Source organism: Coffea arabica, chromosome 11c (assembly GCF_036785885.1).
Source record: "Coffea arabica cultivar ET-39 chromosome 11c, Coffea Arabica ET-39 HiFi, whole genome shotgun sequence".
Taxonomy (NCBI): Eukaryota; Viridiplantae; Streptophyta; class Magnoliopsida; order Gentianales; family Rubiaceae; genus Coffea; species Coffea arabica.
In genome coordinates, this window is record NC_092330.1 from 40,172,362 (window position 1) to 40,423,895 (window position 251,534).

Below are 251,534 nucleotides of genomic sequence, written 5' to 3' on the forward strand. Positions count from 1 at the left end.
AAGACCGCAATTTCCATGATCTTCAATCTCCTAGAAAACATGTGAAGCCACTAATTCATAAAGAAGTAAAACCGATAACCTGCAATTTATCATTAAAGAATGCTTCCAATTTTCAGTTCATGTTTCAACTGCTTTTGGACTTAGATGGAATTTTACAAAGGAAAAATAAAGTTTCAGAATCAGGCAGGTATAGTATGTGAAACAATAGGTTTTGATTTTATTGGTGAGTCTGTACGATGACCACTTAGAGTAATCATAATAAAACTTTTCATCTGCATGTAAACTTGAGAAAAGCAAACAAGCGATTCTTATGAGAATGTAGTGCTAAGAATAATTATTATCTTTGATGATGAATACATAAAAGTAGATTCTCACCCTAACCAATGTTCCTGCATGATCTAGGACTTGGGCAGCAAGTTCACAAGCAGCCCTCATTTTCAAAATTCCTTCAGCATCATGAATCTGATATTCTTTGGAAATTTCAGGCAGTATTTTTGTCCCTGCATAGGGAGGCTTTGGTATGTGATCAGGGACAGGGAGCTGTTGTGACACCTTTCCACGCCTCAAAGGCGGCCTTCTTTGTGAAGCTGTTGAAGTCCTAAGCTCACGCTCTCTTTGTGAATGATCAAGAAGTAATTAAAAATGACAATTAAACAATCAGGTACAGAGAAGCATTACAAAGCAAAAATCAACAATCTATAGATCTTTAATCATTTTCAATATTAAATGTACTCAAACAAACATGTCGTTCAACAGATATAGCAGGTCAGTTCTTATGATTATATATCACATGGTAACTTTCAGGAACCTGAATATTCAACATCCAATAATAGATCCATGTAGATTAGAGAATACCATTTTTTTGCTCCACCTTTAAGTAGGCGTACATTGTGAATGAAGAAAATTAAGATACAAATACAGATTATAGATTTGTGAAAGAAACAGACATATAGAGATGCCAAAAAAGGAGTAAAAATGCGGCATACTATTGTTAGGTCAACATGCCAAGTTCAATTTTTTGTCATGCCAATTGCTACCTGAAATATTTCCACTGCCGCAAATGCAGTGGAAATAACTAGAATCCACTATATGATGCAAAGAATTATATAACAAAATCTCTCTTTTTTTTCAGTTCCAATTTCGCGACCATAGCTAAAGTAATTGCTACTGTTGATTTTTTAGGCTACATTAAATCACAAAACGGGGGAGGAAAAAAAAAAAAGGACTACCGATAGAAGCATAGCAAACGAAAGGTAAGACAAAGTACTTAATTGAATATACTGAAGTAGTAGATAGCATTACCTTCTTATTCTAATAGCCTCCTCCAAGCCTGAAATTCTTTTTGAATAAACAACGAGTCCCTTTCCAAAGCTTGAAGATTTACCTAAATTCAACAGATAAGCCAGAATCAAGAAATGCCAAAAAAAAAAGAAGCATAGTGGTAATATAGCACTCACATTTAAATATTCTACAACTTTGAAGCATAGCCAAAAAAAAAAAAAAAAAAAGGGGATTGAAAAGAAATAAGTAACGAAAATTATTAACAAAAGGGATTAAATATGCTAGCAGTGCGTATGGATGGGTGGAAGTAGCTAGTGAAAATATCACAGGAATGACACATACCCGGGAAGGTTGAAGGGAAGGAGGCTAGTCGAGGCCCCATGAAAGAACTAGAGGAAGAAGAGGACGAGGATGATAGGGAGCTGAGTTCGCCATGGAAGCAAGTTGTCGAGAATTGAAGAGCTGGAACTGCATGAGAAATTGAAGTCAGAAAAAATGCCATCTCTCAGACACAAAGAAGTTGAGAGGCACGGGGGAGTGGAGAGGAAATAGCCAAGACTTCGAGATTAAACTGGTCGCTCCAAAATTACTTGGGCTTCCAAGCCTTATGCTTTCAACTTGTTGTCCGAGAATTAACAGAGCGGGGCGCCCAACTTTGTTACAAGTTGGATCCATCTAGAATTGGACCAAACCAATTAATGATAACTGGTGGCCTTTTTCAATTTCTTTCGTGTATTCATCGATTACTATTACGGTTAGACGTACGTCACACATGTAAAATTTAATTTTTAAATTTATATTTGGATTAGGCATCATGCATTCAACTATATACACCATAGTTTATAAAAGATTAATCCTATTTCTATTTCATTTTTTGCCTTCTCCTTTTGTCTTCTTACAAGCATTTTTTTTTTTCAAATTCCACAAACGAGTGTCTATTGAGGAAAGCATCTTTTTTTTTTCATAGTACATCAAATTCTCAATTTAGGAGAATAAAGGAATGATGCTGCAACATCACTGCCGGAAATCAAATTTTTAGCATGTCATCTCGAAAAGTTTAACATTAATACTGCCACAAATGCATCTCCCAATTTTTTTTTTTTTTGGTAAAAATATATTTTCTGTCTAGACTGTTCTTGGCACTCTTGTCCACGGTACAAGAATGCATAAAATGGATCTGGCATAAGCCGGCCTGGCCCAGTAGTTTTTTCTACCGCCCCAAGTTCTTAATCTGGGCTCTAGTGTCAATGTTTTGAGAGGGATGTATGGTATGGCCATGTACTTTTGGGCAACAATAACTTACACGCGGGCCTCCAAAAGTCGTTCGCAACCTTTTTTCTTTTTCTTCTTTTATTTCTGGGTGCTGCGGAAGCCACAAAGATGTATATTCCCAATTTCATTCAGTTATCGTGTTTATTTTTCTTTTTTTTTTAATATATATATAAAACAAAATCAGGCATGCCCTCAAGGCGTTTACCAGAATTTTTACAAATCGTCAGTTTTATAAGAAAATAATTTGTTATTATCAATTGATCAAACTCCTGTTGAGAGTCATAAAATTCTATGCGTGGCCCAACTTGCGATTAAAAGTGGAAGAAGGGAAATCGATGTTCTTGACAAAGTATCTGATAAATAGAACGTAATTCCGTAACAAAAAAACAGGGAGGATTTCAAATTTTCAATCAACCATTTGGGTTTTGCTTGAATGATAGCTTGTCAGATTCATATTGTCACTCCACATTTGTGTTATCAATAATATTTGTTGCCGGTGGCCTAACATAATTCAAGCTTTATGCAATTGATTCATGAATCAGATGCATACCCATCAACTATCAAACAATAATGGAACAATCATCTCCTAAAACTCCTGTCCCGCAGTTGATATCTAAAGTACTGCTTTTGTTGGGTGGTTCGTCTTGATGGAAGAAAACAAAGATCTTGAACAGCGAAGCGCCAAATTAGAAAAGAAATCGCTTTTTTTTTTCACAAAGAAATTTTAACATATATAGCAAGTAATCTACTCAAATGATTAATGAACCAAAAAGATGTGTACTCTTGTAAGTTTTATGTATAAGGTGCTACGTTACAACATACTGTGACATAATATAGAGCACTTTTCGAGGCATTAAATAAATAGGCATACAAGGTTTGTGTATTTTGTGTAAATACAAAAGTTCAACCTATCTGAATAATTCATCAGTCCTTTCGTAGTTGTATCTAGGACTGCAAATAACTCGAGTTGAGTCGAGTTTTGACTTAATCGAATCCAATATTAACTCAATTTTACCAAGTTCGAATTCGAACTCAAACTCGACGAGCATTCAATGTAAAACTCAAATTTGATCTCAACATCAAATTCAGGCCTAGTTGATGTTGAATTCGAGCTTTAAAAAAAATATTAAAAAAATATTATTTAAAAAACTGAATAAAATAGTCATTTTTCTTTAATAAATATTAAAGATATATATGTAATTTTACTACATACATAAATATACATACATATATATATATATATATATATATATATATATATATATATATAGACACACACACATATTCGAACTGGTTTGCAAGCTAACAAGCTGAGTTTTTTTTATGCTTGATTCAAGTTCGCTAGCTCGACTTGATTGGCTCAAGTTCGATTCAAGTTCGATGTTGCCCGAACTTGAGTTGAGTATTGACTGAATAGTTTGTGAGTGGCTTGAATCGTTCGCAATCTAGTTGTATCACAAATACGTTCTTAATTATAGCATTAATTAAAAAAAAAAAAAAGAATTGCAAATAATCTTCTATCCAAATACACTACACATATGATCTTTAAGAGTTACAATTTTATGTAAATATTTGATTATTTATTCCGAAACTGACGGATGTTACTAAAGGTATTCAAATACAATTCCTAAGTAGGATCAACTTTCGCAGCTAAGCACTGCCATAAGCAACAGATTATGTGGGGCACGAACATGGGTTTTGGGGAACAGATATGGATTGATCTTGTGGAAGTTTCGGAGAAAACGCGTGAAATTAAACAAAGATTGACTGTATTATAAGAAAGGTACAAGCTCGTACTATGCATTAGTATCTTGTGGCAGAATTTATATACTACTAACAAAAACAGGTTTTAAAAGTATGCATCTGATGTTTTGACATTTTTGGTTCTCCAAACTCAAGGTCATTATTCCTCCAACCCCAAAAAAAAAAAAAAAAAAAAATCCGGGTCATTAATGTCTCTCAGAGACATATGCAACATCTTAAAGCAAATTAATACCTGGATTGTTGCCAGCTGTTTAGTTTATATGGTGAGATTTGACGATAATAAATTATGATTAATAGGGTTGAATAATTAGGCATCCTTTGACTAATATAGAGTGGTTTGAAATAGATTGATAGGGTTGCATCTCAGCTCATTGATTTTATAGACGTTGTCAAATGGCCATGTATAAATCAAACTTACATGCAGCCATAAACAAATAAAGAAAAAAAATATATATATCTACAATTTAATTTGATGGGACGTTAATGAGAATGAGCATGTCAAAAAAGATAAGGCAAAGAAGAGATTCCAGCTGGGATTTCTCAGTGCATGAATGTGGACTTAATTAATTACAGTAGATTAGTAGTGAGTGTTATACGTGAGGCTCCAATTTCAAGTGTAATTAATTAATAAAAGAAAAGAAAAAGAAAAAAGAAGAAGTCTTCACATATGCAAAATTAAGCTGTCAAGAGAAAATTTTAGAACAAACAAAACAAGAACACCCGCCAATTAATAATATGTGTGTACCACAACACATTTCTAAAAACGCGTTTCCAAGAACTTCGCCTGTTCCCTCAATATTCTACGTGTGGCATGTCAAAAAAGATAAGGCAATATGGCAATATGGCATGTGCTGTTACTCCCTAGGCCTCCCTTCTTTCTTTCATCCTCGATCAGTCTTCAAAATTGGCATGAAGTAGAAACTTCTTCTTCAACATCTGTACCAGTTTGGGTCCAATCCCCAACTGGCTAAATACCATGTGGAGAGACGAAAAGTCGCAGTCAATTGCTGTAGATGGGGTGGGTACCGGTAGATACATCATAGATGCAGATGCAGAACTAACTCATGCATTCCTATTATATATTATACATATTTCTTTCTTCTTCACGTATTGATAATATATTATAGGATGCTTTTCTCTTTTTTTTTTTTTCTCCTTGCATAATATAGCGGTGTATAATAATATTATTGTATGTGTCACGGACGGACGGACTATCTTATCACGGAGATGAAATGGTCTTAATGAGACCAGAATATGACTTGGTACAGAATAGGTCCTTTGATTGATGAGACGAAGATCCGATTTCTTTGGATGCCATTCCATCAACAAATCAGAGCCCATGAAGATAAGTACTGGCACCACCTACTTCTGTGGATGTTTAGAAGAAGAATTTATTTTTGATCCAGCAAGATTAAGCCTTGCTTGGATTGCTTGTTCCGTCGGAAAATATTGTCGTTTTCTGTGATCACATTTTCCTATCACCTTTTTCCCTCACATATATCAGATCGCTACAGTAATTTTTCCATGAAAAATGACGAAAAATGCAATCCAAACACAACCTTAGTGATCAATTAGCATTCAATGCAATGCGCTCAATTTACTTTGCTTACAGACTGTGTATTTTTTTTTCATTAATCCAGATGCTGAGGTTATTAGCAATAAATATTAATATATGTTTCTATTCTAACCTCGTCTTCAGCATTTTTTATTTTAGACTAAAAAAAAAAACAACAAGAAGAAGAAGATGAGATATCCATCAATAATAAATATTTGAGGATGAGAAAATTTACTTGAAATTAATTTTTTGGCGTCCCCCCTATACCTAATTCTCTCCTGGCCAGAAACATTTCTTGCAATTTGTACACAGGAAGCTAAAAGAGTACAATTATTATCGTACTTCACCTACACCAGAAATATACGAGTACTAGAAAAAAGTTTTATCTGTTGTCTTTGGACTTTTAGGCCATATCCTCCACCGCCATGACCCACCCCCCTCCTCCTGCCGGAGCTTCTTTAAGCTTTATCCTATTCGTCTCTCTCACGTCCATCTGGACCGCATGGTATAGTAAAAATGCAAAAGAGATAACAAAGTACTATGCCAAAAGACCTACCAAAGTATAGTAAAAATGCAAGTCACAAAATTCGCAAGATATAATACTAAAACGCTTCAAAACTTTGAACAATACTATCTTCATTTCGTTTGTATCTTGGATTGATTTGTTCCACCATGTCACGCACCTAATTTCAGATTTCTCCGGTCTCTAAACAGTAGTAATATACAATTGAAACTATGCAACTTGCAACAACAACACCACCACCCCACTCCCCTTTCCAGTTTCCTCCCCGCCATTTCTTTCCTAAAAAACAAAAACAATTACATGAGAAAGAAAAAAAAAAGAAGGAAGTTACAGAGCACCAATAGCCCTTGGTTTCTTGCTACACTCCAACCCCAACAACTCCATTCCCCTCACTCTTTTACCACTGCAACTACTATTACTATCCATTACAACACCGTTAACTGGTAATGGTACCTTAAATATATTCACCCCAAATAATCTAACCATTTGAACCGGCTGAATAGGGATTGATATTCCGGCAGCAACCGGAGGAGCGGCCTCGGCCGCTCCATTCCTCCGTTTCCAGTCAATGTAAAGCTGCTTATCAGCTCCGGTTGATCGCTGAAAGCTGACAATGTCTCCAGCCTTCAAATTCTTCTCCTTCACAAACCTACTCCACCCTTTAGTCAGGACATAGCTCTGACTACTATTCCAATAGGAATATCGGAATCGCCATACCTTTCCACCCATATCTTCAAAGTTGAGCAACACGCCTTTGGAAGTATTCCCGCTTTGCAAAGGGAAATGCTTTTCGGCATGCTGCTTTGGTATGACTAGCCTGTTCAGCTTCCCAACATCGCTGGGAGTCACCGCCTTTTCGAAGAGTTGTTCACGAGCTTTGGTTGTCTTCTGATAACCAAACGAGTGTAGACCAGCAATACCTTTGCAGCCCTTCTTGCCATTGCCATCTAATCCATAGTTCCTCTTGCTTTGCTCCAGCTCGTCGTTGTAAGTATGTTTTCGAAGCATGTCGACAATTTCAGCCTTGGAATGGCAGCTCAAGAAAGCAGCTTCGACGTCATCTTCCTCAGCTTCATTCAAGGGCTTGAAGTTTGTGACAGCATCGCGGCCGCGAAAGCGTTGCGCCGCGATATCATAGGCTCTAGCAGCTTCCTCTTCTTCATTGAAAGTTCCCAGCCAAACCCTCTGATGCTTTTCGTAAATCTGCGCACCCCATCTGCCATTAGGCTGAGGAACCACCCCTTTGAACCTTGAGGACGGAAGTTTCCGGGATTCGGCTTCTACGCCGACTTCTGCATCGATTATCATACTGCTTGCGCCACTCCCAACTCGGCAGAGGCTCTGCTGCTCTGGCGACGACTTGATATTCACCGGTAGAGACATATTTGACAATGATGCTGGTGCTGCTGATGATGCAAAAGAGTTGTCACTGGTAGTGCTCTCATCTATGCTGCTGTTGTCCATTTCTTTCTTTAAAGATTTGATTTTGGTGTGAAGTTAGAAGAAAATATGAAGTTTAAGAGGGGTGTATGGAATGGGACGAGATATTGATGCTTTGAGAGATGAGACAGAAGAGCTACTTGGAGTATGAAAGTTGTTGTTCGGTGATGCAAGGTGGAAGTTATATATATATATATATATAGACATATATAGAGGAGTAGCAGCCCAAAGTTTTTGTGTGTGAAATATGCACTAGTAGTCGAATAAAATATGCTGATTATCAAATAAACTACTAAAAGCAAAACCAGACTAGTATTAAGCTCTTACTATAAGGAAAATAGTGACATGGAGGTGTGGTTTTGTGGGTCAACTCCAAGAGATGGTAAGGAACTAGGAAGATTCATGGATTGATTCCTGGGGAGGGAGAAGGAAGGTGTGGGGGGAGGAGGGTAGGTGTAGTAGGGGCCATGGGAGATAGTTTGAATAGTAGAAGTATGTATATGTTGTGGGCTATGTATGTGAGGTGGGGCAAAGATAAATTGAGCAAGTTGATGGGGTTCACATGAGTGTGGACCGTGTGGAGAAGCAAGTTCATCCCCCCTGATCTTTGCTGCTGCTGCTGCTGACTATCAAGCATGGCCTCCCTTTCTGCTTGCTTTTGTTTTGGAACGTTTATCTGAATTACACTTGGGAGTATTAAAGGCAGCGACAAATAATAGAGAAGATTTTGATGAGGTAGCACTAGCTGGTACTATCAGCATCAGATGAAGATAAAAGGAAATTTTATAGGAAAGAGAAACGTACCATATATTACTAGTCACCAATGTGTATATAACTAGAATGTGACGACGGTCAAAGGGGCTGGTTTTTGTGTAACAAAGGGCTCCTACTCTTGTTATTTTCGGTTAAGCAAAAAGATTTTTCCACAAAAAAGAGCTACACCGCATCAAATATTTTTTATTGCAAATAATCACCTATCCAAACACAATCAGGATCCGTTTGGCGATACGGTAATTTATTGAAAAGTATTTCATCTAATAGAGCTTTTAATAAAAGCATTTATTAAGTAATTAAGTGCTTCTAAGTATATTATTTGGAGACATAATTTAATAAGCACTTATTGTATTGGACAATCTGTAATTTTAAACTTTTAAAATATATTTATTTTTTATTTAGTTCATAATATAGTATAAAATAATTGAATTTAATGTTTTATTTTGTGGAATAAATAAGTTATTTTCAAAGCACTAAATTTTAGTTTTTTTCTTTTTTCTAAAAATGCTTTCAACACTAAAAGTTTCTTCCTCATTTTGTGTGGAATGATACTCACCGAACATCTCAAAAGTGCTTTTAACTCCTGTAAGTACATTTTTATCAAAAGCACCGTGACCCTAAACGAGTCCTCGATGAATTTTTGCACTTGCGTGTTCAATGAATTTTCCTTTTATGAAACAAGATCTCGTGCATCTAACTACCCAAATTGTTTGCAGGTAGGAGGAGACTCGATCTGGTTCCACTAGGATGGGGATCATGGGCCAATGTTTATGAGGGATGGATAGACTTGAAGACAAAGCTCATCCAACAAGAATTTCCCATAAAACTTACCTGGCTTGATTTGATTCGTCCTTTCCATCTCTGTTTTGTCTTTATTGGCCAGGTTCAACTGAGTATCTTCCAGCACAATAATAATTTCACAATATCCAAGACACTGAAAATGTCCAAAGAGAAATGGGTTTATGCTTGTTTTCCTTTGAACTATTATATAATTGAGCTTGTGGTGGCACCCTAGATAGATGAAGGATATCCCCACAAATGGCCAATTTCAAAGAAGTTATAAATTTCTTAATTTTCATTAAAGAACGTTTTTGTCTGGAAATATTATATTAATTAATGTCCTCCTCCCATTATTCAGGTTCTTGATTACGATCTGCATTGTTGATTCAGAAAGAGTGATTAGTAATATTAGTGGTTGGACAGGAGAATATTCGTTCAATTATATTTGCTTACATCATCATTACAATTTTCAATACACCTTTTTATTTTTCCAATCACTTTTTTATCTCACATACATCACATCAAAAAAAATGCTACAGTAAAAATATTTCAAATAATTTATAATCCAAACACACTTGCGGCACCGACTTTAATGTATGAGTTATTCTATAAGATATGTTTGTGTAAGCATTATTTGCACAAAAATTATTTACTTGCATCATAAATATATTTTTTAACAGATTTTTTTGTCTTATTAATAATTTTTTTTATTTCATATATATCATATTACAAAAAGTACTTCAGTGATTACAACAAAAAAGTATCCACAATGGAATATTATGCCATTTGTTATTCAAGAAGAGAAGATGCATTATGATTTCCCACAGAAAAAGAGAGAGAGAGAGAGAGAGAGAGAGCCAGTAATTACGAGTAGTATATTTTCACATCACGTCCATGATTTGGTTAAACTTAAAACAAAAGTGGTGGAGCTTATCCTCTTTTGCCTCTTGTTTAGTTAAATCAACTTTATCCTCAAGAAGTCATATCACTGCGTGTTGTAGCTTTCCAACCTCTTTTTACTGTTATTCTAGTGAGTTCTCTCATATTATTGGTTTGTTAGTTCCCGAACAACGTATATTTTCCAGAGGTTTTTCAATTTTACTCCAAGTACTAATATATTAACTCTAATCTTAAAAACATAGAACTTTGTCTAGATTGCAATTTTTTGTAGAAAAGCTTCTATATTTTTCGTGAACATATTTTTCAATCAATTTTTATTTCACATACATCAAATCATTACAGTACGTTTTTTTTTAAATAAAAATTCCTAAAAATAGCAATCCATATTACTATCCACCAATCATTGACATATCATATACTTCTATATTATACACTATACACTATCTACCGTTCCTTGATATGCTCTAGAAATTTTTCAATAAATTGGCACGTGTCATTTCTCAAGACTTTTGAATAATTTTATTCTTTTAATAAGTATCCATTAATTAAATTTAAATTTTAAAATCCCTACATAGTACTAGACATAAATTTTGAATGTGTCTAAAATTTGCATTATTCTTAATCATTTATAGTAGTATTGCTGTGTAATCGAGATTAACATGAAATGATAGATAGAATATGGGGTTGATTTGTACGGAACAAGTCCTTGGTGATTAGGGTCCACGAACAAGTTGATTAAAAAACCAGTAGCCATTAGACGGTGGGCGTAGCCTTTCAACGCCGGGTTTCTATGAGTTTGTTATGTCGGTCCCATTTTATTTTGAAGATTCCCCAAGCCTATTATTCTCTTTAAGTCTTTTCCACTGTATTATATTTCTTTTAATATTCAAAGTTGAATTTTTTTTCTTTTCTAATATGTGGGTAAAGGGTTTACACACACACACACATATATATATATATATATGATATAATAACCATAGCCAATTTTTTTTTTCAGTTCAATAGAAAGTGTTTCATTTATATACACATTTATGCGTGACATCCAAACAGTAGATTTGTACGTACTTTGTTTGTATCTCCGTATCAGGTTATACGGAAATGAGATGTCTCCTTACAGGTGGGAACGTATCTTAATAATTGTAGGGTTTGTCATGTCATCATACGAGAACCCTTCATGTGCTGATGAGTGAATATCAAAAAGTTGAATCATTCTCGGATGTGTCCAAATCCCAAACTAATTTAGAGTTGACCCGTGTTGAGCTTATCTTTCTCCTCCTATATATGTATTGTACGTGACTTCCGGATAGATATTAAGATGGTCTGAAATTCAAGAATTGTGCAAATTATAACTTGCAGAAGCAGAACTAAAGAGATTTATTTTATGGGCATGAGTTCTTTTCTTGCTGGTAATACCTGATGTGGATTCCAACATCTTGTAGCTAGGAACCAGGAAAATTGGAGTCTTGCAATCGAATAGGGCTTAAAGACGGGATTTTGCAGTGAGCGAGGGGATAATTGGACGGTTTGGTACTCCTGTTTTTGTTTTTGGAGTGTTTTAAAGAGATCATTATTATTTTTTTTCTTTTTTCTAAAACACCATCTAAAACACTTACAAGTTCTAAAAAGCTACAAAAGAAACAAAAAACACATCAAATAGAGTATTGGTTGCCAGTGATGGGAGAGAGGAGAAGGGATTTAAAAAAAAAAAAAAAAAATTTTGGGGTGAGAAATAACTATAGTCAATCACAGTAAAATTTTAAACAAATTCTTGAAAAAAAAAAAAACCATCCAAGCCGAACTTGATTAAAAAATATTTTGCATTTTACCCAATTGTGTTTCTTTTTTGTCTTCTCCACATGTTGCCTCGCTGGCCAAATGTTATCAAGTTCTACATGAACTTTACACTGTTAACAACACAAAAAGAGAAAAATGAAGTCATATTGGAATGGAATGAGGAAAGTGATGCAGTGGACAACACATCATCTGTCTCAGAGAAAAAGAAGAAGTTGAGATGATGTCGTCAGTTTCCAAGTTATAATTTTCCTTCATAATGGGATAAACACGACTTTGGTCGATCACATTAACATGTACGTTATTCTCATGTCGACACAAAAAAACATGGTCACTAACCTTAATGAATCAAATTACATGCAAGCGTAAGTTGTAATTTAAATCAAAGACAAGAAGAACAGAAAATATTTAAAATCAGGACTCTATCTTTGCATGATATGATGTCTCAGAGTTTCTGGCTTCTTTCCGCAAGTGATTAAGGATTCTTTACCATCAGATTAGCATGGATTATGGCATCTTAGGAAGCGACAATTATTAACTTAAAAAAAAAGGGGGGGGGGGGGGGGATCAGATGATTCATTAACCTTATCAAAACGCAGTACCCTTTGTTCCCTGTCTCTTTCATTTTCTCACACACGCATGCATGCATGTGGACGTGAATGCTACACAGGTTATGTTATGCTCCAAAAACATTGCACTTGCAATCATGCATAGTGAAAGATCGGTCCAAAAAATATAAAGACATACATATATATATATATCTTGAATCTTTTTGGATGGTTAATCACAGGCTTAAAAGAATATATAATACTACGTACTGGTTCATTTAGTATCAAGTCCCCAATTAAGTACTTCAGTCAATATATAATATTACCTGTGTAAATTGTTGGAGACAACTCTCTCAGCTGGACTGGAGACGGTGATGAAAATCAATAATTGCGGCCTGTTCTGTTATTTATGCTTTCTGTACAAATGAAGGGGATGGAATTGACCATGTGATTCCCGATTCATTTAATTATATGATTAAAGGGATAACGCTATGAGATTGAGTAGAAGAATTTTGTTGCAATCCTTCTGGAGATCACCTTTTCCACACAATTGAGATCAGATAATGTGGCGTAGACTAACTGAGTGGTAGGGTCTCAGTTGTTATCTCCCTCAATTACTGAGTTCGTAAACACGTCAGAATCGAGCTAGTGAGTGGGACATTAATTAGAAGAAAAATCCCATTCTAGCTCTTGAGAACTTTTTGTACCATTCTCTTTTTCACTTTCTCCAATATTTAATCTGCAGAATAATCCGAACAAATATTCTATGTTATCTGCTGTTTTGGTACCATCTGTTGTTTGATGATCCCTAGCTTTACGAAGAAGTTCTGTTGGTTGGTCTAAAACTTTGTTAACAGCTTGATTTAACGGGGCCGGGGATTATCTCTTGCTAATTTGGAGCAACACTCTTCAACATGATTTTTCGGAATAAATATTCGAATATCCGCATTTTGCAAGATCATGAGTATTAATTTCCATTTAAATGACTAGACCCATACACAAAAAGCAATATTTAGGCTCTGAACTTCTTCTTGTCCAAGTGAAGCATTAGATTTTTTTTTTTTTTTAGGTAATTAATAAAACAAAGAACTTTGGTAATGATGAAATTGCTGGATATATATCATCGAGCACGACTTGTTTGACAAAATTTGGAGCGATTTGTTTGAAAAAACTTGTCAAGTTTCAGAAAGGTACGTACGTTGTCCAAGTGAAGCATTAGTTGATCTATATTACCAACAAAGTGTGCTCATCAAATTCTACATCCGATAAACTTGGGATTAACCTTTATTTGTCTTTTCCACTACATACTTAATTAGGTGCCTTTTCCTCTTGTCATCATCATGAAAACACTTTGCAGTGAGATTTCCCTATTCCTCCTCCATATGGCGTAATGGATCATCCATTAATCATATTTATCTCTTGAGGAGTCTACCACGTACGTTAATCCAATTTTTAATTAATTTGCATTAGTTTAGTTCTCCCTTTCATCTCCCTTAAGCTTATCCAACAGTACGATATGCTGCTTAATTTATTTATTGATCAGAAATCTCAACTCTCAACCAATAAAGTTTGGTCGATCTGCATAAATCATTCTCCTGAGGCATGGAATTCTAAATACATGATTGTGTAAAGGATCGATTGTTTATTTTTAACACAGACTTTTCCCCTTTTTGGGCTACATCTGTTCTTGTTATGAATAATAAAAGATTTCTTGTGCAAAGTTCTTCGATCTCTTAAAAGCAGCCGTCGCATTTCGGAAGAGTTTGATTCTGTTCTTTGAGGCTGCAGTTGCAATGCTGACCAAAAGAACCCTTTTCTTTAGATGCCATGCCATCATCATGGTAGCTGAGTAGGTGCCTCTAGTGTTAGATCAAAAGCCAAAAATGCCCCAATTGATTAATAATATCTGGTGCTTTTTCATCAGCTGTAATCTTCAGTAATTATCTCGAATTGGACTGTGATTAAAAAAGTACACGAGCACTTTCCAACTCCCTAAGTTTTTCTTTTTTTATTTTCTCGAACGGACATGACATAATACATGGATGACTCAAAACCATCAAAGCGAAAACCAAAAATCACAGCCACCGACGTTACGTATGTTTCAATTAAATAGGTTTTTTGTTGCCATGTCATGGCTAAAGTAAAATTTGCCACTGGCCGACGGTGACGAAATTGATAACTGGGAATCTTTTGATTTGGAAGTTTAGGCAATTAAAAAAATGGATTGTTGTACGAATTCTCTAATACCCTACGTGTTGTTATCAATTATCCTAACCGAAAGTTGTTAACGTGACAAAGAATGCATGATAATACTACTTTAATTACTAAATCGTGGATTTAGCTTTATGCACATGATGTTTAAGTAGATGACAGAGAATTTGACAGCACAGCTTTTGATCTTTGTGACATCACAATTGTTCATGTTGATAAGTATTTTAAGGAACGATGATGATAGAAACAAATTTGCGCTTACGTGCTTTAATTTCAACTGAAGCATGTCCGAAAATATCATCTTTTTTTGTATATATTTAAAAAAAAAACAAATTTCATTAACCAATTGTTAGAAATCGTTTACCGCGATTTGATTTACATCGCTACTCTAAACAAGCGCTAGAAATAATAGATCAGAACTGCAAAGAAAAAAAGCAAAGAGAAATTCAGTGCGTTCGAAAAACTATATCATACAACTTCAAGCTTCTTAAAAGTAGCTTAAAGTAGTGGGAAAAGTAAATAATCCATACAAGTATATATTAGTCTTGTATTTACTCTGGACTAAATTAGCCTATCTCGTAAGCAATCATCAATATCCAAACTAAAGCAATTCCGGTAGATAGGTTTTCTAAGACAATCAATTGAAAGCGCCTAATTACTTGGTTTAAATTGAAGTTTCTCAGAAGTAAGAGCGTATTATTGATTGCTAACACACTAGAATATATTAGTACGCAAAATTGATAAACTACGACAGAATTACCTTGCAGTGTTTTGAGTGAATATACTACTTTCTCTTGAACAGGAGTAGTACAATGTTTGGTCATTAATCAATTGTTTGTCCGTCTGTTTTGGAAAATTGTTAGCCTTTGTTTAATGAGAAACAGGTAAATTAATTCCTACATGATAGCCTGTGGTTTCTAAGGAATGATATTGTAGAATAAAGAAAAGGAAATAATGGTTACGTAACTATATAAATATATATATATATATATATATATATATATATATATATATATTTTTTTTCATTATCTCATTCTAAATCTAAAATCTAGTATAAGATGTGTCATATTTTTCAGGAAATTAATTGGATATTACGTACTTTACCCACTGGAATGCACGTACAGTATGGGAAGAACTACTAGTCTAATGACTCTAACCATTGCATGAGTAGTCAACTAAAAAAATATCTTTTTGTTTATGTAGAAAAATGGATGCAAGATTATTCACGAGTTTATAATATTAAGATCACAAAAGAAGACAGAAATATCTTCTTGTTTTCAATATGCCCCTAGTTACCATCTTTTGTTGGTAACGTGTTCGAGCTTAAGATAAACTTTAGGTCCAAGAATTTATGCCAAACCCATGATTGCTATAAGATGGTTTTTCATTTCCCTAACAAAAATAAATAACTGCTATCAACAACAAAGATATAAAAGGAAAATAGGATTTTTCTACCGACTGGTTACTCTCTTCGGTACGTCTAACTTACACCGAACTTATTATATGAATGTGCACACTTATATTTATTACGACCCTGTATTTATATTTAGATACTTTTCCAAATTAATAACATTCTTGCCATAAAAAAAATGACACACACTCCCTCTTAAAGGGTGCTAGCCGAGCACCCCAAAGCAAAAAAAGAAAAAAGAAAGAACACAAAATACACACTTTTATCTTTCCATAATCCAGAGATCATCATCTCCTGAAAATATCACAATCCTATCGACCTTTTTCATTGTTAATTAATGGTCTAATCCAAATTCAAAAGCGACTCATTTAAAAATTGTTGGTTGCCAGTTACCACGTCAACAACACGCATTACTGTTTTTTTCAATATATTCCAACTGGATCTCCCCCGTTCACACGCAAGTCGCAAAACACACTTCCTATATTTTTTATTGGAAACATAAAAAAGATTATTATGCTAATAATAAGCAATTCATCATTTTATAACAAATACTACTACTAATTGTAATTAATTACTGGACTAAACAAATTAAGATAGATGGCTATATATGGAAATCTTTGACTGCTGCTTGATTTTCTTCTACCGACGCGGACAAAGACCCAGCTTTTCGGGTCAACCCACGTGATCTAACCAGTTTAGGACGTTGATTAGCGCGCAGTTAACCTCTTAATCATCTTCGAGATCTTTGTTGATAAATGAACCAGCTAAAATTATAAGTAATACTTACTCGTGCAAACTTAAAATTACAATTGGGGTTTCAAATTACTAATAATTAAAACAGCGTTTGGATTGCCATTTTTTCTCCCGAAATTTTTTTGACCTTTCTCATAAATATATTTTTTAATTGATCTCGCATATATCAAATTATTACAGTATGTTTTTCTATAAAAATTTTAGAATATAGTAATTCAAACGGACTCTCCTACCATTTGTTATTAGGAGAATAAAACAGCATAGTTACGCTAGTGGTACTCTTGAAGCCACTTGCTTAGTTGCTTGCAGCCGTGGATTAATGGCTGGGCGAAAGTTTAACAAAAAAAAAGCCACGTGAATTAGACGTGGCAATTAAGGGAAAAGTGAAAAACACTCACATGGCAGAACCTGTTGAAATGAAAGATCATTGGTTTTGATGACTTGATCATTATCCTAATTCCACTTGTCATCTGTTAATGATAACTCAAATAACTAAAATGAAAGTAACCATCTCTCCTTTTCCACCATTTAAAAGCCACCGATGAGCCGCAGTCTTCTGGATTCAAATCAAGAGCTAAAATGGTTTAGATTTACCTTTCACTTTAATTTCTTTTTCCTGCAAATCGAATTCTCATACACATATAGATTTGCAGGGATGCCTTTGTGCTGTATTAACCATCTCAACAAATTAAATTTGTTTTTCAAAATTAAGGCGCAGGGAACCACAAATGCAGGATTCAAAAGTGTTATGCATTGCAGTTCAAGAATGATTGGAACGTCAAACGGGATAAGCACGCGGAGACCATCATATTAAAAAAAAAAAATTTTTTTTTTTATCATATATGCAACCAAGAAATGTACAGCCAGCCCACCACAAGAATTTGGTCAAAATCAGCATTATTTTTTCTTATTATAAAAAACATACATTTGTGGTAGTTGTTCTTGTTGTTGCTATACAATCAAAAGTCCGAGTTCTCGCAAGAGAAAAAATCACACTAGACGTAAAGTCCTTCACAGCCAGTCTCAAAGATTTGCCTAACAGATGTATTATATTTGTAAAATTCCACGCAAAATCATGTAGTTTACTTTCTTGTGCAACAGAGCCCACAAAGCAACTTGGCTGCTGCTGCTGCAATTCCGTATTTCCAAGTGGGGTTTTGGGGCTTTGCACATTTCCTCCCTCCCGTGTGTTGCAAGTTGTTTTTGTTGACTCAAAGTACTATAAATAAATAGCCATTATGTTGGGACCACGACCACCCTGTTTACCACATAACTGCTCCTATTGGCTGAGAAGTTGCCTCACAATATCCTTAACATTTCTACTTATTTTTCCAGCAATCAATCGTCAATTATGTATGTTTTCTGGTTTTGTCATTTCTGTGCTGGGAAGATGTTGATGTATGTTCTTATCTGCCTAACTTTTCATTTCTACCATCAATTATATGCAAGTGGTCTAATTTTACGTGTATTATTTGATTAAGTAAATTTCAACTCATCACTTATTAATTTCTCCATTGGACATCATATCATAATAATCCTCGCACAACGCGTGTATGTGAATTTTCTTTTCTTTTCTTTTCTTTTCTTTTCTTTTCTTTTCTTTTCTTTCTCTCTTTTGGAAGTTTCTCTAGGGTGCATTACCTAAAATGGTACGCTTCATCGAAAACAGAATTAGAAAAGGTAGATTTACGAATCCACCACCTTGTTGAAATGTCTAGGGCTGCTTTCACATGCAGTTTCTGAGCAAGATTACCCAGTGATGGCTATGAACTTTCTCAAACTTTCCTCTGGTTTTCTGCAAGATTACCAAGGGGTTTTCCATGGTTTATCGCCCGAATGTAGATTGCGAAAAGGAACAAAAAGACTCTTTGCTTGTTTTCTTTGCAGAACCTAGACTCGTAAGCATTCCATTTGGAATCATCAACATGGACCAGAGGCAGATGCCGCGTTCTGTGACACATTCTGTGGTGCCAATAAAATTACCATTATTTTCTCAAAATACGAAAAAGAAAATCAGAACAGATGTTAACTCTTAGCTGATTATAAAAACCTTCACCATGTAATATGTAATCACTCACATGTACAAAATCAAGATGATAGTGGAATCTGTCCAACTGTAAAAAGGGTCCACTTACCCCTGCGTTTTTCAAATAAAAATGAGGTTGGGGCAATGGGACAGTAGATATACTTGTTGCTGCTGGTTATGAGTTGTACAATTATGATTTGGGGAGAAAGGGTTGAAGGGGGAGGTCTCTTCTGCCGACATGGCACGCATATACTTAAATGCCCTAAAGTCAAATCCGTTTATGCAACTTGGGTATGCTGTAGTTGGCTAAACAAAGCAAGTTGATGCCATTTTTTTTTTTCGTTTTCTTCTGTTGCAGATAAACACTACTCTGATCTTCTCCCTTTGCCTTTGCCCTCAGGGCAGTCCACTTCTAGACCATATGGACATAGTTACCGCCACTAGCTAAGTTGATATCACTGATGATGACTTTTTCAGTGAAGTCTCATTTAACTTTCTTGTAGTAGCAGTAGTATTTGCAGGTGCTGTAGTTCAGTTCAGTGCATGCAAGAATGTTGGAATAAAAAGATGGGAACCAAAAAAATTCCCAAGCTTTGTGTTGATTTTCTTACCGTTGAACAAAGAATGTATTTGAGATTTTCTTTTTTTTTTTTTAACTTACTTCCACGAACTTCCTAGCAAACACACCACTATGTGAAAAAATGACAAAAGTGGAGGCAACCAAGAACATGGAAGACTTGGCTTTTGCATGTAACGAGGTCAACAAAGTCAAGAAAAAAATGCAAAATAAAATATGTATATTTGCTCTGATTGGCCACAGAAGTGGACTTCTTCTTAGCCCTTGACGCGGTAACGGTGCCCATCATCACTTGTTTTTGAAACTAAGAGCGTCTTTCTTTGTGCAAGTCGTTGTTCAATACAGGTAATAAATAGGACATGTACACTGGGGCAGAATAATTTCTTGGAGCCTGTCTCCCTCAATTTGCCATGGAGCAAGGAGGTCAACTAGTTGAATTTGCAGCAAGAGACCTGAAATTAAATAAACAAACAAGCAGATCTGGAATTGATTGTCATGTGAGCAGATTCTAGTGGTTATTTCCTGTTGAATTTTTTGTACACAAGTTGACACATTGTCACACGCTATCGTACACAAATATGGGGGTGTGTGTGTATATATATATAATTCGTAAGTACAAATTTACACACAAATGTATGTGTTATAGTAGTTTGTACGTAGCTGCTTGCTTTTCAACATGAACCTTTTTTGGTCCTACATTTTACCATCACACAATATGTTAAAGAGTATTTTGTGGCAATATTTGAGGAAACTGTCGTTGCACTTTTCTGAATTTTTTGTAGAAAAATTACTGAAGCAGTTTGACATACGCGAGATAAAAAGGTAATTGGAAAATATATTTATGAGAATCGTAGCAATTTGCTCAAAAAGGAAGGATGATTCCTTTGGTTAAAATTTCATTACACAATATGGAGGAAAATTTGACTTGTAATTAGAGTGTAGTGATTTTTTTTTTTTTTTTTGTCTGGTCTACCTTAACCAACAAAAATGTCTTAGTAAACTCGTTGAAAAATAAAAAGAAAGAAAACTCAGCTTGTGTTTCATTAGTACGTAATTTCTAAGAACTAGAGAGAGAGAGAGGGGTTGGTGAAATTCCCCGATTTTTGTTCGGCCGCAAAAGCAACAGGAAATAAAGGAAAAGTAAAAGAAAAGTTTGACGATGTCAAGAAAGCAAAAGCCATGCTTGGGTAATTAGGCCCGTATATATATATATATATATATATATATATATATATATATAAAATATAGGATTTGCTCATGTAAGAGTAACAAATTATGTTGTGGTAATCTGAACGACTACGTGGCTCCGCTCAATCTTCACACTTCATAATAAACTACAATATCACTTCCTTAACAAATATTTCATCCCTTTTTTTATAACTGACGTTTAAGGTTTTACACACCAATTAAGAAAAGTTTTTCATTGTTTAAATTTATACACTACTTTCCTTTTATACCATCATTAATTATCTAATTCACCCATATTTTCTCTCACTAGAATATTAAATGGTGTTGTTTTATTAGGCCAAAAGCAATGCAAATTAACTCTCACCAATTATGAAAAGAGAGATAAAAGGGTAAAATTGTGAAAAAATAATTAATACTGCATGGGGATAATAAAACGACAGATAAAAGTATTTAAGAGCAAATTTCTTAAACGTCAGTTATAAAAAAAGGGAGGGAGTAGATTACAACATAAACACTCTTTCTTTTCTTTCTTTTTTTTTTTTTTTGAAGAAAAAAAGGTTGTATTTCAACGTTAACATCTGATAGTACTCTTGCATTAAAATTAGAAAAAAAAAAAAAAAGGAAGAAAGTTGGCAAGTTGGATTTCTAGTGGGCTATATACATGTTTTATGTGCATGGTGGAGTCAAAACTCGAAGTTAAGTAATGAATGTGACCAGAGTCGTGGAATTATCATATGGAGCCATAGTTGGGTTGAGTCTTAATCCGTGAAACAGTGTAGTGTAGTGTTCTCTCATCTTAATCCTATCTAAACTGTCCTCTCTCCAACGACCAAGTCTTCTTCTTTGAATGAATGAAAGAAAGAAAGGTGCATATGAGAAAGAAGACAAACTGAGGCAATGGGTTGAGACCTGAAAGTTACTCAACAAGTGACAAAAACATCTTGGCCTTCCAATGTTCATCGATCTTGAAATTTTTCCAACCCACATCACATTTACACCTAAATCATCATTAATTATAATGGGTCACCAATTAAAAAGGCAACAATTGAGAGAGATCAAGCGAACCGTTTCTGCCCCATATATCTGAAGTTCATGAGAAATGGTCCTGAATCATTACGCGCGACTCGACTGAAGAACCCGCAGGTAAAAAAAAAAAAAAAAAAAAATCATCATTAGGATCTTTGTATCATTGCATGTGGAACTAGTAGTAGTGTTTTAGCATTGGTACGTAACTTCGGATCTAAATCTGTCCATATCGATCGACATATATTCCAATTCATCTAAGCCGAAGAGTAGTAGCTGTTTTATTCCAAGTCTTTACGATGCGCTTTGTCTTGTCTGCAAAGTTCTTGTATGGTTTTTGACATTTCAGCAATATCAAATGTGAAACCAGACTGATTCCAAACGTTCGGTCGGTCTGGTTAGGCAGAGTTGATTCCAAACATTGGCATGCAATTTAACTAATAAGACTTTTACTTTGTAAGCTACAACAATTCTCTTCCTTTCATTACAAGTACTACTGTTAGGTTTCTAAATATTCCTCATTTTACTGACTTTGTAAGCTTCTGACTCCGCTTCACCGTCGAGCTTTTGCAATGTTACTCAAATTTTCTATTCTTCATCTGAATTTTAGGGGGAAATTGGTTTCTGAATTTTGTGATAGAGAAGATGGATTCTCACGCTAAGAAGCTCTACGTGATCTTCTTTCCCACGTTTCAATGGAAACGATGCAAAGCAAAGTTATGGCACCTTTTACTTTCTTCTCGATCCATTGGAAATTAATTTCCCTAAATTTAAGAATTTCCTTCTTTGAAGTTCAAGTCAATGAAATGTGGCAGAAATGGTTGTCAAATTTCACTAGGGCCCTCCATACAAGGGTTGATGAAGACGACATAGAGTGAAGATATATATATATGTCCAAGCATCACAGTTTCCTTCATTTCCCTTGCCATTCGTGTATGGTGGCACCCGAATATGCCATAGCTTTGTGGTCCAAATACAACTCAAATCTGGCAACACCGGGATGTGAAGGAGAGTACCTAGTCACTGTTGGCTGTGTTCTTATTGGCTTCTGAGCTGAAAATCAATTTGTTTGATGAGTTGTCAATTTTTCGTGAACCACAAAAAAAAAAAAAAAAAAAAACTAATAAATTGCTATATATATACTCGTGAGTCAAGAAGCATAGAGACAAAACCAGGGTGAATTATTGGACAAAATTGGAGCCTGTCATCAGAGAAATGCATCAAGCCTGCAGTAAATGTTGTAGCCCACAACGACGATGTACACATTGAGGGAGGGACCAGATGAGGCAAATAATGCAGCAAATGGGGTGATGGGACCGCCAAGAAAAGAATAAAATGGTTTTTTTTTTATCTACAGTCTGAATTCACGTAATATATTTCTTCAAATGCCGAAAATTGGGTATAATACATCGGGGGCATTTGCTCGATCTCACTCGCTGTCCGTCTTCTTCTTCTTTTATCTATGTTCTCTCTTTTAGGGGGCTTTGATCAGATGAATAAATGAAGATACGTTGCACTCTACAAAACCATGTGGTTTTCCAGGACCCCATTTCAATACAAATTGTTGAGAAAAAGCCAAAACAAGTCACATCTTTGCCAAGCCATTTGCATGTCAACACGTATCATATCCGCCGCCGGTCTCCGCCCACTGTGTCGACACAGCTGAGGTCCCCTCCGCTTGCCCTCTTGGCAAGCTGTGGTCTGTCTAAATCCTAATGTTCCACTACACTACTCGTGAAAATGCTCTGTCAATTTGAGCTGTAAGTTGGTATGAATCCTTTGGCGTGTTGGCTCTCCATTTCAAGAGCCATCAAAGATTTCTGCCTCTGATACCTGTTTCTTTTTGCAGCCAATGCTGGAAAAGGAAAAGCATTGAAATAACAACATAAATCAGTATAAAATCCGATGTTTAGCAAGTTCAGGAACAGGGCTATCGTAATTTAAAAGGTGTGAATCTTGAACTCGATATTAAATACACATGATTTCAGAAAGTGTGCAGCAGATTGATGTAAATTAACTGGAGGAAAAGAAAGCTTCGAGATTGAAGGCAGGCAGACCAACTGTAATGTTGGGTAAAATCTGGAGATACACACGTTATCAGGTGACACAATTTACAACTAACTATGTATCCACACAGAGGTACAACCACACTAGTTGTTCTGAAACTCCAAGCTCACTGAAGTAAAGAGTCTATCAAGGACGGATCACCTTTTTTCTTAAGAAAATGTTACGATGAGCATCATGTGATGAATTCAACGCAAAAGATGAATAATGTTCTTTTAATGAATTTCAGTAGGCATTGAAAGCCGTCAAAAGAGAGTGTTACCGCAGAAGATAGATCAAACGAACATCAAATAGATTAACCTTTCTCTAGAAGTTTAATTTCACCGGGTCATAAGACATGAGTAGATAATGAAAGCACGTTTTCAAAAGGCTATTAGCCTGCCAAATTTCCAATCCATTGCTTAAAATGTAATAATGGGTAAATCAACAATATTCAAATGCAAAGGAACAACAAACATTAGAAGAAACCAGAAGCAAAATTTTGTAAGAATTACTTACACATCAACTCGTGTGGTAAACCAAAATCATAGTCATTGCGCCGTCTCTTGATGCACATGTGTATCGCAAGCAGCAACATGCAAAAGACAAAAAGACATGATAGACCAATTGCAACTTTACCACCAGTAGATAAGCCATCCTTCCCCCAGAATAAAGGACACTCACGCAGGGGAGGTACACCACATAACCCCTTGTTACCAGAGAGACTGTGAAATACAGATAAATTCCATGATAAGCCAAAGATAAGCAAAATAATCCAAAACATAACAAATAGGATTAGCAATTATTAGTAACAAGATTCAATGAACATGTGATACATCTTCAAAATAACAATGGAACTTCCCCAGCTTGTGTTATCCAACAGCAGATTGTTCCCTATTTTAGAACATCTGCTAAGTTACAGGAATCTCGATTCGCAAGAAAATTTTTCCGTGCCAGGCTAGAGTTCGATAGCCTAATTATAAAAGACCAGGACGATAGGCATTAAACACAAGATCTTCAGAATTGTTATCACCATAGGTCCTTGAAATGTTGTCTGATGTATCCTACGCTCAGCTCGATAGAACTTTGTCAAAGCCTCAATTTGAGATGAATGACTTAAGCTTCAGAATTAAGTGACAATGAATTGCAAAAATAGAAAGAAATTGTAACAAAGTCAGCCTTTACCACCAAGAATTGAATGGCTTCACCTGAATGATGAAACTTGACCTAATTTGCACCTCGTTCATTATCAGTCTTTCTTCAGACAGCTCATTCTGTTTTAACTTTGAATTTGACTTCCTTGCCATGAGTTTTACATTTCATATGCCTCATGATTAACATAATCAGTTCCCAATCTAATGATGAGTTTTGATCATAATATAACTATGGAGAGCTTAAGAACAGGAGATGCTCTTAAGGAACACCATGACTCATAACAAGTAATATTCTAGCTTAAACTGTAACAGGTTTTTTGTTTTGTTTTACGATTTCAACATCTGCTAAAACATGTCCAACTATAGATAACAAATCCTGCAAGTTTTATTCATCCAAATAACTAGGTTAATTATCATTTTGGACTGAAATTCAACTCCATATTTGTCTATGCTGGGGAGTTAAAATTTCGAAGTAAATACTCAAACATTCACTCCTTGTCCCAAATTCCATTCTCATAATCAGAGGAAAGTGAATCTTAAGCAACATAAAGCATAAGAAAACTGTTGCTCTGAAAATAGCCGTATTGAGGGTGCAACAAAGCAGTTAAGATTTGGAAAATTTTGGTGAATCACTTATGAGAGGATAAAATCTCTATCTGCAGTATTACTCTTCTGTAAAGCTTATATCAGTCATCATGCTTCCAGTACCTCGTGCCCTTTAGCATAAGCATCACATAGCTTCCATCAGTGTTTCTCAAGTGGGGGAATGTGCTCAGTGTTTAACACACGCTCAGGTCCCTACCATCCAAAATAACTTCTATTGGCCCAATTGAACTTTTAAGTAAATAATGTTTTTAAGATGTCTTACCCCTAAATTATCAGTACACTGTGGTTCAACTAAGCCAACATAAAATTATTCCCTGCAGCATAACGTATCTGTAATACCTTATCTAATCAATTCGAATTCTAATGCATTCCATGGCTGATCAAGGATGCTAAAAGGAAATCTATCGAGCAACAAAAGAGAAAGAGAGACCCATTGCAGCAGCGCAGATATATAAACAAAGGGTCAGTTCTGGAAGCATTTTGAAGAGTGTGAAAGAACAACAACGGAAGGCAATTAATTAGGTCTTTTGTATGAAAGGATCTCTAGACAAAGCAACCACCAAATATGCCAAGCCTTGAGCAGAGCATGTGCTTACGATCGTGTGATAGGCTTAGTGGTAAGATAATATGAACCAAATGCCATCCAAATGGCACCAAGTTCACATTGGTGGTGGAAAACTGTGCAAGGAGCCACATTGCAGGTTCAATTTACCCAATTGCGGGCCTTTAAAATGCATATACCATAGCTAAACAAAATGGGGTTCACATAGACTCAGCACTTGAATTACATTAAAACAAATATAGATATGTAAAAACATGTACATATGACCACATATGTACACGTGTTGCCATGAGTGTTTGTGTGTGTGAGTAGTTGTTTCATGCAGAAAGATTAGCCAGAGGATTAGAATAGGACATACTCAATAGCTCCACCATGAACGCCAATCGAATAAAGTTCCTCTGGCACTCTGCCATCCAGCTGATTATCATTCAAAAGCCTGTGAAGAAATGCATAACATTAGAAAATTAAGATCAGACTGTACATAATATCTCATAATTGACGTGTAAACTGATTTCACATAAAGCCATAGCTTTCCTAACAACAGTACAAAGGTCTCCACTATTCTAACAAAGTCAAGTGGGTTATCCAGAGACAGGTAAAAGCGGATATAATGGCCTTGTAACCTCTAAAAGTGAAAGGATTAGGCTTGAAATTGACGAGGAAGATGAATGTGGCTATCTGATTGCGTTGCCAATTCATGTAAATTGATCCATAAGCCAAAAAGATACTAAAAGCTATTCCAAAGTGAACTTCCGCTGTTCCAATACTGATTTAGTTTTTTCTTTTTAGCGGGTGAAAAACTACTCCTGGTAAATGGTAGGCACTATTTTTAGTTAATTTTCCATTTGCCAAAGAAAACAAAACAAAGCTAATGTTCCAAAAACAATACCACTTTCACTATAAATTCAAAAGAATTGATAATGTAGCAACAGTTATTTCAAACTTCCCTCTTTAAGCTACACTAATTTTTCCTAAATTTTCCTGGGTATGTGACCCAAATAAAAGATGTACATCCATTTTCAAACAGGACAGGGTTTAACTATTCGTGCAAGAACATACATGAAAAGACAGACAACTTACACAAGTTGCAAATTAGAAGAAGTTAGACTATCGGGTATGGACCCCGTGAACTTGTTGTCTGATAGATCCCTGCATCAACAACATAACAACAAAAGCAATTATGTCCAGTAGATACTCAGATTTCATTCTGATCAATATTAGTTGACTTCTAGCATATTGTCATTCCACCTTCGAGAATTAATGAAAAAACCGTTAAAGACATGAGATAAAACTTTTTAGCGTTCATGCACTTTAAAAATCTAATATGCAAGTGATATAATTTCACTTAAGTGCAACTCTTGTAATAAAGCATGGTCAAGTAGCAAAACATTGCACATTGGTTGGAGTTTCAATTCAATCGTATTCACTGTAGCCATATTTTTAAAACCAGGATCAGAATATGTAATCTTACAGCTTCGCAAGAGACTTTTGACCCAATCCTTCTGGCAAACCTCCACCCAAAGAGTTAGCACTTAAATTCCTGCATGTCGAAAAGATGTGTCCGTTTGGTAAATCCTAGCATATAAGAATCAATATTTGGTAGACTCCAGCAAAAAAACAACTAAAGACAGAAATGAAGTTAAAAAAAGTGGCTTTGTTCTCAGCTTGTATTTGCATTCTGTCATGCAAGAGCAATCCTTATGATGACGAAACTTACTCTCTCAAGAATACAGCTTATATATACTCCCAACACAAATGGATGAAAACATGAATTGAGAGGAAATATTTTTGCCCAATTGAGGACGTTATGCATAGTTGATAAACATGAAAAGAGAAAATTGACTGGAACTGTAGATGAGGAAAGATTATCCCTTAAAATAGAACTGATTGGGATGCCACCAAAAGAAAGTCATTTTCAAGTAGCTTCTTCAAGGAAATGTAAGCCATACTGGTATAGACACCAGCAAGCATAGGAATGATAGAAGACCATGAATTGATACGAAATTCACTTTGAAGATGATAAGAATGATATTAAAACCAAAACACAAAAAGGCCGAAAGAAACTATGCATCCAGAAAATGTTATTCCATGTGTTTGCAGGTGATACAATATTCTTCAAATGTGTACATGCAGTAAAGCGCAAAAATGTGATACGCACAAGCTCACCAAATTCGATAGGAGAGAAATCTGATCGCTAATATAACCCTTCAAGCCTCGGTTTCCAAGATCTCTGAAAACCAAAACAAGAAAAGAGAGTTCAACTGAGATATAATCCACAAGAAGAAAAGTTAACCCTACTTCACCATGAAAATCTTTGTTCTTGAACACAAATGAATTTTTATTCATTGAATTAACATTCCTCCAACCACATGGATAAGTAAATCTCCACAAAAGAAGAATGCATGCACAAAATTAACTAAACCCCTTTAAAGCACTAAAGCTAGTCCTAGTAAAGAAAGCACCACAAGTGATAAAATCCACAAAGTCAACGTTTGAAGATCAGTAACAGCCATTTGGACTTACTTTAAATGATTGGGTATAAGATAATGATACAAAGTCAATTATTTGATGTCATGAATTGGTCAAGCATCCCAACTAGCTACTAAAGCATGGTTGAGGTCACCATGAGACACAATGATGCTGCTAACCCACCAGTTATGTGTTGCCTGCTGCCACTTGAAACCAAGGAGGAAAAGCAACAACAGGAAGCAGCTCGAACCACAGACATGCTCCCAAGTACATTGTGTGAAGAGATGGGATAAGAACCATCTACAGCATGCTATCCTTGGAGGATTGTCTATCAGTATTTAAACTTGACTAGAAATTCTGCTTAGTATTTAAAGAAGTACATTGTCGTAATTAAAGTTAGCTCAAAAGTCTTTTATTTCTTTTTTTCTTATAGTGGAAAAGTATCTTGTGAGTCAAATGCATTTCCTCCTTAAGAGTTAATTCAATGGCTCTGTCTAGTGTTCTACTTAGGCATTGAAAGTTATAGACAGTAAATGACAAAATCAATAGCAAGAAAGTTAAATTACAACATGGAAAACTTTGCCTTAAGTTCACAACCCCTGTTAATGACATACATTCCAATGCAGAGAGAAATTACCAATTGATTAGTATCTAATTAACCCCTGAAGCTGGAAAAACAAAAATGTTTAACAAATTTAACAACCACACTCTTAACTCATAGACCATATTTTGATTATATAAGCATTATGCTTAAGACTGACTAACACTGCTTACACAATAAAAATGAACTTACATTTGGGACACCACCAGCGCAGACTCATCCTTTAATGTATGACATGCCACCCCCTCCCATGCATCCCATGTAGTAGGGGCACATGGATCTCCATTCCAACCCATCCTGTCTGGAACTCGAAGGGACTCCTTCAATGCACGCATAGCAGTAGCTGCAGAGAAAATCCCAACAACTTTTCAAGTCAAATGCAAATTAATTCTACCGGGTCAAAGATACAAAATATCTAAATACAATTTTGAAGTCTCATGTCTCCTAATTTTCAAACCACAAGAACACTATGATATAGTAATAAAAACCGATGCCAATGAAACACTGAATCCATCAATTTCTAGCCCACTAACATCGATGTGAAAATGCCAACTTTCCTATTGTTTCTGATGCCTACATTTAGAAGATTGCAATCATTTTCCTAAATCCAAAGCAACAAAGTTCAAATTCTACATTCCGTAAAAATTACATAAACAACTATAGAGGTCAACAGATATGAGGAACCAAGAACTCCCCTAACAATTAGCTAAGCAACTGCAGAGGTCAACAGATATTCAAAACGAAGAAGAAAAATGCAAATAGGCATGAATTTCGACATACCCTGGTCAGGAAGAGTCTTAAGATCAGCTGGAACAATAGCATAATTCTCAACCCCGCAAATTGTAGGCGAACCGACGACTGGAACCAGCTTAATACTCAACATTGTATTTGTCAAATTCTTGACCACATAGCTCCAATCATAAGCAGCAAAACTCCCAACACTCTTAAAAATATCCACTCTACTAATATTCACATCATTCACAAAAATGTCAAAAACTCTTTGTCCTGCTTTAGTTACACTAACATCAATCTCGGCAAAATGAAACCATAACAAGTAATCCAATTTCGCGTCCACAGGCAATTCGTACCCCAGATAATCCCCGGATTTTCCATCCCCTCCTACCAAAATTGCAGCTGTCTGGTACAATTTCAAGGGAAAAAAGTTCGGTTCTTTCTCAACATTGATGACATCTCTTATCGCGGAAATTGCTCTAATCTTTCCACGTCTAGGCAAGAATTTAGCATCCGATTGCCACGACCGGCCAAACCGGTCAGTGTCGTTTGAAAACCCGGGTCCCCACTGAACCGATCCGGACGAAATCCTCCCGTAATTCACCAAGATTGAAGAATTACTAAAGCCATTCCCATTGCCCAAAGTGTAAGCGTCTGTGTCAACTTGGATAAGCTCCAAAGAAGCAATGACGGGAGAATCAGTGGCAATACTGTAAAAACACACGTCAGCATCGGAATCCGAGATGGTGACAAAAAGATCCGAGTAGGCCCCGTATCTCGAAATGGACTCCGGCCAAGGAGACCTCCAAGAAAACACCAAAGTCCCTTCAACGGCAACGTCGAAGGAGGGGGGATGAGACTTGCCGTCGTAGTTATCGTAGGCGATGAAAGTCCGGAGGAAGTATTTTCCGGGAGGAACATCTTTAACACTATAACAATTCTTTTTCCCGGATGAGATTGGGAAGTAGCGGAGAGTCTTTTCTTGCTGGTGAACAAAGAGGAGTGGCTCGGAAACTACCGCAGTAGCTCCGCCGGTGTAGTACCGGTCGGAAATCCAAGTGGTGTTGAAGACATCGGTGGAGTTCGTCAGTCCTCCACAGTCGATGTGAAGGGAAAAATCTGTTACGTTAGAAGTAAAATATGTAGCAACGTTAGTTATGACAGTTAAAAGATTGTTAGTTAAAATGGTTAAGCTCAAAAAGTGTGGGAGCGTGTGTGAATGATGATATGGATGGGATTACTTACTATAGGGGTAAGGAATGGAGAGGGAGAAGGAGACGGTGGGGAGTAGGAGGAGGAGGAGGAGGAGGAGGAGAGGGGGGAGAGGAAGAGGGGACATGATGGTGTTTCTGAGAGTGGGTTTAGTGAGTGTAGTGTGTGTAATGATGTAAGAGCACTTGTCTGGACATGGGGGAAAGTGCTGGAGTTTTGGCAAATTGTTCCCGGATGTGTTTTGGTGGGGGTTTTGGTGGGCGGTGTCTAGGTGTGAGGAGGGAATGTGGAGCGATTAGCGGCGGGAAGGGGCGCGAGGGAAGGAAAATTGGAAAGCGAAGTAAACGGTATTGATGAGGACTGCAGGGAAGAAGGAACGATGAATTAATTATGGCAGTAATGGTGGTGGCTTGTGACTTTCTCTTTTTGAGGTGGGGTAGAATTTCTTTGATTGAACCCTTTTTTTTTTTTTTTTTTTTGGAAATGCTTGATTGGACTTTGTGGTTGGGAGGTTTAAGATTAAAGAATGGTTTTCGCTACATTTATAATTTTTTTATTCTTCACTTTTAAAATTGTTAATTTTACCTTCCTTACAAAATTAATAAATTTTGATTCTAACCTAAATTTTCAACTACTTTTTAGTTTGAAATCACCACATAATCTACGTACAGTCATATTTTATGTACAAAAAGACCAGATTCCACTTTTTTTAGTGGCAAAAATAGATATGAATTAAATTTGATCTCACTTTTTTTAAGAAAAAATTAAATAACTACGAATCAGATCCTACTTTTTGAGAGATAAAAATAAGTATGAATTTGATCATTTGTTTAACTATAAATAAATTCTAATCTTTTCACCTCTAAAAAAATGATCATGCATGGGCTGTATGATGAATTCAAAGTAATAGTGGTCAAAAATCTAAATTAGGATCAACTTGATTTTGTAATGGACATAAAATTACGATTTTAAAAGTGAGTGATGAAAAAAATTCATTTAATGTAATGTAAGGGGATTCAGAACGATTTTTTCTTTGTCTTTTGTCTGAGATGGTAGGGAAAAAGATAAAGGCGTAAATTAGTGGTTGCTTTGTGATTTCATCTAATGTAGTGATGGCCCTGTTGACTTTGTTGGCATAGTGATAGGCAGGGACAATGGATCCATATGGGGTGTTTCCAAAGTTTATTTTGCTGGTTGGATTGATAGGAGCTGAACGTTATTCTTCATTTATTTGACAACAGCATACGGTGGATTTTTGATAAACGAATTGAGAAGTGTTTTTCGAGAGAGGCTGGGACAATGGATTTCCTTGCATGAGGGGAATTTGTTACGTAAACATGCATGTATCAGTGCTAGAAAGGCAAAAAGTAGGACTGATCTTCTTTTTCTTATCAGGAAAAGAGAGTTAGTAGTATAATTTAGCGCCCTGATGGTTGGCGTCATCTGTCATGGTGCCAATCTGGAAACCACCATCATGTGTACATCTGAAGACCGGAAGAGAAGGGGGGAATAAATATATTGACATGCAAGTTTGCTGCAATTTGCATGGATGAGCTGGATCCTTGTACGGTTTTGGATCTTTGCCAACACGTACATTCTTTTCTTGATCTGTTTCTTTTCCAAGCTTCTTGGTCATTCAACTTGCTATAATCAGTCATGTAAAAGTTAAAAAACAAAGCTTTAACTCAATTATAGCCTAACATTTTTCAGCTTAAGTGGCCAGAATTACCCTCAAAAAAAAAAAAAAAAAAAAAAAAAAGAGGAGGAGGTTGCATGCACATATCGACTCTTCATTTTCTCACATGAGAGTGACAAAAAATGCAGGGCCTAATAACTACTGCTCAGAAGAATTTATGGTAGGATACCAATAATGTCATGTGAAAAGGCTACTAGAATGAAAAAGAAAGGTAATGGGGAAATATGAAAGAGACAGCGGATCCAAAGGAAGTTCAGGGGAGATGTCCAGTCCATTCCTCCCTCCTCAGGAAGCCTTCAGCAGCAATTTCATATGCAAGCAAAAACTATTGCGTATTTGTCGCTGATGATGATTTCTTGGTCTTTTTCATTATGGACGTGGTTGCCATGCCGCCGCAAAACCTGTTGAAGAAGGCATAGTTACAGTTGTATTCGTAGCAAATTAAAGGTCAAACCTGCGTTACATTTATTCTCATCGACCGAGCTGGGAACTTGGAGATGCCCACTCACACAGGTTTCCACAGGAATTAGAGCTTTCTTTTTCTCTCCCTCCCCGCTTCTTAAACGTACTGCATCTCTTCGAATTCGCAGTTAAAAGAAGAAAAGAAAAGGATATAGAATTACTATTTGGATAAAAAGATTAGTTCATGAATTAACCCTTTTTTTTTTTTTTTTTTTTTACCTAGAGGGAAATCATATACTAGTCCTTGGTAAATGATACGCTGTATAATGTGATGACATGAATATTTAGTGGATGGACATTAGAGTGACGCTACCAGATCCTGCAAAACTCTGAGCAATGATGAAAGAGCTGAGGGGTTGTAACAGTTGTGAACAAAGAGGGAAGCTGCCCTTCTTTTTTCACACTCCAGAAAGATTGATACATGCAATTATGAACCAAAATAGATAGGGATCTTTCTGCCCTTCTATTTTTCATGCCCTTAATGGATAACTTGAATCAGTAGTGACTCCATTGGAATGCCCAACTCAACCTGTTGAGTTTTGACTTGGTGAAGGCAGTCATTGTGACAGGAAAATAGTAAGAAAAAAGTGAAGCAACAGTAGTATCGAGTGCATGTGACTGAGGTCATGTGCAACACAAGAAGCCATGTATCAAGGAGTACGAATTTCCTTCTAATTAAGCATATCATCTGTTTTTGGTCTAAATAATAATAAGCAATTTTCTTTAGGCATCATCTGTATTTGCTTTAGGCTTTGTTAGAGCAAACAAATGATGAGACAGATCGAACTTATGAGAGGGGACCATAAAATTTTTAATTGAATTGATGTTCATCAAGTCACAAGTTGTTAACTAAGAAAATGCAAAGTTGTTCACTCGATAAAATCTTTTCTCAGGCAGCTGATTTTTTTGGCTCAGTCACCGTGTCTATCGCCTACCACAAACGTATGTTTTACACCCGCGTTAGCCTGTTTGGATTGCTATTTTTAATAGTTTTTGTATAAAAATGTACCGTAACAATTTTAATATTTATAAGATAAAAAGATGATTGAAAATTATTTATGTAAAAAAAAATTCTTTAAAAAACTACATCCAAACGAGGAGACATTTTAATTTCACAAGCTGATTTCAAGTAGAGTGTTGGATAAAAATAAACATAAAAATCGAGAAAGACAAATTTCCCTCAAGTAGGTCACTTCTGATTTATTCTTACTCGGAAAATGAAATGGTAGAAGCTGCCTCGCATTTGGGCGCTTTTTAAATCCCTGCCTGAAAGCCGCATGTCGTTCACTTCTTACCTAGAAATTGTTAAAACTTTCAGAAAACTTCATCAAATAAAACCCTAATGTTTGCTTCCAAAAAAAAAAAATCAAGCTCTAATGCATGAACAGTTTCATCTGCGCATCAAACGAGATTCCCGAAGACAAAAACAAATGAATTCCATCGTTGTCTTGGGGTGTAGTAGGTTGTACTGAGCCCTCACCCGTGACCCGCAGACGTCAAATTTTCAGTTTGTTTCTTTGCGTTGTTTTCTTCGTGAACCCATAAAAGAATGTTTTGGGGAAGAGTGGCGCATGATATTTAGTGGAGTTTCATGGCGTCTACTGATGGCCAATAGCTGTGGATGGAACGTAGGACCAAGTGCAAAACAAGCCCTCTTCTTTTCTTGCCTATTTGTCTGGTTTTTTTTTTTTTTTTACTATGGGTAAAATGGCTCTTTGCCAAAAATGCAGTGTATAGGCAATTTTCTTTTTTTTTACTATTTGGCAGAGTAAAATTTCGGGTCCAAAATTTTAGCAAACTCTGAGGATTATAACATTTCAATCCTGGTTCGTATCTGCAAGGGGGAAAATGAGGAATCAATCCACTGCCTTTCTTTCTTTTCCCTTTATTAAATTCAATGTGGTGTCTGGGAAAGCCAAAAAATATTTAGGTCAAATTATTGATGTAATAGTTTCAAAAGGGGCACTTACGATGATTCCCTTTCAACTTTAAGACGCTTCAATTCTTGTGTATATGTCACAACACACAAATATCTCTCCCAATATTTACATAAAACACCATGCTTTTCTAACTCGCTTATTTGCATTCTTCCAAAAGAGTAGACATCTTCCTTTCTTTCAAGCACCTTTTTCTTAGTTGTCTTATTATATCCAAAATCGAAGGCCGTTCGGCAAGTGGGTTTTTTAAATATTTGTCTAAAATGTTACTATAGTTTACTCTAAAAGTTGTAGAAAATTTTTTTTTGAAGTGTGTAAATTTTTGGATATTTTGAAATATATAGTTTAAAATTTTTTAAAATTACTGTAGTTAAAATTGTTAAAAAACTTGTAGCAGACAAACTTAACCAAAAACTTGCTTGCCAAATAAGGCCGAAGTTCTAAATTCTAAACCTTCTACTACTTTTTATCCATGATAGTAATTTAGTTTACCTTAAAGCTCAACTATAAATATCACTACTTCTCTACCGACAGTTTTTATTCATTTACGACCTTAAATAGCTTAAATTGGACATCAATATCAAAAACAACAAATCATGTTGAAGGACTTTCCCTTCATCAGTCATTACTCATTAGTACTGGAAACCTCTTTAAACCAAATTAGTTGACACAGCAATTTATCAATTAATGCCCAACTGCATCATATATGCTCTTATCAGAATAATAGGTACTTACTAAACATGGGACCTCTCCTTGTAAAGATATGTTTATTTTAAGGTTTCTAAAGTGAAGTAATCAATTTAAAAGGAGTTCATCTGCCTTTGGGCGAGGCATTCTTAACAACTAAGGATAAGGTTGCTTTCTTTGAAGGTTGCAAGTTGCGCTTGACCTCTCTAATTAGAACATGTTCATGTCGGTTTATGGTAAACCAGTTCAAGTATGCAGTATGCTATCATGAAAAATGAGAGGCAATTCTATTACTATTCTGAAAAACAATATACATATATTACAATACTTTCCTTTGATGTTTTTCAGAGTTAACAATTCATTTTGTACGAAAGTAAAAATGGCTCTCTTGTCAGTTACGGGAGGCAAAGGCATTTGCATTTGATTGTTTGCTATCTATAATGGTCATGGAAATAAACTTTCATTAACATTTTAGGCAGCTTGATCATGCCAACAGTAAAAAAAAAAAACAAGATTGTGAGTTGTGACCTTATCGTGATATACTTTAGTGATTGAGCTAAATAAGTGGTCCGTGAAGAGATTATTTAGACATCAAGTTCACTCAAATCCATATTCACTTGGGCATGTGGAATCACTTGACAAAGCACGTAATTACACACCATTTGTCTACAAATTTTTTTTTTCTCACATATGCTCCTGTGACTGGGGATGCAAACCTGGCTAATCGAGTCGAATCTTGATTTAATTTTAGAAAACTTAAACTTGATCTCGAACTCAACAAACTATCAATCTAAATCTCAAGCTCAAGTTTAAAAAAATAAAAATAATTGTTTTTATTTTATAAATAAATAAATAAAATATTATTTTTTTCTTAAGAAATAATAAAATATTAGGAATATATATGTAGTTTTACTATTAAAATAATATATATATATATATATATACATACTCGATCCCGCTCGCAAGTTAATGAATTTGGCATTTTTAAACTCGAATCTGATTTGATTAACTCGAACTCGAATTGAGTTTTGACTCGAGCTGCTCACGAACAGTTCGATTCGTTAGCGACCCCACTTGAAACACTTAATAGTAAATCTAAATTACACCTAATCTATAACGTGAATGCAACTCACATGGTACTCGTTAGTTGATTTACATTACACTTAATTTATAATACAAAAGTACACACTTATGTTTGATGCACCCCTACCGCTTTTAGATACATTTTCAATTTTGTTCCAATTTTGCCATACAGGAGTCCCCCGTTGTCTGCCGGGGAGACGCCAGTGAGCCAACCCTTTGTCTAATTAGTGCTTATTACATTTTTAGTTTCTTGTATAGAAATTCTTGTTCTCGGCTCTAACTTCTAGTTGAATGTCAAACTTTGTGTTTCCATTTAGTATTGGGATCCCAGAAAGGCTTTGATTTCAGAGGAGGCCTAACATGCTGCCGAAAGACCCACTTTGAATATCATGTGGAAGTTCGAATTCAACTACTACTACAACGAAAATGGATCACCTTTTGGGACAAATGAGATTAGTTTAGCTTTCACATTAGGATACTTCTGCAGTCGTAGAAAATTCATGTTCAATTATCTTTGGTCCACCAAACCTGTAGCAAAACGCATACTTGCCCTCGTTCTATGAACCACTACACTGCTAATCTATTAATAAAAGAACCAGTCAACTGCTTTGTATATGAGTAGGTTTAACCACGACTGCAGGAACCAATACCTAAATGACCTACTGTTTTGGTTGAGATGCAAATACGAAGTACAGACTCATGCATGCAGGACATGGAGCTTCTTTTTCGGATATTCGGAGAGTGAAACTGAATTCAATTGATTAGGCATTGCATTTACCATAATGTTTTGGAATATGGGTCGCAAAATCATTTGTGATTTGTGCTAACCATCTCAGGAAACAGCAAAACAAAATGATACCCTGGTTAACTAGCTTGAAGCTGAAAAGTTGAGATGCCATCTAAAAAGTTTGGGGAATTGGGAGTTGAAGTTCAAGAACTCTATCGACTTTTTTATGCAAACAAATTATTAGTATTAGTAGTATAACTTCGTGGTTTCTTATTTAGTGCATCCAAAACAGAAATAAAAATTTTGCTGGAAAACGAACCTATAACTGGTGAAGTCGTTTGGTAAATTTTTCATATTATGCACAAAAGTAGAGGCAATTCTTGAGTCCTACGTAATTTTACGAGGGAACCGCTGAGTGTTGACTATAACAGGTGCTGTCTTATTTTGTGGGCTTTCGAATTTCGATACGGGTTTATAGTATTAATATATTTGGAGTTAAATGCGGACCAGAGCTGGCGAAAATTAAAACTCACACCTACCAATGCATTACGAATTCTAACCATGCCAATTTATGAACGCTCGGCGTTTAAGTCAAACGCGAATGCGTGTAACTGATGAAAGAAATTTGTGTCAAATTTTTTGAAAATATCGAAAATTATTTTCAAGATAAATAGTTTTATACTATAATAGTAAACATACAGAAAATTCACCAAAATAAAATGTAGAAATAAATAATTATTTGGTAGTAATTCATAATCACAATTGATAATTGCTAATAAAGGTTAAGGTATATTAAATAAGTTGAAAAATAAAATATTAAGAAATACGTATTAATTGGAAGAAAGATATATTGAAACTTGGGAGTGGATAGTTTTCAAGGGTAATTTAGAAAGAACATAAAATGACACAAAGAAGTTTATAGTTTATACTAACCCCCTCCTTTCTCTTTGTATATAAAATAGATGATGGGAAGGTTTGTAAAAGTAATACATAAAAAGAAAGTGAATATTGTGCCTCACTCATCAAATTGACTGCCTCGTTTCCTCGAAGAACATAGGGGAAACACATGGAATTTACACCTACAAATAAAGATATGATGAAATTACCCAAAAAAAAAAAAAGTGAGTTTGAAGTAAATAAAAAGTTGTAAACTACAGGAAGTGACTGACATGTTGAACTCCTTCGAGTGGTAACACAATTTAATAATATGTTGATAGTAGAATGGTCCCTCCAAAAAGGGAAAAAGGTCGAATGGTCGGTTGATATATTTCCCACTAGGTGGGTGCTAAATAATTGTTAACATGTACTAAAGGTAGCTGATGATTAGAAGGGGAAGGGCAACGGATCTTCTGTTTTACTCTTTGATTCAATCACTGTTAATCGAGTAAAAAAGAATTAAGAATATGATATTTATGAAAGAAAAATATCAATATAATAAAAAGTGAGATAGAAAGTGACACAAGAATTAAAATAGAGGATTTATTGTACGAAAAGAGTGTGAGCGAGAAGTCTTGAATTCGATCCTTTCTACTCACGTCTAAAAAATTTTTTAAAATTTGACATAGTATTAGTTTTAGCTTTCGAATTGCGACAAGTACATAACTTCAATTAACCATTGTCCAAAACAACAAAGCTGGTGTTGTTCGGTAAAAAAAATCGAAGTGTAACTACTCGCGTAGTTGCATTATTACACCATTGCTAGTTACAAAATATAAATAGTGTTTTGATAAGAAATTAGTTGAAATAATTATTGTAATATTTTTTATGATATGATGTATGTGAGACAAAAAAATAATTAAAAAAATTAAAACAAAAAAAAATATGTTAAAAATTGTGTTTCTGATGCAAATAAACAACTTTTTGCTAGATCTAATCTACTTGCATGGACAAGCAAATAAAATGTAATTGTACAAACAATTTCTCGTGTTATGATAAAAACATATAATAATTGAAGACATTTGTTGGATTCTCCTATTTTCACCGGTATGCAAATGTGGGCCACAACACTAGAATCTAGAATTCCATCCAAATCCAACAAAAATGTTGGCCTAACTCTTTCCACAAGTCTCCGCTCTCCATGCCAAGGACAGTCTCCCCTCTCACGAGAATATTTATTCAGATAAAGGACATGCCAATTACAGCCTAAATAGAAGGCTTGCCAAAAATAAATGAATGTTAGCCCTCACCAACAAAATCAATTTGACTTTTATCCCCAAAACTGAGGAAAAATAGCCCAACACGAGAATTTTTGAAGCACATACATGTGGGATTTTTGTAAGGGGTGTCAATATGAATGCATGGATTTATTATTTCTTTGTATTTGGACACTTTTTGCAAATAACTTTACTTTTACAAAAAATTAACATCTCAGGCCTCTTTCAACGAATTCCCACCGTCATCCTTTATCCAAACCTTTAAGCACTTGCTATTACGCTTAAATTATTATATGAATGCTCCTTTTCTCTCAAATTGCAAAACAACGTTTCTATAATTTGTTCGAGTTCAAAAATCATAACCTGTGAAATAGGATTGCTATTTTCAGGAGTTTTTTTTAATAAAAAAACGTGTTGTAAGAATTTGATGTATACGAGATAAAAACATAATAAAAAATATATTCACAGAAAACATATATAATTTTTTTTAACTAAAAATCACAATCCAAACAAGGCCAACAGAATGGTTAAATTCTGTTTATTTCTACTACATAGTTGATCCATGATTGTATTAGTACATACTAACTAAAAAGGTGGCCAATTACAGGTGTTCCGTAGTTAGATAAATGTAAAGTGGTACCGGTTTTACTTTTACCATTTGAATTTTGATACTACATAACTTTAAGTGAAGCAATTATTCCCTAGTAGCACATGAAATTTAAGACCAAAAAAAAAAAAGATAAGAAAAAACGTTTTCAACGTTGGCTCAAGTACAAACGATGTTCCAGCGAAGTAGTCGCTGAGTAAAGTGGCAGCACGTGGCTCTGTTTGGATTGTAAATTATTTGAGATATTTTTACTGTAGCACTTTTTGTGATGTGATGTCTGTGAGATAAAAAGGTAATTGGGAAGATAAAAAGGTGCATTGAAAATTGTAATTATGATGTAAGCAAATAAATTTTGGCTAATAAATTTCTATCCAAACAAACCTATTAATATTTCTGGTGAATTGAAAATTGCAGTGGGTTTTTTTTTTTTTAGATACGACAATAGTTGTATAATCTAATATATTCTACATTAAAAGAGAGGGAACGGATCTAAGGAGGCTCAAAAATAATTCGGAGGGGACTATAATCTAATTTATTTTACATTAAAAAGGAGGGGACGGACCTAAGGAGGCTCAGAAATAAATCGGAGGGAACTGAATCACTGCCGGATCAAGATCGTAGTGGGTTTGCTGCTCACATTATCACACGACAGCTGCAGGCTGCAGAATGTGCATACTCGTGCATGGACTATATGCTTTGCATGGACGGAAATTATATTGGCTGTACAAACTATACAGTCTTATTCTATGGGATGACGGAAAATCTATGAATTTCTGACCTGTACGATTAGCAAATGTGCGATACAGCACTAGAATTTCAGCCAACAAATGTCATTCAGATGAAGGACATTCCACCATACGAGTTTCAACCGCATGTTTATACCATCAAAATTCGATCCACAACTTTACTGCTGCTGTGCATGATCGAGTGTACGAGTATCCTTATCTTATGTAGCTGTATGGCCTGCTTCACCGTGGTTTCAACACAGATTTCTAGTAAATTACACGCCAATACGATCATAATTGGATGGCAGTGTAATATCTACTAGTATATGGTTATCATTTGATGATAGTCGGTTCAGATTTCTATCATATTCTTTTGGACTATTAATTTATGATTAAATTTTATATACATTAAACTGATAATATATACACTATCATAATTAGATGTATGATACATATATGCAAAATTTAAATTATGTGTCATGCATCATCTGCTGAAATTGTATACACTGTCAGTACATAGAAGATTAATCCTTAATTTATTACGAACATTTTTCTTAAAATTTTTGGTTGGTAAAAGTCATTACTTACACAAAATTCGACCAAGGGATCTCGAGATTTCTTAGTTGCAGCTACAACCACAAAGTGCAAGAGCTTGTTTAAATTGTTATTTTTTGAAATTTTTATAAAAAAATATAATATTATAACAATTTGACGCACGTAAAGTAAAAGGACAAGTATTTAAAAATTATGTTTATGAAAAGTGTAAAACTGAGAAATGCCAATTCAAAGGAGGCTATTGAGCTAAAATGATGATAAAGAAGACGGTAGGGTTGTCTGCCATCACAATTTTAGTACATAGAGGTTAGAAGAGTTGGTGCATATAATCCTTGCAACCCTAATTGGGTGGGTAAATCAAGACCTAGGCTGCGGTTTTGGTTAGGTCAAAATTAACACAACCATTGACCTCCTGAAATTAATTGCTTTATGAGGATTTGATGAACTAACAGTAGTATTAAGTTTGCAACGAAACCTGTTTCAGTCATTCGTTGATCCCAGCTGCCCCCACCAGACCTCCACTTTCCTATCCACACTTCCCCTACCAATAGGATTTCACCTTTCCTTTCACGGGCTCATTCTGCTGCTCTCAGCATTCATTCTTTCATCCCGTGAATCGCGACGCATAAAGAAATATCATGACCGTCAGTTTCAGTGACTGAAGAAAGGAAAGGATGGAGAAGTTTAATTCGAACGGTGGATGGGCGGAGGCTACAAAGTTTTACCCGTGAAACCACCACCACGAGATCTTCGCTCCCTCTCATAAAGAGTCACAGGAGCAGAGACGCGGCTTTCCAGCCTGGACTCCTTTCAATTTATTCCATCGCTGTCACCTCTCTGGATCAATCCAGGGTCCCACCTTGGCTTTCAAAATTGCATACAACCCGGTATACGTCTAGCCCATGTAAATACCTAAGCTACCCTTCCACGAATTTTTAAAATTTTTTTCTTTTTTTTTCTTTTAATGATTTAAACTTTTTTTTAGGGTTAATTACATTTACCTCCCCTGAAGTTTGACCATATTACCAATCAATCCCTATAATTTGTCCAAATAATGGTCTCACCTTTTGAATGATCAAACATTTAACAAAAATTCCCTTAATACCGAAAATGCCCTTATTGAGGTCATGTTGCATCAAAAAAAGAACATATTTTTATTTTATTAACCCTGAAACAATCCAAAAAAATAGAAAAAAATTTTTGCTTATTATTTTATAAAAACCATATCTTTGCTTCCATAAATAGTTTTGAATCAATCATTATTTTAAATCTTAAAAATGAATATTAAAAATTAGATAAATTGAAAGAAAAATAAAAAAAGAAGAAATTATTTTAATTCCTGAAGTATGGTTCAAATTGAGGAAAACATGCCTTGTGCTCTCCGCAACATGCCTTGAACCACAAATTCAAACCCATACTTGAGGATTTAAAATAATTGCTTCTTTTTTATTTTTCTTTCAATTTATCTAATTTTTAATATTCATTTTTAAGATTTAAAATAATTATTGATTCAAAACTATTTATGGAAGCAAAGATATGGTTTTTATAAAATAATAAGCAAAAATTTTTTCTATTTTTTTGGATTGCTTCAGGGTTAATAAAATAAAAATATGTTCTTTTTTTAATGCAACGTGACCTCAATAAGGGCATTTTCGGCATTAAAGGGGTTTTTGTTAAATATTTGATCATTCAAAGAGTGAGATCGTTATTTGAACAAATTACAAGGATTGATTGGTAATATAGTCAAACTTCAGGGGAGGTAAATGTAATTAACCTTTTTTTTTTTTATGCTTCAAAAGGATTGTGGGGTAGTAGGAAGTAAATCATCCAAAAACTCTCACCGTACTAAGATAGCAAAATATTACCCGAAAATGTTCAAAATTTAGGTGTTGTTTAAAGATTGGTTCTTAATAATTATAATTATCTTTCATTCTTATCCATTAACCAAAATGTTAACGGAACTTTCGTACTACAATGTCTTAAAAAAAAATATATATTTCTTATCTAAACTTGTAACTGACTACTTGGCCACGATGGCTACATCAATAAAGATTTTCTCCAAATTCTCACAATCAAATGTTCGTATGAATGCCAAAGGTCTTTATTATTTAGTTAGATAAGATGAGCTATTCATATATTGACCATGTAAATATATTGATGATGTAAATGAATGTTACTCCTTATAGAACATTTGCTGTGAGGTAAGGTTTTAGGCCCCTCTTCTATTTAATAAATAAAGGGCCTGTTTGGAACCTGGGTTTTTTGGGAGTTTGTCTAAAACTTTACTGTAGTGCACTGTAGAAGTTTTTGAAAAAATTTTGTAGAAGTTTTTGTAAGGTGAAAAACTTTTTTGTAGAAGTTTTTGAAATGTTACTGTAGACTTTTTTTGGATTATTTTTAGAGGTATTTTTAAAACATATTTTTGAGTATTTTATAATTTATAATTTTTATACTTTTATATTCTTAAACATTTATGCATTTATAAATATTTAGAAATAAATATAAATGTATAAATGTATAATTAATATAAATGGATAAATTATAAATGAATATTATATAAATGTATAAATTATAATTTATAAATGTATATGATGATTATGTATAAATGTATTAATATAATTAATATAAATGTATAAATGTATTAATATTATGTATAATTAATATTGTTTATAATTTATAATTTTTATTGTTTAAATATTTATATGCATTTATGCATTTATAAATATTTATAAATAAATATATTTATATATTTATATAAAAATATATAAATGTATTATATTATATATAATACATAATATACATATATTTATAAATGTATAAATGTATAATTAATATAAATGTATATATTATAAATGAATATTATATAAATGTATAAATTATAATTTATAAATGTATATGATGATTATGTATAACTGTATTAATATAATTAATATAAATGTATAAATGTATTAATATTATATATAAATGTATAATTAATATTGTTTATAAGTTATAATTTTTATTGTTTAAATATTTATATATATTTATGCATTTATAATACATTTATAAATAAATATATTTATATAGTTATATAAAAATATATAAATGTATTATATTATATATAATGCATAATATAAATATATTTACAAATGTAATAATTGTATATTATTATAAATGAATATTATATAAATATATAAATTAATATGTTATAAATGTATAAATATATAATATTATGTATAAATGTATTAATATAATTAATATAAATGTATAAATATATTAGTATTATGTATAAATGTATAATTAATATTGTGTGTTAATATTATGTATAAATGTATTATGTTATACATAATACATAATATAATTGTATATAAATATACATAAATATATATACATAAATGTGTAATATATATAATATGTATTATATATATTAAATATATAATATATAATATTTATATAAATGTATAATTACATATTTATATTAATATTAATTTATATGGTATATAATATTTATATAAATGTATAAAAATATATTTTAAATAAAATAAAATATTTATAATATGTTTAAATAAATATATAAATATATAATATATATAATAAATTTTTGAGGGTGAGGGATTCAAAAATTCAAAAAAATTTTTTGAGGTTGCCGGCGGCGCCGGAATAGGTGATCGGCTCGAGGAGAGGTGGTGGAGGCGGTGTCTGGTGTGGTGGGGTTGGGTGAGGGAGGAAGAAAATTTTTTGAGAAATTTTTTGTGTATAATTTTTGAAGTGTGTAGGTAAAAAACTTTGAAAAGTTTTTTGGGGTTCCTGTAGCAAAAGTTGTTAAAAAACTAGTAGCTAAAAAACTTGGTAAAAAACTAGGGTGCCAAACAAGCCCAAAATTAGTGGTTACCATCCTTATTTCATGTATGACATTTTATCAAATAAAAAAAAGCTTATATTTTATTTCTCAACTTTTGTTCTTTTGGCTTCTATATTAGATTAAATATTGGATGTAACGCAATTCTCTTGGATAGTTTTCGCCTTTTACTACTTCAGCTTCTACCTTTTGTTGAACTTTTCACTATTGGTTTCTAATTATCTTGTATAATACTTGTTCCACTTCTGCCAACAAAACAAAAAAAAAAAAAGTCAATTATTTGTATAAAAAAATCATATAAAGTTTGTTTACTCTATCCGCACTTATGTTTTGTACCGTATTTGAAGCCAAATGTGATTGAATTTTTATTTTACTCATGATTTTTCTATCAAAGATATGTTTATAATTCATTTAACAAGCTCAGATGAGGTGGCAAAATGACTTAAAATGTTTATTAAATAAATACATATACACTAGCATAAGATTGAGGCAAATGATTTATTCGAGCTTTTTTTTTTAAAAAAATTTTCCACAGCAAATCTCTAGCAAAATAACAATCAATATTCAAAAGTTGAATGCACTTTGAAAAGAGTAAAATTGTCATTTCAACCAAATTAGCAATGGCATTAAAAACATGGACTGTGATATTAAAGCTATCCTAATTGACTGTCATTATATGCTACAATCATTGATTAATCTCTTAGTACAAGTATTAGCGTATCTATAGTAGGAGAATAAATTCATTCTCCACCTCATTTACAAATTAAAAAAAAAAAAATCTAACCCGGGCTAAGAAGGTCATTTCATATTGATATGTTTACTTTTCCATTTATTTTTTATCCCCACACTTTCGTACTCGGACAGTTGGACTTCCATACTCATCCTCTTATGACTTAATCTCTGATCTCCCATGACCACTCTCCCAAAACAGCCAAACTCCTCCAATACCTCCTCTTCCCACCACCGCCACCGCTCCCACAATGCCACCTGACACCAGAACCACCGCACTACTCCTCCTCACCATCCTCCTCCTCCTCCTCAGCTCTCACACTCCCTCCACCGCAGACCTCCCGCAATTTCGGGAAGCCCCAGCATTCCGCAACGGCCAGCGCTGCCCAATCTCCACATGGCCCTCCAACCCACACGACCCTTCCACCATCCACGTCGCCATGACACTTGACTACTCCACGCCATACCTCCGTGGCTCCATCGCCGCGGTCTTCTCAGTCCTCCAGCACTCCACCTGCCCAGAAAACACCTTCTTCCACTTCCTCACCACCACCCGCCACCGCCATTTCCAAAACCTCAACTCCACCATCACCTCCACTTTCCCCTACCTCCGTTTCCATCTCTACCACTTCTCCCCCGCCTTAGTCAACCACCTCATCTCCTCCTCCATCCGCACCGCCCTCGACCAACCCTTGAATTACGCCCGCATTTACCTCGCCGACCTCCTTCCCTCCACCGTCAACCGCATTATATACCTCGACTCTGACCTCATCATCGTCGATGACATCTCCAAGCTCTGGAAAATCAATCTCTCGGCGCATATTCTCGGCGCCCCCGAATATTGCCACGCAAATTTCACCAACTATTTCACTCCCAAATTTTGGTCCAACAGATACTTCTCCAGCACTTTTAATAACCGTGCCACATGTTATTTCAACACAGGGGTTATGGTGATGGATTTAACGAAATGGAGAACAAATGGGTGCACGAGAAAACTGGAGCATTGGATGAGGATTCAAAAGAAGTATAGAATTTATGAGCTGGGCTCATTGCCGCCGTTTTTGTTGGTTTTCGCCGGGAATGTCGAGGGGGTTGAGCACAGATGGAATCAACATGGACTCGGGGGGGATAATCTCGAAGGTTTGTGTAGAGATTTGCATCCGGGTCCCGTTAGTCTGCTGCATTGGAGCGGAAAAGGGAAGCCATGGTTGAGATTGGACTCGAAGAAACCTTGTCCGTTGGATAGCCTTTGGGCTCCGTACGATTTGTTTAAACATCGGCCATTGATCTCCGATAGTTGATGATGCTGGTCGCAGGAGATTGTTGCCCCGTCACCGTGAGTGAGTAATTGGGATGGAAACAGGTGAGGAGAGAACGAAAAAGGAAAAATGAGGACAGAACAGAAAGATTTATATGGTGACGTGAGAGGAAGAATACTTTTGGGGTTTTGGTGGAATGGTGTGGCAGAGCTCTGGTGTGGTACTGTCGGTGGGTTTTTCTTGGCCGTCCGATGTGTGAGATCAGGACGGTAAGATTTGGTGGTGGTGGTGGTGGAATGCGGATATGATGGGTGCATTGTGATGCTGGGTCCTATTTTTGGGAGTGGTTGGATTCCATGTTGCTATCAGAGTTTGTTTTGTTTTCTTGGTGGCAGTGGTGATGGAGCTGCTAATTGAGTTTTTTTTTTTTTTTTTTTTAATATATGTGCATGTTGTACTACTTTTTAACCTACTACTACAACTACTGCTTGTGGTTGGTTCTTTGATTGTTTCTGATGATCATAATCAGAATTGAGAAAATTATTCATTATTGATTGATCCCTTTGCTTTCATCCACTAGAGTGTCTGTTTGATCTTATCCTAGCAGGTGAATATGATGAAATTTGTTTTCTTGTGAAAGCAATCAACAGATATGGGAGGGGACTGCTCTGATCAATTGGCCATTGGATACCTTTGAATAGCCTTAAGTGAAAAATGAGCAAATTCTAGTGATAGCATCAGAAGACATGTAAAAGGGACTGAATCGAAACTCGATAAAGCACTTAATAATGCTATTGATGATCATGAAAGTCTGGCAGCGTTCAGGTCAGGCAAGCTTTTATTGCGATATATCTGTCGGCTACTGGCCGTGCATATTTCCATGGTTTATGAAGGCCCATCCATTTTCGCGCCTGATGCCTGCAGTGCTGACTAGCATCCGGATTCCAGGCTCCTTTCGACTGGGTTAGAAAGGAAAACAGGGAAAAGGTGGATTAACGATTAAGAAGAGCTCGTCCGGAGTCATGTTGAGTAACTTTCAACTTCAACTTTTTGATTTTTTTTTTTTGTTATTAAAAAAAAACTCACAGCTTACAATAGAGGAGGGGAATCCCATTTTACTCTTATAATGCAGACTAGAGCGAAAAAACTTCCATCACATGGTGGAAAAAATTTCACTATTGTAAGTGGAGTGCAAAAGGAAGTATTGGGCTCGCCCTCAGAATCTTGAAATAATATAGTTGTGCAATTAGGTCCCCCTTGCCCAACATAAGACGCTGTTCAAGTTTGATTTGAATAGCTGGCAAACCAAGTTCAAACGAGCTGTTACCAAATCGAGCTCGATTCGAATGTCGAATAGCTTAGTTCCATCTTTCGATCCTAATCATGAAAATCTTTTAGTATTAGTTTAAGAGCTCCGGAAAAAGGAATAGGGGAGGACTTGAGAGTCAAATTAGGCTTCTTTTTATGTTGCTGGACCTTGGAACATTTAATCATAGATATCATTGCGAGAAAGAGAAGCAATAGACATAAAATTAGGCAAAGCCTTGGGATATGGACTGGACTTCATGAGAAAATGTGTCGAGATAAAAAAGTAACATTTTTTTTTTTTTCGGTCAAAAAAGCAACCTAACATTCCCCAGTCTCCCATGCTTCCTTTTGCATTGTGTGGACTCTTGGGCCAAAAACTTATCAAGCCATTCTAGTTTTCAGATTGTTTTAAAGTCCAGGACTGGATTCAGAAACCCATACTGGGGATATTAACTTCGGCCATCTGGCCCACTGAATTGACCTCCGTATCAATTGTGGCCTGTGTTGCTCACAAATCCATTGAATCGACCTACGCGTCAATTGTGGCCTGTATTTTTTGTATTTCCCTCCACAAAAAATACCTGAAATAACTGTCCCTTTTGGGAAAATAAATACAAAAAACAAAATAAAATAAAAAATCTAAGAAACGGACGACGCCATGAAAGAAAGCAACAGAGCGCAGTCCTAGGCTAGCCTAAAATTGCTGAAACAAATTCTTCAAGACAGAACTCTGATGATTTCTTTTGTTTCCCAAGCATAATTTTAGGTACTAAAATTCCTCATAGATCCTCGAAACAATCATGGCTACGGTTGCCACCAGTGGGGTTGGATTAAGTGGAGCAAGACTCCATGCTTTCAACTCCAGCAAACCATTTTCTCCATTTCTTGGGAAGAAGCTCAAGATTAAACCAATTTCTGAGTCAATTCATCCAACAAAGTTTAACCATGCAAAATCCAGGAATCTTCTTGTTTTAGCATCTGGGTTGGATTTAATGAGCTTTGTCAACGATCTTTTTGTTGGGGTTGGAGTTGGACTTCCATGTACGGTCATGGAGTGTGGTGATATAATTTATAGAAGCACACTTCCAAGGTCAAATGGTCTCACAGTTACAGTTCCTGGGACGATTTTAGCACTGGGTGCTTTGTCTTATTTGTGGGCTACTCCTGGTGTTGCCCCTGGTTTTTTTGATATGTTTGTGCTTGCATTTGTTGAAAGACTGATTAGACCTACCTATCGGAAGGTTAGTTGATTGTCTGGTGAATTTTTGATTTTGTAAAGTTTTGAGGATAAAATCTTTGGAATTTGGATAATTTGATTTTGTTTTGTGGTGGCAGGAAGATTTTGTGCTTGGGAGGAAATTAGGTGAAGGGTCTTTTGGTGTGGTTCATAGAGCTTCATGGGCTAAAAAGCCCTCCCCAAAGGTAAATATTTGACAGGAACTTGCTTGTATCAAAGTTTTGTTTATTGTTTATGTTATTTCAGCCCTTTCGGATTTTTTCCCCTTTATGTGCTTTGCATGTACTATAGGGAATATTGTTGAGGTTATGCTGGTCCCTCCTTGAACTTTGATGGAATATTTTCTTCCATTCTTTTGCTCAAATGCTCAGACTTTATAAAGAACCTAATCACATGTACATGTATCAAGTTTTTTCCAAACTTTTTGTCAATCTGGAATGAATGTGTTATTAGGCCACAGTTTGCATTAATATTAGTTGATAAAGATGTCTAGAAGGCATGTTTGCTAATTTCTATTGGTAGCTATCCTAAAATAACAATAGTTGCTATTGGTTGTCACTCAAAGGGTGGAGAGTTAGTCTTGAAAAAGGCTACTGAATATGGAGCAGTGGAGATATGGATGAATGAACGTGTGCGAAGGGCATGTGCTAGTAGCTGTGCTGATTTTGTGTATGGCTTTCTCGAGGTGCTGCTCTCTTTGCCTAATGTTGCTAAGTATGATTATAGCAGAGATAATAAGACAGCTTCAAGCACATATCTATAACTTTTGCAAATTGGATTCAGAGTTCTTCAAAGAAACAAGCTGAATATTGGCTTATATGGCGTTTTGACGGGGAAGCCACACTTGCTGATTTAATGCAAAGTAGGGAGTTTCCTTACAATGTTGGTACCACTTCTGTCTCACCTTAATTCTAAATCTGTGATGCAGAACAAATCTCCTTGATGGAATTTTCAAGTAGATATATTATGATGTGGAAATCATCTGTTCCATATGTTATCCATTTTGAACATCACTATGACTTATTATGTGTATTTGCTTAGGTGCATATTAGACGTGCACAATTCCATGAAGGCTCACGGTAGCATATTTAAGGACATAGCTGCTGGCCTAAAAAAGTGCCAACTCTTTCGTTTTGTAACTTATATATTCAATTCATGACATGAATTATATGTATTGTTACATAATGACGTAGGCCAACCATTGGACCATAGCTGTGCTTATTGTTCCATAGTGTAAAGCCCTAAGATAATAGGATTTCCCTCCAAACATAGCTGTGCTTATTGTTCCAAAGTGGTAGAGTAACTGATTCTTAATAGAAACAATAATGTTGTATTGTGAGGACAGAAGAGAATAAAACTGTACTCTCTTCAGGAAAAATTTCATAGAGCTTGCCTGCCAAAAGGAAAAAGATTATAGTTGTCCATATTATGATGAACTGGTAGGCAAACAAAGATATCATTGGTAGCTCTCCAGGTACAGAGTAACAACGGTGGCCACAAGAACTTCTCAAAGTGACAATTGTGTTGTCAGGACCAGAAGGGTGTCAAAATACTAGCTGAGATTGGTTTCTATTGATAGTCTTTAGCCTCTATCCCAAGCTTTCAGTGAGTTGAAGGTGAATTTGGCTACCTTTATGAGTGAAACAGTAGAAATAGATTTCTAGAACTGCAAGAAAGAAGAAGATTTACAAAGAAAATCAGGAATTACTGAAACAAGGAGCACAGAAAAGAAAACTTGGAAATTGAATGAGAAGTCAAATATTTGTTCAACTGAAAAGAAATGTTTGCTAGTAGGAAAATTCTTGTCCAAGAATTAAGAATCCGTTGTCCAGATTTCCCCTTCTGGCACTCAAAGGGTAGAGCCTGTAGATTGACTGCTGAAACTATGAATCCTGACTAGACACACAAGATTAAGATGGTGACCTCTCCAGCTTTGCTTCAGTTAGATGCTCTAGATTAGAAACTGATTCCTTTTTCACATGGCAAAGTGCTTCACGGGTGGATTTCTGAGGTTGAAAACTTTTCCAGTATATCCAGGTCTTTGAGTCACTTTTGTTGTAAAATATGCCAAATGAGTCCCCCCCCCCCCCTCCCCCTCTCCTGGAAAAGAAGTCCTAGTTGTTTATCTCCCTTTAACCTATATTAGCAATAGGTTGATCTAACTATGGTTTTGTGTTCATTATCTTGTCTAAAGAAAAGGTCAATGCTTTTGTACACTTTTTGCAATGAGTTGCTGAGACGGTCTCTATATGACATATAAGATCAAATTTACATTTCTAGCCTCTTCTGCTAACCTTAATGAAGTTTTCGCAAACTTAAAGGTGGAAGCACTGCTTCTCGGGGAGGTTAACAACTTGCCTAAGGCTCTAGAAAGGGAAAATCAAATTATCCAGACTATTTTGGGACAGATCTTGTTTGCATTAGATGGTCTTCACTCAACCGGAATTGTCCACAGAGATATTAAGCCACAGAACATAAATTTCACTGAAGGTGACTGTTTTGTGCCAACCTTACTTATTAGCAGCTCGCTTAAACTCTCTCTCTATTGTTTCTTTCAGTTTTTTTTCTTTTTCTTTTCATTTTTCTTCATTAAATGTGATGCAGGTTCTCGCACATTCAAAATCATTGATCTTGGAGCTGCTACAGATTTAAGGGTGGGCATCAATTATATTCCTAAGGAGTTTCTGTTAGATCCAAGGTAACTTTTCAGCTCAACAAAAATCAATCACTGCCAGGAGCATGTTGGTTTCTTTTCTATACACTAAAGTACTCAAACTTGCAAATAGCTGCTGATAAAGTACTAAAGTTTCTAGGACAGCCTAATCTAATGTCATTATCAAACCAATAAGAAAGTATCAGTTAGTTACTCATGAGAAATCCTGTAAAATCCTGGATATTGACCCAAATCCTTACCTGGGGTCATCTACTCAAATGTTACCTTTTTCATTAGGAAAAGAAAATTATGTTGAGCAAAGTATCAATCAACTTCAGTTATCTCAGATCAAAATGTGTAATAGTCCTTCCCTACACCAAAATTCATCCCAGAATTAGTGGCCATCTTGGTTCTCTTAGTCATGTGAAAATGCTAGGAAAAATTCACTGCAGGGATGAGAGGGTTAGAAAATGGAGCGCTACAAACCTCCACCCCTCCTTTCCCCAAAAACAACCTTTTTAGTCATACAGGAAATGTTCTTCGTAGAAAAAGCCAACCAACCATCAAGTATACTTTGTTTTTGGGAAGGGAAGAAGAAGAGGGAAGGAGCGAATTTTTGGGCAATGGAACAACTTTAAAGTTGACTTCTTTTGTACTTTTGGAAGTCCATCACAATTAAGAATATTTTTGTTTTCGATTTCCCATAAATTGCAATATTAAATAACCGTTCTTACGTGACTTTCATAACCATTTGGTATCAGGCAGTAGAAGAGTGTATTTCATGCTATGAACTGATTTAGTTTCACAACCCCATCGAGTTGATTTTGTTCAATACGATCCACAAATTTAAATTATCACCTCAAGGAGTCAAATACATAATATCTGAGTTGAAGTTGTAATAAGTTATTATCCCAGTAACAGTTTCATATTTGGAATATACATTGGGACTGAAATCATTAGGCTTTATTTGATCTCTTTACGGATATTCATTGAGCATTATCCAGGCTAACAGGAGCTACTTTCTTGATAGGCTCCAAGCATCAATCTAATTCCATCAATTAGATTCACATGATTCCAGACTTTGGTTTATTTGCACAACATTATTATTTCTCATTTTCTCCAGGTATGCTGCACCTGAGCAGTATATTATGAGCACTCAAACACCCTCTGCACCTTCAGCTCCAGTTGCAACGGCACTATCTCCTGTTTTATGGCAGGTATTGTGTCTTCTATGAATACTTTCATCTTCACGCCACTTGAGGTTGAGCGATACATTTGACTTACCCCTAAACAACAATGTCTGAGCAGCTAAATTTACCAGATCGCTTTGACATCTACAGCGCCGGGCTCGTATTTTTACAAATGGTAAGTTAGCGATACTAGTTAATTATGACTGTTTCTCCTGGATGATGTCCTAGGAATGCAAGCAGTTACCTATAGGAGAACAATATACTCTTTTCACGAGTATAAAAAATGGTCAATAAGTAGTTGGAATATCCTTTGCTGAGATTGTCATTCTGTACTTATTTTCACATTGTCATTGACTAACAAACTTCACCATGTTTAAAATTCAAACGGAAAAAAGAAAAATCTTGGAAAGAATTTTCTGTCTCTGTCTGCATATAACAATGGCACAAATATATGTAAATGATGTTTGATATTCCTTTTGAGGTTCTGCATTTCAAAATTTCCCTACAGAGAAGCTAACTCGATCCCCAAGTGCGGCATTGAAGTCTGAAACTAATCAAGTAACACTATGATTGTGGTGATTGATAATTACTGTTTTATTGCATTGGGTGTAGTGTTTGATTGGCACTGCCTTAGTGACTCCCCCTTATTGATGATGAGCTCATTGCCTGCAGGCGTTCCCTGGACTACGAAACGACAATAGTCTCATACAATTTAAACGTCAGCTAAAGCGATGTGACTACGATCTGGTTGCATGGAGGAATACAGTAGAACCACGTGCAAGCAATGAGCTTAGAAGGGGCTTTGAGTTGTTAGATCTGGATGGTGGCATTGGATGGGAACTTTTAACATCAATGGTTCGGTATAAGGCACGCCAAAGAGTCAGCGCAAAAGAAGCTTTAGCTCATCCTTACTTTGATAGAGAAGGCCTATTGGCCATGTCCTTTATGCAGAACCTAAGGATGCAATATTATCGAGTGACACAACAAGACTATAGTGAAGCTCTCAAGTGGGTTGTTCGGCTGATGGCAAAGTCAGGAACAGAGCAGGACGGTGGCTTCACTGAAGCACAGCTTCAGGAGCTCAGGGTTTGTATATGCTAAACTGCATATTATGGATTTTAGAAATAGTTACACTATGAGTTACAACTCTCTATCTGCTTTATGCAGGATATACAACCTAAAAAGAAGTCGAGTGCGCAAAGGAATGCTCTTGCATCAGCTCTCAAGCTGCAGAGAAAAATCATAAGGACATTAAAGGAGAGTGTTGATGAACTTAATCAAAGGCGAAAGAGCGTATGGTGGAATCGGTGGATCCCAAGAGAGGAATGAAATTTGTAAAAATAGTAATTTACTTATGCATGTAAATTATTTTGCAGTCCTCAACCTTAACTTCTCTAGCGGAGTAAATGATGTCTAATAGAGAGTAGAAAAGCAGATTTTATATAAAAAGTAATGTACATCATTCCACTCACACTCGGATTAATCCTCTTGTATGATAGGAGACGTATAAAAGAAAATTTACAGATAATCGATTGTCCCTTCAGTTTTCTGATTCTGAATTTCATACCATTATCCTCAGGCATGCAGAAACACACATTAACGAAGGCCAAAGATCATTCCTGTTGCATTATTGTGAGGTTGGTTCTTCTTCCATGAAGCTGCTTAATTCAGCCCTTCATTTCACTTTCTCAATTTATTCCTTTTGTAGTAACATGGATACGTAGTTCGTTGGAGCTACAAAAATAGGCATATAGATAGCATGATAATTGACTAATTATTTCTGTCTTCCTCACTGGAATGAAGATTGTAAGTGGCTATAATACGTGTGCATTCATCATTTCCATATCCATCGAATGGAGTTAGTAGGAAATGGAACATCATATACATAGTTTTTTCTTCTTTAATTTCCTTAACATTTCTCTTATTTGCCTCCTTATCCTAATCTTGCTTTTCTATTAGTACTAGTAATTTCATCTTGCTTAATTTGGTGTGTTCGGAAACAAAAATTTTTCAAATATAATTTTATTTGTGTCATAAAAACATTCTTCAACCACGTTTTTATATTTTCAATTATCTTTTTATCTCACATACATCATATCAAAAAAAGTGCTATAGCGATCTTTCTAAATAATATTTTAAGCAATCTGCCATCCAAACACACTACGGTAATTTCAGTTCTGCCACGCTCCATAATGCTCAATTAAAAATCCTTTCCGGATCTCAAGGTTTTCACAGCATACCTGGGATATTTCCAGGCAAAAACTGTTAAGGATGACGATGAGCCATGTTATGGCATGAGACCTATCATTGTGCCAACAATGTATTGACCCGTTGTGCTGGATACGTATGAGAGTTTCAGAGCTGTGATATACAAGTCGGAATAATTACATATCTAAGCTAAAACTTTAGGATGATAAATGCGTAAAAAAATAAAAAGGATAATGAATAAGTCAAGCTAATTCTCTGTTCATGTTGTGTTCCCTACCCATAGAGGATATAGGGCTTGTTTTCAAATGATTCTAAGTAAATTAAAACAAGAAGATAAATGTTTTTAGCTTCTGATCTGATTCGAATTATGAAAATCAGAAGCATCTGTGAGAACTTATCTACAAAGTTTGAGGTTCTCTGCAGAGCTGACGACTTCATCCCCGAACTTACATGGCAATTCATGGCTAAGTAAAACTTAAAACTGAGGCCAACGGTGACGGCCAGATAACCAAAAATTGGTCTCGTTGTTAGTTGAAAACATTGGAAGCAATTCTGACATGCTTAGGATAAGTAATTATTGTTCGTACAGTTAATTAACTGTCATCAACTCACTATCAAGAAAGAAACCCTTCAGTCCCCACCATCATCCTACCTTCCTTCCTCTCCTGAGGGAACTCCATTTATGGAGATTTGATACGCCCGTAAGAATACAACTCATGCACTACTATGCTTCTTACTACTGATATTATTACCCATTCGTGCTGGCTTATGGCAGTTGACACCACAATTAGGCTACTTAACATATTCAAATCTGCAGAAGTAGCGTCATCAATAACTAATTTACAACTAAGCACTATTGCTTTGCGGATGAACTAGCTTTTAAATAATTTAGGTGAATATACCTACCTATATAGAGTTCAAACGTTGGTGGCAGCAATAATTAACGATTAGTAGCATAAGATGATGTCGAGAATAGCAGGAACAACAACCGTATCAACCATGAGAGCTTCACGTGTGACCTGACCTTCTTGTTCAGGCACACAAAAGTCCACTTTTTCAGCCCTTGACAGTACAACACACACCCCACCATAGTCACTTCAAAGTAAGCCTGGAAGACTCGGATTATGGCATAGTACAAGTTTCTTAATCAGCACTGTCCCCCTCAGACTTGTTTTCTTTCTTTTATTGATATTTTCCCCTTACCCAATGTGGTTTTTGGGTCATAGCCCATCGTATGATTTTATTGGCATTTCAAAGTTTTGATTAGCTTTGGATATTTCATGGTTCATGATCATTTGTTGTTTTATGCGTGCATAGAACAATGACTATAGCTTACTGAGTCATCCTGCATCTATTTTAAGGACCTGCACATTGCTTTATCATGAGCTATGGAGCTTGGACTCAATGTATCATGATTTAACCTTGACTCAGACATAATGAAAATCCATCATGGCGGACGAATTCCCCATAAGTTAGGTCCATCTACACGCTTAACATAAGATTTGAAAGGAAAAATTCTTCACTATGTAATTGCTATCATGCATTCAAACTCATCAGTAGAAGAAACGTTTTTCTATGGCATACCCTAGTATCCACTAAAGGAAAGAGCGAAAAAAAAAAAAAAAAAAGAGAGAGAAAGAAAAACCATGTATTACAATTAGTTCAAGCTGACTAGAAAAACCAATAAAACTTTAATGTCCTAGTCAAGGAGTTGGAGTGTGAAGTGTTACATTACGTTATGTAATTACTTTATACTCCCTCTCTTTTTTTATAACTGACGTTTAAGAAATTTGCTTTTAAGTACTTTTATCTGTCGTTGTATTATCCACATGCAGCATTAATTATTTTTTCACAATTTTGCCCTTTTATCTCTCTTTATCAATACAGGACTCTTAATTACCACTCCTAGTAATTATTACTTCTCTCTTTGCTTTTGGCCTAATAAAACAGCATCATTTAATACTCTAGTGAGAGAAAACATGAGTGAATTGGACAATTAATGAGGGTACAAAAGGAAAGTAGTGTATAGATTTAAACAATGAAAAACTTTTCTTAATTGGTGTGCAAAACCTTAAACGTCAGTTATAAAAAAAGGGAGGGAGTATAATGAAGTGTCATGCGTTATATTATGTTGTTGCTTAATACCTTTCTTTATATCGAGTGATGAGTTTGAATTGAAGACAGCTTACGTGAGCTCAGAAACTGAGAATGGCAGCTTCAAAACTGCTCAAAAGAAAGAACCCCCAAAAAAAGAAAGTAAAAAAAAATCTTAAATCAATAGTTTATTAGAACTTTAGGTTACTGAAAGCTGGTGTCCTTAGTGAAATGGGAGGAACACGAGATAAAGCAAGTGGGTTGGCTTTGCTTGGTAACCTGATCATCAAGATTAAATTAACCATTCACTTAATCGAATTTTGTGCTGTTTCCCCACTAGATTTCAGCAAGAAAGGAGTAGTAGAAAATTCAGCTATGGTCATTGCTTGGAAATGTGGTTTCTTGGGTTCTTAAATGCTGGTGCAATAAAAGAGAATATGGCGGGGTAATTGAAGGCTCACGTGAGGCTTAGTTTGACCGTTATTTTGATCCGATTCCCTCGACAAGTAGCGTAAAAATTCTCGTAATTAAGCCAAAATATGCAGGGCATACGATGTTGAAACTTCCTTCCATTTTTGCAATTTAATTCTCTCAAGCATATCTTTCTTTGATCCCTTTTGGTTTTCAATGTCATTTTCAGAATTTTCTAGCACAAAACTTTTTATGGGTTCTTTGCCTTCAATTTATTTTGACAAATTATGACAAAATGTTTCCTACAAAAAATTCAATGTCATTTTACTTTGAGCAGAGTGATTTCCATTGGAATTGTTGAAGACGATCCTGCAAAGTAAAACGGTGACAAGGCATCTTCATTCAGCAAGTTCTTTAAATTTCTCATTCAGGATGTTTTTTTGATACCCTTAGCTTAGTAGGGTAAATGCTTTAATGCCAATCCGAATTTACTGATACTCGTTGTGGCAGTCAACCTAAGATGACTGAACCCAGATATGATTTCTCCTGTTAAAGATATTATTACAAAAAAAAAAAAAAAATTCTCAATAAAATTGATTCGTTCTTGGGTCAATTCAAACTTTTATTGTTTGCATGGCATGCCAACTGTAAGTTTAGTGCTTCAAGAAAAAAGAAAAATGGAAATCAAAACTTTGAATATAACACTTTGTATATCAGTGATCACTATAGTGACCCCTACTGATACAGAAGGCAGAATTCCTGGAAAAAATGTTGCCTTGAAGCCGCCACTGCACCCCATTGTCATACATACTGTCTCAGTAACTCCCAGTTATACAAAGCAAATACGGGAACTGTTGACTTGAAGTTGCAACCGCACCCCATTATCATACCGAATTGTCCCATATGAATAATGCTGATGGAAATTTTGCTGGATTAGATTGGGATAATTCATTATAGTAGGCTCTATTAGGTGGTGCTTTACTTTACATGTACGTTAGTTAAAATGGGCATTTTTTAGTAGGATCCAACTGAGACCCTCACTTTGTCTGTTTAGGTGGATCCGACTCAAATAAGACATGAACTTAAATGAGTGTACCAGAAATATGCAGGAGAAGGGTCATTTTGACCAAAATTATCACCTCATCATCAACACTATTGCAAGGCAGCTCATAAACTAAGGAATTGTGCTACCTTATTGAAGTAATGGCTGACCCCTTATGTTGGTAGGTGATGCATGATAACCAGAGTTGTATATAGAGAATGACATGGCACTATGGCATTGAATCTACACTTGTACAAATATGCATTAGTAGCGGTATTTATTTACTCACTAGTGTTTGAATAATTTTAATCTTTATTTTTTTTTTCCCCTCCATGTTGGGGGTTTATAGCATGGAATCCCAAGTGGGTATGGGACCCTTATGGTACTGTCTGGTGAGCTAGGGGGCACTGCACACCCCTTGATGCCCCATAGTTGGCTCTTTACTCGACCGAGGCAAGTTTGGGCCACACTTGAAACTCCTTATATAAAGAGCCCTTCTTGCTCTTTGTTCATCACTTCAATTTCAGCAACTTCTTCATTCATCACTTGTGAGTTTACCTGCACCAAAGCACAAAGAAGAAAAAAGAACACTTCTTGCAAACTATTGTAGAGAAGATGAAGATGAGCAGCACAAACATGGGAAGCTCCAAGAGAAGAATTTCAAGCAGAGGACTAGGAGGGGTCCTAAGAGAGCAAAGGGCTAGGCTTTACATAATCAGAAGATGTGTGGTCATGCAGCTTTGCTGGCATGAATGAAGAGTATCTTTCTAGTTCTATCTAGCCTTCAATAAGAAGGGATGCTTGTTTCTTTCTTCTTCTTCTTCTTTGATCATCTTGGGGAGTGTAAATAGCAAAGGCCGAGATTAGTGAGAAAGAAGTTAACAATTTTGTACTAATTATTAATTGGCTTTATGAGCCCTCGTGTGTATACAGTCGGATAGCTTAATGGATTGAAAAAATCATCTTTATCAATTCATTGAGTCTTAGTAATTCTTTTCATTTCCATTCATATTCTCTCCTTTGATATTGTGTGTTATCATTTCTGCTGTGGATTTTTGAAGATGGAGGACTAGCTAGTTCATCAGCCAAACTTAATCAAGCTTTTGCAGGATGAGGACATGCCCACAAAATTGGGTAGCTGAAGTCTAATTCACATTAATCTTTACCTTCTGGTGATCGGCTAATCATCCTTATGTGATCATTTCTTTCATCAGTCCTCATGGAGGTTGACTAGTTTATTATCCTCACAATAGTTCGCATTCATCACGGTCCTCAACGTACACAAAAAACAATGAAGATAATGAATGCTTGGATATTTAAGCAATAGGGAACTGGTGATGAACGAGTTGGGAAGATGTATGATTGGATTCTTTAGTGCTAGCTCAAAGTTCATATCAACTTCAATTTGCAGATTTTTCTACTTGTATTTTCTTTCCTGAATTATTCGAATATCTGGATCCCCAGATTCAGAATCAGATGAGCAGGACTTCTAAGTTTCTTCCCAGAAATTAAAATTCAAAAATCCAGCTCTTTGGAAGACTTTTTTTTATTTCGTTTTATTTTGGTATTGGCATTGGATTGTTTTCTTTCCTGCAAGAAGTAGTACTAGTACTTCCCTGTTGTCCAAATTTAGAAGCTACCTAAGCCATCCCACAAGTACCAGAGAAAACAGGGGTGGAAAAATTTGTAGTCGTTTTATTAGGCTTAGCCAGTCAGGTTATAGCAGATACGATACATATTACACTTAATTTTGCAGGCTTTTTTTTTTTTTTCAGAAAAAAAAAGTAGTTGATATTTCTAGATTTATGCTCTTTATTTCTGCGCATAAACTTGAATTAAACTCTTGACTGGTGCAAACAAGAAAGGGAAAAAAAAAATATAGATTATCTTTAATTAGGAGAATAATGACTAAACCTTTTTTTCTTTATATATAGATTTTGAGGGAATTATTATGTTAGCAAAAACCTAGAAATAGTAGTATTATTTCCTGCTGTTTTAACACTTTCTGATTATCATGTAGGCCCTATAATCATTTAAAGTGATAAATGCTGTGATCTTACTTTCCTAGTTTCCAATCCAGTCAAACTATTTACAAACTTTTTGTACTCTCAGGAAAGCAGGTCCAAAAAAGAGACAGTAGCATCTTACTGCAAAGCATTATGTTATTACTTGTTACATACTTAATTAACGATTTTGATTGTCGTCTTGTGAATTGCAGGTGCAACAAGAAATTGACTTAAGACACTAATTGATATATTTCATCTGTTTCTTTTGTCTGCTTTTGATAATTGAGGGTTTGGTGGCTACAAATTAAACATGAAAATTTAGCTAATTAAGCTTTTAATAATAATTAAGTTGGAGATTAGTTAGTTTGTGACAACGTATTGTCTTGATCATCTTGTCTTCAACCAAACCTGCATTAGCGAATTTCAAAGTATTCTAGTCGAAGAAAGAGATGTTGGCCCAACCAGACAACGCCACTGACCCTTATGTTAAATCCTGTGATTAATGATTATCCTATCCAAGGGACATTGGAGTCTAACCTTCATTTCATTAACAATTTGTGGGTAATTAAGGGACTCCAACCTAATATTTACATGTGCCATGCATATTTATTTAAACTGAATTATTAAGTAGTAGTAGAATTGAAATAATAGCACATAAACTTAATTAGGATAAACAGTCAGATATTAACACTTCAAACTATGCTGAACTAGAATAATCTTCTTGGAAGGTACTATTCATTATTCTCTTTTTCTTTTCTTTTTTTTTTTCCATTTTCTCCCAATTATTCAGCTAGAGTTGGGCCAACAGGCGCCTAACAACAAAAAGAAAAACTAGTGCCAGAACCAGGCTGCGGCAAAAAACAAGATAGGATAAAAAGGAGCAAAATATTTGTATTTTAGTGATCGTGAGGTACCACAATATTTAGTTGTTCTAGTTGAATTAAAACTTAGGTGATAGTGACGAACTAAAAATAATGGATATCAATTGTCCTCTTTGTTTAATTTTTAGTAACATTATACACAAAGTCTAAATTTCAATCTGCAAATTTACTATTAAAAACTTGATATTTATAAATCAAAAAAATAATTTTTTTTTAAATAGCGCGTGAGTGAGAGGGTTCGAATTCAAAATCTCACATTTGCACTCTTTTATTTTTAAATAAAAGAGTGCTCTATATATTATCAAGAAACGTGCCATCTAAAAACATGCAACATAAGAAATATCGCTCATCTTCTGTTTATTGGATGCCAAATCAATTAAATGCCGAATCAAATTTTGATGTAAGATGGTTGATGTTTCATGTTTCTTGAAGAGATTTATGATTAAAACGTCAACTTTTATGCTTAAATTCATCTGGAATCAAACTTACAGCGCGAAGCTTACTGCGTTTGCCATTCAATTCTTGCGGCATCAACATGATCTGATCTGCGATCATGTTACTAAAACTGTTCTTTTCTTCTTTCCCCTTCAAAAGAAAAACGATCATGCACAGAAAGAAAAGGTGAACCGGAAAAATCAAACAAAAGTGCTGTACAAGAAAGAAAAAATAAATAATGGCAAATGGGGTGAAGGAGTTGAAACAGTTAAAAGTCCAAAACTGAAGTGGGGCAAAGATTGTCAGGCTGCACAGGAGCTGAATCGCTAATCTAATATTCTGCTGTCGGCCACATAACAATTGCCATCTCATCTCGTCTCAGCTAAGCCAAAATTGAGGTGAGCTCAAGAAATGGAAGTGATGGAGCCAACCCCCGACACAATATGTGATCAGTCAAAATGGCAGCCTTATCCACCCCCACGTGCATTTTCTTATCTTCAACCCCACCACCACCACCATCCCAGCCCATGAGGCAACCACCACCACCACCTCCACCTCCACAACGACCATGACCTCCCTCCCCTTTCAAACCCCCCCAGTCCCCACTCCCTGTGATTCTTTTCTAATCATCAAAAAAATCCCCATCAAAGTGGTCCGCCCGCCTACCCCTCCCTAGGCATATAGATTCTTCCTATGTAGTACTCGTATACTTACTTCCAGTATGGACTTGGACTAACATGCATACATCATCACTGCTGAAAAATTTAACCGATATATCTTCAAAAAAAAAAGAAAGAAAGAGAGGAACGTAAAACTTGTTTCAAGATTCAGATCAACTGCTATATGCATGTATATATGTATGTTTGTGTGTGTATATATATATCTTCTTGTACTTGGGATGCAATAGACGTTCAATGCCAATATCTGACTAAGATAATTCATATCTCCTTCGTTACGTACGCTTGAATGGATGGTTGGCTTTGCAATGGATGATATATCTCCCAGTTTTGGGGTCTAATCTTAGCACCCGCCAAGCATATATGCTCGCCCGTTTGTAGATACATCTGGGTGAATTGATGCGTAGTTTTGGTAGGTAAGGTGAGTCAGAGTTGATAAGAACAGCTGACTAACGAGTAACTGGGTGGAATCATAATTTACGTAAATTAAATGGGTCAGAAAGGCAATTATATGATAGGTCTACGCGTGTCAATATTTCTTCCCCTCCCATGCGGCCCTTTGGCATAGATGCAAAGGAAGTGGAAAGCCTGGAAGGGGTTTCGTTAAGCTAGGGGCGGAGCCAGGAAAAAATCCTAGTGGGGGCAAAAATAATACTAAAATTTTTTATTTACTCTTTTTCTAATTTTTTAAGCAAAAAAAAAAAAAGTTTCAGGCATAAAAACACCGTTTCACAAGTTAAAATATTTATCAAATAACTCATTTATTAGTTATTACATTAACTAATCAATTTTCAAATTTCTTTAAAACAGTAATAGTCTCATGCTCTAGAAATATATTTGCAAACAAATTTAAAATAATAATAATAATAAGTAATTGTTTAGAACCTGATTTTGGTGGTCTCCTAAAGTTGGTGAAAAGAGTTGCAAAATGTGGCGGACCCAAGTCCTAAAAGATCAATTGATTTTGGTGCAATCTCTAAATAGAATGAAGTGATCAAAAGAAAGAGTAACAAACTTTGGTTGTGGAAAAAAAAAAATGGCTCTCCCGTGTATGTTGGGGAGTGGGGACAACCAAGAGTCAGATAAAGAAAGGGAAATTGGGGAGTGGGGGCAAAGGAAGTAAATGATAATTGGATGAAGTGATAAAAAGAAAAAAATAGTTGGCTTGGATGTGGAAGAAGAGGAGCCAGTTGTGAAGGGAAATGGGGGACCACAGGAGTAAAGGGAACTTGGAGAGTGCGGACCAAAAGGAATGACTGATATAATTGGTACTTCGCCCTGTTGGTGGGAAAATGAGAACTAGAGGAGGAAAATGAATGATATAAATTTTGTGATCTATTCTTTCACATTTTTTCTAAAAAAAATTCTGGAAGCACCTTTAAAATTATGTCAAAATTATAGATGTATTATAGGAATTTAAGGGGAGCAGTGGGGCCGGTGCCCCCACTTTAAATCCGCCCCTTGAGCTTAGAACCTTGGAAGGCTTTGGTGGGCATCATCACTTGAACTCATTTCTCAATTGTTTCTGTCAATTGTGCCCGCAATTATTCGTTGTGAGAAAGTGATTACAGATGGGAGCAGTGGGCGCTTTCATGCTAAAAGAATGTGCTTTTGTCCACCTCCGAAACACCCCCCCCCACCCCCTCCCAAAACCCCCAACCCTACAGCAATTACCTCTGACTTGAATATAAATTTAAATCTAACAAAGAAAATGAAGAAAAAAGGGGTTTATGTGATAAATTTCTCGTAATAAAGACGTGATTACCTTTTTGCTGGTTAGATTACGTTTGATCGTTAGTCATGAGGATAGTTTGTAGGTAGGTTTCATCAACGTAAAGGGTGATTTGTTACTTACCTCTAATGAGAGGGGGGTAATTGAAATTTAGCCTGGAATGAAAGGAAGGAGAAATCAATCATGCAGAGTCTATATATCTTTTGAATTTTTTATTCTTGTGAGAGGATTTAATATTGAGAATCGAGAGGCCAATGCATTGCGATAGAAACAAGAGAAGAAGAAGCCAGAAGTGGTCCATTTCCACATGGATTAATTTAACTCTTTCGGACTTGTGGCATTAGGGGTTCAGCCTAGATGGTGTCTTATTGGGACACAGCCACTCATGCAGCTCTGCATTGCTTCTTTTTCTTTTGGTGCTTTGAACTTTGAAGGCTTGCCTGCTTCATGATGGTCAAGAAACTAAACTATAGATGTAAAAAAAAAAAAAACACACTCTTTTTTTCTTTCCAACCTCAATGTCCTCCCTGTCCACCTCCAATAATATATCTATCCAAATCGATCTGTGTGGATGATTGCTGAGAATAGTAACCTTTTGCATGCAATTATATGATCAAGCGTCTGCGTGTACATGTGTGAATTAACTGTGCTGTAGGATTCGGCCGCGAAGATATATGACAAAGTTTTGCAAGATTCAAACGACTCATGATTTGAAGTTAGAGTAACAATCAATACGAAAATGAGGGGAAAAAAATGTTATTGCATGATTACGAGTATTGAATTTACGTGACAAGATCCAATTCACAGGGTCCCTCCATTGTGATGAAAACATTGCATTTCACCTACATTTGCTACCATTTGACATCTACTCCTAACTCTTCTGCCCGGTGGCGGAGGGAGGGGGGGAGTGACTAGCAATAACTTTGTTTTTGCTCATAATATTTTATAGATTTTTTTTTTTTTTTGGTAATTTTCTTTTAACTTGTCCTCCCTCCGAGTCCGCAGGTATTGTTTACCTTACATGATCTCTTGCCTTCTTCCCCTCCTCCTGTAACTTGACTTTTTGCCTAAAAAATGTTATGGTCCTTCTCTTCTTTAAATTGCTGCCCAAAGTAAAACATACTTATTATGTCAAAGAAATCCTTGCTAATTGGAGTATATCTTTTTGTGCATGTATTGTGTACAAGTTAATCAGTAAAGATTGTCAAATAGATGGAACATTGGGTGGGGGTTTAATCAGTTAAGAAAATGAAATCAATAAAGTTATGAACTTTCACAAAACGATCATTCTACCTGAAGTTAAAACGGATGACACATTTAATATCTATCCTATTCTGCACATCAATTATTTTATCTGCAGGATAGGAAAATCGGGTGTTACATGGAAATGCTACAACTCGTTATCCAACTTGAAAATACCATTTAGAAGATGACTTTAAGTTCACCACTTAAACCACTCTTTACTCTCAAGAATCGAAACTGATAATCCTAGCATGGCAAATAGTGTGTGTGTGTGTGTGTGCGTGTGAAGTATCTAGGCAGAAGCAAAAGGGTCCTGGAAAGGTGGAACTGGAGTGGACAATATTGTGATAAAAAAAGAGTGTAGTTGCTGGCACATTTTGGTGAAACTGCCCTCTGTCGAATGCTTTATACCGCGTTCCTTCCCACATCATCTCAAACAAGGAAAAAGAAAAAGAGGTACGAGACTTTCAGATCAAAGTTTGGTGATTCTTGAACAAAAGAGACACCTAATTATGACCCAGCCTCAACTTCTTTTTATCTTGGAAGAAAATTTTAAGTGACGAATCAAATGAGCATCCAAATCTTTGGAGTGCATATCATCATACTTATTTATTGTCTATTACTCGCTCTTAGAATTATGATAATAGAGAAAAAAAAATTAGATGACCGTTCGTTTCCAAAATTCAATTTAACTCGTACGAACATTAGTGTGATCATGAGTTTTCTCGTTCAACTCTTTAACCTTTTCTTTTTTTCTTTCCCCCGCTAAGTACTATTCTACATTTTGTTGATTCGATATCTTCTTTATTCAAACAAATATTTGGCCAGCTAGTAACACAAAAAAGAAGAAGAAGAAAAATTACTCCCGCTTGAGCAAGCTGCCAATGTAGGAGTGGAGCGTGCAACACATGATGTTCTACACCCCGAAAGTCCCAACCCCCACCCTTTGAGAGGGCACAAGGTCCACAACCGCACCCACCAGGCAGAGCAATTACCAATTCTGCATCCTAGAATGACTACTGCTGAAACCGATCATGTTAAGGCTAGGACCAGTCGTTTCTAAAATCCATTTATAGGCCAACCATAATATGACCTGTAAGGTTCTTAGGTTCAATGAATCCTTCATTTACGTTGATGGGACATATGAATCCATCTTTGTTCCAACGAAATAATGGTTGACCTGATGCTGGAATTCTCTCGAGTTCTCCGTTGAGTATTCTATTTAGGTATATGTACCTTAAGGGTCTGTTTGGTTCATGGAATGACACAGAATAGTATTTTTGAAGTATAGATATATATATATATATATACACACAAAACGGATAGGCGCGATCGTGAGTACTAAATCAAGATCTAATTCTTACTACATCATAGTGTCTTTGGAGTACATTAGCCCTTTTTACTTTATCTCTCTATGAAGAATAAATTATCCTTACTTAAAGAAAATAATGTCAGCAGATATATGGTAGTTTCCATGAATCCATTTTTAGACAGAAATTATTGAGAGCTATAGGGAGTTCAAAGTTTCATGAGCTGCGGTGTGGTGCCAGATTGTATAAGGGCCCCATGTAGCGATTTTTTGTTGGACTGATGATTCGATCTTTACAAACAGGTGTGAACAGATAGTTCAGCCATCAGTTCTTAATGCTCTTAGTGGACTGAGGGACCAAAGCCCAGAGTTTGCCTAACAAGGACAAATATCATAGGCCCAACAATGGGCTATTTTTTATTTTTTATTTTTATATTTTTTTAGTATGAGTGGGAGGACTCCAACCAAGTTTTTAGAAAAATTCCTACACTTTCACAGTGGAGATGTTTCACTTTTTTTTTTTTTTTTGTGGTGTTCCATTTTAAATTTTTTTTTTTTTTTAATGGGGGATGTGGAGAAGAAGCAGGAATGAAATAATGGGCATAAAAACAGAGAAATTTGACTAGCAAGTGACAGTAATCAATTGTCTTAACTATTGGACTAAGGTTTAATGATTAGATGCACTGTGCTCTTCCGCTGTGTTCCATTTTGCAGGCTTCGTCATCCAGAACTTTCAGCCCAGTAACCTTTTATCCTGGATCCAAATGAGCCACCATGACATGCAGATGTAGCTTCTAAATCTGGACGAATGGAGCAAAGTTATCTGTCTGGGTTTGTATGCTTTTTGTTCTTTAATTTGAGCCAACTCAGGCCCAAGTATGTTTCATTTGTCACTCCTTCAAAGCATGGCTCAAAAGCTTTAGCTTGACATGCAAATGAGCTTTGTAATGCTTAAGTTTTGAGCGAACCAAGCAATCTACAAACAAGTTCGTATTTGCCTTGTTTGAGTTCTTGATTTCGAACACAAAATTAGACTGGTGGAATAATTTAGCCGCCCTCTCTTCTCCTCCCTTTCTTAAATCTGGTCGTATGATTCGATCGTGACCAAATCTATTCACACGACAAAATTCCATTGAAAAAGAGGACGAAGGTGTTTCGTTAACCCTTCCCTCTTCCCCCACCCCCTCTTCACGTCATCACCTCCACTTTTCCCTCTCTCTCCTCCCCTTTCATCCCCCTCCCTTGCATTTAGAGCTGTTAAGCGTAACGAGCTACTCGAAAGCTCGTTAAGGCTCGGATCGATAAGGCTCGAGCTCGGCTCGTTAATTTCAATTAACGAGCCGAGCTCGAGCTCGATAAATACTCGTTGAGTTATCGAGCCGAGTAAGCTCGAACTCGATTCTTTATCGAGTAGCTCGGTTGAGCTCGACAAAGAAGGGTATTTGTGTCATTTTAGCAGTCAACAAGTAGAAATTTGGACTAGGGTTGATATTGCATCGTCTCATACTCTCATTCTTCATTTCTGCCTCTCCCTCTCCGCTGCACGCCGCACCCAGTAACCCACAGCCGCACCCACAGGCCACAGCCCCGCAACGCCGCAGCTCCGCAACCCTGCAACCCTGCAGCCCGGATCTGGATCAACCCTGCAACCCCGCAGCTCCGCAACCCTGCCAGCCCCGCAACACCGCAACCCGCAACCAGTAACCCACAGCCGCACCCACAGCCCCGCAACGCCTCAGCTCTGCAACCCCGCAGCCCCGCAACCCCCGCAACCCCGCAGCCCCGCAACCCCGCAGCCCCGCAGCCCCCGCAACCCCGCAGCCCGCAACCCCGCAACACCGTAACCCCGCACTCCACAGCAAGCCGCACTCCACAGCTGCAACCCACAGCAACCTCTGCCTCCACTGCCGCCCACAGCCTCTGTTTTCTGCCATTAACAACCCCGTCCACGGCCAGGGCCAAAACCAGTCCAATTTGACTGGTTTCTCTAATCCTTCGTGATATTTGGTAAGTCTCGTCTCTTTTCGTAGGTTAATTGTACTGAATGACAAGAGTTCATTCTTGTCTCTTTTCTGGTTTAGTAGCAGTTGGTAATGTAGTAGTTGACACATCTCATATGTACAAGGATGGATCAACAAATTTTCTTCTCGCGTGAGGACTGCATCCAACCTCTTTGTTTTATTCCTTTCTGCAATAACTTGCAGTTCAATCATAGAAATTTAATGTGGAAAATCTAGATTATGCTTATTAATATCTGATAATTTTAAAGAGTACTCGAAAAGATAACGTCTGAGTTTTTGCAGTAGTTTTACCTTTTCTTCATGGATTTCTTGGGGGGATGGGGTGGGGAAGCAAGAAGTGTTCTGCTTGTGGGTATAATCTGCTGCTAAATGTGCCTATAAATCTTTTCTAAAACTTAATTATTAGTACAATTAGATATTGCACTTCAATATCTGGAGGATTGAAAGGGAAGAAAATAAGTATGGTTGATTAAGACTTCTTATTTGTGAAATTTGAGAAAAAAGATGTAAGGATGTTAACCTTGATATCAAAAAAGCCTTACGGACTTAATTTGGACAGCATACTTCTTTTTTTTTGGGTAAATTTTTGATCTTTTGAATGAAACATGTCAATGTTCGTGAGCTAACTGTTGCACTATCACAGGGATTGATTGGCCTTTCATTTCATTTCATTTCAATTTCAAAGTGTTTGATTAGTTTGATATTTTCGTCTTGGGGCCATTTATGTGTGTGTGAATTGAGTTAAATGAATTGTTGAATGAATAATATAGGCACTACACCATATGTGCCTTCATCTATTTTGTTCAGCCTCTCGAACTCATCAACACTTTTACAACCCTGAAGCATGTTCACGGCCCTTGGTGGAGGAACTGCATGTTCTGGTGTCCCGTGGGAGTTGTGTTCATCATCAGAACCAGTATCCGCATTGCTACCACTGGTTCCACCATAACTGCGATCTTCATCAACCTCCATGTACTCATTCCTGTCCAATTCATCAGGATCACTATCTCCACTAAAGGATCTAACGCGTTCATCAGAAGACCTGACCCTATTTCCCACTGAACCTTCTCTCCTCAGTTCCATGTACTCATTCCTTGTGAAGCTGTACTTATTCTTGTGATTTCTGAAGGGGTTGTACTTTTTCTTGTCAGGTGTTTGAAGTTGGACAATTTTTAAGCTATGTAGCAGTGTTTTACATGGTTATTTGGCTGTAGTTTGTGCGTTTATTTGGCTGGACAAAACCTGTTATGGTATATTGGCTCTTATGAATGTTGTTTCATATGGAATTAGACTGTAGTTTGTGTATTTGTTGACTGCAGCCCTGGAGTTTGTGTTGTATGGATCATGGATGTTATGGTCTTATTTGTCTTGGATGAAATGTGGTTAGAGTTTGTGTATTGTTGAATGTGAATGGCATTGGTTGCCAATCCTAATATTTTTTGTTGATTTTGGATAGCCTAAATCTGGATATGTTGGAGCAGGACTTCGTAAATAACTGATTGTTGAATTTTGAAATCGAGCCTCAAAATCGAGTCTCGAGCTTCGAACTCGAGTCTAAAATCAAGCCTCGAGCCTCGAACTCGAGCCTTGAGCTCGGATAGATATTTCGAGCTCGAGCTCGAGCTCGTCCCGAGCCTGGCTCGTTTATGATAAACGAGTCGAGCTCGAGCTCGAGTTCGAGTCACATTTCCTTTTTTCGAGTCGAGTTCGAGTGCGTATTATGGCTCGTTAGCGCTATCGAGCGAGCTCGAGCTTGGCTCGAATTCGTCACGAGTCGAGCTCGGCGTTCAGATACTCGGCTCGACTCGGCTCGATTAACAGCACTACTTGCATTCCCCCACCACCTTCCTCTTTCTCCACATTGGTTCCCTTTCTCCTTCACCCCCGTCCTCCCTTCCCCCTCCCCTCCTTGAATCTAGCAGGAATGAACGACCAGGTTGTGACCAAATCTGGTCACACAACAAGATCCCATGGGAAAGGAGGGAGGAAAACCTAAAACAGGAAGGCGGGGAGGCAAGAAATAGAAGGTGAAGTGCTACAAGAGGAGAAAAGGTGGAGAAAAATGAGGAAATGGAAGGCAGAAGAACAGAGGGAGGATAAGGAAGGTGAGGTGGTAGAGAAGGGAAAAAAGAAAGAAAAGGGAGTAACAGAGGAAACAGGAAAAACTGCAAATTATAAAAATACTCCAAATATATTTCAAATTTTAAAGGCACGTAAAATACAATTGCACAGTAAATTTTTACTATACAATCCTATAGTATAATTTTTATAAAATATCCCAAAAAATGTCTAATCCATGCCAATCCATAGGTTTACATATGATGGTATCTATAATTGTAAATGAAGTAAAACTTGATAAGCCACCTTTCCATTTTCTCGCATGACCCTAATCTTGGTCTTATCTCGATAAAAAGAGGGAAAAATACAAAAGAAAATGCAAAACAAATAAAAAAATGTCAGAAAAGCACATTTTAGTTATGATAAAATGAACAAAAGCATACCCATCAAGTTACAATTGTAACAGGTACAAGGAAGCTGTCATACAAACTTACGTTCAACTGAGAAGCTAGTCAAAACATGGGCTACTATATGAGCCTATACATCATTCAAGTATTCTGATTCAAAATGAACATTTTTAGCAAGAAGCTTCAAATTGACAGCTTCAAAGTCAGTCGTCCTTTCTCTCCATTCCGTGCTTCAGACAAAAAACCCACCTGTGCTCCTGCTTGTCAAGTACCGTGCTCCTCAATGTCAGCAGATTTGTTTCCACCCCATGATATAAAACTATCCTGAGATGCAAATTCCTGCAATTTGTTTCCACCCCATGATATAAAACTATCCTGAGATGCAAATTCCTGCAAAGCACTTGAAACCTTGAACTAGAACTAAAGAAGGTGAAGGTAGTAGTAAACTAACCAAGATAAAGTAGACTACTAATATAATATGAAGCAGGGAGAGGAGGTTTGAACTCACAAGCTGGCTCAACCGGAAGTCAGGAGGTGTATCTAGCTCCAGGTTTACTGGATCAAGGACCAGATCTTGGCACTCTTCTAAATCTTTCTTCAAATGTTCAGGTCCTAAGTGGGCATAATCAGCAAGACGAGGTTTGGGTTTTAATTCTTGCTCATTTTTATCTCCATCTCTGTTTGGAGATTGGCTCCGTAGAAACTCATCACATAAAGATAGTGCTTCTACAAGTTGCTGTGAGTCTAGCAAGTATTGTGATTCACTATCCCACCACTCTCTCTTCTCACCAGCATCATTGTCGGTTTTATCATCCTGTTGATCAGCAAGATCCACAGCAGTGACAGGATCTTCACAATTGGGCTGGTCGCTTGGAGGTCTAACCTCATCTTCCATGCAAACCACACCATGATGCTACAGAATAATTAACAATCACTGAATGATAGATAATGGAGATGTTAATAGAATTTCTAATTCTCCACCCTGGCAAGAGTCCTCTACCATCGTGATTTTGGTGGTTGTGCTACCCCGCAAACTTCTTTTTTTAAAGTTCATAAATGAGTATAAGATCAATACAATGAACAAAAAATGATGTAACAGCCACAGAACACAAAGGTGCCTTTGATTGGCGGTCATAAGAAGCAAAATGAATGGCAAATACTAAACACCCCCACCCTTCATGGTATCTGGAAGTGCCAAATTGAAATGATTTTAAACAGGGAGGACCCAACTTTACCTGAGCCGCTGGAAGAACAGATTCTTGGGCATCACAATCAGGGAAGTGGCTTTCAGTACGAGGTGGTTCAGGGGTCACAGACTTGGGAGTAACAGGATCTACCTTGACAATCGAGGCATCATCTTCTGGAACTTCTACTTCAGCCTTTTCATTCTGCTTGACCTGTTGCTGCTGATAAAAGACCTTGGAGATAACATATTCTCCCTCCCTTTCATCTTCCTCTGTACCAAGGTGATACTGGTGCATCACCCAATTAGTCTTCTCTGGCTTGCCACCTCTTACTGGGCTAAGATACAGCACCATAATTTTTTTACATCCTTTTTGTATACAATCCAAATGAACAGGCTTTGTCCGACCAGTCTTATGCCAACGAACATCTCCAGAACTGTCACCAAGTATCTTTCGACGTTTTCTAGTTCCAGTATTATAAGCTTTGATTGCCCTGTGAAAAAAGTGTGCTACACTTCCATCCTGTTTAACACCTAAAAACCACTACTTTAAAAGACTGAAGTCCAAAGAAAACAATTACAAACCAAAGCATTAAAGTGGAATTATTAAGTCTTGTATATGTAAACATAACCTACCAGGCAAATTTTGAGGATGGGTATAGCAGATTCCATCATCTTCATTAACAGTTGGAATAAATTCTTCAATAAAAGGATGGGGCTTCATATTTTCAATTCCAACTTTTCCAAGTAAATGCCAAATAATTTCTTGATCAGATGGATCAAACTTTACCCCTCGAGGTAATCCCGGCCACTCTTGGGTGACCTGAAAAAACAAAGACAGAAGAAAGAAACAAACGATTTTCAGCTTTCAGTCTCTAACTGCTCCTATGCACTTTTAATATGAGGAAAACATCTTTTGGAAAACTGGCAACTAAATGTTCTGTTCATCTCACTACTATGTTTTTGCTCTAGCAAAGCAAATGGGCTTAACCTTCGACACAGCCACATGGGACAAATACGCATAAAAGCATACCAAAATTTTAACGAAGCTGAAAATCAGAAAATCAATTCATCCTGCCCCACAATTATTGATTTCTCTTACACAATTAAAAATAGCAATGTCCATAGGCTTTCTCTTACACAAGTATTTTTGCATTTCAACCACACCTAAAAGAACAATACTGATTATTAAATAATGATCCAATGAAGAAAGCACAGGCAAGTAGAAAGAGATGGGTCACAGATATTAAATATGATAATCTTTCTTCTCAATTAACCACTCCCAGAAACTAATTTCCAACAATAAATTTGTGTTTCTGATTAAGAAGCAACTACTGCTGAAGCTTGTTCCAGATAATATGATGCACATCCATTTTGAGATATGCAAAAATTTATGAGAGAAGAAATATACATCGCTATTGTCAATGACATGCTGACAATTTGGGCAAGTTTTTGTAGGATTGCTTGTCCAGTTAACTTGTTGCAGATTACTTGCGCCAGATGCACTCCTAATTTTGGTTGCAATTCTGTTACTATCAACCAGCCACGATGGTCTGCATAATTTCACGAAATAAATCAAGTTCATGCACTGAACAGCTTGAAAGCTTAAGAAGTGCCAAAGCAGATGAGACCCATAAGAATAGAGGATATTGACACGGAAGTAAATATTAGACCACATATAATTAGGATTCTACAGCATACAGAAAATGTATGAAAATATAGATTTGAAAAGTAAGCAAGCATAATTAGCAGCACAGGAAAAATGTACATAAGATTTCACACCAATTAAAGCATAATCTTGCCAAACAATAAAATCATTTCACATTCACTACATCTGGATTTGCATTTAGAGGAAAGAACCATACTTAGAAGCACAACAAAATCAGTGGGAAGATACTTTGCTCCTCTACTAAATGCAAATCAATTTCGAAACTTTTCTCAACTTCATCCTTTAATAGGCAGCACAGAGTAAACTTCTCCAAAGAAGTTGTTTTTACCAGCCAGAAATAAATACATCCATTGCTTATTATCAATAAAAGCTAATGAGGTTTATCAGAAGTTATGTTATGAATATATATATATATATATATATATATATATATATATATATATATCCTTTAAGGAGCTACCTGCATCCAAAAGAATTATCTGCAGGCTTAAAATTTAGGACTACAGGAGTCAACAAAATAATTTCATTCTTTTAGATGTTTTTCTATTCAGAATAAGAATTACACTCCATTAAGTATTAGAAATTTTCTTGAATAACATTAAATATCCAATTCATGTTCTCGTGCTAAGTTTTACTCAAGACACGTCAGACCTCATTTACCTGAAATAATGGCCCTTCTCTTGCAAATACAAGTCATGTTATCTCACTTTGCTCATTTCCAAACATAACTATTATGGGATGTTGGCCCCTTTCTCAAGATGAAAAAAAAAAAGAAACAAAAAAAAGATGACAATGGAGGATATTCTCCTAATAACATCTGTTCCAACAACTGAAAATGGCTATGGTTCATATCGATGTTTGAATGTGATAAAAATTGCATATTTATACGATTTTGACTTGAGCCGGAAAGCCTTTGCAGACATCCTCAACTTTCTCAATCACAAAACAAACACAAACCTGAATTAGTTGACTTCTTGTGTATTACTGAATTTAATAGATCAATATACTCAAAACTGACTACATTCACCCATTAAATGAATAAAAAAAAATAAATGAATAGAAAGGGGCAATCACAACTTCTCGACTGTAAAATCGGGAAAGCAAGAAAATCAATCCCCTGAAAACCAGCAGGCAAATATTCCCACATTGACCATTCAACGCCAGAACCAGCAATTCTTTTTTAGCTACATGCAGCTCTAAACGTCTTATAGGAATATCAAGCACCAAAACTCACCGCTATCAACGAAAACTCACATGATATAATCACATGCACATATATCTCCAACTGCAAAAAATAGATCTTTTACGGAGGTTGCAGCTACAAGTTTAATTTTATATTTTTGTTTTATAGCCTAATCAGAATTTAAATTTTTTTTTTTTTTTTTTTATAAGTGGGAGGTCTTGGGTTGCAAGAACTCCTACTTACAATCCCCCTCCCTTACCATCCAACTCAACCCTCCCCGCCATCGCCTAATCAGATAAGTAAAAAATAGTTAATAAACAACAAACTTATTTCCAAGAAGGAGGCAGAGGGCCGGGTTGGGAGGAACCATCGCTTTATCGGAAACACTCAGAGTACAAAACCACCACCACCACCATCATTTCCCAAAAAAAAAAAAAAAGGCTTCACATGATCTTTCAGGCTAATCCACAAAATGGGTAAAGCTGATAAACCAAAAAAAACAAAAACAAAATCCGTTCTTTCATCAAAACCACAAGACCCAACTCAGAGTTGACCTAGAAGATTCAATAGATACTCATAAAGATTCAATCTTTGCACTATCTACAAGTCAATGAGTTCGACAAAATCAAGTCTATGGTGAATTTTCAGTAAACAGCACAAGAGGAATAAAAGGAAGGAGACCACAAGCAGAGACATACCGAGCCATGGGAGAATGGATGTGATCAAAGGCAGCAAAAAGTGAAACAAATGCCCCTTTTCTTCTACTATTTAATGCTTTGAATTCGTACTGCAACTAGTGCTTCTACAGTTCTCCACCTACTAATACATTAACTATTAAAGCATCTTGGGAATTTCCCAAATAATAGTAGTGTAGTTTAAGAGGTTTCATAAGTGTTTTCAGTTTTCCTAGCCATTATATACTGCTATGTGCTTCGGACGCATTTTTTGGTGAATTTTGAAAAATTTGAAAGCGTGTCTTGGCATTGTTTCAGTCTACTTACTGTGCTTTGAGTACGACGATGATGGTTTGACTATTGACTAGACAACCTGTGATTAATCAATACCTACAGAAAAATGGAATTGAAAGTGGAAAAGGCCATCAACCGACACTTAGTAGGAGTTTGGCCACTGATTGTTTTATACTAGGCCACATGTTGTTTGATTTATGTTCATCTCAATAATGCTAAATTGATTGTTGCCTTTTTTTTCTTAATGCTATTTTACATCGTAAACATGTTTTCGGCAACTGCTAAATTGATTGTTACGGTATATTTTTTTTTTTATAAATTATTCAAAATAATCTCTTATCGACACACACTCTCGGACTGTTTCTAAGAGCATAATGTTTTATTTATGAGAGGAAAAAGTCCAAATTGTTCAATACTTTCCCACAAAATACTAGCAATTTGATAAAAAGTTTAATACTTTGTTCTAGATTGTTAGGTAATACCACAAGAATCAAACGTGTAAAGAAGGGCTCAAAGGTGGATCAAATTACTTGATCCTTAAATCAAGTTCGTTCATTTTCTATTTTCTAACTCGTTAAACAAATCATAAAGTATTTGGTTAAGTTTCAAACCTCGCTAGAGTTTGGTTTGATTAGCATAAATTTTGAAACATATATATATATATATATATCAAATATCTATACTATATAAAAAGTTTGAGAAAGGGGTTTGGGATTAACATTTATCATCATTTTATAAACCTTCTTTTTTATCCTTATAAAAATTACTTTTATTTTAACTACCTATAACTACTCATGACTATTTTTACTTTTAACTATTTAAATATATGTTTTAAACGTAACTATTCCTACATATCATAGCTACCAATATAAAATTATTATATAAAATATATATTTAAAAGATTAAAGTTTGTTTTAGTAATAACAATTTTATTTAAAACATAACCGATAATATTATGTAGTTTTTGATTGCACATGCATTAGTGTGTATTGAGTAATAGTTAAATTTAGGGATAATTTCAGAAACCTCCCCTGAGGTTTTTGACATTTACACTTACCTCCCCTGTGGTTTGAACAATTACACTGACCTCCCCTGAGGTTACTAATCCTTTACAAATTCAGTCCAAATGATTAAAATATTATTTTAGAGAGTGAAATTAGAATTTTGTACCTGATTTGTCCTTTGTGTCACATGTCCAATGAATGGCAAAGTATTACAAATTAATTAACAATTAATAAACTTTAACGAGCGTAGTTTATAGGCAAATACGTATTGCCTATTTAAAGTACCAGCTCTTTACATGAATTTTATTTTCAAGCATTTACTTTATCACAAATATTTATTCTCAAATACAGATTTGTATTTACTCTCAAATATTTAATTTTTGTTAAATACAAAACCTACCAGTTTTTCTTCCGTAGAAATATTAATATAACATTTTTTCAATTTCAATTACAAATATTTATGTATTTAACATAAATTAAATGATTCAGAATAAAATACTCATAAAGAGCTAATACTTTACTCATGTAATGGATGAAAGCCATAAAAAATTAACATTTTATAGGCCATTTCTTTTTTTTAAAAAATTTTAATTTATATTAAATAGATAGCCTATCGATTTTCTTTTTACAAGAATATTATTGTAACACCTTTTAATTTTTAATTACAAATATTGATATATTTATTGTAAATTAAATATTTAAAAATAAAATAACTGTAAAGAGCCGGTACTTTAAATAAGTTATGCGTGTTTGCCTATAAACTACACTCCTTACTTAAATCAATAAACTACACTCCTTAACTTAAATCAATAAACTATACTCCTTACTTTAAATAGTGTAGTTTATAGGCAAATATGCATATCCTATTTAAAGTATCGGCTCTTTACAGATATTTTATTTTCAAATATTTAATTTATGATAAATATATTAACATTTGTAATTAAAAATTAAAAAGTGTTAAAGTAATATTCTTGTAAAAAAAATCAGTAGGTTATCTATTTAATATAAATTAAATATTTTTAAAAAAATAAATGGCCTCATAAACTATTAATTTTTTATGACTTTCATCCATTACATGAGTAAAGTATTGGCTCTTTATGGATATTTTATCATAAATCATTTAATTTATGTTAAATACATAAATATTTATAACTAAAATTGAAAAAGTGTTATATTAATATTTCTACGCAAGAAAAACTGGTAGGTTTTGTGTTTAACAAAAATTAAATATTTGAGAGTAAATACAAATCTGTATTTGAGAATAAATATTTGTGATAAAATAAATGTTTGAAAGTAAAATACATGTAAAGAACTGGTACTTTAAATAGACAATACGTATTTGCCTATAAACTACGCTCGTTAAAGTTTATTAATTGTTAATTAATTTGTAATACTTTGCCATTCATTGGACATGTGGCACAAAGGACAAATCAGGTACAAAATTCAAATTTCACTTTCTAAAATAATATTTTAATCATTTAGACTGAATTTGTAAAGGATTAATAACCTCAGGGGAGGTCAGTGTAATTGTTCAAACCACAGGGAAGGCAAGTGTAAATGTCAGAAACCTCAGGGGAGGTTTCTGAAATTATCCCTTTAATTTACTCAAACTCAGTTCGATAAGAGTTCGATTCAATAAATAAACATATCAAGTTTAAACATAATATTCTTTCTTTGAGGAGAGATTGAACATAATTTCAAGTTAAATAATAATAAACAAATAAGCTTGAACTCTTTCACTTCAGATCAGTAATGTAAATGATTTTAATTAAATCAAACACTTTTTTTTTTTTTTAAATCGTTTACGCCACTTATCTTAAGTGGATACTACTAAAGCTATTGGCAGTGGGCTGACTGTGATGATTTTTCTCACGCAAGCAATTATATAATAGCCCATAGCAGTTAGCATACACAAAATTGGTCAATTTGAATTCCAAACAGACACAAAATAAGCCCAGCATAGTAAATCGCCCATAACCCCACAACAAGCTCTATTAGGCTGACCACTGATCCACTGCCAAATTGCCACCTAACACAACTTAGCTCCGCTCTGCCCCCTGCGCAAAAACTCGGGGGTAAAAAAAAACCGCCACAACTCCGGCACCGTACGATGAGCAGCAAAGCCCGTAATTTCCGCCGCCGCGGCGGAGATGACGCTGACGACGACGAAGACAACGACAAGAGTACCAGAACCCCCACCACCAACGGCTCCACCACCACATCATCAAAACCCCAATTCAAATCCATTTCCTCCGCCACAAGACCTAAAAAACCGGTAACTGCAGTTCCCAAAAGCCGCCTGAGCTTCGCTGACGATGAGGAAGCCGACGCCGACCAATTGCCCATTAAACCTCGTCCCTCTTCATCAAACTCTCGTCTCCCCAGACCCTCTTCTTCTTCCTCTTCTCATCATAAGCTCAGCTCGTCTAAAGACCGAATTGGGCCTCAAACGACGGCGTCGCTACCTTCCAATGTGCAACCCCAAGCTGGAACTTACACCAAAGAAGCCCTCCTTGAGCTCCAGAAGAACACTAGAACCCTCGCCTCTTCCCGTTCAGCCCGGCCCGAACCTCCCAAATCGAAGCCCGAAGTGACGCCCACTGAGCCCGTTATCGTATTGAAAGGGCTAGTGAAGCCAAAACCTAATATGGTTGATGATGCAGATGGGGAAATCGAGAATGACGAGATGGGTGTTGAGCAGCAAGGCGATTTGGTGAGAACTGAGAGAGATGAGGCAAAGTTTAGATTGGGTTTGAGAGGGAAAAGTGAGGTTTCTGGGGGAGTCATACCAGACCAGGCGACAATAGACGCGATAAGGGCAAAAAGAGAGAGGCTCAGGCAGGCAGGTCCCGCAGCCCAGGATTATATATCATTGGATGGAGGAAGTAATCACGGTGAAGCCGAGGGGTTGAGCGATGAGGAGCCAGAATTTCGAGGGAGAATCGGGTTTTTTGGAGCAAAAATTGATGGTGGGAAGAAGGGCGTGTTTGAGGATTTTGAGGAGAGAGTAACGGCAAAGGATAGCGCTGTTCTTAATAGCGATGATGAGGATGAGGAAGAATTGGAAAAGTTGTGGGAAGAGGAGCAGGCAAGGAAAGGTTTGGGATTAGGAAAGAGGCTAGATGATGGCGTTAGTGTAGGAGTCAGTAGTAGTACTGCTGGTGGTAGTAGTGTTAATGTGCCTCAGAGTGTCCCTCAGCAGAAATTTGGTTATCCAATCGTGGCCTCTGGTAGTGTATATTCTTCAGTGCAGATTAGTTCTGTTGATACTGTTGGTCCTAGTATTGGGGGTGCTGTTGGGGGATTGCCTGGATCAGATGAAATGCCGATATCACAAAAAGCTGAGCTCGCTAAGAAAGTTTTGTATGACAATGTGAAGATGCTTAAGGTATGCATTGGCATTTATTCCTAGTGTTTGTTTTGAAATTTGATTACTTATTCTTTGTTTTATAAGTTTAAGTAGGATTTCTTCTGGAAATACAGCATTATCAGTTTAAGTTGTAAATTAGCTGTGAGATTACCATTGCAAGTAGAAAAACAAGAATTACTGGATAAAGCATTTAATTAATAGTTTTCTGCTTCTGTCTTGACCAGTATTAATTTGGACATTTAGAAGGTATTTGAGTTTAATACCAATATGTTGCTCTGAAGAAAATGTTCATTGGTGTTTACAAGTTTTATTTTCTTCCCTCTGTTTATGTAGTGATTGCAACTGATCTGTTATTGTCTTTTGACTTATCTTTTTCTTAGGAGTCTCATAAGAAAACAATGGATACATTAACAAGGAATGATGAAAATCTATCCGCTTCACTGTTGAATGTCACCAAGCTGGAAAATTCATTATCTGCTGCTGGTGAGAAGTTCATCTTTATGCAAAAGCTTCGTGAGTTTGTTTCTGTTATATGTGACTTTTTGCAGGTACGGATTATCTGATTTATCAATCTCCAATTTATTTTGGTGCCCTCCATAGTTGCCAAATCTTAACGTGATAGATCAATTATGTTGTTCTCTTTATTTGTTTTGCTACTGTCACTGAGCATAAGTGACTGAAAGTATGGAGAATCTGTTGTCCTAACACCCCCCATCTTTATTTTTCGGTATATGTTAAATCCTGTTGTTAGTTATTAGGAGCTTTGAGGTTATAACTACTTAGATTGCTTCACTTCAGCCATCTTTAGCTTCTCTTCCAATTTTTCTGTCACTGTATAGATCCAAGTAGGTTTTGGTACTGAAGGATCTATAAATATTGTTATTTTGGAGTTCTTAACTCATATGTTGGTTTACTGCTTTGAATCATGTTGTTTAACGTGCTACTTTTGTAATTTTGAAGATAATTTTATCAATTTTGGAACTTTCAGATTTTCTAGTGTCTTTTACATGTATGCTCTGTTAGTTGACGTATATTTAGTTCTTTTCTTTATCATCTATCAATTAAGACGATGTAGATGAGGTTGCGTTCTTCTCATGGCAGTACATGCTATTTTTTCTCTTTCTAAATTCAGGCGGAATTATGAACTGAGGTTCATAATATTTAGGGCAGCAATTGTGGAAGAGTTGGTTATATAGGTTGTCTTGTCTCCTTTAGTGTGATGATGAGCATGAAAGTGGCATATAGAGAATTATTCTTTTTCAAAGAATGTCTCAGGGACCCATCTGATGGTTTTTTTGACTGCTTAAATTTTGATGATTCTGGGTGTCAATTGTATATTCACCTCTTTCCTCATTTAGTTTCAATTTTCTTCTGTTGGCTTTGGATAATGTTCTCCTGTTTGGTATCATTGCCATTGTGGATTATCTGCTGTTGTAGTGCTCCTCGTGCTCCCAATATTCATGCATACATATTCCTCCTCACTTTGAGCAGCAATACAGACACTACTGCTTGCTTGTGAATGAAGTCATTGTGCAATACATAGATAGAAGAAAGTTTTTTGATCCTCAGTTGTTTTTCTCAAGTTGAAGAATATCTTCATCTGTGCTATATTGTTATTTTGTGAGTGAGCTGTGTGGATTCATACTGGATGTAAATTTGAGACTTCTCTTTTGGTTTATGTGCTATTCACTCTGTTGCATTTTATACGTCACTATTTTGGTTTGTGTCAAAAAAGTTTCAAGAAAGTATATAAAGCCTAACTTGACCCTTTATACAAATCCTAAGAAATAATCGTAGGAGGCATGTTGCCATGATAAATAACATTACAAACCATCTCTTAACTATGGTAGTTGTGCCTCATGTAAAACTTCAAATTCAACTAACAAAATATTGTTGTTCAATTGATGGGCAATAATGGGAACAGTTGCTTTGCTAGCTGATGTATTTTTGTCATACTCTACTTTTCTTAAGTATGCACAAAGTTGTCAATGACATATAATGTGGGTTGGAGAAGAATTCTGTGGATACTCTAGGGTTTTCTGGTTTAACATCTTGCCCTTGCCCTGGTTACATGTAGGAGTTTCCATTACTTTCCTTGAAGGGCTTTGAGCATTTTGTTTGGCTGTTTTCATCTTTTGTTTCTTGTTCTTGGTCTACTCTGCTAGATAGTGTTTTCTAAATGTAACATTAATGTAATTTTGATCTGATATTAATCTTGCTCTTTGCAGCATAAGGCTCCTTTCATTGAAGAACTTGAAGATCAGATGCAGAAGCTACACGAAGAAAGAGCAGCTGCAATTCTAGAAAGAAGAATCGCTGATAATAACGATGAAATGAAGGAATTAGAACCAGCTGTGAGTGCAGCAATGTCTGTTTTTCGTAAAGGTGGAAGCAGTGCAGCAATGATAGAATCAGCTATAAGTGCTGCTCAGGCTGCATCTGCAGCTGCAAGAGAATTAAGAGACTTACCTGTGGAGCTAGATGAACTTGGCAGAGATTTGAATCTGCAGAAACGAATGGATTTAGCTAGGAGGGCAGAGGCTCGACAATACAGGAAAGCTAAGTCAGATTCAAAGAGATTGTTGTCCATGGAAATTGACAGTCCTAATCGGCCAATGGAAGGGGAATCAAGTACTGATGAAAGTGACAGTGAGAGTACAGCTTATCAGTCAAGTCGTAATCAGTTGCTTCAGATTTCTGAACAGATCTTCAGTGATGCAGCTGACGATTATGCTCAACTTTCAGCAGTTGTAGAAAGGTTTGAGAGATGGAAAAAGGAGTATGCTTCAAGCTACCGTGATGCTTATATGTCACTAAGTGCGCCTACTATTTTCACTCCTTATGTAAGGCTTGAGCTTCTAAAGTGGGATCCACTTCATGAGGATTCAGACTTTATTCATATGAAATGGTATGGAGCGTCCAGTTGAAATTTGGCTGTACAATTTGAGCAACACTTTGATTAAATGCCTTTTTGTTTCATGATTCACTCTAAAATATTTTGCTGACTCCTGGCAAGGTTAAGGCCTCTGGGACCAGCACAATTGTGCAGCCTCTTGCTTCTTCTTCTTCTTCTTTCTTTATTATTTTATTCTGGCCTTCTTTGTTTACCCTTTTTTCCGTGAATCATGTCATTTCATTTATACATTATTTTTATCACTAAAATTTTTTTTTTCTTGGGTCAACGATGAAAAAATTTTAAACAAACAAAATCCTGTTACAAATTAGCCAAACCATGATAATGTAACTTATAGATGTGTTCTTATTTTTCTGTTAGATGTAGTACTTTCATATCGTGGAACTTGAATGTCCAGTAACTATTCTTTTTGGTGGATTTGCTGGTCAACTGAATCAAATTACCTCGAGGTTGAAAATTTTTTCTTGGCTTGACCCGCATGGTTGCAACTGTAGTAGCTTTCTAGCTTCAAATATACAGTGGCTGTTGTCTGTAATTCTGCTGTCCACTTCTAGAGCAGGGCAATAATTTTAGTGGGGGTTGTCTCTTTAAATGCTCGTATCATTTAAACAAGCATGGTGGAAATTTTTTGTGAGCTTGATGATTTCTACCAGTTAGCAATGGTTAGGTAGACCACTGAATGCAGAGATAAAAGAGTATGAGATTATTGACTTCACTTTTGTTGTAACGTGCTAATGAGAGAGAATGAGATCTTTTTGTTTTGGGTTTTTTTTTTTTTATGATGCTGAGTCTATCATCTCTCCTACTTCCAGGCACTCCTTGTTATTTGATTATGGTCCAGAAGATGATGCTGACGCCAACCTTATTCCGGAACTAGTAGAGAAACTGGCAATTCCAATTTTGCATCACCAGTTAGTATACTGCTGGGACATGCTTAGTACACGTGAAACAGAGTACGCTGTTTCTGCTACAAACTTGGTCTTAGGATATGTTCCTCCATCCAGTTTGGCACTTGGGAACTTAGTAGCTGCACTTCGAGACCGCCTGGCTGATGCTGTGACCAATTTGATGGTATTTCTTATCTCCTTTTTGGATTACCATTTGCAGAGTATATCAACTAGTACTTGTCTTCCCTTAAATATTATATTGTTACTAAAAGGATATAAGTTTATAGGTGCCAACGTGGAACACACTTGTATTAAAAGCTGTACCGAACGCGGCAAGAGCTGCAGCGTACAGATTTGGTGTGTCTGTTCGTTTGATGAAGAACATATGTCGATGGCATAAGGTTCTTGCAAGGCCAGTATTGGAAAAGCTTGCTCTGGATGAACTATTAATTGGCAAGATTCTTCCTCATCTTCGAAGCATTGAATCAAACATTCACGATGCAGTTACAAGAACAGAGAGAGTCGTTGCCTCCTTAGATGGGGTCTGGGCTGGTCCAAGTGTTACTGGGGATCGCAGGTACTTGTTTCTTCAAGTGAAAAGTGTCATTCTCTTGGTTTAAGATGGAAGTATGTCTAAGATGCTACTGAAGAATTGTGAAAGAAGCTTTTAAGTTAAATTTTCAAGTTTTGCCAAATCTTAGGATCACAGAAAAATAATTCTTAAAATTGAGTTTGCTTTTGAGATAGCATCTTTGCTTGATCTCGCTTGCTATTTGGTCAGGCACTATTGCAAAAATATGATTTACATATTTATCCTTGCCACTACAAACAATACAGACCTACATGCTCCTCCTGTATCAAACCTGAAAGTAAGGTGGATTTAGAAAATACAATAGATAAAGGGAAAAGTGGGGAAACATAGTTGCCAGTTTGCTTGGGTTTTGTAGTGGCTTAGTATGTGGGCAATTGCCTCTCTCTATATACAGCATTCACTAAGTGCATAAATTGTAGCAAAACTTTCTGTTTGTGCTGAAGTGACATATTTCAGAGGGACAGATGGTCTTACGTGGCATGGGTATTTAGTGTGTGGAGGAGGTAGAGAGGAAAAGTAGGGAAATTTGGTAAGAGATGAAAGCCTTGTAAAATGCTAAGCCAGGAAAAGCCCTGTGTTCAAGCATATAAAAGAAAGTTAACTTTATGGGCTAATGTCTGTATCTGGATGGTTTCATCTCATGAGGACCCTTCTGAGTCAATCCTTTTAATGAAAATGATTAGAGTTGGACACGATTCCAACTTGACATTCAAAACTCTCTGAATGCTCACCCTAAATTGTCCAGTGCAACCTTGAGGTTCAAGGTCATTCGTTCATTAAAATGTTTTTCTTTTTTTTTTTTTGGGATACTATGTTGCCAGTTATTTAGTTCTCTATTTATTGCATGTGGTACGCGCATCTTTTTCTCCATGGCTTTCAATAGCATGTGGCTTTCAATGGCATGTTGCATGTAAATTAGTGATGAATTTTTGAAGGCCTTGCGTTGTCACCTGACTAATTTCCTTTGCCCCATGATACAAGTCGGCAATGGACTGTTACCCTACTTCTCATATGAGTAAACTCACTGTATCCTCACTATGCTTGTAGCCCAAAACTGCTGCCACTGGTGGAATTTTTGCTATCACTTGGAAGGACGCTGGAGAAGAGGCATGTTTCTGGTGGGATTCAGGCAGAAACTGCCAAACTTGCTCGCCGATTGAAGAAGATGCTTGTGGAGCTAAATGAGTACGACCAAGCTAGGGCAATATTAAGAACCTTTAGTCTCAAGGAGGCGTTGTGACTCCCTTATCTCCGATGTCGAATTGTCCCTCTTGCTCCTCCTCTGTCTAATGGTTCCCCCTTGCCTGTACATTTAACGGTTTCAAAGACTTGGGGAGCTAACATCAGCTCTTGCTTATCATAAAGCACAATTTTGAAAAGAATGAGATTCCTTGATACACCTAGTTAGCATAGTCTTTGAATTAGATGCCCGTGGCCCCCCTCTGGTGGCCCAGGTAATGCATTTTGTGTTTTGCTTCGAGCTGAGGCTCTGGTGCCCCCTCTCTTCTCCATCAGTATGAAAACCCTATGAATTATTGGTTTCGTGTTATAGTCACGGAGAAACCAAAAGATGAGCTCTTATCAAGAACCCCAATTCCGGCCCCTTTCGATTCGTCGTCTTTCTGTCAAGATCCATCTGAAGTATCGATTTCATGTCATGTCTGGACATGGAAGGCCTTTTCTTTTCTCGTGTATTCTAATGAGAATGCAGCCCTTGTAACTTTGTTTTTAGGGTTCGGCAACTGGAACTTTTTGGTGGCTCTTGCGGATTTTTTGGTTAATTAGCAGATATATGTTTTTTTTTTTTTTGGGTTTTTGGGGGTTGGGGGTCATAATAAACTTCCGTTTTGAGCTGTCTTTTAGAAAAGATTAGGTCATGCTTTGATTGCTTGTTTCTGTTCGAAAATATTGTCATGTTTTGTGATCATATTTTCCTATCATTTTTTTTCTCACATATATCAAATTGATATAGTAAATTTTTCATGAAAAATGACGGAAAAATGCAATCCAAACACAACCTTAGGGTTTCATTGAAGAAAATTTCCTAATTTTTAATAGGGATAATTTCAGAAACCTCCCCTGAGGTTTCATGAAATATCACCTAGCACTCCTGAACTTTTCAAAATCTCACTTAGCACCCTTGAAGTGATAGTAGGGCCATTTACTAATATCAAAGGTGATGAATTGTCAATAATACCCTCATATTTAAATTTTCTAAACTTATTTTTCTTTCTCTAAATGTCAATGAAATATAGGATTTAATCAATGAAATATTCAGCGCATTTGGAGAAAAACAGCTGCAGGTTCTTTTTTTCCCCTTTTTTTGTGTTTCACAACTTTTTATTTATTTAGTTATTTGTTCCTATTCATGTAGAGCGCAAGAGAAATAAAGTAACTAAAACTCCAAACTGCAGTTTTTCAAATTCTGAGTTTTTTATAATAAAATTTTCATATTTCATACCCATAAAAAGTCTGTCTATTTTGAGTATATTCTCTATATGATATTGAAGTTGAATTTCATCTATTGCTGAGTTTTTTTGGCTCAAATGTATGCTTTTTACATGCTAATTGCCTTCAATGCTATGGAGGGTTTTATTTATAGAAATGGTTTAAAAAAATATTTGCTTTACTGTCTCTCTCTACTATAGAAATGACTATTGGCTGTAACATAAAATCTTATTAATTTTCATCTCCTCACTTTTAAGATGGTTTCAATTTAGTACTTTTTTTCCTTGGTTTGTAAAATGTTCATTTTTTTATAGGCTAAGGGTATTAAAGGCACTAAAATAATCTCTCTCCTCAAACATGAATTTTTTAATATTACTTTTGGTTAGAAGGGTGACAATGTTACCAAAATGTCAATTCGAGGGGTGCTAAGTGAGATTTTGAAAACCTCAAGGGAGCTAGGTGATATTTCATGAAACCTCAGGGGGGGTTTCTGAAATTATCCCTTTTTAATATCTCAGTAAAGTGCGAAGGGTGACTAACGAGTCTCTTGTGTCTATCAAGATGGGATGTATTCACAAGCAGGAATGATTGGGACTCCATGAATTCGGGACATAAAATTTGAGGAAACTTTCCGACAAGATGTCTTCTGTGAGACTGTGACCGATAAAATTTGAGGAAACTTTCGGGACGGTCCATAAATTTTTGCCTTTGTGCAGTTTTGGCCCCTCAACTATGTATTTCACAAATAAGCCCTTGAATAAAAAAAAATTTAGGAACTTTTTTCGTTATTTTTTACCATTAGAGGTGATGGAATTGGGGGCAAAATTGACCAAACAAAAAAATCGACCCATGCAAATAACCTAAAAAGTGTGGTTGACTAATTATTTCATCAAATTCGAGCTAGAAAAGGTAAAAGAAAGAAGAGAAAGAAATATTAAACTCCATATCATGTATTAGTTGACTTAATATAGTTAATTTTTAATCAAATAGAAAGTTTCCTCGTAAAATTTACACTAACGAGTGCCTTGAGAGAAAAATCTAGCATAGAATGTTAGAAGTACATCTTACAAAAAGGAGAATATGTGAAAATCGTTTAGGAAGCTTGCAAAATCGATTTCTTGTACATCATGACTAATTACGTTTGAGTGGCTGTTTAGGATTCAAACATTCGCCGAGAGCAAAAGGTTACGGCTGGAAAGGGGAAGGGTTGGAGCAACAGAAATTTGTTGAAAAATTTAGGAGGCTATGAAAGAGAGATCATCCAAATACTCCTAAAATAAATTTCCACAATTTAGCTGCATCTTCCCCGCACTAAGACAAAATTGTTATCTACCAGTTTTAGCCAAGGCAGGCCCTAATCTGCAGTTATTTGCATTTTGAGCCAAGGCAGGCCCTCGGACCAATTACTACGACGGCTTTGCTCATAATCGTTCATGCCCCCTTTTTCTCCTAAATTTGTGGTTGTGGCTCATCCCCACCTACTACTAGTACAAGGAGTACAAGTGTACAACGTACATCATTTTGATGATTGTCATCAGGCAGATGGACATAGGGGACATGTTCACACGGCACCAACCAAAACATTACAAGTCAAGACATTGTTTGATTGCCAGAAGGCAGTCACTGTTTTTGTTTCGATTTTGCCTCCAAATGGCAAATTCACATGCACTTTGACGTTAGGAGATGAGTAGGTGCCCTCGTGCAAGATTTAGCAGCCATGCAGATCACCGGGAGCAAGGGTAGATGCTTAACTACTTTTGCTCCACTAAACACCCAAATTAAAGATGTCTGCAAATGTAAAAAAAAAAATAATAATAATAATAATAAAGGAAATATTTAAATCTTGTTGAACTTGACTTGGTATGCACCGGTAAGAAAATGAGAAAAAAAACGAGACTGTTCGAAGAGGAAGAAAATTTGTATTTGATTGATTTTGAGACCAACAGCATGTGGAAAGGAAAGATAGATAGATAGGTCGAAAATGAGAAGAAACCTGCGTATGAACTCGGAAAGTTAGGTACTAGGAGGCAGAAATTGGCTAACTCTTGCATGTAGAGTTGATATCAGTAGCCAACTGAATAGTTAGGTGTTTGGAGTTCTTGTATATGGTGGTTACAATTGCACGGGAAGCTGGGCTATCAAATCAATTACTCTTGAACCGTCGTAGTTTTCAGATCACAGGTTGGATTTTCAGACTCAAAAAAGACTTCAGCAGTGTAAAGTGGAGCTCTAGCTGTGCAAGAAACTCCCAAAACGGGCTGTTGAATTTGTAGGTCACCGTTGATTAGAAAGGAGGCTGGACTAAGAATGAATGAAAGGAATATCTAAATGAAATATGGGAAAAGAGGATGAAATGTCTGCACATAGATAAAGCCTAGGAATTGAGGCAAAATAATTGGGAACCTGTAGGGTCACCTGGATATACTCTCCTACTTTCAATGAACTTTATGAGTATCTTTTTTTTTTTTTCTTCTTTTGGCAAAATTATCGTTTAATTAGGCATGGGTCGAAACATTTGCATGTCAAACTACGGTGCATTTGGATGGTAGGAAATGAAGAGGGGAAAGAAAAAGAGTATTATTTTCATGAAATAATTCTTCCACTTCACCCTAAAAATTTAGGCCATGCTTGGATTGTTTATTTCCGTCGGAAAATATTGTCGTTTTCCGTGATCACATTTTTCTATCACCTTTTTCCCTCACATATATCAAATCGCTACAGTAATTTTTCCATGAAAAATGATGAAAAATGCAATCCTTACTTTGACGTCAAATCAGTTGGACTCCTAAAACGCCAAGTTTTAGTCTGTCCATTCTTTTTTTTTTTTGGTCAGCAACCATACATTTGTATAACCTACTCTATCCTAATTTAGGAGGAGGGAGAGCCTAAGAAGGCTGTGGTAGGGGCTAGTGGGTATACAGACCCAACTAGACCAAAGAAGTGTTACGGCACAACTCTTAGATTTTTTTCGCTGCTGACGAGATTCAACAGCTCAAAGAGAGATTTGAATCCCTTCTTGATGGTCACTGAGCCATTGGCCCGGTGGTTTAGTTGGTCCATTCAGATAAATGGTCTTGTCCCCTTGACTCTCTTCCAACCAGGATAATGTGGAGGCCAAGACTCACACACGATCTTATGAACTGATAGGCTACCTACCCCTGTGGAGGAAGATTAGTTCGAGGTGCAGGTTGCAAGGATAAGTATGGAGGGGTTCAATTGAAATGACCTCAATTATTGAGGGCCAGAGTAGATTTAATCTCTTTTTCTTTTTTTTTTTTTGGGTGAGAAAAAGTAAAAAATGATCAGTTAGTGAGAGCTTGATTCATATATTTAATTTGAATAGCATAGAGGGCCAAAATTGAATTATTCCTACAATGAATTGTTGAAGAAGGTCAGAGAAGAAGTAAAGGTTGTATTCGATTTATAATCATTGTTGCTGGGATGGAAAGCAAAGGATGGAAGGAAAAGCAGAGCCAGCCAACGTACTTAATCATTGTTGTTGATATACTTAGATTAATGAGACAAGCCTCAAATTAAATACAACGCACTTATCTTAAGTACGTTGCGTTGCCACTTAACTAATTAAAAGTAACTCATCTATTTGAATAGTAAAACATCTGACAACGTCAATATGTACTTTCTTATCATTGAAAACTAGTAAATTAAACTCACATTACGGTCCAAAAACTTTAATCAGTTGAGATTTCAATTTCAATCCTTACTTGGCAGCCGATTAAATCAACATATGCAAAATCAAGAAATTTGAACTTTTCTTTAATTTTTTTAATGATGATGATATTTACATGTAACCTACAATTGCAAGGTTATATTAATGAATTACAACTCTCATCTAAGAGAGTCGAAAATAACAAATCGTTCAATACCAACCTCTTTTTCTCCACCACATTACTCATGTTCTAACTAGAATTTAAGAATATTTGACTCTTTTGGCACAAAAATATGCATAGCAGAAACATTGTAGCACATATAAAAATAGGTGGGACGTGAACAAACACATAAAAAAATACTCAACGAATTTTTATCAAGTGGTAATCTTTCGTTTAGAACAACTCACAAATCTCAACTGCGAGACTTTTTCTCAAGTCTACTCCTAGGACTCAATTCAACTCAACTCTCTCTTCAAATAATAATCTAGTACACCAGTATATTTTTAAATTACAAAAGTTGCTAGACCAAACCAGAGCTTACTTGGATTTAGACTTACCATTGCCTAAATGACTTGAGCATAAGAAAAGGAAACTCCACGGACTTAGAATCAAATTTGTACTAGGACACAACAACTATGAACTAAAAGGAAACATTATTGAACTTGCCAAACATCCATAAAGAGTTAATTAAATAATGAAAAGGTTGACAATAAGCAATTCGTTGCAAAAGAAATAGATTCGCAAGAAAATCGGAGGCCGCCAATTTGTTTGTTGACTGGCAGATGGGTAATTCATAAGCACCGTCGTAATTTTGTCCTTAGCCGGCGCCTCTACGGTCTATATATGATCCAACACTATCTTAGAAATGTCTTAGGCCACAAGAGACGCTATTGCTTTAGTTACAAAATTTCAGCTCATATTTCTCTCTCTACTGGGGCCAAAGGCGAAGGCTTAATTAAGCCGAAAAAATGACTGCGTCTCCTTCTCCGAATGGACAAGCAGAAAAGAGAAGCAGAATCTTGATCATCGGAGCTACAGGTTTTATTGGTCACTTTATTGCACAAGCAAGTCTTGCTTCCGGTAAGTCAACCTATATTCTCAGCCGGGCAGCTGCCTCTTGCCCTTCTAAGGCCAGAGCCATCAAAGCTTTGGAGGATCAAGGAGCCATTAGTATTCATGTAAATTATCTCTATGCACCTTTTCTCTTTATGCATGCATGATTGCTTTTCCTTCTTTCGCTGAAGCAAGCGAGAATGTGTGAACTTGTAGTGGGAAGAACAGGAAATGCTGGAAAAGGGAGAAGATTCTGAGAGGAGGCAAAAAATTAAGGTCATGTATTGTTTAACAGCAATTTAATAAGTAATAGAATGGGCTGATATGGTGACTCTTCTGTGTTCTTTTATTGCTGTTAATCTATATCAATTGCAGAGGTGGTCATTTGGAGGAAGAACAGGAGTCTGTTGCTAGTCTAATAGGGTTTGAAATGCGAGGCTTTTTGCACCAAAACCTTCATTCTTTTGATGCATTTTTCAAAACTTACCCTTGTTATTTTTCTTTGTAAGATTTGACAATCAATATATACATATATATTAGCCTCTATCAAGTAAATCTTAGTTCCCTAATGCTTAAAATTTCCTCATTTCTTATTAAGTATGTACGCTCACGTTCAACAAAATTTTGACAACTATCTTGCTATTAATTCAGAAACTATGGAAGTTCTTTCCTGAATTTTTGGAGCTTATTCCACAATAGGCGTTTTCGCCTATTATAATTTAAGTGTGTGTCATACATGTGCATGTCTGGGGCCATCATTGTGATGTTTGTTTGTACAATGCGGTTTTTGGTTGTGGAAATCAGGGTTCTGTCAATGACCAAGAATTCATGGAAAAGACTTTGAAAGAGCATGAGATAGACATAGTTATATCAGCTGTCGGTGGAGGCAATTTACTAGAGCAAGTTATCCTCATCCGTGCCATGAAGGCTGTTGGTACTATTAAGGTACGAAAATGAGGCATAGTAGTATTATCTGGCAAGCTTGCTAAATCTGAAAATCCAGGTGTTGTACCAGCCATTTGCTCAAGAAACTGCAGTGGGTATTCTTCAATATATTGTGCATATATTAATCCGATCAAGAAAAGAAATTTAACGTCTTGCTAGTTTTTTATATATATAGAGATTCTTGCCCTCCGAGTTTGGGCATGATGTGGACAGAGCGGAGCCAGTGGAGCCAGGGCTGACCATGTACAATGAAAAACGAAGAGTCCGAAGGTTGATTGAGGAATCAGGAATACCATATACTTACATTTGCTGCAACTCAATTGCTTCGTGGCCCTATTATGATAATACCCACCCTTCTGAGGTTTTGCCACCATTGGATCAGTTCCAAATTTATGGCGACGGCAGCGTCAAGGGTTTGTTCTATTATTCCTTGTTTGTGTGGTGCATTGCATTTCCACTTCCTGCGTAGCTTATAGTCTAAGGCCACTTTCATTAGTTGAATTACATTTGATGAATGCAGTAAAAGAATATGCAGGAAGCGTTCATATACTGCTGTCAGATGTTATTGATACTACCATATAATTAATGACCCTCAAGGTATAAAATTTCTGCGTAGGTTGCTTGAGAGTCCATATAACCCTAAAACCTGAGAAATGCCATGAAAATGGCAGGGGACGAACTCGATCAAGGAGGCAAATGACATGTTGGCGACCTACATTGCATTTGATAAATTCGTTTTGTCAAATGACAACTATTTTTGTAGTTTTAGAGAGAAGGGGTCAGATCAAATGGGATACAACAGCATTAGAGTTGACTAAAAGGAGTCCTCCTTTAATTACTCTTTACTACGAGTTGATTACGATTCATCATGTGTGGCATTGGTGTCAACTGCCGGTCTGCCGCTAGTTACTTCTTACCTGGTATTAACAAAAAAAAGGAACCATGGAACAAGTCAGACGACGTTGTTTGGATTGTAGTTTTTTGCAGAAAATTGTTTACTGTACACTTTTCGTGAACAGGTTTTTTTTTTTTATTACATTTTTACCTTATATTTATATTATTAAATCATATTTTTTTTAATAAAAATTTTTAAAGATAGCAATCCAAACGAGCTCTCTGCATTGAGGGAGAAAAGGATAAATTCACTTTAGCTGAGTTGAAATGTACAGTGTGTAGTTGATACGAGGCTTGCTTGGACTAGCAAGACATTTCCCTTTTCGATCCAGACAGACACTTTAATGTTGTTTTTGTCGTTCCAAGTACACAAGGAATAATGAATGCAACCGTGGAAGATATATCTTGCAGCTTCGTCTAAAACCACCTGTATAAGTAGTAGTAATAACTTTTACCTTCTATCGTGAAAATTGATCCATAATATTGGTTACTGGTTGAGAGAGGCTCTTGGCTGTGGTTTTGAATTCCTATTTTTGGCAGCTTACTTTGTAGCCGGAGCAGATATTGGAAAATTTACTGTCAAAGCAGCAGAGGATGTTCGGACCCTGAACAAAATCGTTCATTTCCGGCCCTCATGCAATTTTCTCAACATCAATGAACTGGCTACTTTGTGGGAGAAGAAAATTGGACGCACCCTTCCTAGAGTTGTTGTATCCGAAGATGACCTACTTGCTGCAGCAGAAGGTATATCCACTCCCCCATTGTTTTCCAAGTTAATTCTTGAAAGATTTCTTCTCAAATTTTTGGGTGTGTTAATTAGTGTTGGTCAATGCAGAGAATATATTCCCACAAAGCGTGGTTGCATCGTTCACCCATGACATTTTCATAAAGGGCTGCCAAGTTAACTTCCCTGTGGACGGACCTAATGAAATTGAAGTCAGTAGCCTGTATCCAGATGAGCCCTTTCAAACCATGGATGAATGCTTCAATGAATTTGCAGGCAAAATAGAAGAAGACAAGAAGCGTGTTGTTGGCACTAAGGGGGAGAATATTGCACATCGCCTAGTTGACGTTCTTACCGCCCCCAAACTCTGCGCTTGACTGAATTACATGGCATGAAAAAGAGACGTTCCTGAATTTGAGCACCAAATGTCCTTGCTCTTTCCCTTTTTTTTTCCCGATTTCTAACCCCCCCCCCCCCACCTCTTCCTTGGATTCTCAGTAGTTTGTGAAGGGTAAGGTCTTTTATCTTTTCTGTGGTACACTAGATGAAAATAATGAACTTTCTTGTCTTATATTTATGAGTTTGTTTGTGAGGGTAAGATCTTTTCTGTGGTACGCTAGGTGGTTTGGGAGTTTCTCCTGCTAGATTAGTGAGTCTGTAACGGGCCTTGGGGCCTCCACATTGCCGGAAAGAAAATTTTTATGAAATAATGAAAATAAAAATGGCCTCCTATTTCTATCATAGATAGAACTTTTCCATACATAGCAATAGCATAGCAGTGGAGCATCTGCAGCAAATACCATCACACCCTTAAGAGCTTGATAAGTATACTCAAAAGCCTCAAAGGTTTTTGCTTTTCCCTTTTTTTTCCCCTTTTCCCTTCATAACATGTATGTGGTAATTACGGCGGATGACAATTAACTTTTTTTTTTCATACTCTATTATATTATACCAGCAGCATAGACGGAATTCTTTACAACATCAATGGTGCAGTATACCTATTAGGCTTCAATATATACTAGCACTTGATGAGTCATAGGAAAACCTGTGGCGACATGACTGGCCAAAAATGCAGCCACCATCTAATTAACACATCATTGAACTGAGACTTGGGACAACAAAGCCAAGTTACGGGAAGATGTCTTGGTTTATTCCCGCTAACAGAGACAAGCTACACATCATATACAGGCATGCGTTCCTCGATATATACACGGCACACAGGGCACTTTTTGCACTTTTCACTGCAGGTGCTGATTACATGAGCAAAATGGTAAGTACAGCTGGTCTTCTTTTGATAGCAAGATGTATTATATTTGTCTATAGAAGCTGAGACATTTATCAGAAATATGTCATCATTATACGAAAAAACAAGGATTCGTTAGATATATTAAACAAGGTCTCGAGGGTTCTAATACTGCATTTTGAAGATTATAGATGATGATGGAGATTATAGATGATGATGGCATTCTTGCAATTGCTCGAGTGCTGTATAATTAAAGTGAGAGTTTGACAGTTACACAGAACTTTCATTCAATATGAAGTGTAGTTTTTAAAGTTCTATAACTTGAAGGCTTACAAAACTAAGTTCTAGGTTTGAACTTTTTGCAGACGTGAATAGCGTATGTATAAGTTTCAAGAAAGAACTCAACTGCAGAATTTGTGTTTCTAGTGACGGAATTTCTCAATGTGCATTTATCCTAACTTGAATTTCAAGGAAATTAGTTAAGAATTTCTTTCCTTGAAAAGTAAAACGAACTTAATCCAAGTGAAGGCAGTCTTTTCCGAATCTAATGGAGATGTTTCAGAATCCAATTCCCAGGAAGCAACAATTACGAAATTTTTTCTTGGTAAGAAAAGAAAGAAGACTACATTAAGAATAAAAAATTATTAACAGCAAGAAGGCGCAGGATATACCTGCAAAGAATGTGATGCCTACAAGGAAGCAGAACTGTATCTATCTGCTCCTCAAAGCAAACTCTACATAGAATTTTTTCCTGAAATTGATACCAGGGGAAGAAAAAAAACTTTCAAGTCAGTAACCCAATATGCATCAATTTAATAAGAGAAAAGAAAACACACATAGATAAAGTCAGTCATCTTTCACAATCTAGCACTTTTCTATCTAAAAACCAATTTAGCAAAACTTGGATCAACTTAATCAGAACTTTTAGCGCTTCAGTTTCCTCTCAAGGATTGTAGAACAAGGAAAAAGAATCTACTGAACCATATAGTACACTGTTTAGTGGGACACTGAACATGGTCCAAGTTGTGCACTCGTAAATTTGTTTGAAATTACTGCCTTTTTGCAATCTTGGGAGAACTGGACCATGACATCTGGATGCCTTATCGCCTGCATGACATACCACTTTCATACCATGCAAAAGATAGCAACACATTTGGATACAACAAATTACCAATTAACTTCAATCAAGGTAAACATGTGAAACAAAAGCAAGAGGATCAGTTCAGGTTGACTCATGCCAGTAAGTGAACATGTTCTGTTAGTCACCAAAAGCACAATTTTATAAGAGCTGACATCCAACACCTATTGCCAATATATTAAACAATCATATATTCTACATAATCTACCATCTGAATGGACTAGCAAAAAGCACTCAAAGTACTCATGCAGAAGGTTAATTCATGATAAAACTCAACAATTCAACTTGTTGGCCTATTGGCCAAATGTTCAAAATATAGACACTAAGTGGATCCCAATTTCTCTAAAATCATTTACTTTAAGTTGTAATTTTACATTTTGAAGTCTTTCAAACTCCTCCTGGCTAAACTTAGTGACCTCTGTTTGCTCACTCAATGCTGCTTGTAGCCTCCATATCTAGAAAAAGAAACAGAAACAAATTAGTATGATCCAATTCCGACAAAACCTTGATAAAACTGGCTTAAATGAGAAGGTGGACAAGAAACAAGAGCAAGGTATCCAGTAGACCAGAAAAGAAACTACAGAAATAATGTGAGATCACCTCCTCGGCCAGTTCAGATTTTGGCATTTTCTTTACAGCATCGGGTGAGAATGTGCTGTACCTGCACGTGAAAATTGGTTGTAGCACATAAGGTTTAACAATCAAACACTTTCATATAGAATGAGGGAACAACTTTCATAAGAATCAGGAACTTAACTAATGGATCCAGAAAAATAACATTAAGGAAGGAAAAGCTTGCGTTAATAATCTATGCAGAACAAAACAACCTGTTACCAAGCAATCCAATACTCTCTTGTAGCAATTAGGAACTTGTCAAATGCTAAATGAGATGATCCCACCAAAACATACTGCAACTCATGTATTCCACACAACAGGAAATCAAATTTTAGCCCTCACACACCTTGCCACTATTCATTTTGGAGATATATTACTCACATAAAAATGTAAGATGATTCTTCAAGACATCAATGCCTTACTGTGCACTCCCTCCATTTCAGATTGAATGTCAATCTTTGTTCTTTTTTTTTCTTTCAAATTTAAGATTATGATTTTGAAAGAAACATAGGAAACAAATGGATATATAGAAGATGAAGATGTGGGATCACAAGTTACTTGTTACAGGTTAACTGGCCCCATAAAACTACTTACTGTATTTTGTGAATAGTGAAGTATACAATCTCAGAACTATTCTGATTATGTTAACTTCAGGCTTCAGCGATCTGTCTCTTTTTGTATTAATTCACTGTCCTCTCTTAACAAAAATTCTAACGACAGTAACTGCTGTTTCAGCACATAAAGGGACTCGTAACTAGTGTAATAAATTTTGACTCCCACTACCCAGACAAAACAGTAAAAAGACATCTTGCCCAGCAAGGTAAGGTGTTAGCAAATTATCAAAGGCACCAGGCAATATTATTAACTAGCAGCTAAACATGTCAAGCAGTATATTTTTATAAGTAAACTAATGATAGATGCCAGATTTGCAATTCAACCAGAAAATCTCAGTTTTTCCTTTTTCATTTTTCCTATAATTCCAAGGTATGAAAACTTCAGCCTTAAGACAGAATTTTCTTGTCCGAGTAACAAGTTTCTCTTTGGCTCTCAGGTACAAATTATCAGCAATATCCAGGGATGTTCCAGGAACCGAAAGCCCACGAGTACAGGATGTGTAAAGGTTTACAAACAGCCATGCTTGAAAAACTTTGACCACAATAGAAGGGTGGAAGTGGGATTTGGAAAGAACAGGATCTGGATATTTTGCCTGTGGATGAGTTTTAAATGGTGTGAACTGGACCATAAACACCTCTCAAATGCAAAATTGTGCAAAATTTTGATATCAAGACCAATTTTGGTTGGACCTCATGAGTTTTCACTAATATTAAAATCCACAAACAGGACTGAGATAGACAATTACAAATATATTCATACATGTAAATATATCAAACCTAAGAGATAATTGGTAAGGTTGTTAATAACTGATATATAGACACACTTACCCTGATGTTCCAGCATAATAAAGGCGTGCTTGCTCTTCGCTACTTGATTCATCAATTGACCACCAACCCAACAACCTGCAATCAACAATATCCCTTTCTTATACAAAAACATTCAGTCATTATACTTGAAGTTTTCAAAGATCAGAAGGGTCATACTTTTTTCTAGTAGATTTAAAGCTAACCTTGATCCATGATGCATAAACCCCAAATAATTACAAACAGGTGTGGATATCCTAAAATAGATTCCTGCACCAGTATCACTATGCAGGAGCATAATAAGTTTCTCCACAAAGCGATAGATAGCAAATAAAAACCCAGCTCCTTGCAGCAACAAAAGGGGAGCAAAGAGGACTGGAATTGGTATATGTCTAGCACTGGATGGTGTTCCCTGAAATTGAACAAAACTAATTCAGGATCCTAATTCACTCATCACTGTATCTGCAACACTAATGGGAGACATATACCTCTAAGCGCATGAAAAGCAGGATCTGGAAACCTATTAGAGGAACTTTCATCACATGCCCACCAATGTCCTGCAAGCTGCACAGCCTACTCTGTTGATAATCTTCATCTGAGGATACTACTAATCCACTATTCCAGCTTAGATGCGTAACTGTTGCTGCAGATGAGCTGGCTGGTCTAACATGGGAACGTCTATGAATTGCAGGATTATGCCACTTTGTGCAAATAAGAAAGGCAAAACACTCTGCAACACTGAAAGCAAATATACCCACATAAACATTAACTTCAGAAGAAAAACTGCCAGTGCTTTTCAAAAGTACAAGTTTGAACTGATTGTACCCATAGTTAATGAACAAGTCCCACCAACCAAGAGCAGCAACATCACCTGCACATGGTTTTAGCAGGATAAATTATGATAACAAAATAATACTCCCTCTGTCCCAATGAATCTGTCGTGCTTTGGGAATCCCACATTTTTTCAACAGTGCTCCGATTTCAAAAGGTAATGGGTTATGTTCCAAGAATGCCCCGGTTGAATTAGCTATGCAGCCTGACGTGTTGCTCCATTGATGGTAGGATAGAGTAGTGATATGATTGTGGGACCCATACATATGATATATTTTCAAGCCCTTTTGGAGAAAGTGCAATGCACGAATCCTGCTGGTTCTAACGTGACACTCACACACCATCACATGAAAATTCTCTATTTCACAGGTGAACTTTGGGGCCCACTAAAATATAAGAATCTTGTTGTAAGATTTAAGGGTATCAGTGGAAATCGGTGAAAGTTTTTATTACCATTATTGGTAAGTGACACTAATTTTGGGACGGACTAAAAAGGAAAGCATGACACTTCTAATGGGACGGAGGGAGTACTATGTAACATTAAAATAATAACTTATCAATATAATAGATAATATTTATCTCCTAAAGGATCCAACAACACATACACATATTCAGCTTACAAAAATCACTATGCAATTTTCCTTTACAAGTACGCCTATTAACGTAAGTGCTCGTACAAAGGGGGCATGGAGAGTCATGAAAACCCTATATATAACTGCAAACCATCAACTTATTGAGGGGTTCCAAAGAAGTACCTAATGAGTTGGTGATTACAGATCTAAACTGACAGATATCACGTTTGCAAAACTTTCAAAATAATTACAGGGATGACATTAATGAAATCTCACGACATATCCTCACAAACAGCAGTCAAGTTGATAAGAATACAAACATGAAGCATCACAAAGTTGTATTCCATAAGATACTAATCATTTGCTACTTCAACATTCAAGGATCTCACATGTTCCCAATCCACAATGAATTTATCTACTGAATGTGTTACATCTGAACACCATTTGGTTCTCACAAACCAAGGAATCGTACTTTAGCCATATTAGCCTGTCACCTATTTGAACCCTTTTGGTTAATAGACATCTTAACAATTTAAGGTTGGAAGTGATGAATCATTTTTTTTGTTGAACATACTGCTGATCTTTCTACAAACATACACTTTTCACTCCCCACCTGAAAGAGGGGGCAGGTTATATCACAGTTGAACAGTCTGAACTGCGAAAACCCTCCCATAAATTAGTGCAGCAACAAGAAGCTTACAGACATGTTTGAGTTAGTATCCAAATTAAGGTCATCTAACATCAGTATTACACTTCAATCAATCCAGAAAGTAAGCAATTTACACATTACCACACAGCTTCAACAGAGTGAAGATTGTTGCAGCAATAAAAAAGACCATGGAGATTGCCACCCAAAAGTGCTGAGACAAAGAGAAATTTTGGTTAGAAGGTCTGAAAAAATATCCACATGATTTCATAAATACAAGTGAAACAAAGTAACAAACCAAGAACCTCCCACAGCTATGCAATTATATCACATAAATATTACCAAAGATGTTTGAAGGAGATTTGGGTAAACAAAAGAGTGTATAGTAAAACAAAAATGGAAATGATCCCACCTCTAGGTCAGCTGATTGCCGACAATGAATGGCAATAATACCACCTTTAGTATTTAAAACCATAAGTTATAAAACTTGATACTTACAGGCAGGGTTTCCCATATTGCTTCATCGCTCATGCTTTCCTCCTCCCCTGGCATTAAAGCCCTGCACATCCTGAAAAACAACTTTGGTGTTGTGTTAAAAATGCTCAAAGCCAAGTCTGCAAGAGTCAACTACAAAGTGGAAATTCTCATAACTGAGTTTCTTTATTGAACTGAAAACATTGAAAACATGTTTTTTTTGGTCAACATTGTGAGTCTATAACTATTTCCTTCATTTTAATGGAATTTTCGACTTCCCATCCACACATATAAACACACACAGAGGAGATATATGCAACTAAACTTCTTCCAAGCTAAGAAGATATCTTGGCTGGAAAGATATCTCACCTAACATTATCAACCAAAATTGCTGTTTCAAATGCTAGCAAGGGCAAAAATACAATCTTCAGATTCACAGCTGCAATTAACCAGTGTTCATGAGTTTAAGGGTCTCTGGAGATCAAGACTTGTTAGTAAAGAAAGAAAAGACAATTAGCCCAGAAACTGCAGATGATATTTCAAGTGTGCTGTAGAATATTAAATAAGAAGCAAATGGACGTATGATAATAGAAGAGTTTCAGAGAAGGTAAATACAAAAGCAACCAGCCAAAAATAGACAATAAACATTGCATAGGAGCAAAAATAACACTCTAAAACATGCTAAGTACATATACTAAATGTTGTCAGAAAAACCATACACATGAGCACAAAAAGAGAAACACAGTAATCAAATTTGAAGATGATACCATAAAAATAAAGAAAAAAAGAGAAGAAATTTATTGTGCAGCAAAATGAACAACATGCTGTTAAAATAAAAAAGAGAAACACAGTAATCAAATTTGAAGATGATACCATAAAAATAAAGAAAAAAAGAGAAGAAATTTATTGTGCAGCAAAATGAACAACATGCTGTTAAAATCAAAAAACATCAATAACTCTTGTCAAGGGATTTGGCAGTATACCATCATGGTTCTCGAGATATATACAGAGAAGTAGCTCAAAAGGAACAAGCAATGGTATCGCCATGACAGCATGAAATGGTGCCCACTGCTCATCGAAGAGTGCATCTTTATGTCATGATAAACGGCTTTGAAATGAACAGTTAATAAGAGTTATCTAACTGTTGACATATAAAATACATCAGACATATTGTACCATACATGGCGATCATGTGGCATCGAAGGAGCAGGTAAAGAGAATCTACCCCTTGCTACTACAACATGAAACAACCAGAGAGGAAGAAAAATGACCCTGCAAAAGTTAAAAATCACAGAATCTTCTCAAAATCTGGACATCAAATTCTTTCAAATGCTCATGGAACTGTAGAAAATATATCAAAAAGATGGAGAGATTTTGAAACAATACATGCGATTAATTGCACCCCTAGATGCACACCCAAAAATAATATCAACCCAACCTTCTATTCTTACTTTGTTAGTCCTTATATGTAAATTGGAGCTACCAATTCCTTTTTTTTTTTTTTCTGATTCATGACAGCTTGGCAAATCAATGACCGAAGAAATAGTGTATCAATCATCTGATCTTATCTCTAAATTTCCTCCTGGAATGGAATACTGCTAGAAATAATCATACGGCTCTGCTCTGTGAACAAAATCCTCCAAGTTTCCAACTTTATTATTTTTTCATGTAGAAATCACAAGCAGAGTAGCCAAGCAGCAAAGTAAAATATCTAGCAGGCAAACCTAAATTTGCCGCAAATCCACGCATGAAAAGAGAATTATCCACAAAGACAGACAGACGGAGAGAGAGGGAAAAAAATAGCATACTACAATCAGTAGCAGTAGCTTTTAGGATTTAACAAAAGCCATAATTCATCAATTTCCTCTCTTAATTTCTTAAATCACTGGGTCCAAATTGAAGATAAATTCATCAATTATAATTTTCAGAAAATATCTGAAGTGCCTAAACATACACATCCAATAAAAAGGTGAGTTCAAAAGCAAGCTACTTTCTTATATTGGGTAACTAAAATTTTCAAACCATCCGAAAATTCAATGGATGTGACAGTTCTCCTCACACTAATATACCCTTTTCTACAGCTTATTGCTACTAACAATTTTTTTGCTTGAGTAAATATTTGTAAAAAAAAGAAAAGGAAAAAATCAAGACCGGCATCAGAAAGATTAATTATTTAAACTAGAACACAAATTCACACCAGTCTCCAGCTAAGCAATATTGAGACTGCAATTAACAAGAATTTGAAAAATATTGACAAATGCTGAATAACCAAGTAATGAAAATGATAACCCTGAATAACCCTTCCCAAATTTCACCAATCCCATTTTGTGTACGTGACACATATATACGTAGAAACGAATAAATTAAAAATAGAAAACGAACCACCAAGAATGATGAAGCGTTCGATCAAGCTTTAGAGCGAGAAGAAGAGTGAAAGTGAAGAGGAACCCATGAGCTAAAACTGCTTGCAAAGACTTGAGAACTCTTCTCCAACTCATAATTCAGTTTGTAGAATCGATTAGAGGAAGTGAAGAAAGGGAATTGCAGAGAGAAAAAATAAAAGGGAATTTTTTAGTGAGGTAAATTTGAAACGGGATGGTACTAGAATTACAAGCCAATGACTCGATTAGAAGGAACTGATTTGGTGAGAAGTTTCGGACAATTTGAACAGCGGAACTAGAATAAAGAGTACCGCTAAACAACAACGTTTGATTGCTTTTGCAGAGGTTTTTGTATTGTTTTTTTTTTTTTTTCATTGATTTGTTCAGCTGTTTGATACTTGGTTTTCACTTTTCACGCCAACGTTGTTGTTTAGTTTAGCTGCGGGAAAATTTTAGACTGACCAAAGCGCCATTGAACCTTTGGCCGGAAAATGTAACGTTTGTTTGCAAGTGAAGGGTGATTTCGTCTATTTGGTCCACAAGGACGTAATCGCCATTTTCTTCCCCTTAATAACAAAGGGATGTCACTTAAGCAACACAAAAAGTTGAGAGATTACTTATATTTTATAATTCTAAAGATGGCTCATCCCCTTCCTCATGTTCTAAAATTCCTATCCACTCTTCCCCTCTCCCCCGTTCCATTACCCCCTTGCTCGTCCTCTTCCATGTCACCGCAGTTGGCTAATCATAATTTTATTTTTTGTTTTGACATTATTTGTTTACATATATAAAACAATAACAACTTTATAAATTGTTCTTTTACATTGTGTTTGGATTGCTAATTTATCCCAAATAATATTTCGCTTACATCATAAACACATTTTCTAATTCACCTTTTTATATTTTCAATTACTTTTTTATCTTACACACATCATATCACAAAAAGTGCTATTGTAATTATTTCAAATAATACTCTATTCAAACACATTTGCGCTAGCTAAATATTCAATGTGAAGTCAAGTTTAAAATCATTTTGATCTTTTGAATTTATTTTTCCACATTTAATAGCAAATCCAAGTTTATAACCATCATATTTGTTTTTATTTCTTTGGTAAACAATTTACAGCGTGTGAAAAAATTCAACTAAAAATAACCAAATCATCATTTTAGCATAAAATTATGATATTTTAGTTCTCAAATCATAATATATACACACACACACACACACATATATATATATATATATATTTGTGTGCGTGCGCCCGTGCGTTTATATATATATATATATTTGTATATGTATGTATGTTTGTTTGTATATGCTTTTGTTATTAATATGTAGTTATAATGTACATATGTGTGTCTATATACATACATATACACATACACACACATATACATATATACACATACTCTTTTTTAGTTTATTACAATGGTGAGGAATGGAATGTTGGATGTGACAGAAGTATCCTTTCTTGTCCCTATCCCATTTAAAACCGGAAAAAAATCCTTATGATATTTTAGTTCTCAAATAATAATATATATATAGTGTGCGCGCACGCGTGTATATATATGTATATGTATGCATATATGTATGTATGTTTGTATATGCTTCTGTTATTAATATGTAGTTATAATGTACATATATGTGTCTACATACATACACATACACACACATATATATATATATATACACAAACATATACATACATACACATACTCTTTTTTAATTTATTACAATGGTGAGGTACAGAATGTTGGGTGTGACGGAAGTATCCTTTCTTGTCCCCATCTCATATAAAACGGGGAAAAAAATCCCCTTTCCCTTCCCCCACCTCACGGCCAAAAAATGATGAGAGAGAAGGATTCGATGCCCCCACAAAGATAAAATGGTGTCGTAGCTATTTGTTATTGGAAAATATAACAAGATGAAAGCTAGAAAGCAAAGTGAGAAACATGAAAAATATCTAGGGTGAGAAGTAGCAAGGCAGGTATACTTTGACTCATAAACTCGAAATCATTCAAATTTTTCTCTATTATAAAAAAAAAAGGTGTAAAGTTGGCAAGACTATTTAGGGGGGAGGAATTTTGGCTTCAGGCTTCAACAAGTGGAACAGGCGTCAATAGTATAAGGTATAAGCAAAACAGAGAAGAAACAAACAGAGTGTAATTGTAGTGACTTGACCTCTTGAGAATTATAAATTATATAGGTGGTAAATATATATTTTTTTGTCGCAACGATAGGATCCCCATAACCTAATATAGTCTAATCTATGAGGAGGGAGAAGGGGACTCGATGTGAGTAGAAACTCCATCGAAGATAACCACTGAGAGCCGTCACATTTAGTGACAATTTTTTATGGGAGGCAAGAATGGAACCCTTGACCTCCCGCACCACCAAGCCTTAGAAGGCTTGGCAGTGTGGCATATAGGTGGTAAATATAACTTGCTTCAATTTTCCATTCCAGCATTTGTGACACGTCATACTTGACATCTAATCGGTGGGTCAAATTTCAATAAAAATCTTTTGAAGGGACAAGATGAGACATAGCATCTTATTCAAGGACGCTGGTGCAATTTGACCTCACTTGTGTCTCTTGTTATACATCTGCATCAGCGGCCTATTAGCTCAGTTGGTTAGAGCGTCGTGCTAATAACGCGAAGGTCGCAGGTTCGAGACCTGCATGGGCCATTTTTCATCCTTTTTTTTTGGTTAAATTAATGTTGTGCAAGCAATATTGATTTTGATTAAACGGGAATGAGCATTGAGCATGAAAACAACTTTGTTTTTTTCTTTTTTTTCTCGTGCAGCCAACTTCAATGCCGTCTCGATACGTTTTTGTTGGAGGAGAATCCAAGCACCATCCGGAAAACTGAGATGGCCCGAAAACTATTACTCCTATTTGATTTACTCGCTCTGTTATATTAATATATTTTGTTGTTTTCATATTTATGTATTGATAGTTTCTGGCTAGGTACAAATCTAATGAAAGATGGTATCTCCTTCATGTTGTCTGCGTACTTTGTGTAACATGATCCATCTACAAAAGCAATGGAAAGATTGATACTGATAAAGCTAAAATTGACTGAAACTCACAACAAAGCTCCCTTTCTCAGAGAAAGAGTGGCAACTGTATGCTTTACTCTCGTGTTTACTAATTTAGACTACTATATGATATACACAAAAATAAAAAAAAAAATTTTGGGAAGGAATGAATATGCACAAAATTGAGAGGCACCGCATAGCATAGCAACTTTGGCAATGATTAGAGTTGGAAATGCGCAAGTTGAGCACTAGAAATTTGAAACCAAATATACCCACTAGTAGTGAATGTATAGAGTAAACCCCAAGTGAAAATATGTATCCATATATATATATATGAGATGACCGACATCATGATCAACCTTGACACTAGTAATTAACAAAGACAACACCCCATGAGGCCATGACCATGACCAACGACCCAAATCCGAAATAAGTAAATAAAGGCAAAGAAGGAGTCAAGGAAGACCAAGTAGAGAAGGCAGGCAAGGAATCAGGCCACCAGTATATAACATGATATATACATTTTTTCTTCTGAACTCAGTCGTCACAAGGTCTCGTGAGTGATGAATAGCTCTGAAACTTGCTTGCTTTGGTAAAAACTCTCTCTTCTCTTCGTTGGACCACCGGAGCTGGAAGCCTAAATCAGCATATCGTACCAATGGGAAGATGCAGGAGGAAAAGTTGTTATATATGGATGGAAGTTAAAGCCCTATCTTGGAAGATTAAGTCTCGACACTTCTTCTTATGATTGTTATGTCATGTACATGCTGCCGAGAGATAGAGATTGTTAAAAGAGACAAGAAGCATCTCGTCGCTAGAAAACAAACTCACCACTGACTTCTTCTTTTGCCCCCCCCCCCCCCCCCCCCCCAAATGAGATAAAGAAAGCTATCAAAATCCACATTTCTTTCTTAGGTTTTTATATCAGGTTTCTCTCCTCACGAAAAAGATCCTTCGCTGTTTCTTCCCTTCTTATCCCACTCTCCATCTTTCTTTCTCTCTGTGGCATTGTCTAGTAGCACAAGCAATCCGAGTCACAACAAACTTGGAACTCCCACCAACCACAGTCCCACGTTGTCTGTTTCAGACTTTCAGGCGTTCAGATATATTACTCAGTGGAAATGTGTACTCCATATCGGGTGCGATCATATCAGTATTCAGTAGTAGTGCTAAACTCAACCCCATCAGAGTTGTGTGTATTTTGATCGACAATAATACTAGGGAAGAAACCCCCTTGTAAAGTTGTAATACTACGTATTGATGATACTGAATGGCTAATAGTTGGACACCAGCACAAACTAATTATTGTTGAAAAATAAAAACCCCACAAAAACACACCAAAAAGCACACAGAATAACACACAAGAAAGATGAAGAAACTGATTATAATGTTAATATAGTTAAAGGGACCTATGTTCAAGGATATTTATGTTGGTTCTTTGTCTCTTAACATTCCCTGAACCGGACTCATCACCGTTGGTTTTCTCCATAACTGCTTTAAGGGCTTCCTGTATTGAGCTGATAGAGTACTGTTGCTGCTGCTGCTGGTCATCACTGTCTGTATCATCCTCCCCAGTGATGAACAAAACATTCTTAACTCTACCACCAAGAGTTGTTATTTCAGCCTTCAGTGTTCTCAACCTCAGACTCTTTAATGTCTTAATGAGATCAGGCAAGAGATCAGACCTGTCTTCGCAGCACAATGAAGCTCTTATCACCAACTTACCGTCCTCATCAGACGCATTATCAACTGTTAACTCATCAATCTCAGTTGGAACTGGTGTTGATTCAGCTATCAAAGAAGTCTGCCTCTTTAGCTCCTTCACATGTTGTATCACTTCAGCCAGCAATGATGCCTTATCCGTCTTAACCACAAAAAAGTAAATGAGCGAGTTAGTAAATGTACATGCTTTTAATAGTAAAGCAAGGATATAAATCAAGATAACAAGTCTGAACATGCATAGAAGACGAACTAGATATTTCAAGATGTGTGGAAAGAAGAGAGGAGAGGGTTGGGATGCGTAGTTGAAGAATGGTTCTTAGGTAGATACTTTTTGATCATTTTAAGGGTGGACTGGGGTTTATTGAGACTAGGCATGGGGGAGTTTATACTTTATAGTGTGCAAATACGACTGACATGAATGCTTCCTTGTCTGTCTTTATTTCTTTTTAACTCTCTAGTTATATCAACTGCAAATCCGGCAAGAATTTTCCAATTTAGCTTTTCAACTGCACCGTGGTTTCTCTTTTTCATATCAACCATGCGACATTAACGCTTGTTTCCCTTTTCCATTTTTTTCTTACCACCTTGGAACTACCACAACAATCAGAACAGAAGAATATAACCACACAGCTCGAAAGAATGGATCCTTAAAATAATGCTGCACAGATATATCAAAAGAAATAAAGTATACCAACCAGACTATTATCTAATATCGATTCTCCTAGTATGCCACTTTCCGTACCTAAATTTATTCTTCACTCTTCTTCTATTAAACGTGAAGAATTCCTCTTCTATACTTTGACAAATCTAAGTAGAATCTCACAGGAAATCTATTTAGAGATCTTTGAATCGGAGAATCTTAATAATATAATTCAAAGCATAAAAGGAGGAATTAATAAACATGTGCAACACAAAAAAGACCATGCAGGAATGAGAATAATTTGCTTATGATTAGTTAGTTGGTTGGAATGTTGGTGCATACTTTGGTGGTATTAGGGAGCAAGCTGCGAAGCTTAGCAAGATGATTATTGATTCTTTCCCTTCGTCTCCTCTCAGCTTCACTATGGCTTTTGGAAGCAGCTAGAGCTTTAGCATCCATGATCTCTTGAGCAGTCATTTTTTGCAACTCGGCTTGAAGCCCAAAAGGAGCTGCTGAACTAGCTTGAACCACTTGACCTAAACAGGTGTCAGAAATAAGCCTGAGATGGTCTGATGATGAACCCTCATACGCAAACTGCAGACCAGGAGGAGGAGGTCTCCTATTGAATAACCCCCCGTAGGGTGATGGTGGTGGAGGGAGAAGAAAAGGGTCGTGATCGCGAAACTGATGAACTGGATTGAAGCTGTGAACTTGAGGGATTGTCCATGGCAAGATTGGTGATACTTCTGGGAACATCAGTCCTCCTCCTCCTGATGACCTTCCTCCACCAGCAGCTGCCAAGTATGCATCAGTACTGTTGTGTTGCTGCATCTCTAGCCCGCTTGGTTGAAGATGTAACTTTTCTTGGAAGCCCTGAATAGCACTATTTGTTATGGTTTGAGGAGAAGAATGATCAGTTTGTTGATCTTCAATGTTGTTGTCGCACATAATAGACAGTAATACTAAAACTAGAGATTCCTAGTATAAACCACTAGCATATATAGGTAGGATGTGAATATGTTCTTCTCTTCTCTCTACACACACTTTATGAAACTATATATTTATCCAAGTCTACAAAACAAGCATCACATTGGATGACTTTTGGATTATTCCACTAGCTACCATCCATGCTTTCTTCACATAAAGATGAAAAGGAGGAATACTAAAGAAAAGGACGGAGAAGGAACTTGGATTCTATTTCCTCTGGGGGTGCAAAAGGGATTAAAAGGGATGTTAAGGAAGAAGAAAGGATGAAAAAAAAAAGAGAGAGAGGAGAGAAAAGAAAGACAGACAGACCGAAACAGACCTTGGTTTGGCTGTTGATTTGTGATTGAAAAGTCTTTCTCTTCCAAACGGATCTTTAAAACTTTGGTAGGTTTCTAATCTTTCTGCCACAGCCTTTGTGGGGGATAGAATGAATCCGAAATGGTGATGACGGATGAGATGATGAGGCTCGGCCCCTTTTTATCTTACCATCAACTGAGCATAAGCTTTCCCTCTCTTTCTCTCCTGTGTGCTTTATTGGTTGTCTCCTTTTGGCTCCTTTGTTTTCTTATGGGCCCTCAATAGTCTTCCACCTCCCTCCACTCCTAACATATATAGAGGAGGTGTGCTAGTACTGTTGGTCTTACTTTCCTTTCTACTTACGGCATACTCTTTTCTCCCTCACGATCCATTTCTGTAGCTATCAGCCTTAGTAGCGAATTTCTTTTTGGTTCCCGTATTCATGTTCTGACACAATATTCATATTCGGACATAATTACTATAGGATGGTATAGACATTCCCTTTAGAGCAGTATAAATATGTACGAGTACTTAATTTTATATATATTGATTGACAGTGTATACGCTATTATACAGTTAATTGGATGCATGAAACATATATTCTTTCTGTCCCATTTTGATAGCTCTAGTTTTTTTTTTTTCACAGTTTAAGAAAAAGTATTTAACTTTATTAAAAAAATAAATTTAAATTGCTATTTTTCTAAAGTATCTTTACATTAAATAGAGTACAACTTTATATTAATTATTCATAAAAACTTGAATTGATATAAATAAGGTTGAAAGAATAAAAAATTGGCATTTCATATATCACTATGTTTTGAAAAATCTAAATGCATTAAATGGGATATGTTATATTCAATAACAATCTATATTAAGTAAGATAGTTTATAGTAATAACAACTTACATTGAATAAGGGTATTTTAGAGAAATTAAAAAATAACTACACTTTTCAATTGGAAAGTGGACTATAATTTGGGACAAATGAAAAAGAAAAACTGGACTATCAAAGTGGGATGGAGGGAGTATAAAATTTAAAGTTTAAATTTAAATTCAGATATATATGTCATCTAATGGTAAAAGTATATATATATATATATATAGTGTTAGTATATAAAATGTTAATCCTATATATTGATTGATGGTTGTAGAAAAAGTATTCTAATTAGTCAAGTTTCGTGTAATAAAACTTTCGGCCATATGTCATTGTGAAAAGGAAAAGAAAAAGTTTTAGTTGGACTGTGATTTAGTTATACTATGATCAATTAATTAATTACCCTTTCTCAAGTAAAGTAGTGCTATCTTTTATCAAATGGGATTTGACAGTAAGCTGTACATTGGGAATCTCTTTAGCCTCTGTACTAAAAAGAAGGAAAAAAAAATTTTTTTTTTTTTTTTGGTTTTTTTACCGCTATGCTAAGTAGTGATATGGCTGTTGTATAATCTTGAAGGAAGAAGCATGATGGTTTGTGATTGGTCCAAACTTCAAAGCGTATAATTACTTTGTGTAAGTGCTGCTGCGGCAGGATGAGAGAGAGAGAGAGTGAGAATTGGGAAGTTGGGGGAAACACAAACACAACACAGTGAGCACACAACACACAGATTGTCGACCGACCAAAGACAGCAATATTTATTAACAAAGCAGAAAAGATCAGAAAGAGAGAGAGAGAGAGATGGACAGAAAGAAAAGTGCGTTAGTGTGTGTTTGTGATGTATCATATTCATTCATGTTGTTTGTTGTTTGTTGTTTGTTGTTGTATCTTGTATGTGTATGAGTGTGATGATAGAAAGGGTTCTTAGCTTTTCTTTCCTTGGTTCAATTGCCTTAGGTTGGTATGGGAACCTAGCTCCTCCTCCTCCTCCTCGGTCAAGCCCCCACGTTCTTCCCATATTATTCCCTTCTTCCTCTCCATAGCTACTTCCACGCCAGCACTTTCTGCTCCCCCCAAGACCCCTTGTAATCATTGTGTCTTGGAACACACTCCTTCCCTAGTACTAGTACTATTACTATTACTATTACTATCTCTATCTATGATCTATCTAGTTCCATTAAAGATAAAGATAAGGAAAAAAAAGAAAGAAAAGAAAACTGTGTACAGTATGACTACTACTACTCCACAAGTCCCTCTCTCTCTCTCTCTTCAAATGGCCTTCAATGAATCTTGCTGTATCATATGCATATATACACTAACAAACACTAGTTCCTTGGTTTCAGTTGCATGCATTCAATGACATTTGCCAGGGCCTTTTGGAATCGAAAATCTTTTGAAAGAGAATCAGGGCAGAGACTTAATTAATACTTAGCCCATGAGAACTTGTAGCTTCTTTTTGGGTGCTAGTTGATATGTCTGAACTTTGTTTATTGCCTCGCTTATGTTTTTCATTCTTCTACTTGCAAGTAGCAGCAATTACCAGCAGTGCGCGTTTCATCATCGCGCTTCTTCCAACTCCTACTTTTTGGTTTTTGGTTTCTGGTCAAGCAAGAAATTGTAGTTGAAGATCTCGTATCCATAGGCCATCCGAAGAGAAGAGACGTATAATTATTTTAGACGATTACTGTTGTCATTCTAGTGGCTTTGGTTTCCCAACGTTCGAAGGACCCTAGCTGTCTCAGCAGTCCCTCCATACCTAACTTCTTAAACCTCTCTGTCTAATTCTTATTTATTGTATGTAATCGTAGCAACGTTTACTATTCAAATGAACTTTGTGGAATGAGAAAATGGAGAATTATTTGTCTAATTTGGAAAAGTCATCAAAAGGGCATTTATTGTTGCGTGAAGAAGATTCAATAAATTGAGGTACATTTGTGTCACTGCAATTCGTTAAACCTTTCAAAAGAAATTTGGGTTCATTGAAATTCTGTAGAAAATAGGCAGATTTGCCTCCCTGTTAGTTTTGGAGGAAAACATGTGGATTTGGCTTATGGACGTATTAATCATTTGGGATAAATGTGAAGAAGCTTCATATGCAAGCAGGGTTAAAGATATGAATACAATTTGCACGCTCTCTTTCTATTGTCAAATAGTCAATATGAAGCTTCAAATTCTGCAAAAGCTCCTTTTCTTCTCTAATCATCCGCGATTATATTGCTTTTATTGACTTGACCCTTAGTAGAAGAGACATAATATGGTAGCATTTTTTAAGATGCAACGTATATGTGGTAAAATTGTGATCAGAAAAATAAAAAGTGATCAGAAAAATATGTATGTCTGTGATACAAGAATTTTTTTGGGGCGGGGGGGAAGGGGAACAATGGTTGTCCAAACAAGGCCAAAAAGATACCCTTGAGTAGGTTGGCAAGAAATTTCCTTCCATTCAAGTGTCAAAATGTCATAAATCATGATGAGAAAATGAAAAATCGTGTGGGGAAAAGTGAAAATGTAAAAGGTAACAAGAACTGGGTGTGTTTGGAAAAACAAGATTTGAAGTAAAATAATTTACTTCACAAATTTCAATCACCTTTTTATCTCACATACATCACATCACAAAAAGTGCTACATATAGTCAAAATTCATGCGCAGTTTGTTTTCTTCTTTTTGATATATACATATATATATATATATAAGTTCATATATATATAAGTTCATAGAGCTAGCAAGATTTAAAGGCCACACTAGTCAGCAATAGATACTATTGGATCACTCCACCACTTCCTACACAAATTCTAAAAAATAGTTCTTTAAATTACCTGGACCAACGAGTATTTTAAATTGAACTATGTTACTACATGCTTAAAAAGACTAATTAACTTTTTAATTAAATTCTCCTTACTTTTTAGTAACATGCTCGACTACTAATACTAAAAGCTCATCAACTTTTACAATGAAGCGTTGTTATTTACTACACGTAGACAAAGTAAAACGCTGGACGTGCTTTTTTCGCCTGAAAGATGAAAAACAAGAAGGGATCAGCAATCGCACGGTTAATCAGAGGATTGGCTAGGAAAAGTAAAACAAAAACCATCATCAACCTCACTAACTTTTTCTTGCCCTTTCGCCCTTTTAGATTTAGCACCATGATTGGCAATTGTACTGTGGTAAATGCATGTGTTTGTTTGTCTTGTTGGGTGTGAATGTCTGTGAAAGAGAGAGAGAGAGCCTGAATTGAGATTGATTACTTGGGCAATGTTACTATTTACTAGCATTCAAGAATTCGCTTTTGGCATAATTGACGTTAGAACTTTGGAAGTAAATTAGATAGATCATAGATGAATTACGCCAAATCGTGCACAAGTTTATTTCCAATGTCTCTTATGGTGCTTTATTCGTCTTCTATATTTTGCCCTCTTTTGGTACGGAGGGTTCACTTTTTCCACCGTCAGGTCACTCTACGTGCAGACCCTTTTCTCTGTTTAAGCCTGCAGTACTATTTGCTTTGAGCAGGGAAGCTAAAGGGAGGGTTTTCTTGGACCCTTTTGGTGGTCACACGCATGGCTACTTTGGTCCCAATTCCTTAATCTTTTCTACTTTGTATTCATTTTTTATATCTTAGTTGCACAAACTGTATATGCCAATAAGATACTTGAGTGGATGAAATATTGAGCAGTGACTCGAATGGGGTAGAAGAATCTAGCAAAACTCAAATAGTACCTCACTGGAATTCGATTCAAGCTAAAATATATAAGTTTGGACTCGTCAAATTGTTTGAACTCAACTCCAGCTTAATCACGGTACTGTGAATATAAGTTTGAGTTTTGATCGAGTAAGTTCGCGAATCACGTGATTAAACTCGACACATTTTTAACCCTAGTTAATGCTCATCACTCCGTCTACATTTGCACTTGAGTTTGATTGAGTAGATTGACAAATAATTCGATTGAAATTGATTTGTTCGCACCCCTAATTTCCAATGTATTTATCACTTCATCTACAAGTTCAGAACTTTATAGTCTCTTTTTTAATAGAAAATGACTTATTTTGTATTTTGTATCTTAAAAGTTCCAATATTAATATCAACATGGATGGTGCAGAGAGTAAAAAAGGAAAAATTTTGTTCGACAATGACAAATTAGAGCAGTGTTTTCCTTTTTAATTTCAATATGGTATTCAATTACTAATCGATTACATTCGCACCAGCACCACTAATAGCTTAGCCCACGAGAAGGCCAAAGCCTGTGGGGTTTATAATGACATCAGTCCCACGCTGTCATGACGTCTTTTTACCAAGCACAAGAGCCCTTAGTTTTCGTGTCTCTTTTGCTCTTGGAAAAAAGAAAAAAGTAGACTTTCGGATTATTGGCTTTTGTAAATAAATAAATCGCAATAAAAAGGATGAACCTTTTCACATTCTGTTATAATGGGGTCCTTATTTTTTAAAGTTTCAAATTGTACAGGCTACATTTAGCCAAAAGGAGGTGTAGAAAGTACAAAATTTGGATTTATTATGACCACCTTCACTTTTTCGTGTATTAAATTATAGTCTCGTGCCACTACTCTCGTACTAATGGGTACTTAATTACTAAATTAACAACTAACTTAGCTTCATCTTTAATTTTCCAGTATTATACATGGGTGCTTATCTCATGTTTTTTTTTTCTCAGGATGTAGTCAAAAGAAGAAGGCTTGTGCATGTTGTGGCTCAACCATGCATTGAAAGAAATGGATGAAACACAACTTGGTTCAATTGATAGGGACGGATCATTTTATCACAAAAGGATGTCGTGTGTTCGAATCCAACTGTCGACGTGATAATTGTGTTAGTGACGATCTGTATGAATTCCTATAAGTAATTTATGGTTTTGGAGATCTACTTTGACCCGTGGTGGTGACCAAAGGCGAATTCAACCGAACTTTTTTCTTAAAAAAAAACAAAAGTGTTATTATTTTCCTATCTTCTATGCCTAATTATTGCCCTTGAAAAAATTATATATATATATAAAAACTACGTACTTAGGGGTTATGCAACATTTCCCCTGAATAGCGGCATACCTCAAGAAATGTCCTGGTTAAAAATTGGATGCTTTAAATTAATGTCAGAATTATCTCTCTAATTTAATTACAGCTTGCGATGGTAGTTGTGGCCATGCTAGCGGGCACAGTGATGGTGGTGGCCGCGGCGTTTGTGAAGTTGGTGGCATGCTATTTTACTTATATTAATGACGGTGGCGACAATGACAAATTTCATAACGAGTAGAGTAATGGAAATCTATAATGTTCGGATTTTCATGTTTTTATTCGCCATTTATTTAATTTCTCAATAATTATTCGAATTGAGAGACTGGTGGTTTACTTAAATAGTAGAAAAGACATTATTGAGCTAGGATCGGTTATCAATGCAGTGTTCACAATTCCTCCTTGGTCTTTAGCTAGAATTAGTCAACCGATGTACTCAACATTAATAATAGTCCATTAACCAAATTTATCCCACCCAAGATTTGTAATGCAGTAAAGATTACCCAGGCTAAAAAAGAAAAGATATACTCGAACACTATTTGTGTTCGAGTATATCTTACCTCCTACTAGCCACTATTTGTGGCTTTCCCCCTCCCTTCCCTTAGATTAGACTAGAATAGGTTATACAAACTGTTATCGTTGCTGAAAAAAAAAGGAACACCGGATGAGTTATTTGTGTTTGCCTGTAAATGCTACCCTTAATCTACATTCAACTAAAGCTCGATACATCTTCCAAAATAAAAATAGTGACACAGTGCATGTGTTTGTTGATTCGCTTGAACATTCTTTCTGCAAGTAATGATTGTTGATTCATATCCTCATGATCTATCATTATTTTAGACGCACAAGATCATGAGGGTTCATGAATAATCTGCCTGGTTTATGGCACAACTGCACAAGTAGACTAGTGCTTTGGTGGTACATATCATTTCGTGGACCATTTTCTCATTTGTGTGTTGCGAAAGAAGAGAAATACTCTACTACCATCTGGCATCATAAGTTTATAGCAAATTATCAATCCAAGTAGTGGTCCATCAAGAGAATTCCCACGTCTATAGTGCACTATAGGTTGCAAATCCAAGATAATTTACTCTTTGAATTTTTATTCTATGCATGTCTTTGGAAATAAAAGATGCTTAAGCTGAGTTGTACATGTTTGCTCATCAGCTTGATGATGACAGAGAAGTTTATCCTATCCTCGGATCCTCAGTGGAAAAGGTGTTCGGTTGATTGATTAGTGGAAAAGGTATTTAATTAGTTGATTAGTGGGGAATTAGACCTCACATTTTCCCCCACCTCGGTTCATTATAATTTCTATGATTCAAAACTATTTTGCAGTGCACTACTACTAGGATCCAATGTGCAGTGTGCACTATAGGGTTCTTGTTCTCTCCAACAACAGCGGATATGTAGTATATATATACATATATATATATATATATATATATATATGATGATCCAATTTAACTAATAATTAAGGACATTTGACTAGCTAACGATGAAGCTCCCGTTCTGATTCGTAACCATTAATTCCGTTTTATGCATTTCTTTATGAGATCTAAAATCTTTCTTTAACACAAAAAATATATATATATTAGAGTGACTCATTTCAGTCTAGCTTTCCTCTGTCAATCCTCTTTCGTTTCCGATCACCTGTTGGCTAAGATACGTGCGAAGGGCCACAATCCATGCAATGTTGCGGTTAGGTGAACTTTTACTTGGGAAATCTAGATATTACTTTATCAGGAAATATAAAATACATAACGGGTGCTCATTAGACACTTGTTGTATAAATACACTTCAGGTGTTAAATTTTTAGAAAAAAAAGTGTATAAATATAAGAAATAATAATAATTGTTAATGTGTGTATATACATAATATTTATGTTGAATAAAATTTAGACGTGTAAATTAATTAATGGGTACCCGTTGAACACCGTTCGAAAAATTCAAACACACAGGCCATCAAATTCTTCGAACTTGAGGATGGGATCCAGTTCGCTGATCGGATTTATTATAAGGATAAATAATGGCTTTCCGCATAAATAGCATGTAACATCATCGATAATATTGCTAACAAGAAGACAGAATGGATCCCTTTTGAGGATTTTTCTTACTGAGATAAGATCATAAAAGAACCATTTGGAGCTAGTGCACCATGGAAGCTGTCTACTTAACGATCACCGTCAGATGATAATGAACGACGGAATCTGTTTTACTTTGTCGGAAAGTGTTCTTGAAGAAGGTAGAATCAAACTACTCCCCGCCCCGTTCCATTTTGATAGTTCTAGTTTTTTTCACACAGTTTAAGAAAAATAGTTAATTTTATTAGAAAAATAAATGTGGATTGCTATTTTTCTAAAATACCCTTACATTAAATAGAGTACAACTTTATATTAATTATTCATGAAAACTTGAATTGATGGTTTATGGGAACTTGAATTAATGGTTAAGAAAGAATCAATTCTCATTCATATATCAATATGTTTTGGAAAATCTAAATATACTAAATGGGGTAGGTTATATCCAATAACAATCTATATTAAATAAGGTAATTTATACTAATAACAGCCTACATTAAATAAAGATATGTTAGATAAATTAAAAGGTAATTGCGTTCTTCAATTGAAAAGTGGACTACAATTTGCGACAGACGAAAAAGAAAAACAGAACTATTAAAGTGAGACGGAAGGAGTATAAATCAAAGGTCTGAGGGTTTAATCAGATCAAAGAAACTAGACGGTCCTTCGATCAGCCACGTCGATCAATCATGGTGGGCCACTACAGTACCGTAAACTAAGTACTCCCTCCATCCTAATTATTTAATCATATTTGGGAATCCAACTTTTTAAGAATAGCTGTTTGATTATGATATTTGTACTTCTCTTTCCAATTTTACCTCCACAAATTCAAAATTTAAATTTGAATGGTAATATGTATATGATTAAAAAGAAAAATTATATTGGAAAGAGAGACTAAAAGGTACTTTGACTTTTTCAACATGACAAATGTTTTGGGACATTCCAAAATGAAAAGTATGATACTTTCAATAAAACGGAGGGAATACAAAATTACACTGTGCATTTATTAATTAGAAATTGTGAATTCTTGAGAATCCCAAAAAACCCCTTACGTTCTTAAATATACTAAATAAGACTTGTTTGGATTGTGATTTTTCGCACAAAAATTTTTACATTTTTTGCGAACATATTTCACAATCAACTTTCTATTTTACGTATATCAAATCATTATAATACAATTTGCTATCAAAACTCCTAAAAATAGTAATCCGCACTGCTATGTACCCTTTTGAATATCGACTGTCAAGTTGACATTCATCTATGTGGCAATTAGTGTTGGATATAAATTGAGGGAATGGTTCCTTGAAGAACTTCATAGTTTTAGTAGAACTTGATCCGAGATAGAAGGCCTAATTTCAGTTTGCACCCTTCAACTATATTTGATTTCTATTTTAGTCCCCAAACTCTAAATTTGGAAACTTTCATCTCTAAACTATACCCAGTTTCCCACTAATTGGTCCTTAAACTCCTGTTTTTCCTCTTATTTTGGGGATTTTTTGTTATTTTTTAATTTAATTTTTCTTTTACGCCCTTGGAACATGCAATCATGTTGATCAACTGTCTAGATTCTCTCAATTTTTGAGATTTCATTAACAATTGTGCTTAGATGGGACAATTTTTATAGTTTAGAGGCTAAAGTGTACCAAACCAATTTATAGTTTAATAATCAAAGTGGGTTTTTGAAATATAGTTGAAGAGCGCAAAAGAAATTAACCCGAAATGGAATTTTATATGATTTCACGGGATTTGAAAATTTTAAGAAACTAGAACTGTCTAAATTCAATTCCTCTTATTTTATAGATCTTGTTTTTAACTCTGATTTGACGTAAAAGCAGCTCAGCTATTAAAAATTTAGGAATAACCGGAAAACTTAAAAGCAGCGTCGGAGCTTTGACTGGAGCTGCGGTCTAGTGTTTGAATGTTAGCTGTCTCAATCAAAGCCAAGCATCCAAGCATGCAAATATTCTTTCCTTCTTTCTTTCGCGGCTGTTATTTTCTCAAAGTCAGAGGGAATGTTGGAGTGAATCTGCGAGTCAAATGAACAGTGTTTGTTAGAGATTTCAAGGATTATGTCGTCAATGTGAACAGTGTCTTTCTTGTTTGATTTGTTTCAGTCAATCATTTGAACACACATGCTTTTAAGTTTTTAATCCACTCATGGCCGAAAGCAAGTGGTGTGAGTATGACTACTGATGTCTTCTTCAAACCTCCAAAGGAATTAATTAAGTTCGGAATCCCAGTCATTATTGCAGGATTAAAGTAATTTTGATTCTGATCTAATGATTCATACACAGTTGAAAAAAGGGTGTAAGAAGTTCTTTTTTTTTTTTTTCCTTTTGTTTTTTACTGAGACACAACATGCTTTAGAAGTTGGCTAAGTTTGAAGACTCGTCTGTGATCATGGCTATCTGCTTTTGCAGCTGCAGCTCTGCCCTAAAGAAATCAACAATCATAAGATCTGTTCATGCATGCGAAAAGTACTTGTATATTCAGCTGCAGATTTAGCAGTCAAGAAAGTTCTGAATAGCCCCATGTTAAGACGAAGGGGAATACGTATCTGTACCCATTGGCAATCTGATTATTTCTTCTTTCTTTTGCTTTAATTAATTTCTTTCTACAAAATATGTAAAGAGTTTTACTGGGCAAAAAATGTGATGTTAGATCAGTATATAACTCAGAATTGTAAGTAACTGTTACCTAATTTCATATTCGTGCGAGATATAGCATCACTCTGTTAAAAACTTTCTGTTCTTTTATCTGATAGTGGGTAGTTTTGGGAGACCATTCTACCATAGCGAGCATTCAATTGTTAATAATACTTTTACCTTCTTTTTACCTCAGTGGTAGTGACACCTTTTTCAATAATCACACGTTGAGGTGGTGTTTTTGCGAGGAATAAACAGCATAGATGTGTGTGTCTATGTGATAATCACCTTAAACACTGAGCATGACTAGCAGTAAATTGGCATTTCATTGGCAGAATTTGCAACTCCGCAGTCATCATTACCACCACTACCCTTCTCTTGCGTTCAGTTGGTGGTTGATCTTTAAGGTACATTGAATCTGTGTCCAAAAAATACAGTATGCACATATGCATTACGTACGTATGAAACTACCATATACACGACAACCAACTACTTAATTTCATGGTAAAATCGTTCAAAACGTCCCTCATATTTTATAAAATAATTTTTTTCGTCCCTCATTTTTAAAAATATAATTTTACGTCCCTTACAAATTCACATTGGTTAAATTTGGTCCCTACTTAGGTTTCCGAATAGTTTTTTTATCAGAATTCACCACTGCCTTGCACGTGTCATATTTTAAGGGTAAAATTGTCAAATCAAATTTTATATAATTCGATTCATAATCCCTCACATTTTATAAAATAAATTTTTTCGTCACTTACATTTCACAAAATGAATTTTTTCGTCCTTCACATTTTTCAAAATGAATTTTTTTATCTTTTATTGATCATGTGTTTGAATAATTTTTATTTAAATCCATGTATATATCTATTTGATTTCACCTGAACAATACGAATAGCATGTGAAATCAAATAGAGATATATTACATACTATTCGTACTGCTCAAGTAAAATGAAATAGATATATATACGAGTTTAAAAAAATTGTTAATTTTTCACTTATATTTATTTTCTTTTACTCGAAATTTAAAAATAAAGAAGACATTTAATCCTAAATATTATCGAATGTTTATATCGAATTAAGGTACATTGAATCTGTGTCCAAAAAATACAGTATGCACATATGCATTACTTACGTATGAAACTACCATATACACGACAACCAACTACTTAATTTCATTTACATCATTCCTGTTCAAAATTATGAAGACATCTCACGGAGGAGGCATTCTTCATGGACTTCCTGGAATGTTTGGACTGTCATTTCTTTCTAAAAAAATTTCACGTTTTTTGTGAATACATTTTTATCTCAGATACATGTTAAATCGCTATAGCACATCTTTTTACAAAAATTTCCAGAAAAATAACAATCCAAATGGGCTGGAGTCCCTTTTCGTTTTCTTTTTCTTTTTCTTTTATCCAGCTAAAAATATTAAAAATATCTATTCAAGAAGATCCTCAATCAACCCAATATTATAAGCCGATACCCTTCACTTTGCATCTACATCCACCCATCTACATCCGATAGGCCAACGCTACTCACCAAGCATCTTCGTCCATACATGGGGATCCTGTATGTATGGGCCTCCGGATCCATTATGGAACTATTAATGGCTTTGTTTGGCAAGTGAATTTTTTGGGTGTTTATCTAAAATTTTACTGTAGTTTACTGTAGAAATTGTAGAAAAAATTTTTGAAGTGTGTAAATTTTTGGATATTTTGAAGTGTGTAGTTTAAAAATTTTAAGAAGTTTTTTGAAATTACTGTAACTAAAGTTGTTAAAAAACTTATAGCAGACAAACTTGGCCAAACACTTGTTTGCCAAACAAGGCCACTAGTATTCTGTATACTAAACGACCCTATGGAAAACAAAGCAAGGGCCTGAATTTCTTAGGAAAACTGAAGCATGGGCCAGTCACGAGGGTTGATGGATATCACAATAAAAGCCCAAGCTTACCACACAATTCAATAGGTTGTTTCCTAATCTTTTCCCCACCCCCCCTCCCCACACACACGGCAGAATAAGAATTAAAAAAAAAAAAAAGAAGAGAAGGCCAAATGCAGTTTTATATTATATAAAATAATTTTCAACTTCAAAGTATTCATATAGTTGATGTAAATCAAGTGGCTATACACATACCATATAATTGATTGTATGAGTGAGCAATTTATATATTAAGGGAAATTGCATCAATGGGTTATTATTGATTGTAAGAGGCCTTATTTTCTTTTCCGAAAGGGTTTAAATTGATTAAACATTTCAAAGATGAGCTTAAAATAGGTCAAGCCTGGAAACGCATATAATTAATCTTTAGGATTTTTATCCTTTATATATTGTTTTGTTTATGCGATTTAGTAATGTTGTGCTATCTATTTTTGTTCTCACAACAATGCAGGGGATAAAGGGCATGGCCGCCTTCCTTCGAAAGATAAAAAGAAAAGGTAAAAAACGAAAAAAAAAAATCTATAGATCTTGCAACCGGGATTGCATGTATTGCAATTGTGAACCAAATTCAAATCCAACCACCACAAAATTGACATTAATTGTGGATATATTATCATAATATTTTATGAAAAAAAAAATAAGAAGAAGGAGAACAAATGTTGGGGAAAGGAAAGCCCAAAGGTCAAATAATTCATAAATGCCAAATAATAATAATGTCAGCGAGCAAAATTGGCAAATCCAACTACAACGCATATAGCAGTACTAGTTGCAAAGATTAAAGAAAGCTTTGCCTCCCTCAGCATTTACGGAGGTAGCCAATTGCCGAAGAGAGCGAGATGGAGACGACGGTTTTTCTTTCATGTGAGAAAGGATAAAATAAAGCCCCTACTTTTCTTGATTTCCTGATTTCATCTCAATCGTTCCATGCCAGCTGGCTCTCTGCTCTCTCATTCATTTAACTATGTGACAGCAACCATACCCAGTTGCCCATCTCCACTCTCAGGATGGATCATAATTCTAATCTCAATCCTTGGGAATAATACTTGAGGAGGTTGTTCTCCATTGCATAAATTTTCTTTAGTATTTGCAGTGAAGAGGTGAATTCTGGTTTAACGAGCTGTGTTGAGCGGCTAGGGTATTCTCCTGTAGTGGGACCGGCTCTATAGAAATCACCTGCTCAAGTTATCAAAAGCGGGGCTGTGTCCCCCGGTTCCCTCCGATGATCTGGTTAGTTCGAATAGGAATCAAAATGGAAGGAGTTATTAGTAGAAGCGGCAATTTGGATTGAAATCCATTTATCCATCCATATAATCCATAATTAAATGGATAATGGATTATCCATTTATAGTATTGGTTTTAAATGGTTGATCAAAGTAAAACCATTAAATTAAATGGATTTATATGGATTATCCACTAAAACCATATATATCCATTTACTTAAAAACCAAATAAAAGAGAGGGAAAGGAAATGACTAAAAAAGGAGCCATCCTAAAATTGCAATTGGGGTGTGAAAATTTTGCTTACATGAACTAGTAACTAGAACAAGAAAAATATAGTTATTCATTTAAATGCATTTTTGAATAAGGTGAGTTACTAGTTTATTTTAATTCTTCACTTAGTGAAATCTAATTCATTTGCTAAGAAAGTGGGTCAACATCAGACCATGAGAGGATTTTGAATTAGGAGGGGTAAATTTGATCATTTTCTTTTTGGTAACAAACACATTAATAAGTTTACAAATCGGTTAATTAATCCACTTGAATCATATATCTATGAACTTTTACTTGTTCTAAGATCTCTCTTATTTTTTAAAGTACAACAGAAAACTGGTATCTGTTCTTGGACTTAATTAATTGAGAGGGAAATGCCGAATTTGAGATAAATTTAAATGCAGTCAAGGCTAAAAGTAGAAGATAATATGGGCCATAATTAAAATCCATGGATGCCGAATTTGTAGATATCCTACGTACGATCTATGCAGGACTTCTATTGTTTGGGCTAGTTTGCAATATATGGCTACTCTGTAATATGTAATATATATATACATATATAATAATAAAAATAAAAAATAATAATAATAATTTCAGATAGTTTTTTAGTGAAATGAAGGTTCATTTTGCTTGAATTTACATCCGTGGTATTTTGTGGCTTGAATTTACAAGAAATGGTAATACAAAAAAAAAGTAACAAAAATATTTAAATGGATTATAAATGGATAATTGGTTTTTATTTAATCCATTTAGATCCATCCATTTAGATCCATTTATTAAATGGATCTAAATGGATTGGATAAATTTTATCCACCATCCATTAAGTCAAAACCAATTATGAACCATTTATCCATATTGCCACCTCTAGTTATTAGGAGTGATTCTTAAAGAATATTCAGTCGGTTTCTTTTGAGCGGGAGGCTCTGATATTTATATGAGACAACTTGGAGGGCAAGATGGTGGGATTCAAGTTCCTAGGATCTGATGGGGACTGAGACTATCCGCCTGATTTGATAGGTCTGTGCAGGGAATAGGTCTCATCAGATGTCCTGTCTGTCCTGCAAGTGTCAGGGCCTTTGACTAGACTTCTGTTGTCACGTCAGTCACAGCACCACTCTGGGACAATAGTAGACATAGGAGTCACCTCGATCCTCTGTATGCGGGGTGTAGCCGAGGTGACCAAAGCCGATGGAGGTCCCCTACGAGATGAAGGGATCAGCCCGGCACGATCGGGCTGAGATGATCATTATTAGGAACTATGTGCAGGAAAGGGCCCCGCTTGGTTAAACCGAGCCGGGTCAACCATCCTCATGCAGCATCATGCATTAGATGATTGCTTATGTTCGGATTATCAATGTATAAGCGAAACATATAATGCTTGTTAGGAGGATTCCAATTGGGCTACACGAAGATGTAGGACGTTGGCTCGTATCGATCGAGATTTAAACCACCGACCTAGTGCGAGGGAGTAACTTTAAGAAATCCTTCTTAATCAACACGGCTTATATATTTTAATGAGTAAAAATTATGTATGAGATAGAAAGATGATTTTCTAGTCTCAGTCTTGCCACTAGCACACTTAACCAAGGGATGAATTAGACCAAGGATGTGGGTAGATTATCAAATTTTTTCTTTGTCCTCCCCCTCCCCCCCCCCCCCCCCCCCACCCCCCAAAACAAAGGTATTCTAGTTATATGGTCTGGCTGGCCAATTTCTCTACTGTGTTGTCCAAAAAGTTGATAAATACGTGCAAGTTTAGAAAGACGTGACATATTTGAAGGGTATGGCATCCATTGCCACCAGAGACATGGAAGATAAATGCTTCTTTTCTAGCTAATTAATAAGTAGTACCTTCTTAATATGCAAGGACAGGCATCAAGAATGGATACCCTTCAAATATTATAGCTTCTGTATTCTTTCGAGTAAAAATTACCAGCATCATAAAGCACTCAACAAGCAAGATTCTAGTCTAGGATTCATCCTCGAAATAATGCACCAATAAAGCCAGAATGTTTGGTTGGATTGCGGGGTCCTATAAATGCTAGTGATGATCAGACAAGGGGATTGGGCACTTCGTTGGCATCTGCTCTGATGTGACCAATGAATTCTGTGGTTTAATTAAACTGCAGAAAAGGACTCAACATTTCTCCCAACCAATTCGTGTTTGTGGAGTTTTTTCCTATTTTATGCTTCACCTTTTGTTTTTTTCGTTAATGTGGTATACAAAAATAGTAGATGAGCCCAACAAATCATCAAATATGCAGAGGGCTCGTCTGCCGTCCAAAACGTAGTAAATGAAGCTTTCCCTTCTATTTATCAGCTAAACTTGGGTAATTTACGTACTCAGTTAATACATTTTTTCATAACAAGGAAGTAAAGGTGAGATGCCATTTTTGTTCCCAAATTAAGATGGTATGTGTTCTTTTTCTTTTTTTTTTTTTTATTTAATCTTCTAGTGTATGTACAGCAAAAACCTTTAGCTCATTCTATTTTTTTTTTTTTTTTATAAAACAGTCTGTCTAGCAGGTGCTCGCTCGTAGGACATCCGTTAGGATGTATTTCAAATGTTAAATTTTTAGAAATATAAAATTAATTACGGAAAGTATGTAAATGCAGGGAGATTAATGAAAAAAAGTATATAAATACAAGAGAAAATAATAATCTTTAGAATACGTGTGTGTATATATATATGAGAGATTGGATGTAACGTAGATATATTAACGGCTGCTCATGGAATAATACACTTTAGAAAAACCCTTTGTGAAATTTGGTCGCTACAAATTAGATGTGCAGGTACGGCAAGATGACATCTTGATAACACTTCATGGAGTAAGATTAGGGTTAGCTAATCGTAAGATCTACAAGTATCCTCAAGAATTCCATCCATGATTTTTCGTCAGAAGCATTCCATGAATTTTGCTTGGTTATAGCATTGAGGCGTTGACTCACAAATCATTCCTTTAAACAAACACTACTGTATTGGATAGCGATCTCTCTAATTTGTTGATTTATACATTTGTCAACCAGTACGGGATTACGTATCAATTTCAAATATATTCTTTCTACTATTACAATCTACAAAATGCTTTCAATCCTCCTGATACATCCGCATTACAATAAGAGAATCTCAATGTATAGAGGCGAAAATTGTCCCATACTAACACCCTTCCACAAAACTTCAAAAAATTTTGCATCACGAACCCCCTCTTTATTATTACTAGTATTATTTTGTGAAGCTTGGCACTTGATTTAGACCCAAAATTCTCCAAAAAGACGCAAGATTTAAGGCACCATATTGTTGCTGGAATGAAACCCCTCCCCGTCCCCAGGGAAGGATGAAGGATCCCCTCACCAAACGTTTTCAACTCATAAAGAATTTCACGTGAAAGCTTTATCATACATCGATCAGACAGCATTGAAAAGCGCTACAAAGACATCTCTCTTCTCTTTTTCTTCACGTTGGCCGTCTTTCTTTGTCAGCTTCATACAAAAGGAGACCCAATCATAATGGACAACAACAAATTATTTCACATTCTCCTACGGAGTATTTGCACAAGAATTAATCACTTTTCTCTTATAATTAACAATAATGACCAATGATTGGAAAATTCCCCAAGGAAATAAGAAGGAAAAAAACCGAGAAAGAGAAAGGAAAAAAAAAAAATCATATATCGTGTGATTTGGTGAGTCAAGAAACTGCGCAACCGCGTCTTGTAAACCCTAGTCGCCATCGATCCCTATCGAATTCGAACATGAACCCTTGCTGCATTACATTTCCGATGAGCGAAAACCCCGACGGCAGAACCACCGGTTGCAATGCCAGGCATTTTACGTTCTCCGCCGTGTCGATAAAGTAATTTTGAGGCGGTGGAGAGAACATCGAGCCACCAGCGAGTTTGAAACGCAGTCTGGGTAGACTCGGTCTCGAAACGCCTGACACGTTGACGCAAAAATCAAAATTCGGATTCCGCCGATCTGACTTTGGCAGCTTAACGCGCCGCATAAACTCCTGTAGCACTTTATCATAAGCCGGCTTTACTAAAAATGTCAAGGTTGTCCCCGAATCCATGACTGTCCCCCCATTGCCAAGGTCATCAATTGCCCAAACCGAAGGGCTTATTCGTAATTTAATGCCACCAACATAAGCAGCCTCGATCCCAATGTAATAAAATGTAGGGGACAAGCTGTTGTTTATCAACGGCGTGTAGCTCATCTTAGCACCTCCCACGACGCCGTCTTCAGGGCCGCCGCCGCCGCCAATTAAGAGATAGCTCGTCGGAGTAGGGCTGAGGGTGTAGTCCATCAAACAATAAGAGAACTTGTTACCGAACTTCCGGCCCAACTGGGATGGAAACGAAATCGGCCCAAGACCCAAGCCTAGAACTCCTTGTGCACCATTGAAGCTGGGTCCCGTTACACTCGGCCCAGAAGCTCGAAACCCACAGCCGAAAGCTAAGTCCCTGAATTTCACAACCTTGCCTGAGCTCGTGTTGAACGTCGTGGTTTCGCGGGAGAAGATCCCGGAACTGAGGGACCCATCAGAATACGAATATTCATAGCGGCACGTGCTGTGGCGACGGGTGTGGTTACAGGGCACGCGATGAGGGTGGGGGACGAGCTGACACACCGAGTCATAGCAATGGGAAGGTGAAAATGTGGTTGAATGGCGAGCTAAAAATGCCGAGTTGGGCGGTCTAGAGGAGCAGTTCCGGCAGGCGGAGCAGGTGACCCAGATAAGGTCGCTGCCGGTATCTGCGACGAGGAGGAAGGGCTGGGGCGGTGTGCCAAGGGAGAGCGAAACGAAGTACTGGCCGGCGCCGAAGGAGGCGCCGGAGGTGAGAGGGAGATGGGCAGTGGAGGTGGAGTTCTTGCGGTGGAGGTGGCGGTGGTGGTGGAGGGAGTTGAGGCGGTGAGTGTCGGAGAGTAGAACTTCGGAGGGGGTTGGAGGGAAATGGTGGTTGGGGTGGAGAAGTGGGAGCTTGAGATAGTCAAATGCGGGTGGCGGTTGAGAAGTGGAAGAGGAGGAGGAGGAGGTGGTGGGATCTAGGAGGAAGGTTAAGATGAGGAAGCAAGAGAAGAGGAGAAGAGAGAGACGGGGGGAGAGTGGCATCACTCTCATTTTTCTGTGACTGGGAGAGAGACAGAAACAAAGACGGTAGGTGTTATCGGATTTATATGTACAAAATTGTTAGATATAGATGATTTATTTATTTTTTTCTTGAAAGTTTTACTATTATGTTTTAGATTTCTATATTCTTTTGTTTTAGATTTGTTTATTCTTTTTCCAATAAAAGGAGAGAAGAGAACATTTGGAACTTTTCTCTCTCTTTTTTTTTTTTTTTTTTTTGGGGTGCTAGAAAACTACTGATTTTAGTCACAAGCAGTATCAAGATTCAAGACTTAAATAGACACCCGAAGAGTATAATTAAGTTGATCAAATTTCTAACATCGCAGACGTGAAATATTAGCCTGATACTTTTTATATTAGCTCTTTTTTTTTGTATGAAAATTTCTGTTTGGATTGCTGAGTTTTTGAAAACTAGTTTATCAAATACTTTATAAAAAGTGCTCTAAAAGATACTTTAAAAAATAGTTAAAATTTTTTTAGTATTTAAAAAATATTTCAAAATATATTTTAAAAACTCTACTACTCTTAAATATATCAAAATATTTCAAAATATATTTTAAAAACTCTGCTGCAGTAAAATTTTTCAAAAATATCTCCAAAAACAGCTAATCCAAACGTATGTTTTTCAGAATTTTCTAGAAAATATATATTTTCCAACAATTTGACATCTAAAAAATCTAACGAACCTAATATTGCAATCCACACGGCCTCATCTATTGCACGATTAGGTTACCATCTCACTAGCGTGATTAGTGGCTGTATGACTTCATAGTACTACAAGTTTTACTATGATGTATGTATACTATATATTAGATACGGTTATAAATGTAGGTATAATTTTATGCGTACGGGGTAGATGTGAATGAGGAGTGATGAGAAGGAAGATTGAGGGGGAAAAAAGGATAGATTGAATGGCAGAGGAGAGAGTGTAAATAACAAATTTGCACAAAAAAAAAGAGTTAAAAAAAAGGAGTAATGGTGGAAATACAAATTCGAGCAAAAATAGCGGGAGATGAAGGGAAGAAGAAGGAAGATCCCCTCGTAACCTAGTGTGTGTGTGTGTGTGTGCGTGCGTGTGATGACTGAGGAAAAAAGTGATGACTGAGGAAAAGAGGAATCACTCACAAGTGCGTGTAAATGTGTGTGTATGATGACTTGTAGCTTTGTCTTGAAATTTGAAACTGTGTAACAATATTGGGAGTGTTTGGATACCAAAATTATTTCAAGTAATATTTTACTTGCATCACAAACACATTTTCCAACCTATCTTTTTATATTTCCAATCATCTTTTTATCTCACATACATTGTATCATAAAAAGTGCTACAGTAATTATTTCAAATAATATTTCAAATAATACATTATCCAAACAAACCATTATGGGAAGAAAAAAGGGCATTAAATTATGGGCAGATTGGAGAGCGGGGCACATATACGATGATTGAGTCATATGCCAGCGAGGAGTACAGATGGGATCCAATGATTGATATATATATATATATATATATATATATATATATATATATTGTGTGTTTGTGTATCAAGAGCACCGCTCCAAAACAAAATTTGTTAGTTTCTCTGTGTGTTTTTGTGTGTGGAGTATTATTTTCTGATGAACAAGAAAAAGATTTGATTAGGTTAAACATGTCAGATTTGCCCGGTGATGGTCATCAATATTCTGGAGTTGTACTGCAAACATTACGACTTTAAGATAAGATATTTTTTTTCCCTTGCTTACCAATTGAATCGAAGCTTCAAAAGTCAATTTCTGCTTCCCAAATCCAGTGTAGTGTAATTCCAATCCACGCACCGAACAAGAAGAGGAAAAGATTTATGCTATGTATTTATTACTGGGATTTTTCTAAGGAGTACTCCCAAGTCATTCGTTACCACACCTAACATATACCTAATGTATCGTGTATGTATGTATATATATTAATAATTATTATTTTTTTATATTTATATTTTTTCTATTTAATTGCACCTACCCTCTATTATATTTATTTAATTTCTCTAATTAATTTTATATTTTAAAAAAATATGACAATCGTATTAAGTATACCTTAACGAGTGATCTATGAGCACCCGTTAAAAGAAAGACGTCTGCTGCTATCATTTTCATTTTTTCTTAGATTGTATGTACAGATCGACTGTACAGATTGTTTGGTTCATGTGATATTGGGGCTTTTCTTCCAAATCGGGAAGCTTGGTCAATAATTGTGCTTCACATCGTGACAATTAATGGTGGTGTAAGATACGGACATGGAATGGTTAATGTATTCAACTGGTAACTATCAAGGCTAACGTTATAATGACTGTTGAATGGTAAGTAGTTTTTAACAATCCGATGCATGATTAATACTGTATTATGATATCGAATCTTCCTCGTTAGTTTATTTAGGAGCTGCGATCATGTTAACTACTTTCTTTGTCTCACTTTGATAGTTATGTTTCTTTTTTCACACAGTTCAAGAAAAAGTAGTTAACTTTATTAGAAAAGTAAATTTAGATTGCTATTTTCCTAAAATATCCTCACATTAAATATGGTACAACTTTATGGGAACTTAAATTGATGATAAAAAAAGAAAAATCAACTCTCATTAAATGAGGTAGGTTTATAGTAACAACTACTTACATTGAAAGAAGGTATTTTAAAAAAATTAAAATACAGCTACATTCTTCAATTGGAAAGTGAACTACAATTTGGGACAGATGAAAAAGGAATACAAGACTATCAAAGTGAGACGGAGGGAGTATATCGTAAATACCATTAACGAAATGTTCAAGTCCAAATTAACAATAATGGCTTACACCCTATTTTCTTTTTCCTTTTTTTTTCTTTTTATAAAAAAAAAAGAAAAAAAAAACAAACTTATTCTCCTCGTCCCTTGTTAGAAAAGGGAAAAAGGGGTCTACTAGTACTAGGGTGCAGCTGCAGCCCTCAGTTTGCAGTTGGCTGGGCTCCTGGAATTCACTTTAATCATGTTTGTGACAGGAAAGGGTCCAAGAACATTGGATGCCTTTCATTTTTGTGCGACGAAAAAGATCATAAAATGCAAAAGTTTCAGTCATAATAAAAGTAGTCGTAAAAAAAAAAAGAAAAAGAAAGAAGAAGAAGCACTATTACAAAAGAAAATCTAAACCAAAAGAGAAGTAGCAAAAAAAGCATCTACTTGGAAAATAAAGAAATTGGAATGGACAACAGGAGGAAGTACAAGCATTACACGGGCAGGTTTTTAACCATAGCATTATGTTGCGTAGAACAATATGAAATCTTGGAGTCAAAGGATTCAAGAAAAAGCACAAATTGTAAGATTTCTTCACATCCACATGAAAACCCATGTGTGCTTACGTGCCTTTTTTGAAATACTGAACCAAGCAGAGGAGTCGTGCTTGAGAGTTGAAGCCATTTCCTCAAAAAAAAGGAAGAAGAAGTTGAAACTTTGCATGTATGCCCTTAATCTATGCATGTGATTACTGATTTTGCGCCAGAGTCAAAATGCTTGGCGTCCTTTTGAATAATGACGGTCAGCTGCAACAACAGTTCTTCTCTCTTTTCTCCTCTTTTTTTTTCACTTCTGTTTTTCCTTTTGGTGTTTTAGCTTTGTATTTCCTTGAGGGAATAGCGGGAATTGGAGACCAACTAACATAACATGGTTGGTTCCCACCTCATGCCCCCAAAATAGCAATTAATAAATGTACCAATTGCCTGCACGACCTCTGTTACCAGCTTTGCTGAGCAGCATTGTAAAGTACCCGGGGGGAAAAAAAATTTAAAAAGAAGTAGTAGCATTTAAAAGATTAGAGAGGGTCAAATTTCTAAGATGATACTCCATAGATTGTATGGTGGTATTTAGCTACATGTTTGCTTCGATAAAATCGTCTCATTTTAAGATAGAAATATATCATGACGGAGAGTGAACCATCATCGATCATCGATCGGATAAAATGGATGCACTATGCATGCATATGGATGTAAGAAAATCACATAGTGGCAAAGTAACGGGAGATAAAGTTTGAATCCTTAATCTTTCACCCTATCAAGATTTTAAGTCAGGGGAAATGGCTGACTGAAAAGACTTATTAACTGAACAATACTAATACTCCCTGAAATAAATACCGTGTACTGACCTAAGATCAAGTTTTGAGACCCCAATATTTTCCATGATTTAAGGGCAGGGTGCAGGGATCGGGTCACAATCAAATATGGAGCAAGGGGGAGCACATGCGAGGAAGAGAAGAGACAAGGCAGAGTTTTGTCTCGAAGAAAATTAGGACATCATAATTGATTGAGATTTTTGTCCTTGCTTAAGACAAAACTTCACATGTCACCAAAATAATTTCCTCTAATTTCTCAGAATTCTTCAATAATTCTGCTTCTTAGGCGGCCTAATATTATTGTTACAACTGACAAATTATCAGATTTTGATAATGCAAAGAATATTAATATCTTTCACTTGAAAGAAGAGGCAAAACAAATAATTGAACAAATTAATAAATGTAGGCCTACTAAGAAGAATATGTCAACGGGGGATAAGCAATACCCGAAGCTGGAAACTTGAAAAAGTAAAAAGGCCCAGAAGCAGGTCTAGCCGTTGCGCAATTTGTCATCTTTATACAGAATATGATTCCATGAACAAGAAAAAGGGCATACTAAGGTTGCACTGCTGTCTCTCAAAGAATTTGGTGAACAAGCAGCAGCGTGACTGTCAAGTCACAGGTGGCCAGAAGTGGCATCTAAGAAACAGAAAAGGATGAACGGCTTGAGATTCAAGTGACTTGGGTCTTTTTAACTATAGGTTAAGACTTAAGATAGATACGGTTTATGTCAAAAAGATCATAGATAGATAGATAGATAATCTTATGTGAAAAAAATTTGGGTCTTTTTATGTAGGGTAAGATAGATACTCTTTAGTGGTCAACAATCAAAATTGAGAACTTACAAGTAGAAAATCTCAAGTTCAAATATTCCAACTTAGAATTGTAAATATTTCTGCTTTTTTTTTTCTTTCTTTCTGAAAAAGACTAGGAATTGTAGTTTGGTACTATTTGTGGGAAAAAAGTAACGTAGATTATTGTTATGTAATCGTAGCTCTTTAATTTCCAAGAAAACGAAAATCACAGTACTGAGTTCTTGATTTCCACAACATGGCTGTTCAGTTATGCATGACAGAAAGTATCCAGTTCATGTCTCTTAAGCTCTGATCGTTAAAACAAAATTGACGTGACACACGGGTACCTCTTTTAAATTGGATACAACACAGTCAAAGCCCACAATGGTAGAAAAAGAAAAAACATGAAAACTAATTCCAGTAATAAGTAACCCGGGACTGCCCGCCCTTTCAAAGTAGTTAATTGATAACCACATCACACAGGAAGTATCAAATAATTGTCATGCTTAATCTCCGAACTACAACTTATAGTCCAATGATCTCTAAAATGACGGTAATGCTAACGGTTAATTACTTTTCTGCTATACAAGCTTACAACTAAGGCTGCAAACGAATCGAATCGCTCGCGAGCGGCTCGAGTCAAACTCGAGCTCGAGTTCGAACTCAGAATATTAAGCTCGTTAATTCGCGAGCCGACTCACAAGTTTGGATATATATATATATATATATATATTTTTTTTTAAATTTAATAATAAAATTATGTATATTATATATATATTTTTTATTTTTTATTTTCATAGTACAAATACGTATATATCCTTAATATTTTATTATTTATTAAGAAAAAAAATATTATTTTATTTATTTTTTTAAAATAAAATAATTATTTTTATTTTTTTCGAGCTCGAGCTCGGCTCAACTTGATTCGAGTCGAGCTCGAGCTCGAAATTTGCCGGCTCATCGAGTTAAAGCTCGAACTCGATAAAATTTAATCGAAACTCGACTCGATTAGCTTAAAGCTCGACTCGGCTCAACTCGTTTCCAGCCCTACTTACAACAACCATTTCATTCAGAAAAACACACACATGGCCTCCAAGCGTATCTCCTCCTCGACCTTAGTGCTCGTACATCCACCTTATACAATACAACACAATTGTTTTAGTGCTCGAGACCTGAAGAGAATACAATGATGTGGCTTGTGTCTGAACTCTGGAGAGAATGGCCTTGGCATCTTCACTTTCTTTGGAGGCAAGTAAAAGGAAGCCAACTGTCAGCATGCGCATTCATCGATGATATTCAAACAAGACGGCAAACAAGGAAAATTGAACTCAAGCGCATAAGCTTCAGATTCGCCCTTTATCTTTATTTACAGAAAGGTAGCACGTATCCACGGGAGATCGAGATTTAGAGATATCAAGTGACCACATCTTATACTGAATTACTTAGACCACGATGACGGCTTAAATCCTCCAACCAACAAGTTTGATGCCGCAGATGCATTTATTTTTCTCCTCTTGGATTCAAGTTCCACGCGTCTTTTGGATGCAGATGACCCAGAATATCCAGAAAATATTGAAGCAGCATTGATTAGTGCTCGTTTATCTTTCCTGTTCTTATCAAACTTGTGAGCAAATTTAACACTTCGAGCGGCAGCAGCATCATCTTCAGAGGCAGGAAGCAATCGAATGCCAAGCCCCATCTTCCTCGAAGCTGCCTCTTCTTCAGCTACTCTTTTCTTTTGGTTCTGCAGACGTTTGAAAATCAGATAATCATAGAAGTAATGGACACAAATAACCAAAAAATGTAGAGAAAATCCAAATGAAATCATACCCTAAGTTTGGCTCGCAGGGATTTGTTTAAAGCATAATCATCAGAGTGCCTGGAGTCAGATACTCGTTGAAGGCGCACTAGCACCGGCTCAGCTTCCTTCTTCTTCTTTATATCCTCTTCCTGGTGCTCAAGACGGTAAAAAGGGTCTGCCAACTTACTTCGTTCTGAAAAAAACAAAAGTCCAAATTATGCAACAGAAAATGGTTAAAATATTGTAGCTTTTCTTCCAGTACTGCTTCCTACAGAAAAATAAAAATTATGCAACATAAAATACTTCAAAATGTTAACTTTTCAGCCTGTTCTGCATCAGAATATGTCCCCCGAGGGGGAGGGGGGAAGAGTGTGTGCGCGCGCGCGCGCATGTGTGCTTTCCTAACAAGAAGCAGATGACAATCTAGACGTGCAAGTCACATAGAAGCTACTCCAACCAATGGCAGACTTCACCATAGAGAATAAACACAATAAAGAGAGCAAGCAAGCTTACGGCTAACATACATTTCAGAAGCATATCCCAACATTCTCATAGCACATGAATAAATAAAAATTTTCTATCCCATGGATGTCCGAGTGCCAGTAATGACCAATAGTAAACCTCACCTTCATCAACTGGGAGGAGCATGGTTTCAGCATCTTCTACATCAAACTCCTCAATTTTCTTTCTGGCTCCACTTATAATAACATATTCACAATTCTTTGGATCTGTTTGAATCACTATCTCATGTTTGCAGCATGCAGATTTCATTGTAAAGCTCCATATCTGATACAATTACAGATATATTACTGTTAGAACCCAAACAATAAAGATTTTCTCCCCACCCAATTGATTAAACAGATTGTGAACCAACATGCCTACCTTTGTCGAATAATAGCTGCCAACTTGCTTTTTCTCTGCATTGAAGCGCACACCCTTTGCAATCATGGACTCACAACCACCACACCAAATGTTGAATGGCATCTCAAACCTACACAAAGGAAAACGTGTCCAAAGTCACCAACTAGAAGTTCCCAACTAAAAGAAGAAGATAACCAAGGGATAACATTTTGAAAACTTTAATTTACTTTTCATATTTCTTACATGGTCCTTTACATTCATCTTAGATTTAAAAAAAAAAAAATCAATCACACAAATTGGCAGAAGTTTAAAGATGATATGAATCATTCTTTCTCAGTGATAATATCAATTCAAATCCTTCAACTTGATCGAAAGGTTTCATAAGACTGAAAAGATCACACATGATAATCTATTGACAAATGAATCATAATGCCACACAGTTTGTGTTTAGGGTCTTCTCCCACTGACTCCTCTTACTTTCCATACTTTGTAGAGTATAAAGACTTGCATGACTTAAAAATCACTAAAAAGGTTCTACTGCTATATGGACATTCACCAATAACACAAAATGCTCCAGATTTATTACCTTATAACCAAAATGCCTTGGTCCAATTTTCTGGCTCGCTCCCGCAAAGCATGTTGACCATGGAACTTGTTCAACCCACCCTGAATGAAAAGCAATGATGGAACACATCACACAAAAAGTGTTAAGCACAAAGATGGAAGTATCAAAGTGTGCAAGAAAATATGTTCATGTCACAGAAAAAAGTGTTAAGCACAAAGATGGAAGCATCAAAGTGTGCAAGAAAATATGTGCACAGTACCTTTTTGGGTGACCATTCTGGAGGGTAGTAAAAATTATCAGCTCTTGCAGCTGCAAGGGAAGACTGCAGAAACAAAAGAACTGATTCAGCAACTCAAAAAAAATCAGCACTACATCTCAAAGAGAATTAAAGTTTCATAAAACATCTTGTAACGGAAGAAGCGACAATGTTAAGCTGACCATCTTCATCCCTACATGTTAAGACTATGGCAGAAAGATGTGTGCATTCACATACTAGTTTCTTCCTTAAGCATATCAGGTCCTAGTTTATTTAGTTTCTAACTAAGCACATAAAACATGGTATCAGACATCTAAATTCATTTGGTAAAGGGAAAAAAAGTTTAGGCTAGAATAATCTTCATCAGAAAAACACTCCTCCTTCTTCCACAAGGAATTCACACTTAGAAAAGCAACCAACTAACAATCAAACCGAGCTTAATAATACTTCTTGCTGAGCTTTTTAACTTAAATTTCTGATACACGTATTGTTTCTCACTAAGGAGTATATATTTTCACCGTCAACATTAAGCATTTTTTGATGAAATATGATTTCCTAATTTTAAAAGCAGAAAAATGTTTTTTTCCCCTTTTGGACGAAGTTTCATCATGGCTTTACTAAAATAAACAGAAAAATGTCCTACCAGGCAATTCATCATCAAATTTCACACAAAAAACTGCATAACAAAGAGTACAAGGAAAAAAAATGAAACAACATCAACGAGATTTTAGGGAAATGTGTATAACTCTTCACGAAATTTATGCAATCAACAACAAGACTCGTATAGAAAATGAAAACAACATAGCGTGGCAAACAAAAAATCATACACAATTAGATAAATTTTCGGATTACATAAAAAATTTTATACGAAATTAACAGTATAATATCCATAATTATATTCTATTGATAAGAAAAATCGTATTCGACATGCTTCGTTAAAACCCTAGCCATGAAAGATAGGTCAAATTAAATGACAATCCTAAATCATTCAAGAAAATTATCGAGGAGGTAAAATAACAGATTCTGATTTACATACCATTATTGCTAAATTTCTTCAGCAATCGATCGATGACGAAATCTTCTCCTCTTGTATTTCTAGAAAGCTGGGATTAGTTTTTGATTCGCAATTTTTGGTCGGAATGACAGATGGGACCACCGGCTCTCTTTTATATACTTGTGAGAGATACGATAAAGGATTGGCGGCAAAGGCCCAGTTGCTGCAACTGTATGTCATGGGCTTTTCGGGGCCGAAAGGCCCAATCAAAAAACATTATTGCCAAAGGCTGGACCGGTCAGCCAATGTCTTTCTTTAAATTTTATTTTCACCTGATAGATTTTGTCAACAAAAAAAAAAAAAAAAATTCTTTACTAATTTAGAAAAGGTTTAATCTTTCCTAGTCTTTTATCAAGAAAAATATAAATTTCAAAAATTTGATAATGAAAAGATTATGTAACGTCCTCAGAACATGTAGAGTAATCGAGCATTAGTAAAATGTTTCCTATGCTTTATATTACAATTTTATGAATGAATTTGATTGTTCCTATGCTTTATATTACAGATTGATCAAATACGTGTGTCACTTCTTCTCTTCTTATTTTAGAGATCATTTTTTACGTAACAATGTGCTAGCTATTTTGAAAAAAATTAAAAAAGATTTACTATCTTTGCCATTGTTGAATATTAATTTTGCTAACTCGGTATATTTTTACTTGTAAAAACAATTAGTAGATGTGTAATGTGCTTTGCATCTTAATGCTCTCATGTGACGGTGTTACTTAATTTGTCAGTACATAAAAGGTTAATTATTTGGAGAACAAATGTACAAAAATTGCATACATTTGTTGACTTAATTACTTTTTTTTTTCATTCAATTTGCCCAAGTCATCATACCCAAACTAAGGGGGTTTTTAACACAAAAAAAAAAAAAAAAAACAGATTGATGAAGGTCAAATTTTGACCTTATAGAGATGTTGTAGAAGTTTTTCAATCTACTTGCAAAACGTCCACAAGAATCTGTGAATTGCACCTTTATATGATGCTGCTCTATTAATTGAAATAATAAAAGGGTACGTACGTGGTTAAGGCAGAAAGGTTAAGATGCAAAAAATCTCAGGTTCAAATTGCATTGTAACAGCTAATTAGTTGTATCCATATACTTGTATGTGAAATGCTAGCTCCATATATATCCCTTGGTAAAGTGATGCTATCAAGCTAACCTTCGCCTTTCAGCAAACAAGTAAAAAAGAGAAAAGTTAACCTTTGGCCTCTCCTTCCCACCTAGCTGCAATTTCTTCTATTCACATCATTCAGATATCACGGATTTGGTAATCTGAACCATATTCAGTAGGTGCCATATATATATAGGCCGGATCCATCTTTTTCCTAAACATCCTTAGCAACGAGATTTCCTCTAAATCTTTAGTCCATTATCAGATAATGCACCTCACCTTTTAGCACTGAACACGATCGTATCTTTACTTAGACATCGAAATAAATCCTGAAAGTGTAGATAATCTTCCATTTCTCTCTTTTACAGACAACATTGCGAATGATCGATCGTCATCACTTTCTCAAACAGTGAAAGATTGCTTGGTTGAAAGAAAACATGGATGGCATATTCCCCACTCCCCATTTTCCATTTTCCCACGTACCCTCTTGTGAGTTCCATAAATTAAACCCCCCCCCCCCCCTTTTTTTTTTTTTGTTGGGGTAAGTCAGTGCTAGCTGTGCTATATGCACTCAAACAGTATCGATCCACACACACGTACATGCAGAAGTTGACATTTTCATTAAACTAATGAAGAATTCCGCTCCCAAAAGCAGGAAAAGAAAAGGAAAAATCATAGCCCCAGATGAAAATTCAAATATTATCTAATTCAGTGTTTGACAATCCACATAATGACTCCTTATATTCCTTGAAATCTAAGGAACATTTATTGGGAATAGGGGTTTGCCGCCCCCTTGTCTCTCTTTCTCTTTCTCTTTCTCCCACAAACACATACGCATTTACATTAAATATTAGATTAGCAAATGCTCACAAGGCTCACATGTAATGTAAGCAAGCAAGCCCCCTCCATTTTCAACCCTCCCCTCCCCTCGTACGTAGCTCAAGAAATCGTCTTATATTTGTCCATTAGATTCGAGCTGTCAACCCTTGAAATTTTCTCAATCTACTAAAAACCCTTCTCGATCCTTATAGTCCTCACATCTTTTCTCTGCACTTTCATTACTCCATGCTTCCTCTTCTCACCTTTCTCCTTCTCCTCTTCCAACATGAACATTTCTCACGTCCTAATCTACCTCATTCTGTGCCTCTCCATGTTTTTCTTATGGCTTCATGAGTACCGCGGCCTCATGAACACCCACAACTATGATGCCATCAGCCATCCATCGTCTCTATCTCATCATCAGCCCTCGATCCATAGAAAAGCACTAGCAAGCTCCGAGTTTGACTTCACCCCATTTCTTAAAAGCCACCATAACAAGCGGCCGAGACGCTCACCGGATGACCGGGCGCCGCCCAGCGATGGAGACGAAATCGATCCTCGGTATGGAGCTGAAAAGCGCCTTGTCCCAACCGGTCCAAACCCTTTGCACCATTGAGGAACGGAGGGCAAATGTTTTTATGTGAATGAAAAGAAAAGGCAGCAGCGATCATACAAGAAAAATGGTTAGTTCCTATAGGTTTGATATATGATGATTTAATTAGTCAGCTTTAATATGTAAATGTATCCAAGCAATTAAATATAATTTGTTTTATATGGTTGATTTTTATATGTTAGGCCATCAATATCAATAACATGCTTGATAATGGGATATGATGTTTCATAATGTCCCTTTCCTTTTTTTTTCTTTTTTCTTTTTTTCGTTTTTTCAAAGTTTTCCTTTCCATTTTGTTCGGTCACAGACACAGTATTGTTGTTTTGCAATTAACGAATTGATGAGTAGCTGTGACGGCACGGCACAATGAATGAATTGATACTTAGCTAACTCCATAATTAGAATTATTAATGAAGTTGGCTTGCTTTCTTTGAAGAACAGTACTACTATGAAGGAATGGGTAAGATGCACGTGATGGACTACTTGTTTTTTGTATTTGTATGTTATATATTGAAACAATCTGCCATGTCTCTCGCTGGGCTATATACATAAACCAGATTTTTTTTTTTTTTTTTTTGGTTGCCCTTTTCAAGAAGTTCACCACAAAGTGATCAATATTCAACGAGGACTATAATTTGTCCTTCCAAGTCTTCACATTAATTAAATTCGATACACATTAGAGGATTGCTCAATATATTATCGTGCCGTTGTTCAATCTTCAATGCACATTATAAGGCAGTTCTGAGTTCAACAATTAGACACTATTAATTTAGACTCATTTCAGTTGGTTTTTCCTTTTATTTTATTTTTTTATCGTTTTAGGTACTAAAATTAATAAAGAGCAATATATATATATATATATGAAAAAAGAATGAGGTAATCCAGGTATTTGAATGAGAAAAAAAAAAGAGAGAAAAGCGAACATGAAAAAGGGAGCTGGCTGGGAATGCATAAACCACCAATTGCAATGTATTGCACTTTGTTATGGTGGATGTATAAAGTGGTATTGAAGAAATTGAGCAGCATTCATTTGGTTATTGTTGACGGTGAGGTAGGTCCCCCAAATAAAATAATCAGTAGTGGCAGGTAAGTTACGAGCGGTCAACGCTACCTCAACAAGTTTGATTAGTTTTGCCATTTTCCATTCGATAGTTTCTTTCCCTTTTTTCTGAGAGCGTTTGGAGGATTTGAGTGTCATTGTTGTGGTGGTTATTTTGCAGCCACAAATTCTTTATCGATGTCACGAAATAAATGAGGTTAAATTTATTTTTAAATAAAAAAATGGTTGCATAGTTGTGTTGTTTAATTACTTCTCTGATTTATCTTACATTGAAAAGACCAATCCTGAAAATACTCCTTTCTGGGAGTAATAGTTTTTGCTTTTCTTTCAAGACTTTCTCTGTAATAATAACATCCTAAAAGCTAGAACAATACCCATTGGCCACAATGATCTGGGTTTTACTAAAGAAAAGAAATCGCCGCGATATTGCCCCTTCTTTTATTACCATTTTTCCCAACAATTAAACCTAGTAAATAATGCGTTATCTTCATGTTGGATATGAAATAGATTATGAATTACTGGTCTAATAAGTGAAAATGAAGTCAAATTTCTAATTATTTTCTTTAAAAAGAAGAAAAATGTAAAAAAAATAAAATAAAATCAAAGGGTCGCTTATGAATTTTCAGACTACCGCGTGATTGATCTGCCTTGCTTTTCAACTGTAACGCAAACTTCTCTCTCAAACGTACAAAATTTTAGGCCACACAAGCCTATAAATAATTTGTAATCAAAATTGACAGCCAATTGATTCAAAATCAACTGAGGTAAGCACACTTTTAGCCGAGGAGATTTTTTTCACGTTTAGTTCAGTGATTAAGGTTGAGATTTCAATATGTAGCAATTCTGAATTCTAAATTTTTCCATCGCTTCTTAAATTAAACAAAAAAACAGGGTAAGCGCGCCTTTTGTTTTTATTTTTAATTTTCTAATCCAACTCGTAAATTTTTGCCCACTAAGAATGCCTGCTGTATGTTATTATTAAGTATTATGATCCTTATCCTTGTAGTTATTAGCTTTTTGTTGTTATAATTGCGGTTAAGGTTTCCCTTTAGCATCTAGCATGCAAAATTACGTGCCTTGTGCTTACGAAGTCACGATCTGTAAAAGCGATGTTTGCATCACACGCTTTCTTTTCTTGAGGTCAATGGGATATAAACTAAACCATGGCCGACAGCCGACTCCAACGTGACGGTCCTGACGGCCGCAAACTCCAATTCCACGCTTTCAAGCCGGACGCTTGTTGCTGGGCCTTCAATGGACAGCAGAAGCGCCTCGCTGCGGCACGTTTTCATCCACTAGTTTTGGTCCCGTCGTCCTTCCCAGGTGAGTTTTAGCATAAATTGATTGATTAAATGTTCAAAGCAAAATATGTTAAATTATGACCAAGAGAAGACGGAAATCATTATTCTAAGGGGACAGGGATACAAAAGCAGGTGCAGGTGGCTGTTTACTCTTACGAGACCTAATGACTTTTTGCGCCTTTGAAATACCCAGATTTTGACGGTTTCATCTTAAATTTAGTATCTAAAAGTTTTAATTAGTGCTTGCCACTTTGGCCCCTTATTAGATGGTAGCTAAGTGCTAATTCTTGAATGAAATGAGTGCTTGAGCTTCATACTGATTCTAGATTATGATTGACAATGACCAAACCGAATTGATGGTGTTTAATCATGCAACTTTAGACATTCATGAATTCCTATATTAATTGCTCTAACTAGGCTAAAAGTAGAGGTACTGTATCATCATCATGATGAATGAGAAAAGCTAAAGTTACAAATTTTTATTTCACCCTCCAATCTCCCAGTTGCTTGTCCCAGGATTCAAATCCTGAAACAGGCAACACGCTAGCAAGTTGTTAGTCACAAGATGTTAATGAATTGCTTTGTGTTGAATCAGAATTAGAGATAATAATTAGCTATCTAATCCAAATCATGAGAGGTGCAGACCGATTTAAGTTTGCTAATCAATTACTACAATTTCACCCATATTTGTAAAGCTACATAATCCTCTCAACAAAGAATTAGGGATAATTTCAGAAACCTCTCTTGAGCTTGCTGACAATTTCATTGAGCTTCCCCTCAGGTTTGAAAAATTATACCTACCTCCTTTGATTTGATAGTTTTAGTAAGAAAATCTTAAAATAATATTGACTTTGTCAAATTTTTAAATGAATACCCCAAAATGTCCTTGTGTAATGAGTTTTAATTTATTTTTCTATACCATTATAAGATTATCTAATATAATTATAAGGAAAAGGTGCCAAAATTTTTCATGTCCATATCTACTATTTGATAAACAACTTTAATAATAAAAATTTTATTACTATGATAGGATACTTTTGATGGTATTTTATTATGGATTTAGATTTATGAGATATAAAAGAAAATGTTGAAATAATTCATTTGGAGTTTATAAATTTTTCAAGTAGTGGGATTATCATGATTTAGTAGCGGTTTTGGGTCAAGTTTTTTTATTTATTGTTAAATTTAATACCAAAAATAGAAATATAAAAATCAACAAAACATTGGATTACATATAAGTTAACTCATAAAAAAAATCACTCATTCGACATTTAGTTACAATAGAAACTAGATGTAATAGTTCTAGTTCTATAATTTTATTGGCAAAAAATTTTAAAAAAAAAGGAATAAGAAGGAAAAAGAATGAAAAGTAATTTTAAAAGTCATTCTAAGTATAAGCATATCAAACAAGGAAATTTCATTAAAATATTTAAGGGTAGTATTGTCATTTTAAATAAAAAGGGAGGTATGTGTAATTTTTAAAATCTTGAGAGAGCTAAATGAAATTGTTAAAAATCTCAAGGGGGGTTTCTGAAATTTTCCCAAAGAATTATTTATGATGTTTATTTGAAGTAACAAGAAACTCTCAATTAGTTCGTTTAAACAAGGTCATGTTTCTCAATTAATACTAAATAACTCAAGTTTTCCATCATAAATAGATTCTGTTTCATGACATATTAATTAAATTTGACCTTTATTTTCTGCTGAATTCAAAGAACCTACGTGCATTTAGATTTGAGAATTATTTTACAGTAAATGCAAGGACAAATCATCTTTTATTTCAAGGTGACATGGACGCACGTAGTAACCACCATGGAAAGCAGAGTTGGGGTCTGCAATGTCAACACACAAGACATTAGACCAATTCTGGGTGTCAAAACATAATAATTACCCCATTTGAATTGTTATTTTTATGAATTTTTGTGAAAAAAATGTACGGTGACAATTTGTTGAATATAAGATAAACAAGTAATTAAGAAATATATTCACGAAAATCGTAACAATTTCTCTGCATAAGATCACAATTCAAACGAAATAAATGTTTCACCGAACATCCCAGAACAACTGATGATACAGTAAAGCACCAAGTTTCATAAATTTGATGAACAATATATCCGATCGAGAGCATTTTACTCTTTTATCAGTGTTAATACAAGTCTGGAATTCCTACTTAGAAAGTCAATGCACAACTAAAAAAACAAATTCTCCGTTTGAATTCAAGAGTTTTTGAAAAAAATAGTTTTGTCTTCTTTAACAGTTTAATACCCAAACCAACCAAAATCATCCACTTCACAAATTAAAAAAGCAAGAAAGGCATAAAAGTATATGACAATTGATTAGGCTCCTCACCCCTTGACATGCATGCAATTGCCATCACACGGTTGGAATTGACTCAACAACCACCCTAGCTCGGTCCTCGCTCATAGCCTTTTTTTTTTTTGTCGGCAACGGTAGATGTCCTATAATCTAATCTAGTCTAATTTAGAGGAAAGAGGTAAGGGGAGATAGTCAACTAAGACCAGCCACATATTGTGGCAAATTTGAGGGAGGCAGGGGTAGAACCCCTGACCTCCAACATCACCAGAAAGGTGGTACCACTGGACAAAATGGCCAGTGGCCACTCATAGCCTATTTAATTGCATTTTTCTTGAATTTTTTTGGGCACATTTCTAGGTAAGGTTTAAAAGGTATGCTCTAGCTAGTTGTCCATTGTAGAAAGTTATTGTCCAATCTTCAGGCTTAAAATAACATTGAAGTAGTAGTCTTGAAATTGTCTGTTGCAGAAGAACATATGTAATCATCATATGATTATGTAAATGCTCCCGGCAATCCAAGTTTATCCTAATTTCTGCCATCAGCAGATCGGCACAAAATTAATGCCACAAATAGGGAAATGAATTTCTTTTGCACCTTTCAGCAATACTATATAAAAGCTGACTTACCTAATCTTGAAAGTTGAAATAAGAGAATATCCCTCCAACCATTTTGCCAGCTTTGAATAATTGATTGAATTACTATTAATTTACAACCCCCTTAACCAATACGGCTGAAAAAACATCATCCTTTCCCACACCCCAAAACCCAACTGCTACCATAGAGTAAAATAAGTCATTCCCATGTATAAAGTCGCAAAATCCATTCCATACCATTTCCATCCCTCACGAATTCCTTCTCCTTTTCCATCATCCCCTCTTTCCTTTCCATCCATATTCAACCATTGACAAAAAAAATGGTCCGTCCAATGCCAATACATGTGACTAATCATGAAAACTTTTGCTCTCTACCATTAGCAATAGGATTGTTCATTTCAGCATCAGTTCTTGTGGCGCTTTGCGCGAGACATTCCAAGATGCTTGCTAGAGAGTCTGGTAATGGTACTATTGAGAATGGTACCGATTCAAAACTTTCACCTCGATCACCATTGCTGCTCCCCAAGAAGACCATCACAAATATCAACAACGCGGCTGATCATCCGGACGGAAATAATCGTGGAGAATCCGAAGCTCGTGGGATTTTTGCCAACCCCGGTGAAGGATTTGGTGAAGGTGGATTGTGGCAGAAGAAAATCTTGATGGGTGAGAAATGCCAGCCCCCGGAGTTTTCTGGCGTTCTTTTTTATGACTCTCATGGAAATAGGATTTCTGAGCTTCCCAGATCACCTAGGGCCATGCATGTCGGAAGATACTCTTCTTAATTTTCCTGCTGCAGGAAATCTGCAATAGTTTTTTTTTTTTTAATTTGTTTGTTTTCCATGTACAAATTTAGCAGTTCAACAGCCAAATACTACATATTTCTAATGTTACAACGTTAAATGAGTTCATCGTACCATTTTTTTTTTCCAATTATTCTAACAAAATGAATTTAGTGATCCTAAATCCCAATAAGAACTCAGGTCCTCCTTTCCATAATTAAGTTTGTATTGGAATTCTCTTGTTTCCAAATTGTACACTTATATTGCATTCTTTGAATTTCTTATTCGACATTGAAAAATGTAGCAAAAATTAACAATCTAGAAACACAGCAAAATGAGTTTTGGTCTGAATCTTTAGCATTGACTTACTTTAGATGGAAGGTAAATGTACACAGGCCTTGATGTGTGTTGCGATTATTACTATACGGATCACATGTTCAAGGTTTATGGAAGACTCTCTTTTTCATAGTTATCATGGCTATGTACGCCATCCCCATTAACAAAAGGGGAAAAAAGAAAAGAAAAGAAAAAAAAAACCCACTTCACAATAATGAAAGGAATGAAGTAAAGTAATACTTGAAATTTGAAAGCAAGAAAATCTAAAAATGCCGTCTGTAACTGGACCAACTTTCCCAAACGGAAAATGCATAACTTATCTCCCAAAATTGGCTAAATTCCTTAGGCTCAGTTTGGGTGTTGAGAAACTTTGAACAGTGAAAACTCCTGACTTTCATTCTAGTTTTGTTACCGTATGAATTCGCTGGCTTTACTAAAGCCCCATAAGTGATATTCCGAAAGTAACCCTCTCTATGTGGTCAATTTCACTCCCGCTTGACATTTCCTGGTGGCGCTGTTGCGAAGGGGCTAAATTGAACTTACATCTTAAGTTAAGGTATCAAATTGGCCAAGAATAAAACAAATGGACTAAATCGACACAAGCATAAGAGTATAGGGGCTAAATTAGCCATTTTTCCATTTTTTTTTCTTGTTTGTGAGTTTGAAATGAAAAGAAAAGAAGAGAAAATGGAAAAAAAAAAAATTAGAGGATAGATTGATTGAAAATTTTTCTCTTTAAGTGTGGAGAGAAATGCAACGAAAGTTCAAATTAATAGTGAGCCTTTCCAAAATACTCGCAAAATGTTTAAATCCGCAACGGATCTTCTGTTCCACATCCTGTGTCATTCTCTGTCCCATTTTTTATTATATTGCTATTTTTCCTACATAAATATCATGTTTTAGTTTTTTTTGTTTCTTTAAGATCCAATAACTATTAATTCAGTAAAAAATAAATACAACAACTTCAAAAAAGTAATATTTAATAGAAAATTAAAAAATACAACAGAAAATTTATAAAAAATCTCATTTTTTATGCATTTTGATTTTTTGAGTTTGTTAAATTTTGTGTATTACTGAATTAATAATTATTAGATCTTAAGAAAATAAAAAATAACTAAAATATGATGTTTATGAAGGAAAAATAGCAATATAATAAAAAATAGGACAAAGAGTGACACAGGATATGGAACAGAAGATCCGTTGCGGTTTAAATCACAAAATCATAATACTGAATGTGTTCAATATTCCTTTTTATTTTTTTCTTCTCTCTGTTTCCCTAAACTCCAAAAGTTAAGCCTAAGCCACCAATTACCAAACCAACTTTCTAACACCGCACCTCCCCTCCAAACTTGACCCTGCCTTTTTGCCTTCCCTCACTTCCCTTCGCAGCCTGCGCACACTTCTCACATTATCACATAGTCACGCACTTCGGTGCCTCGAACGTGAAGAAAGAAAGAAATGGCTTTGTCGACAGCTCCAATTCTTTCACCATTATCTTCAGCATTGTCGTTGTTATCATCCAACTTTATAATCCCAGATTCCTCTATATTTCATGGCATAGACACTTCAATCAGAACAGTGAAAAGAAATTCAAGAAACAGAGCTGTCACCATAGCTCAAAATGATAAAGATAAACCCACAAAATTGGTGACTTTTTTGGGCAAAGGGGGTTCAGGTAAAACCACCTCTGCCATCTTTGCTGCTAAGGTATCCAATGTTCCTTTCCTTTTTTTGCCCTTTTTTACCTGTTTATCTGTGTGTTGAAGATTTTGATACTTGGGTTTTGATTTTTGTTCTCTGAATGTTGCTGATGTCTTTCTTGTTAATGAATGTCAGTTTCTTGAAATTGGAGCGAAGTTTTTAATTGCCATTAGCCAGTGTAATATGCTGAGTTATCCTTGAACTGCTGCTTGATCTGCCCTTTTTTATTGGAAAATTTGGCTCTATGTGTCCAAGAATTTTAACTACTGAGACAATTACAGGGCTGGAAATTGGTGTAGAATCAATTTTCATGGAGGTCTGAAAGGTTCTGTCTTCTAATTTTAGATCAGATAACCATCAAAATTCAGCTTACAGTATCTTTAGCGGAGTACATCGTGTAAAAGATTCAAATCATGATGAGTTTGTTGTTGCTTTCTTCTTTTACTGATTACTAGGGAAGTTTCATACACTGTACCCTGGCACCGAGCATATGTTGAAAAATAAAAATGTGAACTTTATATAAAAACAGCGAGAAAACTTCATTTCCAACCATAGTTTTCTTGTGTTATTGGTGCAAAGAACTAAATGGGAAGAGATACGCTGGAGTGAGTTCTTATTGACATTTCATAGAATTTATTATGTTAAGTGCCTAAGGCTTATGGGTTTATTCTGAAATTTGCTGGTGCTTTAGAGCATATCATCACAACTTGGCCTTTTATGTTCTTCATAAACTATATGGTATTTAAGCTGATATTTGGACATTTCATGTTTCGTGAATTACGATCTTCTTACTGTATGTTGTTGACTGTAATTATGCTGGTGCACAGCATTATGCAATGGAAGGTCTGAAAACATGCTTGGTGATACAATCTCAGGACCCTACTGCTGAACATCTCCTAAATTGTAAGATTGGAACATCTCCTATCAAATGCAACAACCACCTTTCTGCAGTTAGATTGCAAACTACTAAAGTGTGTTGTCCTTCTACCCTTTTCCCTTGCCTTCCATGCGACTTTAGGGTTCCAAAATAACTTAATTTCTACTTGAAAATGAACCAATCCAAACTGCAGATGCTTATTGAACCTCTGAATCGAATGAAGGAAGCTGATGCTCGTCTTAATTTGACCCAAGGAACTCTTGAAGGGGTGGGTATATAAAATAGTTCTGTGCTGTAACAACGTCAAATATCAGAAAGTTCTAAGTTTCTTCTATTGTTTTTATTGTTTATGGTTTGTCTTTTCATTATGTAGTAGGTAGTCGGAGAAGAGCTAGGTGTACTTCCTGGTATGGATTCTATATTTTCCATGTTGGCACTTGGAAGGATTTTGGGATTTTTGAGGAATACAAGTCAGGGGAGAGGTCAACAAGATGAATTTGACATTGTTGTACTTGATGGTATAAGCACAGAGGAAGTTATTCGGATGATCGGTGCAACCAGCAAAGCAAGGTTTAGAAGCCCTCACCATGTCATTGTTCCCTCCAAAGAAATAGAAAAGAAAATGGAAAACTAGACATTATATTGATCTTATCTATTCTCATGTGCAGATTGTACTTGAAATATTTGCGTAAATTGGCTGAAAAGACTGACCTAGGGAGGTTGGCAGGACCCTCTCTTCTGAGACTTTTAGATGAAGCATTGAGTTTTAGTAGTGGAGGTGCCAATGCTAATGTACAATTGAGTTCAGAAGTGTGGGATCACCTAGAAAAGACATTGGAGGTATGTGTTTTCAATTGATTTTTGTTGGGCCTTAGCAATATGTGAACTACTGTAAAAGTTGCAATGGCTGTGTGCAATGCAGAGAGGTTCTGCTTTCTTTCAAAAGCTGCAAAAGTTTTCCTGTTACATTGTTATGAATCAAGATAGCCAACTCTCTGTAATGTCTGCACTACGCTACTGGGGATGTGCAATACAAGCTGGTGTTCAGGTTTCAGGTGCTTTTGCCTTTGCATCACCAAATGCAGAATTAGCGGCTACAGCAAAGGATTTTTCACCATTGCCTTTTGCTTCTATTCCACATCTCTCAATGAGTGCCCATCCAAATTGGAATGAGGTTTTGGTGAATGCTCAAAGTCAAGATGCACGGCAGCTTCTTAACTTGACGAGTAAACAGACCTCCATCTTTCCACCAGTTACCTTTGATCCAGGCAACAAATCAATCACACTTTTCATGCCTGGCTTCGACAAGTCAGAAATCAAGCTATTTCAAGTACGTTAATGCCATTGTTAATTGCTTTGGTTTTTGCTGATAGTCACATATTCTGTTTCTTGTTTGTGATCAATGAGGTTTCACGAAAGTGATCCTGATACACGAATCATCTTGATGAGGTAGAAACCTGACTGGAGCGATTGCTTTGAATGAAGCTGGAAAGAATAGGAAAAGTTTAAAATAGAACATTGCTTAATTAAGCACCAAGAAGAGCAGTCACTAGATTACATAATTCTAGCTAGGGATGACTCAATATTTCAGTTAGAGCTTGACAACAGTTAGGTCTAAAATAGCATGCAGTGGACTTCTTTCAAGATTTTGACAATCATTTGTCATCCTTATAACTTGCCTCCTTACAATAATTTTTCTTGGTGGGGTAATTCATGATGATTGATAACATGGCATCAAAGTACCTTTTCATGATTTTTGATCTGTTTGTGTATGTTTCCTATGAGAATTGAGAACGTACTCATTTATGATGTTTAAAATTTTTCTTATGAATGCAGTTCAGGGGAGGATCTGAACTTCTGGTTGAAGCTGGTGATCAAAGACGAGTCATTCAATTGCCTTCTCAAATTCAAGGGAAAGTTGGAGGTGCCAAGTTTATAGACAGAAATCTAGTGATCACAATGCGGTAGAGAGGTGTAGAACCTGTTATGGCGGTTCACCTCAATATGGCTATGTGAAATATTTAGTAGCAAATCATGATTGCCCATTTGTTTACGAACTATATGTTTTCGTTTAATCAAAGCTTGATTGCAGTTTACCCCATTTTTCCTAGTTAAGGTCGCCATTGATCCATACATCTATTTTATGTGCTTGTACGATCTTTCTACACAGTACACGGTACTTGTGTAACTGTACTGTGCACGAGGTTCTGCAGTATCTTTTTATTGCAGAAGAAGAGTTACTAAAGGAGTTCATTTTATAAATATTGATCTGTGTATATACTATTAGGTGGGACGCGTATTACATATGTAAAACTGAATTTTAAATTTAAATTTAGATTAATTGTTATGCATTCAACAGTGAATATACATTATTAGTGCACGAAAGATTAATCCTGATTAAACTTATTACCTTGAACTTAAACCATGATATAATAATGGGTCAAATGGAGCTTGTCCAAAATCTTACAATTCTATTTGGAAGTATCTTTGGGAACATTATTAATTTTTTTTTTTGGGCTATGATTTTGATATGATCGGTTAGTCCTACTCTTTGGGCATTACTGGAAAATTTTCTGCTGCTGCAAGCAGTACACTGGAAGAGCATTACAAATAAAAAAAAGTTGAAACTGTAGCATACATCACAAACACATAATTAGAATTGAAACATCTCTATTCCTTTGCTTCTGTAAATTCTCAAGTAACTTCAAAATAACTCGTATTACATCTCTAGGATCTAGCTCTATCTTAGTAGTACTTTTCCTATTGACAGCCCTGCTAGTTGCACAGTATCCGATGCAGGCAGTTTTTTTTTTTTCCTACATTTTCATAAAGAAATGACAAAGTATACAGATGAAAAATCAAGAAGTAGAATTAAAAAAAAAAAAAAAAAGAAGAAGAAGATGCTGATTATCATGCTTCAGGCTTCTTGTCTTCTCCTGTCTGCTGAATACGGCTTCTCAGTTCTTCAAATGCCTTCATGCTCTCAGCGTCAAAGCCTCCAGCAAACTGAAATAAGTTGTTACTTAGTATGTGTAGTAACTTGCTTTTAACTCCAAAAAGAAAGTATCTAGGTAGAGAATGGGAACTTTGTATACTAACACAACGACCAGATAATCCATAAAACCACTTGAATGCCTATTACCTTGGTTGTATATTTGAACGTTTTATAAAAATGTCAAATCAACATATGCAAGAGGATCTTTGGAAGTTACCTGATGAACACGGAAAGCAAAACGAACCCCTTGTAGAACTAAAAATTCTCGGTTTGGTTCTTTCTCTGGTGCGCTCATAGCATCAAGCTCTGATGCTACACGTTTCATGTACTTCCGTGCTAATTGCACCGATGAGAGCTTTATCTGCAAATGAGAGAACTTTGTTTAACTTTCTTTAATGCAGCAAAAGTATCAGAATTTTCATCATGTATATTGCTTCAGCCTGTCATAAATGAAGAAACATATGCAGTGCGTAAAGAGTGTGCTTCTCCAGAGGGTAAGCATGAGCTAGGAGATGCTGTTATATTAGAGAAGTTTCACATTTATCAGACAAACATCAATAGAACAAATAATCCTGTTTCTTTTTCATCAGAGGTGGACCGTGCCCCTACACCATTACTTGATTTTGTTCTTTTCCTCATACCTTGCCAATCAATCCAGTATCAGACAACCAGTCAACTGGAATTCCAAATTCTTTATAACGAGAAATAGCCATGTCCCTTGTGCGCAAAAGAGCATAAACACTCTGTTCAACTCTGCACAGTGCAAGATTCAGAAGACAAATAGCAGATTAGGCTAAAATATCCACAAGTTTGAAAGTACTTTGAGTTGATTCACATGCTAAATAAATAACCCTGTACTTACTTCTCAAGTAATTTGTACATCTTCTTTAGAGCAGATTCACAAGGAAGATTAGGATCATCAACAAAAGTAGATACTTGCTTCTCCAACTTCACTAGGTCCTGATATTCAAAGGCTGCCTCTCTAAGAGCATCTGCTTTCCCTTCTGGCCAATCAAAATGCTTCAGAACTGCTCGCTCATCAACCTTTCCAATAGAAAGACCGGCATATAGATAAGATACGAACAAGTTTTGACATGGCAAGAACATCTAGGTATTTACTATGACAGGCTCATGGGGTTAAATGCTCATAAGGAGTTTCCTAGATCAGTATATCACTATTCTTCAGAGTTTGCTAGCAAACAGAGGCAATGTAATCAGGCACAATTTGCCTTGTTATGTATGTTTACATTCTTGATCTTCAAATGTACGCATGACAGGCACATATATCTGAGTCCTCTATGCTGCAGATGTAGTTTCTGATCTAATGTTCACATGTAGGAACTTTGTAAAATTTTAGCAAAAGAAGTTACCAAAAAGGATAGTTCCTCATCAAGCCAATTGACAAAGGCCACCAAATCTTCTATGTTGGTAAATGAGGCTGCTCTGACTTCAGTTGCCAATGACTGGACAAAATCACCTTGAGTTTCCACGTCAGCTTTTACCTGATTTTAGAAAAACACACTCCTTGTTAGAATTGGCATTCAGCACATAGATCAACCAAAAACCAAAGAAGAGATTTTTACATACAGCTAATAGGAATGATGATCTGTTTTCTATTTCCCCAATCATGTTGCTTCTTGCTTCTGATGTGCTTGATGTGGAAGAAATCAGTGGTGACGAATCTTTCTTTGCCTCACGTTTCATAAGTGATTGGTAGAACTCAACAACTTCTGGAGCACGATGAACTTTATCTCCACTTCCTGCTCCTCTAGGAAGTGATCCTGGGGGAGGAGGTGGACGAGGTGGTCCACCAGGTGGCGGTGGAGGTGGTGGAGCACCTGGTGGAGGAGGTGGAGCACCTCCAGTAGGAACATTCTTATTTGAATCTGCAGGAGCACCTGATGATGCTTTAGGAGGTGGACGGGGGACTCTTGGAGCTCGCTTCTCAATATGAGCTAATTTCATTTTGCTTACTGTTTGAGAATCATCCTTGCTATCATTAGGTTGCTCGTTTGAATCACCAGAAATGGATGTTCTCTCTTTTATATGAGAAAGTTTTGGGGGTAAAGTAATTGACGTAGTTCTGTCTGGCTTGAAACTTGAAGTGTCACCAAACCTTGCAACTCTTGCCTGCTCTGCTTTCTCCTTAATTTTCTTTTCTCTCTCTAAGGCAAGTTTATGCCTATCTTTGTAAGCAGGATACTTCTCATCAAGAACACCTTCAACTGATTTTGACATTAACTGAAAAGATGATACAACGGAATTAAGTGAGCCATCTTGGGTTCTAATTTGCAAGGGCGCAGGAGTTTCAGGAGAATCAGGGTCCTGCTCTGCTGTCCCAAAACTAGTGATGGCTACACTATCACCAGCATTCCTCAGCATCAAGGCTTCTAGAGGACCCTTTGGTCTGATGCTCGTACTGGCCCTGCTTGGAGATTTGCCTCCTAAAGATCTTGTTGGCGAAGAAAGAGCACTTGAGTCATCCTTGTTTTTGCCCCATTTCTTGAGCTTTTGAATTAAGCTGGGCTTTTTACTGAGACTGCTGTACCTACTCATTGAGCTGTCAATGGAAGTATTATCAAAATCCTCACTTCCAGGAGATGAAGGGTGAGAAAAATTGCTTTCAAGGTCTGTGTCCCCTTGCCCACGCTCTGATTCTGCATATTCTAACATCAACCGTTTGGCCCTCTCTCGTGATCTTGGGCTTAAACTCTTACTGAGATCACGAGCTGATATTTTCCCAGAGGGTGTTTGATAATTACGGAGCTCATATCTTAGGCATGCATTGACCCAACGAAGGTACACTAGCTCTTCGACTTCACTGAACCTATTCATTTGAAGTCCTTCTACTTGTTTTAGAAGGTCTTCATTTTTTTGCCTCATATTATTGACCTCCTCTCTCACCTGCGCAACCATTTCAGTCTGCAGAAGCATACATAAATAAACTGATGAGATCATTTAACAGTGACATGATTTTTGGAAGGTGAACAAAAAAATCTGAGCAGAAACAACAGAGGCCAATTATGTCACAGTAATTGCAAAAGAAGGAACTGAAACTTTTACCTCTGTCATGTTAGAAAGGGATGCTACTTTGGCTTCTGCAGCATCCAGTTTAACAATTAACTCCCTCTTTTCATGCTGAAGCTCTTTGTTCTTCCTCTTTAGCTCCATAACCTCCACTTCCAACTCCTTTAGAGCTTTAAGCTTGTTCTCAACTTCAGCATCTTTTCTGAAGGTTTCTGTTTCTTTTGACTGAAGTCCACTAACTTGTTGCTTGAGCAGCAATAGCTGGCCCTTTGTCTGGTTTGCCTCAAGTTGAATTTGTTTTTGCAGTTCTTTGATTTTGTTTCTAGCAATCTCTAGCTCTCTTCTAGTTGAAGCTCCCTGAGAGACCTCCTCTTGAAGTTTTTTCCTTTGAGCCTGCAAAGAGTTGATTGTTATGTTCAGCATGTCAATTTCCACAGTCTTGATCTTGAGTTGTTTCTGCAACTCGGCAATATTTGATTCTTGTTCCTTTAGCCCATAGTACTCCAGCAATTCACCTTCAAGCTTCACCTCCCTCTCCTCTAATTCTTTAACTAGGTTGCGTAATCGTTCCAGCTCACTATTATTATTTGCCATTTCATTCTCATAGATTCTGTCTCTCTCTGCCTTGGAGCTTGCTGCTGTATCATACTTTTCACTGGGTAATAGAAAATCAATTTCTCCAGATAAAAGATTTTCAAATTCAGGCAAAATCTCATCTTCAATATCGGATGGAATGCTTGGAGGAGGATTTATGATGCCATTGATCAACTTAACTTCCTCCTTTTCCTCCTCCTGCTTGTCAACCTGCAATTCATTAAACATACACATATCACCTAAAACCTGAATGAATCCTAAATTTAAGTGAATCCTTTGGTTACTGATGGTCATAGAGAAAGACAAGTACTAATTTTTCTGCAAGAAACTATAGTACTATAAGATTAAAATATTAGGTTTTCCAAGGTACTTACAACCACCTCTTTGAGGCCATCATTGGAATATGGAGACTGCTCATTGTCTTTCCCTTCTCTCCAAGCTTGTTGATCATTTCCCTTTTCTGTTGTCCATTTCATTCAGACAAAGATACAAGAAACGCAATCCAGGTCAAACTCACAAACAGACACAAGTTTATAATTCGATAAATGAGGGAAGTAGTCCATTTGAAAGCCATATTTGGACAAAGCTTTGCTTTAAGAAGCTCATTGTAGCATTGCTCTTAAAAAGCTCTTATGTGGAAAGCACGTTTATTGCTCTCGTAAATTCAGCATATGTGACAAACTTATAAATGTCACTGAGTCAAATAAAGTACTGTGAAAAACTACTAAGCCACTGAACAGATTACCTGAACCCTTGGTTAGAGAAGACGATGGCTTTCCTGCTTGGACATTAATCTGCCTGACCGCATAGGCTGCAACAGAAGCAGCAACCAAAAAGCCTAACCTGACTATCATGTAGGAATTGTTGATGGAAAGTACCGAAACTTCCACTCATCTACCAACACAGACCAATTCTCAGGCTGTCCTCCACCCATTTGTCCCCACATCCATAGCTCACAATCAAACCATCTATAAACTTAGGCAAGAACAGCCGAGGCAAAATGCCAAGTTAATTTAAAATTCTATCAAGGTATCCAGCAGCAACTTTTGAGGAAAAATTAGCCTAGGGAAGGTACCACAGAAAATTCCTGAAAACTTTTTTCTCTAAATGAATACTCTTATCTCAAAATCAGCAACATTATCATCTTATCACGTTTTTTTGACCCTTCACAGGAAAAAACTAGTTCGTATGTTTTAAAAGTTTCAGATAATAGACCAAATACCAGCTGTAATCCTAAGAGCTACAGGAACCACCAATATCTAGTGGTTATTCTTTGTCCAAGAAGATTGAAATTCTATTAACAGGCGTGTCCAATTTTCTGGCCTACTTTGAAGAAGATGATGAACTGTTAAATAAGCTATGGACAGATTGAATAAAGGCCCAAGGCACAGTAATTTTGAAAGTAAATAACTACTGCACAAGTTCACTGCCAGTTATCTTACTTATAAAAAGTCTCTCTAGTTTCTGTCTTGTCTCTAGTACCATGCTATAAACATCCTGTTGGCAGTTATCCAAGTTAATTAGTTGGCCTTCAGCCGCTCAGCTCCATTACATACAAGTCAAAATAACCAACTGATGCTACCCATCTGACTAATCTCAGAAAGCCACACTCAGCTGAAATGATGTGTTACTATTAAGGTTAAAAGGCGCACAAAATAAATCTGGGATTCATTATGTAAAATCAAGAAATTAGTAAGTGTGATAAACCACTTATAACTAAGGAGCTACATCAATAGGTGGACCCAAGGTAGAGCATATGTACAAAAAGGCATGCTTAATTATGGCCTTTCACACATTTCAGGGTGAATGAAATTGTATGTTTGCTAAGGTAAGGCTGATACTTGCACATTCCCTACCTATGCTTATGGATTGGAGCGTATGGATGATATTAGCCAAGAGAAGCCAGGTTAACCCAAACTTTACGTATTCCACTAGGGAACTTGACCTTTTGCCACATGTTTGCCTTTTTGTCCTTTTTCCCCCCCTCAACCTCAAATCAATAAACTAACTAGCATGTTTCCACAAATTTTAGGATTTTTCCCTGTATTTCTTCAGATGTGACAAATCCAAGGAAGCTCTAAGACGTGGCTGATAGTCATAGATGCAAGAAGCTTTTCCAGGTTTGAGGAAAAGAAACTGTAGATTCCAATTGGAAATATCAATGAAGATTTTGTAATGCGTCAAACGCCAAACAATGAGGCATTATTTTGACAATTCAAGAAACAAGAAAGCAAGGATTAAGTCAATGGTTATCTGATCCAAGACAAAAGGCAAACAAAAAACAAAGAAAAAAGGAAACTTTTATAAAGCATCAACAACCAAAATCAAGAAAACTTGATGAGAACGCTTTTTCAAAAGGGAAAAAAAAATCTGGGTTAATTTGGATCACAAACACAAGTTCCACCGCCCCAATAAAAGCCAAATTATTATCCAAAGCACTAGTGGTTCAGAGTAATGGGCACTGAAATTCTAGTTGGATGACAAACAATCATTTAAGTCTAGGACAAAAATTGATACAACCAATTTATATCCCAAGAGTGATTTAGGAGTTTTGGGTGGACCACCAGTCTTGTTTGCTTAATAGCTCAAAATTTGACCTAAGTGACACAAGTAGAAGTAGGACATGCCTTTCTTCCTCATGCCAAGTAAGTCTTCCATTTGCTCCCCAGTTTCCTGTTTCATCACTCAAACAAACCCCACCCCTCAACCGCCCCACCAGCCGCCAATGTTTTAATTTCGCCTTTTGTCTGTCTAATTTCTGTAGTGCTTTTTTTCTTCCTGGTTTTACTTTCAAATCCACTAAAAATTCATCATTTTATGCTTCTCAATCTAACATACGTGGAAGAACAGATAAAAATCCGCTCGTCACAGTTGAAGCAGCAAGGACATTAAGCTAGATATCCATGAGGCCCAGTTATTAAAAGAACTAATGGAAAAAAAAAAGGAACACGAACATAACAGAAAAGAAAGGACAAATTAAGATGTAAAATTCTCAAGCTTATCTAATGAAAAAGAAGCATAAAGCTGTGTCCTTGAGCAAGGAGAGGAGCTATTAAGAATACCTGGTTACTTGCAAGAGGAGAATAAATAGTAATTTCTTGTAAACTGAGGAGTTGCTTTGGTAATGTTAGTCCCCTCCAGATTACAAACGTAAGTAGCATGAAAGTTCGTAGTAGTACTAGGTTAACACCTTCAACTGCTTGTAGCTTTTAGCTGAGCAGAATCCGAACTAGTGTAAAAGGCGGCAGTTAAATTTCGCGCGGGAACGGGGATTTGAGCCGCTCGGGACTCGGAACTCAGTATTGGGTTACTCCGGAATGAGTCACTCGGATGCTATAGGCTAAAAAAGGGGGCAAAGCAAAGCCTGAAGCCACAACCACCTTCATAACTTGTCCCATGCTGTCCGACCAGCCGTTTACAAACATCGTGTTTATGCTTACAAAGATATTGAATCGCTGTACATTTGTTTAATTCCAGTGTTAATCCAAAACTGCATTAATTTAATTAGGTACAAATTGCCCGCCTGAGGAGCATGTCATCATTCAGAAAATCCACTTTCTGAAGACTTGAATTGTCCTTTCTTTTGGTTAGGACGAAATTTCACTCTAGTAATGCCATGCTTTCCAAATAAATTCTGCTTAAAAGCATGGCATGGCAAGCGTCTACTTCCATTTTCTATGCAAGGCAACAAAGGCTAGCAATGTTTGGTCGCCTGTTTAGCAAGAAGCACTCGTCCTGCATCTTCAAAAATGTAAATATCAGACGGATGCTGGCATAACAAGAAGATGAAGCATGGTTCATCAATCAATTATTCTTAGTTGTTCCACACATCTTCATATCCAGTGCCATTTTATCATGCACCAAATACTAGACAGAAATTGCGTAGCATTGCTCATGCGGGTCAAATAAATATCCAGACACCATTCATATTATAGTCAGTGTATAGACTTCAAGCATCATAAAAAGAGAGTATTACTGTTAACAAGGCCACATTCGCCAGTTTGACAATCATTCAGATTCACAAAATTACAATTTTTCAACTGCTTCAATTGGTACATCTTTTCTGCAGTTCTCTGACCCTCGTTCGCTACAACAAAATGCCCGCATCTCATGGTGGAGCTCGCCTGAAGCAAAATTTTGTAAAAGGAAACGAAAGCACCTCAAAAAGTTTTGCAATCCCGTCTTTGAATTATCTGCTGACAAACTCATTTTGAAACAGATCATTATGCATGGGTACCAACCTACAACTACGACAAGCAATACACCAAGGACAAACCATGACATAGGTTCTCCACTTCATGCGAAGACCACCAAGCACCTTTTCCAATTAAGCATACCGTGCAGGAATAGGCAATCTACGAGTTCAAGTAGCAATGAATGCTACTTCAGCAGCCAGACTTATGATTTTGGTCCCACCTCCACCTTCGTCCAACTTCCTCAAGAACCTTAGCTCGAGCTTGGCTTTTCCTCGCTTCATCATCAATCCAAGACCTGCAACCATGGTTTGCAAACTAATTTGACATGCATTCCACAATTCCTAACTACTACAGCACTTTGACCAAAAACAGTACCACTCATATATGAAAAGTTATTTCCATCTAAAATTTATGAAACACTAGAGTAGAAATTCACAATCTACCACTTTCAATTTTATGAAGAACATGTAAAAAAGCAAGAGCTTAAGATTTTATACCTCAGTATTCGCAAAGCTTCTATCTCAGCTTCCAATATTGATTTTGCATCCAGTAATCCTTCATATTTGACCTGTAAATCAACTAGTGCAGTTTCTAAATTGCTCTTCTCATCCACATACTTGGTCCTCTCTATTACAAGACGTTCAGACATCTCATCAACCTCTTCCTTCAGACTAGAAAGAAGCTGTTTCTGACAGTCCATAGCAGCTCTCTGCTTCAAGAGCTCAGGCAGACCATTTTCTTGAACAATCTTCTGCTGCTCCAAATCATGAATAGCAGCGAGGTAAGCTTTCTCCACCTCAAAACCATGTTTTCTTTCTTCTTCCATCTTTCCCTCCCAAAACCATTGAATGTCTCCTCTCTCTAGAAGCTCAGACCTAATTTCTTGCATAGAAGTTTGTCTTGAAGCATTTTCAGCCTGCAGTCTCAATAATTCAGCACGTACAAATTCTGTCATCCTTCCACTTGTCAGTGCTACGGCTGCCTGTGCCTTTGTTGATGGTTTTCTAGGCTGAAATCTCTTTATTTGTCCTGTAAATGAAAATGTATTCAAGCCAACGAGTACAAGAGTAAAGCAACAGAAATATAAGTATAAGATTTTGTCCCATCTGCAAGATCCTGGCCATGTTCATGTACAAAACTCCCAATTTTACACCTCATCTTAGCATTTACTACACCACAATATTGTAGGCTCAAATACATCCACTTATCTCAGCAATAGGAGGAACAAATGGGTTGGTTTATGTACATGTGCCAGTGCATATCACAGTATGTGCATTTTTTCCATAAGGGCCGAGTGAAAGAACCATGAAGTATGATTGTACATATGCATAGAAAGAGGGAGAGATATACCAAAAACTCTTCTAAGGATGCTTTTTTCATCAGCCAGAATGTCCATGGCAAGATCAACTATTGCTTCTGAACTTATGTCCCTTACATCAAGAAAACCGATGTTCTTCCTTGATATCTGAGCTGTAAATAAAATCACACTTAATCTGAGAGAAACGCCATAAGTTTCATTTCCATTTCCTAAAAAATAATACACAAGGGATACATGAAAGAATGAAATCTAATAAGTAGCATAATTATCCTACCTCTTCATTTAATCCTGGAATGACTTCATACTCTAGCTTGGCCTTCCAACTAATCAGATCCTGGCGTGATATAAATCTGTAATTCAATGAAGTGTTCTCAAGTTGATAAGAATGCAAAAACAGGAATAAAAGAACTCAACAGATGGGAACTAGAGGACCTGTCTGGAAGAAAAAAGACACCTTGTCGCCCATCTGAGTCATTTAAATCCAAAGAAAAGTTCCCATCTAGAAGTCTGCTTGCTACAATACCAGCCTCAGCTAGGCCTGAATTTTGAATTTAATCAAAAGTTGAAAAAATGTTATTTACTTGAAAAATTTTCACACTGTGAGAGGAATAATGTTTGACCCTTACACTGAATATGCATAAAATCAGGATCTTCAACATTCACATCGTCAAAGGCCATAACAGTAGAACCAGAAAGTGCAGCAGATGAAAGTATTCGATGTCTCTGGCTCCTGCAATTGAAACGACAAATAGTGTTCTAATATGGTGCAATCAAAAACCATGAATCCCCAAGAAAAAGATTCATACATAAAGATTGATAAGCTGTGCAATACACATTTAGAAACCAAATTAAGAAACAAATTATGGTCTAGCATTACCTTTCCAGCTGTGAATTTGCCTGAACCAACCATCTTGCGTATTCTCTCCTTGTACAGAGCTCATCTGCTTTCACATCATCTTCAATGATCTAAACACATTAATTACAGTTAAGCAGACAATGCTTCATACCTACGTGTATATCTTCAAATGAAACATCTTACAAAATTAACCATCTCAACTTCTAAAAACTATTAAGAACCACGCAGCAGAAAATAATTTTATCACAGCTTCCAGCTTATGGATCACAAAGAGAAGAAACAGGGGAAAAATCGCCTATTTCTTTTCAGTCGTTCAAAAGCAAGGCAGAATTCAACCATCATAAGTAGTATAATACTTTAATACTGTGGGAATAATAAGCACAGCAAGGACAATAACCTTCATCTTATTGAAATACTTCCACATTCATACCTTGAGTTTCTGCAATATATGTAGAGCTTCCTGTTGGGCAGAATCAACTGAAACAATAATTCGCCCAAACCGGTTTGGTCTTGTTGCATTTTTCTTTGGCTCTGAAAGGAAATTCAATGAATAAGATACATGACAGTTAGCTCTGAAGATTGCAATTTACCAGCACTCACATGTAGGAGAGTGATACTGAAAACATGCTTGTGCCACCATCGTTCAAATTAGAAAAAGAAGAATTCCACTAGCATCTATGAACAAGCAAGAAATTCCAGGCGAAAATGAGTGATGTTGTGTGACCACTTATATAATTTGCCTTTTTCTGATAAATTCAGTTCGAATTTATATGGCTACAAAATTGCATGATGATATTAAAAAAAAGGACATCCTCAAGAAGAACATAGATGGTAGCAAAAACTTGCTTTTTTCACCATGTTCTCCATCAGAAACTAAAAATAGGCAACCCTAGAATCTCAAGTTCTCACGCTAAATGGTTCAAGGCTTCCCACTGATGACGTTGTTGACAAGTAAATCAACCTCATGATAGACATATAGTTTTCTGTTTAAACATTCTGCACAGCCAATTGCAGTGCCGTTCTACTAAATAAAAACTTAATGAGAAGACTAATATGAATGCCAAACCTCAGCTAATTAGAAAACTAAATTACCATCGAGAATTGAATTTACCTATCAGCACATTGTCATCAACTCCATCAGGAACACTCTCCTGAGTTCCCTCAGAAACCTCAGCTTCATCCTTCAAGGCGTCAGATTTAATAGTTTTGGCTTCAATGGCTTTTTCTTCAGTTTTAGAAGGCAATGAGATCCCTTGCGTAGTATTAAATGGACCAATGAACCGAAACTGGAAACCTAAAATAGCCAAATGTACACCACATTTCAACAAAATGAGTTATATATAAACCGAAACAAAACAAAAACTAATGCAAAAGAAAAAAGCAAACAATAGTTAACCTTTCTTTGATATTAAATGATATGCAACAACTCCAAGCAAAGCAGCAAATGAAGCCCCAGCACCAATCATCACCAATGTAGCACCTACAGAAAATACCCACCTCATAATTACCTTCAAATTTAATATATTCACCAAGACACCAAATCCCAGAAATTCAAATCACCAAAAGTCTCAGCAAGACTACCAAAAAAGTAAAAGGCAAATCAAACAAGTATCCTCAGTCTCTAAAGGATCAAAAGAAACCCAATATTAGGCCTCGTGTATGGTATAAAAATCACACCTTTTTTTCTCTCCCTAGATTTAACTGGAGCTTCAACAGCAGCCCAACCATTATAGTCATCTGGGCCATTTTGCTCAAAAGAGATCCATGAAAAGTCAAGATCTTTTTGGGCAACTGAAGCAGAAATATAAAAGGGTCTACTGTAATTCCTGGGTCTGATAAAAATTGGGTTTGAAGAAGATGATGACATGAGTTTATGGTGGTATAAAAGTCGAAAATGTGAGGAAAAATATTGGGGAAATGGTGATAAAGAAGAGCACATTTTCTCCTTTCCTGGGGTAAAGTCGGAGAAAATTAGGTCTATGGTTTTGAGGGTAAAATGGGAGTCGACATCTCAGCGAGAGTGGGAATTAATTGTCGCCTAGGTGAATTTATTTGCCGTGAAATATAGCCTTTGGCTTTTGCTGGAGTAGAATCTCAGGTGAAGCCATTGATGTCTGTAGCTTATACCTCAAGGTGGAAATTTTTCCTAGGAAAGTTTTATTGGTATCTTTGTCTATTTTTTTTGTTTCTATAATAATAATTTAAAGTAGGAACAAAGAAGGATATTTTTTATTGTTTTATTTTCGCTTTTGGGGGTGGACAATTGGAGCTGCAGTAATATTTTATTTGGAGATTAAGCTTAAATTCTCCTTCAAAAATAAATAACATTCGTTCTGATTCTGAATTTCATTTTCCCTTTTTGTACTTCATACAATTCAGCATTTTTAAGAAACCACTCTGATTACTTAACAAATAATTTACCATAAATTGAAAGTAAATTTTGAAGTGAAGTTAGACGGCATGAAAATAGAACAGAAACAAATGAAATTTTCTGAAGTTCGTCCCTTCAATGCATCTTAATGGCTTGCAAGAATGTGAATGTTTCCAGAAGCCTTGTCCCGGTCATCACTGCCAAAGCACGAGTGTAAAGGCCAAGAAAGACAAAATGCCATCCATGGCAGCACTCTTTGGCCAAAGTTCTGAATGCCCGGTGGTAACCACTCCTGACGGGACGGGCCACCTATATCCTGCAATACTGATCTGATCGCTAAAAGTGGCTTTGTTTGGATTGAGCTTTATTTCTCAAAATTTATTTGCTTACATCATCATTACAATTTCCAATACACCTTTTTACTTTCCCAATTACCTTTTTATCTCACATACATCACATCACAAAAAGTGCTACAGTAAAAATATCTCTAATAATTCACAATCCAAACAAACCCAGTATTATCTGTTGCATTTTGACCAGTCAAGAACATTTGGCTTAATTTTCGACAAAGCAAAAGAGCTATAGAAGATAAGATATATCACTCTTCTAATGACCCAAAAGGAAAAAGAGTTACAGAGTGTTTTACTACTATTTTCAATCTTCTAGATATATGATTAGAAGGGCACTATTTTATCCTTTTTAGCTCATTTCATTGTAAAGTTCCTAAAAATTGGCAGATTTCGCTATACCCCTAAAGCTTGGTTAAACATTTTTATTAACCAAAACAAGAATTGATGGAAGGGCTTATTTAGAACGCGAATTCCGTTCAGAAGGTTAAATTGGAACTGGTACGTTCATCTACTTTGGTTGGAGGGTTAAATCAAAATTCACCAGGAAACTAATGATAGTTTTTGACATATATTGCGTTAAATCGGGTGTTCAAATAAATGCCTTGATAGCCCAGAACGTCTCATGTTTTCCCATTTTCCTTAGAATTCATTCTCCAACTACCAAATCTACTCGACCCCAAAATTTATGCGAATATGTAACTTTCATTGATATGAACAAATAAGCGATAGGAATCTCCAGTTTTACATGTTAATCGATACCATCCACGAGAACACTGTACTGACTAAAAGACTGAAAAGGTCAGCTCCACTCCAGAGCTAGTTGCCTGCTTTCATGAGTTTCCTCTCAAAAATCAGTAGTGAATAACTTGTCGATCCCAGAGTCATCCCCGATTTCCTCAGTCTGTCCCTCTCAAAATCAGGGAATAAACTATTTTTCCCCATACTAGCTGATATCAGTACACTCTAGCCCCCTGCAACCTCAAATAGCCCATTGCTGATTTTACTGAAAATACACCAGAAGCACACTATCTATCACCACCCATTTGAAGATGATCAGCCTCCACAGATAGATAGTGGAGCCAATGCAATGCACCAGGAGTTGCCTCCACCATTTACTTGACTTCTCTAGTAACTTGTCTTCCAGTAGGGCATTTCGATTGACCTTCAGTAGATCGCTGAATGATACATTGTGCAGCCAAAACAGTGGAGCAGATTCCCAGAAAACTCCATGAACAAAAAAGACCAATTGGATGCCATGATTCCGAACTAAATATTTGTCATTTGCCCTTCCCTATGACTATCTGAACGTAAGGTTGAGCAAAAGATCTCAATGCAAGTACTTTCCTTCACATCCAAGAGGCATCAGAAGATCTCTAGGAGCAGTTGTTGCTACTTCAGCAGCCAGAAATCTGATGTTTTGGTCCCTCTTCCACATACGTCCAACTTGCTCAGCTAGGTCTCGGCTTTTTCCTGGCTTTATCGTCAATCTAAGACCTACAACCATGGTTTCCAAGCAAATTAGACGTGTATTCCACAATTCCTAGCCGCTGCAGCATTTCGGCCACAAACAGTTACCTCTCTCACATGGAAATTATTTCCTTCTAAAATTTATGAAATACTTGAGATGTAGTTATGTCTATGAACCCAAAATATTTTTTTTTTTGAAGCCCATGAACGAAATTTTATTCCCTTTAATTACTTTTTGATTACATCTTGTCCAATTATTACGCTAAATCATTCACAGGTCAGATACTTAAAATTGTCCATCGATAAAAATTTTTCAAATTGTAAAACAAAAAAACACACTGCATCCGGCATCTTGTACATTGGTGAGTTCCTTCTTTTCTTTATCTTCTTGTAATTGCCAGCTTAACTGGTTTGCTGAGTAAATTACATCTTGTACATTGAATGCACTCCACAGTATTTGGCTAACTCTGTTATTGTCCAGTATAGTCTAACGTTCTTGATTCTTGAATACCTGGATAAGAGATTTCCATAGTAGGTTCTAGCATGCTTCCTAGACCCTAAATATTGCAAACATTGCAAGTCTAATTGCGAGTTGGGCTTTTCCATGTATGGACTGTTCGATAACAGAATTGATAGAGGACTAGAACAAATCTACAAACAGAGAAATCTAGGAATGAATCAGTGATAAGCTTGGTGGCAGAACTTCAGAGGATGAGAGCTGGTCTGCAACTTGTTAAAGACAAGGGATCAATTCCACAAAATTATTTTGACATCTGAATCCAAAGTAGCTGTCGACATGATGAACCTCAAATGTGGATTAAAGTTTATGTGGTAACTCTAGTCAAGGATTGCAAAACTATTTCTCATGCAACATGTAACTCTTACAAAAGAAAACAAATGTGCGGGATATCCTGGCCAACTTGGACTTTCAGTACAACTACCCTTTCCCTGTTTACGTTCTTCATCCAGTTGGCTTAGGCCCCATAAATTTTTGCTGATTACGTGCAAGTTAACCGGGTGAATGTCGGCCATTTGGAGATGATATCTATTGTAATAAGGTTGTACAAGGAAAAATAAAAGCGTAGAAGCAATAGATGGTTTACTTGTTACTGAGAAGACAACCATTTGTTGTTTGTGTACATCATCTTAAAGTGTGGAGCTCCATGCTTCGGTGAAACTGCTGCTAATATTACAATACCACTCAGAAGGGCCAATCCAAGTCCTAAACCGTTCACAACCATCGACTCGGTGCAACGTCTCAATACATCTCCTCTGGTTTGCAAGAATGTCAATTTTTCCAGAAGCCCTGTCTCAGCTGTCACCACTGCCAAAGCATATGTGTAGAGGCCAAGAAAGACATGCCATGGCAAGACTCTCACCCTTGTGGTTCGCACCTCTCCTTTATGCCAGAAGTTCAGAAAGCCCAGCAACCACTGCAAACGAGATCAGGATGTCTATAATAAGCAAAAATTGATTACTAACCATCATTGTCTCATTTTGACAATTCAAAACGTTTGGCTTAAAACAGACTACCATATTGTTGTGTTTTGGATGTGTTAGAACTTCAAATGACAAAGCAAACTCAAAATTTTCAGTTGCAGCAGAAATTGTTAGTTTCCGGATTAAACCAGCTTCACAAATTCATTCTTTCTCATTGACTCTAGTTGCATGCTGTTCATGACGAAAGCCTGCCTAAATATCTATGGATGCAACATCATAGCAACCTTGAGTTCAGTGATATCCCCTCCTCACTCAACCAAAAACCCCCTCCCCCCTCTACCCTCCCCCAACAAAACAAAAAAAAACCAGAAAAAGTTAAAAAGAAAAGAAGACAAAGTTATATCCTTCACTTGGGCCATCTTTCATTACCGCATTGCAAATCTGTTGCTATCTATGTGTAGTTCCTATGAATTTTGGAAAGTATATCAGTCTTTCTTTCAGAAATTGAATTTTTGAATAGGGAGACTTCTTCTCAGGAATAATTCATTTTAGCCGCTCAAAGGTCAGCACCTTGATGTTTACAGCAAAAACATTATTTTATATACACAGATACATGCACATATGCATACATATTGTTTTATGAATGTATGTATGTAGCTATCAATGAGCTTGATATTTATGAAGCTAAATTGTTTAAGCAAAGAACGGCTAAAGTACATGCACATGGCATAATTTCATCATATAATTTTCATTTATTAGACTATATGATAAAACAAATGGTGGCAGTGCAAATAACATTTTTCTTATTTATATTATCCCCTTCATCATCAACATTCAGGTTTCCACCGTACCAATGTTAATTATTTGCTTTAATCCAAAAGTAAGACGGTACACTCTACCTAACTACAAAAGTCGTCCAAGCAACATTCTGAAATAATGCAGTGGAACATAAGCATATTTTGACAATAAAGAAAGCATACAGATCCTACTACCATGAATAGAGAATGCAAAAGTTCCCTTTTTTTCTCCGCTTTTTCCTGTAAAGAATGTTCCAATTTGAATAGTGGCATTCACAAATTTAAACAAATAATAATGGTTTTAATTTAATGAATATATTAGCAAAAAATTGATGAAGAACAAAATGCATCCGAATTTCTGGAATGAGTGAAGAACCTGAGCACCAAACAGAGTGATACAAATCAGACCCATCCAAGAATGCAAACTGTAGAAATTCGCCACAATCCCCTCTTGACTATGAAACTTTGTCCAAATCCCAAAAACCCCAGAGCCCAAAGCCAAACCTTGAAGACACAAGTGCACTGATTTTTTCAGATTTCTTGAACCAGGCAACCACCTGTGCACCAAAATTGCTGAAAAAGAAAGCAAAATGTTAGAAAACCAACAATTAAAAGCATTTCTTGCTCCACAAAAGCAAATCCCATCAACAGAATTTGCATTACCTTCTCCACTAACAAGAATGAAACCAATCACCATTAACAAAGGATGCAGGATCTGCCCAAAAAAAAAAAGAAGAAAAAGAAATCCCACTTCAAATTTAGTTCAAATTACAAGAATGCAGGGTGAAAAACTTGGATTAGAAAGAGATGTTACAGCATAAATGAGGTCTTCTTGGGAGGAAGAACGAGGGATGAAGCTGGTCTTGAAGTAAAGGGCCCAAATAACTACAAGAAGTGCAACTATACAAGCTGAAAGTCTAGCAGAGACTTGCAGAAAGAGTGAAGAAAATGGCACTGAAACCATGGTCAATATGTAAGCATTAAAGGGCAGTAGACCGTGGTACAATGTCAGAGAAGCATCAGAGCTCAGCTTTACTAACTTCACCGACAGAGCCCAGAAAATTAGATCTAAATTTGGATAATTTGTAACAGTGAAACCGCCAAAAAAGGTAGGAGAAAGTAGTAAAATGTACTTCCAGAATAACTGCTAGGATTATGAAATTGTACTTTAAATGGAAGGAGTCGGTGGTTTTGCTTCTTGTTGAGATAACTGTGCTTGAATATGGCTGTAATCTGCCATCCGTATGTTTAGTTTATTAGAGAGTTTTTGGACAACGATTGATTCAGTCAGCATTATATAGCCTGATTCCCATATCAATGTGGTTTTTGGCTTTGCAATATTATTTATCAATCTATTTTCTTGTCAAATTTTTTCTATTACAATCTCTTTTTCAGTGGGGAACGGCGATGGAGCCCATGCAGCAATGGCATCCCAAACGTTGCGTGAAGGCAAGTGTGGACCATTTATTACAAATTTTTACTACCAATACTCAATTCAATTTTGACTTTCAAACCTTGCTTCTTTCCTTATTTCTCATAGTACAAGTTCATTATCTTAACCAGAAATCATCTCTCAGGATTTTTACATTATTCAATTAGTCTAACTTATAGGAATTATTTTCAGTTGATTGGCATTTTAGGTTTTAGCCAGCACCCTGGTAAATTAATGTAGAGTGCTTTAACGACATTTGGCTTCGCTTAACAATTAACAGGTCCTTGTTTTCAGCTTCAATACTTCATAATACATTGACACTAAAATCTCACTGGAAAAGCAAACAAAAACTTGCCCAATTAGTCTCTTAAAAGGCCAAGTCCGTGTCTTACTGGACCACAAAGCTGGCCTCTAAAAGTTGCTCTATGTCAATGCATCATATATGTCACCAATGTTTAACCCAAAATCACCTTTTCTGGGCAAACATGTTGGGTTCAAATCCATTGCTCTCGTTAAAACACTTCAAAGCTTCCAAAATTGTGGAACTCTTTTTTTTTTTTTTTTGTCACAACGATAATATTTATATAACTTATTCAAGTTTAGTCCAACGGGAAATGAAGCCTAACTGACGAGAACTCCATCAGAGTAAGCAACTTAAAAGTTGTGGAATTCAGAGCTAGCCTAGTCTTCGGATTTTACAGCTTGTACTAGTCCCGGACCACGGGCAGGCACCTGCAACTGTTCCTAGCGTTTTTGTGCATTTTACATATTGCGTAATTTTGTTTGCACAACGTGTAACTTTAGAAAAAAATTTATGAACCCCACACACGTTGTTAAAAACAAGGTACAATAAGTGATCTGGACCGTATAATTTTTTTTAGGTTAAATCTTGACCGTGCACTGTTCAGGAACGGTCCTACTGATGACCGATCCTGCCCCGTCTCCTGCTAGTCTCCGTCCGTTTGGAATCTTTGAGCCCCTTCAAAAAATTGGTGTTTGTGCCCAACTTCGAGACAACGTTCTTGAGCCCATAAAAGCACCAATACCTAATATACCTCACAGATTCACGTCATGGAAGAGGTGGATTTGAGAAGGGAGGAAGGAGAAGGAGATATTTGAACCACAGCCTATAATTGTATAATTTCTGAAATGTCAAGCTTAGTCACTAATGATTAGACCAAAGATTCATCGATTGAAAAGGGATAAATAGTCAGGCGTTATGATCTAAATATGTTTATTAGATAGAGGAGAGTATTTTTTTTTTTCTTCTAGAGTACATTTTTTCATTTTAATTTAAAATGAAACTTTAAACCTTATAACGGCGAAGAGGGAGAGAGAGAGCTTAAGAGTCAAATTAGAATGTGATAATCACATGGCTAATACCCTACCAGTTAGTTAACTTGGATGGTGGATGATACTCTCTTCTTCGACTCCACATCACATACAACCACCATTTTTTTTTTTTTTGAATTTCCATCATATCATAAGTGAGCCACACTCATGAATGGTGAAATAAAATAGGGTTTTCTTGTCTAATTCTTAATGTGGATTGTACAAGTCATTAAATCGTAGAAAGTATAAATTTGTCAATTTTTAATCCTTCCTCTTTTTATTTCTTCCGTTTTTGGCTACTCTTGATGACCTACTAAACAACTATTAACAGAATAATGAATTTGAAAATTTTAAAGCTAAGAATTTACTCTTCTTCTTGTTTCTATTTCTGATTACTAGAATTCAAGCTGTAAGCATCAGAAACATGACTAGATATTTGTATTTCTCTATGATAGAGGAGGACTGAAATTGAAGAAGTTAACCAGTTGAATCCATGGATAAAATACAGTATGATTCACCCCACAAACATGCAACTAGCTACGTCCAAACTACGAAATAAGAAAAGACAAACAAATCTGAATACTCTAAGAAACTATGCATAAAAAACAAACGAAATCCTGTCTTGCCCTCTCTGCCGACCAGTCACTAGAGAAATATAGAAAGCCTAATTTCACAATCAATTGATATAAATGAAAATTCCTAAGGAATACAAAGTTTTGACAAGACTCCTTATGCCGCATTCTGGTGATGCCATTGGAGGTCAGTGCTCCTGCCTGCTTGCATGCAACTTTGCCAATTCAGCTGCATTTGGCTTCTACTTTTAACTACTATGTGTTATTAGACCGAGTAAATCACCATAAACCCATATCATTATATCTACACCAAGCAATTAATTGTTAAAAGAAATTCGGGACCATAGTATTTTGATCGCAAAGACTCCTAACCGGCTACAATATACAATTGCATGTTTTATCCTCGTCACTTTTTGTATCAGAAATTCAATTGCTAAACAATTTGAAGTAACCAGTCTAAAATAGAGTGTATTTTCTTCTCTAATTAACATGGTGTAACGTGACAAATTATGCAAAAATGTGTGCCTTCATGAGAAATTAATACTTGATTTTCAAAACCCTTAATTAATAAACAAGATCGCTTATACTCATCACTTCTAAACGTGAAGATCAGTGTGAATTTGTTATAGCCTAGACGTTGTTTTTATTATCCAAATAGAGAAGAAGTTAAGGTATAGAAACAGTGGTGGGAAAACGCATGCCTTATAAGAACAAAGGGATGCCATCATGGTTTGATTGTCATCGTCTCATTGTAATGAAAATGAATTTTTCCACGTTTGATGACCAAATGATGCCTCGAATGCATATGCCATTGAATACGTTGAGAATCATTCCGGCCTAGGGATCAGTGATGATGATCCCAATGGCGTTGCAACGGAAATCTGAGTGCCTTCGTGTTGTCTCTCCCGTAAATGATTGCTGAATCTACTCTGATCCAACCACAACGAAAGTATTTGGATATACATATATACACTTACTTAGAATATATGAAGCTGAAGCTAACTACGAATACCCTTAATTGGCGCCCAATAGAAGCTTAAATTTGTTGCTATTGAATGTTCACTTCGTCCGTTAACACATGCATCATCTACCATAGCCCATAGAACATGTAAAGCATATACATCAATGTACGTCAAAAACTTCATTGTCCATCACAAGTTACTTCTTGAACTTATTAGATGTGGAGTCGATACTTTTAATCTTTGGTTCCAAGACAGTAACACCTACTTGATTTGTCTCTATACTTCTAAAGGTATTGTAATCTTTTGATGCAATATTTTGTTCAACCATTGAGATATTTCGATGGTCAAGGGATGCAAAGTTTAATTAGTCCTCTTTGGTTTTACCATTTTCACTCAAAAATATCGTATAAATGTGGACATGCATGACCCATGCTGCATATCGGCTTTGTGATTTCTTGAAGCCATCGCATTGAGTGCATGACGTTTAACAAACACGTTCTAGTTTTCAAGATTTTGTGGACAAAGTCTTGAATTCTGTCTTTAACCAAATTAATTTCTCTCTATTTTTTTTGGGCATGACTTCAGAGTCTGACATAATCTAAAAGGACATCCTTCTTTTTTTTTTTTTGGGCACCATATGGCATGCATGTGATGAGTCCTGTGCAATGACAACTCAATCCGTCCAAATTCTTGCAGTTAAGAAACTTATCCAGCCCTCTTACATTTTTTAAGATCATACGAGTTCGAACTTTTGACTGTTGCGCCAAAACCTCCCCTTAGTTAATAGTTAATAGCCAATATACATGGATTGAGAGCAATACGTGATTTTCTGAATTTTTCAAAGGTCTGCATTCATTTTTCCCGTAACCAATTAGGATCTAACAATTTAGATAACTTAAATTTTTTCATCAGAATGTGACATAAACTTTTGTAGGAAAGTGATTTTAACCTTTCCGATTGGTTAACTTTATAGCTGGTGAGATTAGAACGGCAATTTAGGTGGAGTCATTAAAAACGTAGCAAGTGTTTGCAAAACTTTGCTTTGGATTTATACTTCTCTTTGTAAGCTCAAATTCAACTAAGGACTTTCACAATGTATATGTAGTACTAGAAAATAATACATAGTACTAATAACAACAACTAAACAACAGAAAATTTGCATTACTTGTCACTGTAGAAACGCAAAGCCAGCCAATAAAATTAACCCGCATAAAAGTTCAAGGAGATGAATTCAACTAGGAAAGTTAGTAAAATAAAAAACTATCATGAACCCACTAAACGACATATGAGAATCTAAATTATGCCGACATGGATGTTACTTTCTTCTGATTCCTTAGTACGTTGCAATCAAAAGACCACCCCCTGGCTATCTATATATAGTATGTACCACTTCAATCCTCTCTAAAACACTTCAATCTAAACACAAACAGTAAATCCAGCCTTTCTTCATTAATTTCATGAGATGGAGTTCACTAGCCAAGAGTTCATGGTGGGAAAATGCGAGGGTGAAAAATTGGTACATGGTGAAACCATGCCGCTAGTGTTACTGCCCCGAGAGGCAAGCAAAAATGGTTTCGAATCATTAGTAGAGGGTTTGAAGAAAAACAAAGAGTGGTTTGAGCAATTGATCATCAAGAATAGCGCTGTTCTTCTGAGAGGATTTGATGTGAAGAATGCTGAAGAGTTCAATGAGGTTGTGGAGCTTTTTGGCTGGGAGGACATGAGGTATGTTGGACCAGCTCCAAGGACGCATGTTTACAAAAGGATATGGACAGCCAATGAGGGACCCTTGTCGGAGTTTATATATTATCATCATGAGATGGTTCTGGTAAGAGTTGGGAACATTTGTCATTAATTTACTTCGACATCTGTTTTTTGCTTGAAGGGTCTTTTTCTTGTTAAACTGATTCTAAAGTTGTAGCAGATTGAAATTGATGGATCGTATATTTACTACAGGGTTCATTCTAGTTGATGAAAATGAAGAAACTTTCTAATGAAACTCATTGGTAAATTCATGGAAACTCAACTAAGAGCTTTCTTGTAATCTACCAAATGTTATATTCAAAATGCCATGGAACCAAGAACGCCACCGTTGACTAGGGCGTAGGTAAAACAGGTCAAAATTAATGTTTGGTTTTGGAGCTCAAACGCTCTCAAAACACACCCCAAAGCATTACTAAATCAAATTTTCTCAATTTTCTTTTAGTACCAATTAATATGGGGGGGGGGGGGGGGGGGGGTTGAGGGGGATGAACCAGTGAAAAGGCTTCAGGAGGCAAAGCAAAAATTTCCTTCTTCATCGTCTCATTCTCATCTCAACTGCATAATTGCACAGTAATTAATTGATAAAACATTTTTTTAAAAAAGGTCAATAACCCTTTATAGTTAATTGATTTTGGACTTCATGGTGCCATGCTATGGCAGCATACTCGATAATCAGCCAAAAGAAGTCAATGACAACCTGTGTCAAGCCTCTTAGGTCTTGAATCTTGATCTGATTAATTACACATAGAAAAAACAGATACTCCCAGTGCACAACTGTAGTTAAAAGTCTTACAGTCATTACTTACCTAAACCTGTATTAGAATGCGCTAATTATCCAATGAGAAACTGCTGATGCACCCTATCTTTGGAAATTTCTACGCCCACTTACATCATTGACATTTGCTTTTTTTTTTTTTTTTTTCCGTTCATTGCCATTTCATCCACGAATAACATTAATTCTATTTAATTGATTATTCACTGAAATGATCAAATACATATTGATTCACCCACTTGCAACCTATATACTTTTTAATACGTCATAATCACAAAGAGCCGACTCCGTGCACAAAATCTAGTTGAACTAATATTTGTAAAAAAAAAAAAAAAAAAATAGTAACATTTTTTTCTTCCATGATAGACCAGATTAAGGAAAGCCCCAGTAAGGTTATTCTGTTTTGTGAAACTCCTCCACCTGAAGGTGGACAGACACCCTTCGTGCCAAGTTTCCGAGTGACTGAAAGGATGCTAGAGGAGTTCCCGGAGATGGTAGAAGAAATTGAGAAGAAAGGATTAAAATACACTTTCACAGCTCTTAGCAAGAATGATACATCTTCCATGAGAGGTAGAGGTTGGGAGGACGCTTTTGGAACATCAGACCGCGCAGAAGCTGAAAAGAGGTACTAACAAAGACCCTCTTTCTGATTCAAAACAAATTACCTGTACATTTTCTTATTTTCAACAATTGCTCAATGGTTCGTTGAAAGTGAAAGACTTTGTCAATTAAAATTTATGGAAAATAGCGTAGCAATTGATGTGCTTCTATAATTACAATAATATGCACAAGCATAGGATAGGCCAATGAATTTTTGTCAATAATATGGCTCTTGGTGAAAAGTTTACTTATGTTTTGTGTCTCAGTTAATATATCGTTAATTATATCCCCCATCAGGGACAGGCTATTACTACTTCAGAAGTATGACCATTAAAAAGATAGGATATTTGGAAAGTAATAGTAGTTAGGTATGTGGCTATCACATACCTATCAGTTTAAAGAATTGCTAGTTAGTTGCATCATCAAATTGATTATAGGACCAAGTTGCTGGGAATGGACGTTGAATGGCTTCCAAATGGCGGGGTCAAGACACTCTTGGGTCCAAGACCACTGACTAGGGTATTTGAGGGAAGGAAAGAGAGAAGGATGTGGTTCAACACCATGGTTGGGATGTATGGGAAGGAGCATAGCTCGGCAATGATGGCGGATGGAACTGAGATACCAGAAAATGTGGTGAAGAGATGTGAAGAGATCATTGAAGAAGAAAGCATTCAATTCAAGTGGGAAAAAGGGGACATTCTTTTCTTGGATAACATGGCTACTCTTCATGGCAGAAGGCCTTCCCTATCTCCCAGAAGAGTCCTGGTTACCATATGCAAGTAGATTCCATTCTCTTTGGTGATACTCCCAGGAAGAGCATATCCTGTTGGTGAAATGTTACTTTGTTGAATAAGGAATCTTTGTATCACACCACAGCTTATTGAATAAGGAATCTTCGCATCACACCACAGCTTGTTGAATAAGGAATCTTCGTTTAATAATTCTTTTTTTTTTTTTTTATGCGTAAGTGAAAGATCTTGAAGTTTCCTACCTTCAATCCCTCCAACCATACCATCCAACCCAACCCTTCCCGCCTAGGGTCTGAAGCTATGACAGTTCTTACCAAAATAATGTAGGTTATGAAGTTTCCTGGCCAAACCGCAATCTATATAGACCATATCCATGCTTCAAGCATATATAACATTTCAAGGGATAACTGGAGGGAAAGAAGAAACAAAGCTAGAAAAATTCAAATCCAAGAAAGCGTTTACAAAAAGCTTGTAAACAACTAATACAAACATATCTTCCCATAAGCTAAATATTTATCTTCATAAACAATCTCAGCCTATCGAAATTCTGACCCAGTTGAACATACGGTTTCACTGCTAATAAACCATTCAAGCCTGTACTCAGTGACTAATCCACTCGATTGCTAAAAAACTTACATTCAGAAAATGTGGATGAGAAGTCAATGAGTTGGTGAATGGGGTAAAACCAATGGGACATTGTGTCCTACATTTATTTATAATAAAGACCCAGATAACAAGCACAACATGTTAATCATAGAACTACATCACTTCCAGTGCACTATATGGCTTCAGCTTCTATTGCGACTCTGGAAAAGTACAAAACGCACCCTAGAATGGGCGATTTGATGCACCTCGACCACGGCCCCTGGGAACATAGCCATAATTATACCCCCGTCCATAGTAAGAACCTCGAGACCTACCACCACGAAATGGGCCACGACCTCCTCGTCCACCCCGGTACCTTGAAAAATCTCCAAATGTCTGCATCCAGAGAGATATTACCTTACAAGACAAGTAACATTGAACCCAGGGAAACCACTAACAAAATGAATTATACCTCTGCATCTATCTTCATCTGCTCTGAGAACCTAGTCCTTCCATGGTTTGAATCATTGTCAACAGCGTTGGAAGAGAGGGAGTCAAAAAAGTCATCCTTCTTGTAGACAGGCTGGCAACACATAAAAATAAGTTTGGACATTAATTATGAATTTGCCCTCTCACACTCATAAAAATGCTGTGCAGGTCAGATGTCCCAAAGAACACAAGAATCACCTTCACATCAATCTTTGGCAACTCCTCATCAAATTCATCTTGATAATCATCTTCATCACTACCATTCCCGTCGCCATCTTTCTCCTTCAGTTGTGCTTTATTACTTTTGCCAAGATGACCCCATACTTCATCCTTGTTGAACTTTTCATTCATGGCCTCAAAATCAAAATCTTCTGCAAATTTTGTCACTGGGCGCGCAATCTGCAAAACAAATTTGAGCTACAGTTAATTCAAGACACCAAATTTAAATCACATTTTGCAGGAGAAAAAATTTTAAGCCCATTAAATCAAACTATAGTCCCAACGGATACAAGGCTAACAAATTTGAGACCACAAATATCCTCAATGTCTCTTAACACACACACACACACACGAGAGCAAAGGGACTATGAAGCATCATTACGAAAAATTTGCTTTGGCATTAAACTGTAAACAAGTGACTCAGAAAGTGTTATGGCCGTAAAGCCTGAACAGATATCTGAAGATAACTGGCAAAATCAAGAGATCAGTACCCCAGTTCCCCTTCCTCCACGGCCTCTATAATTGTGACGCATCTGAAAAGGTGCTCCATTTGGCTACCAGGAAAAAAGTAGACAAAAGATCAAGTTAATATCCAATGGTACATAAAACCAGAACATAAATTTCAACAAACACAAATAAAGAAACGCACAAAATATTATTAGCAAAGCATGTACTTTGGTTCTTGGTTTTCCACAAGAGGACACAAGGACAGTTAAGCAAAAACAAGATGGAGAAAAAAGGAAGATACTGCAAAATGTTAACAAATCAAGGGACATAGGAAAATTTTACTCCCAACATGATTTCATGCTTAAATATTTAAAAGCGTTGCTTAACCACTGCATGGACAAAGTAACAAAGGTCTCTTGGTTCATAGACCAAAAGGTGATGTTAACCAATGAAGAAAACATCACAAACATTCAGAATATGAGTCTAAATTTCACCATGCATCCAAGTAATATATCAAGAATAAATTCATTCAGTACGACCTGGAATGCATTTCATAAGGTTTCCCTTCAACACAATGTTGGTCTAGGATGTTTTCAGTTTCATCAAGTAGCCACAAATGCTTTTTTATAAATATAGTAACAAATACATGTATGTCCTGTCTTTGTGTTCAAAGTCTAAATGCAAGTAACCTTATGGAAGTGGACCACGAAAATAAGATATATGAAACAGAAAACCATATTCAAAATGAATTAAAAGTACCTTATGGGAACGAGCAGGTGGTGGCAATGGCAAAATAGGTGGCTGAGCTTCTGTTGAAACAGGAGCTGGAGGTTCTGATGGTGTTGTCGTTGATACTTGAACCACTTCCACATCCTTTTGCATTGTTTGTGATGATTGATTTAGCGAAACTGAAGCTGGTCCAGTCAGTAGTAGCTGCCCTGGAGTTATTAGTGAAGGTGTAGGCGTTTCCACTAAAATTGAGGTAGATGTACCAGCTACTGTAGTAACAGGTTGGGATATACTCAGGTGTTGCAAAACTGTACCAGAAACTGCACTAGATTTGCTGGGGCCCGAAGGCACGACAGAACTTAAATCTGGACTTGAAGTTGTCAAATGAGACAATGAGGGCAAGCTAGCACCTGCTGTTGTGGGAATACGAGAAACAGAAGCCTTATTCAAGACCAAGCTCGATTGCTCAGACCCTAGTGTTGGAGGCTGCATAGGAGGGACACTCAAAGGCAAAGTTGAAGCAGGTAGAGATGAAGAGGAACTTAGGGAACTACTACTGGTGGGAGCCACAGAAGGATATTCTGGCAAATTTGAACCAGGCAAGCTTGGAGCTGCGGTCGGCAGAGATGCATTAAAACCAGAATACTGCATCTGCTGCATGGATGGAGGCATTGAAAGACCAGGAGGTGGTCGAAGTAAGGATTGCTGATGCATTTGCGGTAGTCCATTAGGCGCCCCATAATATCCTTGCCAATACATCGGCATGGCAAGGCCACTACCATTTGCATTTGGAGGTGAAGGCCCCCAAGAGCTCAAATTCCCACCGGGTTGATACAAAGGCAGACCACCTTGGAAAGTTGAGCCAGGGTGTCCCAACTGAGCAGAATGTGATCCAAGATCTGGTAAAGAAGCAGTAACAGCTGTAGGCAAGGCTGTTGATGTGGTAGCTGAAAGAGGATAATGAGACTGCAAGGACAGTTAAAATAATCAGAAGTGAATGAGCAAGCTGTTGAACACACAACAATGGACAAAATTCTATTTTACTTGCCTGAATAATTGCAGGATCACTATTTATGGGTGGGGTAGTTTGTACAGGTGGGGATGATTTAACTTGCAAATCCTGCGAAAAGGAAGTGGACAAAAGTTATATATCAGACAACCAGAAAAAGAGGGAAAAAAAATTCAGATTGACTCGACCACATCTCCAGCAACCCTTCCCCCAAACAAGCAGAGGCCCTCATGTCCCTGCTGTTGTTTTTTTCTTTTTTACAAGATTCCTGTCACTCAGGGGCTGAACGGAAGGGACAAAGCATGAAAAAATGACCTACTTTTTCCTATATACGACTGGCCAAAGTGGATTGTCTTTCATGGTGTCTTAATAAGATAATCGAATAAAGAACGATCGCTCGAACTTGATCAACCCATAGGAACATTTGCTCCACTTGTTTTCTACAGGTCATTAACCAGAAATTACAATCCTTCTTTCTCACCCTTACTGAGACCACAAGCTACCATAACCACAAAAGAAACAACTTGGGAAAATTCATTGCCATATCTGGAAAAAAGAAATTCATTTTTCCATGTTTGGAAGCAAAAATTTATTGTTTAGATGAACTCCTTTCACATGATCAGCTTGATTTTAATCAGGACGAGACCAATAAATTCATGTGGCCAGTAGAACAATAAGGAAACAGACTCCACAGTGTAAGAATTTCTTCAAGTCTCATAAGTAATATCTAGAAATAACCTGTAATTTACGAGACACTAGCTTCATCACCACACATTAAACTAAATCAAACCTCAGAATAAGGTCCTGTAGTTCAATTTTTAGAAATGAAAGTAGTTTACTAGCGATTAAAAAGTCAGGAAATCTATGCACCAGAAAAAAAGAAATAACAAACAAGCAGAATTAGCAAAAAGGGCACAATTCTACATGAATATGATACATCACATCAAGCAATAACCGTAATACCTTAATATCACTTCCTCGAAAGAGAATGTATTCATAAATCTTATCGCCAGGAGGGACTTGAGCACCATCTTTTTTCCGTCCTTCTGTTCCAAATGATCTCACTGCATACACCGATGATGTCAGATTAGTTTGCATGCACAGCTTGATCAACTCCAAACAGTCAAATTGGGATAAGGGTGGCATTTGGCTAAGTGATTCAAATACTCAAAGTCATCAAATGGAGAACTGGAAAAGTAAATATATATAGAAGTTTGGGACCACTCCCGGAGTACTTTTCAAAATAGAGACATACATTGCCCACTCAATCTATAGACGCAACCACATACATCACTAGACAAGTTACTACTTCAGATATAGATGTTCTCGCATATAAAATACACCGTGTAGCTGTTAATGGTAGCAATATTAAATTCATCAACTGAAATTCCAAGTGGAATATTTTAAATTTATTTTAGATGCAGGTCATCCAAATTGAAGCAATAGAATCTACAACGTATGAGTAGGGCCTGAATCATTTTATGCATCCCAAAAAGATGAAGCTATTTAGCACATTTCTACAATCAAAGAACCACATAAATTTTATAGTTTGAAAGTCATATCAAAATCATTTATCGACGTTGTTCAATTCAACTGCAGGCTGTCTTTCTGGCCTTTGAGATATCTAAAACCAAATCCTTTCCCTCCAATATTTTGAAAAGAGACAAAATTTATAATTTTCATTCATTTGGTACACGTTCAACATACAAACTAATCAAATTTCAATGCACAGCAGCAACGAAAACAATCATCTTAGACACCAAAACCAACCATTAAAAAATCAAAATCAAATTAAACCAAATGCCAGCCACACCATTATACAAAAAACATATTGCATTTACACTCGTATCACTCTCACTCTCCAAAAAAATCAATTATAAATAAAGTAGTGCCTAAAAGGCTTAAAAATCACTAACTTTTCAATATACAAAACCATAAAAATACAAGCTATTACATGAACAATTACTCCATTTCAATAGCATCTGCCTAATCCACTGACTCTCATCTATGCATTTATAAAAACAAACGAAAAAAAAAAATAAAGCATCATCCTTTAGCGAGCACAGAATTTTAATTTGACATAGACTGCCGCTTTTGTCAGATTAAAACCACAAAAATCAGGAAATCAAAATTAAATCAGAAATCTCTCAAATTAATCAACAATCACCAACAAAAATTATCCAAAACCACAAAAAAACAAAAACGAAGGTACAAAAGTTTCGAGGGGGGAAAAAAAAGAGGAATTTATACCGTTGCGAAGGCCGATGCTGGACTCGTCGGTATTAATGTTATACAAAATGCCTTCGTATCTGATCTCGCTCTTCGAGGTCAAACTTATCAAACTTCCGATGTACGAATCCGCCGTCGCGCTGCTACTAGATCTACTAGCCGATGCCGATGAACTCTCCGCCGCCGCCGCCATACCCACCACTCTTCTACTGTACCTTTTATATATATATATATAATTACTCAATTTCAAGACAGAGGAGCTATTTCTAATCTCTATACATACACATACATATATGATATATATCTATATATACATATACATGTATCATGTATGCATATATAATTTCTCTTTTTTTTAATTCCCCCTGTGCCAGTGAACTCTGTGAGTTGACTCCTTTAAGAAGAGGTGGAGGTGCACGGCCTCGGGTGGGGATAATGTAGGGTTTCGATTTTTTTGGTAAATTTGATATTCTGCCAGTGATTATAACAGTATTGTAATATGTACCTTTTTCAGGGCCTTTGTGAGTTGTGAGTTGTGGAGTTTTATTTACTTCTTGTTTTATGGTCTCCTTTTTCATGTCTCCGCTTACACTAAAAAAAAAATGTCTCAAAAAAAAAATGTATTTGAATTGTGACAGTAGCTAAGTCAAACAAATTCTCTGTGCCACCGCGTGAATTGAAGGAATGAAGGGAAAGGACAGGAAATGATACTAATGGAAAGGAAATGAAAGGAGAGTAGAAAAAAAGTAATTTTCATTATCTTGTTTGAATTAGATACGGAAGGAAAATAAATGAAATAATTTGTTTGGATTGGAGAAGGAAATGAAATAAAAGGAAAAGATTAAGTGTTAATTTGTTAGAAAATATAGGAAAAATGATTTTTTAAAATTTTTAAAATTTTTAAAATTAATTTATCCGTTTACATCCAACTCCCTTTCCCACTCCATAACTTTCCTCTTTCTCTTCAAAAATCAGTCCGAATAATAAAACCCAAATCCCTCCAATTTTTTCCCTTCCATTTTCTTCTAATTCCCTCAATCCAAATGGTGCATGTTCATCTCTATTTTGGATATAGTTTTGCATAAAATACTACTAAAACTACCTTTTTTGATATTATCTTGATCTCTATTTTGGGTACACTTTTTCATACAAATAATACTGAAATCACCTTTCGATCTATGCTTGAAAATTAGGAAAAAACTTATCGTTCTTTTCAATTGTTATTTTTTGAAACTTTTGTGAAAAAATATTCTGTAACAATTTAATATATATAAAGTAAAATGGTAATCGACAAAATGTTTTCACAACAACGTACAATTTTTTTAAGAAAATGACAATGTACTTAAGGTAAAATGAAAATTAAATAAATTTTCACAAAAATATATAAATTTTTTAAGAAAAATGACAATCTAAACAAAACGGATTATCTGTGTTCAAATTCATATGTAATACTAGTACCAATTATCAAGGATAATTATTATGTCATGATAAAAAAGATCAAAATTCATCATATGAGTTGATACTTATACGAGTAGAAGTTGTGGTAATTTATCAAAAAATACTTTCATGGTAGAGTTTTTAATAAAAAGTACTTATTAATCACTTGAGTGATTTTAAATATATTGTTTAGAAATATAGTTCAATAAGTTTTTATTCTATTGAATAATGTATAATTTGAAATTTTTTAAAAATATTCTCTTTATTTGATTCATAATTTAGAAAAATGATTAAAATTGATATTTTATGTTTAAATCATAAAAACTACATTTTAAGTATCAAATTTAAATTTTTGTTAAAAATATTTTTGACATCAAAAGCTCTACTTTGTAATTTTATTTTATCAAATAATATTTACCGAACATTTTAAAAGTACTTTCAACTCTTAAACTTGCTTTTTTATCTGCCACCCAAACGGGCTAAACAACCACCTCCAACCCAAATTGCACTAGTGTTCCCAAGGACTTGCGGTTCAGTTTAAATGCATAGTCTCTTATGCCCCTCACACACCAGAAATAATTGAAATGACTCCTTGCACCAAGAAGGTCAAGGTCGTAATTTCATCTCTGAAGTTTTCTCCCAACTCCCAATTCCCAGCCAAACGATTGAACATTCGACTCTTTCCAGGCTCTCCCTCCCTTCGAACTGACACGCACAACACACACTAACAAGTCTCCGTAACGATTACGCCCACTTTCTCCCCTTTTTTCTTTTAATTTCTTTCATCTAACCCAGAAAAATTACATATTCCGTTCACCTGAACCGGGAATTCCATCAATAAAGCAGACGGGTTTCCTCTTCGCCATTAGGGTTCCGTTTGATTTCCTGGCATAAGAAAATTTGAAATTCCGATAAAGAATAGAATTTTCCGGTAAATGTTTACTCCTCAGAAGAATCAGTGGCCGGCGTTATCAATAACGCCTCGGAACGAGGCCTTGGGGTCCGCGAGGAGCGGTGGTGGTCCAAGGACGACGGCATCAAACCCTAGAAATTTGGGGAAGGGCAAGGCGGTAATGTATATTGACGGTCCGGCGGAGCCGCCTCCGCCACCGCCGCTGGGTCTGCTGAGTGACAATGGGGGCCGGGAGGTGGGTGAGTTGGAGAATATGGATGATTGGAGGAGGTTTAGGGAAGTAGGGTTGTTGGATGAGGCTACAATGGAGAGGCGTGATAAGGAAGCTTTGCTTGAGAAAATTGCCAGGCTTGAACGTGAGGTAAATTACTGGAGTAAATTCTTTTATTTTCTGTTAATTTGGATCTTCTTGGGATATCTGTAAAGTTAGTTCATGAATATTATTCATATTCGTTTAGATTTATTAAAATTTATAACCACTTTATGCTTTTGTGTAAAATGATGTAAAATTCTAATACTTTTAATCTATTTGTTTTGGCGGGATTTTTCTTTGATATATGAGAAATTTAAAGCGAAGGCGTATATTTTTTCCTTATGAGTTGCAATGTAAAAGTTTTTAACTTTCATTAAATTCCAGACAAGTAAAAGAATTAAGTCTTTTCTTTGAAGTGGTATAGCATGTTGAAATGGAGCACTCAAGCTACAATAAAAGCATATCTCTTCACGTTTTTTATCAGGATGTAGAGGGTCATTAGATAAGGATAAACAAGCAGGATATGTCTTTAAAATGACTTTATGGATTAGTATAAGAAAGATATTATTTTTTGGATTAGCCCTTTAGTCTGCGAGACAAGTGTTAGGCTTTAAATATATCCCTGTTTTATATTAGGTATGTGTTGGATTTCTTGTTCTTTTTAGCCTCTAAACGAGGCTTCTCTTGTTTCCCCAAAACCCTATTCTTTGATCATGCATGAAAGTACTTTTCCTTATCTCCAGGTCATTTGACCAAGATATTTGATTGTTCAGCTCATTGATTATCGTGTGAAAGTATACTTCACCGTGTTGACCCCCATATTTGATTGTCCTTTTCTACAGCTGCTTGACTATCAACACTATATGGGACTACTTTTGATTGAGAAAAAGGAATGGACCTCAAAGTTTGAAGAACTTAGAGAATCTATTGCAGAAGGCCAGGAACTACTCAAACGTGAGCAGGCATCTCATTCAATTGCTCTAGCTGAAGTGGATAAACGGGAGGAAAATCTGAGAAAAGCATTAAATGTTGAGAGGCAATGTGTGGCTGATGTAAGGATTTCTTGCTTTTTGGCCGTAATATTTTGGCAACAAACTTTTGTACCACGTTCTTGCCTTTTGGCAATAATTATCGAAATGATTAAACTTCTTGACTTGTTTTTGATTATTTTGACATGTACCACATCATTTAGCCAATTATGTATGGGATATAATTAAACTCTTTGCTTCCTTTTTTATATGGATTTTATATGAACGTTAATTGCTTATTGGAATGGCAATGAAGGTCAACTATGGTGAAAGTCTTCCACTAAATATCAAGAATGAAAAGTCTTTAAACAGTCTAGGGTTGTGCTTCAATGAACTTGCAAGTGAATTTGGTTCCGCCCACTTCTTTGTTCTGTTTTTTCTCTAACATGTACCTTGAAACTTCCTAATGCAGCTTGAGAAGGCTTTACGTGAAACACGTGTAGAGTGTGAACAGGTCAAGCTTACTTCTGAGACTAAGTTGGCCGATGCTAAGGCTTTGGTATCTGGAGCACAGGATAGCTCGTTTGAAGTCCAAGAGAAGTTGAGTGCTGCCGATGCAAAGCTTGCTGAGGCAAGTAGAAAGACTTTGGAGCTGGATCGGAAATTACTGGAGATTGAAGCTCGTGAAAGTGTGCTTAGGAGAGAACGCATGTCTTTAAAGGCAGAGTATGCTCATTTATCTATGATTGTATTCGTATACTTATGAAGTTTTTTGTACCACTATTTTACGAGGTGTGTATCTTTTTGCTTTTGTACTGTTGCCTCAGGCAGGAAGCACATGAAGCTTCATTTTCCAAGCATAGGGAAGATATAAGGGAGTGGGAAAAGAAATTGCAAGAAGGGGAAGAGAAATTGTGCGAGGCTCGGAGAATTATTAATGAAAGAGAAGAAAAGGCGAATGGAATGGACAAGGTTCTAAAGCAGAGTGAAAAGATGCTTGAAGAAAAAATGGAGAAGATTAATTTAGCTAATTTGGTTCTGAAGGAGAAAGAACATGATATAGAAGTTAGGCTGGAAAGCTTAGCTGTGAAGGAGGAGGTGAATTTTTTATGATGTGTTTATTTACAATATTGATAAAGATATGCAATTTTTTAGTTTTGTATTTAACATATATCTGCAGAATAGAAATTCCATACTGTTATGTGGTTTATTCAAACAGAACATGAATATTAACCTCTGGTTATTTGGCTGCAGAAAGCTGAGTATTTAAGGAGGCAACTAGAGGAAAAAGAGAAGGAGTTGAGTACTTTAACAGAGAAACTTAGTGCCAGAGAAAGAGTGAGTAGCAATGGCTAATTGGTTGACTCGTTGGCATATATTTATTTTGAGTTTCTTTTGTTTACTCTTTCTTTGGTCTCTTGGTTTAGGTGTACTGTTAGCTGAAGTGTTATTTTGCTTCCATAGTTTGTCAAATTATGGGCTTTTTTGAAAAATACATCAACGACCTAGAAGCTCTCTGAATGTGGACAGTTAGTAACAATAAATAGGCAAAGTAGGAAAGAATTGTTATATTGAGTGTATTTGCTGCTGGAAATAATTGTTGTGTGGCTGAATTCTTCCTTGTACTATTGTTTAAGATGATATTTTATTTGATAAAGGGCTATGTGGTTAATCACTACTTGAAATATATTTTACTGGCTAAAAGAGATCTTGCTTAAGTAAATCATCATGTGAAGATTTACTATTTATTTAAGATTCTTTCACCATAATTTGGAGAAAATGCTGTAATTTAAGATTTACTATTTATTTATCAATTGTACTGCTTATTTGGAAAACTGCTGTGCCTGCAACTCTGGTGGTTGGCCTTACAGAACTTTTGACCCTCAGTTATGCCTGAGAGTATAGCAGTCAATTTACTAGAAATTTTTAAGCAGTTACTTTTTTTTTTTTTTGGGTTGCCATTTGGTGGATATTCAGCATTCAAAGAATCTAATCCTCCACGAGCTTTATAATTTGTGTAAAACACATCATTTTATTCTTTTTGGTTGGAGTTGAAAATTTTATGTCAAATTTGCACCTTAAGTCATGACAAGTATGATTTCCATATGAACCAAACACAATCCTTTTAAAGTTTTTGCCAGACGTTTCAGGATTTTCTTGAAAGCAAAGTGACGATCCAAGTTTCTTTTTACAGGTGGAAATTCAGAAGCTTCTTGATGAGCAACGCATTGCTCTGGATCTGAAGAACCAACAGTTCGAGTCTGAATTGGAGGGGAAGAGAAGACTACTTGATGAGGAAATGAGGAAAAAGTCTGATGATTTGGATGAGAAGGAAGCTGAAATCACGCACATGGAGGAAAAGCTGAGGAAAAGGGAGCAAGGATTAGAAAATAAATCAGACAGAGTAAAGGAGAAAGAGAAGGATGTTGAAGCAAAGTTGAAACTTTTGAAAGAGAAGGAGAAAAATATGAAGAAGGAGGAGAAAAATTTGGATTTAGTAAAGGAAGAAATAATTTCTGAGAAGGAAAGTTTGCTAGTTCTTAAAGATGAGCTTAAAAAGATGGAGGTTGAAATTAGTCAAAAGCAACTAGATATTCATGTTGAGAGTGAAAGGCTTAAAGTTATTGATGCTGAGAGGAGAGAGTATGCACGATTGCAAACAGAGTTGAAAGAAGAAATAGAGAAGTGCAGACTCAAGAAAGAATTGCTTTTGAAAGAGGGGGAGGATCTGAAACAGGATAGAAAGAAATTTGAGGAAGGTTGGGAGGCTTTGGATGAAAAGAGAGCAGCTGTTACTGCTGAATTGCAACAACTCACGGAAGAGAAACAGATGTTTGAGAAGTTGCAGCACTCTGAAGAGGATCAGTTGCGAAATGAAAGGATCGCCAATGAGGACTACATCAGGAGAGAATTAGAGGTTATCAAACTGGAGAAGGAATCGTTTGCTGCTAACATGAGATATGAGGAATCTGTTTTATCTGACAAATATCAAAATGAACGTGACCAATTGCAGCGTGATTTTGAGGCTCGGAGAATGAATCTTGAGACTGATATGCTGAAAAAGCAGGAGGAAATGGAGAAAAGTCTGCAGGAAAAGCGGAGAGAATTTGAGTTGGAGAGAGAGACCGAACTTAGTAACATCAATTATCAGAAGGAAGGAGTAAAGAACGAATTAGAATATTTGAGCTCTGAAAGATTTAGCTTTGAGAGGGAAAAACAGGATATTGTCTCGAATAGGGAACAGCTAAAGAAGCAACAGCTTGAAATGCAGAAGGACATTGATGAGCTTGTCATGCTGAGCGAGAAGCTAAAGGATGAGAGGGGAAGATTTGTACAGCAGAGGAGCCAATTTCTTGCATTTGTTGAGAGGCTCAAAAATTGCAAAAGCTGTGGTGATTTTGTTAGAGATTATGTACTTTCTGATTTGGCTGAAATTGAGCATAATGAGGCTTCTGCTCCTCCAATGGAAGATGAACTTTTGGAGAAGGTTTCTTCTTATGGAACAAAAGTTGGAAGATCTCCAACTGAGACTGATTTGAAGTCTTCAGGATCTGGTGGCCGTGTATCTTGGCTCCAAAAGTGCACCTCAAGACTTTTTAACTTGTCCCCTAAAACGATAAAGCATTTGGGACCACAAAATTTGGAGCAAACGGTCTTTGATAGGCCGTTGTTTGTAGATGGAAAAACTGAAGGATCTAGTATGGATTTTATTGCAAAAACTGCTGCACCTAGTACTTTTGAAGGAGCAGATCAATCTCTTGAAGTTGCTGCATCAGGTGATAACCTGAGTAATGTGGAGGGTAAGATACAGCAAGTTACCGAAGATTCCCAACATACTGAGCGGAGAAGTGGTCAACAGAGACCTGAGAAAAAAACCAGGGGTCGACCTCGTAGAACACATTCTGTGAAGGCAGTTGTAGAAGATGCTGCGGTTATTTTGGGGAACATGCCTAATGGACCTATAATCCATGAGGAGCAACAGAAGAATGCTATCAATGATGAGAGTAGGGCAGAATTAAGCCTTGCTGATAAAACTGCCAGGAAGAGGACACGAGCTCAAAGTTCTATTATGACTGGGGGTGAGCTCGAGGCAGATGGGAGTGAAGGACATTCTGAAAGCGTCACAGCCGGTGGCCGCAGGAAAAGGAGGCAAACTGTTACTCCTTTACAAAACCCAGGGGAGAAGCGTTACAATCTTAGACGGCATAAGACGTAAGTTTGTGTATTTATTGTGTTTAAGTATTATGATATAATTCTCATTTGCATGTCTTCATGGATATTTCTGGTTCTTCTTTTTTTTGTTCTTCCCTTCTGTTCTTTTGGGTAGTGGGAGAGGAATGACAGGTCGCAGCGGTTCTCTTTCATTGATATGTTCCATGTTGTTGAGTGATGAGTTAGCTTTGTAGCTTTCACAGCTTTCACAGTTTTCAAACTTGTTGAGGCACCAAGTTTGTGTGTGTTTTTTTTGAGGTAAAAGAGATCATTCTATTGTATACCAAAGATACAGAGAGCATTGGAAACTCAGTAATACAAAGCTATACTAACCACAAAACAATAAGAGGAAAAGTATAAACTGCACAACTAAGACAAATTGACTGCGATCGAATCCCCACTCCATGCCGGGTCAACATAGACTTTACTTCTCTCAATCCCCTTCCAACCAGCCACTATGCATCTCATTTGATTGACTACAGAACTGACCACCTGAATAGGCTGGATAACTCAGGCAGTAACCAAAGGAATTTGCAACAGAATGATGTTGACCAGGGTGATTGACAGGTCGAGAAGAAAAGAGTAGTCTCAATATCACCCTTAGTGGACTGCTGTTCCTGTTTTTCAATATCCTCAGAACCTGCTCAGAAGCTACTGGATCTGTTTTTAATCTCACAGATAAATCTGCATAAATGGAGAAGAATGTGTTAATTTGCAATGAACATATAAAATTGCCAAGAGGAAATTATGTTGAGTTCAACTCTTGGCTGCCCTCTCACTTCTCTCTGCTTTTAAGTTTAAATTTGGTTCTGATGCTAAATCCCGTGAACAGTGAAACCAGGGTGTAGTAACTGACTGACCAAGTACATTGCTGTGAGTTCCGTGTCCTAAATTTTTGGCAATAAATTACTGATGTTTAAGCAGTTCTTGGTATGATTTGCTATTTGGTAGAAGTCAGAGTCTCTGTGTGTCTCTGTGTGTGTGTGTGTGTGTGTTGAAGATGTAATAGTTGATTGACTTCAACCTTGCTAGGGCATCTCTCTGTTTGCATGTGTTCTATTGTGAGGATGGATCAAGAAAATGCTGTTTAATACTTAGTCCTTATCTTTATCTAGAAGGAGAGTTGTTTCAAATGTTTTGATCAATCTGAGCTTCAATTCTGTCCTTGCACAAAACATTTTGTGGTAGTCCCTCCTTATCTGCCCCATCTTTCTAAGTGGCCATCAGGCATGCCTTTGTCTTAAGCTTTCATGCTTGAATGATCAGCGTAGGAACTGCTACAGCTTCACAAGCTTCAGTAGACAGCAGGAAGAGGGTTGAAGCAGCAGAAGGCGGTGGTGATGGAACTTTTGAAGCAGTAAATGCTGAAGTTACTTCTGGACCAGTAGTTGAAATCGCCAGTGACAAGCACAATCCAATTCCCTTAGTGCAGGTTACATCTTACAAACGTGACAAAACTAGGGCTACATCTGATCAAGCTTTTCAGGTAAAAGCGTTATTTCTGTGTCTTTACTTTTACTTTCTTGATCTTAAAAGATGACCTTTTCTATACTTCTTGCTGTACTGCAGTTTAGAAGACCTGGGAGTAACTTGGATGGTGATGCTGATGCAGCAGAAATTGAAGTTGTAGATTTTAGTGAGGTTAATGGTACACGAGAGTATAATGGTGAAGATGAGCATGGGAGCACCTTGTATAGTGATGTTGGAGATGACGACGACGATGACGGAGATGACTCCGAGCATCCTGGTGAGACGTCAGTGAGTAGAAAGATCTGGAACTTCTTCACATCCTAATAAATTCCACTTCTGAGGGAGCCTTGGTTGTGTTCGGGTGGAATGGTTCTTTTTTCATTTGTATATCAAAGTAAAAGGAGGTTCATTCTCCAGCAGTGTTGGTCGATTTTGATCATTAGTGCTTTATAGCTTTTAGGTTTAGATCAGGTTGTTAGGTCCGCTGCCACATATTGCTGCAGATGGTAGTTTATCCCCCTTTTCTATTTTTACCAGCTTCTGTGCATTTTCGTGACTCTCATTCATTTGTAGACCGTGAGCAGTTATAAAGAAGTTATTGTCCAATGTAATCTGGGTTCTTGGGCCCGTTTGCAATCGAACTAATATCATAAGACTGTCGTCTTTGTTATGCTGATTTATGAACGTCCTAAGGTGTAAAAGATTCTTGATTTTGTTTTCTTGGCTATTACAAAGAAAATTGAAAGGTTAGAAATCCAAATTAGAATCTAAAATGAGATAGAATGATGGAAGGATACCAATGCTAAAATAGAAAAGAGCCGTGCTAACAGCACTAAGCAATGCCCATTGGTTGATTACAACAATTATTATTTCCATCATAGCCATTTCATTCACCTCTAACTTTGCCTGTTTTGGTCTCATACAATGAGAGGGTCAGACTTCCAGTGGGAATTGGTATAGAGAACCGGAGCAAGGGAGGGTCTAACCTTCTATCTCGGGCTTTCGATAGCCACTCCGATTTGGACGGTTTCTGAATAAAGATTTCAAAGCCAGGAAAGAGTTGAATGGTTGATACCCCTTTGTTTTAGACTTGAGCATATTTTGCCATTCAAATTGGGTCGTCTGCTTCAGATTTCAAATACACCTTGGTTTAAGATTTGGACATATTTTACCCTTTAAACTGGTTTATCTGGTTCTCGTCAAAACTTCCTCTATGCCCATATGAGTACTTAAAACATTGAAGAAACCATGCTCGGCATCCCTGGTTTCAAGTTCTGATTACCATCCTAAGCAGCACCCTAGCATCGTTGAGAAAATGTTAAACAAGGAAGGCAATGACCAGTCAGCTTATTTAGGCCTGGCAAGATAATTTAGTGTGGGCTAGGTGCTCATATTCTTTAATTGCAGCCGTCCCTCTTTCCATGACTAAAAAGGTGGTCCGAAGGTAGGAAATTAAGAAGCAAAAAAATAAAAGAAAGTAGAAAGTAGAAATGGAGACGTGGGGCTCTTGGGGGGGGGGGGGGGGGTGCTGCCTCTGGTGCTGGCGGTGGTCCCTGTCCTATTAACAAATGGTTCCACCCTTCATTGATTACTGTTACAATTATTGTCTACCTCTGGTCCCTCCTTTATCTTTTTCGTACGTATGCATGTCATGGACATAGGTGGAATATTTTGTTGCTTGGGGTTATATGCTTTGGATTGAACATTGGGAGAAAGATGGACTAACCCACTCTTTTTAGTCACCAGCAAGTTGAAATAAAACAGTATGGTTCTATATCAAAAAGAAGTTATTTTTTGAAAATCTACTTATACTGTTGGACAAGCACACTTGTTTATGTATATGTGTGTGTTTTAGATAACTAGGGGTTGCATGAGACCGTGGCGTCGTTACAAAATATTAGTACCTGTTAATGCTATAAAAATTAGATGGAGCCGTGACTACAAACAAAGGTCTTCGGAAATTTGTACATTTGCTCGAGTAGGGCTTTTCAGCACTGACAAGGAGCGCTGTACTCTGAGATTGCGAGCCAATATCATTTGTTTTGATCATGCTAGCTCATCATAAGTAAATGGTTGTCAGTAGTCCAGTTTGCTCTTTGGTTGATTTCAGTAGCAATCTTCAGCTATCATTAGGTCATTAGAATCTTTCTTTTGGGTTAATCTTGAAGTATTTTTTGTGTGTCCATGTTTAGTGATATTAACTAAAGAGTAAAGACTGATGAACTAACAAGTCTCTGAGGTGGGTAAAGTCCAGTTTGTCTAGGGAACCAGTTGCCCTCAATGGAATTTCGCGCTTCTTTCTCCTCCAAGAAGCGTACTCTCATACGTATGATAAAAACTGCTTCACCCACATTCAAAGAACCATGAAAGAAAACATTGATGGGAAAGTACACAACAGATGGAAAAGAATGTTGTGAAAATGCGTTTGACTTTTCATTTCTCCTGCATCTCCGGTAGTATTTTCAATCTCCGAAAACTGTTCAATCATTCAGTAGGAAAATATCGAAATTTCACTTGACATAACATATGTAAGACCCGGATGCAAGCAAGAATGAAAGCCCACTTGCAGATACTACTATTAAAGTTTCCACTTTCCAAAGCCTTTGTGCCACACTTTTGTCTTGTCCCTCGAACTGATCATTCAGATTTCAGAGATCTGTTAAAAAAACCTTCAGCCCCAAGCGAGATAAACAGCCATCTCATTACCAAAAACTACCTTTGTCTTGCACGCATTTACATGCACCTCTCCATCTTGCATGCAACAAATGGTCCCCCAAAACCCTAACCAATAGAAACCAATAAATGATAAACCCCCAACTGCCTAAGTCCACCACAAAAATTTAAAACAAAAAAAAAAAGTCAGAACCTTCTATAGTTATGCATTCAATGATTATGTCAATAAGTAATTTATTTCTAATCACAATCATTCTGATAAAGTAGAATCATAAAGACTTTAGTCTGCAAAGCCTAGCTGTTGTATACTGCCTAGAGTTTATAATATAGAGTTTCAGCTACTTTTCACTTTCTCTTTCACTTTCTCTTCTCAAAGCCTATTGCTTTGCTTCCACTGTTCAGATCTTATTATTGACTTTACTGCAATTGCTTTTTGAGTGTTGAGATTTGTGCTCTCTATACTTCGGAATGCTATTGCTAGGCTTTAACTGCAAGACATCCTAGACTTAAATCTTCTGTTCTCTCGGTTCCTTTATGCTTCCTTTTCAACCTTGGCCGTCCTATAAAAATTGGGGAAGAAAGATCTCACAAGTTTGTCACTTTGGTCCTCTACAATTCTCTTTTTCATGTTTTATTGGATTTCTTGGTGTTTTCCTTCTTGAAGCATTACCTTCTGGATTTTCCCTCGTAACTTTTAAGTCTCTATTTGTGGCTGGAGTAGCTCATGCATTTTGAAGTATCAGAATCATCAGTCAAGAAGAGATATATCTTGCTTTCTACTTTGATTTGGGCTCAAGTTCACATCTTTCTTGATCCTTAATCTTCACTTTTGGCACAAGGAAATGATGAAGGTTTTCGCATCTTCAATGTTTTTTATTCTACTTTGCATACTCCATATGAGTTTTAGCTGCAGTGGACAAGCTGCAGCTAGCATTAGCATTGCAGCTCCAATGGAGAAAGCTGAGCAAGAGGCTCTGTATTCTACCATTCAGAGCTTTGTTGGTAAATGGTGGAATGGTTCTGATCTCTATCCTGATCCCTGTGGGTGGACACCAATCCAGGTAACTTTTTCCCACACAATATCTTTCCAAAAATGAGTGCAAACTTTACATATTTGGATTTTTTTTCCCTTTAATTCCATGTGATTGTCCTTGGAATATGTCTACCCGTACTCTTTTGTTTTAGCCTGATTCCGTTGGAGAAGTGGGAACAACTTTTATGAGCCACCAAAGTAAAGTGCACCTTATCTAGAAAAGAAACAGGGAATATAGAATATACACCACATGAAATTATTAGAAAATTTAACTTGAGGTTTATTTGCCATGCCTACACTTTCAAGTAGCAATTAGATGAAACTTAAAGAAAAAAAGATATAAACTTTAGTAAGAATTAGTTTGTCCTTGCTCATCCCGCAATAAGGATCATCTCGTGATGACAACTTTGTCTAGGATCTTTTACTAAGTTTGACTCCTAAAAAATCTTTAGCGCTGTTGTGACACAGTAACACTTACCTGAGATACATGGTCAAAATCAAGAATCCTTATTCAACTATCGTATTGATTCATCATTTTGGTGAAAATAAGATAATACATGAATTTGGAACTACCTATAAAGTTTCCATGCATTGGCTTGATTCTTACTGTGGTGATGCCAAAAAATTGTCTCTTTTTTTTACTGTTGAAGTATAACAACTTACTGTGTAACTCTTGAAATTTGAAAATTTGCCGTCTAAAGTTACTTTTACTAATTTGATCCATTGTTTTTGGGGTCTCCATGTGTCATGCGTAGTAATTTGCTGTATTTGCAGAAATGTATAGCTGCACATTTATGATATGCCTGTTGCTGTCTATTCTACAGGGTGTGTCCTGTGACCTCTCCAATGGCTTGTGGTATGTAACTTCCCTGGACATTGGACCTGTTCATGACAACTCCCTTAATTGTGCTCCTAATGCTGACTTTGGACCCCATTTATTTGCACTAAAGCACCTTAAATCCCTCTCATTTTTCAATTGCTTTGTTTCGCCCCACCATCTGCTCACGATCCCTACTGATAAATGGGAATCACTGGCTGACAGTTTGGAGTCCTTAGAGTTCCGGTCGAATCCAGGGCTTGTTGGACAGATTCCAGCAACTTTTGGGGGCCTAAAGAATCTCCAATCTTTAGTGCTAATTCAAAACGGATTGAGTTCTAAAATCCCAACAGATATTGGCAATTTATCAAACCTGAAGCGGCTAGTTCTTTCTCAAAATCAGATTACAGGTAAAATCCCGGATGGTTTAGGAAGCCTGAGCGGACTTTTGATCTTGGATTTGAGCAGGAACTTATTGTCTGGTCCATTGCCTCATACTCTTGGAAAGCTGACTTCACTTCTGAAGCTTGATTTGAGCAGCAATCAATTAGCAGGGAGCATCCAGGGAGAACTTCGGAATTTAAAGAATCTAACGTTATTGGATCTTAGTCGCAACAGGTTTTCAGGTGGATTGACCAAGTCATTTCAAGAAATGAGTTCCGTGGAAGAATTAGTCTTATCAAACAATCCTGTTGGCGGAGATATTATGAGCCTTAATTGGCAGAATCTCAAATGTTTACTTGTATTGGATATGTCTAATATGAGTTTGACAGGTGGGATTCCAGATTCCATAGCAGAACTAAAAAGATTGAGATTTTTGGGCCTTAATGATAACAATCTTGCTGGGGATATCCCACCAAGAATCGGAGCATTACCTAACATTAGTGCTATCTACCTGAACGGAAATTATCTGACAGGAGAGCTTAAATTCTCTGAGCTGTTTTATGGGAAAATGGGGAGGCGTTTTGGGGCATGGAACAACACAAATCTCTGCTATCCGATTGAGTTGAAGTCAACCGGCCATGCTCCTTATGGGGTAAAACCATGTCAGCAAGAAGCCACAACATTACATGAGAACATCAGTGACCTTGATGAAAAGTCTAACTTGGGTAAAGGGGATTTGAATCATGATTCCCATCCCATGGTGTCCTTGGCATTTCCAAGCTTTGCTAGCAATGGGCTCTGCCTCTGCTACATTTTTCTGTGCGAGCTATTTATGATTGCTCTAGACTTTTCTCTTGCGAGATTTTCTTGGTAAAGATGGTAGGATTATTATTAGGTCACGAGCATTAGAAAAGGGTTTAACTTTCTAGATCCAACAGTAAATATTCGGTTTCTGTGTACTCATTTTCCCACTCTCATATTGCCTAAAATCTATAACACGAAGAGAATATAATGCTTCATCTAGATTTAGAGGTAACTTGTACATGTCAAATATTAGATCCACGAGTCTTCCCTCATCTGAAGATTCAATGGTCCTAATCTGGTGGTGACTATATTTCCTTGGTGGCTCACCATCTTTTATTTTTGACTTGCAACTTTTATAGAGTCTAAAGAGAGCTAAAGAGTTCTGCTTCAGTTATGTTGCAAATTTTAGTTACTGTACAAACTTGATTAGACGAGAGACTACTGCAGGAATAATACCTTAACTTCGGTGGGCTACTGTGTTTAGATTGATAGCAGCTGCTGTAAATGCCCTGTCAAGAAGAACATGCCTTTAGCTGCGCATGACAGGCAGTACAATTCTTGAACATTTAGATTAAAATTGTACTGTTCTTCCTCCAGTCATTGAAGGCAATTGAAGATTCACGAATAATATTTATTATATTGTTTCTTGCAATCTGCAGCCACGAAGTACGAAGGCTGACAAAGGTAACAACTGGTACCTTCATTCAATTTTAACCGCACGGCAAAAAATCATTCAGCCTACCAACTAGCCGTATTCGTGCTGCCTTGCTGGGCTTTTTTCCACGGTGCTGGTTGAGATGCATTAATATGATTTACAGCGGGAAGGAAATATCACTTTCTTTGTTACAGTAGTAATACAAATCGAAGATAGGTATAGTTACTGTCTTTAAAAGTAAAAAATTTTCAGCACAGAAAATTTAAATCCAAAACTTTTTAATTCTTAGAGTCTTTAACTACTAAACGAAGACATCCTAAAGTTACTTGACAATTCACGCATCAAAATCACATTTGTACCATATCTTTGTACCTTATGAGGGTGAAAGAAACTACATCAATTTTGAACATTACTAAATCTAAGTCCTCAGAAGGAATTTCTATTATGGTGTCAAATTTGATAATATTGAAAATTAATTACCATAGATGAGCACTCACAGTCACTCTCAGGGAGTACCATTTTAACATTTTCGAGTTGGCAGTGCCTGAAAACACTTTTTGGCACTTAGAAATTTGCCCTCTGACACTGGTTATAATTATTTATGGAGACATGCATGAATCACAGATTCCAATCTGTCGCAAGGAAACTGTTGGCACCAAAAAAAAAAAAGAAAAAAACCCCACCGACACATTTAAAAAATATGTAGGAAGAAAAAGAGAATAAATATACAAATAAATACTCAACAATTTTATTAACTCAAAATTCAATAATAACAATATAAAATCATAGCCTTTTACTTGTGATAACTCACAATTCCCAATTTAGAAACTTTTTCTGTATCGTAACTTGACTTGAAGACTTGACTTAACTCTTCAAGTAACAACATACTAGAGTACTAGTATTTAGAGGTTGCAAAACTTTCTAAATTAATTTGGAAACTAAACAAACAAGACACCAAAATAAGAAATTAAAATAGTTAGAAAGCTAAAGTTGCTTGGTTGAATTTCTTTCATTACTTTTCTTAAACCAAACTCTTAATGTTATCGTTGCCAATGTTATCACGAGTTTGAATTTCCATGACCAATTCGATTGCAGTATAAACGGCATGAATCTTCAACTTGCATGGATCTTCAACTTCTTCTTAATGCGCGGTAGTGGATGAAATTTGTACTTCTTGAATAATTACTTCACTTGATCATTCTCATTGAAAAACTTATACATGTTCATGCATACTCCATAATTTAATTCATCCGTGCCACCAAGACAATTTCCCAACAGCATAAAATCAAAGTTTCCATCACTAAAGATTTCAACATCACTATATTTTTGGTTTAATTTGTCTTCTTGAACAATCCCATCTATTAAAATAATGCCATAATTTTCAACTAAATCGTCCACTCCATAATTGATATCAACTAATTCAACTATTTGATTTTTTTTTCTTTAAATAATTCAACAAGAATTTCTACCTCATCACAATTTTCAATCACCAAGGGCTTCACTTTTTTTCCTCAATCACATGTGAAATTTCTTTTTCAATCACAAATTCTTCATCTTTAAGTGCACCCACAATTTCTTCAATTTTTTCTTTCTTTGCCGTATCAAAAAATTCTTTTTCTTCTTCTTTGTCACCAATTTCTCCACCATGACCACAATAAGAATTCATCGAAAATTTTCAAGTCTCATCTGCTGTCTTTGCATGAGTGAATTTTTTGACTACATGCAACAGGACTTTTGTACTAAGATAATGCAATGCTATGCGATTTAATTGTTTATTTCTTTCCAATTCTTTAATTGCACTACTCAATAATTTCGTACCTTCTGCAAGTTCTGTGAACCCTGTTTGGACAATATTCCAAACTCCAATAGTTTGAAAGAGGTTTTCATCATTTAACTCCAAATCTCATAATTGTTTTTGCTATCGAAGATAAAAACGTCACGATGTGGTAAATCATATGGATCCATACTTCAATTTTACAAACAAGTTTCAGGATCAAAATCTAGAGTTCTAATACCATTTGTTGGGACAAAAACAAAAAACACGCGCAGCAGAAGTAGTTTTTGATGCATATAAAAATAGTTAGGAAGCTAAAGTCGCTTGGTTTAATTTCCTTCAAAAACTCAAACTAGGGAGTGAAGGAGTTTTGGTGTATGTCTAACTCTGCTCCCTGAATTTCTGTAAACAGATGAGGGAAGCTTCGCAAAGTGTATGAAGAGTATGGTGAAGATTGATCTCGTGCATGTGGAAAGTTAGAAAACACTTGGGGGTGGTTGTAGCAACTTGACTAACTAGTTAAAACTGTACTCATTGTACCTCCCCATCCTCAAATTATTAAAATGCCTTAAAAAAAAATTTTTTTTAAGCATAAAATGCATTAAAATTTTGATGATTGGTGTCTGGCCATTGCTCAACTCATTGCGATGTGGGCTTTTGTACTAGGATCTAGCCACACAGTCACATGCCGCTGTACAAATTTGGTGGGCCTTAATCATAGTCCTTTCTTGACTTCTTTTGCCTCTCGTGGTCCTCATGCTCAGAAATGCTTATCGAGCAAAGTGATGTCGCAAATACACAGATGGATTAGGTGACGGTGGCAGCAGCGCCTGCTCATTCAGTCATTCAGGCCACCCCTTGGTACTCCACAGATAATAATGTCAAGTTCTTCAATGTCTCAAGGTTCCTGAGGAGCTATTTCAATCAAGAATGTTGCTAAACATTTTAGTTTTGTAATTTTCCTTCTTTTTTTTTTTTTTTTAAAGGGAGAGGAGAGGGAATGGGAAAAGAATAAAACTTGAAAACCGATTCGTCAACCTTATGTCTCCTGAGTAATGTTTCTACCATCTCAACTTTGATTTAGAGGCTACTTTTGCAATTTTCTGTACAGTAAGAGCAGAATTGTGAACTTCTCACCGTCTCGTCGCTATAATTTTCTTCACAAGGCTAACTAAGGTGGTCATCCGGCGTTGCAGGCTTGAAGACAATCCACATTCTTCATGGGTTTGGCCCCAAGAAAAGCCTAGTTGTTTCCTTTACAGTTTACCATCCTCTCCTACCAAAGCCATCTCCTCCAGCTAGCAAAAGTCATGTTGCCATGCTCAAATGTTGTCGTAATAAAGCTTACAACTCAAATGGACTTGGAACATAGTCCATGATTGTGAGTCCACAACTTGTGCACAACAGTTTATAACTGCAACGTCGGTTCAGATCACATTATTGTCAATCTCACATTCTAAAATCGTATACAGCATCCAGTCATTGTACAGCATTTTTTTTTTTAAAAAACGAAAAAGTTTGGACCGGTTTAGCTCCGAGCGAACCAGATTATGCCCTTGAAACCACAAATTACTCGTAGGAATTCTTACACATCGTCCACTAATACAACTCTGACATCCGGTCAGTGTACAGCATTGTTATTGGTAAAAAATGTGGAAAAGGGGAAATTGGAACCAAAATCTTCACTTATTGAGGCCTTAACATTAGTTATTAGATCAAAACCTCCTTACCATAAGAGGAATAGGCATTTCATTAAACCCAAAATTTTTTAGATTTATAAGAAGAGAAGAAGAAGATCCCACAGCCACCAAACCAGTAGGAATCCGTTTTATTGCAGGCACAATCGATTCGACATTATGAGAGCTTAAGGCTAGTGATCACAGCATTTGATATGCTTGTTGGCTGCTGTTTATCTTTAGAAGTTGGAATAAACGGAGGGATAGGATCATACGATTCTATACGCACGCAGATGGTTGCAGCCAGCCCACTTCACTTTTCTCTTTTGAGCATTAATACGGGCAGAAAATCTAGTACCATGGCGGCCCTTCCGAGACGGACCACGAGAAAACTTTGCAAGATATATGACTGACTTTTGTTGGAATTTTGCGTTGTTGTCATTTGACTTTGGAAGGATGTGTATATAATTTCAACGGTTTGAAAGGCATTTATTAGACTAAATTTCTTATTACAGCAGTATCATGCCATCATGCTACTTGTTTTTCTTACGAGTTGAACGCAAAATCCTATACATGTCTGAGATCAAAGAGGACAAAAAATTTACTTCTTTTTATATACTTTGAAGAATTAAGCCATTGCGTAGAGAATTTTGTGCAGAAACATTTTTCAAAGCAATTAATTATTTGGACTAGCACATCAGGATGGTCACAGCCAGATTACTTGTTTCACAATCCATGGCTGTATACATTATTATGCTCTAAAAATGACGATACAACAGAAAACTCTTGTTGTTGCCAGCTGCTAAACATGATGAAGAATATGTTTACCATTTAATTCATTTTTTAAGCTTTAATGGGTTTTGTGTTTCTCGGGGTAAAATTTAAGGAATATGGAGGAATAAACGAGATTTGAACTTAAAACCTCTAGGTCTTAGAGTTGCGATCTTAACATGCACCGAGATAAATACCTCATTGGCATATTTACCATCTAAGTGAATATGTTAGCACAAAAAATTAAGCAGCGGAAGTAACATTAAAATCTTAAAAATAATAAACACACAACAAAGCAAAGTAGTAAACACGATTCATACTTTACATTTGGCTTAGTTAAAACTTCCATCTAGTTGGATTGCACCAGAATACGTGCTGCACTCAAATGTGCACTTCAGTCGTTTCACAAGTTGGACCAAAAATTTACCATTTACATTCAACCAAATTTCCTCATCTTTTGTTTTTCCTTCTTTTCATGATGTGCTGATTTCTGGAGATGGGATAAGCTGAAATCAGAATTGTGCAGCAATAAGCAGACCTAATTCCTGTGGATGACGATTGTAGAAGCAGTGAAATCGGCAGAGCGACGGTCATAAGATGTCCAAGTCCCAGAGCTGATACAACAACAATAATGGCTTTCCATATGGAGCAAAATTCAGGGCACTTCCTCCTTAGTCACAGCCCCGGGCCCCGTGTGTCTTGTCCTGGAAAAAAAAAAAAAAAAGGTTGCCTGCATTGTAAAGCATTAAAAAATGAGCTGTCGTCCCATTATTATGTTCCTAAATCTTCTTAGCATTAAATGTCCAACTAGGTTAAAATTAGTCTGATAATGTCATACAACAGCTACATGAACTAGTAAAATTTGTCACCTTGAATAAGACCAATTCCAATTTCTCAACTACCTAATTCTTTCCAGTCACCGTTTTTGCCAACCTTAACACGCTACGTTTACCATCTCCATCGGATGTCGGTCTAATTCCCTGTATTTTCTCCCCCTATTTCCCGTCAACACTGCACATTTTTGCAACTTTGAGTTGACTTTTGACATTTGAATCACTCCTATTTTTCTAATTGATCTGAAGCTTGACCGCTATTCCAGTGCCACTTGTTGAATGGTGCAACTCCAAGTTCAAAGTTGTGACGTGGGCCATATTTCTTTTTTGTGTGTTCTTGTGATTTTTAATTCCCACACCGCCAACCAACAAATACAAAACTAATTTTAAGTACCCTTATCATAAACACACACACACACCAAAAAACAAAAAATAACAATTTATGTTTTCTAAAGTCCTTTTAGAAATGTAGAAAGAGTGCGTTTTCACAATTGACAATAAACAAAAAGGAATAGATGAAGGGTACAAATGTTTTGCTATACTAATTGGAATCTACGATAACGTGCCATTTTTTTTTTCCTTAGGGCGGAATCGTTGCATTAATGAAGGAACAGTTACGCAATAACCAAGTGATGAAGAAATGAAGGAATAAGATAGTTAATTGCTCAATCGAAGAAAGATCTAAGTGACTAACACCAAGATCATGTTCAAATCCGGATATCCATCATTTTCAAGTTAGATAGAATCCAGAACTGGTGGACCCGATGAGGCTTGGTTTCTTATGGTAGCTTCTCACGCAAAAGATCCCCTTATTGAACTTTTTAATTTTCAATTTGGCTTGTGGAAATTCGAAGTCTGAGTTGAATAGCAAAGCCATATGCAATCACAGACATGCTTTCTTTTCGTCTGCAGCCGATTATATCAGTATTGGCTGGAAGAATTCCTAAAAATAATGAAGATGGATATGCGTTTGTTGAGCATTATGAAGTGACTCCAGATTTAGAGGCCTTCTGGTCTGTCTTGGGACATCAAATAAGTGAGGCCATAGTTATTGGAGTATGACTGATTAATTAGCGACAGCAATTAATCAGTGACAGCAATTAGGTGGCTGTCAAATCCTGACTCTTTTCCCAAATCCTGACTTTTTAAACCAACCAAAATGCAGTGCCAAAACTTTACAAAGAAAGTCTTTTTTTTTTTTTTTTAAATTTCTCATTACAGTAATTTAAACGAATAAGATTGCTGAAATTAGTCGATCAATGCTGTATTCGGATGTCTGAAACATTAATTTTTATTTAGAATAATTGCTGTAATATCTTTCATAACGTGACATGTGTAAGATAAAATGATGATTATTCAAGAAGATAAAAAAAATGATTGAAAAATATATTTTTAATACAAATAAAATAATATTAAAAAGAAAAATGTTTAAGCTTAGCCGCTAGCACCGGCACGAAGTCCATTTGCTTTTACCTTCTTGCTCTTTTGACGGTGGTTTATACTTCTTCATTCACTGATCAAGTATATATTTTTTGCAACTCAGAATAAATTATAATTTTCCTTAACTTGTTGCCTCATAATTGCAAGGAATTTCAACGGAAAAAATTTTGACAATTGACTTCTCTCTTTAAGAAATGAAAAAGAAATATGTTAGCCGGCATCCCAAAGCTACAGAGTCATTGAATCATTCGGGCAGCCGTTGACATGCAATATAGCGTGTGATACACTTTTCGTCTCCTTCCCAGTCTTTTACATCCCAATTCGCAGAACATTTATGCTACCCCCATGCACCTACACATATCCATATTCTCTCACACACACACACACACACATATATATATATATATATACATATACGCAAGCCTTCTCCCCTTAAAACAAAATTGTCCACTACTCATCATCTCTAAAGCCCTACAACCAAGTTCTGCAATGGCCTCTTCATCATCCACTTCTTCATCTTCAAGAAGTGTATCTTTTTCATGGAGAATCTTATACATCTCCTTCCTTATTTTCATGCTCTGTGGCTCAAGCTCAGCAAGCAGACCCGGGAAAACAATGATGACGAAGAGCAATGAAGCCTCAGCCAAGTCCTTGGAGATTTTGAATGTTTACCAACAGAAGTATATGATGCACAGAGATATGGTTTTTAACTCGCTTCCAAAAGGGGTTCCTATCCCTCCTTCTGGTCCTGCCAAGAGACACAATCTTGAGGTGAAAAATGAGCCGGGAAATTGAGAAGGCTGCAGCAATCAGCACCCCAAAATTCATCCTGACACATCTCTTTCTATTGTTTGTTTCGGTAATTCATCAACAAACACGAGCGTTATCTATGTATATCTTTTTTCAAGTGGTTTAATTTTGGAAGGATAGGACTTAGAAGTTTGACGCCCGACACAATCAAAAGTTTAGCTAGGCAGTGATTTTTTTGTTCTTACTATGGTTGCATATTTATGAACCTGTAAAGATACACTCAAATGCAATACTAAACTATATATACCTTTGATTTTTGGAGAATTTATTGTGTGTTGTTTGTTTTATTTGGGGTTAAAATTTGTTGCATGTAATTCCTTTTTCTAATTTTTTTTTTTTTTTTTTTTGTTCAACGACGACTTGCCGTTTGCTGTAAAGATTACTCTTAAGAATGAACTGGCCGCGTTCATCAAACAAAAGTCTCTTCTGCCAATCCCATTTCCACACCTCGAGAGCATGGTAGTAGTTGTTTAAATTTAAAAGAGACGATGGGCCAATCTCTGATCAAACTCTCAAGTCCCAAAACGGTGTTGACCTTCCTTTGCTTTTTTTTTTTAATTGCGCAGGCCGAAGTCGACGTGATGATGTTCAAATTCAACCAACGTGCTCGAACATGACAAGACTAGTTCTACACTTCTACCAAAACAAAATAAAAAATAAAAAATCTACCAACTACCCCAAAAAGAAAAAGAAAAGAAAAGGGAAAAAAAAAAAAAAGAAACACCTTCTTGGGATTTTACTTTACTAGTACAGAAAAGAGCAAGATATGGGCAATACGTTGCCAACTCGCACTTGCCCTCGCATCACTGAGGCAATTTTGGCTCTTAAGACTTGCTTGAGGAGGAGAATTCTTTTGATTCTGGTTTCAGAATAAGATAAGCAAAGAGATTTTGAAAAGAAAAGAAAAAAAAATATTGAAACTAGGAAGAGATCATTGAACCGTCAAATTCAATATTGAAACCGGCATGGCTTGCCTTTTGGTTAGGCTGGGGTTAGACCCACCACTCAAGCTTTTGATCAGTTTCAATTCAAGGTTCATTAAATGTGAAAGGGGAAATTAGGAATGGTCTTTACTTGCAAGTAGTATCTTCCTTAGTACTCAACTTTTTGCAGAATGGTGTGCTTTGAAATTTTCTAACAAATTTAGAACGCCTCCGGTCAAAATCTCCTCAATCTTGATCTTTTCTTATGGGAGGGCCCTCTCTCTCTCTCTCTCCTAGTTTCTATTGTAGAAATAAATTTTCTCCTAAAATTTCATAGTGAGAGTTTCTTTTCTCCTAAATTATTCTAGTAAGAATTTTATTATCTTTTAGGGTTTTTCCTTGTGAGAGTTTGTTTCAGTAAATTTTTTTCCTTTTTTCGTAAAATTTGAGATTTTGTAGATCTAGTTTCTTAAATCTGCAATTTCTTCATTTATTATTGTTAAATCTAAATTTTCTTTGAACTTGAATCAGCTTTTAATCAAATCTAACTGTTAGATCTATGAGGCTACAATGATTCATCTTCATCAGTTAATTAGAATATATGTTGGAACTTATCTTTATGAGTTGTTTTTTATCGAGTGCCCATAGGGGCACTCTTAACACACCTACATTCCACTTAACCTACCATGTATATACACAAACTAACAATCACTTTCTCTTGCATTTATACATTTTTTCTAATTAATTTCCTTGCATTTATATGCTTTTCCTAATTAATCTTATATTTCTAAGAATCTAACACCTGAAATACATTATAACAGGTGACGTAGGCAGACCATATCTTTATTTGTATTGATTTTTCACATCTGTTATATCTATTGATTCCAAATTTGTATTGTGTCATGTTTGACCTGACGTATTTTTCTCATTAGTGCAAATTTATTGAATGAAATGATCTTTTCTATTAAAAAAAACTTTCTGATTAATTTGCTGGTTCTTTTACTGATTTGATTGCGGGATTTTTAGTGGTACGGCACAAGGAATACTTTGCATAGATTGTGAATGATAAGTTAAATAAAAAAAGTCCAGTGTTTTTTTTTTAAAGTGAAAAAAAAAATGTAAAGTCAAGTGATAACAGTAGAGTTACGATTGGATAATCACTAGAAGATGAGTCCAACTGTCCAAGCATCGTGTTTCACCTTAAGAAGAAATAGCTATAAATGATTGAGAGAAAAAGTCCAAGAACGTGTTTTTGGTAGATTAGTATTGTGAAACGGCCAGTTTCTTTTATGATAGAAGCAGTCATGATTCATCTGATCTTTTCATTCTCCTGCAATCCTATCCAAATGTGAAGCTGATTCATTTAAGATCTTATCATTGCGGAGTAACCACAGTCTGAAGCTTAATCGAATATACTACTTACTTTCTTAACTTTTTGATAAGAAACGCCAACGAGAAGTTTTGGTTCTTCATGCGGATCTTCCAGTCAATTGATATGTAAATGCCTTTTTGCTTCAAAATAAAAAAGTTTGGCCATCCCAGTTACCCAACTGGGCAATCTTTGACTTAAGAATTAAGTTGAAGTATTAAGTGAAATATGATGAGCCTGCAACACTAACAGATAAATATGGATTACACTAATGATTACATGCTATGTAAAATTTGAAATAATTTAAATTAAGAGAAATGTAGCATATTTTCAGAACTATTAATATAAATATTATTTGTGTAAAAAAAGATTAATCCACATAAAATATAACAAGAGTTAATATTATGACAAAAGTTTTGATGAACTGATGCAGTGTATCCATCCTTTCACATTGAATGGCCTAATGTACCATCACCATCATTAACATACTATTGTTTCCCTCTTTGATTTCAAAAACTTATACATTAATTTAGCGTGTATTGAATACACGTACTTGAGCCACCAAATAATTAAGAATAGGATTTCCTAATAGCGCCAATTGAATATATCACATGATATTCTAACTGAATCTCTGTTCACATACAAGGATGAAAACGTTGATACTCGAAAGCCAAATGCGGCCAAAGTCATCAACAAAAGATTAGAACAAGCTTAGTACGCTCAATAATGTATCGGAGTATGCTAAGATTAGAGGATATAATACTATTATAAGGTGATTAATTTAAAAGATTGGTTTAGTGAGTGATGATGGAATGATTAATTATTAACGTTGCTTATGCAATTAAGTTGACTTAATAGTACTATACAGGATGCTTGACGCGGCGTAATGCAGTGCATTACTTCTTCCTTTGAAGTAGTTTGTTAAATGTTTCATTCAAACAGGCAACAAAAATTTCTATCCCACAAAAGCCCCCTGATGGCCATTTAATCATGTTCTATACATGGATTGAATTAATCATAAAGCCACACCGTTAAAGACTTTTTTTTTTTTTTTTTTGAGGGTAACCATTAAAGACTTTAAAATATAAGTTAACTTAATTACATGCACTGTAGGATTATACATAATTAATCCTCTTAACAGCGACAGTTTACCAGCTACCTCCTCCTTCATCGTTTATAGGTTAAAAAACAAAATTATTATTGATGTGGCACTTGGCAAATTCTTGTTGACCAAGCGTGAAAGGGATTCAATCAAGCAACGCTTTCATGGGATTCTTTTGCTTTGATTTTTTTAGCATTGAACCTCCAAAAAATTATTTTGTATCTAAAGAAAAAGAATTAGATTACAGGCCTTACAAGACAGCATATCGTAGTGGATTATTTTTGCTAATCTTTCTTGATTTTCGAGCTCTACGATGAAAGACAAGGATTGTGACCTTGGTTTGTCGTCATATTAGAGCTCCAATATGCTCTTCTTGATGGTCATTAGATCTCTGCACGCCATTAATATACTAAACATGATTTAGGAATGATTTATAGAGACACGCCCACTTGTTTAATTGCCCTTCAGCATTTAAATATTGACTTGACAGTATGTTCTAAACTAACCCGAAAAGAAGAAAACAAATAGAAGGCAACCATTAATGACTTTTGTGTGGCTCCAATTTCATAGTGAGTGGCTGCTGGCGTTCCATGAACATATGCATGTTTTCATTTGTGACTTAGTTGAAACAGGGATTGTTATTAATTTGCATATTTTGAACTGCAAACTAATTATAAGTACGTAGCTGTTAATTTAAATATGTGCTAGAGTGGAACCAGGATTTGAATGTTAATTAATTAGATGGCAAATCCTAATTTTCTAAAAAATTCATTAAAAAATTAATTAAATAGATGGCAAATTCTAATTTTCTAAAAAATTCACTAAAAAATTTTCTGCTTCCTTTTTTTTTTATTTTTTTGAAGAAAATGTATGAAACCTCAACCGAAATTGCCTGTGAAGTAATTGTGCCCATGTAAATGCCATTACATGCCCACATACAAACGTTTGAATAGGTCAAGAATGCCAAAAGAAATTATTGAAATGAACCCATGAAATATAGGAGAAACCACTGAAGATATTTTAAGCTTTTAATAATCTAACATGATATCATCTCTATTACCGTCCAAACTAAATTTCTTTCCACTTTTCAAAGAAGAACCAACCTTTCTTCCTGCAAAACCCATCTTCTTTCTCCGAAGTAGCAGGCGAATGTCGCCAATGTAGCTCGAAAATATTTGACCTTGTCACCGTTGTCCTAATTGAAATTTCAAGCAAAATTTTCAAATGTTAGGGGACTTAAATGCTAAGAATATTTACTTGTATTGGTCTCCTTCGTTGAACTGGGGTTGAGGATTTCGTGTAATTCAGGGGGCAGGTGAACTTGTTACATCAAGCAATAAAAGCAAAAACAGATGGTTCTAAGCATGCTAAATACTGGCAGACATTCTTTTGTTGGCTTACGGCTCACTTTCTATTACCGTACTTAACTAAACTTTGAATTACTCTAATGGTCAAAAAGTTGCAACTAGTTAATTATGTAGAAGTTTACTTTCACGTAATTGGCTTCCTACACCATCTTTCTCTGTGAAATATCTTGTCAACATTAATGTCTCTTAAATTTGTTTGTCACCCCGATAATTATTGAAGATATGAGTTTTTTTGGGGGCACTATTTTGGCGAATTTAGTGGTTCTCAAAGATGAAGTCGGGTTGTAACTTGTAGATTCAAGGGACTTGCACATTTATAAGTCAACATTGTTCACAAATCTAAACGGCTAAGACTAAATTCTCAACAGTTTAAGCACTGAAATCTAATGAGTTATTTTGTGGCTTCTAGCTTTTTGTTAAACGGAGGCATTCAAGTGGATTCAAACTATGATTCCGCGCAGTTGTAATAAGCTGTTTTGGTGGGGAAAAAAAAAAGAAAGTAACCTAAACAAAAGTTAGGTTCATTTCATTAAAATGAAATTTGAAAACTCAAATATGAAATCTAAAGTTTGAAATATGAACCCAATAAGTTACTGGATTGTTAAGTACTAATGTGATACATATGAGTGTATATCACATTAAGTATAACATTTATTCCAACCCTCAATCCTCTTTTGTAGATTCATCGATATTGAATCAATCGAACGCACTTCTAATACTTGTTCCACTTTTGGAAGACCTTGCGCTATATTACTATATCTCGATTTTTTTATATATAAATGTAACTAATATATCTCCTTCGTAAAGGATTTCCCCATAATGGCCATGAACAGTTGCACCCGAGGTGGCCAAATGAGGTTTAGCTGATCGTATTACTACGGAGTTAACTTGAATAAATATAACCTGCCCCAATTTTAGGTGTGGTCTATTTTTAACTATACACATATTTTCACAAATGAACTGTCCAAGACTTATTATTGTAGATATCTTTTCACAATAATTGTGATGGCGAAAATACAAATACTAATTCAATGGATTCAAAATAATATTATTGGATGGATCGGGATTATAAATTTTTCCATTTTTATCCATTGAATAATATTTAATTACTTGAAAAGTCTCTTTCGTATTGTCAAGTTGCAAATAGTTAGTTACCAAGATCGGATTATGAGTTAGTAAATGGAAAAATGAAAAAAAAAATGAATAATTTATCACTTATTTTTAGGAACAAATTTTATTTAAAAAATTTAATTCTATTTAATTAATTCAAATATTCTATTTTTCATTATTAAACGTAAATGAGTATCTTTTATCCGTTGCGTTGAGCGACCGGATCACTAAGGCTGACTTTCACCCTGTTCAATGGGCGGGTCTTGCAATCAAACTCCCTTCTGGCTTTACACTGGAAAGCCTATCTCCGTTCAACTCTAGAAAACCTTTGCATGCCTTCCTTACCTTTTGGGAGTCCTACACCCTATAGAAACTGTGTACCTGGGAGTGTTCCTTGGTTCATAGGTCAATGTTAGAATTCTAACTCTTCTAGAATGGTATCTTATTGATGGCTTGGGCAGTTGGGCCCCTTGAAAGGACGCCTTCATAGTTCATTCCACCTAAGTTGGGCAGGAAAGACCCAAAGCTAATCCCTGAGAATAGTAAAGCTTTATAGGGTCTTTCTGCCAGACGTGTTTATTTCACCGACTCTCTCTTTGAGACATTGCCTAGACCGTTATGCGGCCACAATTTAGTTCGAGAAAGTTGGCGAGCACCATAGGTTTCTAAGGAAGAAAAGTGCATTGAATTCTAATGCATCGAGATTTCTTTCTGTGCAGACTTCCCCAAGCCTTTGAAGGGTTAGGAATTCACAGTAAATCATTTTCAGGCTAGACGTCAAGGGTCTTATGGCATTTTTCCAACTGATCCATGAAAAAATTCAGAAAAGGGGAACCCTTACACGTATCGAACACCTTCAAGGAACTCCAATGGAAATTGGAGTCCGTTGAAATTCTTTGGGCTTTGATACGAAGAACGAATGCCCCAAGTAGCCCATATTACAAATGCGATATACAATTCGTGCGGGCTTACACCCAGTATGATTGGCTAGTTTTAATCAAAATTATGGATTTGGTAAATACTATACTTAATCCCAAAATATGTTATTAACTGTGAAGTAAATCATTGAAGCTGTGGATATGGATCGAACAGGATTAGTCGTAAACCATAAAACAGATGTAAATTTATAAACTCCTCTTCTCCAAAAATAAATGGCTTCTTTCAAATCTCAAATGCGAAAGGTCCATGGAGTAGGAAACAAGTATGCACGTATACTAGCAAAGCTTGCTGTCCAACTAGTTAGGAATGTTGAATGGAAGGAAAGTTTTCCCATGTAGCTCCAAAAGAGTGCACAAAATGACTACCATGGAAGCAGGGGGTTGTACAAAACATTGTGATATCAAGTTAATGCAATCAAATTGATCTTCGACAAAAAAAAAAAAAAACAAAAGCAAGCAAAAAGTCCATAATGGCAATAAATTGTTTCGAATTTTGATATTATATGCGCAATTGATCATGCAGCTCATCATTGCTAGCCAAAAAAAGTTTCCAATGAAGCATGCATTAGTGGGAAATCAAATATTAGCACGAGCTGCACAAATGTCCACCAGCTCGTGTGTCTTCGAGTCATTCAAGGACTCGTGCGACAGGTTATAATCAAGAAAAGTCCAAAAACTGACTCTTTACCTTTGGTAAATGAGAATTTCTCGAGTAACGCAGAGTTTGCAGGTTTTGTACAACTTCATGAGTAATTGTAAGTTTGTATTGTTAGTCATGATTATAATGGTAGTTTGGATTCATCTTGTAGACTTTGCAAAAGAGAAGGGGAGGTTAAAAGCAAACGGGGAGAAACTAACGAATTAGAGTTTATTGTGCTAAACCTTCTTGTTGGATTCTTGACTATGATATTATCTTGAAATTGTAGTCAAGCGTTGGTTTGAGCTTTCATTCAAAACTCAGAAAGAGACATCAAAGCCCATTTACTCGTAATTCAAGATGGGCATCTTCATCGAGGGAGGGAAATTTTTTGGGATGAGATAACTAGTGATATTTTCACCTCTAAAACAGCAAAAATCACGTGAACATTTGTAATAAAATGAGAACTGGTTGGTACTAGTTAGTGACCGGGCAAACAAGAGAGTAACTGTGGGAAAAGAACCGAGAGAGCAATAGGCCGTGTGCGGTGCCTCCCATCATCAAACCGTAAAAGACTTCTTTGGTTTAGACCCCGGAAAAGGGTAACAGCTTTTGCTTAGAAGGTTTTCGACCGGTGTGATCAGCATCAATCAAAACTGAATATACAGCAGAAGGAGCCAGGACCAAATTATGAATCCCAATGGATATGTTTGCCCCAGCTGTAACCAACAATCTCTGATACACTCTCTGCCTTGGTTTCCAGAAAGAATGAGATTGGTCTCTGGAAAATCCACGGGGCTTCAAAGTTCAGCTCAAGTTCAAATTTGTGGCTCAATTCTACTGTCACCTTGGAGTCATGTCCTAACTCTCACTAATTTGGTCCATTTACTTTAAACAAAGATATTTTAGTCTTTAAAATTTATTTCATTTTAATCCTTTAAGTATAAGATTTGTTCCGTTTAAATGTAAAATTTTTAATTTTGTGGATATTATACTGATAGAGCTATAGGTCCATTTCGTGACTAGCAGCTTAAACTTAAAAAGGGACGACCCTTTTGCCTCCAACAAAGTTACACTAACACTAATGATGGTCCTAATAAGAGTATGATATGATCATTACTATCACACTAATAAAATGGAGGTGTTGTACTGAGCTCTTGATGTCGAAACAGCCCTACCTAATATATATACACGTCTATTTGTAAAGGAGATTATTTTGTGGTTTATAATTCATTTCAAGTGTTGCACTGTTCAATATTCAGTTGAATGAGCAACTTCTAATTTGGCTCGGTTCCCACTAAAAAAGGATTAAATCCCTTCATTTTTCTTTTTGAACGGTAAGTTGGAAGTTCGAACTTCGCCTGTTTTGAAAAAATTTCAAAGGAGGTGTCAAAACGCCTCTTTAGTATAGTTAGATTTATATATCTGCTACCTCTCTAAAATATGATAGATTAACTTATACAAATTTTATCGCTGTCTCAAAAAAAAAAAAAAAAAAAAGAGCAACTTCTAATGGTGTTGTCCTTTTTCTAGGCTCATCTTGTCGACGGCTACATATTATTGTCTTTACCTGGCATTACGGGGGTTCCACAAGATAGAAACTTTGGTGCACGTAAATGGTGAAATGATAGGTTTCAATGAATGTAATAGCTACAAGAAACAAGTTTAAGTGGGCATGGCCGCAGGGCAAAAGATGAACCCTGCCACGGAAACCATTTGAGAGTGAGCGTGCACCAACCAATATATCTTCCACCATATGTATGGGATCATTTAAGCAGGATAATGATGATGATCCAAGCCAAAATCAATCTTCCAATTCAAGAAACAAATTACTACAACTCAGCACCACGTGTTGGCATACTTGGGAATCCATTATTGGAAACATATTAACTTGTTGGCATATACTAACTTTTTATCAAGTATCATCGCTAGCAAAATCATGATTAATCATTTGACTTCACCAAGTGCGTAGCTAATCATTCATCAACTAATGCTTGCAGTTGCACTTCTAAAATCGATTTCTGTTGCAGTGAAAGGTATGCGGTGGTGGACTTTTCTTTCTTGGTGTGACATTGGCCTCTGAGCTCTAACGTAATATAATAGTTGCCGTGTGGAAAATCCTTCAATTAAGGTGATGGATGGGATAACATGCGAGCAAAATTTTTGTCGACATAATTGCTGTAAAACTCTCTCCTAATTCGAGGCAACATGATGTGAGTGCACAACTACTGAAAAAGTTGCGAAGAAAAATCTCCCACGTACACTTCTTACTTACAACAACATACCTTCAATTTTTTACCCAAAAAAAAAGGAAAAAAGAATAGCATGCCTTCATATTCGGTGGTAGTACGTAAAAGAAAATGATAGAGGATAATTTTCAAAACAATTATGTGATCCTTATATTTGTAGTTGTCCAAATTATTCAGGATCTGGAACTTGCTGGTTGGATATGACTCATAGATGTGAAAATCTGGAGGAGGGTCCCGAAAACCTCCTGGTAATTGGATAACACAGATCAGCCATTATAAAAAATGGGCAGACAAACGTTGCTGCATCTGCATCTTGTTTTGGTAACGAAGGAAAGAGAATCTATACATGAAAATGACACCACACACACATCGCTAACATCTTCCATCATCGTTTCTGCATTTCTTTCTCAAACTGATCAACATACTAAAAAACACCAAACCAAAAACATTCCGAAATTCTGCATTGGCAAGAAAAAAAAAAAAACCAACCATGAAGAACCGCTGCCCTATTATCTCATGACTTAGCAGAGTAGCCCCAAGCATTCATTCATAGTAATATATTACAACATTCAACTGAGGTACTACTAAATAGATAATACAGATAAAAGTGGCCAGGAAACCTAAACCCTGAGCAAGTAAATGCTAAGTTCGGGACCTCCATGACCATCAGGATTCATCATGTAAAAGGCCTCTGAATCTTTAGACCCTACAACTCTCTCAAACTTGGCTCTCATATACATGAGTTCTCCCTCAGAGCCATCTCCCTTTCCAGCTCCTGGTAAAACACCGGCCCCCATTGAAATTGGACCAATAGAGTTCAAAACTTTCCATTCCTCAGCTCCGCATTCACGTCTAGTTGCATAACCACATTTCCTGCCGTTGCAATAAGTCCTCCATATTTGTTCTTCTAGCAAAGGCTTCACATTTTTCTTCTCTGTTGTTTTTCTGTCACATTCAAGAGCAATCCTAACCAACCCTGAAGCCATTTCTTTAATCAAAACGCTAGTAGGAGTTGCGAGTTCAACAAGAAATGCTGGACTCAGCTTGGGATCTTCTTGAAATGCAAAATGCACATGCCCGCGTCTGTACCCGAAGAGGGTACCTACAACTTTGGTGCCAAGACCAGAAAAGCGACTGCGATTCTTATTACCAAATGCAAAAGCAGCCCTAAGCTTGGAAACAGCTAAACTTGTCAGCTTCTTCTTTGGTGGTTTGACAGGAAGTGTATGCATTGAAAGACTGATATCCTGATCAATACCTTTCAACTCCTCCTCACAACCAAGTGATGAGGAGCTGAAAGCGAAAATTTCTTCCTCATCATCTTCGTCTTCAACCTTTTTCCTGAAGTTGAAATATCTCCTAGAGAACGAGAATGATTCATGAGGGTTCTTAGCCATGATTGTCTTCATCTGGGATCTGCCAAAGACAACAGAACAAAATGGAAGTAATGACAACTAGGACTGTAGTGCAAAGGAAAGAAAAAAGAAAGGATTTATGATTCAGTAGTGTTATCCTTGTGTATTGAGGTTTTATGGGGTGATATATCTTGGTTTGTAGCCCAAATTGTCAGCCTTGAGGGACTGACGGAGTGACAGGAGAATGCTGACAAAGGGAAGGTGAGCAGCCCCACCTAACTGTATTAGGAAAATTGCAACTCAGAGAAGAGTATAGACAGGAGCACAGAAAGCAGGGGAGGGGAGACAACAGAACAGACACAAACAAAGGAGTTTCAGGAGTGGAAATAGACTCAAGAGTGAATAGTGGAATCTGAGGAGACATATGAATTTGATCGAATATCTTTTTCATCCTTGGTGGGGGCAACTCCTACTCGGTAAGCTGAGAGGAGGGAGGGGACTGTGGGGCAGGAAATGAAAGGGAGGCTTGACTGATGGCCTGAATTGCATTGGAAATAGTTAGGGGGCAGGAAAATCCACACCAAACCGTACCCACCGTGACTAAAACCACGCCTAAGCCTCATAAGTCACAACCCATTAGTCCTTTCACACGACCAAATATAACTGGGACTGACCCCAATTCTCCTTGGTGCACTGATGCACACATATTCATGAGCCTCCCTAAGCCACCTCTGTGTTTCCTGCATTATTGGCTTTAATCAAAGGCAGAGGGACATATTATTATTATTAGTCTGATTCCACCTGTAGATTGTGTACTACTAGCATGGCAGTAAATACAAATAGATGCAGGACGGCTGAAGAATCACTAGGCAAGTCTTGTGACTAAGCCAGCACTTTTTGCACTAGCATATCTCTAGAATGAGAATCTACTTGCATATGAAGCTGCACAAATTCATTTCACAAGTATGCAATTGTCATTTTTTCCATCACTGCTTCAAATAGAATCCAGTTAGAGTACTATAGGTAGCACAATAGGTGAAATAGAAACTACATGTCTATGACACCTTGAATTTGGGGTTTCAAGATCTTATAGCTCTTAAAGAGAAATTTTGCAAGGAGAGCCATAAGAGAATCCATGTAAAAAGTGGGGTAATAATGAGAATTAACATTGAGCCAATAAACAAGGCTTGCTGTCCGATGCATAATGTGCTGGATGGTGTAGCTGCTATGATTATCTAGTTCTAAATTTTCAATTATGAATGTAGCAGATTCTTAAAGCATAGTTAGGATTTTATTCCGCCGACCTGCAAAACCGAGCATGTGTTATAGAAGCTTAGAGTCAACAATTGTTGAATTTCCAGGGCGCTTCACAGACCTGTCGACCCATATCGCACTAGTTTTGAAATACACACAGGACATGTTTTACAGATCAACTAATCGTCATCGACAACCAACAACTGAACCAGAAACGGTACCAGTATACCACATGAAGAGTAAACAAATGATACCAAAACCTAAAATACAACGACAAATGAAGCTCAGTTTAAGGACTTCAATGCTTTTTTTTTTTTTTTTTGGTTGAAGCGAGGACTTCAATGCTTAAACTACCGTGTTAGGTGCAATAGAAGTTTCCTGACATAATTCTAAGGTTACCATAAAACAATAACTAATTCAACACCAAACTCATACTCAATCCAAAATCTTTAAGAAGCCTGTTTCCCAACCCGATGACAGCCAATAAATTTGATAGACGAAAAATGTTTCACTATACAGCAAGCAAGGCATCATGGCAGCCTAATAGCAGTGATGAAAAATATTATCCACATATTTTTGTAATGCCCATCACGGATTTGGAAACAGCACCGCAGATGCTATTCGAAACTAGGGAATTCATACTCCTTCATAGCTGGGGAAACCACTTTTAAGTGTTGACGATCAGCTGTATGTTCATCAGGACGAAACCGCCATGACTTTTTTGAGTATTTTGGTCAGTTATTAGCATGAAGGAATCGAGACCAAGTGGCAAATCAATCCCTCCAAATAAGCACTAGTGGCTTTTTTGCTTCTGAAGCATCCCGCATTAGGTTCATCGTCTGGTTTCACTTATACTCAAGCATGGAATTCAATCTTGCTTAACTGCACATGGCATGATTGTAGTCATCAGGAAAGGAGCGATCAATCAAAGAGAAAATAGAACGTGGTTAAGTTCAGAAAATTACTCAAAATCTTCATGACTCTGCTCAGTATAACCTTCCATTTCCCGAATTCTTGATGGAGATACATGGCAGCGTTCCTCATTGTGGTTCTACCAATGTTTGATGTATCAAAATTGCAATAAGAAGAAGGATAACCCTTTTTTTTATACACTGTTAGTGTATAATTTTTATACACTGGCAGGTTTAGATCATGTCACGCGATATGAATTCAAATTTCAAATTCAAATTACCAGTTTTGGTGCAAAGTACAATTCTGATACTTGAGGATCGTCAGAATTACTCTTGGGCTGGGATACTTCTTCTAGCCCAAATACAAGATTTTCTTGCTGATACAACTTATTTCCTACCCTGATGTAAATTTAGAACAGATATACTTTGATGATTGGATCTGCCAAATGCTTGATTAGCAAGCTTGATTACGTACAAGTCACAAGATTAACAGCTATTTATCCAGTCACATGGCTATGCAGATTAATATAATCGACAACGACCTTAAGACAGACAAAAGATTCATTACAGAAACCATCAACTCTGGATGGCAAAATATGCAACGGGAATCCTTAATCTCGTCTCTTCTAAGGTAGAAGGGCTCAGGAAGCAAAGTAGGCACAAGAAGATCACCATTTCAATTTACTAGAAAAGGATTAAAACCGCTTCGCACCAGAACCTCCACCGGCTCAAAAAGTGGTTTGGGAAGGTGATTCCAATCATACCAATCCCATCCGTCACATTTCTCAGGCTCTAGATTTTGAGGTTGCTGGTTGTCATCCACTAGAACTGCGCGTATGAAGATGCAAACAAGATGTACTAGTTTAGCTCTTTCTGAGAATACACTGTTTGTGACAGTTAAATACTCTGTTTCCCTGACGTCCAGTCCAGTTTCCTCCTTCACCTCCCTAGCTGCACATTCCTCAAAGCTTTCCCCTAAAGCCAGAACACAAAAAACACTTACTAATTTTTGTTGTAGAACTGCAAGAATATCATATTATAAAGTTCCATTTACAATACTAGTCCGTTAACGGATTGTAAATAAGTGATGACCAGGAAAAAAAAAAAAGGATCAATGCTACAAGCAAAATACTCAAACGCAGATCAGAATTGCGTTACAGACTCGCACAACCTTCCCATAAATCAATGTATAATGCCTAGTGAATCTTGACGAACTCGATAGGTTTTATGGAAGCATCCACATACAAAAGTTCGCTTATGAAATCAACTTATAATACAACTATCTTGCAAACCCCTGCAGTTAATGTCCACAAAGCAAACAAAAAAGGCCAACGCAGCAAAGGTTTTCATTTAACTGATTTCTAGCTACTTTATTTCAGAGTTTTATCTCCACTGGGCATTCTATGTAGGAAGCTAAACTGAGATCAATGTCATTAAAATCGAATTAATTACAAGTACAAATTACCATTAATCATGTAATTGTAGTCCTACTATTAGGGAAGAGAAAACAGAAATGCAGGTCACTTGAACTTGAAAACAGAAACACCCTCTTCAGCACCATTCGGAGAACTTTTGCAGCCCAAAACACTGCTTATAACCTGTTTAGCAACTTATGTCCCAATAACGCTTGGGTACCCAAAGACCGAAAATGTACGTTCAATCAACAGCTACTGTCCAGCTATCATACTATTATAAGTCTCAAGAATCACGTATCCTCCTATGAATTCACATTCTTTAGTAACAGTCCAACAAAACTAAGACCCGTGCAATCCAATCTTTATCTCTTATGTCATATACAGTTTAATACCAAGCAATAAGTTCTCATTGGAACCAACAGTAATCAACAATTCAATGGGAAGAAACAAACAAATGAAAGAACAAGAAAGCTGAAAGAAAGGGACTAGCACCAAACTCGAGGTGGCCACCAGGAAGCGCGAAGGTATTGTGACCAACGGAGACGCGGCGGCGGCCTAAAAGCACTCTGTCACCTTTCAACACAAACACTCCAACTCCCACCACCGGCATCGGCGGCGGCAGCACGGAATTTGATGTTGGAAGGGCGTCGTTCTCCATTATCATGTACTATAGCAGTTGGGAATTAAAAATTGACTCTTTTTTTTTCCAGCGAATTTAACGACAAAAAAAAAGGCTATTCGCGCGTTGGGCACGTTGGCGTCTTTGGGGAAGAGACTGGATAGTTAACATTCCCGCCGCCCGATTGAAATTATTGATTGTTCCATCAACGTGGGCTCTGATGATTGGGCCCACATTTAAGGATCGTTATTTATGGGCTCTAACAATTGGTCCACTTTGAGCATTATTTATGGGCAGAATTCTGATTTTAGTTCGTTCTATTTGAATGCTATGTCGTCACTTGTTGTCGTGGATTGGGCCGCAAAATCTACTGCAATGTAACAGAAAAATCGAGTAGCTTGAATCGAGCTCGCGAGTAGCTTGATTAGATACTTGACTCGAGCTCGGTTGAGTTCGATCTCGAGTCGATCTCGAGCTACCCGCTACAGGAAACGAGTCGATCTCGAGTAGTTAGGAGGAAAAATTTTTAGCTCGTTGAGTAGCTTGAGATCGATACCATATTTGTATTGTATATTATTTTAGTTATCAATTTACTCTTTTAGGTTTGTTAGCTAGTCTATTTATGGGTTTAACCAGTTATGCTGTAGTAATAATGAAGGGTGAATAAGTAATTTTAGCTTGAGAAATATGATGATATGATGAAAACTGAAAACTCCTTACGTCGTCCTTCATTTTTCTTTTTCGTTCCTCTTCGGCAGTTCAGCTTCAGCCTTGACTCTCAAATCTCAATCTCTCATTTCTCTCAACTGTCACACGTCGCAAGGCAGCCGTGACATCTAGAGCTTTAAACACTTCAGCAGTTTAACTAATCTTCCCTCTTCCTTCTTCTGGAGCTCAAAATGGAGTAGGTAGCAGCGGTGGGCAACCGATCTTTGAGCGAGGGTTTAAATTAATCAAAACCCACCAAATTCAACAGTTGCATTTGACAAATTGAGGTACTTATTGTGCATTTCTATAGTAAATATGTGCATTATAAGGTTAAATTTTATAAATGTAATATTAATTTTTAATCTCAAAACCCTAACCAAAGAAATTGGGGGCTGCAGCCTGCAATTGAATAGATTCCGCTGGCATATTCCATTCCCTCTCCATTGCACGTTTAGGCTGATTGCTATGGCTGCTAGCTTCAGTTCTTGTTCTGATAGAGAGTTCTTCTTCTCCTTGCTATTGTTGTTGCTTTGATCAGAAACAACAGGAAGCTGTTGCTGCTACTGCTGCTGCAATATTTGTAATGGTTTTTGAGGTCTTCACTTAAAGGAAGCTGCTGCTAATGATAATTGCTTGACTTTGGGGTTGGGACTGCTGATAGGATTGAGGAGGCCTATTTTTGGACTTGCTTTGAGTTGTTTCTTTCATGAAGGGGGCAAACAAACAAGCTGATAGCAGGATCATCGAGCTTGACATGCTGTCATCGATTTCGAGTACTCGACTAGATAGTGAGCTCGAATGCATGTCAAGTTCCATTGAGTTGACTTCGAGCCTGCTTGACATATTCTCGAATCGATTCCGATCTTTATTTCTTAAACTCGAGCTCTGGTGGACGGCGGCGTCGAGTTCGAGCTCGAGCACACCACTATTCGAGGTCGACTCGGCTCGATTTCACCTCTACTATAGATTCGGAAGGGGCCTTTTAAAAAATACAAAACATTTACCATTTTCTTTTTCAATACAATAATGAACCGTTTTCTGTCTTTTTAGTGTGTTAATAGCTTTCCTTTTCGTTTTTTTTTGGGTGGGATAAAACTAAGGGTGCTGTTGAGTCGCTCGAGCAGCACCATACTCAAACTTAAATTGGAAGAGTATAAGTACTACTTCAGGTTATACTCGAATTCAAACGAGTCAATAAATCCAAATTTGAACTTGACCCGAGAAAATTGCAAAAATACTCGATCTCGAGTTAATAAGGTTCGAAAACAAAGTCGAGTTTCGTCAAATTTAAAAACTTGACTCGAGCTCGAATAATGCCGAATTTGTATTAGTTATTTTAGTATGTGTCTATACATATATACATACATATATAATATTCATTTTTTAATTATTTAATGCAATTCTCGATAGAGTTTATCAGTTTTCAAGTACTTGATCATTACGTTTGAAATCAACTCGATAGTACTTTTGAGTAGCTTGCAAACTCGAGTCAAGCAACTCAATTCAATATCACCCCTAGGTAGAACTATCAAGGCATACTAATCATAATCACTAACAGGAAATTTGCTAGGCAACTCGGAAATCACTCAAGAATACCAACATGATTGATTCATTGATAAGCATGGATTAATACAAGTCTGCATATTAATCAACAATTATCTGGTGGGTAGCAATGCATAGCTAGAGAGAGTAAGATGCAAATTTTTTATTTTTTATTTTTTATTTTTTTGTGGTAGGAAAGTAAGATACTGAAAATCAAGAAAGTAAGCGAAAATTCATTGCAGACACCTTACAACTTTGAGACGGGTGGAAATTATAAGCAACATAGAGATCTTAAATGTGCAGGCTTCTTCTAAATCAGAAGGGCTCACGGAGAAAAATAGGCACTACTAAGGAAAGCAAATGACACCGTTTTAAGTGGTGGGAAAAGGACTAAAACCATGTTGGAGCATAATCTCCAATGGCCCAAAAAGTGGTTTTGGAAGATCATCCCAGTCATACCAATCCCATCCATCGCATTTCTCAGGCTCAAGATTTTGAGGTTGCTGGTTGAGGTCTGCTGGAACTGCACGCATGAAGACACAAACAATGTGTGTTGCTTTACCTTCTTGTGAGAATACATTGTTTGTGACAGTTAAGTACTCTGTTTTTTCGATTTCGAGTCCTGTTTCTTCCTTCACCTCCCTAGCTGCACATTCTTCAAAACTTTCTCCTAAACCAGGAAATGAGAAAAAGAGTATAAGTTTCCACATATGGATTGAACTGCACTTGTTTTTGATGCATCACCATCATGTTAACAAGCTTAGTTACTGCATAATAACAGCAAATATACTAAAAGCTTGGATGGATTGCGGAGATTAAACCCAAGTGAATCGATCTATTATTGAAGATTGTGATTATCAGACCAAACTATCATCATAAATAATGTTTAGTCTTACAAAACAAAGAGAAAAACAGAAAAGGGCTAAGAGGATGCAGGTAATGTAAGAGTAATACTTCTATCATTTGATACCAAAAAATGTGAAGAGAAAGTTAAGGCAGAGGGAAGGTAATTAATTAATCAGAGAGTACCAAACTCAAGGTGGCCACCAGGAAGAGCGAAGGTGTTGCGGCCAACGGAGGAGAGGCGCCGCCCCAATAGCACTTTATTCCCCTTCAGCAAAAACACGGCCACCCCAACTTTCGGCTTCGGCGGCGGCGGCTGTGAAGATGACACCTCCAATGCTGGTTCATTTTCCATTTTTTCTGCAATTGCAGGTAAAACCCACTTGAGAATTGAGCAATTACTGGTATCCGAATGCTTTTTTACTTGAAAAAAAAAAAAGAATGCTTTTTTACTTGAAAGATGGTGGGTACTACTCCACAATACTACTATTAGAACTCGCAGAATTGAGGGGTTGGCGCTTTTTGGAGCTAATAATTAATAAATTTTGGCGCTGTCAATTGATTCAGACGTTGAAAGTCAATTTGCTTGGGTTCCAAGGAGTGGGACCACTTTGCTTACTGGTTTGTACCTTCATAGGAATTCCAGGTGAGACAATTTTACAATCTCAAATTGCATAAAAATACTCGTATTGGTAGGTACAAAGTGAAGGAGTCTTTTCTTTGTTTCCCAACATCACAAGTAGGCTGCAAACGAATCAAGTCGAATCAAGTTTTGAGTTAATCGAGCCGAGTTTCGATTAAATTTTACTAAACTCAAGCTCGACGAGTCAGCAATTTTCAAGCTCGAGCTCCACTCGAATCAAGTCGAACCGAGCTCAAGATCGAAAAAAATAAAAAATAATTATTTTATTTTTTAAAAAATAAATTAATTAATATTTTTTTCTTAATAAATAATAAAATATTAAAAATATATACGTAATTTTACTATAAAAATAAAAAAATATAATATATGTAATTTTATTATTAAAATATATATATATATATATATACTCAAACTCGCGAGCTAACGAGCTTAATATTCTGAGCTCGAGTGTTATGGAATTTCTGGGCCTTGTACGGACAGGTTAACCTTTTCGTAACAGTGGTATCAGAGCCAAGCAACGAACCCAACATCCCAGGTTCGAATCTCACAGAGGCTCTGCCTCCATGAAGGGGGAGTCCCAAAATTACCAGGCCGTCGAGGACGTCGGCCTCTAAGGAGGGGCGTTTGTTATGGAATTTCTGGGTCTTGTACAGACAGGTTAACCTTTTCGTAACATCGAGCCGACTTGATTCGTTTGCAACCCTAATTACAAGTACAACGATCTTGTTTCAAGAACCATCAGAAGATTAGGTGTGCACTTTAGGAAATGATATTGCCGAAACTTAAATTTTAATGTCGTAATAAAAGATATACTTCTATATAGGTACTTATGTTAACATTCGAAAAAATACAAAAGATAGTACATATCAATAATGCAATTTGAGAAAAACGTTTGTAATGGATTTGAGATGGTTTTGGTGCGGCATTAGGCAGCTTTGCAAATAAAACCATTTTGTGCTCCTTACCATCCTTAATTGTTACTCGTAATATTAATGTCTTGTTTGATAATCCAATTCATTATTTTTATTTAATGGTTCAGATCTTAATATATTCACCTGTGTTTGATAATTAAAACTATAACATCTGAATTCATTAAAGTGACATTGAATTTTTTTCGACAAAATCTGATCCAAAAAAAAGTGATAAGTTATTTATTTATCACTTAATGTAAGAGTAAATCTTATATATATTATCACCGCCGCTTGATTCATGACATGTGTGCAAAAGTTGAATTTCAAATTCAAATTTTATATAGTTATCATTCATCAAACTATAAAATGTATCAAATTTGGTACTCAATAATTTACTGATTTGATGGATTCAGATTTTAAATTTTAATTTTATTAAATACATCAAATTTTAAATTCTAAATTTCAATTTTATCAAATGTATCCGGGGCAGTAGCATGGGAGAGTAATGTGTGAAATTTTGAAGGATAAGAAAATGGCAAAATTCTTGGAATAAAAGGTCCTAAAAGTCGTTGGACTGTTACAGTCCCAGAAAAAACAAAAAGGGGGTCCCTGTGATTTCTCACTGATTGCCGCTTGTCACCATCCACCGTCCACCTCGACTCCTCTTCTCTCGTACGCCCTACGTTCGGCCTCCGTACACAGCCTCAATCCCCACCCCATCGAATCTCCCAATCAGATACCACTCCATCCCTCTCAACTCCTTTTTTCTCACTCCTCTCCACACACACAGTCACACACACAACAGCACACACACATTTCCATCGTTATCATTCTCAGTAAAAGGAAGCAGCAGGAGCAGCACCAGACCAAGGAGAAGAGAATGACGGATATAACTGATGATATAGCAGAGGAGATATCTTTTCAGGGCTTTGAAGATGATTATAAACTCCTCCAAAGCCTCCTCAATGACGTCCTTCAAAGAGAAGTTGGTCACAATTTCATGGAAATTGTTGAAAGAACCCGAACTCTTGCTCAGGTTTTGCCCTTTTGCTTTATGGGATTTCTTCATTTTATTTTGCTTTTCTCTTTTGAACCCTTTCGGATTTCGTTGTAATGTCCTCCGTTTCTGGTTTTCTTGATTATGTGTATTCCGGGGAAATTTTGATTCTTTTTAACACCCTTGTCGTTGATGGCTTGGATGTTCTGTTTGGGAAGATTCTATGGTTCATGCATGCATGTTTTGGTTTTTTCAGTTCCTCATTTTTTTCCTTTTGTTAAATAAATTTTTTTTTGCATGCATATTTGTGTACATCCTTCGGATCTCTTGCTGATGGTTGTTGCTGTTTCCATGCATTATGATGTTAAAGCTTTTAATTGATGATATCTCATCATCTCTTGTAGTTTTAAGGGTATTTCATCATTCTCATTATGCCAAGCCATTTTTTATTGTGGCTTCAGTTTAGTGGGATTTTAAGCTTAATTTAGTTAGCCAGTCACTCAAATTACTGAAATTAGTATGGACTATTTTGAGTTTTTGCATTTTTTTTATTTTTGCGTGAGAGCTTTGGTTTTCTTTCATTGCTGCCCCAAGTTATGGATCATTAGCTACCTCTCTGTTTTTGTCCTGTTTGGTTCTCTCTAGTGTAGTGCCTTTTGTCTGGACATGGGTTATTTGTTGGTAATAAAGCATATTTGTGTTCTTGAACCATTTGTTTTACATGTCTACGTGTATGTAATTCAATTTTCTTTTGGGCTGCAGAGTGCATGTAACTTGAGAATTGCAGGAATCGAGGATACAGCAGAGCTGCTTGAGAGACAGCTTGCAGCAGAGTTGTCAAAGTTGACACTAGAAGAAGCTTTATCCCTTGCTCGAACATTGAGTCATCAGCTTAATTTGATGGGAATTGCAGAAACTCATCATAGGTATACAGTACTTTAAAAACGCTCTGTTTACAAGTTGATTGTGCAGTTATTTAGTTTCTGAGATATGATTATTGATCCTAGTCGGGCAACAGTATAAGCAAGAAAACTAGCCTTATTCATACCAATGCAAGATAGGTTCATAGATTTTGCTATTATATGATGATTTTGATTATGATAGTGAATTTACTACTCGACTAATCCTACATGTTGACATTTAAATCATGTCTTTATTTTAAAGTTACAAATTGTCCAAATTCAAGTTGTTACTTCATCTCCTTCTTTTGAAAACACTTCCAATATTGATAGCTAGTGCTTAGTTCAAAGTTATCACTGGAAAACAGATTCTGAACTGCAATCATTGACATGCTATTGGAATGAGTACTAAACGTTTTAAATAGTTGCTGTAGACTAACAAGTGGTCCTGCAGATTACGTAGAAATCGTGGTGTGGCACAATCATCAAAATCTTGCGATGATACTTTCAACCAGCTTGTGCAGAGTGGCATATCTGCGGACCAGCTCTATGACACTGTCTGCAAGCAAGTCTGTCATTAATATCCCTTTTGTGTTTGTTTTTATTGTTGAAATACTTATTTGATTTTTACAGTTTATGATGCCAATCCCCATGTATTTGTATTTCACAGGAGGTTGAGATTGTCCTCACTGCCCATCCCACACAAATAAATCGACGTACCTTACAATACAAACATATCAGGATTGCGGTAATAATTTTTAAAATGCACATAAAGATTGAGAGTTTTAAGTGTTCAAATTTTACTTTCCTAAAATATAACTACAATTTTTGCAGCATCTCTTGGAATATAATGAGCGACAGAAAGAACTTGAGCTAGAGGACAAAGAAATGCTGATAGAAGATCTGGTCTGTGTTTTATTCAAAGTAGTTAGCTATTCAGATTGCATCATGGTGCATAATCGTTACTCATTTTGCTAGGCAAGAGAGATTACTTCCATCTGGCTAACAGATGAACTTAGGCGCCACAGGCCTACTCCTGTTGATGAAGCTAGGGCTGGTAAACTCCCTGTTTAGATGTAATTTGATTCACTTTTTCTTCTTACAGAAAGCTAATCAGTTTAATTTTTTAGGCTTGAATATTGTGGAGCAATCACTTTGGAAAGCTGTACCTCATTATCTACGTCGCGTCAGCAATTCTCTTAAGAAGGTTTTTCTTCGTTATATGTTTAGTCTGGATCTTTGTCGCTGCATCTGTGATCGGGTCCTTCATATTTTGCCTTGCTTCTTTCCTCAGCAAACTGGAAGGCCCCTTCCATTAACATGCACACCAATAAAATTTGGCTCTTGGATGGGTGGTGATCGTGATGGAAATCCTAATGTGACTGCAAAGGTGATCTTTAGAAAGTGTCCAGTTTCTAAGTTTTTGTTGCATGACCAATTCTGCTTATTAGCTGGAACAGTATTCTAAAACAAAAGCATATCGGTGACAGAAGAAATTGTATTGTGGTTAATGAATTTGTAAATCTACACTACACATGAAGCACCAGTTGTACTTTTTGATACTTAAGTGGTTGGATGAATTTCTGCTTCAAAAGCATCCTTCATTGTAGAATGCTAGATGACAAAATTCTTACTTAAATTTATTTTTAATTTTAAAATGCTGATGTACCAATGACATCTTTTCCTGCTGTGCATTTTTAACTACCGGGTTTGTGACTTAACTTCCACACAACCCTCTTTTTCCCAGTTTGGACTATCTTGAGGCTTCTTGCTCTTCTTCACAACATCTCAATCAAAGATTAGATTAGTTCTTCTGCCCTTTGGTCCTTCCCTTGAGTATCTTCTCATCCATGTTCCATTAAACAACAGAAGTCTGTGTGAGCTTATTTGATATCGAATTCTTGTAATTTACATCTTTTTTGCTGCTGAACAGAGGGGATTCCCCCCTTAATGCCACTGGCATGATATTGGATTTTGTGCACTTGAATCTCTTTTTCACAAGATTTAATCCTGCCCTGTAATGGATCTCAGTTAAGAACAGGATTCTCCTGTTACATAATGAACTAGGGTCAACACCCACTGATGCAAGATGGTATGGAGATGATTACTATTATCTATGATTTGATAGAAGTTTGTTACAATTAGAAAATTCTGGGCCAAAGAAATGGCAGGATATTTTGTTTGGCTGGTTATGCACTACCAGTTCCGGACTAAGATTATCTAGTTAAGATGAAGAGTTTCTTGATATGGTCTCATTGAGGCTTTCTTTATTTATTTAGGTGACAAAAGATGTCTCTCTTCTCTCAAGGTGGATGGCTATTGATCTCTATGTCCGCGAAGTTGATAATCTCAGATTTGAACTTTCCATGAATCAGTGCAGTGACAGACTATCAAGACTGGCACAGGAAATTCTTGAAAAAGGTCTGCCATGTCAATTTATATCAGATGTATGTTATTGTAAATCAGGTTCTCATATTTGTAGCTTTTGAATGGTACATGGCACAAAAAAGACCCAAAGTATGGTAATAATCCATTTAGTCAGTGGATCAGAATTCAAAGATCAGAACCCGTATAACTTGTCTGAGAAAAGGTGTATCTGACAATATAAATTCATTAGTAGTCTGTCATTTGAATTATTTTTAAGCAAAAAGTCTTTTCTTGACCAACTTGGACTTCTTGTTCTTGTGGAGGTGGCAATATCAAACTTAGTGATTAGATCTATCATGCTGCTTCATTCCTATAAAAAAAAAAAATTGACCAAGACAAGGAATTTTCTTTTCATCTTATTCCAAAAATTCTTGATAGCATTATTTTCTTAATTGGGAAAGATGTTCTCAAGTTTCTTGTGGGCAAGTGCTTGTAATAGTATCACATCACCAAAATATAAATGTACTCTCTCCAATGGTTTATGTCATTTTTTGTCATTTAAGTTATCCCAAAACTCTAAATATCTTTACAAGACTGCATGTTATTGTTGTTTATGAATGCACTCCCTTATCTTCTATGCTGTCGCTGGCTCAACTTCCTTTCCAGAAAGCTCAGACGAGGACCGGCATGAGAGTTGGAATTCATCACATAATTGGAACCAAGTGAAGCATCATGGTGAACACGTTCCAGCTCTTCCAACACAGCTTCCAACTGGAGCTGATTTACCTTCCTGCACAGGTTAAGCTCTTGGTCTTGATTATCCTTCACTTTGGATGCTGAGTTTTCTTCTGTCCTGAACTTATGTGCTGTATTTGGTAAAAAGAGTACAAATTTCTGGTAAATCCTTTTATTCCTGCTTGTTTGCTTTGGTGTTGGTGATGCTCAAACATGTGGGCTTCTTTTACCAGTTATGTTGACAAAATTATTTTTTTCTTTATACCAATGTGTTCTGTTGCATTGGTTTTCTTTTTTAGGGTCACTGCTGAAGTCGTCATGTCAACATACATGCATACATACTTACACACACACACATAGACACACACAGCATTTTTTATATACGTATATGCACACATATACACATATACGTGACTTACTATCTTGATTGAAATGATGCAGATATGACGTGGTGTCCATATCTAGTTCACTTATACTCTCACAGTTGATCATTCTAATTGAACATGGATACATTTATTTATGCTGGCAGCAACTTAATTGTCAAATGCGTATTGTATAGGTGCTTTTTGAAGTTACTTGGATCTGTATTCATCTGTTTGCATAGAGCACAAAGTCCTCCAAATCTTTTTAGATGGTGGTTTTCTTTTTTTTTTTTTGATTGAAAACCATCATTGGTGCTAAATAACATGGGTTTTAAAATAATGTGGACATTCTGTTTATGACTGGGTTTTGATGGCTGCTGCATCCGAAATGACGCAAATGCTGGTCTCTACCGCATGAATTTGACAATTTGACCATTCCACAATTTCCTCATCTTTGTTGATGTTTGCTAATTCATTTTAAATATGTTTCTCTAAAAGTTTTTACATGATTCCAACTGTTTACAAATGTCTATGCAGAATGCAATGAAGTAGAGTCTCACTATCCTCGACTAGATGTTCCTGGTTCTGAGTATAAGCCATTGAATCGGCCGGTATGATTGTCTGATTGCTGCAGCATTATTTTTCTCTTGACTGCAAAGGAATTACTGTCTCTGTCATTGAACCTTTCCTCCTTTCAAACATATAAGTTCTTCAATTTTTCTGTTTCTAAAGTGTTGCTTCATCTTCTTAGGATGGTGAGGTTTTTTCAGTAGGGGGTCCTATTCCTGATCTGAATAAAACATCACAGAAAATATTTGGAAATGGAAACCTACCCCCTTCTTCCAGTTCTCAGGCATCCGGAGTGCCCCGCACTCCTCCTTTCAGCTCTAGCCAACTCCTTGTTCAGAAGAAACTTTTTGCTGAATCTCAAATAGGAAGATCCAGCTTCCAGAAGCTGTTGGAGCCAAGCTCGTCTTACAGACCAGGAATAGCTCCTTATAGAATTGTTCTTGGTGATGTTAAAGAAAAGGTATCTCCCTTTTTTCGCTGCATATTGCTTGCCATGGAATTAAAATTGGAAAATTGTGGCCAGTATAGAGATGCCTATCTTTGGCTTCTCCCCTCATTTTAGGCTGGAAAAGGGGGTTGGGTTGGTGATGGGGGCTGATTTTAAGAACCTGCACCCCTCCTTCGTATGACTTTGCCTGCTACACTGACAGCTTTTAACATGGAGAGGAAAGAGTATTTCTCAAACCTGAGATGCCTTTCTTTGGTGGCAAAAGGAAACCTACTTCCCCTTTCTTAGTCAGGGAGGGGCCAGGGTCAGGGTTTTGGAGTCTGTTCCTATTCTTCCTATGGTTTTGGCCACTACATTGTCTGAGTGTACCATGAGAATCTGGAGAGGAAAGAGGATTTCTCAATCCTCCGCGAAATTGCACAGCATCATATTATGATGGACTGTCTAATCTAAAATGAAGGTGGCCATAATGAAAAATCAACTGCTTAGGAGCTAACTAAAGGTAGCCAAATATTAGAATGACTGAATAAGAACTGCATAGAAATATATTTGTTTCAGTGGATATTTTTGGTTTCTCATTTCATAGATGGTGTTCAATGATGATAGAGAAAAAAACTCACACTGAACCAACATGGGTTATATGCTTAAAAGTTGATATGCTTATATGTTTTATCCAGGCTACGCAAGTGAAATTTATAAATTTATTTTTTCTTTTCATGATGCTCTATAAACTACAAATTTTATTAAAATTTTTTGTTTGTTTGTTTGCTCCCGGAATGGAAAGATAATTAAAGTTTACTAGATGATTACACGTGGAAACATATACATTCCATTATTTTGGTCTCATGGCATGATAATCCATCAAATCAAGCACTATTACTAATTAAGCTTCACATTCTAAGCCCTTAAAGCCGTTAGAAATTTGATATTCTTGACCTATTTGCGTTCTCTCTGAGGCCATTATGTTTTTGTTCTTCTTTCCACGTGTCTTCTAGTTATTTTTATGTGTTTTCAGACTTCATGCACCTATGTAAAATATGTGGTGGCAGGCTGTGAATGGGGAAAGAGCTTGGAATGTATACTTACTAATCAAAGTAAAAATAATGAGATGTTAATCTTCAGCTGGTTCTTACTTGTGAAGACAAACATTGATAAGTGATAGTTTAGGCTTAGCTGAAACGAATTTTAAGAATAATGACACACTGGTACACCCTTTTTATGAAAAGAAATATCTTTTATTCTAATTCTTCTTTTACAAATCATAATAGTGAGAAGAAATCATCACTTCAATTGATACTCAAGCAGTTAACTATAATTTCCTCTTATGTTAAAAACTGGGAGTTTTAATAGGAGAATTCAGATGTGTGCTTAATGGAGATGGATGGATGTTATTATCTAACTTGTGGAATAAGGATTTTTTTCTTGCAAAGCATGTGAATTATCAGTGGCATCCCTCAGAAGAGATTGAAATATGTCAACACGTGAGGGGGGCAGCAAGTTATTAAAATGCCGTCATTTCTCAGTTTTAGCCTTTGGTTCTGTTGTGCTGAAAGCTTGGTTTAAGTAAATATAGTCTTTCTGAATTCAGCTTCTTAAGACAAGGAAGCGGCTGGAGCTTCTTCTCGAGGATCTTCCTTGTGAATATGATCCATGGGACTATTATGAAACATCAGATCAACTTCTGGAGCCCCTATTACTGTGCTACGAGTCACTGGTATTTGAACTACTACTCTTATTTTTTTATTTTTTAAAATCATCCAAAATAAAAAAAGGTCTTTGAATGAAGTTAAAAGAACATAGATGATAAGAAGTGCAAGAGTTGATGTCTAGATGTAAATGCTGACTGAAAACTTAACTTGCAGCAATCATGCGGATCGGGGGTTCTAGCTGATGGTCGCCTTGCTGACTTGGTTAGACGTGTCGCTACTTTTGGCATGGTTCTGATGAAGCTCGATCTTCGTCAGGTAAATTTATTTTCTTGATAAGGCACAATTGTAAGAAACATGGTCTTTTTCTTGATATGATCACGTTATTAAGGCATTTGTTCTTACAATTCTTTTGCTGTTCCAGGAATCTGGTAGGCATGCAGAGGCACTTGATGCAATTACCAATTATTTAGACATGGGTACATACAGTGAGTGGGATGAAGTTAAGAAACTGGAATTTCTGACTAGAGAGCTAAAGGGGAAGAGGCCTTTAGTCCCCCCGAGTATAAAAGTAAGTCTTGAGTTACATTTTGTATCTCATTACTGCAGCAAACACACATGTAGGATATTTCCAGTCTGAACATCTTGTAGACAAAATGTTACTAAAATTCAACATCAATAACAGGATAGATGGCCCACTGAATACCATTGTGGAATACAAGACAGGGTTATGCTCACATAAACTTTTGACTATCCTATGATCAATTCTGAAAGATCTTTGAGTTTTTCCCAATAGCGTACAGAAGTCTTCAACTTTGACTGGCTCAAGGAACTTTTCTTAGCAGACTTCTATAGCCATAACGTAGAAAATGTCCTACAGGCTACAAGGCAACTCTAATGGGGCATTTAGTGATGGAAACCATAAAGCTTCTTTTGCTCCACATAAAGTAGAAATTTGCTTGAGCAGCAAGCTTTTCTAGCTATCACCATAGGCTGACTTTGAGAAATACATTCAGACAAGAAGTGTGAATTCCAATTGTAACGGGCATCTGGATTCTAGACAGGCCATATTGCTGATAAGACCTCAGACCATGTTTTAGCAAAACTTGTGATGAACTATCACCTAGAAAAAAAAAGACTTTGGTGAGTGTAGATTACTCATCTATGATATGTAAAACGATAATTGGATTGCATTGCTTATGGGTTACCAAACTGAGTAGTGCAGAGTTTTTTCATTAACTTTAATCGGTAGTTGATGTGATATTGTGGCTACATGGAAATTGTCTACCTTGATTAGGTTAATGCCTTTGTTTAGTCTGTACACATTAATCTGATATCACTCAGTTGCGCTTTCCATCTCTGCTTTATCTTTTAATATAATGAAAAGCTGATGATTCTTCACACAAATGACCTTTCAACTGGAGGCATGAGAGGCTCTTATTTCAGCATGTTGAGCACTTCTTTGTCTTATCATTTGATCTTCATTTTTGTTCTTTTTCTGAAGGTTGCTCCCGATGTCAAGGAAGTATTGGACACCTTCAGAGTAGCAGCCGAGCTAGGAAGTGACTCACTGGGAGCATATGTGATTTCCATGGCTGCAAATGTATGACAATTCTCATATGTGCTGTTATATGTTGTATAAAGATAATCCTTTTTTTTTAATCCCCTCTCCTCTTATTGCGTTCTTTGTGTTTTTTTTTCCTTCTTTTTTTCTCATATTGCGTTCTTTTATCTAATGTATGTAATATGTAATTGACAAAACTGTTTCTTTATGCCTACCAATTTGCAGGCTAGTGATGTTCTTGCAGTTGAGCTTCTGCAGAAGGATGCTCGCCTTTCTGTTGGCGGAGAGCTAGGCAGACCATGTCCTGGAGGAACGTGAGTACAAGCCTCTCAAATTTTCTATCGTTCTCTGCTGAATGTGCATTAAATGGAATTTACAAATTAGTATTAATTCTAGACATCAACTCATGTGGATTTTATACCAGTAGCATAACTTATTTATTTCTTCGTTTATTTTGCGTTAGCATAACTTTGTTTTTCTTCTGCTTAAACATTGCAGAAGTTCACTTTTAGAGGCTTCACTTATTTTCGCTGTTGGAAAAGTACCATTCGATATATAGATGACAGTATGAATTTCTGTGTTTGAAATCTTTTAGTATTGGGGCTTCAGTTTTGAATGCATTTTTACGTTTCAACAAAACTTTCAGCTGAAGTTCAAGGACATATCTTTGGTAATGTTACAGCTTTGATCCCAAATGGAGGAGGATTACTCTTTTTAAGTTGGTGGTTTTCTTACTACTCAATGAGGTCAACTGTTCTTCTAACTGATTGGTTTTTTCCTATACTATGCATACAATTTTGATCTGCATCTTTGACTTTGCATAAAGGAAATTCTTCAAAAGTAAAATTGATACACCCATGATATGAAAATCTGGTTTTGATTGAACCATAAAAATACACAAAGTGAAGTTTTGACCAATTTATTCTCATGCATCGATACAGACTGCGGGTGGTTCCTCTATTTGAAACTGTGAAGGACTTGAGAGAAGCTGGGTCTGTCATTAGGAGACTGTTATCAATTGATTGGTACAGGGAACACATAATAAAGAATCATAATGGGCACCAAGAGGTACTTATGGCTTGAATTTTAGAAATCTTAATGGTGTCTTTATTTAGTATTGAGCTCATACAACAGTTGTGAACAGGTGATGGTTGGTTATTCTGACTCTGGAAAAGATGCTGGGCGCTTTACTGCTGCATGGGAGTTGTATAAAGCACAAGAAGATGTTGTTGCTGCATGTAATGAATATGGAATTAAGGTCACTTTGTTCCATGGGCGGGGAGGGAGCATTGGGCGTGGCGGTGGTCCTACCTACCTTGCCATTCAATCCCAACCACCTGGCTCCGTTATGGTTAGTTTTAGTAACTGGCTCTCTAGACTCACAAAGATCATGAGTTGGTCTAAGAAAACTGGAATTATGTCTTCATTTGTTAGTAGTAGTAATGTACTGCAGGCTCGAATGGAGAAGGCTTTTCTTGGTGTGCCCAGGCATTTTGCTGGGATTTTATCCACATGCTTCATTCCCCAGAAAAAGTTTCGTATTGTTAGAACCTTCTAATGATTTCATTGGGAACACATGCACAATGGTTACTGCATATTTCCAACTCTTGAAAATCTTTTTTCTGTATGGTTGTCTTTTAGTGCTTTTCGGGGCTAGTATGAGAACTTGAAAATGTTGACATCTATCTTCAATGTAAAAGCTGATGATTTGCCAAAGATTGGTAGATATTTTAAGAGTAATTGAACATAGATCTATTTCTTTTGTTATCTTTAACAATGTGCCTCAGAAGGTAAATTTATTCCGAAACTTGGGAATGGTGAAAATTTTTTTTTCCAGATTTACGGGAAAGAAAATGTTTAAAATGTTTGTTTTGTTGGTTACTTGGTGAATGTAAATTCTCAATGTAAATGTGATTGGAAAATACTCATTCTACTTCTTATCTTTATGGTGAAAGTGTTTAAGCTCTGGAAATCAGTACGCCATCTCTTTTTGAACTGCCACTTGTGGTATTGAATCTTAGGTCGTTATTATGTACATAAACTTCTTTAGTTGTAAATAACTGGGTTAAATATATGAATTGACAGGCTATAACAATTTCCTGGTTGACATTTAATTATACTTTGCTCCTTTTAGTTTCACTTGCATGTGTAATAGATATTGAATTTTCTTTCATGTCCTGAAAAAGTTAATTCAGGAAGCCTGCTATTTCCTTTCAATTTCTTGTTTCCGATGATCAACGAGGATTCCTATTGTTTCTGGGATTTGTATTTCAGGGTTCTCTTCGGTCAACTGAACAAGGAGAGATGGTGCAGGCCAAGTTTGGACTACCACAGATTGCTGTTAGGCAGTTGGAGATCTACACAACAGCTGTTTTGCTTGCTACATTACGACCTCCACTGCCCCCAAGAGAAGAAAAATGGCGCAATCTGATGGAGGATATCTCAAAACTTAGTTGCAACAGTTATCGAAGCACTGTGTATGAGAATCCAGAATTCCTTGCATACTTCCACGAGGCTACTCCTCAAGCTGAACTTCAATACCTTAACATTGGGAGCCGCCCAGCCAGAAGAAAGAGTTCAGCAGGAATTGGGCATCTTCGAGCAATTCCATGGATATTTGCGTGGACCCAGACCAGATTTGTTCTTCCTGCTTGGCTTGGAGTTGGAGCAGGTCTTAAAGGTGTTTGTGAGAGGGGACATACTGATGATTTACGGGCAATGTACAAGGAGTGGCCTTTCTTTCAATCCACTGTTGACCTCATAGAGATGGTTCTAGGCAAAGCAGACATTCCTATAGCCAAGCACTATGATGAGATCCTTGTGTCTCCAAGCCGGCAACCTCTTGGTGCCGAGTTGAGGGAAGAGCTTATTATAACTGAGAGGTATGTATTGTTGGTTACTGGACATGAGAAACTATCCGATAACAACCGTAGTCTGAGGAGATTGATTGAGAGCAGGCTTCCTTATCTCAATCCAATGAATTTGTTGCAAGTGGAGATTCTCAAGAGGTTGAGATGCGATGATGACAACAATAAGCTCAGAGATGCCTTGCTTATTACTATTAATGGGATTGCTGCTGGAATGAGGAACACGGGTTGATCTCTAACAAAGTTCAACTTGTTGATAGAACATTATGGTCATATATAAAATATTTTGAACAGTTATGTATCTACTTGTTATGTGGCAGTACGCAAAGAAACCATTTGAGTCTCTGATTTATTGGTTGGTTTGTGAAGACATGTTTATGTTCTTTTGCATTATTACTGTTTTCTAGCTTCTACATTGTCAAATTGAATTCAGACACCACTAGTCTGGTAAGAGAGCCTAACCTTGGATGTTGAAGTAGCAATTCGTTTTGTAAGTTGACTGCTTCTGCACTCGCATTTTTTTTCTGATGCAGAAATAGTCCACCAGCTCGTTGCACCCTGGATTGGTAATTTGAAGTGTAGTGTGGGTCAAACCGTCCCAGCCATCTGTAGCAGCTGTTTCCTCATTCTTGGGGCTTGCTGCTGATGACAATTCATCATCATAATACATTATAGCAAAGATGGAATTCGTTGGCTTGTTCATTACAATTATTAAAGCCGCTCTAGTCAGAGAGTGAGAGCGACAAAAACCAACGTCTTGCCTAAGGTTTGTATTGCTCCTAGTTTCTGCTCTTGGTTCTATCGGATAAGGTCTATCATGTAATATGTGAAAGTACCTGATTTCTTCGACTAATGCATGCTTGCATGTTCCGTGGGGCAAAAGTTCTGAACCGATAAATTTCTTTGGATAATATGAACCGCTATTATCATAATTTCATTACCTCGTTTTCTTCTCCGGGAAATTTTTACCAAATTCTACTCCAAGATCTAAACTTAATAATCATAAATAGAAAAACTTAAAAAGAGTCTTGATTATCTTTTACGTGCTTCAATTTTTTTTGTTGGGGGGTTCCGGTGAACACTAAATATACACAACAATGTAAGAGGCATCCCCCTAGAACAATTACATCAAGAATCTAGCAAGCAAACTATAGGCATGGACTATCTGGCTATGTTTCGAGCGTTGTTTTGTTCTTGATAATACCTATAATACAAGGAATTCCGGGACGTAGATTTTGGATTTGACACAATCTTGAGGTATTCTGTCCTTTTTTTTTCCTTCCTTTGAAATCTAATCTTATATAATTTGAAAGTCAGATTGTTATGATCTTCCGGACATATTTGTGCATCAGCTCATTTTGGTGTTTTCTGTATCATCGCTATAGGATAATGAAATGGGACAAGGAGAATCAATTCCTAAGCAATCTTTCAGCAGAATAAATCACTCCCCTTTTAAGTTTTCTCCTTCTGGTCAAACCCACCAATTTTTAGTAGCAAATCTAAACATTACTACTCTTCACAAAGTCTAACAGAACATCTTCACCATCTTTACTATGCCTCGAATGCCATCAATCCTTAATAGTAGCACACATGAAACTCGAGAATGTAATTCACAAAAGGGGAATTCAATGACTAGTATTAACAATTGGGTTAGGCAGACATCACCTTTTCCCAACCCCCAGATCTAACAAAATGTCATCTCCAATGGTCAGATCATTGTGATGTTCTGTGCCCATTTCTTGGCTCTGTTTGATCCTATCCTCTAGTGGGCAGAACTTTTGATGTCTTAGTAGAAGGAGCACACACGGACACGTACTAAAAACCCACAAAAAGATATAGACTGGATTACAATAGGCCTAGATGTCCCCGGTGCCAAAGCATGATCGGTAAAAGATGCAGACCCAAATGTGCTTCCCTTGGCATTTTCGCTTTGTACTTGCCACTTATCTTTGTCATGCCTTAACATGTGTACCATCCAATCCAATTGATTTCGTGACAAGTTTACCGAAGAAAAGAAAGAAAAATTTTCATGCTAAACCATATCTGTTCTAGATTCCTTTTTTTGTTTCAGAATTTGGAAAAGTGGAACTAGAAAAACCACTGAAGCTCGTGATACAATAGACACCAAAAATGCTCTTTAACATAAGGGTAACCTTTGCCTTTGCTCGAAAACCTTTTACCCTTTTAAGAAGTAGTTAAGGTATATATGTTAACTAAGCTAATCAAATTTCAAAAGGCCAACAGAAAAATCAATAATGCTGGGGATAATTCTTTAGTTCTGTGGCAGGATTGGAATCTGATCTTGTTATAGCAAGGTACAATTACACTTTGTGCATTTTCACCTCTTTTGGAGCACATAGATGCCATTTGTTGTTTAAAGAAGATGCAGTTCCTGCAAACGCTAGCTAGTGTTGTACAATCAATGAGTCCAAAAGCATGATGATTTTGATAAGCATCCTCTCCACCTAGCAAGAAACCCTTCAATTCATTCATGCTTTCCAGCCGACATGTACATATTTCAAGGTCTCCATTCGATCTATGTAGGAACCCATAGTTTACCTTTCGTGATAGCCATCTTCAGTACAAGTAATGTAATGATACATTACGTACCAGTTTGCTTCATGTTGCTTTTGAGTGGGAAGTCACTCCGGCTCCTTTATTTTGGATTCCGACCTTAGCAAATATTCGTGAATGATCATCATGTAGACTTTAGAAACTATCGATATCTGTGTTGCATTCCCCCCAACTTTGTTGCTTCTTGATTAGACTAAACTTTACTACATGCATGCAAACATTATATTTACCACGAAAATGCTTCCCAAACGGTGGATTAAGAGTGGGGCTAAAAGAACAATTAAGTTTAAAGTCTTGTCTTAGTTTTACTAGAATCAAGCTCCGCAAGTTGCATATTTTATCTTCTTCGACTGAAGTTTATCATTTGATCCAGCTATTGTGGCTATCGCAATACCAAGGGAAGGCACTTAAATTAATCAAGAACCAAATGTACATATCATATATGATGCCTTGCAAATTTAACAGTAGCGAAATTCAATATAAATTCAAGATTCAGAGCAAGAAACAACAATTGGACTTAAAACTCAAATAGCTCGCATTCTCTTAATATTTGATTCAGTCCATTATCTAAAACTCAAATATAAGCTTTCACAACTGGTGTTGCACAGTATCATGTCCATGGTTGCCTAATAAATACATGTGCAATTCACGAACCTGATCAGAAAGTATGGGAACAAGTTTCTGGTGGAACTTCAAAAGTGAAACGATTTGAGGGAGGTAACATGGAAGTTTCGGCAAGTGGAAAATTGCATGCAGCATTATTGTTGGCCATAAGGCAGAAGCTAGGAAGTGTGAGTTATGAAGCTGGATAGGGATTAGGGAAGCATAGACATTCAGCTTTGTTACGTGTTAAAACATGTATAAAGTTTTCGATTTTGTATTGTGTCCATTTGTCTCCAAGTTCTTATCCTTTGGTCTGATGTGATGAGGATTCAATTTATAGTTAAATTCAACCATTTGTATCAGTCCACAAGTCTGAATTATTGGCTGCAAAAATCAGTCCAATTTCTAGCGGTGCTCCAATCTTGGAATTGGGGTGTCACTAGTCACCAGGAGTGGCATTTTAAAAATACTAAATTCATTAGTATTTTTATATATACATATATATATATGTTATTTTTATTTTAATAATAAAATTATATATATATTTCTATTATTGTTTAAGAAAAAAATATTATATTATTTTATTTTATTAAAAATAAAAATAATCATTTTCCTTTCCGAAATTGGAGACACCTAATGATTACTACAACTTTTATTTTTAATTTTTTTTCTCAGTGGTCTGCAGTGATGCATCATCTACTGTCAGGAGTGCCCATAATTCTGACACGGCAGACTTTTGGGGACATGACTGACAAAAAAGACTAAACAAATCGTCAGCAAATTAAGCATACTTGATATGCATAAGAAGGTCAATTAATTTTATATAATTGGAGTCAGACAATTATGTCGATTGACTGCTTTTCTCGAGTGCCAATAGTGTGCCATTACCAAGAGGACTGGGCTTTAGGATATGCTGTTAAGCCAGAATCCATTCTTTTTGGGGAGCATCAAACAAAGAGCATATATATATTGGTCAAAATTGATCGAACACCACAAAAACGACCCAAGAGATTAGGTGGCTAATGCATCTTAAATTCGTACAAGCCAATAGTACTATTAGAATTGAGAGTGCTTTATAGTCGGCAAAATTTGTCAACCCAAAATCACCACTATCGATTTCTTCAGGTATTCAAATAGAAACAATTAGCACCATCGTTTGTTGCCGTACAACGCTGGCAAGTCCACATGCATTGTTAATTAGTCGATGGATGTGGATTAATGGCACCATTTTACGGGTAAATGGTGATGCAAAGAGTGAAGAAGAAAGCTTGATCAATACAATTGTGCTACTAATCTTGTGGTGGGCTTGATAATGACTGCCAATAAATTGCAAATCAGCAAAATAAAGGGCGCAGAAATTAGTCAAAAAGGGCTCTCTTCTCCAAGTCTAAGACAATAGCTTTGCCAAATTGAAGATTGCCAGCTTTTATTCTTGTCTTCATCATGATCTCAATTCCAACATATCTTCGAAACGTAACAGAGGGGTGGCAAGACTTGATGAAACTGTGAAATGAAAGTGACCTTTCTTTTTTCCATTTTTTTTTTCTGGATAATATGTTATAAAACTGGTCAGTTAATCTGGTAGGTTCTAAATCTCATAGAAATAAATTTTAAAGGAACACAGAGGGGTGGCAAGACTTGATGAAACTGAATGGACTAGAAAAATTACAGCATCGGTTCCGTTCGATTTGTTGTTCGAGTTTCAAGAAACTTGAGCTTATCTTCGCATGTCAAGCGCACGGTGAAGTAGAAAATTTATCAGAGTTGAGAACCTAATAACTAGAGGTTCTGGATTTAAGTCTCACTTCACGTTGTGAATTGCTTCTAACTCTATTTTAGTAGTATTAATCTCAGTATTTGGAGCAAGTTAGTTTATAATAGTGTTGACTTGTGATTTTGCTACCATTTTGGGTAAGTCTTGTAAGCTTTAGAAAAAAAAAAAAAAATTGATCAGCACGCAAGAACTAATAGATGTGAATTAAAGTAATGAAGGTCCCTTTCGACATGTAGCAACTACTATCAAAAGTCAATAAATTGAAAGAGTAAAATTGATACTCGTTCAATGTACTATTGATATCTCCTAATGATAAATAAATAATGTAGTATTGATGGTTCCTAATGATGATTCATTTCATACATTACTGTATTCTGCACTGTAGTAAAACTCCCATGAATCAAGGGTCCATAATGACTTCTTGCAGGAGTTATATATACTATCTTAAAAAGTTCATTTAAAACAGTAATTAGACTCTGCATAAGATTAAACATCGACTACGTATTTTGGTTAATCACTCCAAGGCGCACGATGACTATTGACTGCACCACATACAAGGTAACTTTTGGAAAGATGGGACTCCTGCACATATATGGGATATTTATGTTGACCTCCTTTTCACAAAGCAAAAGAAACTTTGTCCACCTTCCCCGTAAAGTGAATTTGAATTAGCAACTAATGTCCAATGACCCGGGGACAGACAATTGTCGGATGGAAGTGAATTAACAAATCCATGTCAATACTTGCCAACGCTAATAGCAAAATGGGAGATGCAAACTCTTGTAACTGGCTGCCGTAGGAAAAAGGTCGTGCCACTTTTGTCTATTTAATTTCTTTAACGTGACAAATTTGGTCTAATTTAGTTTTTGTCAATGTTGGAAAGGTTGGAATGTTTGTAACCACCTCATGCATGTACGTAGGAGACTCGATCAAGGCAGCAACAAGGCAAGCACTTCATTTGAGGAGTAGACAAACGAATCTTTAAATCCTGTTGGCCATTCAATTTCAAGGAAAACGACGATCGACGAACTTTGTTAGTTACCTGTAAGTGTTGATGATGCAAGATCGATCGTGGTACTACTAGGAGACAAAGCAAAGGGTGGATGCTGGTGTGGAATGCAATTTCGAAGAAACTAACAGGAAACTTGTTCCTCCGCATGTTTGACAAGAACTCCGATCCCTCATGTTTTCACCTTTAGTTGCAGTTCGTGCTTCCACTCAAGGTTTTCAACCACGCATTTTCTCTGTGCGCATGGTTATTTTCGTGAGTAGGATGGTTTTATTCAAAGTTGCGAAAGCTCAAGTCGCTTCTGTGGTTGCTTTTCCATGCAGTAATCCATTATCAATCCTAGGGTGATTAATTGTTGTTATTATTTTTTTTTACGTAAAATATCACTTGCATTTATAGCAAGAAATGTACACCAGCAAATTGCAGAACAAGTGCCAAACCAAATCTGAATAGAGTCTTACACTATCGAAGGGTAATTTTTAATCAACTCTTCATTTTAAGAAGACTTAGTTGAAAGTCCATAGTATTAAGATATCAAAAACTTGCATGCTACACCGCTTCACACTAAATCAACACCCTATACATGTACTAGGCATTAATGCCCTTAGTTTTTATACACTAAACTAAAACTTTTTGTAGAATTTAAATTATATTTCTACATAATGAAAGTAGGAACAATAATATTTTTTTCTAAAGAAAAAAAATTATATACACTAGTCTTTTTTCTAGTTCTATACTTCTATACAGAATTTTCTTTTTTTTTTTTATATAATTCCAATATTTATATTTCTTTGAAGTTACTTTAAAATAATTTTTTCTTCTTTTCTTTTATGAGCCTACTACCTTTATTTTGTTGAATTCTTTTTAATACTAATTTACACATACTCAAATGACAGATATTTGTGACAAAGTTATTATGGTTGCAAGTTTTATCTAGAAAATTATTGAGATTTTAATTTTAGAGACTTGAAATGTGCAGATATTGCTATTTGTATCCTCATTTGTGATTAAAAAAATCTCAATTGCTAAATTAAATTTTGAGTTAAAAATTAATAGTCTTAAGCACTTGTAAAATGTTTGAAAATATTCTCTTCTAAATGGAAACATTTTCCCCTCTTTTTTGCTTTGAACTATAAGAAGAATCAAATAAATTGAATAGATGAAAGTATTATTGTCCATTGAGCACATGGAGTGTGAATTTCGTAGGGAAAGATTGTGGATTTAACCTCTCTTATTAGTTTTATGCAAAGATTTTCTATACCTTAGAGGATTGTGAAATCTAAAAATTATAAGAGTGAGGAGATCAATAACACACTCTAACACGTAAGAAGAGGATAATTTACAAACATATAAGTATGCATGGGAGAAGAGAAATAAAATTAATATTATATTATTAATCACACATAAGAAAAGAATTTTCACATCTCGACTCTTCCCTTCTTAGCTAAAGATAATACTAACATATTCTATTTACAGTTCACATGATTTGATAAACAAGAACAAATACTACCACAAATTACCAAATACAATATTCAAACTAAAAATGAAAGCTATAAGACATCAATTTGACCAAAAAATTGCTAAACAATAATAAAAAAGTTTCTTTCAATAATTAATCTTTTCTATGCTGACAGTGTACATACTAACGAATCTGAATGCGTGACATATATGTAAATTTTACACATATATCATACATCTAACCCTATTAGTATGTATAATATCAGTGTAAAAATATTTTATCCTTGGTTTAATATGCCAAGAAAGATGAGTAGCAACGGTAGATCAAGTCGAGAAGCAATAAATTGTGACTTCTTTGCCACTTGTACCAACCAAAGTTTCTCAACAATAATTTAATCTCCACTACGTAGGAAAAAGCTTTGCATGATCAAGGGTTCCATATGGAAGAAAATGACAATTCACCTTTCCAACCATCGCAATAAATATTAGTCACATTAACTCCATAAGAATCAAATTTCCTACACATATGCAAGGATCATTCGAAAAGGTTGCGGTGTCACTGCGGTGCTGGAAGCTATCATTAACTACACAACCTTTATTCCTTTAATCTTAACCTAGTCCTATTTTAGAGCCTTTCTCAAATAAACGTGAATCCTATTCCAATATATATCATAGGTGATACATGCGATAGAAATCGAAAGAACGTCTAGTTTTATATAACAAGACAGCAGCAAATCTCATTTGTTCATCTATGTACTAAATTCCTAGGACCATTGCCATGATCAATGAAAGTTGAACCTTAGTTTAGCACCAGAACACAATAAAAATTAACCACCAGACGGGATTTCACCCTTCACTTGGTTGAGAACCGGACTTCAAACCTTGAACCATTTCGAGACCTATTAAAAATTAGACAAAAAGAGAGTTGGGGAAGAAAGAAGATAACAAGCCCTTATCGTTTGTTAACACCTGAAAACTTGATGTGGTGTTATGAATTAGGTAATTCCCAAAACAAAGGACATATATTTGATCGAGTTTCCAGTTTGCTTTGAGCTAACAATTTCTTTAAATGTGGGCATTATACTAGAAATTGCAATTACTTCAAGTTATTAGTGTGATATACATGCATTTAAAGTCCTGCTACCTACTGCATGCAGATTGCAGAGACAACCCTTTTACGCATTGTGGAGGACCACGAAATTAATTGCATAAAGTTGGGATCAAGCTACGTAGGATTAACAGCAATGGAAGGTGAAAGAACAATGATAATATCCAAGGAGAGAAATGTATCTTTGTGTCTCTGTATCCTCAAAATGACGCATAAAAAGTGGACTAAACATCATCCAAGCTTGACACGTACTGAGCAAACGCAAAAAATGTGGCAATCGTTTGTAATGGTTATCCTGATTAAGGATTAAGACGTTGTCTTAGGCTCCCGTTGTAATTCAATTCTAGGCAGTATAATCAACTTTTCTGGTGAATATTGTCCAAATATGAAGGATTATACGGTCGCGCAGCCTTCGATGCATGGATATGAAGTAAAGTGCTGATCCTTTTATGTTGAAAACAAATAACTCCGACTCTGCTTTTTCTAAATGTAGGAAAGCTCTTATCCATGTTAAGTAAGGATAAGAGATGTTTATCAAAATGTTTTGAACTCTTCAAGATTCTCAATCACCTTACTTGCACGGTTACACCTCACCTCAGGACTGAATTAGTCCTACGTGTTAGCCTAATAAAGTTTGAGTTGTTAGTACTCCTACATATTCTCAATCAAAGCCTAGACTTCACTTGCTTCCCAAGTGGCATTAGCCTAATAAAGTTTGAGCTGTTAATTTGTTATTACCGGATATCTATCTACTTCCAAATTGATATCGGTAATAGTGTTGAACCTTAAAACTTAGACGTCACTGCCTGCTCGGTATTAGTAATATTCTTAATTATGACACCATGTACAAAGTTTCCTTATTAGAAGTCACAATGTCTTCCTCTTCGGGTAAATAAAGGCAGATAAACTAACGTTTTGAAAGCTGTGTTCTAATTACTAGTACAACAAAAACTTTGTTCCAAATGTTTTTGCCGGACGATCGCATACTGTAGTACTACTTTGGCATTTGGCAAGATAATTACGTAGCAGCGCAAATATTGACAGCTGCTAGATGATCCCATAGAAAAGCAAGACTTTTCAATGATCGCGACACCACCTTCTTCAACAAAGCCTTTATAAAGAAAGACCACATGATCTCCTTCCCAGCCACTATCTTTTCCCAGGAATGGACACTTGCCACCTAGAAGAGCCACGAGGAACAAACGCGCTTCTCTTTTCCCTTGGAAACTCCTCAAAAGAGGAGGCACCATATGCCCTCTCAAAACCCTCGAGTGAAAAAGCCAGCAATGAAAAAGTGATAGAAAGAAAGACAATCAACATACAGTATTGGGTTGGTTTCATATCTCTTCCTGTTCAAAATCTAGTGCATGATGATTGTAGCATGTAGTACATTATCGTTGCTTGAAGATCTTATCACATATCCATGTACCCCTTTCTGAAGTCTTTGTAATCATCGAGCTGAAAAATAAATACTTTAGTTATGAATTTGAGGTCTTGATTTCAAATCTCCCTGTTCCTTAAAGCTCACCTTTCCCTTCCTAAAAAAAAAAAAAAAGAATTCTTTCCCCGCATAACTAAAGTGTATGGCAGAAATTTGTCCTAAACGTACACATCCTCTATCCACCAAAAAAAAAAAAAAAAGAATTCCAAAGGAAAAAATATCCATTTCCTTTTTGTAATGAAATTCACGCAACTGAAGAAGTAACCTTTAATTAAACGCAGAATAACAGGAGAGAATTTGGAAATAGGACTGCACCACGTGGTTTCTTTGCAGGCAACCTGGCAACGAATTACCTTCTCCTAGAGTGAATATTCGACCAAAAATGGGAATACTCTTTCTCTGGAAATTGCACCCAAATCAACCACAATATCATCATCCCAACAACCATTTCTGACAATAATCGCTTCATCTACAAGAAGAATCTGCCATCAAGTCATTAATGTCGGCAAGAAATGCATTAAAGTGATAGTTATTTTGGTCATTCACTGTGGCATAGGGTTAAATTGGCACTATTATTTACATTACCAGTTTATTCAGTGTAAAAGTTGATGCTGCCATCATTTACGTGTTCTAGTCCTGGAATATGCAGTTTCCACGGGGTGACCTCGGAATATTTATTTCCATGCAACAATACCATATACTACTATTTAGGTTCAACCATCATAAAAATCTTAAAGGCGTCTTTTTGCTGTATAAATTTCATTGGTCATGCATTCCAAAAAAGGCAGTGACTCGTA

General features: G+C 36.2%; 26 protein-coding genes, 2 long non-coding RNA genes and 1 other non-coding gene across 45 annotated transcripts in view; 14 read left to right on the plus strand and 15 right to left on the minus strand.

The window, feature by feature from the left end:
- The window catches only part of LOC113715588 (methionine aminopeptidase 1B, chloroplastic-like), a 6,481-nt gene extending 4,623 nt beyond the window's left edge, over positions 1-1,858 (minus strand). Inside the window, exons 1-3 of one of the 2 annotated variants that reach the window (XM_027239825.2) lie at positions 1,624-1,853; positions 1,303-1,384; positions 376-613 (exon numbers count right to left, since the gene is read on the minus strand). In XM_027239825.2, the coding sequence (XP_027095626.1) occupies positions 376-613; positions 1,303-1,384; positions 1,624-1,783 (480 nt within the window). In that variant the 5' untranslated portion in view covers positions 1,784-1,853. Of the gene's footprint in view, positions 1-375; positions 614-1,302; positions 1,385-1,623 lie in introns of both variants that reach the window. The other variant, XM_027239826.2, reaches the window with a different exon arrangement.
- A 4,633-nt stretch (positions 1,859-6,491) lies between these two features.
- LOC113716803 (AP2/ERF and B3 domain-containing transcription factor RAV1-like) lies at positions 6,492-8,488 on the minus strand. The gene has a single exon (XM_027241263.2). The coding sequence runs from the start codon at positions 7,857-7,859 to the stop codon at positions 6,723-6,725; it is 1,137 nt and encodes a 378-aa protein (XP_027097064.1). The 5' UTR covers positions 7,860-8,488; the 3' UTR covers positions 6,492-6,722.
- A 14,653-nt stretch (positions 8,489-23,141) lies between these two features.
- Positions 23,142-31,577, minus strand: LOC113716815 (receptor-like protein 4). Its single transcript, XM_027241294.2, has 9 exons — positions 31,230-31,577; positions 30,033-31,103; positions 29,445-29,595; positions 28,341-28,412; positions 27,654-27,722; positions 27,263-27,331; positions 26,541-26,618; positions 24,380-24,585; positions 23,142-23,672 (listed from the first exon to the last, which is right to left on the minus strand). Exons 1-9 carry the CDS (start codon positions 31,321-31,323, stop codon positions 23,566-23,568), a joined length of 1,917 nt encoding a protein of 638 aa, XP_027097095.1. The 5' UTR covers positions 31,324-31,577; the 3' UTR covers positions 23,142-23,565.
- Positions 31,578-46,529: 14,952 nt separating this feature from the next.
- Positions 46,530-47,715, plus strand: LOC113717356 (probable galacturonosyltransferase-like 3). The gene has a single exon (XM_027242165.2). It carries the CDS (start codon positions 46,647-46,649, stop codon positions 47,694-47,696), a length of 1,050 nt encoding a protein of 349 aa, XP_027097966.2. The 5' UTR covers positions 46,530-46,646; the 3' UTR covers positions 47,697-47,715.
- A 1,894-nt stretch (positions 47,716-49,609) lies between these two features.
- LOC113716721 (serine/threonine-protein kinase STN7, chloroplastic-like) lies at positions 49,610-55,570 on the plus strand. The gene is made up of 10 exons (XM_027241127.2): positions 49,610-50,203; positions 50,298-50,384; positions 50,765-50,884; positions 50,983-51,081; positions 52,521-52,689; positions 52,804-52,897; positions 53,976-54,069; positions 54,161-54,217; positions 54,715-55,128; positions 55,210-55,570. Exons 1-10 carry the CDS (start codon positions 49,763-49,765, stop codon positions 55,369-55,371), a joined length of 1,737 nt encoding a protein of 578 aa, XP_027096928.2. The 5' UTR covers positions 49,610-49,762; the 3' UTR covers positions 55,372-55,570.
- Positions 55,571-60,149: 4,579 nt separating this feature from the next.
- LOC113716726 (small polypeptide DEVIL 4-like) lies at positions 60,150-60,769 on the plus strand. The gene has a single exon (XM_027241132.2). The coding sequence runs from the start codon at positions 60,413-60,415 to the stop codon at positions 60,551-60,553; it is 141 nt and encodes a 46-aa protein (XP_027096933.1). The 5' UTR covers positions 60,150-60,412; the 3' UTR covers positions 60,554-60,769.
- A 7,904-nt stretch (positions 60,770-68,673) lies between these two features.
- Positions 68,674-71,546, plus strand: LOC140016697 (uncharacterized). Its single transcript, XR_011822895.1, has 2 exons — positions 68,674-70,086; positions 70,908-71,546. It is a non-coding gene; the product is annotated as an uncharacterized lncRNA (long non-coding RNA).
- A 1,008-nt stretch (positions 71,547-72,554) lies between these two features.
- On the minus strand, positions 72,555-77,565 carry LOC113716722 (SUPPRESSOR OF GAMMA RESPONSE 1-like). 2 transcript variants are annotated; one of them, XM_027241129.2, is made up of 6 exons: positions 77,299-77,565; positions 75,160-75,301; positions 74,385-74,571; positions 73,801-74,282; positions 73,074-73,478; positions 72,555-72,904 (listed from the first exon to the last, which is right to left on the minus strand). In XM_027241129.2, exons 1-6 carry the CDS (start codon positions 77,304-77,306, stop codon positions 72,830-72,832), a joined length of 1,299 nt encoding a protein of 432 aa, XP_027096930.1. In that variant the 5' UTR covers positions 77,307-77,565; the 3' UTR covers positions 72,555-72,829. The 2 variants fall into 2 exon arrangements, with proteins under 2 accessions (XP_027096930.1, XP_027096929.1); XM_027241128.2 differs by having other exon boundaries at positions 72,555-72,955; positions 77,299-77,554.
- A 2,974-nt stretch (positions 77,566-80,539) lies between these two features.
- On the plus strand, positions 80,540-87,939 carry LOC113716720 (transcriptional repressor ILP1-like). The gene is made up of 6 exons (XM_027241126.2): positions 80,540-81,960; positions 82,323-82,490; positions 84,171-84,850; positions 85,669-85,927; positions 86,031-86,320; positions 87,383-87,939. Exons 1-6 carry the CDS (start codon positions 80,683-80,685, stop codon positions 87,573-87,575), a joined length of 2,868 nt encoding a protein of 955 aa, XP_027096927.2. The 5' UTR covers positions 80,540-80,682; the 3' UTR covers positions 87,576-87,939.
- Positions 87,940-93,313: 5,374 nt separating this feature from the next.
- LOC113717034 (leucoanthocyanidin reductase-like) lies at positions 93,314-96,808 on the plus strand. Of its 2 annotated transcripts, XM_027241679.2 has the most exons (6): positions 93,314-93,629; positions 93,721-93,780; positions 94,309-94,449; positions 94,625-94,862; positions 95,884-96,087; positions 96,179-96,808. In XM_027241679.2, exons 1-6 carry the CDS (start codon positions 93,420-93,422, stop codon positions 96,442-96,444), a joined length of 1,119 nt encoding a protein of 372 aa, XP_027097480.2. In that variant the 5' UTR covers positions 93,314-93,419; the 3' UTR covers positions 96,445-96,808. The 2 variants fall into 2 exon arrangements, with proteins under 2 accessions (XP_027097480.2, XP_027097479.2); XM_027241678.2 differs by lacking the exon at positions 93,721-93,780.
- A 170-nt stretch (positions 96,809-96,978) lies between these two features.
- Positions 96,979-105,799, minus strand: LOC113717031 (uncharacterized). Of its 5 annotated transcripts, none has more exons than XM_027241669.2 (14): positions 105,387-105,796; positions 104,186-104,276; positions 103,988-104,072; positions 103,374-103,443; positions 103,029-103,098; positions 102,675-102,744; positions 101,307-101,352; positions 100,970-101,219; positions 100,688-100,893; positions 100,506-100,580; positions 99,049-99,109; positions 98,823-98,903; positions 97,982-98,061; positions 96,979-97,317 (listed from the first exon to the last, which is right to left on the minus strand). In XM_027241669.2, the coding sequence occupies exons 1-14, from the start codon at positions 105,500-105,502 to the stop codon at positions 97,239-97,241; spliced, it is 1,380 nt and encodes a 459-aa protein (XP_027097470.2). In that variant the 5' UTR covers positions 105,503-105,796; the 3' UTR covers positions 96,979-97,238. The 5 variants fall into 5 exon arrangements, with proteins under 5 accessions (XP_027097470.2, XP_027097474.2, XP_027097473.2 ...); XM_027241673.2 differs by having other exon boundaries at positions 104,181-104,276; XM_027241672.2 differs by lacking the exon at positions 105,387-105,796 and adding an exon at positions 104,729-105,281.
- A 2,201-nt stretch (positions 105,800-108,000) lies between these two features.
- TRNAI-AAU (transfer RNA isoleucine (anticodon AAU)) lies at positions 108,001-108,074 on the plus strand. Its single transcript has one exon. It is a non-coding gene; the product is annotated as a tRNA-Ile (tRNA).
- A 1,518-nt stretch (positions 108,075-109,592) lies between these two features.
- On the minus strand, positions 109,593-112,342 carry LOC113717033 (transcription factor bHLH30). 3 transcript variants are annotated; one of them, XM_027241676.2, is made up of 3 exons: positions 112,097-112,342; positions 111,133-111,663; positions 109,593-110,292 (listed from the first exon to the last, which is right to left on the minus strand). In XM_027241676.2, the coding sequence occupies exons 2-3, from the start codon at positions 111,619-111,621 to the stop codon at positions 109,828-109,830; spliced, it is 954 nt and encodes a 317-aa protein (XP_027097477.2). In that variant the 5' UTR covers positions 111,622-111,663; positions 112,097-112,342; the 3' UTR covers positions 109,593-109,827. The 3 variants fall into 3 exon arrangements, with proteins under 3 accessions (XP_027097477.2, XP_027097476.2, XP_027097475.2); XM_027241675.2 differs by having other exon boundaries at positions 111,133-111,673; XM_027241674.2 differs by lacking the exon at positions 112,097-112,342 and having other exon boundaries at positions 111,133-112,090.
- Positions 112,343-129,495: 17,153 nt separating this feature from the next.
- Positions 129,496-131,280, minus strand: LOC113717365 (aspartic proteinase nepenthesin-1). Its single transcript, XM_027242171.2, has one exon. The coding sequence runs from the start codon at positions 131,243-131,245 to the stop codon at positions 129,815-129,817; it is 1,431 nt and encodes a 476-aa protein (XP_027097972.2). The 5' UTR covers positions 131,246-131,280; the 3' UTR covers positions 129,496-129,814.
- A 6,187-nt stretch (positions 131,281-137,467) lies between these two features.
- LOC113715377 (uncharacterized) lies at positions 137,468-140,798 on the minus strand. Its single transcript, XM_027239562.2, has 7 exons — positions 140,665-140,798; positions 139,632-139,694; positions 139,394-139,473; positions 138,829-138,937; positions 138,573-138,732; positions 137,976-138,139; positions 137,468-137,889 (listed from the first exon to the last, which is right to left on the minus strand). The coding sequence occupies exons 1-7, from the start codon at positions 140,665-140,667 to the stop codon at positions 137,584-137,586; spliced, it is 885 nt and encodes a 294-aa protein (XP_027095363.1). The 5' UTR covers positions 140,668-140,798; the 3' UTR covers positions 137,468-137,583.
- An 8,021-nt stretch (positions 140,799-148,819) lies between these two features.
- On the plus strand, positions 148,820-149,284 carry LOC113716224 (uncharacterized). Its single transcript, XM_027240519.2, has one exon. It carries the CDS (start codon positions 148,820-148,822, stop codon positions 149,282-149,284), a length of 465 nt encoding a protein of 154 aa, XP_027096320.2.
- Positions 149,285-150,942: 1,658 nt separating this feature from the next.
- LOC113715504 (ATPase GET3D, chloroplastic) lies at positions 150,943-154,296 on the plus strand. Of its 4 annotated transcripts, none has more exons than XM_027239724.2 (7): positions 150,943-151,324; positions 152,146-152,289; positions 152,389-152,463; positions 152,572-152,765; positions 152,864-153,035; positions 153,118-153,525; positions 154,032-154,296. In XM_027239724.2, the coding sequence occupies exons 1-7, from the start codon at positions 151,076-151,078 to the stop codon at positions 154,161-154,163; spliced, it is 1,374 nt and encodes a 457-aa protein (XP_027095525.2). In that variant the 5' UTR covers positions 150,943-151,075; the 3' UTR covers positions 154,164-154,296. The 4 variants fall into 4 exon arrangements, with proteins under 4 accessions (XP_027095525.2, XP_027095526.2, XP_071927355.1 ...); XM_027239725.2 differs by having other exon boundaries at positions 152,194-152,289; XM_072071255.1 differs by having other exon boundaries at positions 151,158-151,292.
- A 552-nt stretch (positions 154,297-154,848) lies between these two features.
- Positions 154,849-160,742, minus strand: LOC113716489 (protein CHUP1, chloroplastic). Of its 2 annotated transcripts, none has more exons than XM_027240838.2 (9): positions 159,557-160,742; positions 159,192-159,271; positions 158,254-159,021; positions 156,778-158,112; positions 156,561-156,692; positions 156,053-156,234; positions 155,832-155,943; positions 155,408-155,551; positions 154,849-155,201 (listed from the first exon to the last, which is right to left on the minus strand). In XM_027240838.2, exons 1-9 carry the CDS (start codon positions 159,663-159,665, stop codon positions 155,106-155,108), a joined length of 2,958 nt encoding a protein of 985 aa, XP_027096639.2. In that variant the 5' UTR covers positions 159,666-160,742; the 3' UTR covers positions 154,849-155,105. The 2 variants fall into 2 exon arrangements, with proteins under 2 accessions (XP_027096639.2, XP_027096638.2); XM_027240837.2 differs by having other exon boundaries at positions 159,186-159,271; positions 159,557-160,737.
- A 1,970-nt stretch (positions 160,743-162,712) lies between these two features.
- On the minus strand, positions 162,713-167,371 carry LOC140016413 (uncharacterized). Its single transcript, XM_072069925.1, has 11 exons — positions 166,859-167,371; positions 166,578-166,661; positions 166,293-166,475; positions 165,612-165,712; positions 165,203-165,291; positions 164,952-165,055; positions 164,758-164,863; positions 164,600-164,675; positions 164,358-164,472; positions 163,505-164,036; positions 162,713-163,302 (listed from the first exon to the last, which is right to left on the minus strand). Exons 1-11 carry the CDS (start codon positions 167,118-167,120, stop codon positions 163,197-163,199), a joined length of 1,758 nt encoding a protein of 585 aa, XP_071926026.1. The 5' UTR covers positions 167,121-167,371; the 3' UTR covers positions 162,713-163,196.
- Positions 167,372-168,595: 1,224 nt separating this feature from the next.
- Positions 168,596-172,887, minus strand: LOC113715433 (probable transmembrane ascorbate ferrireductase 4). Of its 4 annotated transcripts, XM_072070235.1 has the most exons (5): positions 172,421-172,887; positions 172,270-172,321; positions 171,983-172,179; positions 171,802-171,846; positions 170,444-170,802 (listed from the first exon to the last, which is right to left on the minus strand). In XM_072070235.1, exons 1-5 carry the CDS (start codon positions 172,568-172,570, stop codon positions 170,476-170,478), a joined length of 771 nt encoding a protein of 256 aa, XP_071926336.1. In that variant the 5' UTR covers positions 172,571-172,887; the 3' UTR covers positions 170,444-170,475. The 4 variants fall into 4 exon arrangements, with proteins under 4 accessions (XP_027095431.2, XP_071926336.1, XP_027095433.2 ...); XM_027239630.2 differs by lacking the exon at positions 171,802-171,846 and adding an exon at positions 168,596-169,396 and having other exon boundaries at positions 170,473-170,802; positions 171,983-172,321; XM_027239632.2 differs by lacking the exon at positions 171,802-171,846.
- Positions 172,888-177,301: 4,414 nt separating this feature from the next.
- Positions 177,302-179,943, plus strand: LOC113715568 (clavaminate synthase-like protein At3g21360). Its single transcript, XM_027239802.2, has 3 exons — positions 177,302-177,732; positions 178,812-179,065; positions 179,478-179,943. The coding sequence occupies exons 1-3, from the start codon at positions 177,367-177,369 to the stop codon at positions 179,821-179,823; spliced, it is 966 nt and encodes a 321-aa protein (XP_027095603.2). The 5' UTR covers positions 177,302-177,366; the 3' UTR covers positions 179,824-179,943.
- A 315-nt stretch (positions 179,944-180,258) lies between these two features.
- LOC113715569 (protein decapping 5) lies at positions 180,259-186,004 on the minus strand. The gene is made up of 8 exons (XM_027239804.2): positions 185,518-186,004; positions 184,231-184,331; positions 183,307-183,378; positions 182,289-183,224; positions 181,574-181,636; positions 181,062-181,262; positions 180,847-180,957; positions 180,259-180,770 (listed from the first exon to the last, which is right to left on the minus strand). The coding sequence occupies exons 1-8, from the start codon at positions 185,687-185,689 to the stop codon at positions 180,618-180,620; spliced, it is 1,809 nt and encodes a 602-aa protein (XP_027095605.2). The 5' UTR covers positions 185,690-186,004; the 3' UTR covers positions 180,259-180,617.
- Positions 186,005-187,536: 1,532 nt separating this feature from the next.
- LOC113715713 (protein CROWDED NUCLEI 1) lies at positions 187,537-195,433 on the plus strand. Its single transcript, XM_027240004.2, has 8 exons — positions 187,537-188,207; positions 188,942-189,151; positions 189,540-189,793; positions 189,895-190,165; positions 190,322-190,405; positions 191,262-193,279; positions 194,546-194,765; positions 194,849-195,433. The coding sequence occupies exons 1-8, from the start codon at positions 187,869-187,871 to the stop codon at positions 195,071-195,073; spliced, it is 3,621 nt and encodes a 1,206-aa protein (XP_027095805.2). The 5' UTR covers positions 187,537-187,868; the 3' UTR covers positions 195,074-195,433.
- Positions 195,434-197,719: 2,286 nt separating this feature from the next.
- LOC140016408 (piriformospora indica-insensitive protein 2-like) lies at positions 197,720-200,803 on the plus strand. Its single transcript, XM_072069922.1, has 2 exons — positions 197,720-198,483; positions 199,280-200,803. The coding sequence occupies exons 1-2, from the start codon at positions 198,265-198,267 to the stop codon at positions 200,528-200,530; spliced, it is 1,470 nt and encodes a 489-aa protein (XP_071926023.1). The 5' UTR covers positions 197,720-198,264; the 3' UTR covers positions 200,531-200,803.
- Positions 200,804-218,605: 17,802 nt separating this feature from the next.
- Positions 218,606-220,053, minus strand: LOC113717023 (protein MIZU-KUSSEI 1). The gene has a single exon (XM_027241656.2). The coding sequence runs from the start codon at positions 219,521-219,523 to the stop codon at positions 218,735-218,737; it is 789 nt and encodes a 262-aa protein (XP_027097457.2). The 5' UTR covers positions 219,524-220,053; the 3' UTR covers positions 218,606-218,734.
- Positions 220,054-222,072: 2,019 nt separating this feature from the next.
- On the minus strand, positions 222,073-223,826 carry LOC140003985 (nudix hydrolase 1-like). The gene is made up of 2 exons (XM_072071472.1): positions 223,542-223,826; positions 222,073-222,609 (listed from the first exon to the last, which is right to left on the minus strand). Exons 1-2 carry the CDS (start codon positions 223,711-223,713, stop codon positions 222,311-222,313), a joined length of 471 nt encoding a protein of 156 aa, XP_071927573.1. The 5' UTR covers positions 223,714-223,826; the 3' UTR covers positions 222,073-222,310.
- A 573-nt stretch (positions 223,827-224,399) lies between these two features.
- On the plus strand, positions 224,400-225,419 carry LOC140016955 (uncharacterized). Its single transcript, XR_011823240.1, has 2 exons — positions 224,400-224,663; positions 224,915-225,419. It is a non-coding gene; the product is annotated as an uncharacterized lncRNA (long non-coding RNA).
- A 712-nt stretch (positions 225,420-226,131) lies between these two features.
- On the minus strand, positions 226,132-227,285 carry LOC140016654 (nudix hydrolase 1-like). Its single transcript, XM_072070231.1, has 3 exons — positions 227,215-227,285; positions 226,948-227,121; positions 226,132-226,588 (listed from the first exon to the last, which is right to left on the minus strand). The coding sequence occupies exons 2-3, from the start codon at positions 227,114-227,116 to the stop codon at positions 226,290-226,292; spliced, it is 468 nt and encodes a 155-aa protein (XP_071926332.1). The 5' UTR covers positions 227,117-227,121; positions 227,215-227,285; the 3' UTR covers positions 226,132-226,289.
- Positions 227,286-228,898: 1,613 nt separating this feature from the next.
- On the plus strand, positions 228,899-241,142 carry LOC113716478 (phosphoenolpyruvate carboxylase 4). The gene is made up of 20 exons (XM_027240816.2): positions 228,899-229,351; positions 230,075-230,238; positions 230,666-230,780; positions 230,882-230,959; positions 231,046-231,117; positions 231,190-231,268; positions 231,342-231,418; positions 231,506-231,601; positions 232,491-232,632; positions 233,245-233,376; positions 234,213-234,286; positions 234,427-234,705; positions 236,282-236,407; positions 236,556-236,657; positions 236,764-236,910; positions 237,844-237,942; positions 238,129-238,217; positions 238,845-238,971; positions 239,048-239,254; positions 240,178-241,142. Exons 1-20 carry the CDS (start codon positions 229,196-229,198, stop codon positions 241,000-241,002), a joined length of 3,186 nt encoding a protein of 1,061 aa, XP_027096617.2. The 5' UTR covers positions 228,899-229,195; the 3' UTR covers positions 241,003-241,142.
- The last annotated feature ends 10,392 nt before the right edge of the window (positions 241,143-251,534 follow it).

Bases quoted from the DNA above. Each gene is read 5' to 3' on its own strand.
- LOC113716803 (XM_027241263.2), bottom strand. From the start codon at position 7,859: ATGGACAACAGCAGCATAGATGAGAGCACTACCAGTGACAACTCTTTT.
- LOC113716815 (XM_027241294.2), bottom strand. From the start codon at position 31,323: ATGTCCCCTCTTCCTCTCCCCCCTCTCCTCCTCCTCCTCCTCCTCCTC. The intron at 27,332-27,653 runs GTAAGATTACAT...TTGTTGATGCAG, and splicing joins CAAAAGTCTCTTGCGAAGCT to GGATCTATCAGACAACAAGT. The intron at 26,619-27,262 runs GTAAGTTGTCTG...ATTTCTTCACAG, and splicing joins TCTTCTAATTTGCAACTTGT to GCTTTTGAATGATAATCAGC.
- LOC113717356 (XM_027242165.2), top strand. From the start codon at position 46,647: ATGCCACCTGACACCAGAACCACCGCACTACTCCTCCTCACCATCCTC.
- LOC113716721 (XM_027241127.2), top strand. From the start codon at position 49,763: ATGGCTACGGTTGCCACCAGTGGGGTTGGATTAAGTGGAGCAAGACTC. The intron at 50,204-50,297 runs GTTAGTTGATTG...TTGTGGTGGCAG, and splicing joins TTAGACCTACCTATCGGAAG to GAAGATTTTGTGCTTGGGAG. The intron at 55,129-55,209 runs GTTTGTATATGC...TGCTTTATGCAG, and splicing joins CACAGCTTCAGGAGCTCAGG to GATATACAACCTAAAAAGAA.
- LOC113716726 (XM_027241132.2), top strand. From the start codon at position 60,413: ATGAAGATGAGCAGCACAAACATGGGAAGCTCCAAGAGAAGAATTTCA.
- LOC113716722 (XM_027241128.2), bottom strand. The intron at 74,283-74,384 runs GTAGGTTATGTT...AGTGGTTTTTAG, and splicing joins CCATCCTCAAAATTTGCCTG to GTGTTAAACAGGATGGAAGT. The intron at 72,956-73,073 runs GTGAGTTCAAAC...AGTGCTTTGCAG, and splicing joins ACTTCCGGTTGAGCCAGCTT to GAATTTGCATCTCAGGATAG.
- LOC113716720 (XM_027241126.2), top strand. From the start codon at position 80,683: ATGAGCAGCAAAGCCCGTAATTTCCGCCGCCGCGGCGGAGATGACGCT. The intron at 84,851-85,668 runs GTATGGAGCGTC...TCCTACTTCCAG, and splicing joins GACTTTATTCATATGAAATG to GCACTCCTTGTTATTTGATT. The intron at 86,321-87,382 runs GTACTTGTTTCT...CTATGCTTGTAG, and splicing joins AGTGTTACTGGGGATCGCAG to CCCAAAACTGCTGCCACTGG.
- LOC113717034 (XM_027241679.2), top strand. From the start codon at position 93,420: ATGACTGCGTCTCCTTCTCCGAATGGACAAGCAGAAAAGAGAAGCAGA. The intron at 93,630-93,720 runs GTAAATTATCTC...GTGAACTTGTAG, and splicing joins AAGGAGCCATTAGTATTCAT to TGGGAAGAACAGGAAATGCT. The intron at 96,088-96,178 runs GTATATCCACTC...TGGTCAATGCAG, and splicing joins CCTACTTGCTGCAGCAGAAG to AGAATATATTCCCACAAAGC.
- LOC113717031 (XM_027241669.2), bottom strand. From the start codon at position 105,502: ATGAGTTGGAGAAGAGTTCTCAAGTCTTTGCAAGCAGTTTTAGCTCAT. The intron at 104,277-105,386 runs GTTCGTTTTCTA...TAACTTTTGCAG, and splicing joins ACGCTTCATCATTCTTGGTG to GGTCATTTTTCTTCCTCTCT. The intron at 104,073-104,185 runs GTATGGTACAAT...TTCGATGAGCAG, and splicing joins CGATGCCACATGATCGCCAT to TGGGCACCATTTCATGCTGT.
- LOC113717033 (XM_027241674.2), bottom strand. From the start codon at position 111,738: ATGTGCGACAACAACATTGAAGATCAACAAACTGATCATTCTTCTCCT. The intron at 110,293-111,132 runs GTATGCACCAAC...TTTGTGGTTAAG, and splicing joins TGCTCCCTAATACCACCAAA to ACGGATAAGGCATCATTGCT.
- LOC113717365 (XM_027242171.2), bottom strand. From the start codon at position 131,245: ATGAGAGTGATGCCACTCTCCCCCCGTCTCTCTCTTCTCCTCTTCTCT.
- LOC113715377 (XM_027239562.2), bottom strand. The intron at 139,474-139,631 runs GTACTGTGCACA...CTTTTCATTCAG, and splicing joins CAGAATGGTCACCCAAAAAG to GGTGGGTTGAACAAGTTCCA. The intron at 138,938-139,393 runs GTAATAAATCTG...TCCTTTGTGTAG, and splicing joins CAAGGCATTTTGGTTATAAG to GTTTGAGATGCCATTCAACA.
- LOC113716224 (XM_027240519.2), top strand. From the start codon at position 148,820: ATGGTCCGTCCAATGCCAATACATGTGACTAATCATGAAAACTTTTGC.
- LOC113715504 (XM_027239724.2), top strand. From the start codon at position 151,076: ATGGCTTTGTCGACAGCTCCAATTCTTTCACCATTATCTTCAGCATTG. The intron at 151,325-152,145 runs GTATCCAATGTT...GCTGGTGCACAG, and splicing joins CTGCCATCTTTGCTGCTAAG to CATTATGCAATGGAAGGTCT. The intron at 153,036-153,117 runs GTATGTGTTTTC...TGTGCAATGCAG, and splicing joins ACCTAGAAAAGACATTGGAG to AGAGGTTCTGCTTTCTTTCA.
- LOC113716489 (XM_027240837.2), bottom strand. From the start codon at position 159,665: ATGATAGTCAGGTTAGGCTTTTTGGTTGCTGCTTCTGTTGCAGCCTAT. The intron at 155,944-156,052 runs GTAAGTACAGGG...TGCACTGTGCAG, and splicing joins ATGTACAAATTACTTGAGAA to AGTTGAACAGAGTGTTTATG. The intron at 155,202-155,407 runs GTAACTTCCAAA...AACTTATTTCAG, and splicing joins TTGCTTTCCGTGTTCATCAG to TTTGCTGGAGGCTTTGACGC.
- LOC140016413 (XM_072069925.1), bottom strand. From the start codon at position 167,120: ATGTGCTCTTCTTTATCACCATTTCCCCAATATTTTTCCTCACATTTT. The intron at 166,662-166,858 runs GTGTGATTTTTA...TATTTTCTGTAG, and splicing joins ATCTAGGGAGAGAAAAAAAG to GTGCTACATTGGTGATGATT. The intron at 165,056-165,202 runs GTAATGCTAGAC...TTTCAATTGCAG, and splicing joins GCAAATTCACAGCTGGAAAG to GAGCCAGAGACATCGAATAC.
- LOC113715433 (XM_027239630.2), bottom strand. From the start codon at position 172,570: ATGGTTTCAGTGCCATTTTCTTCACTCTTTCTGCAAGTCTCTGCTAGA. The intron at 172,322-172,420 runs GTAACATCTCTT...TTTTTTGGGCAG, and splicing joins AAGAAGACCTCATTTATGCT to ATCCTGCATCCTTTGTTAAT. The intron at 170,803-171,982 runs GTTCTTCACTCA...TCTCGTTTGCAG, and splicing joins TCACTCTGTTTGGTGCTCAG to TGGTTGCTGGGCTTTCTGAA.
- LOC113715568 (XM_027239802.2), top strand. From the start codon at position 177,367: ATGGAGTTCACTAGCCAAGAGTTCATGGTGGGAAAATGCGAGGGTGAA. The intron at 177,733-178,811 runs GTAAGAGTTGGG...ATGATAGACCAG, and splicing joins ATCATCATGAGATGGTTCTG to ATTAAGGAAAGCCCCAGTAA. The intron at 179,066-179,477 runs GTACTAACAAAG...AATTGATTATAG, and splicing joins CGCGCAGAAGCTGAAAAGAG to GACCAAGTTGCTGGGAATGG.
- LOC113715569 (XM_027239804.2), bottom strand. From the start codon at position 185,689: ATGGCGGCGGCGGCGGAGAGTTCATCGGCATCGGCTAGTAGATCTAGT. The intron at 184,332-185,517 runs GTATAAATTCCT...CGGTGTATGCAG, and splicing joins CAGCATCGGCCTTCGCAACG to TGAGATCATTTGGAACAGAA. The intron at 181,263-181,573 runs GTACTGATCTCT...TTTGTTTTGCAG, and splicing joins GTGGAGGAAGGGGAACTGGG to ATTGCGCGCCCAGTGACAAA.
- LOC113715713 (XM_027240004.2), top strand. From the start codon at position 187,869: ATGTTTACTCCTCAGAAGAATCAGTGGCCGGCGTTATCAATAACGCCT. The intron at 189,152-189,539 runs GTAAGGATTTCT...TTCCTAATGCAG, and splicing joins AGAGGCAATGTGTGGCTGAT to CTTGAGAAGGCTTTACGTGA. The intron at 189,794-189,894 runs GTATGCTCATTT...CTGTTGCCTCAG, and splicing joins CGCATGTCTTTAAAGGCAGA to GCAGGAAGCACATGAAGCTT.
- LOC140016408 (XM_072069922.1), top strand. From the start codon at position 198,265: ATGATGAAGGTTTTCGCATCTTCAATGTTTTTTATTCTACTTTGCATA. The intron at 198,484-199,279 runs GTAACTTTTTCC...TCTATTCTACAG, and splicing joins GTGGGTGGACACCAATCCAG to GGTGTGTCCTGTGACCTCTC.
- LOC113717023 (XM_027241656.2), bottom strand. From the start codon at position 219,523: ATGAAGACAATCATGGCTAAGAACCCTCATGAATCATTCTCGTTCTCT.
- LOC140003985 (XM_072071472.1), bottom strand. From the start codon at position 223,713: ATGATAATGGAGAACGACGCCCTTCCAACATCAAATTCCGTGCTGCCG. The intron at 222,610-223,541 runs GTGCTAGTCCCT...TTCTGGCTTTAG, and splicing joins TGGTGGCCACCTCGAGTTTG to GGGAAAGCTTTGAGGAATGT.
- LOC140016654 (XM_072070231.1), bottom strand. From the start codon at position 227,116: ATGGAAAATGAACCAGCATTGGAGGTGTCATCTTCACAGCCGCCGCCG. The intron at 226,589-226,947 runs GTACTCTCTGAT...TTCCTGGTTTAG, and splicing joins TGGTGGCCACCTTGAGTTTG to GAGAAAGTTTTGAAGAATGT.
- LOC113716478 (XM_027240816.2), top strand. From the start codon at position 229,196: ATGACGGATATAACTGATGATATAGCAGAGGAGATATCTTTTCAGGGC. The intron at 234,706-236,281 runs GTATCTCCCTTT...TTCTGAATTCAG, and splicing joins TTGGTGATGTTAAAGAAAAG to CTTCTTAAGACAAGGAAGCG. The intron at 238,218-238,844 runs GTGAGTACAAGC...GCATCGATACAG, and splicing joins AGACCATGTCCTGGAGGAAC to ACTGCGGGTGGTTCCTCTAT.